The sequence below is a fragment of the Bombyx mori genome, chromosome 28 (assembly GCF_030269925.1).
Source record: "Bombyx mori chromosome 28, ASM3026992v2".
Classification (NCBI taxonomy): Eukaryota; Metazoa; Arthropoda; class Insecta; order Lepidoptera; family Bombycidae; genus Bombyx; species Bombyx mori.
Genome location: NC_085134.1, coordinates 8054865 through 8343222, shown reverse-complemented (window position 1 = coordinate 8343222; position 288358 = coordinate 8054865). Strand labels below are relative to the sequence as shown.

At 39.5% G+C, this 288358-nt stretch overlaps 2 protein-coding genes across 2 annotated transcripts; both read left to right on the top strand.

The window, feature by feature from the left end:
- The first annotated feature begins 56756 nt into the window (after positions 1-56756).
- Positions 56757-180947, top strand: LOC101740995 (uncharacterized). The gene is made up of 8 exons (XM_062676835.1): positions 56757-57024; positions 119059-119151; positions 123830-124023; positions 148711-148812; positions 153770-153878; positions 164180-164291; positions 167078-167256; positions 179913-180947. The coding sequence occupies exons 2-8, from the start codon at positions 119079-119081 to the stop codon at positions 180014-180016; spliced, it is 873 nt and encodes a 290-aa protein (XP_062532819.1). The 5' UTR covers positions 56757-57024; positions 119059-119078; the 3' UTR covers positions 180017-180947.
- Positions 180948-202942: 21995 nt separating this feature from the next.
- LOC134201578 (gastrula zinc finger protein XlCGF67.1-like) lies at positions 202943-204723 on the top strand. The gene is made up of 2 exons (XM_062676714.1): positions 202943-203005; positions 204220-204723. The coding sequence occupies exons 1-2, from the start codon at positions 202943-202945 to the stop codon at positions 204721-204723; spliced, it is 567 nt and encodes a 188-aa protein (XP_062532698.1).
- Positions 204724-288358: the final 83635 nt, after the last annotated feature.

Sequence of the window (288358 nt, the reverse complement as noted above, 5' to 3'; positions counted from 1 at the left end):
GTGAGGAGTGTTAATTTAGGTTTTTGATAATTAATGTCACACAATAAAAACATATCGAGGGGTGAAAAGCTATTTAATTTAAGTGACATTTCGCTTAATATGCAACATTTATCTTTGTAATTAAAGGTGCGTTTTATTTAGTATTAATTTCAAGCAGTTCTATTTTTTTAATTGAACTTCGATTAAGTTTACTCCAGTCAAATAGCTGAAGAAGTTCTTTTGTTAGGATATTTTTTCCAAATTTTGAACTTTAAATGGCTCTCCTGTGGAGTTGAAACAATGTCGCTTAAGTCAGGTAGCTTTGCACCCCTCGATTTGTTTTATCTAATTACTAGCGACCCGCCCTCGCTTCGCTTCGGAAACATTAAATTTTGTTATAGATAGTTGAGTCCCCTGATGTTACCCGCGGTCATTGTCGTACCGCGGGTGACGCCGCGGGGCGAAACTAGTCTAAAAATAGTAGCCTAAGTTACTCCTTATATCATCAGCTACCTGTCAGTGAAAGTCCCATCAAAATCGGTTTCGCCGTTCCAGAGATTGGCCGGAACAAACAGCTAGACAGACAGACAGACAAAAATTGTAAAATATGTTATTTTGGTGTATGTACCGAATATACTTATATATTCATATGCATGTAGTAAAAAGCGGTTATTTCAATATTACAAACGTACACTCCAACTTTATTTATATGTATAGATTAATTACAACAGTTCAATGTTTTTAACTTGAACTTCGATTAAGTTTACTCCATTGAAATTGCTGAAGAAGTTCTTTTGTTAGGATATTTTTTCCAAATTTTAAACTTTAAATTCTGTAAAATTGCAAAAATGTCGCTTAAGTCAGGTAGCTTTTCACCCCTCGATTTGTTTTATTTCATTATTACTAGATGTTGACTGAGCTTTGCTCGGTTTTTTTTTATAACGCCATCTTGTTGTTTCTTTAAAGCGGTTAGTTGCCCTCAATTAAGAAAAATAGTATTATTATTCGACAATAGATGTCGGGAAGTGTTGATTATTGAAAACACGAAAAAAACAACATTTTCTGAAAATAAATCGTAGCTAGATCGATTTATTGCCCCCGAAATCCCCTGTATACTAAATTTTATGAAAATCGTTGGAGCCGTTTCCGAGATTCAGATTATATATATATATAAACAAGAATTGCTCGTTTAAAGGTATAAGATTTTTAATTAAACAAGGCTTCCTTTTATTTATTTATTTATTTATTTATAACTTCTTATACTGGAAAGTATAAAGGCGGACTTAATGCCATAGGCATTCTCTAACAGTCTACCTTAGGGGAGTGCAGAGATGAAGCTTGGTAGGTGTAGTGTGAAGGTGATATTACTTAAATATATGTGTATATATAACATACATAGAAACAAATACTCGTACTTAAATAAATACATAAACATAAATATATAGATATACATAAATATATAAATATACATATCATAAATATATACATATATAAACAAATATTATCAATTAGATGACTCTGCTAACTCTCTGAGAAACAGTTCTCGAACCTTCGTCTTAAACGCTTCACGTGTAGTGGCCGACCTTATTTTGACTTTATTTAAACACAGCTTGGAAATGCACGTGGTGTTTACTTTAAATGCCGTAGTGGGAAGTCAATTAAATAATGAAGCGGTTTGTGGCAAAACGATCCCTGGTTGAATTTGAAATGACTCCCCTGTGAAGTTGCAAAAATGACGCTTAAAATCAAATAGTTTTTCACTCCTCGACATAAGGAATAGTGAAAGTGACATTTTGGAATGAAGTTCCTTATGGGACGATGCGGAGAAGTACCCTAATCGGGAAAAAACGTCCGTAATGTAAGATTTTTATTAGTAATGCACACAGTGTACGACTTAGCTTTGTAATAATGTACAAAAAATAACATATTTTTTTTATCATTCATTGACCACGATCTCAGAGCGTTCGTTTGCGCAATACACTAACTCTTATGCAAACAACCGTGAATGAAGTGTACCACAATAAGTTCGCACGTTACCGAATGACCGTGGGTTGTTGCGAAACTTCCAGTTTTATTTTCTTTAGACCTCGAATAGAAGTTAAAATTAATATTTTTATAGTAAGGAACTTCGTTCCTATCCGGTGTCCCACGACACTACACATATTTTTTTGTTTAATAGAGGTTCCGCAGTAGTCGAAATTCGACAATAATTAATTGTAATTGTATTGGAAGTGTAATTGTATTATGCTTGTATTTATACTTCTATAATCAGAAATTTCGCCAAGACTATACTATAAAAAATATTAACAAAGGCAAACAATATTTAATTTATTCTCAATTTGACAACAGATGCCAAGAACAAAAGTTTGACAATAAATAGTATGCATGCGTGTGTGCGTCAAATACATGGTATGTAGTGTGTGTAACGTTTTCTTTATTGATTTAATGTATCTTTTATGCATTATTTTAAATAAATATTAGCATTGTGCACTTCTTCTCTATATTCTCTCTATAAGTGTGGAAAATTTTATACTCCTCCGTCCGCGCAATTTTCGTAAAAAGGGATACAAAGTTTTCGCTTCACGTATTAATATATAGATTCATTGAAACATAATTGCCGAACTGCATTTGTTTCGAACGGATCCGTTGTTTCAAAGGATAATTGATTTTTCAGCGGCGACCGACCGACTCCATTTAATGCTGGCACTTTGTCACACTATAAACAACAAAAGCACTTCACAATTGCTGAATTTTGAATTAGTCTCCGAGCGCTGTGACATGTCCTTCTTCAGACGAGGCTTGCGGAGAGTACTTAACGGTAGGCAGCGGCTTGGCTCTGCCCCTGGCATTGCTGACGTCCATGAGCGACGGTGACCACTTACAATCAGGTGGGCCGTATGCTCGTCTACCAACAATGGCAATAAAAAAAAGTTACCGATCAATTCAATGTATCGAAACAAATATAATAATAGATTTTGACGCTTTATTTTAAACACATGCTCCGGTTTTTTTTTATTGCTTAGATGGGTGGACGAGCTCACAGCCCACCTGATATTAAGTGGTTACTGGAGCCCATAGGTATCTATAGCGTAAATGCGCCACCCACCTTAAGATATAAGTTCTAAGGTCTCAGTATAGTTACAACGGCTGCCCCGCCCTTCAAATCGAAACGCAATTACTGCTTCACGGCAGAAATAGGCGGGGTGGTGGTACCTACCCGTGCGGACTCACAAGAGGTCGTACCATCAGTAATAAGATTAAGAGTAATTAAGAGTGCTAATCGAATTTGGACTTTTTTTATGACCCTTGTAGGCAGACGAGCGTACAGCCCACCTGATGGTGAGTGGTTACCGTCCCCCATGGACTTCAGCAATTCCAAGCCGCTACCTGCGATTGGTGTTCCTAAAATTTAAATTACCGCAAAAGTGAGACCACGAAATTGGCCAGCTTCGTTCTAGAGTCAAATAATTTTAAATCGTGTCCGAAAGTTATTTAGCATTACTCAAACTCTAAAGAAAACATTTGGAACTTAAACAGTCGCTGCTGTTGTAAGAGAAACTCGGTAACACTTTATCCCGGTCTCGCGATGGTATCTCTGTAAAGGTGTGGACCGTTATTGAGCGTGGAAATTTAAGCGGTAAAGCTATTGTTGTATAGCATTTTTTATCAACTTATGCAATTATAATTAGACAATAATAAATATTAAAACAATAATAAAATAAGACCACGCTATATTTATAAACATTAACAAAAGCAAAACATTAACTGTCCCCTTTACACTAGGGGACACACACATAAGCTAGACCGCGCGAGAGAGAGATGGGCAGGCTTTTCATGATGCTCATGCACGTCACGGCGCGCGCTTATTCACAAACACTACACAAGCGCAACGTGTGAATGTGTTGAACGCGAGCTACATGGTAGACGGAGTGGGGGGTGTTAGGTTTTATTTTCGTTACAGAATTTCTGCCGCGTGTTGCTTATCCATGTTTTAGTTGAAAATATCTATGTAATGCGGCTGTGTGTGTTCTCTCATCCAATATGTACGAGGACTACCTACACGATTGGTGATCACAAAATGTAAATTACTGCAAAAGTGACACCATGAAATTGGCCAGGTTCTTTTATGGTCCAATTCTATGGTGCATCGCCAGTCGATAATATTAAAATTTACAAAGTCATTAAACGCTATCACACGTACCCGACCCGATTAGTGCAAATGTCCACAGTTTCGAAGTTAGTATTATCTTGGTTTTGCGTCTAGATTTGCACGGTTAGTTTGTTTCTTGATAGCGTTCAACCAGTCGACTAGGCTTATATTGATTTTGTAATTACTAGTTTAGCTATAGCCCATATGATTTGAGTTCGGTCGAAGATCTTCGACTTTAATCACTACGCGTTAATATTTATGGTTCGATTTCGCATGGAAACTCCAAGTATAGCCCTCTACAATGCTGTTTGAGCGACTATGAACTTTCTGATAAGCATTTTAACAGCATACTGAATTCGCTAACCCGCATGCCAAGCGTAGCTATTAAGCAACCGCCCCGAAATTTGGCTTATAAAATACTTGGCTTTTTAATTGACTTCTAATTATTATGTGATCTTCATGTAGACAAAAAAAAGTGTTTCATCCGATACAAATGACTCGGTGGTGAAATAGTTAGCGCCTCTAATTATTACGCCAAGGGTCGTGGGTTCAATTTCCACATCGGACACACATTGTGTGATGAACAGATTTGTTTGCACTATATCTGGCTGCTTACTATCCATATATGTATGTATTTAAACGTGTATAAGTATGTTTGTCCGTGTCTGGTACCCATAAAACAGGGAATCCTAATTTGGAGCCGGATGATGGTGCATGTAATTTTAAAATTAAAAGTGCGTGTAAAAGTGTGATGGGTAAAGTGGATGGAACAGGATCCAGAGGTCGGAGCCAAAAAAGATGGAGTGACTAAGTGTCCGAGACTCTGGATACAAGTCTGAGCCACGTACTTCACAAGTGGATAAAATTTACAAAAAAAGGTCACAGGCGGGCGCGTCACGATGCTGAGCAATGAGCGATCGATTGGAGGAGGACGGGAGGATAGTGCGTGATTTGTTATAATTTATTTATTTATTTATCCGACACCCCTAGAATGCTATCCTCGAACAGCCACCAGATCCCTAGAATTACCGAGAATATTCTACACATCTCTACTATTGTGTTTCCGTTATCTGACAATAGATGGCGTTGTACTTTTCGAGCGTTCTAAGTGCTACTAGATCGTTCGATATTCGTTCAACTATTCGGCGATATATGGCGTTATTCTTACCGGCGTAACAGTATCAAAAATTAGATTCGAAAACTCTATTCGTTGGCACTTAGCGATTGTGGCATAATCACGTCCAGCCCGGAATGCATTCAGTGTACATCCGAAACGAAATTCAAATTTCTGGTCACGCCTGACCCGACGTCGGTCGGCGGATCCCGGTTATGACCGGGTTTCAAAATCCGAACCAGATTTCACTTTTCGGGGATGGGCATTGCAAATTTTTAGAATTTAAATATAAAGCTTCCTGGTTCTAGCTACCGTCTTGCTGAGGTATCGAAGAACTGATATATAACTACTCGTAATACTTCCAAGCGAACTATCGAAACTGTTTTAATAAAACTTCTAGTGTAGATAAGCACATTTAATCTCTCCGTTTTTAGTACTAACAAATTGTGATGCTTAAATTATGCTGTGGTAATGAATTTATTGATGCCTTCACTGCAGAACAGGCTCATAGCGTCCCGCCGCAGTACTTTCAGCTGGTTTGGACGAAGAAAACTATGTCCTACCTGAAAACGTTGTTTCCAGAGGGCTATGACATGTCCTTCTTTAAACGAGGCTTGTGGAGAGTATTAAATGGTAGGCAGCGGCTTGGCTCAGCCCCGGTATTGCTGACGTCCATGAGCGACGGTAACCACTTAACATTAGGTAGGCCGTGACCACCAATCGCTCGTTCACCAATCTAAGCAATAAATAAAAAAAATGGACCCGACGCCACACCAGATGACTGCTTGCTTGCTTGCTTGCAAAGTGTTAATAAATTTCTATTATCCAGTTACTTTGATAAATATTAATTTTCTTTTTTGTGACAGCAAACATAACATACCAATTTAGTTAAATTATGTAACAAAAACGTATTAAAGTAAACACTTTAACGTCCTCCGTAATCTGGAGAACTGTGAAATATTCGAAAGGCTGAAAGTAATAAACGCGAGAGTAAGCTGTCAAATTAGTTTCATTTTTGTCTAAAACTCATAAAACCTTAACAAATACTAATTTGCCGTAAGACAATTCCGTACAGTTTGACTTGTCGATTTTTCTCAGGCACTTCGCAACTTAACGATTTCCTCTTTTTTCCCCTACCTAAGTAGGTGTAGCCTAAGGGGCTATTCCAGCCACGCCTGGAAGGGTAGGTGAGCTTACGGACTCAACCTGAGAGAATTTGCTAACACTAGTCCTAGCAAGAGCAGTGCTTCGTCGAATCCACCACCGGATCGGAAACACGACCCATCGAGATGATCCGGCGAGAAACTCAGTGGGCTGTGTCTATGGGTTAGTTCGCTCGTCGAGTTCGACAAGGACGGTGACCGGTGCTTGAGATGCCTAAAAGCACCGACAGTGAATCCGGGGGATCCGACAAGACACGTTTCGGGCGATGGCGACTTTGCGTTGCCCCGCCGCGGTCCGATAAGGGTTTCCGCGTTAAATTAGTATCTTTAGTATTTAATGGTCCAGTATTTAGCGCCTCTGACTATTACTCCAAGGGTCGTGGGTTCGATTCCCGCATAGGGCAAACATTCGTGTAATACACAGATTTGTTTGCTCTTTGTCTGGGTGATTATCTATACTAATATATAAATCTACAGTGGTTTTTACGGATGTTCCGTTATAACTACTGAACCATGCATCCGATTGACTTGAAACTTGGTATCCATGTAGAAAATCCATGTACTTGATGGATAGGCTAATATTTAAATGACTATTGGACTCCCTACACTAGTTGCGGGGGCGTTAATGGTGAGAATCTTTGTGGGGGTGAGAAATAACAATGCTAATTTTACAAGCCCAGAGAAGCGGACGGGTACAGCTAATTATCTATATATCTATATCCTCCTCCCCCTATCTATATATTTAAACGTATATAAGTATGTATGTCAGTCTCTGGTACCCATGAAACAGGGAACCCTAACTTAGGACCGGATGATCGTGCGTAATTTGTTCCCAGCAATTTATTTATTTTATTAATTACTAGCTGATCCGGCAGACTTCGTAGTGCCTCAATCGATAAACAAAAGATCTAAGCTGTTGTATAAAACAAACCAAAGGAATCCATCCGACGGGGGACACATCAAAGGAAAACAAAATTGTTATTTTTATTTAATTCTGAGCATTTTCATATTTGTTTATTTACCTTTTAAGCCTTTTCTGGACAAATAATTCAAGACCAAAATTAACCAAATCGGTCCAGCCGTTCTCGAGTTTTAGCGAGACTGACGAACAGCAACTTATTTTTATATATAAAGAAGATAATTTTCAATTCTGAGTATGATGTCATCAAAATATATACTATGCTGCTTTAAGCAATATTATTTGATGTTATGCTTCAAATCTTAATTGTATTGTTATGGTACAAAACTTACATCTGAAATGGAATCTAAACATAAAATACGTAAAGTCTAATTTACATATTCCCGTGACTTAATTAAATGCGGCTATAGTCGAATTTAGTCCGGATTTATTTGATGGATTTGGTTAGTTAAAATTTACCGAAGGGATTAAACCTTTGAACCCTATTAAAGAGCTATTCGCTTCGAAGTCAAGTTAAACATGTTTATGGTGATTTGGAGTCGAAGTGTGTTTGATTCAGTTTTTTATGTGTTTATTTCTGATTGTGCGTAAGTACTACGTATTACGTGTTAAGGAATCAAGTCGTGTGGTTAAAATGAAACCAGGAATATAATATACACGACTACCGGCCCGCTCCGGCTCCGCTCGGGTCTTTATCAAAAATTTCAACGATATTTGACGTTGTTTTATTTTTTTACATAAAAAAACTTTTATTGCGGCATAACTATAATAACTAAACACGCGACGTAAAGAATATTTTAGGTAATTTTTTTACACCTTGGGTTACATTATTGGAGTTTTAGTGAGGATCCCTAATTTTTTTCAAAAAAGATTATAGCCTGTGTCACTCAGGAATAGTGTAGCTTCCAAACAGTGAAAGAATTTTTCAAATCGGTTCAGCAGTTTCGGAGCCTATTCGATACAAACAAACAAAAAAATCTTTCCTCTTTATAATATAAAGTATAGAAGCATAGATTGCTTATGATGGCAGTGGTAGGGCACATTGCTGTTAGAACATATGGTCATTGGATCCGAATAGTTCTCGAGTGGCGACTGCGTATCGGAATGTGCAATGTGGGCAGGCGTCTCACAAGGTCTGTCTACAAATTTGGAGGGGAAGCTGCTGGATGCAGACAGCGCAGGACCGGTCGTTGTGGCAAGGCTTAGGGGAGATCTATGTTCAGCAGTGGACGTCTGTGGGCTGAAGGATGGGATAGGTGGATAGTAGATTTTTTGGTCCCTCAGTAACAATCAGCTGGTTGCAATATCGTGGTATAAAACTTAGAAAACTCTAGGCCCATTTTTTTGCGAATCCCTTACTAGCCTTTGACGGGAGCCACGAGGAAATTTCATATTGCCTACCATAAGCACAGCTCGCCGTCCTCGTCGAACCCGTCGCTTGCGACAAAGGGCCCGACGAGCGAATTAACCCATAGACACAGCTCACTGAGTTTCTCGCCGGATCTTCTCAGTGGGTCGCGTTCCGATCGGGTGGTAGATTCTGCGAAGCACTGCTCTTGCTAGGGTCAGTGTTAAGGTTACGCTGAAATAGCCTCTCAAGGCTATCAGCTTAGGTAGGAAAAAAATATATTTTACATTTTGCCAATTGTGTGTGCCAAGTGTTATGAATCGGCACCCGTAACACAGCTAAAAAAATATTGAGCAATTTAAATTTATCGAAATAGTTGCTGACTTATAATCACATTTATTTATATCGAATGTAAGTATAATTCCGTCTGGCCATTCAAATGACCTCACATTTTGCATATGGAAATTGAATACAAGACATACCGATGATAGATCACCCTTGGCTCGATTTAAACAATGACATGATTTATTATATAGGTCCGTGTGTGTGTCACCTGTATGTGAAGATCGAATAAAGTTTGTGACCGCCCTATTAACCTGCCCAATAAAGATAGCATTATTACGATTATTGAGTGAAGTTTTACTGGTGGTAGGACCCCTTGTGAGTCCGCACGGGTAGGTACCACTACCCTGCCTATTTCTGCCGTGAAACAGTAATGCGTTTCGGCTTGAAGGTTGGAGCAGCCATTGTAGCTATACAGAGATCTTAGAACTTACATCTCAAGGTGGGTGGCGCATTTACGTTGTAGATGTCTATGGGCTCCAGTAACCACTTAACACCAGGTGGGCTGTGAGCTCGTCCACCCATCTAAGCAATGAATAATAATAAAAAAATAACTTTAATTTTAGACGCTTCGAATTCCACAGTATTGAGGTCACAGCCGATAGATCGGGTGCTATAAAATACGAACAATATTCGTGAATAAAAATATACAAAAATAGATTATAATTATTGAATTTTATTAGTTTCAAAATTTTAAAACGTCGTCTTAAATAATTGAAATTTAAAACCATATCGTTTACGAATAAGCCGAAATTAATTAATTCTTTCCAACGCGATGGAGTCTCTAAAATAATCTCGCTTTTTTTTGTTATTTCGCAAGAAAACTTAAATTTGAAATGTTCAACTCGTATAAAGGCTTCGTCAAACAGAACGCGTACTTAGCGCGCGTCAGAGCGCTAAGCTAACGCCGCGCTATGACGCCGAGATGTGTTGTACTACTATGGTAACATACCGTCACACAGAGCCTCAGCGCTATAAGTACGCAGCGCTCTGTCGCGGCGTTAGGACGCTTTGATGGCAGGCGTTGTAATTTTTTACAAATTTTATTTTGGCGTCCGAGTGAATGTGTATTAAAATACTAGATAATGCCCGAAAAAATGATATAAATAGTTAGAAAACACTCATGCTTATACAATGCCACATCTGAATCACTCGATTTCTTAATACTTTTAAATTTTCACACTGCTATCGAAAGGCACTATGATTTGGCGAATGCGTTGCGTCAAGGAGCGTTAGACTCATCTAGTCAATTGTTGTGACATCAAAAGAGCGCGACGTTAAGTACGCGGCGCTAAGTACGCGTTCTGTTTGACGAAGCCTTTACGTTGCAAAACAAACGTAAAACGGTCTTTAATTAAAAGAACAAGCGCAAAGGCTAGGACTCGCAAAACTACGAAATTTAGATTAGAAAACTTCTTTGACTAGGATATCTTTTGAAGGGCAAAAATTGTTTTTTCAACATGTTGAAACGTTTAACAGAACATTTAAGGTTTAAAAGTTTAAAAATTAATTTTATAAAATACCGCACATTAAATACGTATATGCACGCTGATTCTTTTTTATTGAGAGTAGACATAATAGCACAATGACATAATGATCAGCATTGTACCGTATTATTTATAATTATTCCATAAAAAATTCACTTCTTAATTGTCTAACTAATGAAGTTTAGTATATATAATATAAAAAAATATTAATTTCGGTAAATACATTGCTAAAGTAAATCGCAAGTAAATTATATTCCTCTAAAACAGTGAACGGAAAACATAATATACATCTGGCCGGGTAGTAGCTCAGATTTTATTATATGTTGATGTGTGTACGCAATGTAGAGGTCTGCCGTGATCAATATAAGTTTTTAAGACTATAATAAACAGCATATATTATTATATTAATGGCAGATCTGGTCAATTACTTTCAAAATTTTATTTTTTTAGCATTTTCAAAGTGGTCTGCCACAAAGTAAAATGCGCGATAATGGTCTGCCATTCTTATTTTCCGATAATAATAATCATATATTTTCAAAATTTCAAAACGGCAGACGTGGTCAAATGGATTTAAAATCCGTCAAAATCGGCACCTGTCCTACCTGAGCGCTCGGCGCGTCGACCACTTTGAGCTTAGTGAGTCCCCACCTCATGCATGGTAGGTATAGGGGTCTCAATGTACGAAAATTCAGGTTTGGTCAAATACATACAGGTAGATCCCACGGGCTCTCGGGCTATATATTAAATCAATAAAGAAAACATTACACACACTACATACCATGTACTTGACGCACACACGCATGCATACTATTTATTGTCAAACTTTTGTTCTTGGCGTCTGTTGTCAAATTGAGAATAGATTAAACATTGTTTGTCTTTGTTAATATTTTTTATAGTGTAGTCTTGGCGAAATTTGTGATTATAGAAGTATAAAATACAATCAAAATAGTGTACAAACTTACAATTCTAATTTATTATAGTCGAATTTCGACTACTGCGGGACCTCTACTTACAGTAATTATTCGAAAGGTTAAAGATAATTAAAAACGCGAGGTTAAAGCGTAGAAGCTATAGTTCTTAATTACATTTACGATTCGCGATTATCGAAGGAAATAATGGGGTCACCTTAAACAATTCAATAGTTTAAATAAACAACGAATTAACTGGTAACAAATCACGCACGGTTATTCGGCCCCAAATTAGGAGGATTCTCTGTGTTATAGGTACCAGAGACTGACATACATACTTACATATGTTTAACTATACAAATTTATAAATAAATAAATAAATAATAGTTTAAAAAAATCAGTAGTTATAAATATTTTATGAACAGATATCAGTAAGTAGAAGGGTTATTTTGATAATATCCTGTGAAACACCGCACGCTTTTTTTACAATAAAATCATTTTTTCTTACACTATTTTTAATTGAAATTTATTAAATTTTATTTTCTATTTTTTAGTTGGATTTTCTGTAAAAGCGTATTTTGTTAGTTTTTTAAACTATCATTTATTTTTAATTTTTTAGTTGAATTTAAATTTTTTCAATTTTTTTTTTAAATATTGAATTGTCATCGGTCCTTAATATGTATACCAAATTTCGAGTTAATCCGACGTTTTGGAGGGGGTCAAAATCATGTTCAAAGATTCCGTTACAAACATACATACGTCGAAGCTAATAAAAGCGTATTAATAAACACCCAGACTCAGACCCAGCAATCTCAGCAATCAGCAATTCGAAAGTCGTCGTGGCCTAAAGGATAAGACGTCCGGTGCATTCGTATCGAGCGATGCACCGGTGTTCGAATCCCGCAGGCGGGTACCAATTTTTCTAATGAAATACGTACTCAACAAATGTTCACGATTGACTTCCACGGTGAAGGAATAACATCGTGTAATAAAAACCAAACTCGCAAAATTATAATTTGCGTAATCATTGGTGGTAGGACCTCTTGGGAGTCCGCACGGGTAGGTATCACCACGCCGCCTATTTCTGCCGTGAAGCAGTAATGCGTTTCGGTTCGAAGGGTGGGGTACCCGTTGTAACTATACTGAGACCTTCGAACTTATATCTCGAGGTGGGTGGCGCATTTACGTTGTAGATGTCTATGGGCTCCAGTAACCACTTAACACCAGGTGGGCTGTGAGCTCGTCCATCCATCTAAGCAATAAAAAAAAATAAAAAAAAAACTTGTATGTAGGGAATATTTGCCCCATGTGAGAATCGAGTCCACGACCGTTGGCGCTATAGTCAGGGTCGCTAATTCCTACATTACTGAGTCAGTCGTTTGATAGAAATATTTTTAATCACCGTGAAAGTTTCAGCTAACAATGCCTTATTTTTGGGATTGTCAACAAAACTTCTTCGCAACTTTTGTTTTGTTGTAAGCTTAGCGAGGACATATTAATCCGAATAACTTTTATATTATAATGGTGTGTATTTGAAACTCTTCGAATTTCTACGAGTAATCCTCATGTTTGCCCTTGCTGTCTATTAATTAAGACGTTTCTCAAAGTTTTTTTAATTCAAATACTTTATTATAAATGTGCTAAATACATTAAAAACATTTTGGTGATAATTTGGGGTATTGGAAATCGGAATCTTACATATATCTGTAGTGAAGCTGGTGTATGGTTAGAAGTGATAGATAACCTTTATGTAATGCCATTGAACTAGGAGTAGGTATTTCAAGGTGGGTCGCGGCGTTTATTTTGATATGTATATGATTGTTTTTTATTTAATGCCAGAAGAACAATTACACGGTTAATCAATCAATAACTTAGAACTTAACCACCTTAAGACAAATATTCAATTCGATTGTACTATGCCAGAAAAATTAAACCTGAAAGAGAAAGGAAACTCAATCGCATAAGTGACGCACGCGCATTGAAGACAAACAATGATAAGGACAAACAAATTGTTTTACAAGAAGATTTTTTAGGTTCGTGCATCATAATGATATTCTATTTCTCTATTAATTAGAATATATGGTTATATTTAGCTTAGAGCTTCTGCCTTCTTATCATCCGTCGGTTAAGAGTTTTCTGATTATCTACAAACTACATGTATCCGTGGAGCAGTTCATAAAAAAAAAAAATATTGTCTGTAAAGTCGGTTTACGAACGATAGTATTACGTGATAACTTCAGTAGCAGAACTATTAAAACTGCTAATTCTGACGTCACGCGAGAAGAGAGATAAATGTGTCACAAGTGTGACACATGTGTGTGTGATCTTGCCTCTTTATCGCTTGTTCCGTGCTCTCGCTCGGACGTTCAGACGGAACGTGACACTCTTGCGTTGCGTGCAGCCACTGATCATCGATTTATAAGACGTCATCACGTCAATAAACCAAACAATTTGGGAGCCACTGCCCAACTTTCGTATTACGAAACTCAAATGTTTGAGTTCGACCAATTGCAAAGCTTAAACGCGGCTTCCGCTGTAGCCGGGGATTTCCCTTCCCAACTTTTTATTAGTGGGAGGGAAACTTCGATCCAACGCCACGAGGAGGGCTTGTGTTTCACTTGTAAGCTAGGCAGTGGGATCGTGTACAAATTGGAGGTCATATTATGAAGCTTGTTGGATATCATGTGCTTCGGTAGAGCTTAACGTCGTAAGGAGGGTATCGACCTTTTCATCGTAATGTCTATGGATTCTCGTAACAATATAGCATTAGAATATAATAAAACATGTATGCGTTCGCATTTCAAATTGCTTAATAGACATAAACTTAATTTGCAGTTAATTTCTTTATGTCGATATTGTAATTTTTTGTGACGTAGATGCATGAAGGTCGCCGGGGTCCATGGACACGTAAATGCCGCCACCTATCTTGGAACATGAGCTGGTTTTAATTGCATAATATTAATAACTGGTGATACGTTACACAAGGTCACTTGGCTTCGAGCTGGGATTCCCTTAGTGGTTGGGCCCTAAAATTCCTGGGGCCCGCGGTCTGCTTCCAACGCCATGCAGATTGTTGAGTCCGCGGGGACCTAGTATGAGGTTCAGCCCCAGGCCCAAAAAAGAAAAGCGCTATTGAAACCAGAGACTGATCCACACTTACATATTCTTTTCAGTCGTTTGCACTCTTGGCAGAGTGGTCGTTGTCATCAGTTCGGGTGGTGGTGCGCCTCACAAGACGTAGCCATTTTTCGTGTACCGCAACCTTTTTTGTGCTTTCGTTGACTGGGTTGTTTAAAACTAGCTGCCTTTATTTGGTCAGTCCATCGTGACGGTGATCTGCCGCGCAAGAACCCTCAGTCATATCCCGCACCACAAGGTTTTCCTCTGAGTCGTCATTCCGTCGCAACGCATATCCGAAGAAAGTGAGAATGCGATCCTGAACCATAGAAGCTGCTCAATGCTGAGTTCTTTTTTTTATTGCTTAGATGGGTGGACGAGCTCACAGCCCATCTGGTGTTAAGTGGTTACTGGAGCCCATAGACATCTACAACGTAAATGCACCACCCACCTTGAGACATAAGTTCTAAGATCTCAGTATAGTTACAATGGCGGCCCTACCCTTCAGACCAAAACGCATTACTGCTTCACGGCAGAAATAGGCAGGGTGGTGGTACCTACCCGGGCGGACTCAAAAGAGGTCCTACCACCAGTAATTACGCAAATTATAATTTTTTCAGGTTTGCTTTTTATTACACGATGTTGTTCCTTCACCGTGGAAGTCAATCTTGAACATTTGTTGAGTACGTATTTCATTAGAAAAAATGGTACCCGCCTGGGATTCGAACACCGGGGCATCGCTCAACACGAATGCACCGGATGTCTTATCCTTTAAGCCACGACGACTGCAGTGAGAGCTGCTGTCCTGCTTTTCCTTTTGCTGCGCTGATTCTCATTAACCTTTAGCAAATCCATGGTAAGATTGTGGTGGTGGTGGCGGTGATAATCTAAGTCACCATAAAGCCAGAGCTGTGGACATACTATCTATCTATAGTCATATTGATTTCCCATTAAGTTTTGTTGCTAGGAAATTTTAAACGAAGTTTCCAATGAAGTTACAGTTTAAACTGGGTCAAGACAGTTTGCTGCGGATACAGTTTGGGCTCGCGAAGTGCAATGACTTTAGATTTTGCATTGCCAGTGATCTAACACATCCCCAATTTATAGATGATAGTGGCCCGCTCCGGCTCCGCTCGGGTCTTTAACAAAATTTTCAACGATATTTGACGTTGTTTTATTTTTAAAAATAAAAGAACACTCATTTCGGCATAACTATAATAGTTAGACATATGCTGTCTTGACACTTTTTGTAAATAATAATGTTTCCTACAAATTCGTAGTACATTATTTTATTCTATCATCAATAGTTTTCGCAGGTCACGCGATGTAAAGAATTTTATAGGTAATTTTTTTACACCTTGGGTTACATTATTGGAGTTTTAGTAAGAATCCCTAACTTTTTCAAAAAATATTATAGCCTATGTCGCTCGGGAATAGTGTAGCTTCCAAACGGTGATAAAAATTTTCAAATCGGTTCAGTAGTTTCGGAGCCTATTCAATACAAACAAACAAACAAATCTTTCCTCATTATAATATTACTAGTATAGAAAATGTGAGTTTGTCTTTTTTATTCTCTGATACAGTGCTATTAGTTAGCGGAAAATAACAATGGAAAGCTCAATTTAGAGTTTCAATTCAATTCATTACATTGTTTTAAGGCATAACCCCGGCAGTGCCACAAGCTTCGTTTAGTCAAAGAAAAAAAAAAGATTTACGGTCGAAATCATCTTTGATTATTTCACGACCCGGCTGCGGGAGGACTTTTTAAAATCACACGGAACGGACTGAAGTTAAAATCAACTACAACTCATGGAATCCAAAGAAAATGTATTTTCTCTTTCATTTTGGAGCCGTTTTCTTTTGTTTTATTTTTATTCGTCCGAAAGTCAAAGGCAACGAAGCCTATACAGCCAAATCTTTTGTAGCGAAAGACCGAAGCCATGTCTGTTTAATGAAAACTGTAATGGAATATTGATTAATGAACGGAAAAAAAATGTATAAAATTGGCTGTGTGGCATTAAGAACTTTATGTTAGGCAGGTTTTTCTTTTTATTTTTTTATTGCTTAGATCAGTCTTTCTCAAAGTGGGCGATAACGCCCCCTGGGGGGCGTTTGAAACCTAGAGGGGGGCGTTAAGGGGTCCAGGAAAAAATGGGGGGCGTTGATGTGGGTTAAGGGGGCGCTGTAAAATTTGTAATTTCATTTACTTTATAGTATTTAAAATTTTACTAAAATTAAAACTCACCTACTACACAGTAACGAATAATTAGTTTATATTTCTGCCCTGTATGATGTTATAAAAACTTAAAATAATTAACATAGATTTCGTAGGACAGCCCACACACCGTACACAATCAAGTTGTAACAAGTTTCTGCGGAACATGATCGATGATAGTTAAAAAATTACAGCAATTTTACCTTAATTACATTGCGCCAGAAATTATTTTAAACATTAGAAAAAAAAAATACCATGCAGAGTTTTAAAATATTACACATACGTAAACTAATACAAGTTGAGGTTTTCTTTACTTTCTTTCTTGTTTTTAACATTAGGGCATTTTAGAGCATTTTCCTAGCATGTTGTAAGAAATTACTGATGTAAGAATCATAATTTTTATATAAAAGGGAAATGCGTATATAATTATTGTTCAAAAACTTGTCTTAGATTATTATTTTTTACAATTTACCCATTACCGTCCAATGTCAAATAGTATAGTATAGTAAGCCTAAACAGCTCACTTATTGTAAACATTGTTTACTATTTTATTTCTATATAATAATAGATTGGGGAAAAAGTTCCTTCGCATTTTTTTAGAAAATTCACAACATTTTTTAATATAATTTATTCACATTTAACTAAAGTATGTCGGTACCATTTTGTTCGATAGCTTTTTGCCATCTTGTAGGTAGGGACATGATCCCATTGCTATAGAAATTTTGGGGCTTCTGATCAAAATAACGAGACAATTGGTTTTGGCAGTCTTCTCGTGATGTTAACCTGACACTGCCTAAAGAATTCTGAAGAGACCGAAACAGGTAGAAATCTGAAGGTGCAAGGTCAGAACTATATGGCGGATGCATTAACACCTCCCAGCCAAGCTCTCTTAATTTTTAAGAGTTAACCCGGGTTTCACCAGAGTCTGTGAAGCCTGACCGGCCTTTGACCACAACCTTTCTCGTACGTTCTTGTCGTACGTGATCCACTTTTCATCACCAGTTATCAGCTTCTTCAAAAATGGTTCGGTTTCATTACGTCGTAATAAAGAATCACAAATTAGTATACGGTTCATTAGGATTCTTTCAGTGAGCTTTTTTGTGTACCCAGTTTTTTTCAAATGCGCCATAACTATTTTGTGGTCAATTCCCAGTTCTTCAGTTACGTTGTAACTACTGATATCCCGATCTTGCCCCACTTTTTCAAAAATGGCATCGATTTTATCCGTAATAAGGCGACCAGAGCGACGTGCATTTTTGACATCAAAATTTCCGGATTGAAAACGCTTAAACCAAATTTGTGCTACTCTCACAGACACTGCACTAGGTCCATAAACATCGCAAACTTTTTTCACGGCTTGCGTTGCTTTTTTACTTTTTTGTAGCAAAATTTTCAAATGTATCGAATTAGATTCACTCATCTTGACAGTACGAAAAATAAATAAAAATCACACATCTTCCTAATTTTAATTTGGAATTATCTTCTTTCGAATTTAAACTTTTAATAATACCAAAACCAGCCAGATACAAATAGTATAGCCAAAGAGATTTTATTACAAGTTCATACATTTTTAAGCTATTGCATAGCTTTTATCGCGGTCCTTGAGCGCGGCGACCGAATCATGAAATTCCGTAACGAAAAAAACCTAACACCCCTCACTCCGCCTACCATGTAGCTCGCGTTCAACACATTCACACGTTGCGCTTGTGTAGTGTTTATGAATAAGCGCGTGGCGTGATGTCACACTGCATGCGTATCATAAAAATTCTGCCCATCTCTCTCTCGCGCGCTTTAGCTTATGAGTGTGAAGGGGACAGTTAAGGTTTTGCCTTTATTAAGGTTTAATATAGCGTGGCCTTGTTTTATTATTGTTTTAATATTAAATTATCATTGTCTAATTATAATGTCATAAGTTGATAAAAAATGCTATGCAACAGCTTTACCGCCGCAGTTCCCAAGTGCCACACTTTTTTTTTGTCAGGTGGAAATCGCCGGACTTCCGCCTTTCACTGGGGATGGAGGGCGGCACATGTCGGAATCGAACCGACTAAAACTCCCTGTCGCTCAACAACCAGCATCCAAACCTCGCATGAGACAGAGCTCATGAAAAGGCAAAGGGGGAAAGTGAAGTGTTTAGTGCGGAGCACATCTCTCCCATCACCCTCCCCCTCGGGACGCCGGACTGGCGGTCGTCGGCGCCACAACCACCAGCCCTCTCGGTCGGCAGGCTGTCCGAAGCCCGCCTAGATGGCGCCGGTTAGAATGGTCTATCCTACGGAATACCCCGCTGGGTCAGAACCAGGGTGGGTTGGGGATAGCCGGCCTTCCATCACCCGGATGCTCATACGTAAAACGTATGCAGAGCAGCTTGCACGTCGTCTTCTTAGGCCCCCTTCGCCGGTCCCCAGGCCGACATGTGAGGGAGACCCGAAACACTTAGGAGGGCCAGGGCTTGGGCGAGATCCGCCTCCCTGGACCCCGCTCGACGGGGGCGAGCCTGTGCATCTCTCACGCGCCCCACCACCTCGTTTTTCGAGATGGTGCACTCGCAGAAGTCGAGCATCGCCTTCCACGACTCGTCGTCACCGAGCTTCGATGTCAGAACACTCGGCAACGACAAGTCGTTTCCTATTTTTGCGACGAGGACACGCCACCACCCCTCCCATGCGGGGCAGGCGACGATCGTATGCTCTGCCGTGTCCAAGTCGCAACCACAATGTTGGCACTCTGCCGTCGGCTTGTCTCCGATCCGGAAGCAACCATGCCCAGTGAGTAACTGCGCGAGCCGGAAAGTGAGGCGTCCTCTGTCACGATTCACCCAATTCACAAGAACCGGGCGAATCGCCTCGACGGCCCTATGACCAGCTGAAGGATCGGCCAGCCGCCTGAACCATGACTCCAGCATGGACCGCCGAGATTGGGCCCTCCGCGCTCTGACCACACTGGGGCTGGGACGCGCCACGCCCCGGGCACGAAGGTTAGCCCGCCACTGATAGTCAGCGGCGAGCGCCTCTGCCTCCAGGACCCAAGACGGCGTCCCAGCCAGTACACACGCCGCCTCGAAAGAAATGGTGCGATAAACACGGATGATCCTGACCGCGATGGTGCGTTGCGGTCGTTGCAGCAACTTCGCTATCCCCCACAGCCAGTGACTGGCCCCACGCGGGCGCCTCGTATAAAGCCATTGACCGCACCACCCCCGTATAGAGACGGCGCGTCACCTGGTCAGGACCCCGATGTTGGGAAGAAGCCAGCTTAACGCGCCGGCCACCCCCAACAAACGAGGGACCAGGTTCTGAAAGTGAACACGGAAGGTCCAACGACTGGCCAAAATGAGGCCGAGGTACTTCAACTGCACCCCGACCCGATACGGACGCCTCCAACCGCGATATGGGCATCGACAGGTGGCACTTTCCGGGGCCTGTGGAACCACATGGCCTCGGATTTACTGAGTGTCACGTCGAGGCCCAATCTCCTGATTTTGCCGACGACATGCGCCACCGGTGGCAAGACGAGCAAACTCAGCAAAAAAAAAGGTAGGGGGGCACTTCGTGTCTTACCAGGGGCATTTTTTTAAATAAAAGAACACTTATTGCGGCATAACTATAATAGTTAGACATATGTTGTCGCGACACTTTTTGTAAATAATAATGTTTTCTACAAAGTCGTAGTACATTATTTTATTCTATCATCAATAGTTTTCCTAGGTACGCGACGTAAAGAATATTTTAGGAAATTTTTTTACACCTTGGGTTAAATTATTGGAGTTTTAGTAAGGATACCTAATTTTTTTCAAAAAGGATTATAGCCTATGTCTCTCGGGAATAGTGAAGCTTCCAAACAGTGAAAGGATTTTTCAAATCGGCTTAGTAGTTTCGGAGCCTATTGAATACAAACAAACAAATCTTTCCTTTTTATAATATTAGTATAGATATTAATTATTACAAATAATAAAAACGCTGACTTAGGCGGCGTTTTTTATTTGAACCAGTTCTAAATTATAAACTAAAATTCTATGAAAAATTATATTTCGTTATATATATAAATATAATACGAAATGATATTAATTTATTTTGCGTAGTTTCCTTCCTTATTACGTCGATAATCCTCAGTGCTGAGGGTCGTGGCCTCCTCTAATAACTTTCTCCTGCATCATCTTGCGCCATTCCTGCCTGTCCTCGGCTGTGTGGATAGCAACGTGGACTGAGATATTGAGAGTGGAGCGTATTTAGTCCGACCAGCGTATTGGATATCTGCCTCTGTGCCTTCTCCCGCATGCCTTGCCTGTTACCAGCAGCTTTTCCAGATTGTCACCTCTCTTTCTGGCGATATGTCCAAAGATCTCGAAACTTCTCCGCGCGCATGTAGTGCTGAGGCGCATTGGAATCTTGAGCTCGGTAAGAATGGATTCGTTGGTTCTGTGTTCTGTCCAACGAATCCCGAGCATTTTCCTCCAGCACCACATCTCAAACGCGTCGATGCGTTGGCGATCGGCTTTCTTGAGGGTCCAAGTCTCTGCGCCGTAGAGTAAAATGAAAAAGAGGAGGGGGGTGACGAGCTGCTTTTTGGTATTCCTCGAGATGTTTCTGTCCGCCCAAACACGGTCCATTTGGGTCATAGCTCCCTTTGCCATACTGATTCGCCTTCTGAGGTCCTTTTCGGAGGATCCATTACTAGCTGTGACGGAGCCCAGATGAATGAAATCCTCTACGACTTCCAGGTTTAGCTTATTCGTAGTTTAATAAATTATTATTGTTAGTAGTATTATTTACTAGTCGAAATATAAATTTTTAATTATCTTATGATGAGAATCTTATATTAATGAGAAAGATATTCAACAAAAATAGTTTCGTTCTAATAAATTAGCATAGTAATATTACAGTGAACTAGCAATTTATTTTGGTGATTCTGAATTTAAACAAACATATTGATGAGAAGAATTCATTTTTACTTTGCAATTTTGTAAATACACGCTCTGTAGCAATGTACGGACATATAATAATATGAAGAAACAATAATAGCATCTACAAATACATATGTACTACGTGGTACTACATTTCCTAAAATTAATACAACATTTATTAATTAAATTAATGAAATTGTGATTTTAAAGTTTTAGGGGTGTATAAAAAATGGGGGGCGCTGAAAATTAATTGATTTTCAAAGGGGGCGGTAAAAGAAATAAGTTTGATAATCACTGGCTTAGATGGTTGGAGGAGCTCACAGCCCACCTGGTGTTAAGTGGTTACTAGAGCCCATAGACATCTATGACGTAAATGTGCCAAGTACCTTGAGATATAAGTTCTAAGGTCTCAGTATAGTTACAACGGCTGCCCTACTCTTCAAACCGAAACGAATTACTGCTTCAGCGCAGAAAGAGGCAGGTTGGTGGTACCTACCCGTGCGGACTCACAAGAGGTCCTACCACCAGTAAATGTTATGAGCATGTTTGCCGATCTACTTTAAAAAGGGGGCCAGAAAAAAATTAGCAGATGTCTGAGAAGTCGAAATGGAGTTTTTCCATACTTGCGAACGTCAAATCCAGCAACGCTCTCTCATTTTTTCACATTCGTGGAACAAATATGAAACTAAATTAATAGGCCGCCAATAACACGCATTCAAACCCGCACTAAGCACTTTACTTACAGAAATAGTTTCCATAATTAGTCGTAGCCTAAAGGGTAAGATGGCCGGTGTGTTCGTATGAAACGATGCGACTGTGCCAGGGTTCAAATCCCGCAGTCTGGTACCAATTTTTCTAATGAAATACGCACCTATCAAATTTTTATGAATGGCCTCCACAATAAAGAAATCACATTGTATAATAGTGTTACACCGGTAAAAGTAACGCCATCTATTGTCGCATAGCCGAACGAATATCTAAGGATCTAGTAACATCTAGAACGCTTGAGAAATACAACGCCATCTATTGTCATATAGCGGGAACTCACATCGAAGGCACTCGTCTTATGAGGAAAGTTCTCGACGATTCTAGGGATGTCGTATTGATTATAAAAACGTTGCAGAGATGACACGCAGTCGGTTAGTAATCGGAACTACTCGAAGCGAAACAGCGAACGGATCACCCGAAGCGAAGCGAAAGAAGCGAATTGAGAATTTTAAAGCCTTTAGTGCTCTAAGTGCTAATACTGTGTTAACGTGTAATTCGGTAGAACAATAGAAATGAAATCCGCAACAAATATTTTTTTTACCTTTATAGCCAGATGGGAACACGGCCCACCTGATGGTGAGTGGTCACCGTCAATTATGGATGTCAGCAATACCAGGACACAGCCAAGCCGCTACCTACCATTAATTTACCACCATAGTTACTGGTGCTAGGAAGTCTTCTGAGCCCGCACGGGGAGGTAGCGCTACCTTGGCTATTTCTGACCTGAAACAGTAATGCGTTTCTGTTTGAAGGGTGACGCACCAGTTGTATTATAAAAACTGAGACTTGAACTCTTTTTTTATTGCCCTTGTAGGCAGACGAACATACGGATCACCTGATGGTGAGTGGTTACCGTCGCCCATGGACTTCAGCAATTCCAGAGGCAGAGCCAAGCCGCTGCCTACCGTTAAGTACTCTCAATAAGCCTCGTTTGAAGAAGGATATGTCATAGCGCTCGGGAAACACCGTGGAGGGGAGCTCATTTGAAAGCCGGATGGTACGTGGTAAAAAGATCTCTGGAAACACAGTATGGATGAACGCAGTGGCTCCATGTGGTATGGATGAGTTCTACTCTGGTGGCGGGCGATGCGATGGCAAAAACGAGATGATGGTATCATCTCAAACAATTCCTCAGAGCACTTCCCATGGAACATACGGAACAAAATACAGAGGGGACCGAAATCCCTTCGCAGACCCAGAGGTTCCAAACGATCCGTGAGAATGGGATTAACGACAATCCGAACGGATCTCAAGGTGAGTGGCGGTATTTACGTTGTTGATGTCTATGGGCTCTGGCACCACTGAACTGAACTGAAAAGCGTATTAAAAAGGGAAGAAGATTATCAATTTCACTGTATTTTTTCATGTGTGTTTATACCTCAGAAATCTTTTCTAGGTGAACTAATTTTGACGGTTTGTTTTCTTTGAAAGCTGGTTGATGTCCATTTAAGCTTAAACAAGATCTGGCCAATAGTTTTTTGGGTCTTCTTCTTTGTCCCTTATCCCACTGGGTAGGGTTGGCACACCAAATTTTTCTATTCCATACTTTTCTATCAGACATCATCTCAATGCTCACTTTTCTCTGATTTCACACACTCCACCCGTGTTTTCTTCGGTCGACCTCTTCCCCCTCTACCTTGCACTACCATTTCCATACATCTCCTAATCACATGCATCTTCTCTCTACGCTTCACATGTCCATAGTACACTAACCACTTTTTAATTAGTCAGTCACATTTTTGGGTTATCTTTAATAATGCATACTTATTTGATGTTTAATACTGGTCGATGTAAAATAGTACACAATAGGATATAGGATGGTATGGAACAGCATCTTCATATTTCGAAGCGGTTCCATTTCTATTCGGTGATCTTTGGCGATATACGGAACCCTTCGATACGTGGCAGCAAATCTACCGTGATTATTGCAAGCACATATTGCTTACCCAATCCAATATTGGTTTCTGGTATAATTTATAGAAAATCTATTTTAAAGTATCTGTAAGGTGATTTAGTCCGATGATTATTATAACTATATTTTTATAGTGTAAGTTTATTGTTCAAAATAATATGTGCGTATTTTGTTGCTTTTGTTTTTTCTTTGTAACTTAAATTTCTAAATTTCTCTTCTCTGTTCATTTTCTACTTATATGTGATTTTGATTGTGGAAACATATTTTGGTTATTGTTTTAGCTATTTCTTAAAATATTATATGTTTTTATAGTACTGTTTGTTTCCCAAATAAATAAATAAATAAATTTAATACTTTGCCTGTAAAATTTAACTTGGATTTTCTTTTGTCGAAGGTAGCTTGAGGGTAGCTTGAGGGTTGCTTGAGGGTAGCTAAAAGCACCGTTAGTGGATCGGGAGGATCCGAAATGACGTGTTTGGGGTGACGTCGACTGCTTACCATTCTGTCCGCAGGATCGGGAATGACCCGCAAGCAAATACCAATTAAAGATATGAGTGGATGAAGGCGTTTAGTACCATTTTTGTATTTTTTTTTATTGCTTAGATGTGTGGACGAGCTCACAGCCCACCTGGTGTTAAGTGGTTACTGGAGCCCATAGACATCTACAACGTAAATGCGCCACACACCTTGAGATATAGTTCTAAGGTCTCAGTATAGTCACAACGGTTGCCCCATCCTTCAAACCGAAACGCATTACTGCTTCACGGCAGAAATAGGCGGGGCGGTGGTACCTACCCGTGCGGACTCACAAGTGGTCCTACCACCAGTAAATTCGTGTTGCGGGATTCGAAGTATATTGGCCTCACTCGATACAATATCGAGTATATCAAGCGAATTTTCATTCAGGGTCAGTCGACTTCACTTACATATTTGTTTTTTGCGTGTCTATTAAATAAATCACAGCTACCGTTTTTGTGGGAACTCGTTCATAATGAAACAAACCGGCTGAATAATATTGTACGAACAATAAATTCAAACAATACATAATTAATGTTATTTGGTATTGTGTACTGTTTTTTTTTTTTTTAGTATTGATATTTTGTGAAGATTGGAGAAACTACAAAAATAGAAACAGTATATAAGTATAAGGGATGATGTCAGGCAAGTGGTCGGTCGTAAAACTAATGCCAAATCCTTATGTAGCACGATGAGAGGACTGATGAATGAGATGCTGGGTCGACTGCGAAAAGAAGAAGGTTTTGTGAAATATTTACGAAAGATCGAAGCTCACTGAGAGATTCGGAATTTATTTCTCTCTCTCTCTCTTCCCAGCTATTTATCCCACATGGTGGTGGGGTCAGATTTCCTGACTTTACTCCTCCACTTTACTCTGTCTTCGACATCCTCGTCAGTAACATTGCATCTCTTATCCTTCAGCACTACGTCCCTCCACCTTGTCTTGTGTCTATCTCTAGGTCTCCGACCGGGGAGGTCGAGCAGTAGCGCCAAATTTCAGACGTAGTCAGGCGGTTTCCTTTTCTCGTTACCATACCATTATTTAATCTATACTATATATAAAAATGAGTTGCTGTTCGTTAGTCTCGCTAAAACTCGAGAACGGCTGGACCAATTTGGCCAAATTTAGTCTTGAATTATTTGTGGAAGTCCAGAGAAGGTTTAAAAGGTAGATAAATATGAAAATGCTTGGAATTTAATAAAAATAACAATTTTGTTTTTCCTATGATGTGTCCCCCGTCGGACGGATTCCTTTTACGTCTTTTATTTATCGATTGAGGCACTACGAAGTCTGCCGGGTCAGCTAGTTAAATTATAAAATCTAATTCTAACACACAAATGAATCCATCTAAACTACAGCTGAGGAGAGTACCGACAACGTAAAAAAAAACTTCGCCAATCGTTAATACAAAGTTACAAAAGAAATTTAAAAGAATTTACGATGAGACTCTCATTCCCCCGAAAATGTCTCTTACATTATTACGTCTGTTTTACAAATCGTAAATTTGCGCTTAGAATTTGCAATGGAAACATTACGAGGCATTAATCGAATTAAACCATAATTATTCGCACTTGAAGCTACTTTGATGTTTCAATGAATTGATACTTTGTATATTGCGTAGGTGTAAGATTTGCATCCACTACGAGTGCTATACTATTTTTAAAATAAAAACTACTGTAACTGTAACTATACTTGAGACCTTAGAACTTATATCTCAAGGTGGGTGGCGCATTTACGTCGTAAATGTCTATGGGCTCCAGTAACCACTTAACACCAGGTGGGCTGTGAGCTCGTCCACTCATCTAGAAATAAAAAAATAAAAATAAAACTACGCTCTTTTTTGAATTTGACAGTAAATAGCGCGTTTGGAGACGCAATACCTATTTTAGGTATATATATCTGCTATTTAAGCAAACTTCTTACCGTGATATGGAGTTTGTGCTTGCAAAAATAAATTGAAAATATAATCGGAAAACTACATTTTTAAGTATCTCTCACCAGATCTTGTCAATGGTGGATTCTGCGAAGCACTGCTCTTGCTAGGGCCAGTGTTAGCCACACTCCCGGTTTGAGCCCCGTGAGCTCACCTACACGTTAAGGAGAAGCTGAAATAGTCACTCAAGGCTATCAGGGAAGGAAAAAAATAATTAAGTATCTTCCGTTTCTCCATTCTTGTTGCACTGTGCGCGAGCTTTCACGGTCTGAAACTTGACCCTTTTTGCGGTCCAACTAAGAGAGCTTAGGGACCTTCTTAAGTTGACCTCTAAAAGCACGACGACGATCCTGACATTACACTAACCGTTGTTCTTGTCACAGATTAAAGAACTATAGTGATAGACGTGCCAAACTATTGTTTTTTTTTTTTTTTTTTTTTTTTTTTTATTGCCTTTGTAGGCAGACGGGCATACGGCCCACCTGATGGTGAGTGGTTACCGTCGCCCATGGACTTCAGCAATGCCAGGGGCAGAGCCAAGCCGCTGCCTACCGCTTAATACTCTCCACAAGCCTCGTTTGAAGAAGGACATGTCATAGCGCTCGGGAAACACCGTGGAGGGGAGCTCATTCCATAGCCGGATGGTACGTGGCAAAAAAGATCTCTGGAAACGCACTGTGGATGATCGCAGTGGCTCCAGGTAGTATGGATGAACTCTACTCCGGTGGCGGGCGGTGCGATGGTAAAAACGAGATGCTGGTATCATCTCGAACAATTCCTCAGAGCACTCCCCATGGAACATACGGTACAAAATACAGAGGGAACCGAAGTCCCTCCGCAGACCCAGAGGTTCCAAATGCTTTCGCTCAAAATGCGCTATTGGTATCTCATAACTGCTAAATCCGTCGCTTGCGATGAAGGGCTCGGCGAGCGAATTAACCCACAGACACAACCCACTGAGTTTCTCGTCGGATCTTCTCAGTGGGTCGCGTTTCTAAGCTAAATCCTTAATCGTCATCTTAATTATTATTTTTTTTAAGTGAATTTGTTAATATTGTCCTTTGAATTCTGTATAAACTATTATATGCATGTATGTATGTATATCCTTAGTCTGGCCATAAATACTGTTACAAAGGAAAACAAAAAAAAATCTATGGCAAATAACATTTATTACTTTTACAGTGTGTTCGTTTAATTCATAAATATAAAAAAAAAATAAGTATAAAAAGCTTATTCGAAGTGGTCTCCATTGGCTGCAATACAGTCCTTTAAACGTTGAGGCCAGTTATCAATAGAAGCACGCACTCTTTCCATGGGAAAATTTTTCACTGCTAATCGTCTGGATTGTTTTAGGGACTCCAAATTATCATGGCGTTTAGAGCAAGCCGTACTCTCTAAAATTGACCATAAATCATAATCCAGCGGACTACACGACAGCCAGTCTTCAGCTCTGATGAAGTCCGAAACGTTCGTTTCTAACCAAGACTGCGTAGACCGAGCTTTATGACCTGGCGCCGAGTCTTGTTGGAAGGACCATTCTTGATTTTTGAACATGGTGTTGTTAAGGGGCTTCACTACTTTCTCAGGAATGGTATCTTGATACACTTGTGCCGATGTTTTGATACCTTTTTCACAAAAGTATGGCTCAGTCACTCCTTCATAGCAAATACCCCACCAAACCATCACTGAAGTCGGATAGTGCCCACGTTGCACTCTGTCGACTACTTGGGAAGCTTCCTTAGAGCTTTGAGCATAAATACGGTCATTTAGTTTGTTAAAATGTTGCTCAATCGTAAAAAAATTCTCATCCGTAAACAAAAAATTTCTATGGCCTCCCTTTGCGTACCGCTTCAGTAGTTGTTTCGATTTTACCACCCTATTCTCTTTTAAATTATCAGTTAAGAAATGACCAGTACGTCTCTTATAGGCTGCAAGTCCTAAATCATCTTTTAAAATACGCGACATGGTTCTAGGTGCTATCTTCATCTCCCGAGATAAAACCTTTTGCTTTCGGACAGGATTTCTTCGAATTCTTTCCCTTACTGCTTTGACCACCTTTTTCGTACGAACACTACGTGGACGGCCAGATCTTTTTCTGTCACAAACAGAGGAGGTCTCATTGCACCTATTAATAGCCCGGTACTAGCTTTCTATCGTCAAAATCGATTCACACAACATACCTGCTATATTTTTATATTTTCCAGAATTTCTGTAAATTAAACGGTTGTCTGGAAGAGATCGCTTTTAGCGATAAGACCGCCTATTGTACAAATGTATCTGCTTTTTGACGGTTTTTTTTATGTAAATTGTGTTTTGGCATGCTCTCTCTCTCTCACACACAAAAACACTCGAATTATTAACCTCTTTTTCGAAGTCGGTCACAGAATAAGAGATTAATAACAAAAATAAACAACACACACACACAAAAACCATTCTACATCTAATTGTACTTTGAGCTAATCATTAAAAGCCGCAAAAACTTCATGAATAATTGATTACATATTTCGTGAAAGGAATATGAAAAAAACATATTTTTTTCCTTAGCTGAAGAATAAATATGGTAATATAATCGTAGGAAATAGGATACTTGAATTTGTTACGTTCATTATCAGATTATTATTTATTTGCAATTCGAGAATTTTCTACTGAATGTTCCTAGTGATGATTACGCTTAGGTGCCCCTCGGTTTGATGAGTCGGCTCGGTGTGGTTAGCTGACTACAGCACCGGTCGCTCTAGAGCTAAATGTAAATCTCGCCTAAGACACGTCCTTACGGATCCATCAGATCCAATAACTCTTGCATTAGATGCCTTCAGCTCTAACACTAGGAGCAGGCTAGTTTACTGGTAGTAGAGGACCTCTTGTGAGTCCGCGCGGGTAGGTACCACCACCCTGCCTATTTATGTCGTGAAGCAGTAATGCGTTTCGGTTTGAAGGGTGGGGCAGCCGTTGTAACTATACTTGAGACCTTAGAACTTATATCTCAAGGTGGGTGGGCGCATTTACATTGTGGATGTCTTTGGGCTCCAGTAACCACGGAACACCAGGTGGGCTGTGAACTCGTCCACCCACTTATGCAATGAAAAAAAAAAGGCTTAGGGACCCCGGTTACCGTAATCGTCGAACTCGGCAAAGAGTTCGACGTGCAACCTAATCCTTGCATCAGCCCGCTGAGTTTCTCGCCGGATCTTCTCAGCGGGTCGCGATCCCGATCCGGTAGTAGATGCATTCGCGAAGCAGCTACTCTTGAAGGTTTTCTTCCGAAGCGCTCAGGTAGATTTTAGCAAATCCCACCCCTCCTAAATGAGAGCGTGTCGCCCTGTGAAACTAGAAAGCCCGACGAGCCACCACTAATCGCCCTCTCCTAAAAAAAGGTAAGTATAAAGCATTCTCCACAAAACGTGGGTGGTCCTGTTTCTATTGAGACATGAGGTCATTAGTCTCAATTTGGCACCCTAATGGTTAATCAAACCGAAACGCATCACTGCGCTTGGAGAGAGATGAGCAAAACCGAGATGCTTAATAGTGGGGTTTCATAAGACGTCCTAGCGCCATGATTATTCCATTACGAGTCGTTCATGAAGTGAGTACGAATGTGGTATGCGTTTACTGGAAAGATCTAGAAAGTTCTCGATGCGAGCACATCGGCTTATTGTATCGGTTGAACGGACTCTTTCTTATCTATATATTAATACGTGAAGCAAAAACTTTGTATCCCTTTTTACGAAAATTGCGCGGACGGAGGAGTATGAAATTTTCCACACTTATAGAGAATATAGAGAAGAAGTGCACAATGCTAATATTTTTCTAAAATAATGCATAAAAGGTACATTAAATCAATAAAGAAAACATTACACACACTACATACCATGTACTTGACGCACACACGCATGCATACTATTTATTGTCAAACTTTTGTTCTTGACGTCTGTTGTCAAATTGAGAATGGATTAAATATTGTTTGTCTTTGTTAATATTTTTTATAGTGTCCTCCTCCTCCTAGCGTCGTTTCCTCACTGCTGAGGGTCGTGACCATTATAATTCGACATGATTTTACTCCTTGTGATGTCCCGCCAGCGCCTCCGATCATTGGCCGCAGGAAGGGCGTTGTGGAATGGGATCTCTAGTGTGGTGCGGATTTGGTCGAACCACCTTGTCGGGCGCATTGTCGGAATAATCATGGCGCTAGGACGTCTTATGAAACCCCACTATTAAGCATAGCGTAGTCTTGGCGAAATTTGTGATTATAGAAGTATAAAATACAATCATAATAGTGAATAAACTTACAGATCCTATTAATTATAGTCGAATTTCGACTACTGCGGGACCTTTAGTTGTAATAAAAGTGTAAGTGAGAATAAAAAAGGTCTAACGCTGCACCTCTATTTTTTTATCTTTCTATTGTTATTTTTAAAAAATTGGGAACACAGTTTTTGGTATCACAAAAAACGTTTGCAAGCATCGTCTTTTCATACAGGGATGGAAGACAAAGTAGATTTTTCGTGCACTTAATTAGGTTTCTTTTTAATAAGACAAGGTCATGATACTTACGACCTTTTTTCAATTGGGACCTATATTCTATTTATTTATGTAATGTACTAAAATTTAGGTGCATTACTAGTATGTATTACAATCTAGCTAAATAAGGCTAATAAGTAATTTAAATTTAACGAAAACTACTTATACTAAGATACCGGTCCTAAGAATAAAGTCCACTGATCTTACTTATTGTCTATTAAGGGTAAACACTTTGTTGATGGGGGACCAATGTAGAGAAGTAAGAAATATCGACGACTCAGCATTAAATAAAGGTCTTACCAAACACGAAAATATTCTACAGAGTCGTCTTCCTTAATGATAAGTATCTTTGCTCCGAAGTGGCCGTATCCAGTGATTTTCTGGTCGATTGTTCAGCCAGTCTGGTACGTGATGGAGTGAAAAATTAGCTTACGCGGCTCCGTCTTATCTCATACATACCTTTTGGTGCGTAACTTTTAAAGTGACGCAAGACCTTTTTTTTATGTATGTTTTTTTTATTGCTTAGATGGGGTGACGAGCTCACAGTCCACCTGGTGTTAAGTGGTTACTGGAGTCCATAGACATCTATGATGTAAATGCGCCACTCATCTTGAGATATAAGTTCTAAGGTCTCAAGTATAGTTACAACGGCTGCCCCACCCTTCAAACCGAAACGCATTGCTGCTTCACGGCAGAAATAGGCGGGATGGTGGTACCTACTCGCGCGGACTCACAACAGGTCCTACCATCAGTAATTACGCAAATTATAATTTTGCGGGTTTGATTTTTACACGATGCTATTCCTTCACCGTGGAAGTCAATCGTGAACATTTTTTGGGTACGTATTTCATTAGAAAAAAATGGTGCGCACCTGGGATTCGAACACCGGTGCTTCGCTCGAATGCACCGGACATCTTATCCCTCAGGCCACGACGACCACAAATGTGTGTATGTGGGTAATTCGTATTTTCCCAAAGTAAAGAGTGCCATAAAATGTGGGGATTACGATTTAAAATTGCATTGTCCACTCCAGTGAATGGAATAGAAATTGCACAACTAACTCTCGGACTGAAAAGACCTACATAGATGTCCTCAAAGTTTTAGATTCTTAGGGACCGTATATTTTCTTTATAAGCAGCTCTGTGTATGACCTTGTTTTTGCGTGTAGTTAGGCATCAGTAAGTTTCTATTAAAATCTAATTAACACAAAAAAAAATTGAGAAACTTTTTTTTTTTTTTTTTCGAGAAAATAAAACCTATTATTGTAATTTACAAAATTCTTTGATACATGGATAGTTCGAATGAGCGATGAGTTTTACCGTTTCTTTATGTGACTTATGTGGTGGTCGGGTCTTAGTCTACATTTTGAAGGACTTTTTGCCATCTGCCAGTAGCCTCAAGGGTAATTTGGCTTCAACCTGACTGGTCTACAAACTACGGGGCTCAGTTTAGAAGAGTTTGTTAATATCTGCCCTAGAAAGAGCAGTGCTTCGGTAAATCTATCACCGGATCGAAGTGTTGTCCCACTGAGAAGATCCGGGTTAGTTGCGGGTTTAAAGGGCCTTTTGGATTGAAACTCCGTCTATTATTATTCTATTCTATTATTAATATTCTCCATCCATAGTCTTTAGCGCCACTTGACATAAAGTAGACCACTTCATTACTATGTTCATAGCACAGAGTTTTATGACCAAAATGTTCTCATCCGAAGAGCACTAAATTCTTGCTACAGCTCGAAGAGGAACATTTTGTTTAGTAATAAAGAACAGCTAAATTCCACTTTAGTCAATTTCCCGGTTACACGTCGGTCGTAGCCACTAGACTATGATAAATATCTAGTTCAACGTCTAGCTCAAGCGGATTTCGATGTGGGCCCTTACTATTTGTTTCCTCTTAAGTTACTCGACAGTAATTCGTTTATGAATATTTTATTTCGAGTGAGAAATATTTTTATTAAGAGCCACGGGAAGGGATGGGGGAGCTATTCACGATACAGCAGCATCTAAAGAAAGCGTCAGAACGATAGTTCGAAAAAGCGGCGCACCACGATAACCCTCATGTCGTGGTTGCCGCCAATTACATATCTGACCCAGACGACGGAGCAACGCAACGCTGCTGTCATTCTAAGCATATCTTGTTGAAGTTTCGAATTCCGTTTTCGGCGCTTTTAAGCTCTACAAGCACCGGTCACCGTTCTCCGTCAAATACGATGATGAGTTCGACGTGCACACTAGCCCGTAGATACAACTCACTGAGTTTATCGTGAGACGTGGAACCTAACCCATGCATCCGCCCGCTGAGTTTCTCGCCGGATCTGCTCAGCGGGTCGCGATTCCGATCCGGTAGTAGATTCATTCGCGAAGCAGTTGCTTTTGAGTTGTTAGGTCTCCTTTAGAAGCGCTCGGGTAGCTGTTAGCAAATCCCACCCCTCCTGGCTGAGCCTTTGCTCGCCCACCTGTCCTGGTGAAACTGGAAAGTTCTCCGTCCACCAGAAATCCTTCAATCATAAAAAACCATGTCATACAATTATTAATATGTGTACTGATTCCGTTCCATATTCGTTGCGATGTTGATTTTTTTGTCGTACACATCATTACGTTTATGGTATATCGGGGGGTCATAAACTTTATTCTGGAGATTGAGACACCGCGCACCGTGCTCCAAGCCACTTCCATTACTTTTTAAGCTAAGACGTTTCTCGGTCAAGTTGAACCTTGCTCTAATACCCTATTCGCTCTTCACCAAAGATTTTAAATTCGAATGTAAGATACCGAATGATGGTAGCGTGCAGAACTGACAGTGCATTCGGCACCACGGGTGCTATTTGCATACGTGCAACACATACTGACTGCGAAATGTACGGAACAGAATATAAAACAGGATATAAGGTATAAGACTCCCGAAGACGAACGACATGGTTGCTTTCAGCTATTTCTGGGTGAATAACTTTAAAAAAACCTAACCACCATAAAGGTACTTACTAAAACGCGTTATGAATTAATTCGTTTATTAATCGCTATGCAATGTATAACAATTAAATTGGCGTTAGATCGACGGTGTTCGCCATTATCGTCCGTTAGCTGTATTTTTAATTTGAGATTTGAAGTCGTCGTGGCCTAAAGGATAAGACGTTCGGTGCATTGGTGTTGAGCGATGCACCGGTGTTCGAATCCCGCAGGCGGGTACCAATTTTTCTAATGAAATACGTACTTAACAAATGTTCACGATTAACTTCCACGATGAAGGAATAAGATCGTGTAATAAAAATCAAACCCGCAAAATTATAATTTGCGTAATTACTGGTGGTAGGATCTCTAGTGAGTCCGCGCGGGTAGGTACCACCACCCCGCCTATTTCTGCCGTGAATCAGTAATTGGTTTCGGTTTGAAGGGTGCGGCAGCCGTTGTAACTATACATGAGACCTTAGAACTTATATCTCAAGGTGGGTGGCGCATTTACGTTGTAGATGTCTATGGGCTCTAGTAACCACTTAACACCAGGTGGGCTGTGAGCTCGTCCACTCATCTAAGCAATAGAAAATAAATGAATAAAAGTATTAATTCTTTTATTAATCGCTACGCAATGTATAACAATGAAATTGGCGTTAGATCGACGGTATTCGCCATTAGCGTTCGTCAGCTGTATTTTTAATTTGAGGTCGTTCACCCGAAATTACTCGCCTTACATTGCTGTTTCGTGAACTGTTAGGAAATGGCGAATTTTTTTAGGGTTACTTTAAAATTTACGTACCATTTTCCGTAATTCATCCGATATATACGTAAGCACAAGCAAGCTGGACGAATACCGGATTCTTTAATTTAAAATAAATAATAGTTTAAAAGAACTAACAAAATACGCTTTTATAGAAAATTCAACTAAAAAATAGAAAATAATTTTTAATAAATTTGAACTAAAAACTAGTGTAAGAAAAAAATATTTTATTGTAAAAAAAGCGTGGCGTTATTTTGATAATATCCTGAAAAGCAAGCACCCTACGCTTTTTTACAATAAAATCACTTTTTCTTGCGCTATTTTTAATTCAAATTTATTAAAATTTATTTTTTATTTTTTAGTGGATTTTCTATAAAAACGTATTTTGTTAGTTTTTTTAAACTATTATTAAATTTATTTTTCATTTTTTAGATTTTTTAGATTTGAATTTAATTATTTTTTTCTAATATATAATATTTGTTTTCAATTTTAAATATTGAATTGTCATCGGTCCTTAATAAGTATACCAAATTTCGAGTCAATCCGACGTTTTGAATGGGGTCAAAATCATGTTCAAAGATTCCGTTACATACTAACATACGTCTGAAGCTAATAAAAGCGTATTAAAAACACCGCGAGATTTGCGTATTTTCTTTGCTCCCGACACCGTAACTGGAAGATGTGGACGCGACTTATGTTGCAACCGTACTGTTTACGAACCTAAGCAATCGTTCAACCTTAAAAATTTCGTAAGTGACGAAATAAAGGCTTCGTCAAACAGAACGCGTAATTAGCGCGCGTCAGAGCGCTAAACTGACGGCGCGCTATGACGCCGAGATGTGTTGTACTACTATGGTAACATACCGTCACGCAGCGCTCTGTCGCGGCGTTAGGACGCTTTGATGTCAGGCGTTGTAATTTTTTACAATTTTTTTTTTATTTATTTATTTTATTTATTTATTTATGTACACACAGAAAACAAGACACAGTACAGAGTAATAGGAAAATTATGTACAAAGGCACTGCTTATTTCTTTGAGAAATCTCTTCCAGCAGACCTGCGAGAGGATAATGAGAATAATAATAAAAAGTGATAAGTGTGTGTAGAACAAATAACACATAACTAAAATAACTAATACAACATGAGAATTATAGCACATACACATAGCAAATATTATAAGTAACACAGTAACACTCGTATATACGAAGAGTATAGAACCATGATCATTCGGTTGATGAGAGATAAAATTTTATTTTAGCGTCCGAGTGAATGTGTATTAAAATACTAGATAATGCCCGAAAAATGATATAAATAGATAGAAAATACCCATGTTTATACAATGCCACATCTGAATCACTCGATTTCTTAATACTTTTAAATTTTCACACTGCTATCGAAAGGCACTATGATTTGACGAATGCGTTGCGTCAAGGAGCGTTAGACTCATCTAGTCAATTGGTGTGACATGAAAAGAGCGCGACGTTAAGTACGCGGCGCTAAGTACGCGTTCTGCTTGACGAAGGCTTTAAACCTCCCAATGACGTAGCCGCTTCACTGGTTTCTAAATTAAACGGCTTATGCTCCAATTTCGATTTGTAGCAAGAGGTGACTTCACAAAGGCGATTCGCACAATAAAAGGCCTGAGCCAATTAGCGCAGCCGTTCATTAGTCTAGAAGATTCTCGAAGGCGGCGAGCAAATGCCGATCGGGAATCAAGCCATGATAATTTTTGGAATTAAATTTAATTGGTTCGATTTGAATACGAGGGTAATTGCTATTATCACTTCGTCAATATTTAATTATGAGTATTTTAACAGTTTATTCTCGCGTTTTTTTACTGTCATCATATTATTTCGGACGTTGACAAATATTTTACAGTTTTCGTGATCACGGAAGAATAAGATGTAGGTAGATAGTTGCATACTATGCAGCAACTGGCTGGCTTTGGAAAGAGCTTCTCTCTGCGGTGTTTCCCGAGCGCTATGACATGTCCTTCTTCAAGCGAGGCTTATGGAGAGTATTAAGCGGTAGGCAGTGGCTTGGCTCTGCCCCTGGCTTTGCTGACGTCCATGAGTGACGGTAATCAATCACCATCAGACCATATTATGCTGGTCTGCCTACAAGGGCAATAAAGAAAGCAACCGTCTATTTTCTATAAAAATATATCTAGACTTTTAAGTTTCATTTCAAACGGAACGAATTATCGGTAACATGAGATATCAAGGAGACATTTCTTACTCCAGCTTTTCTCGCGGTGCTTGCTGTCATGTCAAGCGATTAAAATACTTGTTCGGACAGTGTCTATAACACCGCGTCTGTTCTTAATCAAGTTATGACCTCCACAGGATCTGCCAGAATATTTAATTTTGCGTCTGTCCATCTAAGTTAAAGTAAAAACAAGATTAACTTAACAACAAAGTAACAAACTAAACTTGTATCCAAAGCGAGTTATATCCGACAGAGGATTTTGTTATCCTCTGTCTATCAGTTTACAATTAAAATTACTTTTAACCGTTTTAATCTACTTTAGGCGTCGCCGGTTGTCCTCTTGGGGGCCTACACGTGCTTATAATTTTTTTATTGACATTATATTAATATCGACCTTTCGAAAAGCAGCTTCCCGTGATAACATAGTAGTAGTAATTTTGATAATTAAAATTATTGTCTTGTGAAAGCCGGAGTGAACACTAAAATTAATTTTGCGCAATTACAATTGGAGGTATTGCGAGCTACGTTATATGATCCAGTCAAGACGGCGGTGTAGACAAGGATGAGGATGACCAGAGATTGCTCATTATAAAATTATAATTTACGTAATTACTGGTGGTAGGACCTCTTGTGAGTCCGCGCGGGTAGGTACCACCACTCTGCCTATTTCAGCCGTGAAGCAGATGTCTATGGGCTCCTGTAAACATTTAATACCAGATGGGCCGTGACCTCGTCTATCTTAGCAATAAAAAAAAATCGAATTTGACTACATTGACAATAATATCATTTTCTTTTGTTAAAGTCGATTTTCTTTTGTGTTAAAATATTCTAATATTTATGTTTCCGGTATTGACATAGAACCAGGTAGACCGCTAGCGTCACAAAACAGAAACCAAAAAAAAACATAAACTATTGAAAAATATAATAATATCTGTAATTATTCCATTGCCTCTTCTATTAAATTACGCTCAGCTTTAATCCGAATCAGAGTCGCCATACAATAAATGTTCATTAAGGTACTGGTCTATATTATTGTATAATCTATGGCAACGGAACCATCCTTAAACATATCCTATTACTCGAAGAAGGGATTCGGGTACAATATTAGGAATACACAAACGTTCGGATTTCGAAAATTAAAAACAAAAAAGTGGCTTAATGACGTAGGTACGTACGCTTAGATTTTGGCGGGAAATCGAGGAGTGGAATTGCGTAAATTGTTTTTTTTTTGCTAGTTTAGTGTTTCTTCGGGTTCGAACGTGTGATAATAGTGGCCTATTAATCATTTAGCATCTGTTAAAGCGTATAAAGGTGCGAAAGCGAAATGAAGTTGCCGGACGTGGATTTTTGGGTTCTTCAAATTCTTCCTAAAAGCCACTAAAGTATCAGTGAATTCGTATTGTTACGCGCTGGGGTTCGGGATAAATAAAACTTCACCAAAGTACAACTAAAAGCTGTATTCAACCCTTAGAACACTTAAAACCTTCACAAACACTTTAAAGTTCTCAATTCGCTTCTTCCGCTTCGCTTCAGGTGATCCGTTCGCTGCTTCGCTTCGAGTAGTTCCGATTACTGACTGACTGCGTGCCATCCCTGCGACGCTTTTATAACCGATACCACATCCCTAGAATTATCGAGAATATTCCACACATTTCGAGTATTGTGTTTCCGCTATCTGACAATAAATGGCGTTGTACTTCTCGAGCATTCTAGGTGCTACTAGGTCCTTCGATATTCGTTCGACTATGCAGCGATAGATGGCGTTACTCTTACCGGCGTAACAGTATCATCATTATCTCATTTCATACAATTTTATCAAAATGGATGACAGTTTCAAACGGCGATAACCATACTCGTCGAACTTAGAATAGAGTTCGACGTGCAATCTAACCTAAGCATCAGCCCGCTGAGTTTCTCGCCGGATCTTCTCAGCGGGTCGCGATTCCGATCTGGTAGTAAATTCATTCGCTAAGCAGCTACGCTTGAGTTGTTAGGTCTCCTTTGTAGGCGCTCAGGTAGCTGTAAATCCCAACCCCCCAGCTGAGCCCTTGCTCTCCCACTTGTCCTGGCATAATTAGAAAGGCCTCCGGGCCACCTGTAATCTCTCAAACATAAAAAAAGTTTGAAACGAATAACATTAATTCCTGTGCGTATTACTCTTTACCTACACTGTCAAAAATGACATCGATAGATACCAAAGGATATTCTGGAAAAAAAAGGTAAATGGTTAGAATTCCCGTGGCCTACTTGATTTTGGCGGAGAATATGGAGGAGGTCATGACGTATATAATGTATAAGATCTAGACGTGTTACTTTTATGAATTGAGCTCTCAAAGTTTGTATGATGTGAGTTGTCAAAGTTACGATCGACTAGAAATGCATTTGAGAATATTAGAACAGTAACTTCGACTTCTGAAGTTCATGTGAAGTCCGAAATGAGGTTCCGAGATCAATGAACTTTTATAAACAACAGTAATTCCCGACGAATAGAGAATCAAATTTGAACACGTACATGAACTATCAAATGTCCTTCTTCAAACAAGGAAAATGAATATTTAACAAAAAAACTTATATTAAAAAAAAGAAAACTAATATTAAAAAAAAAAGACGTGCCCGCTGAGTTTCTTGCCAATTCTTCTCAGGACGGAAACTAGTTCTTGTGAATAGGCGGTAGTTCTTTTGACGTTCAACAAGTGTGTACTTTCATTTATGTTGAATAATTTTTTTTTGATTTGATTTGATTTGATTTGAGGCTTGCGGAGAGTACTTAATGGTAGGCAGCGGCTTGGCTCTGCCTCTGGCATTGCTGACGTCCATGAGCGGCGGTGACCACTTACCATCAGGTGGTCCGTATGCTCGTCTGCCTACTAAGGCCATAAAAAAAAAAAAAAATTCTTTCTATATACAGTATTCAATTTATCATTCTCTGTTGAGTCGTATACGTGTGGCGAGCCTAAAATCTCATAAGACACTACTCAAGGCAATTATAACATAATTACCAACGATAAGGGAGCCTTAATTTAATGATGTAATCAACAAACAGGATCCTTATAGAATGGCTTCATTTTCATTTAGGAAATAAATAAAATACAAAAATTATTTCAAATCTGACTTTTTCGTTACGGGCTTTTTACATTGAAGTTATCTATACTAATATTATAAAGAGGAAAGATTTGTTTGTTTGTTTGTATTTAATAGGCTCCGAAACTACTGAACCCATTTGAAAATTCTTTCACTGTTTGGAAGCTACACTATTCCCGAGTGACATAGGCTATAATATTTTTAGAAAAAAATCTGGGGCCCTTACTAGACCTCCAATAAGGTGTAAAAAAATTACCTAAAATATTCTTTACATCGCGTGCCCTGCGAAAACTATTGATGATAGAATAAAATATTGTATTACGACTTCGTAGAACACATTATTATTTACAAAAAGTTTCGCGACAGCATATGTCTAACTGTTATAGTTATGCCGCAATAAGTGTTCTTTTATTTTAAAAAAATAAAACAACGTCGTTGAAATTTTTGTTAAAGACCCGAGCGGAGCCGGAACGGGCCGCTAGTTTATTATAAAGGTCTATGGATTTTTACCGAAATACGTCAGATGCACTGACTGTCTAATGCTTAATGGTACTTTGTGAATCTTCCAAAGTTTTTTTTAAGGTTAAGTCTTTATCCCAAAGTTAAACCCACACTGTGGTTTGTGGCGCAAGTCTCAACTTGTCTTTTTCACCAGACAACTATTTCGCCAGACTTAGAAAAGATTTCTTTATAACAACATTACCGCTGACAATTAGAGCTGTCAATTTATCTGTACTAGTGGTCACCTGGTGGGCCAAATTCGACCATAATAAATATATAAATTATAAGTTTGAACATTATTATGTATTTTATGGCCAAAGACTATGCTTCTACATATTATTATAACCACAGATTTCGCCAAGGTCACACTAAAGAAAAAGAAATATTAAAGACAAACAATATTAATCTATTCTCAATTAGACCCCAGACTTTAACAATAAACAAAAGAGTATATAATTATGCATGTATGTGTAAAATATATGGTAGTGTGTGTAATGTTTTTATTTATTGATTTAATGTATTTTTTATGCATACTTTTAGAAAAATATTAACATTTTGCCCTCCTTCTCTAAGCGACCCGCCCTCGCTTCGCTTCGGAAACTGTAATTTATTATTGATTTCTCCACTACTTAATGGATTATATTATACATAATATAAAACTTCCTCTTCAATCACTCCATCTATTAAAAAAAACCGCATCAAAATTCCGGTCATAAGTTTGGTAGCTAAACGAAACGCAGCACGATTCCCGAGAGATGGCAGCACAATTGCGGTATCGTCGGAACTCGGCTAACTTCGTGCTACGACAGAGCCGAGCCGATGGAGGCGCGTAGACGCCGTCGCACTTACCAACCAGCCTTCTTGAAGAGCAGTGCCTCCGTCCTAACAACTTTTTTTTTTTATTGCTTATATGAATGGACGATCTCACAGCCCTCCTGGTGTTAAGTGGTTACTGGAGCCCATAGACATCTACAACGTAAATGCGCCACCCACCTCGAGATATAAGCTCTAAGGTCTCAGTATAGTTACAACGGCTACCCCACCCTTCGAACCGAAACGTATTACTGCTTCACGGCGGAAATAGGCGGGGCGGTGGTGCGGACTCCCAAGAGGTCCTACCACCAGCGATTACGCAAATTATAATTTAGCGGGTTTGATTTTTATTACACGATGTTATTCCTTCACCGTGGAAGTCAATCGTGAAAAATTGTTGAGTATGTATTTCATTAAAAAAATTGGTACCCGCGTGCGGGATTCGAACACCGGTTCATCGCTAAATACGAATGCACCGGACGTCTTATCCTTTAGGCCACGACGACTTCAACTGTCATTCGTTTCGTCTAATAAGCTCAATCACCCTATTCGCCCCTATGATGTCTAAAAAAAAGCAATTTAAGCCGTAAAAGCGGTTTGAATATTGTCTACGATATGCGGAATCTAAAATAAATATTATTTACTTTGACTCTGAATCCCAAGTCGCGGGTACACTGTCAAACTTTTAATTTCCCGCACACAAACTCACCATTGTTATTTCGGATAAACTTTGTTTGGTCTTCACAAAGTTCTCGATGTTTTAAAAAGTTTTCTCCTCACACCACTAAGCTCTGAATACTTTAAATTTTTTTATATTCGAGTTGCCTTAAATTAAGTGTACAATATTTTTTTGAATTTTTGTGGATTGGAGAAATAATTAAAACTAATTTCACGGCTTAATCTGGACAAGAAAGATTTAAGCATATGTCGTGTAAGGTTAGTTCGTAATCGACTTAGGCGTGTTCAAAATTGAGGTTGGCAACACTAGGCGAGATACCAGTTGAGGTCCAACGGAGGTGTATAATAGTGGAGGAGTGTAACTTGATGATTTAACCTATAACCTAACCCATGCATCAGCCCGCTGAGTTTCTCGCCGGATCTTCTCAGCGGGTCGCGATTCCGATCCGGTAGTAGATTCATTCGCGAAGCAATTGCTCTTGAGTTGTTAGGTCTTCTTCGGAGGCGTTCGGGCAGTTGTTAGCAAATCCCAGCCCTTCTGGCTGAGCATTTGCTCGCCCACTTGTCTTGGTGAAACTGGAAAGGGCTTCGGGCCACCAGTAATCTTTCAATCATAAAAAAAAAAGATTTAATCTTACGAGGAATTTAGATTAAAATCGTCACGAAAGTATGAATTCAGCGTCAGAACGCTCCTTTGAAAATGCGACGTGCTACGATAACTCTCTTATCGTGGCAGCTTCTATCTACATAATAGACCCAGACAAAGGGGCAACAGTTTTTAAGTAGATTAACATAGCGCCCACCAACTTACCTACCTATTTCACGTGGGCGTATTTCGAATGGTCAAAATCCGTGTCGGCTCAAAAGTTGCTAAATTGCTAATTGTTCTTTAGATGAAAATTCAGAAGTTTCATAATAATTATTTATTTTGTTACAGAGTTTGGTTCTTATGTTTATTTGAAAACAAATGCGCTGTGCTTTTGTTTGGTTTGCATTAGACTTTCAGGTCAGCTCTCGGCCATCCGGTTCTAAGACAGTTACCGGAGCCGGTTCTAAGACAGTTAGATGTCACATGAGCACCACTATCCGTGAGACATGAGGTCAAAGTCTCAATAGTAATGAACCTACCTACTCTTCAAACTGGAAAGTATTGCTTCGGGCACATTTAGGCATTATCGATACTTCTACATTTTATGCAGTGTAGCGAGCATTCATTTGGCTTAGTCCACTGCTTAACTGATGCCGTGAAAAGCCTAATAGGACAACCCTTCAAAACGTAAATGATTGATAGATTTCTTTCTTTCCGTGTTTCAAATAAACACAGAGTTTTTTTTTACTTCAGACTTAGACAGACTTTTGAGTTCCAGGCGTCTAAAACTCCAACCATTAAAACCGTAATTCGATAAGGATTTATATAAAATTTTAAGTTGTTCTAAAAACGGCATTCGAAATAAACAAATGTAAGATTCGTTAGAATCATTTTTCTACGATTTGTCGCAAGATTTCCGGATGGCAGTTAGTAGCAGATTTTCCCTTCACATTATTATCCTTTTAAAGCTTAAATCTCGTTAAACATCCGTCATGTTCTGAGACCCGACGTAATTGTAGCGTCGACGAAAAAACAACTTACCTATATTGTTTTTTTCATCGATATATTTATTTTAAAAATTTTAAAAACGCTAATATAAGTGGTACACCAGTTTAATAGTATTGATATTAATGTGACAAAGTACAAAGCTAAACAAGAGTCCTAACACAGTAGAGAACGGCAATAAAGTGTTGTTAATTTGCTATGCTTAATTTAAGAGAAAAATCAGGTCCTGAAAAAAATTAAAAGTTTAATGTCTTTAACTATGTTTATCGCTTTGGATACCCTTGGATTCCTTTGGACAAGGCTAAATAGATCACTGCAACTTGGACTGCAAATGCCCATGTAAAAGTAAAAATATTTCATATCACTCCGTAGACTTTTTTAAAACTGAAAAAACGGTTATTTCGGCTACGTGCATGATTTAATTTTATTTCGTCTTTCAAAAAATAAAATGTATGCCGAATACCTGGAAACGCCAACAAAAAAATTACGAATAAATTGTAGCAATAGATAATAAAAATATTATAAACGGCTTATGACAAATAAATAAAGATCTTCCACCATGTGAAATTGTAGAAGTAATATTTAGATAGGTATATTTCTTATCACGTTTTAATATCTAAATATGAATAGACAAAGTAGTAGTGACTAAGAGATGTGTGGAAATGGTAGTGCAAGGTAGAGGGGGAAGAGGTCGACCGAAGAAGACATGGGTGGCGTGTTGAGATGACGGCTGATAGAAGAAAATGGAATAAAAAAATTCGCCGTGTCAACTACATCTAGTGGGATAAGGTGGAGACAAAGAAGAAGAAATAGACAAAGTAGTTAAGTAATGTCGTCTCTTTTTGTCATGGGATTCCTGAGTTATTATATTAATGAATGACAAAAAAGTTTTTTTTTTAAATACATATAATGAATCTAAATTTTCAGGTGTCAATGATAACGGTCGAAATTCGATTATTGGGCAAACACTGGTAAGGCTAAATAAATATTTTTAATTTTAATATATAATTATAACTATTAATTATGTGGGGAGTGCTATTTTTATTACGTTTTTTCAGTTTGTTTTTTTGGAAAGTGATTTTGTGCCTGTTGCAATGGCAACATTCTATTAGGTTTAGAAAGAGATAGCAGTTTAAGGTTAGAGAGGGTAGGTCAAAAAATGCAATAGTTTAGAAAGACGTGTATGAAGTGATTGTGAAGTAAAATAAAGAATTTCGCTATATTCATCCCGCTTTTACTCATGAATGATCTCACATAATATATAATTTTAATATATATATATTTTTTAGAAAATTATCTTTTTTCTTCTTTTTTTACTGTCCGTACAAAACATCCAGGCAGCAACGCGTGAAAATGACAAAGCATTTACGCTATCATAAAATATAACTTGAGAAGGTTTGATGAATCCTGGCTTTAATTGACGAAGGCGAGAAGGAAGAACTGGTCCGAAAAGGGAACAGACTCGAGGAATATTTAACATATTTTATTATTCTTACTAAAATCAAGATTCATACCTCATATCTCAAGGTGGATAATGGCGTGTACGCTAACAAGCTCAGCTAGGCGCTTAAATCAGGTAGGTTAACTAATTTGACTTTCTTCAAGCTTTGGAATGAGCTCCCCTCCACGGTGTTTCCCGAGCGCTATGACATTCTTCTTCAAACGAGGCTTGTGGAGAGTACTTAACGGCAGGCAGCAGTTTGACTCTGCCCCTGGCATTGCTGAACTCTATGGGCAACGGTAACCCCTCACCATCAGGTGGGCCGTATGCTCGTCTGTCTACACGGGCAATAAAAAAAAGCCTCTTTCAAAGGCGATTATGCCGTAGTGTTTGGCAAACACGGTGGAGGCTAGTTCATTCCAAAGCTAGTAGGTAGGTAGCAAAAAATATCCTTTGAAACGCACTGTGGATGAATGCAGTGATATTATGGATGAACTCTGCTAGTCCAGCATCATTAGCATCGATCTACCCAGCATGGCACCGGTTTTGATATTTTGGTCCCCGCAATAGTGGATTTTTCAGTTTCTGAACGTCAAGATATCAGCGAGCGACGTCCGCCAGATGAACCAAGTGGTATTAGATAGTAAGAATGAACTCTGCTAGTCCAGTATCATTAGCATCGATCTACCCAGCATGGCACCGGTTTTGATATTTTGGTCCCCTCAATAGTGGATTGTTCAGTTTCTGAACGTCAAGATGTGTTAAGTAGTTACTGGAGCCCATAGACATGTATAACGTAAATGCCGTCACCCACCTTAAGATAGGAGTTCTAAGAAGTATAGTTACAGCGGCTGCCCCACCCTTCAAACCGAAGTGCAATACTGTGTCACTGCTGAAATAGCCAGGATGGTGGTACGTACCCGTGCGGATTCACAAGACGTTCTACCACCAGTAGTAGTAGTACAGTTACTATACTGTACTTTACTGTACACGGTGACCCGTGTGTCGTTTAAGCTAAATAGCGAAATTCATATGCCATAGTCACAAAGAAGCCCCGTAGAGTTTTACTAGTTATAAATAAGGAAACATCCTTGGCGTAGCTTATAATTTCATTCCGGCGTGATGGGCGCCAGCAATATGCAGAACCACTCATAACACATTCTTGTTGCAGGCACGCCGCGTGTAGGGAGACACAGTATAGCAACTGCTCATTATTTTTTATATATAATTGCAGTTTTTCAGATGTAGATTCGAATACAGTTTTCCTGATTGCGGATCCTTTTTATACCGTTTTTAATTATATGACTTCTACTTGAACGTACTTGAATATTTTAATCAACTTTTTTATTGTTTTCTCATTATTATGTTTGACATTAAAGTATTTCGCACGCCAGTATTTTTTTATTGGTAACATTGGTGGATTAGCTTACAGCCCTCGTGTTTTGAGGTCGCTGGAGCCATGGCATGAGACATGAGGTCTAAGTCTCCGTTTTTACATTACATCGGCTGCCCCGCCCTTCGAGCTGTAACTCATTACTGCTTCACGGCAGAAATAGGCACGGCACTTGATCAGTAGTAAATATTACTATACCACTATTGGTCTGTACTGATGATAAACATGAAAATTGAGTTTGAGAGCGTTCAATTTGATATAGTAATGAATGATTCTGCGTGTCTATCATTAGCCACTCCGAACACAACGATAAGATAGTCCGACTAAGATCGAAGGAACTTTGGTGATTTTGGTGAAGGTAAATTGTGAGTACTATATTAAAAAAATTCACTGTTTTCTTGCTTTGATTTTCTTAAACTAAAATTTTAATGATAGTAATACGCATGGATTCTTTAAATCTTATACCTTATATATGTAATCTGAATCTCGGAAACGGCTCCAACGATTTTCATAAAATTTAGTATACAGGTGATTTCGGGGGCGATAAATCGATCTAGCTACGAATTATTTTCAGAAAATGTTGTTTTATTCGTGTTTTCAATAATCAACTTTATCGATAATCAACTTTATGACTCTTCCCGACATCTATTGGCGAATAATAATACTATTTTTCTTAATTGAGAGCAACACAAGAGGGCGTTATAAAAAAAACCCAGACCAAACCGGTCATCATATAGTGAAATGTTTATTCAATATCAAGTAACGTAACTAAAATTTATCGTGTTCTATAATGTTTTTTAATAATTACACATTTTTGGACGAATTGAATAAAATTGACATTTTTATTGCCTTTGTGTGCAGACGAGTATACGGCCCATCTAATGGTGAGTGGTTACCGTCGCCCATGGACATCAGCAATTCCAGGGGCAGAGCCAAGCCACTAGCTACCGTAACTTTTTACACCGAATAAGAAATCCAACATAAAACAAAAGTTAGTAAATATTCTTGTAGACTAATAAATAATAACTCAGCGGGTATTACCATTTTTAACGTTTAAGACTTTGATCTCGCAATGGTATTTGGTGTGCTTTTAAAATTAATATTGAGATAACATTTGATTTACAATATTCGATTTGTTTTTTTTTTATCGCTTAGATAGATGGACGAGCTCACAGCCCATCTGGTGTTAAGTGGTTACTGGAGCCCATAGACATCTACAGCGTTAATGCGCCACCCACCTCGAGATATAAGTTCTAAGGTCTCGGTATAGTTACAACGGCTACCCCACCCTTCGAACCGAAACGCATTACTGCTTCACGGCGGAAATAGGCTGGGTGGTGGTACCTACTCGCGCGGACTGCCAAGAGGTCCGCTGTAGATGTCTATGGGCTCAAGTAAACACTTAACACTAGGTGTGCTGTTGAGAAAGGAGGGGCGCCCGGCGGATACTGCCGCCGGGTACCGTCCCATCGTGTTGCTGGATGAGGTGGGCAAGCTGCTGGAACGCATTCTGGCGGCCCGCATCATCCAGCATCTGGTCAGGGTGGGACCCGATCTGTCGGCGGAGCAGTATGGCTTCCGAGAGGGCCGCTCAACGGTAGACGCGATCCTTCGCGTGCGGGCCCTCTCGGAGGAGGCCGTCTCCAGGGGTGGGGTGGCTTTGGCGGTGTCTCTCGACATCGCCAATGCGTTTAACACCCTGCCCTGGTCCGTGATAGGGGGGGCGCTGGAACGACACGGAGTGCCCCCCTACCTTCGCCGGCTGGTGGGTTCTTACTTGGAGGACAGATCGGTCACGTGTACCGGACACGGTGGGATCGTGCACCGGTTCCCGGTCGTGCGCGGTGTTCCACAGGGGTCGGTGCTCGGCCCCCTTTTGTGGAATATCGGGTATGACTGGGTACTGAGGGGTGCCCTTCTCCCGGGCCTAAGCGTAATCTGTTACGCAGACGACACGTTGGTCGTGGCCCGGGGGGGGAGTTTTGCTGAGTCTGCTCGTCTTGCTACCGCTGGGGTGGCGCATGTCGTCGGCAAAATCAGGAGATTGGGCCTCGACGTGGCGCTCAGTAAATCCGAGGCCATGTGGTTCCACAGGCCCCGGAGAGTGCCACCTGTCGATGCCCATATCGTGGTTGGAGGCGTCCGGATTGGGGTCGGGGTGCAGTTGAAGTACCTCGGCCTCATTCTGGACAGTCGTTGGACCTTCCGTGCTCACTTTCAGCACCTGGTCCCTCGTTTGTTGGGGGTGGCCGGTGCGTTAAGCCGGCTTCTGCCCAACGTCGGGGGGCCTGACCGGGTGACGCGCCGTCTCTATACGGGGGTGGTGCGATCAATGGCCCTATACGGGGCGCCTGTGTGGGGCCAGTCCCTGGCCGCGGGGGTGGCGAAGCTGCTGCAACGGCCGCAACGCACCATCGCGGTCAGGGTCATCCGTGGTTATCGCACCATCTCCTTTGAGGCGGCGTGTGTACTGGCTGGGACGCCGCCTTGGGCTCTGGAAGCGGAGGCGCTCGCCGCTGACTATCAGTGGCGGGCTGACCTTCGCGCCCGGGGCGTGGCGCGTCCCAGCCACAGTGTGGTCAGAGCGCGGAGGGCCCAATCTCGGCGGTCCGTGCTGGAGTCATGGTCCAGACGGCTGGCTGATCCTTCGGCCGGTCGTAGGACCGTCGAGGCGATTCGCCCGGTCCTTGTGGATTGGGTGAATCGTGACAGAGGACGCCTCACTTTCCGGCTCACGCAGGTGCTCACTGAGCATGGTTGCTTCGGTGAGTTCCTGCACTGGATCAGAGCCGAGCCGACGACAGAGTGCCACCATTGTGATTGCGACTTGGACACGGCAGAGCATACGCTCGTCGCCTGCCCCGCATGGGAGGGGTGGCGCCGTGTCCTCGTCGCAAAAGTAGGAAACGACTTGTCGTTGCCGAGTGTTGTGGCATCGATGCTCGGTGACGACGAGTCGTGGAAGGCGATGCTCGACTTCTGCGAGTGCACCATCTCGCAGAAGGAGGCGGCGGGGCGCGTGAGAGACGCACAATCCCGCCGCCGTCGAGCGGGGGCCAGGGAGGCGGATCTCGCCCAAACCCTGGCCCGACGTGCAAGCTGCTCTGCACGCGTTTTACGCAAGAGCATCCGGGTGATGGAAGGCCGGTTATCCTCGACCCACGCTGGTTCTGACCCAGCGGGGTATTCCGTAGGATAGCTCACTCTAACCGGCGCCATCTAGGCGGGCTCCGGATAGCCTGCCGACCGAGAGGGCTGGTGGTCGTGGCGCCGACGACCGCCAGTCCGGCGTCCCGAGGGGGAGGGTGATGGGAGAGATGTGCTCCGCACTAAACGCTTCACTTTCCCCCCTTTGCCTCTTCATGAGTTCTGTCTCATGCGAGCTTTGGACGTTGGTTGTTGAGCGATAGGAGGTTTTAGTCAGTTCGACTCTGACATGCTCCGCCCTTTATCCCCAGTGGAGGGCGGAAGTCCGGCGATTTCCTCCTGACCAAAAAAAAAAAAAAAGGTGCGCTTTGACTTGTCCACCCATCTAAGCAATAAAACAAAAAGATACCCATCGAATTGGAAAGTTGCCTCACTGTTTCTCCGTAGCTCGTCCGCATGGTCCTTGTAATATATCGCGTCTTATATTTGTGGTGGAACGGGTAGTCCGTGATGAAAGCATCGGCAAAGAAGATATTCGCTGAACTCCGATGCTAAAGTGATAAAGGAAATTTACAGTGCATTCTTCAACTGATGTTGTTGTGCTTGCTTAATTAAAGGGATGGTTACTCTACCATTGGATACGCAACGATTCGGAAAGTATTGGCGAAGGAAAAAAAAAGTTAAAACCGAATGGAAGTTTGAGATAACAGCTTTTGAAGTCGTCGTTGCCTCAATATAGTGTTACGTGCTGGGGTTCGGGATAAATAAAAATTCTACTGTAGTACAAATTAAAACTGTACTAACTGGGTCGGTTGTGTGCTCATCTGCCTACATGGGCAATAAAAATTGTAGAGATATACGACAAAGGGAAGATCTTCCACCGAGCGGGGTGATATTGCTCGGTAGACCGACGGTCCGAATGTTGTTGTTCGGAACTTGTATATATGCGCTTTATCTTCAAAATGTCGTAAGCGAGATTCAGGCATCTGTCAATTATCTTGCGTTGTATGATGGCTACCCGACACAAAAATAAACAATCATTAAAAAAAAACTAACAAAATACGCTTTTTTATTGCAATAAAATAATTTTTCCTACAATAATTTAATTTAAAAAAAAATATTTTCTATTTTCTATTTGGATTTTCTACAAAAACGTATTTTGTTAGTTTATTTAAACTGTTATTTATTTTTCATTTTTAGTTGAATTTAAATTTTTTCAAAATAATTTTTTTCAAAATTTTTTTTTAATATTGAATTGTCATCGGTCCTCAATAAGTGTAACAAATTTTGAGTTAATCCGACGTTTTGTAGAGGGTCAATATCATGTTCAAAGACTCCGTTATTTTTATTTTTTTTTTATTTTTTTTTTCCTACCTAAGCAATAGCCTCTCGCTCATGGAGCTCAAACCTGATGACGTTGCTAACACGAACCCTAGCAAGAGCCGTGACCTGAGAACATCCGGCGAGAAACTCAGTGGGCTGTGTCTGAGAGTTAATTTACTCGTCGAGCCCTTCCTCGCAAGCGACGGGTTCGACGAGAACGGTGACCGATCCGTTACATACTAACATACATACGTCTGAAGCTAATAAAAGCGTATTAAAAATGCCCAGTCTCGATCTTGCCACCACTCGCACAAGTATGTATACATACATACTTTAACGCCACTAACAAAGCCTTACGACCTTCTTCATAAGCATTTATAGAGCACTAGCTGACCCGGCAGACTTCGTAGTGCCTCAATCAATAAATAACAGACCTAAACTCTTATAAAATAAACTTAAAACAAACAAAAAGAATCCGTTCGACGGGGGACATATCAAAGGGAAAACAAAATTGTTATTTTCCTTCTCTGGACTTCCACAAATAATTCAAGATCAAAATTAGCGAAATCGGTCCAGCCGTTCTCGAGTTTTAGCGAGACTAACGAACAGCAATTCATTTTTATTTATAAGTTTTTTCCTAAAAATAAGCATTTTCTTCTTCCAGTTTCATTATACATTAACAGTAAGCACATTTTTCATATTTCGGATATAGTATCGAATAACAAAACAGAAACAAACAAAAAAATCGAAATTAGAGAATGGAGCAGAGAGAAGGATCGAGAAATGAGGATTTCAATTATTCTTTCCTCAAAAATATAACCTGTCACGAAATATGAAACTTTTGGGAGAATTTTAAATGGTCACTAGAAATGTTCAGCTGAGGGGTGCGATTACGTAATATCCGTGCACGCCTAAGATGCCTGCTGAGAGAACAATCTCATTTTTTTAATTAACAGCTTCTCACTTTCAGACTTCAAAGCTTCGAAGCTTTAATTATAAATATTAGGTTCATTACCTACGGAATTACCGTTTAATAGAGAAAGAAAGAGAGAGTATTCTTTATTGGAAACAATGCGATACATTAAATACAAAAAAAAAGTACAATTGGCGGTGTTATCGCTTAGAGCGATCTCTTCCAGACATCCATCAGGTGGAAAAGAATCTTGGATCTTGGTTTGGAAACTAATTACACGCAGTATACCAATCAATTAAAAATGTATTCACATAACCACACATTCATACATATACATACACAATTCCATACATATATACATTTATAAATATAAATACAGATACCCAATGTAACGTAATAATAATTTTAATAAATAGGGACAGATTTTTTTTTTTTTTTAAATATATTTTTTATTTCTATCAATAAAAATGTGCATGCACCAAGAATATCCATTCATATCTGGTAGCGTAGTGGTAATTTTTCAATGCCCTTCTAGAAAAAGAATATTAATGTAATAGTTAGTTTAGTATGCGTGAGAGAAATTGACTGGTGGTAGGACCTCTTCTGAGTCCGCACGGGTAGGTACCACCACCCTGCCTATTTCTGGCGTGAAGCAGTAATGCGTTTCGGTTTGAAGGGTGGGGCAGCCGTTGTAACTATACGTGAGACCGTAGAACTTATCTCAAGGTGGGTGGCGCATTTACGTTGTAGATGTCTATGGGCTCCGGTAACCACTTAACACCGGGTGGGCTGTGAGCTCGTCCACCCATCTAAGCAATAAAAAAAAAGAGAAAGGGAAGCTAAGCAGATTGGAACCGTAACGCATTATGTAACGAACCCTTCAATAAGAAGTTATCACTTCAAAATATATATCTCTATACCTAAATATTTAATATACAGTCTGTACAAACTATAAATACAGCGCGGATTCAGCGCTGTGAAAGTTCAACAGAATTCGACGCCTGAACTCAACGAAGTATCAACGCTTACGTAATTATTCGTCACGTCAGAACTGTCAAAAGTCCTCTGTTCACTTGAAGCTTTCGAGAAAAGTCATTTTACGTCGGAGTTTTATGTGAACGTAAGCCAGTCTGATTCAGTTGTCGTAGATCGGGTCAAGAGAGACTGTTTGGTAGTTCGAGACCACTGTACTACAGAAAAAAATCGATCAACAAATAGACATTGTGTTTTAAAGCCCTCAGACACAGCCCACAGGTTTCTCGCCGGATCTTCTGATTGGGTCGCGTTCCCGACCCGGTGGTAGATTCGTCGTGGCCTAAAGGATAAGACGTCCAGTGTCTTCCACGGTGAAGGAATAGCATCGTGTAATAAAAATCAAACCCGCAAAATTATAATTTGCGTAATTACTGGTGGTAGGACCTCTTGTAAGTCGGCACGGTTAGGTATCACCACTCTGCCTATTTCTGCCGTGAAGCAGTAATGCTTTTCGGTTTGAAGGGCGGGGCAGCCGTTGTAACTATACTGAGACCTTGGAACTCGTAACTATACTGAGACCTCGGAACTCGTATCTCAAGGTGGGTGGCGGTATTTACGTTGTAGATGTCTATGGGCTCCGGTAACCACTTAACACCAGGTGGTCTGTGAGCTCGTCCATCCATCTAGGCAATAAAATAAAAAACAAAATTCTGCAAAGCACTGCTCTTGCTAAGACTAGTATTAGCAACGTCGTCAGGTTTGAGTCCCGTGAGCTCATCTACTCGGCCGGGGGGATCTAGAATAGCTCCTTAAGGCTATCAACACATGTAGGAAAGAAAAAGTAATTTAAATAATAAGAGAGAGAGAGAGAGAGAGAATACACTTTATTGCACACCAACACAATTTACATTTAAAAAAATAGTCAAAAAGCAGTTACATTTGTACAATAGGCGGTCTTATCGCTAAAAGCGATCTCTTCCAGACAACCGTTTAATTTACAGAAATTCTGGAAAATATAAAGAAATATAGCAGGTATGTTGCGGTGTACCATAGACAATACATTATTATAGAAAATATATACATACAATAAACAGATACATAGCGTTTACATATAATATATATCAATATACATACTTACATACAATACATACTAATATACTTACATACAGATAATAAATCAACAGTATGGAAATGATAAATGATAATGATGCAAACAAACAGCACTAAGCAGATAAGTAGTGTTCCTTCACCATTCTTTATAATGAGGTCGTTTCTCGTAAAACTGTGAAAGTGTACCACGCACGTCTGATAACATAAATCGTGTATATCGCGTGCAATGCGATAAACAATAAAATGTAATTGACCAATATTTGTTTTTGAGTTAATCTGTCAGTTACTAAAGCCTTCGTCAAACAGAACGCGTACTTAGCGCGCGTCAGAGCGCTAAACTAACGCCGCGCTATGACGCCGAGATGTGTTGGACAACTACGGTATCATACCGTCAAACAGAGCGCCAGCGCTATGAGCGCTATAGCGCTGACGCTCTGTTCGACGGTATGTTACCATAGTAGTACAACACATCTCGGCGTCATAGCGTAGCGCTCTGACGCGCGCTAATTACGCGTTCTGTTTGACGAAGCCTTAACCTACTAGTTTCGTCTAGTTTCTACAGTAGATTTTAGATTGTTCTCAGAGAGGAAGGGAGTGTGTTTGAGATCGCTTTTATCATTGAATCGATAACCGCTTAACAGAATTCAACCTTACTAGCCGGGAGTAGGGATCATTTTGCCACAAACCGCTTCATTATTTAATCGACTTCCCGCTACGGTATTTAAACTAAACAATATGTCCGTTTTCAAGCTGTGTTTAAAAGGAATCTATATCTATCTATACTTATATATATAAAAATGAATTGCTGTTCGTTAGTCTCGCTAAAATTCGAGAACGGCTGGACCGATTTGGCTAATTTTAGTCTTGAATTATTTGTGGAAGTTCTGTACTTCCAGACGTTGTAGATGTCTATGGGCTCCAGTAACCACTTAACACCAGGTGGGCTCTGAGCTCGTCCACACATCTAAGCAATAAAAAAAAAATTACCACAGACTATAAGCAATAAGAAAATTTTGACAATAAACAAATATGTAGTATGCATGCGTGTGTGTGTCAAATACATGGTAGTAGTGTGTGTAATGTATTTTTTTATTGATTTAATGTATTTTTATATAAAATTTAAAAAAATATTAAAATTCTGCACTCCTTCTCTATATTCTCTATACATATGGGAAATTTCATACTCCTCCGTCCGTGCAATTTTGATAAAAAGGGGTACAAAATTTTTGCTTCACGTATATAATAAGATAAGCTCAACTATGTTCCGTTTTCAACTATAGACAACAAATAAATATCACTGTGTAATTATTAAAATTAATTACTCACAAATAAATTACAACGGATTTACGAAATGCGTCCACGGATTAATTTAATTCAGTCGTTTGTATGAGCCATTATTTATTTTGAAGCTGCTAACGAATGTATTTAATTTATTTAATTAAAATTTTATTTATTGCTTAGATGGGTGGACGAGCTCACAGCCCACCTGGTGTTAACGCGGCTGATATCCACAAAAATCGATAATAGACTGGAACCCATAGACATCCACAATGTAAATGCGGTTCTAAAGTCTCAAGTATAGTTACAACGGCTGCACCACCCTTCAAACCGAAACGCATTACTGCTTCACGACAGAAATAGGTAGAGTGGTGGTACCCACCCGCGCGGACTCACAAGAGGTCCTACCACCAGCAATAAAACGTTGGAAAATTTTACTATATTAATTAATTCTAATAAATTATCTATATATATGCAATGCAGTAAGTCAGATATAGGTTGACACGTGGGACATTTGGCAAAAGGATGTTTCCATGTTTAGCTTCTGTTTGACAAGAACGATTTATCAAAAGTATTTTTAAAAAAGTCAACATTGTATCAAGCTAAGTTGTATAGACTATAGTCATGGAATTTTGAAATAGTCTTCTAAGAAAACTAATGCAATTAACTTGTTCAAATTGAGAATTCAAAATTGATTCTAACAATTATCAGGATAAGAAGTCTTCAAATAACGATTGATTTTGTTTTCTTAAAATTAAATAGCTACAGTTCGAAAAATGTAACCCCAAAAAAACTAGATACACCCTTATGGCTCTGATAGGGATATCTATATATTAATACGTGAAGCAAAAACTTTGTATCCCTTTTTACGAAAATTGCGCGGACGTAGCAGTATGAAATTTTCCACACTTATAGAGAATATAGAGAAGAAGTGCACAATGCTAATATTTTTTTAAAATAATGCATAAAAGATACATAAATCAATAAAGAAAACATTACACACACACTACATACCATGTATTTGGCGCACACACGCATGCATACTATTTATTGTCAAACTTTTGTTCTTGACGTCTGTTGTCAAATTGAGAATAGATTAAATATTGTATGTCTTTGTTAATATTTTTTAAAGTGCGGTCTTGGCGCAATTTGTGATTATAGAAGTATAAAATACAATCATAATAGTGTACAAACTTGCAATTCCAATTAATTATAGTCGAATTTCGACTACTGCGGGACCTCTAGTTTATATTATTTACTAATATCTAGAATTTTAGGTTTCTCACGCTTGCGCAGTTTAGGACTTGGAGTGAAAATGTCGGGGTGGGGGCAGATACCTGATCGCCGCGCGGAGGGATGCACGTTGCCTCTTGACCGATTCCTATCGCGGAGTGAAAAGCGGTGCAGTAAAAATTAAGTGAAGTTTACGAACGCAATTACAATATTATGTGTAAGTGAAACAGAGAGGAGTATAGTGAAAATTTGTGCGTGTTTTTTTTAAAGAATTAAAAAAAAAAAAAGTTTTATTATGGTGATTACAAATATGCGCGTTGAAAAGTGATCGGGTAAGTTTTGTTATGAGTAATAAGATAAAAAAAAAAAACAAAAAAAAAACGTTTGATTCATTCTCAATTTTTTGAAAAAAAAAAAAAATGTTTTTACGACCTAAATAGTAAGTCCTAGGATCTTATCATGGCAAAAAAAACACACCCAGATCTCGAGAAAAAAAACACAAAATATTTTGACAGCTACCGGGAATCGATCCTATACATAACCCATGCTATACACAGGTCTCCATGAGACCATCACCACAGGTCAAAAATTGTAAAGTCCCTAATTATTAAAGCACTACTTATTCGCGACTAATTACATGACTTCCGACTTATACATAACATAACGATTATGTAATTTATTTTGGATTGTATTAAAAGTATTTATTTTAAATGTAGCTTATTTAAATGTAACATATTACTGGTGGTATGACGTCTTGTGAGTCCGCACGGGTAGGTACCACCGCTCTGCCTACTTCTGCCGTGAAGTAGTAATAGTTACGATTTTGTAATTGAATATATACAATTTTTTTTATTATGTATACAGAGGAATCTTTGGAGGAGGCCTTTACCCGATCCGGGGTTCTTGCTAACTAAATTTTACTGATTTATTACAAAACTCTTTTACATTCTAAATACTTATACATACATTTATATTTATTATATATATTTTTTAAACTTTGTAAAGCAAGAAATAAAGGGCTTATTATTATTATACAGAGGAATTAAAGCCTTAGTAGACATCTAATAAAAAAATATAACGTATTTAGTAATTATAAATCTAACATCAGTTCTAATACAATATAAGCGGTTTCACAGCCAATATGCGTTATGTTATTCAATCTTACTTTTCAGGCCCCATTAGGCAGAGTTATAGAAACGATAGTTCTATTTCTGATGACGCATTGAGTCTTAAAGTCTTTTATAGCTTCATGAGTGAACGAATGCACAGCCTCTTTGGTGTTAAGTGGTGAAGCGTGTCGTCGCATACTATGACACATGAGGCATCATTTGTGTTATATAACAAGTGTCTTACACTTTATATAGGTGGTAGGACTTCTTGTGAGTCCACACGGGTAGGTACCGCCGCCCTGCCTATTTCTGCCGTGAAGCAGTAATGCGTTTCGGTTTGAAGGGTGGGGCAGCCGTTGTAACTATACTGAGCTTTTATAAACTCATATCTCATGCTGGGGGGCGGCATTTACGTTGTAGATTTCTATGGGCTCCGGTAACCATTTAAAGCAAAGTGGGCTGTGAGCTCGTCCACCCTTCTAAGCAATAAAAGGATTTTTTTTTTTATGATTGAAAGTTTACTGGTGGCCCGAAGGCCTTTCCAGTTTCACCAGGACAGGTGGGCGAGCAAAGGCTCAGCCAAGAGGGGTGGGATTTGCTAACAACTGCCCGAGCGCCTCCGAAGGAGACCGCAATAAAAGGTGAAGACTTATACGCCGTATCATCAACAGTAAAAGTTGGCATGTTTAAAAAATTAAGTTGGATTATTTCGTGGGTAAATCGTCTTCAAAGATGACGGAATAGTATTCTTTAACAAAAAAATAATATTTAAATGATTTTTTTTAATGCCCTTATAGGCAGATGAGGATACGGCCCATCAGATGGTGAGTGGTTACCGTCGCCCACGGACGACAGCAATGCCGCTGCTCACCGCTAAGTACTCTCCACAAGCCTAGTTTGAAGAAGGACATGTCATAGCGCTCGGGAAACACCGTTTATTAATTTTCGTGATTACTTGTGGTTGGTACTATGAACGTGCACGGATAAGTAGATCCGGTTTACGTATTTCTGCCGCAAACCGGTCATTCTATTCGGCTTGTAAGTTGGTTGATCCGGTTATAAATTGTTTGTACCCGATTTCGTGTAGTCCGATACTGCTTTCGAGTACATAGGAACTGGTAGCGTTAGAGGGGCGATTGTCTCTATGCAACAAACAAACAAAAAGACAAAGTACCATGCCCATATTAGTATGGAGCTGAAAGTCAGCAATGCCCAAATTGCAGCTCTATATATGATAACTTTTTAACAGTGAGGGAGTACTTATAGAGTTCCTTATTTATTTCGCCGTAAGGTCGTGTTTTTTTTTTATTGGCCTTGTAGGCAGACGAGCATACGGCCCACCTGATGGTGAGTGGTTACCGTTGCCCATGGACTTCAGCAATGCCAGGGGCAGAGCCAAGCCGCTGCCTACCGAAATTATACCTATTTTATGTAATTAACACCACAGTTGAAACAATATAAATTTTATTGTTGTAGCGGTATAAACAATTCTAAGTAATTATATTACATTAGTTATTAAACACATTATAAATTATTTTACGTTTTTAAATCTTCGGCGGTAAAAAGGTACATACCGTGACACAGACTATATTCTATTTTCTACCTCTCGTGCGTTCCGGCTTACACATCATATAAAGGTGCGTTCTTAGACGCCATAACCTCCTGGCTGAGCCTTTGCTCGCCCACCTGTCCTGGTGAAACTGGAAAGGCCTCCGGGCCACCAGTAAATATTCAATCATAAAAAAAAGACGCCACAACAGTATTTATATGATATCTAGATTTAATTTCATATAAAGCACAGGTTCAAAAGATATTGGACATTAAACATGATAACATCCTACTGGTTTTTAAACATTTTATCGTTTACAGACAGCATTGCTATTAGTTTTTCACTAGGAACTTAATAAATAAAGCATGAATTAATGATTAAAACGATGATACGTACTGCAATGTCAACAAGAAGTCTTATTTTTTTATTTTTTTTATCCAGTGCTTCGTATGATTTAAAGTTAACAAAATAATTGTAGTTTGTATTTATTAGAGCAATCTTGTAATATACTTTATCTGGGCATTTCTGGGGCACAAATGGGCATTGTCCTTTGAAGTCGTCATGGCCTAAAGGATAAGACGCCCGGTGCATTCGTATCGAGCGATGCGGCTGTGTCGGTGTTCGAATCCCGCAACATCGTATAGTAAAAATCAAACCCGTAAAAATTATAATTAGCGTAATTACTGATGGTAGGACGTTTTGTGAGTCCGCACGGGTTGGTACTACCACCCCGCCAATTTCTACCGTGAAGCAGCAATGCGTTTCGCTTTGAAGGGTGGGGTAACCGTTGTAAATATACTGAGACTTTATAACTCATATCTCATGCTGGGTACCACCACCCTGCCTATTTCTGCCGTGAAGCAGTAATACGTTTCGGTTTGAAGGGCGGGGCAGCCGTTGTAACTATACTGAGACCTTAGAGCTTATATCTCAAGGTGGGTGGCCCATTTACAGTGTAGATGTCTATGGGCTCCGGTAACCATCTGACACCAGGTGGGCTGTGAGCTCGTCCACCCATATAAGCAATAAAACAAAGACGTGTGGTGTCGTGGGACACCGGATAGGGACGAAGTTTCTTATTATAAAAATATTAATTTTAAGTTCTATTCGAGGTATAAAGAAAATAAAACTGGAGGTTTCGCAACATCCCACGGTCATTCGGTAACGTGCGAACTTATTGTGGTACACTTCATTCACGGTTGTTTGCATAAGAGTTAGTGTATTGCGCAAACGAACGCTCTGAGATCGTGGTCAATGAATGATAAAAACATATGTTATTTTTTGTACGTTATTACAAAGTTAAGTCGTATACTGTGTGCATTACTAATTTGTACTTTATTACAAAGTTAAGTCGTACACTGTGTGCATTACTAATAAAAATCTTACGTTACGGACGTTTTTTCTCGGTTAGGGTTCGCGTATTATGCGAAATGTCGCTTCAACCCAATAAGCCTTTCAACCCTCGATATAAATATTGCTAGGTTATCAGGTCACGTCTTGCTGAGAGGTCTTTGGTAATTGTGTGTGATTGTAAAGCTATCGATTTGTCGGGATTGCTCGTGACGCCACCTGTCGTAATCTTATCGTACCATATTTTGGTCTATTTGCCATTCTGACCTATAAGGTAAGAGATTGTGAAGAAGATATGTGGACGAGCTCACAGCCCATCTGGTTTTAAGTGGCTACTGGAGCCCATGGACATCTACAACGCAAATGCGTTTATATTTTTAACTACAGTTTGTTTTTAATCTCGTTACTGTTTACAATGGGATCGGTATATTTGCTCCAGGGAAGAAAAAAAGTAATATCGTAACAATAAAAAAAAAATCTTACTTTATTCTGTAAATAAATTAAGCAACTGCCAAAACTTTCGATAACGTCAATCACCTGTCAATGTCATTTCGAAAACCAACTGTCAAATGAAAAAAGAATGCTCCGAATTAGTTTCCGAATAGGTTTTTGATATTGCGATAAGTGTCAGTCAAACACAACGCGCTTTTTAATATTAACGATGCAAGAGGATTTTGCGGCCTGCCTGGTAGAATTTCTGGTCACAACTGCCCAAGGACATCGACAATGCTGGCGACACAACCAGATCGCTGCTTTAAACACTTTCAATAATGAAGACATAGCAAATGCTCATTTTACTATTGCAACTGCGTTTTCAAAATCAAAGTTTTCATAGTGGCCATTCTTATTATCCAAATCTAATTATCCAAAATGGCTGCGAGAGTCATACGAAACCTAAAAGCAAGTTCATGACGTTATTTTATGTCTAAATAAACGACCTAAACATGATGTTTCACGGTTGATATCCAGCCTTTTGTGACGAATGTTAGAATGATTACCTACACGTTCGAAACTGATTCCAAAATATTAAATATTATCATTTCATAAAAACACGAAATTTTTTGTTTGAATTTCACTAATAGTTGCTGAATAAAAGTAATTCGATGATAAAGACTGAAACATCAAGACAATTTTTTTTAATAAAAAATTATAAAAAAAAAATGTGGCAACATTGTTACACACAACATTACAAAAAAAAAGGTCAATCTGTTGTTTCGACAACTTTAAATAGGTACCTTTAAAGTTAGCTAAATGATTTGTGGTTTTCAATTAAGAAAACTTTGTCTACTTACTTGGTTAAAAATATTTATTTCAAAAGCGTTTACCTAATGCATAGATGTGAATTTATTTATTAATTTTTTATTGATTAGATGGGTGGACGAGCTCACAGTCCACCTGGTGTTAAGTTGTAACTGGAGCCCATAGTCATCTACAACGTAAATGCGCCACCCACTTGAGATATAAGTTATAGAGGTCTTAAGTATAGTTACAACGGCTGCCCCACCCTTCAAACCCAAACGCATTGCTGCTTCACGGCAGAAATAGGCAGGGTGATGGTACCTACCAGTGCGGACTCACAAGAGGTCCTACCACCAGTAAATACGCAAATTACCTATCATTTTGCGGGTTTATTTTAAGAAAACTTTGTGTAATTAGTTGGATAAAAATATTTATTTCAAAGGCGTTTGCCTTATGCATAAAATTAAAGGTAATTAAATACATCGATTTTTTATGGGAGCCATGGGATTGTTATCATCCGCTTTGACACGTGACGTTGAAGCTGCAATCATCTATGAAATCTGTCTGCTTTTAACTCGTTTTTCGCAGCAAAATAAACAGGGTGAATCAGTTTAGCTTATTTTATCTTTCAAGACATTATTTTCTTCTAGAAGTGGTTCATGGTTTAGAATTTCAAAGGATTCCGTTACCGTCGAGAGCACAGTTGTAACGCAATGGATGCTTCTATTCAGTCGTAAATATACTTCTATGAACTTGAGCTCCTCAAATAGATTATGATCAAACTTTTTCGCTCACACAAAAGATGATTTTCTTTAGAACACGTATTGAAATATTTGGTTTTTGTCAGTTTTTATTAAGAAAAAAAATTCTCAATCAATACTTGTAAATTTTCATTTTAATTTCAATAACGTAAATCAGATATTTGAAATTCTAAGCAGCTAAAGTATTATAGTTTCAAATATATATAATATATGTCGTATATAAAAATGAATCCCTATTACCCTTGATCACGGCATCACGCATGACCGCCTGGATCGATTTCACTATATCTTTTTGTTGTGTTAGTCATTGTCAGGGGAAGGTTCTTATAAAAGAAAAAAAATAGAAAATAGCGCAGAAAATTAGAAAATTTAGGAATACTAGAAGTCCCGCAGTAGTCGAAATTCGACTATAATTAATTGGAATTGTAAGTTTGTACACTATTATGATTGTATTTTATACTTCTATAATCACAAATTTCGCCAAGACTACGCTATAAAAAAAATTAATAAAGACAAACAATATTTAATCTATTCTCAATTTGACAACAGACGTCAAGAACAATAGTTTGACAATAAATAGTATGCATGCGTGTGTGCGTTAAATACATGGTATGTAGTGTGTGTAATGTTTTCTTTATTGATTTAATGTATCTTTTATGCATTATTTAAAAAAATAATAGCATTGTGCACTTCTTCTATATATTCTCTATAAGTGTGGAAATTTTCATACTCCTCCGTCCGCGCAATTTTCGTAAAAAGGGATACAAAGTTTTTGCTTCACGTATTAATATATAGATTTAAATATCATATTAAATTTTCTAATGATTGTCTAATTTAGCCTTATAGCGTTTGACATGACATTTACAGAATGCGAGCTGTAAATGGTCAAAGAGGTTGTAAAAAAAAAAAGTATATCGTTTAAAACAAATAATGATTCGGTTGGAGTTATATTGATAAAATACGAGGATGTAAAAAAACTGAGTTTCACAGTTCACAGCAAATCGTTGCTATTGGACGAACGAACGTCGTGTGCCAATATTGCAAGGCATTTATTTAGCTTTAATAATGAACTCAATTTCGAAGTCGTCGTGCCCTAACGGATAAGACGTCCGGTGCATTCGTGTTGAGCGATGCACCGGTGTTCGAATCCCAGGCGGGTACCAATTTTTATTATGAAATAAGTACTCAACAAATGTTCACGATTGATTTCCACGATGAAGGAATAACATCGTGTAATAAAAATGAAACCCGTAAAATTATAATTTGCGTAATCACTGGTAGTAAGACCTCTTGTGAGTCCACACGAGTAGGTACCACCACCCTGCCTATTTCTGCCGTGAAGCAGTAATGCGTTTCGGTTTGAAGGGTGGGGCAGCCGTTGTAACTATAATTGAGGCCTTAGAACTTATATCTCAAGGTGGGTGGCGCATTTACGTTGTAGATGTCTATGGGCTCCAGTAACCACTTAACACCAGGTGGGCTGTGAGCTCGTCCACTCATCTAAGCAATGAAAAATAAATAAAAAAAAAAGCTTCTGGATTGTGTTATGCGCGTCTGGTTTGACGCCATTGGTATCGCCACCAGAGCCACTGCATTCATTGATTTCCGAAAATGGGCCAGAATCTAAACATTTTTTTGACTCATATCCAGCAATAAAATAATTGCTTTCAAATGATTCATCATTTAGAGTACCTAACAAAAGTTATTGTAGAAAATTTTATGCAGACTTTCAAGGTATTTTTTTATTTATTGCTTAAATGGATTGACGAGCTCACAGTCCACCTGGTGTTAAGTGGTTACTAGAGCCCGTAGACATCTACAACGTAAATGCGCCACCCACCTCGAGATATAAGTTCTAAGATCTCAGTATAGTTACAACGGCTACCCCACCCTTCGAACCGAAACGCATTACTGCTTCACGGCGGAAATAGGCGGGGTGGTGGTACCTACCCGTGCGGACAGGGGGTCCTACCACCAGTAAATATACACGAGTATATTGAAAAACAATTAACTTTTACCAACACATGTTGCTAAATACGTTGGTAGGTTGGTAGGTCACGTGCTAGTGCCTCAGGATGTTACTACAAGCAATTCGCTATACAATATCCTATATTACATCATTTTCTCAGTATCAGATTTGTATAAAAGAGTATTCAATAAAAGCTATAGTTTTATTCCCCGAAGCGAAGCGAAGACGGGTCGCTAGTTATTCATAAAAAAAGTATAAATTAAGTTTACATATTGTTGGCTTTATTACTTTTTTTCCTACCTAAGCTGATAATCTATAAGCAGGGGGCTATGCCAGCGTAACTGGATGAGTGGGTGAGCATACAGGCCTCTAATCTGGGGGCGTTGCTAACACCAGCCCTAGCAAGAGCAGTGCTTCGCGGAATCTACACATGGATCAGAAACGCGACTCACTGAGAAGATTCGACGAGAAACTCAGTGGGCTGTGTCTGTGGGTTAATTTACTCGGCGAACCCTTCGTCGCAAGCGACGGGTTCGACGAGAACGGTGATAGGTGCTTGAGGTACCTAAAAGCACCGATGGTGGATCGGAAGGATCCGAAATGACCTGTTTAGGATGACGGTAACTGTTTACCATTCGGTCCGCCGGATCAGGTATGTAGGTACTGGTGGTATGACAAGAAGATTGCTTTATTACTGTGTAGTCTCTATATATATATGTACATAAAATATACATATGTACAGCAGCTGTTTTAATACATAAAGCCTAAGACAATAAAAAATTCGTGTGCAAAAACAAAAATCCTCGTATAGGTTTTACGACCGGAGTGGTATTGCGTGAGCCGGTTCGACCTACCTTTCTCTTTTTGCCTCACAATAAATCTGCTTTGGATCATAAAATGACTTGGGTATTTCAATAGTTACGATTTATAAAACAATGAAAAATTTTGTAGAAAAATACATGAAAGCGTCCAAATGAAAATTTTGTTTAAATAATTTTTAAATAAATCAACATGTCTTTTATAAGTGCAAATATAAATATATACATCATAGGTAAGGAATATGTTAGTGGAAGTCTGAAAGTGGCACCTGTGACAGAGAAGTTGAGAAGTGCGCGTTTGGGATGGTATGGACATGTGATGAGACAAAATGAAAATGAGGTTGGTAAGAGAGTGTTAACTATGAATGTGGAGGGATATAAAGGAAGAGGTAGACCTAAGTAGAAATGGATGGTTTGCGTGAAGGACGATATGTTTAGGAAGGGAGTGAGCGAAGAAATGATATATGATAGAGGAGTATGGAAGGAGAAAACGTGTTTCGCCAACCCCAGGTGACTGGGAAAAGGGCAGGAGTATGATGAAAGGTAAATCACAAAATATACAAATAAAAACTTTAGCTTACTTTCTCCAAGAACCAAACTCAGCGGACATGTTTTTTCTATTGTACTCAGTAGGTATAAAATACTTTTATGTGTGTGTATGTATGTGACAGACCGATTTTGATGAAATTTTTTCCGTGTATTCACGTGGATTCGAGAATGGTTTAGATACGTAAATCGGTCGATCACATAAGGTTTTTCAAATTATTTTTAATTAAAAAAATACCGTTTGATATTTTCTCGGATTTAAGACGTGTGCACAGAACAACCTCTGCCGGGTCTACTAATTTAATATGGACAGTTAAGAGTCACCAACCATCCTTATCTTAGCCGTGAAGATTGCATATGCTCCCGTTTTGATTATGGGCATCTATTATACAATATCAACCTCATTTTTTTATCGACGTGACGGCATTGAGGTTCTAATGTCTATTCTTGGCCATTTTTCTTTGATTACTACAAACGGTAGGCAGCGGCTTTTAAGGGTAGAGTGCGGCTTGGCTCTGCCCCTGGCATTGCTGAATTCCATATGCGACGGTAACCACTCACTATCAGGTGGGCCGTATGCTGGTGTGGTGGGCCTTATGAACACATTTCAAGCCATAATGTGTTTGAGGTATCTATGTCAGAATCTGAAAACAGTATTCAACAAAAATCCTCAGAGTTTATTACTTCTTTTTATCTCGAGAATGGTACCACTTGGCGATTAACGCGTATAGAAAGTATAAACAAAATTTGGATGTACAATCCACATTATATTTTACTGGTGGTAGGACGTCTTGTGAGTCCGCGCGGGTAGGTACCACCACCCTGCCTGTTTCTGCCGTGAAGCAGTAATGCGTTTCGGTTGAAAGGTGGGACAGCCGTGGTACAAACACATAAAATTAAGAAAGCGTAGTATTTTGATTGTCCCAATTCGCGTGACGAGGTTACGAAGCTAAGAAATAATTATAATATGTAGGTAGGAGAAAAAATGTAATACAATTTATTGTTTGAAAGAATTTGGGTCATGTTAAAAATGAATTGCTAAAATGTAGTAATCCAAAAACACAAGAAGTGAGAATACACGAAATTTCCAGTGATAAAAACATATTAATGTAAAGTTTATAGTATATAGCGCATCGCGAAATGTGATACCCGAATTTCGCCTTTATGAGCAGACAGGTGAACGGACGTGAAAAACTCATTTTAATGCACGCCATTACATAACACGCTCTGAACATCCAAATAGGACACCCTTTATAGTTGTGAGACTATACAGGTTGTTGTAAAACGATTTTATAATAATAGTTATTGTCAGCTGATTATTAAAGTATTCTCTTTATTGTCTTCGCGAGTTGTGAATAAAATTTAAACAGCTTTTGAAAAGACGAAAACCGGTGGTAGGACCTCTTATGAGTCCGCGCGGGTAGGTACCACCACCCCGCCTATTTCTGCCGTGAAGCAGTAATGCGTTTCGGTTTGAAGGGCGGGGCAGCCGTTGTAACTATACTGAGACCTTAGAGCTTATATCTCAAGGTGGGTGGCGCATTTACGTTGTAGATGTCTATGGGCTCCAGTAACCACTTAACACCAGGTGGCCTGTGAGCTCGCCCACCCATATAAGCAATAAAAAAAATTTGTTTATCTTTGCTGGTGGTAGGACCTCTTATGAGTCCGCACAGGTAGGCACCACCGACCTGCCTATTTCTGCCGTGAAGCTGCGTTTCGGTTTCAAGGGTGGGGCAGCCGTTGTAACTATACTGAGACCTTAGAGCTTATATCTCAAGGTGGGTGGCACATGGCATGATTCAATTACTTGTGCCAATTCTTTGAATCTCCGAGGCACATTTATGATGCCTAGTTGGATCAGCCAATATAAGGTCTTCCACGATTGGAACGTTATTGTTTTGGTAGTCACGTCTGTGGTCAGCTGCAACTTTTGTTCTATTAAGAGTTTTATAACGTATTACGCATACTAAACTTATATTACGTAATGAATCTCAAAACACTCCCTCAATTTTGTCGTATTTGGGGCGAAAATGTCCGTCGACTTTTAAAAATTGTCTGATATTAAAACATGTAAACGAAGCACAGTTTTGGTGGTGTATTTATGTAATCTTTCCGGAAACGAAACGACAAAAAAAAACAGCGTTTTTTGAATTTTCATTCTACCTACATTCGTTCTACGTTTGTGGTTTTCTTTTGAGTTTCACGTCAAACAAAGAATGCGCGTTGAGTGAATATATACAGGAGTCTATGGATGGTTGATCGCGGGAGGGAGACAAGAAGACAAGTTCTCAATTGTATAACAAAAATAGACTGCCTATTACCTCCATAATTACAGGGCTTACAAAAAATCATAATTCTCCTGCCCTTCTCCCAGTCACCTGGGGTCGGCGCAACATGTTTCCTCCTTCCCATACTACTCTATCGTATAACATTTCTTCGCTCACTCCCCTCTTACCCAAATCGTCTTTCATGCAATCCATCGATTTCTTCTTAAGTCTACCTCTTCCTCTATATCCTTCCGCATTCATAGTTAACACTCTCTTACCAACGTCATTTTCATTTCGTCTCATCACATGTCCATACCATCCCAAACGCGCACTTCTCAGCTTCTCTGTCACAGGCGCCACTTTCAGACTTCCTCTAACATATTCATTCCGTATTCTATCCATTCTCGTTACTCCACACATCCATTCATCCATAAATATGACACGTAAAAAAGCTTTTTAAAATCGCGTAGCACCACATCGTGCTTTTAAACGAGTAGTGTAGCGTAATCTGTGATTTTAATATAAAAGCTTAATAGTGTTTGATAATAGAACCATAATAATGTTTAAACTTATAATTTCAATTAATTATAATCGAATTTCGGCTACTGCGGGACCACTAGTTCTATTGTGTTCTACTATATATATGCACTGTGTTTTACATAATGTTGCGTGGTGCGTGTTTTTTTGTTATTGCTTAGATGAGTGGACGAGCTCACGGCCCACCTTGTGCTAAGTGGTTACTGGAGCCCATAGACATCTACAACGTAAATGCGCCACCCACCTTGAGATATAAGTTCTAAGGTCTCAGTATAGTTACAACGGCTGCCCCACCCTTCAAACCGAAACTCATTACTGCTTCACGGCAGAAATAGGCAGGGCGGTGGTACCTATTCGTGCGGACTCACAAGATGTCCTACCACCAGTAAGCGTAAATGCGCCACCCACCTTCATAAAATATTCGTGCGAGATATGATCTAAAAGTGAGTTTTATATGTTACAATTACATACAATCAAATACCAAAATTTTCGAATTTATAACATTGTAATAGTATAGATTGATAATAGAAACTTCAAACAAACATGTAGTGCAAAGCTAATTTTGAATATCTTCAAAACTTAAAGCTCAATTCGAGCTTAAACTAAATAATAAAATGTATCGAAACAAAAAAGAAATAGTTTAGAATCCTCGACCCAGTATTTGCCAAGTGACTCTTGGAATGTCGCCAAAGATAGAGAAAATTTTACGAGAACAACACATGATGATAGTACAGAGATGGCGTCAGCTAATTCACACACTATCTTTTAGTCTGCGTAAACAAAATAACAAAATTAAGAATGCTTGTTTTTTTTTTTCGTTCGTAATGTAATCAGGCCTAGGGGTAGAGGTCCCAAACGATGGTCGGACCAATTAGCGGAGGAACTGGGGATACCTATCAGCGACGCACTCCACCGGGCTGCAGGGCGGGATCGATGGAGACAGTTGGTTGACGAAATCGGACGGAGTCACGATCCTCAGCAGTGAGGAACCGATCGAAGAGAGAGAGAAAACGTAATCAGGAAAAATTAGAATCGACATCCAGATCGGACTTTAATCGCAAAGAATTTTTTTTTTTTTTTTATTGCTTAGATGTGTGGACGAGCTCTCAGCCCACCTGGTGTTAAGTGGTTACTGGGGCCCATAGACATCTACAACGTAAATGCGCCACACACCTTGAGATATAGTTCTAAGGTCTCAGTTACAACGGCTGCCCCACCCTTCAAACCGAAACGTATTACTGGTTCACGGCAGAAATAGGCGGGGCGGTGGTACCTACCCGTGCGGACTCACAAGCGGTCCTACCACCAGTAAATAATATTTCGCGCTATTTTACTATTTATAATTGAATTGGCTTAACTAAACCAAAAAAATGAGTTTTTTTTTTAAATATATCGGTACACAAAACTAATCCTAATCATTACAGTACATTAAATCTTACTAGACGATGACCGAGCTTTGCACGTTTTTGATAAATTGTATTTTTTTAGAAATTATATTTAAATACGAACTACATAATATATTACGATAAAATGATGAAATATTCCAAGATCGTTTAGGCATTTTTAAATGGCTTCGGGTGGCTTAACAACGCCATCTGCTGAAATAGCTTTAGTGTTATTGTGTCTTTAAAGCCGTTAGTTGCTCTCAATTATGAAAAATAGTATTATTATTCGCCAATAGATGTCGGGAAGAGTCATAAAGTTGATTGTGAAAACACGAATAAAACAACATTTTCTGAAAAGAAATCGTAGCTAGATCGATTTATCGCCCTCGAAATCCCCTGTATACTAAATTTCATAAAAATCGTAGGAGCCGTTTCCGAATTTCAGATTAGATATATATATATATATATATATATATATATATACAAGAATTGCTTGTTTAAAGGTACATTAACTAAACTAATATTAACTAAATCACACAAAATGGTACCTAAATCTGATCTGGATTGCAATCTAAATGATATATGCACTCAGCAAACCCGTATTAATGTACGTAACGAGCGAGCCTCCAAATTGGTTATTGAAAACAAAAACGAAAAAAAAAAAGAGTTCCAGGGGGAAAACAACTAGGTGGCGGCCTCCCCCCGGTGAAGGTCAAGGGGCGACCTGAGGGGGTGAGGCCGCGCGGCGCGCTACCAGCACTCTAGTGCGCTGCTGTGGAGTGAATAGAGCGACCGGTCGACGGTGTATCGCGTCCCGACCCGGCAGGCTGATTCTGGTTCAGCGGGGTATTCCGGGACACCAGCGGCACCGTCTGGGCGGCCTGACGGGCTGCCGTACCGAGACGGCCGACGTTTCAGAGCCTTCGATTCGCCTCGAAGGCTCCGTCGGCTGGGCGTCCTTGGGGTGAGCCGCGCCGTCTGGTTGTAGTGTTGACCGCGGTAACCCCCGTACCTCATCCGGGTTCTGAACTCGGAGGGGATCGGACGTCGGGTGTAAGAGTGCAGGGGAGTCGTTTAGTAGGTGGGGCCCTAAAATCCTTGGGCCCGCGGTCTGCTCACAACACCATGCAGATCGTTAAGTCTCACATACCCTGCGCGCCCCTTATGCGCGGGGACCTCGTAGGAGGTTCGGCCCCCGGCCCGAAAAAAAAAGGGGGGGGGGGGGGGAAACAAAAGAGCGAAAAAAAACGAAGTATTAACATATTTTACGTAGTCAACTATAACACAACGTCACGACGTTTGATGTCATTTGAGGACTTCAAAAACACTGATAATAAGGTATACTGATAATAAAGCCCTAAACACGTCATTACGCATCCTCCCGATCCATTAACGGTGCTTTTAGGTATTTAGGTATCACAAGCACCGGGCACCGTCCTCGCCGAACCCGTCGCTTGCGACGAAAGGTTCGACGAGTAAATTAACCCACAGACACAGCCCTCTGAGTTTCTTGCCAGATCTTCTCAGTGAGCCGCGTTTCCGAACCGGTGGTAGATTCTGCGAAGCACTGTTCTTGCTAAGACCAGTGCTAGTAACACTCCCGGTTTGAGCCCCGTGAGCTCACCGACACGTTAAGGCGAATCTCAAGCTCTCAAGGCTATCAGCTTAGGTAGGAAAAAAAACCCAGTAGTTTGTTGTTTTCTTGTCTTCTAATGTCTTGTTATTCTAACGCAGTATTTGTGATTAGTAATAGTGTCTTGATTAGTTCGAGTATTCGATTGTGTTTGACCATTTAAATGAATTGAAGCATACGCGCACGGTTGTGAGACAAACACTTGAATACACATTACTTGTTTGTGCACAGCGATGCGACGAATCATTTCGCTCGAGCTCTTGTTTGCTTGCTTCCGAAATTTCCTGAACACTCAAAGTTTGGTGTCACATGAACTCTCGTCAGCGGAGCACGTGTCGCGAAAAGAGAATTTATATTCAAACGCGTTTTGTGCAAACTCAGAGACAACGGTAAAGTTTTATGAAGATATGAGTTGTATACGTGATTGCTTAAAGATAGAAAAGATAAGAAGCGAAATGAACGCGAAGGCTATCGAAGGTTCTAGTGCAATAAATTCAACCTTAATTTGAATAAACAGATGTATTTCTTTTTAAATGAATATAAAATATTGATAATCATAGCATAGTAGACGAGATCATACGAAAAAGACAAAATGTATCATTTTTTTTTATTGCTTAGATGGATGGACGAGCTTACAGCCCACCTGGTGTTAAATGGTTAATGGAGCCCATAGACATCTACAACGTAAATGCGCCACACACCTTGAGATAGAAGTTCTAAGGTCTCAGTATAGTTACAACGGCTGCCCCACCCTTCAAACCGAAACGCATTACTGCTTCACGGCAGAAATAGGCAGGGTGGTGGTACCTACCCGTGCGGACTCACAAGAGGTCCTAACACCAGTAAAAAAACTAAAAAAAAAAAGTTATCTTCGCGATTATAATTATCACTCTCCTCTAATAGTACTCTATGAGATCTATAAGATAAACTAGCCTAGTCCAATAGTGGTCATTGTAAAGGCTTAAAAGCTAGGACAGACTTATGTGCTACGCCAGAAAATGTGACATAAAAACCTTACAATGACTGCATCTCGCCATCCTAATCGTGCACTAAAGTTCTTCGATAAATGATAATCTATTTTCATGCAAGACTCTTCATATCTTGATTCCGACTTAGGTCTCTATCTAGGCGTTAGGCAATCAAACAAGAGTTCGTGCTAAGTTTGTATGCAAATTCATAACTACTATCTATACAATAATCTGAACGTCATATGAGTTATGTGTGCACTAGATTGGACTACGTGCAAGTTTCTCTCAGTTCCGCATCCAGACGGGATGGTATGACGTCGTTGCGAAGTTGCTTTGACTAGTTTTCGTGTTTCTTAAATTGAATTGTGCCAGTTATGTCCGGAAATGTTTGTTTGTTAGGTGCTTGTGTACTGAATAAATATTCTATATATTTTTTTAAGATTGAAAGATTGGTGGCCCGGAAGCCTTTCCAGTTTCACCAGGACATGTGGGCGAGCAAAGGCTCAGCCAGGAGGGGTGGGATTTGGTAACAACTGCCCGAGCGCCTCCGAAGGAGACCTAACAACTCAAGAGCAATTGCTTCGCGAATCAATCTACTACCGGATCGGAATCGCCACCCAGTGAGAAGATCCGGCGAGAAACTCAGCGGGCTGATGCATGGGTTAGGTTGCACGCCGACCTCTTCGTCAGAGTCGACGTTGTGACCAAGTTAAAAGGTTTGAGCAATCATTTTACGCGACGTATTGTTAATCTAAAATAATCGATCCCAAAGTGATTCTTGTTCAAACGAGATGCCAAAACGAGCTTGATTGTGCCTCCGGCATTGCTCATGTCTGGTAACCGTGATTACTTGCCATAAAGTGTGTCATACGCTCGTTAAAGACACATAAAATAATGCTTGAGAAAATCAAATCGAAAAATCACCGATCCAATCTTAAAAGCTCCGAATGCCAAACTCGCAAAAGGTGTGACGGCTTTTCCCTTTTCACTTGAAGCTCAATAATGTTTCCGAAAAATAGCACCCGTAAAATATAAATTCGTTTTGTAGGAACAGAGCAAACGCGAATGACATTGTCGGAAGTTTTTGATAAAAGATTTTAGCTTCATTCAACTAAAACGAGCCAGCAGCTTGGTAGTTAGTTACTTTACGATAATTAAATCTGTAGCTTATATGCTAGCTATATTTGGTTCTATAGATATGTAGGGGAATGATACCCCGCCCAGCTTAGCTTACTATGCAGTTATTGTGCATATAGTAATGAGCAGCATTAGAGTCAGTCAGTGGTCAACGTGCAGCGATCTACCGCGGTCTCTGACGCGAATAAACATGTAATTATACGTAGTGTTTTATTGACCGCTTCGATGAGGTTTATGGAGGACAACACGCAACAAACAACCAATGCACACGCCTCTTCCTCCTTCATCTCCCTATAAACCTCACAGCTATATTTACGATCTATACGAATAGATTTTTTTTATTTATTGCTTAGATGGATGGACGAGCTCACAGCCCACCTGGTGTTAAGTGGTCACCGGAGCCCACAGACATCTACAACGTAAATGCACCATCCACCTTGCGATATAAGTTCTAAGGTCTCAAGTATAGTTACAACGGCTACCCCGCCCTTCAAACCGAAACGCATTACTGCTTCACGGCAGAAATAGGCGGGGTACCTACCCGTGCGGACTCACAAGAGGTCCTATCACCAGTAATTACGTTAATTATAATTTTGCGGGTTTGATTTTTATTACAAGATGTTATTCCTTCACCGTGGAATCGTGAACATTTGTTTAGTACGTATTTTACTAGAAAAATTGGTACCCGCCTGGGATTCGAACACCGGTGCATCGCTTCAACACGAATGCACCCAACGTCTTATCCTTTAGGCCACGACGACTTCAATATTTTGGCCAGATATTATTGATTAGAAATAGTTCAAACACTAATTTATTTTACGATTAATGTGTAAGTGAGATATACTTATATTACATAGTATAATTGTAAGTACTACCACAATTATCTGCAAAACAAAAACAATAAAGACGAATTTGAAATTTGTCATTCCCAAAATCGTTGTTTTTTTCTCTTGCTAATCTCCATAAATATCTCTCATCTTATTAAATTGGAGTGGCGTGATAAAGAGAACCGTATTCTTGTGAATGTATTACCAAAGTAATTACGGAAATGAACAAAATTGGACGAAGCATCCTCATCCACTTTGTACAAGTCGAATGTTTTTTGTTACTTTTGTCTTGTTACTTATTTTAGTCTTCCCTTTAGTTTAGTCTTCCCTCAGGCTTCCACACCTTCAGATTTTATGGAGTAAAAATCATCTACTTTTTTTATTGCTTAGATGGGTGGACGATCTCACAGCCCACCTGGTGTTAAGTGGTTACTGGAGCCCATAGACATCTACAAGGTAAATACGCCACCCACCTTGAGATATAAGATCTGAGATCTCAAGTATAGTTACAACGGCTGCCCTACCCTTCAAGCCGAAACGCATTACTGCTTCACGGCAGAAATAGGCGGGGTGCTGGTACCTACCCGTGTGGACTTACAAGAGGTCCTACCACCAGTAAAATCAGTACTTACTTATTCAGCATGCTGCTTAGAGTCACCTATAAATTGATGTCTGGCTTTTTTTTGTTTAATTCATCCTCTTACGCTATACACAACAAAGAATAACTTCTCTATTTATACATTTTCTAAAGAGAAACATTCGAAAGGATATTGTTAATCCCAACACAAAAATTACTTACAACCGAAAAAAAAAACACACACACACATAAGATCCCTAATACTTTCCTCGTAGCTTTTCCCATTCAAACAAAAGCATCTTTCACGAACGAAAAAAGCCAATGAACTAATTTATTTAGCTCGTGAAAGATTCGCTGATCGATCGGTCGGCCCTTTTGTCGAATCTCGCGTTCGTTACGATAATCCTTTTTATTATTGACTGGTTTCATTGTTATTTTGAATGGAGGAATTGTTTCTGTGACTGCTAATGGAGTCGCGCTGTTCTCTTCTGGAACCAATTTGTCTGCTGTAATGGCTTCAGATGTTCGAGCTTGGTGACACATTACGTAATGTATTCTTGTTGCTAGTGAGAGTGACTTTTTGATGTATTTCTCTGTCGTAAGAAAATAAGTTGACTATTATGGTAGGTGATGTATAAGCGTCATGAATAATATCTTACCTGCCGTAGTCATGTTTTCTGCCGGGAATACACATTAATTACGTATTTCACAAGAACAAATGGGGTACCTGCTTGTGGGATTCGAACACTGGCGGTAGGACCTTTTGTGAGTCCGCATGGGTAGGTACCACTTCCCTGCCTATTTCAGTCGTGAAGCAGTAATGCGTTTCGGTTTGAAGGGTGGGGCAGCCGTTGTAATTGTACTGAAACCTTAGAACTTATATCTCGAGGCGCGTGACGCATTTACGTTGTAGATGTCTATGGGCTCCAGTAAACACTTAGCAGCAGGTGGGCTGTGAGCTCGTCCACTCATCTAAGCAATAAAAAAAAAGAAAAAAAAAACAGGCACAGTCGGATCGCTCGATACGAATAGAGCGTCTTATCCTTAAAAGACGTTGACTTCTATTCGTGTAATTTCATTACGCAAAGTACATTAATAATATATAGCAGCGAATTAACTTTTTGATACTTGTAATCCACTTGACTAGATATTGCACGCTGAGTTTCTGGCCGGATCTTCTCAATGGGTCGCGTTTCCGATCCGGTAGTAGATTCTGCGAAGCACTGCTCTTGCTAGGGCCAGTGTTAGCAACACTTCCGGTTTGAGCCCCGCGAGCTCACCTACATGTTAGGGTGAAGCTGAAGTAGCACCGGCTATCAGCATAGGTAGGAGGAAAAAAAAAATGATTTACTGTACCTCTTTAAAGTATGGCATGATTCAATTGCTAAAAGATTGTTGTTTGAAGTCCCCAAAAATATTCCATAATAATAGCAGTGGCAATTTTTAATTTTATCTCAAACCTTCGATCCATCACAAGGGTTTTTTTCCCTACCTATTAGGTATAAGCTATTGTTGTATTAGGAGGTAGCCTAAGGGACTATTCCAAGGATTGCATTAATGCCAATCTAGAACTATTTTGATCGGGCTTCATACTTTTAAAATGCTATTATGCAGTCAGTAATATGTATATCAGTCTTTGGTTTCCATAGTACAAAGAGAATCCTAGTCTAGACACAGAAGACGATGAATGATTCGTTCCTGATTATTCATTTAAAATATATTTCAGGTCAGCAAAGCCTAATATTTCAAAACCGCAACTAATACATAATTTATTCAAAACATTTTTTTTTTCGAATTGACACAGAAGCGCAAAACTTTAGCTTTGAATAAATAAGGCACAAGGAACTCGAAGCAAACTGAATTGCTGAATATTCTATTCCCGCATTCTTATCTACCAGGAAAGTTTTTAGCCATCGACAATTTCCGGTATCCCTTTAGGGAAATTCGTTGGAAATTCTAAAGTTGAGCGATAAGCCATATCTTCAATTTCATGGAGTTTGATAAGGGAATTGGTAATAGCAATTACGTATTACCCTTTTTCAGCTATTATTACGGGAAGTTGCCTTACGCAGGAATTGTTGTAAATGCCAGGGTAATTCTAAAAAGTACCATTGTGTATGTGCTGACATCTTCTTTTCACATGTTTAATCAGTCTTTTGTAATGATCCTCCTCCATGTTTCCTCATTATGCTGTGCATGCATGTGCTGCTTCAAATGATATCGGAACAGATTGAAATATAACTATATATATATTGTCGTTATGGTCTTAGGGCGTAACCTATTATCTCAAGTGGTTAATGATAGTACAATGATCAAGATTATCCTAAGTCAATGCTCAAGACAAACGATCCTTTTTTTAACGCTGAGGAATCCATTTACTGATACCCGGTCGAGGGGGGTAACGGACCGGGTTATGTCAGACTCCAGCGCCTCCTGAGGGGAAGAGGGGGAGAAGAGAGGGACCGAGGTCCTCCACCTCCCCCAATTTCTCACAGGAGGCTACGCCTTGATAAAGGCGCGCGAGGCACTTGTTCCGCAGAACCGACTAACGACTAAGCCCCATCGAGCTCCACCACACCGACTACACGAACCTTACGGTACCGCAGTGCGTGCCGAAAGACAAACGACCCTGAGAGTTTCTTAAGCCATGTTTCCAGTCAGTTTTGCTGTCCATTAACTTTTCCTTGGATAATCGTAGAAGTAAGTATATTTGTCGTTTCTTGTGATAATGATAAAAGCAATGCTGCCGGTCCAAATAATATAATTAATCCGTAACGTTACGTCAACACAGGAAATAACGAGGTCACATCGACCATAAATCATAATAATTGTTTCGATATTGTTGTTACGAATGATTGATTTTTTAATTTTTTTATTTCTTATATGTGTGGACGAGCTCACAGCCCATCTGGTGTTAAGTAGTTACTGGAGCCCATAGACATCTACAGCGTAAATGCGCCACACACCTTGAGATATAAGTTCTAAGATCTCAGTATAGTTACAACGGCTGCCCCACCCTTCAAACCGAAACGCATTATTGCTTCACGGCAGAAATAGGCGGGGCGGTGGTACCCACCCGCGCGGACTCACAAGAGGTCCTACCACCAGTAATTATGCAAATTATAATTTTGCGGGTTTTGATTTTTATTACACGATGTTATTCCTTCACCGTGGAAGTAAATCGTGAACATTTTGTTAAGTACGTATTTCATTAGAAAAATTGGTACCCGCCTGCGGGATTCGAACACCTGTGCATCGCTAGATACGAATGCACCGGACGTCTTATCCTTTAGGCCACGACGACGACAAATTTGCACTTTTCATTTCACGTACCCCACTTGATATTTTATGTAGCTCGGAGGATTTTACAGTTTCGTGAGGACAGATTGGCCAGCATGTTTTCAGCCAGGATATGTGGGATTTGCAGACAACTGCCCGATCGCCTCTGAAGGATTTCTAATAGTTAAAAGGCTGCTGCTACAAGGATGTATTACTGCCGGATCGGAATCTCGATCCACTAAGAAGATCCAGCTAGAAACTCAGTGGGCTGATGCTAATTGTTTTGAAGTTTAGGGTTAGTGTGCTACCTAAAAATCTTCTACTGCTTTATGTGTTATGGGGTGTTGCTCACAGCCTATCTGATGTTAATAGAGCACTCTCAGTGCTTCCCATCAGCTTCGTCCAATTGTAAAATGACTTAGAAAAAGTAGAACAGTTCTTGAAAAAGTATTGTAGTTGAGTTTTTGGCTTTTGGGGTCTTAGGTTGCAAACTTGAATGACACCGGAATAATTAACTGAAAGTGGGGCGTGTTATGAACTCATTTATAGTTAGCAACATCCTCTATTTTTGAGGGCAATTAATTAGGTGTCTTTTGAAGAATCGACAGAGGGCAGATGAGCTAGTGGACTGAGCGGCTGAAATGGCTCCGTAGATCAAGGGCCCAAATATCATTGTTTGGTACCTGGAAACTGGTTGTTAAGGTGATTTAGGAATCTATTCAAAAGGTCACATATTTTCTTTTCTATGGTAGCTACTGGCACACATTTTTAATAGGTCCTTAGTGTAGTTCTGATTACAATTCAATCTAAATGATGGTGTTGAAAATCTAGTGATCATTTCGCACTATACTACTTTTTGTTGGGGTTTCTGTTCTGCCACATAAAAAGCCACAGAGTTAACCCCTGCAAATTGCTATAGGTTGAAAGTTCATTTGAACATGAACATGTTACAGAGCTGAGGAAACATCAAAGGGTGGAGCTCATTCCGAAATCTAATTGAGCGCGAACGAAACTATCTGGAACTTGTTATTTCATCTCGTTAATTACCGAGCGTTAAGTTAGATTATTTATCTTAAGTTTGAAGCGATATTGGTTTGGGATAAAAAAAATATCAAACCGAATTATCAAAAAGATGAAACGCCAATAAAAAAAAACCCGTGTGGCACTCGGGGACTGCCGCGTTAAAGCTATTGCATAGCATCTCTTATCAACTTATCTAATTACAATTAGACAATAATAATTTAATATTAAAACAATAATAAAAATAAGACCACGCTATATTTATAAACATTAACAAAAGCAAAACATTAACTGTCCCCTTCACACTCATAAGCTAGACCGCGTGAGAGAGAGATGGGCAGACTTTTCATGATGCTCATGCAGTGTGACGTCACGCCACGCGCTTATTCACAAACACTACACAAGCGCAACGTATGAATGTGTTGAACGCGAGCTACATAGTAGGCGTAGTGGGGGTGTCAGGTTATTTTCGTTACGGAATTTCTTGATTCAGTCGCCGTGCTCAAGGCCCGCGATAGAAGCTATGCATAGCTTAAAAAATTAACTGACTTTTATTGGTAAACGATCGAAACGTTAGATTGATTTTCTAATTTAAATGATTGATGACTTCATACATGGTTAACGTTATTTTTAATGGTTTGTGTGTCCTTGGTCCTTATTTCTGTGCTAGTCTGGAAGCAATCGTGCTTCGTCAGGACCTGCGTTGGCCGAATGTTGTCGAATGAATGTCGTTGTAGCCCAAAGGATAAGATGGTGCATTCGTATCTTGCGATGTACCGGTGTTCGAATCCCGTAGGCGGGTACCAATTTTTCTAATGAAATACGTACTTAGCAAATGTTCACGATTGACTTCCACGAAGATAGCATAACAACGGTAGGTACCACCACTCTGCCTATTTCTGCCGAGAAGCAGTAATGTGTTTCGGTTTGAAGGGTTGGGCAGCCGTTGTAACTATATTGAGGACCTTAGAACTTATATCTCAAGGTGGGTGGCGCATTTACGTTTTAGATGTTTAAGGGCTCCAGTAACCACTTTACACCAGGTGGACTGTGCGCTCGTCCACCCATCTAAGCAATAAAAAAAAGTAATATACTCATCCAGAGCCCAAAGACCAAGCCAATCGTTTCAGGGGTCCGCAGGCGGCCGAAGAATTGGCTAGCAACTTGGACATAGACACACTGCTGACCGTTCCAAGCACCATTAAACCTGCGCTTAAATACTGACAAGGCTATAACTTCAGGATCGTAAAACACCACGAGGGAGTTTTAGGAGAAAAATAACTTTCTCATAAGCAAATACAAGGGTTTAACCGTAATAATTTGGAATTTGAGTTAATAGTAGGGTAGGATATTACTTGCTTTTTATAAGGGAAATTCGCTTTTTACGATACGAATTAAGTTTAAGGGCTTCTTAAATGTTTTCATATGGACTTTATATTGGTGTCTAATATCAATCTATTTATTATCATCATAACGGTTTCAGATTATTGATGACATTTTGTGAAGATTAAGGGTTTTTTTTATTGCTTAGATTGGTGGACGAGCTCACAGCCCACCTGCTGTTAAGTGGTTACTGGAGCCCATAGACATCTACAACGTAAATACGACACCCAGCTTGAGATATAAGAATATACAGAAATAAGCAGGGCGGTGGTACCTACCCGCGCGGACTCACAAGAGGTCCTACCACCAGTAATTACACATATTATAATTTTGCGGGTTTGATTTTTATTACACGATGTTATTCCTTCACCGTGGAAGTCAATCAAAAGAACATTTGTTAAGTACATATTTCATTAGTAAAATTGGTACCCACCTGCGGGATTCGAACACCGGTGTATCGCTCAACACGAATGCACCGGACGTCTTATCCTTTAGGCCACGACGACTTGGACACAAAACTGCGAATCGGCGCGATGCGAATTCGCAACACACATAACTGTAACACGAATGGCTGAAATGCGATTTCGTGCTGCCAGGAGTTTCCTTTCCACAATTGACTTTCAATTTCACAATCCTTTAATATAGTAAGAATGCGCGATGCGAATCTATTCGCATGTTCTTGCGGTGAGTCATGGGAGCTTGTAGTTAGATTTTTACGATGTCGCATCGCAGTTTTGTGTACAAGCCCTTAGTAATGCTTAGGTTAATAAATACGAGAGATTTGTATATGATATTAAACTTTTTGTCGATGTTAATCAGAGCTATATTGTATTGTTACGCGCTGGAGTTCGGGATAAATAAAACATTCTATCGAATTACAAGCTAACACTGTATTAGCACTTAGAACACTTAAAACACTCGACAAACACTTTAAAATTCTCAATCCGCTTCTTCCGCTTCGCTTCAGGTGATCCGTTCGCTGTTTCGCTTCGAGTAGTTCCGATTACTAACTAACTGCGTGCCATGTCTGCAACGCTTTTATAGCCGATACCCCATGCCTAGAATTATCGAGGATATTCCACGCATTTCGAGTATTGTGTTTCCGCTATCTGACAATAGATGGCGTTGTACTTCTCGAGCGTTCTAGATTCTACTAGATCCTTCGATGTTCGTTCAACTATTCGGCGATAGATAATGTTACTCTTACCGGCGTAACAGTATTTAGCTTCATAAACGGTTCATTTAACTTTTCGAAGCCCTTTTAATTTCTAATCTGACTAACAGTACCACTGTCTGCCTTTTCGGTCGGTATTTTTTGTGATTAAAAAAAATCAGGTAATAAACTAGACCTGTCGCTTAGTGAGCCTCTACCATCTTCGACCTTGTGAAATAAATAGCGGATCAAAAAATTTTTTACCTTCTGAAAAAGGCAAATCTTGGCACGCTTTTGGGTTGTTTTAATAAGCCAAAACAAAACCTCATTAATTCTCATAGACATTGTGTCATGCCTTTTTTCAGGACGAGGAATTGCTTACGAGAAATTATTTGAGTTGTGGATATAGGTGGGAGTATGGTATCAATGTATTTTTACAATTAGCCCTAAATAAATAAGAAAACTCGTATGAGTGACTTCATTTTAGTTCTTTAGTTCAGTAAATATTGTGAACTTGGGACCTTTTTTTGTGATGCTTACTTCAATCATGATGTATATTTATTTGTGTATTGAAGTTTATGGGAATGTAAACCATATCCGAATGCATGATGCAATGATTATTATGAATGCATTAATAGTTTTTTGGTCTTTTTTGATATATTTCTATCTACCTAAATACACATAAAGCCGTGTTTTGTTGAAAATATTAACATTTAAAGACATTTGTTTGGACGAGATCGCTTAATGTTAGCATTTGATCAGCATTAAGACTGCCCTTTATAAAAATATACTTGCATATTGACTAACGTACAATGTGACAGTACGTCGCTTTTCTTTTCACTCTCTTCGACATAAAAGTTACAATCAAATCATCCGAAAAGATAGCTGGAAGCCTCAAGATTATCCATTATAAGTTTATCTATGCTTACCGTAAACGTAATGATATATTTTGGGGTAAAACAATACATGTCCTCTTCCAAAACATTCCAGTAACCAGATCCCCTCTCGTAAATGGACCTTAAAAACCAATTTATTATTGTAAGTTCCAAAATTCGGTAGCAAAATAAGCAAGAACCGATTGTAATTTATACGCCTGAGGGAAGGTTCATAGATACTCAATGTTTCTCATGCAAAAAGCAAATTCTCCTCAATTTGAAAGGGATACAAGCACCTTTTCTTTCTTTTTTTTTGTGTATTCAGGACGCCCTGAGGCGAATGTGGGATTCGCTTAGTTGCCATTTTAAGGGTTGCGTTCGTCGATTCGGTTCGTAAAATACTTCTTGAACTGAAGATCGGAGGGTGACAGAAGTCACTAGATCAGATTCTATATACCTTGAGACATGCAGTTAGACATTAATCCTTCCAGACTATTCTATCTCATTCTCTCCCTAATAGTTTGGGTTAATTAGTTTCATATTTGAGTCTTTTTAGCGTAACTTTTCGAGTGCTATTTCCATTACATTGAATGTCAAGTGGGACGTAAATGATATTAACTATATAAATAACTCATGACAGTTAACAGTTAAAGTTAGTCTTGATTCAACCAATTTCCTAATTGTGACTGGAAAGATATCGATATAACCCGTATTCGCAGTCTGAAAGCTAAATATTATCTTTCGTTGCACTGGATAGAACAATAATGTCACTAAAGATACTGATAAAAGTCGAATCTAGATCCCTAGAACCTAGTTAGAACTCACGATCACTAACAACTAGTTCAAAGTACCACCTTCCAAACTAAACGGGTTTTAACATTATAAAACACGCTATTGTGTAATTGAATTGTCGACTTCTCCGTTAGGCAATTAAGTTAATTGATTAATCTAGATCCCACCAACAGTCTCTAGAAACTGAAGCCTAATTATAATGTCAAGTCTGGAGTAAAGTTACATTTCTAATGCAAATAAAACCCTGGTTATTCGAATGGCCGTTTTTAATGACTGCGTTCAGTAATTGTTTTTGCCTCGCATTTTTGAAAATTGCAATTTCGAATGGTGGCACGCAAAATAAATGCCTAACCTAAAATCAGTCACTAATATCCAACCAATAGTCCAATTTCAATATGGAATCTATACTATATAATAATATTATAAAGAGGAAAGATTTGTTTGTTTGTTTGTATTGAATAGGCTCCGAAACTACTGAACCGATTTAAAAAAATATTTCACTGTTTGGAAGCTATACTATTCCCGAGTGACACTTTTTTGAAAAAAATTAGGGATCCTTACTAAAACTCCAATAATGTAACCCAAGGTGTAAAAAAAATTACCTAAAATTTTCTTTACATCCCGTGCCCTGCGAAAACTATTGATGATAGAATAAAATAATGTACTACGACTTTGTAGAACACATTATTATTTACAAAAAAATGTCGCGACAGCATCTGTTTAACTATTATAGTTATGCCGCAATAAGCGTTTTTTTATTTAAAATAATAAAACAACGTCACATATCGTTGAATTTTTTGTTAAAGACCCGAGCGGAGCCGGAGCGGGCCGCTACTCAGTAAATAAAATTTAGGATATAAAAACCTTCACCTTCTTTTTACATCACTTGTGTGAAACTCATTGGATTTCTCTTAAGCGTAACCATGAATTTCACGACAACGGAACGTTGGGATCCAGAGAGAGCTTGTGACACTAAATACGATTTAATTCGCAATGCGGTCGTCGCAGTTGTGGTCCATTCAAGCGAATGGAAAAGTGCGGTATCTGGGAGACGCTTAATTTCTTTTGTTGCATATGGCTAAAAGGACACGCTAGAGCAAAATTACTTTTTTGTGATGAGACCGGAGTGATGATCATTCTAGTTATGGGTGGACAAACTCACAGCCCAACTGGTGTTAACTGGTTACTGGAGCCCATAGACATCTACAAGTTAAACGCCACACACCTTGAGATATAACTTCTAAGATCTCAAATACAGTTACAATGGCTCTCACACCCTTCAAACCGAAACGCATTAGTGGTACCTTAACACAGGGAATCTTAATATGATGCCGGGTTACCGTGCGTGATTTGTTCCCAGCTATTTAGTAATCTTATACCTTTAAACGAGCAATTCTTGTATATATATTATTATATATAATCTGAATCTCGGAAACGGCTCCAACGATTTTCATAAAATTTAGTATACAGGGGATTTCGGGGGCGATAAATCGATCTAGCTACGATTTATTTTCAGAAAATGTTGTTTTGTTCGTGTTTTCAATAAGCAACTTTATGACTCTTCCCGACATCTATTGGCGAATAATAATACTATTTTTCTTAATTGAGGGCAACTATAACCGCTTTAAAGACACAACAAGATGGCGTTATCGAAAAAAATCTATTCATCATCTAGTATTTATTTAAACAACACAAACACAGTTAAATTAAAAATAAAATGGTTTATTTTGAAGCCATCTAAATCTTGACTGAAAACACTCTCGATACAGGACTTTGTGTAAATAACACCAACGGTCACGATGAAGTTGCGAATAAATTCACATCGAAACAAGATTCAATTAGTTGAGTGACAGAATCGAAAGGAAGCAAGCACTCTCTCCAATTGTTTCAACGCCTCCGCTTTCGCTCAGTGATTCCTCAATGTTGCATAAACCTGTACTTCTTGCACCTATCTTGGAAAGTGGGACTACATTTTGAAGTGAAAACTTCTTTAGAATCGTTGTGATTTCAAACCGGATGCAACGGAAAAAACGACAGGTAAGAGACACAAATACAAAAATGTGTAGGATGAAGCCAGCAAAGAATGAGACAGAAATATACATACTATTTAATACAGCGCCATCTGTGAGATTTTTTAATACTAACGTGTGTATGAAGCTCTTGTAGTGAATTTTAATATAGGATTATACGTGAAATTAAAATATCAATTCACAGAGGGCGCTACCTTACAATTATTTACTAATGACAAAATTTTACATATATTTAAGACGTTTAGGATAATTGTATTTTAATTTTGGAAGGTTTCACTTCTACCACGTGTGAATTGCACACATGTATTTTTTTTTATGGCTTAGTTGGATGGACGAGCTCACATCCCACCTGGTTACTGGAGCCCATAGACATGTACAACGTAAATGCGCCACCCACCTTGAGATATGAATTCTAAACCTTCATAACATAGCCTTCTTAATAAATCTGTTCCTATAAGGGCATACTGAAAAGCTACATGATATGTAAGGGTAGCATTGGGTAGGTCAGGCGGTAAATAAGGTCGGAGTGATCAGTTTGGCGAGTGAACGATAAAGGGCAAATCTTGCACCGAGTGATTTGGCTCGATAGGATGGTCCGAATTTTGTTGTTTGGAACTTTTATACAAGCGAGTTTATATTGAAAATGTCATTAGCGCGATTTAAATTGTTTTTTTTTATCAAATACAAGCGGTCCGCTCCGGCTCCGCTCGGGTCTTTAACAAAAATTTCAACGATATTTGACGTTGTTTTATTTTTTTAAACAAAAAAACACGAGTTATTGGGACATAGCTATAATAGTTAGACATATTATGCTGTTGCGACAATTTTTGTAAATAATAATGTGTTCTACAAAGTAATAGTAGGTATATTACTTTATTCTATCATCAATATTTTTCGTATTTCTTTACATCTTGGGTTACATTATTAGAGTTTTAGTAAGGATCCCTATATTTTTTAAAAAAAGATTATAGCCTATGTCACTCGGGAATAGTGTAGCATCCAAAGAGTGTAAAAAATTTTCAAATCGGTTCAGTAGTTTCGGTGATTTCGGTTCAGTAGATTTATCTATTCCGTGTTCGGAGCCTATTCAATACAAACAAACCAACAAATCTTTCCTCTTTATAATATTAGTATAGATCTTCTAGTAACTGAACCCGTAAACTTGTAATTTCGACATATATAATATATCAATAGACATCTACAACGTAAATGCGCCACCCACCTTGAGATATAAGCTCTAAGATCTCAGTATAGTTACAACGGCTGCCCCACCCTTCAAACCGAAACGCATTACTGCTTCACGGCAGAAATAGGCGGGGCGGTGGTATCCACCCGCGCGAACTCACAAGAGGTCCCACCACCAGTAAACATGGGTCAAGTCTTATTTTAATTTTAGTGATACGTAAATTTTTTATATGAAAACTAGCGACCCGCCCTCGCTTCGCTTCGGAAACATTAAAACACACATGAAACCAAAAAAATAAAATAAAAAAAAATTAAAAAAAGTAGCCTATGTTCATCAGGGACGATGTCGGCTTCTAATGGAAAAAGAATTTTTCAAATGGGTCCAGTAGTTTCGGAGCCTATTCGAAACAAACAAACAAACAAATCTTTCCTCTTTATAATATTAGTATAGATGATATTATGAAATGAAATGAAGTTGATTATTATGAAACATGGCCATGAAATGAAATGAAATGAGATGAGATGATATGGGATGAAGTATAATTTCAGTAAAATGGTGGTCATTTACTGAGACTTTTTCAGTGGACTTTTTGGAAGAACACGAGAAGTTACGTTCAGCGGTTTTGTTTCATTTTCCCACATTTGTGCACTTTCACAGATACTAAACAGCTAATAAACCACCGTTATTACACATTTAAACCTGAAGAAATACTAATTAGACAAAATAAAACAAATCACACAACTTCAGTCCTCGCGTTCCCGCCAAAAAGTCCATTGGTTCGACTAGAAAATGACATCACATTTTTTATACACCAAAAAACATAAGATAAATCTCATAGAACTGACACATTTAGGGAAAATAACATGTAGCATATTGGTGTTGTCATCCACCGAATTATTTGGTGATGTAGAAAATAGCTTCGCTGGTTCGATGTGAGGGTGAAAGAAAAAATAATATCTACTTTCGTGGTTTACTTAGTTTTTTTATCGAGTTTTCGTGTACTAACCGGTTTATTGGTATCGATCCGATACTGTTAGGACTAAAATAATCGTAGATATCGATTTGGCTAAGTACTTCTTCTTCTATATCGTTCCCTCACTACTGAGGATCGCGACCACATGCGATGTACTTCCAATGCGCCCGATCATGGGTGGCATGGACTGCACGATACAGACTACTACCGAGTGCTTCTCTTGCTAGATCTGACCATCTGGCTGGTGTTCTGCCCACGGCGCGCTTGCCTTCTATTCGACCCGTAATTATGAGCTTCTCTAATTCATGTTTGGGAGACCGCATGATGTGTCCGAAGAAACTCATAACGCGTTCCCGGCAGATGGAAGAGAGCCTTTTTCGGATTTCTAGCTGCCTTAGAATGGACTCGTTTGTTATATGGCTAAGTACAGACGTGTCTAATACGTGAACGACATTCAGAATTAAAAAAAAAAACGGAGTATTATCGAAATGAGCGTAATTAAACTACTGGAAAAAATATTATTGCAGCATTTAGATGCATCCCAGGTAATGCTAATCACGAATGAGAATATTGTTCTAAAAATTTCGCAAAAGCCAACGAAATGATGAAAAGTATTTCAAAAGATAGCAAACAGAAATATATATTCAAGGCACGAGTTTGTATCTTATTGGGGTATGCAGATATCAATACGAAATTAAGCAAAAACCTTCTAACTTGGGTAATTAAACCACAAATCTTGGAACTTTGAATTGAATGGAGTTTCATCCAGAATGGATAACTAGGGAGCTAGTAATAACAGTGTTAATAAAAAAAAACTTGTTTATATTGAAATACTCAATAACATTTAGCATTACAATAATACAAATAAAATAAAAAAACATGAAAAGCCAACTCATATAACGGTAAAAACGTAATAAAATCCCTTAAGCCATAAGGATATATGTATAACAAAGAAATACCCAAATAGGTTTTAATATAAAAAGGGTTTTCTGTATACAACGGAAAAATCTGATCCAGAAAAAATCGACATAAATCTAGTAGTTAAAATGTTTCGTGATCTCGCTTGCTACTTTCTTAATACCAGGACGTCGTTATGCAGTAAATCGCCAACCAAATTAATTTAATTAGCTCAAGTTATATTGTGGTTAAACATGAATCTATCAGGTCTTTTATAATCGCATCATTCACCATCAGTGGAAAGGTCATCATTGCGTTCATCTACAATGATTTTCCGCAGATTATTTACGTACCTATCTTATACCTTTAATTCTTATGTAATAATATATCTATCTATATAACTACATTTAGACCGATAAATGCAAAACAGTTCAACACTGTTTTAGATGACTGCATGTGAGTTTTTTTTTATCCTCAAATGCTTTTAATGTTTTCTAAAAGAAAACATTTTATCCTTTGGCCAAAAAACTTTAGTCCGAGTCATTGGCTCACTAATAGCTGGTTTTAGTTGCAGTTTAACAAAATTAACTTTTCTCTTGTTATTATTCAACATACAAGTTAGCTGTCAGAAAATATTTATAAGGTCTCTGTATAATAATAATAATAATGATAATAATGTTTTTATTTCAAGTAACCATGACTCATATAAATTGTTAATAAGACTTAGACTTATGTTAGTAGTTATATTTACATCACAATGAATTACTGTGGTAACATCCCATGGGAGATGGCACCACAGCGACCCATGTATATACAGTCCAGCCTGCTTGCGATCATGCTCAGGATACTGTTGGAGCTGGCCCTCACTCTGTTTACCAGAGATGCACACCTCTTACGCATGGTAGCGTAAAAACAATCTATATAGTACCTTCAAGATTAGCAATTTTGAAATTTCATTAGTAAATATCTTACGATCGAATTTAATTTAGAAATTACCCATTTATCTCCAAGAGAGAGATATTTGAAAGATTTTCAGTCTGATATTTTTCTGATATATTGATTTCAATAACCGTCCCTGAGTGATCACATAATTTGAAGTCTTGATGATTGATTTTTTTTTATAGATTGTTGGTAAAATAGTTCGATATCAAAATTTTTGGAGGCACTTAAGAGACTTTATATATGCTTAATATGCCCATTATCCGACTATTCGATCCAGCTTGAGCAGATAATTGGAGTGGAGTTCTCTGTTGTCATTTTTAACTACTTGAAATTTAATAAAAAGAATTCTTTGGAAAAGTAAGTTTTAATTACTTCAGAATGGACGGCAATGATAATAATGAAGAGAATGACATCAAAAACGTTATCTATACTATATCTATATCTATATACCTAGTCAGGTCATAAATTCTGTCACATGTTTAATGTAAAATAATTGAAACAAGTTTATTCATTATGTAACCATTCATATACCAAAATGAACTTCACAAAACATAAATTCTTATGACACTAAAGTTTATTGAAAATGACCTCCGTGATTTTTAATACAGGCCTTCAATCTGCGCGGCCAGTCGTCTATCGCAGCACGAACGAGGTCCATGTCAATATCGGCGGCTGCCTCAATCAAGGATGTCTTAAGTGACTCCAAATTGGGATGAGGCTTTGAGCACGCCTTTTTCTCCAAGTGTTGCCATATCTTGTAATCTAACGGATTCAAATCTGGACTGGAGGAGGGCCAGTCTTCGTGCCGGATGAAGTCGATTTCACGCGCCGCCAGCCAGTCTTGTGTGCTCTTCGCTCTATGAGCTGGCGCCGAATCTTGTTGGAATTCCCAGTGCCTGTTATTGAACATGGTATGAGAAACAGGTTCCACAAGGTTCGTCAGGACTGTATTTTGATACACAACTGCATTCGTTTTTACACCTTTCTCACAAAAATGTACCTCTGTTAAGCCCCAATAAGAAACTCCCAACCATACCATGAGCGAGGATGGAAAATGACCTCGTTGGACACGCGGAATACGGTTGCTCGCTTCTTCACTACTGTGTGCGTACACCTTATCATTTTGTTTGTTGTAGCTCTCTTCTACAGTAAAAATTTTTTCATCCGAAAAAATAATTTCCCGATATTTTTTTCCCGCGTACCGCTTCAACAAAGCGCGGCATCTCTTCAGTCTCAGGTCCATTAGACGAGCATTCAAACCATGTCCTGTTTTTCTTCGATGTGCCCGAAGTCCTAAGTCTTCATTTAACACCCTTTTCACCGTGATTCTGCTTAACCCCATCTGAAGGGCCAACAGTTTCTGCTTACGTTTGGGATTTCTTTGAATTCGCGCCTTCACAGCTTTTATCACTGCTGGAGTCCTAACAGACCGAGGGCGACCACTTCTTGACCTGTCATCTACACTAGAGTCTTCATTGTATCTTTTGATGGTACGATAAGCGAATCTTTTGGTTGTATTCAAATTTTTCAGTATGTTAAAAATTTGAATTGGCCCGTAACCGCAACGATACAACGCAATAACTGCAACACGGTCTTCTTTAAGCGTCCACTCCATATTTAAATATGAGTAAAATTCTAGATGTATACTATTTTTATTTTCATGAACAACTCGAAATTCGAATTCAATAAACTTTTTTGTGGCCAGCATTCTAAAAGAAAAGTTTTTACTGTGTGACAATACTTATGACCTGACTAGGTATAAATCTACAGTAGTTTTTACGGATGTACCGTTATAACTACTGAACCATGCATCCGATTGACTTGAAACTTGGTATCCATATAGAAAATACATGTACTTAATGGATAGGCTAATATTTGTATGAGTGTTGGATTCCCTACACCTGTTACGGAGGCGTTAATGATGAGATGATTTTTATTGGTGGTAGGACCTCTTGTGAGTCCGCGCGGGTGGGTACCACCACCCTGCCTATTTCCGCCGTGAAGCAGTAATGCGTTTCGGTTTGAAGGGTGGGGCAGCCGTTGTGACTATACTGAGACCTTAGAACTTGTATCTCAAGGTGGGTGGCGCATTTACGTTGTGGATGTCTATGGGCTCCAGTAACCACTTAACACCAGGTGGGCTGTGAGCTCGTCCACCCATCTAAGCAATAAAAAAAAATAAAAAAAGAGAATCTTTGTATGGGTGAGAAACAATAATGTTAATTTTAAATGGCCAGCAAAGCGGACGGGTACAGCTAGTCATATTTAAAATCAACATAGTGTCAGCCAATCCCTAACATAAATCCAAATAACTTATTTGTTAGTTCAAACAAAATGAGAATCAATAATGATTCTCGGGGAATTAACTAAGATATGAGGTAGCGTTACGAACAAATCGTCGGTATAAAACAGTTATTAAAAAGAATAATGCAATTTTGATTAAACATTTTATTTGACACAAATAACTGGAGCCTATTTCTGCCGTGAAGCAGTAATGCGTTTCGGTTTAAAGGGTGGGGCCGCCGTTTTAACTATATTTGAGACTTTAGAACTTATATCTCAAGGTGGGTGGCGCATTTACGTTGTAGATTTTAGGAGTCGTCGTGGCCTAAAGGATAAGACGTCCGGTGCATTCGTATGTAGCGATGCACCGGTGTTCGAATGCCGCAGGCGGGTACCAATTTTTCTAATGAAATACGTACTTAGCAAATGTTCACGATTGACTTCCACGGTGAAGAAATAACATCGTGCAATAAAAATCAAACCTGCAAAATTATAATTTGCGTAATTACTGGTGGTAGGACCTCTTGTGAGTCCGCATGGGTAGGTACCCCCGCCCCGCTTATTTCTGCCGTGAAGCAGTAATGCGTTTCGGTTTGAAGGGTGGGGCAGCCGTTTTAACTATATTTGAGACTTTAGAACTTATATCTCAAGCTGGGTGGCGCATTTACGTTGTAAATGTCTATGGGTCCCAGTAACCACTTAACACCAGGTGGGCTGTGAGCTCGTCCACTCGTCTAAGCAATAAAAAAAAGCCATATCCATAGGCTACAACGAACCATGCTTGAATGGAAGTAGTTAAACTAATTATGTAGCCTCAGGTAGAAGGCAAACTGAACTCCGCAAGTGCCGATAAAACTGCCGTTTCCAGCAGATGAATGCAATGCAATTCAGTATTTATGTGAAGGTTTTTAACTACATCTCATGGCTCGTTATAAGCTGCATTCTCGTTCTGAACTAAACCGGTGTGCGTTCGAACCGGTCGATACGAAATAACGATCATATTTTCTAGTTTGACTCTCATTATATTTGATTGGCAGATCTGATGTTTCAGGGAGGCATTTATAGGCTCCAGTAACCTTTGAATTTCACTTGTAACCTTTCGGTTTTTTCAAATTAATAAAAAGTTTATTTTTAAGTCGTCGTGGCCTAAAGGATAAGACGACCGGTGCACTCGTGGTGAGCGATGCTTCGGTGTTCGAATCTCAGGCGGGTACCAATTTTTCTAATGAAATACGTACTCCACAAATGTTCACGATTGTATTCCACGGTGAAGGAATAACATCCTATAATAAAAATCAAATCCGCAAAATTATAATTTGTGTAATTACTGGTGGTAGGACCTGGGTAGGTACCACCACCACTCTGCCTATTTCTGTTGTGAAACAGTAATGCGTTTCGGTTTGAAGGGTGGGGCAGCCGTTGTAACAACTAACTATACTTGAGACCTTAGAACTTATATCTCAAGGTGGGTGGCCCATTTACGTTATAGATGTCTATGGGCTCCAGTAACCACTTAGCAACAGGTGGTCTGTGAGCTCGTTCAACCATCTAAGCAATAAAAAAAAAAAACTGAAATCCTGATCCGCTGTTTTATATATTAGAGATTCATTATCGGTTCTTCTCGCTTATATGGTCGCCTACGCGGACGGTTTTCTGCCGTAGCAGCCGGCACGTATTAATACTTCCTCATCCACATTCCATAAACATGGTGGCGATTACGGATGTAATGTTCATTGGGCAGTTCGGGCTTGGTCGCTAGGTCGTTGATGGTTACCTCTGATGGGATTTATATTCCAAGCTCACAAATCGTTTCACGGCTTTTGTTTATTGCTTAGATGGGTGGACGAGCTCACAGCCCACCTGGTGTTAATTGGTTAATGGAGCTCATAGACATTTACAACGTAAATGCGCCACCCACCTTGAGATATAAGTTCTAAGGTCTCAGTATAGCTACAACGGCTGCCCCACCCTTCAAGCCGAAACGCATTACTGCTTCACGGAATAAATAGGCAAGGCGGTGGTACCTACCCGTGCGGACTCACATGGGATCCTACCACCAGTAAACGGCTATTGCAACGTTCTCATAACGTGTGATTCTGTCAAGCCTACGAATTATACTTGCGTTTCAGATCGCACTCGCTGCCACGTCAACTAGCCCACATGACCAAGAGCTGATCAAAACAAACTCGATATTGATTTCAGTGGCTGGTTCATTACTGGATCGTACCTTCCAAGAATACGCCCGGCCAAAATTGGTATGGTTCTTTATTGTGTTAGTCGCGACGCTTGCTACAGATCGATAAGTCTTAAGAGTGGCCATGTTTTTTGGAGAAGCCACGACTGTTAAGGGTTTTGTTAGATAAGATGTTACGAATTAAACACAGCCTTAAATTTAGTAGTTATTGACAATAAACTATTCAAATTGTTTTCTTTCTTCTGTCGTCCCTGAGTTTATGTTTCAAGATACGCACGTTGTGGGTTCTGATAACTCTAAATCAAGTGAATGTCGAACCATCGAGAAAAGCACGATTACGCTTTGTTTTTTTTATGTCTACTCTAATCTAATGAATAGTAAGGAAATGAAATAAACATTAATATGGAATACGAAAGAAATCGGTAAAAACAAGATACGCGGAATGAATGTTAGTGCTGACGTCACCGAAACTATGTATGGAACGATTTGTGTTTACGATTGACTAACGCCGAACTTAATAGTTCACTGGTTCGCTCTAAATTGTTCGTTGGGAGAGCACGATTCATCTTTTTTATTGTTTAATTCGATATGATTCTTGGAAATTATTTGATATTTTTACTAGTGGTAGGACCTCTTGTGAGTCCGCGCATAGGTACCACAACTCTGCTTAATTCTGCCGTGAAGCAGTAATGCGTTTCGGTTTGAAGGGTGGGGCAGCCGTTGTAACTATACTTGAGACCTTAGAATTTATATCTCAAGGTGAGTGGCGCATTTACGATATACATGTCTATGGGCTCCACTTAACTCCATGTAGGCTGTGAGATCTTCCAGCCATCTAAGTAATAAAAAAAAAAATAGTGGAGACATTCGTATTACTGTTAGTACTATTAAAATGTGTACCATTCAAAACCAGAATTCTCGTAAAATCTGTTCTTGGATTGGATTGGATTTGCCTACTTTACTTTTGTTACTACTCCTAATGGATTAGGTCAACATGTACATTTTCACACAAAAACCATAGTTGTCTATGTCTTTCAACAAATCAATGAAACGTTATCAGGGGTTACACTGAAATACGGGTAACCAGCATTTTGCACGTTTCAACCGTAAGATTACCAGCTAAGCGGAAGGGAGTGCTCCAATTGAAATTTCAACCTAGTATCCGAAGGCTTAACGTAAAATTCACGTTGTGCTGTCTGTCAGCTCCGTTAGCCAGTTAAAACTACGTCTGTGGTGAGTCACAAAGAGCAATAAAAAAGTAGTTGTTGAATTAACTTTCTTCGGAAAAGTAATGTCCTCGAGGATAGCGCTGAGGAGTAATATCCTTTCGCTTTGTTCACGGTTTTACGTGAAGCGTTTCCTCAACGCGTGTACCTTACGGAAAAATATATTACACGGTTATATTACCTGGCTCCAACCAGAGTATCTCTTGAATCTTTTAAAGATTGTTCGAAATATCAGGATTTTCACCAATTCGAACGGCATCTTCCTTTGGGAATTTGGTGTTGGTATTTATTGGGAATCTGGTATCTGGCACAGGGAAGATCTTCGATCGGTGTACCTAGTGGGTGGAATTGCTCAACAGTCTTTTGGTCCATTTTTCCTTATCTAATCGCCGGTAGCCAAAGGGCCTATTCTAACCACGCGCGGCTTGGTATTTGGGGTCACGGAGCTCAGCCTGCAAGAACTTACAAACGCTGAATCTACCACTGGATTCCGAGCATTATTGTTGAAGAGTTCTATATCTGTCAAATTATCTTGTGTTCTGTGATAACTCCCGCCACACTAGTATTTATTAAACAAATAGTTCTGCACACTATCTCATTAGCCCTTCATTTTGTGGCTTAGTCAAAGAGGACTACGTTGCTAAAATATATCTTTAGCGTATCACAATTTTAATTATCTTATAAAAATTATAGTATAGTCGTCGTGGCCTAAAGGATAAGACGTCCGGTGCATTCGTGTTGAAGCGATGCACCGGTGTTCGAATCCCGCAGGCGGGTACCAATTTTTCTAATGAAATATGTACTCAACAAATGTTCACGATTGACTTCCACGGTGAAGGAATAACATCGTGTAATAAAAATCAAACCCGCAAAATTATAATTTGCGTAATTACTGGTGGTAGGACCTCTTGTGAGTCCGCGCGGATAGGTACCACCGCCCTGCTTATTTCTGCCGTGAAGCAGTAATGCGTTTCGGTTTGAAGGGTGGGGTAGCCGTTGTAACTATACTGAGACTTTAGAACTTGTATCTCAAGGTGGGTGGCGCGTCTACGTTGTAGATGTCTATGGGCTCCAGTAACCACTTAACATCAGGTGGGCTGTGAGCTCGTCCACCCATCTAAGCAATAAAAAAAAAAAAAAAAAAAAAAGGTATATTGGTTGATTTGACTTTGTTCCACGTGGAAACATAAAAAGAGCTATGTTTTGTTTCCCTTATATGAACTTTATTTCCTGATTCTCAAGAATAATGCGCTAGGTAAGCAAGGATTAAAATCGCGAGGATACATTTCGACAAAAACAAACATTTTCCGTAAACAATTTAAGGCGTTCAATTTACTAAATACTTCCCTCATTATGTGCATGAACAGTAATGTTGATTCACAGCGTATAATATATTATGTATGAAACGCTTCGTAAGTGGGGTGTTAAGTCGATTGACTTCTAACACAAAGGAAAATAATCATGCGTGTTCGCGACAGTAATGTCGAATTGACGACCGTCTGGTGTAGTGGTAAGTGACACGGTCACTACACAAGGGGGTCGCGGGTTCGAATCCCGCCAAGGGAAGATATTTGTATGATAAATATAAATGTCTTTTCCAGGGTTATGGATGTATATTAAATATATGTATGTGTATAATAAAAATCTTACATTTATTTCCGTTATCTGGTACCTGTAACACAAGTTCTTTACGAACTTATCATGGGACCAGTAACGTGGCGTGATTGTTAGTAAATATTTATTTCTTTATTTATTTATTGAATGTATTTATGTATGTATGTATTTACCCATACGTACATCGATGGGTAATTCTATCGATAGGTACACCGCGTGTAATTTGTTTCCTAATGATTCTTGTCCATTTGATGGATGTCTGGAAGAGATCGATCTTAGCGCTAAAACCGCCCATTGTACCTTTCTTTGTATATAATGTTTTGCATTTTTATTTACTTTGGGTATAATAAAGCACAGTCTCTCTCTCCCTTTCACTCCGCCTTCTTCAAGCGAAGTGAGTACTCAATACTCAGTACAGTTCACAGCGGCTACGATATGCTGATGCCCATGAGCGACGGTAACTATTTCGCATTAGATGGGCGTATGCATTTGCTGAAAGTCGTAATTTAAAAAATAAACGATGTATTTTTTAACAAGCTAAAATCTAGATGTGGTTTTAACGTCTTTGTTTGGTTTGGACCACAATTTGGCCTATTTATATCGAAAAGCTTTCATTTATGGCAAATGTTGGTATCTATTCGTTTGGATTCCCTCCCAATATTCCATATCAGTCATTTTAAGTTAATAAAAAATAAGTTAATTAAGTTCTTGTTTGTAAGATACGATAAAAGCGTTATAAAGTTATATACTTCGTTTTGATGAGAATCGTGAAGAAGCACTCATGAAATCGCACTCAAAACGTTCGTCGTAAGTCAATCCGCGGCGGATTCATATAATCGACGCGTGCTTGGTCTCCCTGAAACCTTCAGTGATAAGCCTGAAATTCATGTATTATTCATTAGAATTCGTTGTACGGAATTTTCACATCCAGCCGTCGGTGGAAGCTGTCGGTTTTCGTTAAGGAATCCTCAGCCGAAATCCTTTTTAAACCGAGCAAATAATGGCGATACGGGTCTGATTATTTTTCGTTTTTGTAAGTGCCAGCGGTCCAGTGGCACTAGTATCTCTGTTTTGCTAAAATAGTTTGGTATTTCTTCGTACACACAGATTCTCTGGAGCGACAGAAGGACTTGCTTCTCTATACCTATGTGGAGCGCTCTAAGATGTTGTTCAAAACGATACCATTGTCGTCTTAACGCTATCTATCACAAGAGCAGAGTTAGGACTTACTACATCCAACCTGATTCATACACTGTTTCCAGTTTTCCTTTTTATCTCCTACCTCCAATCTCAGGAATTAAATTCCCTCGACGGCGTTTTGCATCAGATATTTTTTTATTTTTTTTTATTGCTTAGATGGGTGGACGAGCTCACAGCCCACCTGGTGTAAAGTGTTTACTGGAGCCCATAGACATCTAAAACGTAAATGCGTCACCAACCTTGAGATATAAGTTCTAAGGTCTCAAATATAAATACAACGGCTACCCCACCCTTCAAACTCAAACGCATTACTGCTTCACGGCAGAAATAGGCAGGGTAGTGGTACCTACCCGCGCGGACTCACAAGAGGTCCTACCATCAGTACCGAAGCGGTAAACAATGAATTAAACAATAGCGGTAAACCAATATGTCATAAATTCATATAACCATCTAGTGTAACAAAATATACAACACGTGTTCTGTTGAGGAGGTCAGCAAATCCATTTTTTACTTCGAAACTAGACTTCAGAATTGGCACACCTTTTAACGGGCGAGCCAAATTGTGTTACTGACTTAAATTCAATGCGTACACTGGACAGAAAGAAAATTGGCAACATGCCAAAATTAAATTAATCGTATTGCTTAATTGTTTTTTAAGTTAATTAAGGCATATATATCTTCTTGGCAGAACGAGTTGGATATGAAAGAAGTTTTTTTTTTTTTTATTGCTTGTATGGGTGGACGAGCTCACAATGCGCCACCCACCTTGAGATATAAGTTCTAAGGTCTCAAGTATAGTTACAACGGCTGCCCCACCCTTCAAACCGAAACGTATTACTGCTTCACGGCAGAAATAGGCAGGGCGGTGGTACCCATCCGCGCGGATTCACAAGAGGTCCTACCACCAGTAATTGCGCAAATTGTAATTTTGCGGGTTTCATTTTTATTACACGATGTTATTCCTTCACCGTGGAAATCAATCGTAAACATTTGTTGAGTACGTATTTCATTAGATAAATTGGTACCCGCCTGAGGTTCGAACACCGGTGCATCGCTCAACACGAATACATCGGACGTCTTATCTGTTAGGCCACGACGACTTCAAAAGTCGTTTCTTTATTGCAAAGGATCAGTGTGTACACAATTTTTTTACTAGTAACTAGCGGCCCGCTCCGGCTCCGCTCGGGTCAACAAAGATTTTAATGATATCTTACGTTGTTTTATTTTTTAAATGAAACACCACTTATTGCGGCATATTTGTAATAGTTAGACATACGCTGTCACCATACTTTTTGTAAATAATAATGTGTTCTACAAAGTCGTAGTACATTATTTTATTCTAACATCAATAGTTTTCGCAGGGCACGCGATGTAAAGAAAATTTTAGGTAATTTTTTTTACACCTTGGGTTACATTATTGGAGTTTTAGTAAGGAAAAAATATTATAGCCTATGTCACTCGGGAATAGTCTAGCTTCCAAACAGTGCAAAGAATTTTTCAAATTGGTTCAGTAGTTTCGGAGCCTATTCAATACAAACAAACAAATCTTTCCTCTTTATAATGTTAGTTTAGATTACGTCGAATACATAATCTCTCTTCAATCTGTAATATAGTCAATATTAATATAGCAGGGCTTTAAAAATCAATGAAGCTATTAATATGAGACTTAACTTGCCTTTAACTTTCTTTTATTTATTTTTTATTTATATACATATACCTATAATTTATATTAAATTTATCTTATCTAATTTACACAATAAGAAATACAAAGATTTTCACGTGTTTAAGAAACAAATGGTAGGACCTCTTGTGAGTCCGCACGGGTAGGTACCACCGCCCTGTCTATTTCTGCCGTGAAGCAGTAATGCGTTTCGGTTTGAAGGGCGGGGCAACCGTTGTAACTATACTGAGACCTTAGAACTTATACCTCAAGATGGGTGGCGCATTTGTAGATGTCTACGGGCTCCGGTGACCACTTAACATCAAGTGGGCTGTGATCTCGTCCAACCATCTAAGCAAATGTAGAAATGTTATTTATTCTGCAGAAAAGAGCTATACGTGCTATTTATAACACGCACTCAAGGGAATCCCTGAGGGAGAAATTTAAAGAAATTAAAGTTCTCACTATGCCATCCCAGTACATTTTTGAAAATTTGATGTATGTTCGTAAACATATTGAGGAGATTCCTAAAAAGTCGGACATACATAATAGAAATACTAGGAACAAACACAAGCTTGTTGTGCCGATGAGTAGGTTACATAAGATACGAAATTCATTCGGGTGTTTATTGTGCGCCTGTACAACAAAATCCCACAAGATGTTCAGAACCTACATATACATAGGTTTAAGAAAACTATTAAAGAACATCTGTGCAATAAAGCTTACTATAAAGTCAATGATTATCTAGAAGATTGCACAAAGTGGGAATGAGTTGCTCGCTCCGGGCATTTCAATATTGTAATAATTGTTACTTTATAATACTCATTGTCAAAATGAATATTTTATAAAAAATCTAATATTAAAAAAAATATCTAATAGGCATTTAAAAACAAAAAAAAATATGCCCGCTGAGTTTCTTGCCAATTCTTCTCAGGACGGAGGCTAGTTTTTGTGAATTGGCGGTAGTTTTTCTGACGTTCAACAAGTATGTACTTTCATTTATGTTGAATAAAAAAAAAATTGATTTTGATTTGATTTGATTTGAATAAAAAAAACATACATACGCCATATTTGTTCTTCAGAGCCCGTACATAAGACCTGTACTTTATTTCAATTCTATTAATACCAGTCTCTGTCTGTTATGTTGTCAAGGGCAAACCGTTAAGCCGATTTGGATGAAATTGAGTATTTAAATAGTTTTAACTCGGCGGAATAGTTTAAGCTACTTATAGTCCTATTGTGCTTAGAAGTATCTGTCACAGTTAGACGGGTGAATGCACCCACGCCCCAGCTGGTGTTTAAGTGGTTACCGAACCCCATAGATATCTACAACGTAAAGTCGCTGTGGCGTAAAGGATAAGACGTCCGGTGCATTCGTGTTGAGCGATGCACCGGTGTTCGAATCTCAGGCGGGTACCAATTTTTCTAATGAAATACGTACTCAACAAATGTTCACGATTGACTTCCACGGTGAAAGAATAACATCGTGTAACAAAAATCAAAACCCGCAAAATTATAATTTGCGTAATTACTGGTGGTAGGACCTCTTGTGAGTCCGCACGGGTAGGTACCACCACCTTGCCTATTTCTGCCGTGAAGCAATAATGCGTTTCTATTTGAAGGGTGGGGCAGCCGTTGTGTGTAGCATACTTGAGGCCTTAAAACTTATATCTCAGGATGGGTGGCGCATTTACTTTATAGATGTCTATGGGCTCCAGTAACCACTTAACACCAGGTGTGCTATGAGTTCGTCCACGCATCTAAGCAAAAAAAAATGCCCCTTACCTTATCCCTAACCGACCTTAAGACAATAGTTCTAAGGTATCAGTTTTAACAGTACAACGGCTGTACCACGCTTTACTGCTTCACGGCAGTAATAGGCAGGGCGGTGTTACCTACCCGTGCGTCACAAGACCTCCAGTGAAAAGTGGCTGGTTGTTCATTCTAAAGTAGATATCATTTACGAGCCACACCCTTTATGATTTTATTAAGCAATAAAATTTGAAACATGAATAAATATGCCGTAAAAGATATTCAAGCATTGTTTTCATTCTCTTGTTATTAAATTTCTTTGTTGAGATGGCAATAAAATTTTTTATATCTATAACATGTGGATATCTGTATCTGTATGTGGATATAATATATTTTTATGTTATATGAATAGTATTGAGAATACGTGGGTTGTAATTCTATACGCCTAGATCAGCGGTTCTCAACCACCTTGCGCATATTGGGATGTCGCTAGCCCCCGTCAAGTTTATCGCATGATTCACAAGTATCTTATCTTATACTTTTAAACGAGCAATTCTTGTATATTAATATCTGATATAATATAATCTGAATCTCGGAAACGGCTCCAACGATTTTCATAAAATTTAGTATACAGGCGAATTGGGGGGGGAGTGTTTGTTTATACGAAGCGACTGATGATTTTGACAATTCGTCGTAATTCAATAACACAACGCGTGTACCCACCAAAAGAATATGTCAAGCTTATGTATGCATGTAAAGTTATCATTTTTCTCGGGAAATTTGGCGTTGTGCATTTCGTAACAGTTTGAGTGCTGTTGGATTTTGTTAGGGCGGCGTGTTTGATTTATTTTTTGTTGCCCTTGTAGGCATACGAGCATACGGCCTACCTGATGGTGAGTGATTACTGTTACCCATGGACTTCAGCAATGCCAGGGGCAGAGCCAAGCCGCTGCCTACCGCTTAATACTCTCCACGAGCCTCGTTTGAAGAATGATATGTCATAGCGCTAGGGAAACACGTTTGATTTTTTCTTTTTTTTTTATTGCTTAGATGGGTGGACGAGCTCACAGCCCACCTGGTGTTAAGTGGTTACTGGAGCCCATAGACATTTACAACGTAAATGCGCCACCCACCTTGAGATATAAGTTCTAAGATCTCAGTATAGTTACAGCGGCTGCCCTACCCTTCAAACCGAAACCCATTACTGCTTCACGGCAGAAATAGGCAGGGCGGTGGTACCTACCCGTGCGGACTCACAAGAGGTCCTACCACCGGTAATTACGCAAATTATAATTTTGCGGGTTTGATTTCTATTACACGATGTATTCCTTCACCGTGGAAGTCAATCGTGAACATTTGTTAAGTACGTATTTCATTAGAAAAATTGGTACCCGCCTGCGGGATTCGAACACCGGTGCATCGCTCGATACGAATGCACCGGACGTCTTATCCTTTAGGCCACGACGACTTACATTGTTTTTTTTTTTTTGATATTTTCTTTGAAGGTTTGCCGTACGAGGCATACTTATCAGAAGGTATTCGACGTCTACAAACGCTGTAGATATAGACGCGAAAACCACATAAGGTACAAACAGAAGTCGTCGTGGCCTAAAGGATAGGACGTCCGGTGCATTCTTATCGATGAACCGGCGTTCGAATCCCGCAGGCGGGTACCAATTTTTCTAATGAAATACGTACTTAACAAATGTTCACGATTGACTTCCACGGTGAAGGAATAACATCGTGTAACAAAAATCAAACCCGCAAATTTATAATTTGCGTAATTACTGGTGGTAGGACCTCTTGTGAGTCAGCACGGGTAGCTACCACCGCTCCGTCTATTTCTGCCGTGAAGCACTAATGCGTTTCGGTTCGAAGGGTGGGGCAGCCGTTGTGACTATACCTTAGAACTATATCTCAAGGTGTGTGGCGCATTTACGTTGTAGATGTCTACGGGCTCCAGTAACCACTGAAGACCAGGTGGGCTGTGAGCTAGTCCACACATCTAAGCAATAAAAAAAAACAAAAAAAAAGAACAGTATACGCAAAACAATTATTCACGCAAAACAAACAGCTCAGAGCCCTTGTACTCCTTGTATTAGACATAAACACAGACATAAAACCAACTCGTTTCGCGCGACTCGTAAAGTTTTATGTGTTTTTGCGCACTTGTATGTAGAGCTGATGACGTCACACCACGTGTTGATTAGAGTTCTGCCACATAAAATTATCATTGGAAATTCCAGATCATCTAACGCACTCGTAAGTCTAATGGCATGTGATTCTGATTAACGATCGGGGTAATTAGGCTCTATGGTAGAGACTATGCGAGCCGAAGCAGGCACCGATTTTTTATTTTAATTTTAATGCTTTAGATGGATGGACGAGCTCACAGCCCACCGCGTGTTAAGTGGATACTGGAGCCCATAGACATCTACAACCTAAATGCGCCACCCACCTTGAGATATAAGTTCTAAGGTCTTAAGTATAGTTACAACGGCTGCCCCACCCTTCAAACCGAAACGCCTTACAGCTTCACTGCAGAAATAGGAAGTGTGATGGTACCTACCCGTGTGGACTTACAAGAAGTCCTACCGCAAGTAATTACGCAAATTATAATCTTGCGGGTTTGATTTTTATTACACGCTGTTATTTCTTCACCGTGGAAGTCAATCGTGAACATTTGTTAAGTACGTATTTTATTAGAAAAATTGGTACCCGCCTGCGGGATTCAGACATCGGTGCATCGCTACATACGAATGCACCGGACGTCTTATCCATTAGGCCACGACAACTTCACTCGGCGCGTGCGTTCGAGTGCCACGCATTCACTCTCACTCTCTTCTCTGTCTCTTTCTAGGATGGTAGCGTTAAACGTTTAACGCAACCTTGTAACCCACAGACACAACCGACTGAGTTTCTCGCCGGATCTTCTCAGTAGGTCGCGTTTCCGATCCGGTGGTAGATTCTGCGAAGCACGGCTCTTGCTAGGGTTCGTGTTAGCAACGTCGTCAGGTTTGAGCCCCGTGAGCTCACCTACTAGTTAAGGTTACGCTGAAATAGCCTCTCAAGGTTCTCAGCTTAGGTACGAAAAAAAGCAACCTTGTTGGAAGTCACATTAGAAGTTTCACTTCAAAAATGTACTAAGCAACCAAAAACTATAGATCCCATTTTTTCCACTGGCGTCAGAATGCCCGCCATTGAAACGAATTAAGTAAAAGAATCACGCACAACATAAATTCCATTCGCTTTCATTCGTTTCCTTGAAAGCGTCCTTGAAGGATGTCTGGAATCCAACTGAAATGTTCATCAGTAGTTTATAAGGCCAGACTGTATCACATAAATTGAATTTAGGCTTTATATTCAGCGCGATATATCCTCTGACGCGCAGTCCACCCTTTAATCCCCGCTGCGGACTAATTCACTAAAGTTTGAGTGATTGTGATTGTTTTATTTCTTTTCTTTTTAATACAATTTTGTTTTAATTTGGAAGACAATGGATATTACATCGTTCTCGAGAACTCTTGTATTAGAATCTATATGAAATCTGTACTCATCTTAATAAATGTGTGTGAGTTGTTTTTGTAAAAATTGGTAAATTTTACTTCTATGCTTTCAAAAGGACTTTTATTCGTCTACTGTTCTAATTATGAAAGTGGTAAGGCATTTTTCCGGCATGAACTTGTTTTACTATTATCTTTATGCCTGAAGCGAACATGCGTACCATACTATGGTAGGTAAGCAGCCGTTCGTCTAAGAGTTAAGATTTGACCTTTAGTCTCACTGTGGGCGGTTTATACGGTTTGCTATTTATAGGCTCAGACTCCTTGCGTGGGCAGCTAATTTCCTCTATTGAAAAAGAAAAGCTCCGTCTAGCGTTACTTTAAAAAAAAGTATGCCACAAGATAGTAGACTTAACAGTCTCACATGTCATGATCATTCATGAGACGATTTAAGGAAAGCCAATAATTAAATAATTTTTTTTTAAATCATCATAGCTCTTCCCGTTAAAGAATATTTTCCGACAAAACAAACATCGGCCATTAAATTTAACAAACAATTTTCCAATCCGCAATCTTCGCAGTTATGATTTCAAAACATTATCATATTTTTTGGAACGAAGTTCCTTACGGCAGGCTTGGAGGGGATAGGGATTTTGCTGCGCGACCGAACTGAAAAAAACGTGATAGTAAAACCGTAAGAAAAAATCCGTGGAAAAAAGTGCGTAGAAAAAATCCGTGGAAAAAAGTGCGTGGAATAAAACCGTTAAATGAGACGTGCGCAGGCGCGACAGTCGCATACACAAGCGAGTAGTGTATAATACCTTTCTCTTTCTCCCTCTTTCTTTTCGTTCTCTCATCCATTCTCTTTCTATTATTTTTTCAAATTGTGTCGATTCTACATTAGCCGAAGGAACTTCGTTCCTACCTGGTGTCCCACGACACCACATTTTTTTAGTATTAGCATTGGCATAGATTATCGTAGCTTTTGTTAACTATCCCCCAAGCTCCGGTAATAGGTTTTGCTTGTTGATTACAATCTAGTCTACGTGTATTTAATCTTTGATAAGCTTGTTTTATCCTACGTTAAATTGGATTCTTGCTGTTGTCCTCCATTTACTGATTATAAAGACAATCTTAGTATCTCTTAGAAAACTATATATTAACACGTGAAGCAAAAACTTTGTATCTCTTTTTACGAAAATTGCGCGGACGGAGGAGTACGAAATTTTCCACACTTATAGAGAATACAGAGAAGAAGTGCACGAAGCTAATATTTTTTTTAAATAATTCATAAAAGATACATTAAATCAATAAAGAAAACATTACACACACTACATACCATGTAGTTGACGCACACACGCATGCATACTATTTATTGTCAAACTTTTGTTCTTGACGTCTGTGGTCAAACTGAAAATAGATTAAACATTGTTATTTTTAATAGTATTAATGTTTTTAATAGTGTAGCCTTGGCAAAATTTGTGATCATAGAAGTGTAAGATACAACCATAATAGTTTACAAACTTACAATTCCAAATAATTATTCCAATAGTTCAATATTCTAATAGTCGAAGTTCGACTACTGCGGGACCTCTAGTATTATTAATTTGATAATTTAGATATACATACGTAATAGGGCTCGCTGTGGACACATGATATGTATATCAGGGCTAAGTTGTACCCGGAAATCAACAACCCGCCACCCCAAAGTCTCCTGCTTTGAGACACAATACCGTAATCAATTAGAATAAGGGCTATTTCCAAAACAAATAGACTTCGCGGCAAAGACAATCAGAGTAGGCCTCGAGCGTCGAATTTCAATTTCTCCAAAGATTTATTGGATAATGGTTTTTTTGTTGTTGCTTCCGAAGATGTACTAAAACTTACATAAGTCCTTATTTTTGACAAGAAAGACACTTATGCACCTCTTTTAAACTTTATTTGGAGAGGTGCATGTCATGACGTGAAAACTCAGAGTAGGTGAGTTCGTGCCATAAGAGATTGGTCGCCAATGATTTTGGTATGCGCATTCTATAAAAGCAGAGATCCGAGGTGGTAGATTTTAGCTCTTGTTCAAGGTATGGGGTAAAAAGTAGACTAAAATATCACAGGTCTGAAGAACAATTTGAAGAACAATGCCCGTTTGAATTTTCTTCCAAATTACTTTGAGCATTTGGTTATTGTAGGAACAAGCCCTGATCCATAGTGCATAAATAGTATATCTAATTATAGAGTATGTTTCTTCCCCGCACAAAGTTCGGTCGAGCGTAAAGCGATCTACCTAGCTTTTGCTAAAAATAGTGGATTTTACGACATTTTGAATAAGTTTATTTTTCCATTCACGGCTTCTTTTCACTTTGACCGTGGCGAAATCTAATTGCCAAGATTAGGAGTTTCTTCTATGTTATGGATGTTAGAAACACAGCGAAGAAAAGAACAATTACACATCCATCCATGACTAATGTTAATGTAATGACTAATTTCATGGATGGAAGTGTAATTGTTTGGTAATCCAAAGAACTTGACTCCGATCCGGAAACGAACCAGAATTCGCTGGTACAGTTAGTGTAGCCAGTGACCAATGAAGTAATTAAATACACGATTGGGTGTTACGCGGTGGGTGATATTCAATTTCAGTGATGCCTATTTGTGCGACAACACGGCGCTGTCTCTGCCATGTTATTACTGGTGGTAGGACCTCTTGTGAGTCCGCACGGGTAGGTACTACCGCCCTGCCTATTTCTTCCGTGAAGCAGTAATGCGTTTCGGTTTGAAGGGTGGGGTAGCCGTTGTAACTATACTGAGACCTTAGAACTTGCATCTCAGGCTGGGTGGCGCATTTACGTTGTAGATGTCTATGGGCTCCAGTAACCACTTAACACCAGGTGGGCTGTGAGCTCGTCCACCCATTTAAGCAATAAAAAAAGTGAGGCAAGACTACTAGAGTCCTGTCCACATCATACCACACAGTGATAACACCCTATCGTCGACTCAACTTCAGTCAGTGGCTGCCACTTCCACAACTGACCATTCTCGGATGTGTGGCCCATAATACATCGGCCTTTACATAAGGTGCTTTAGGTCGAGATTTGTTTAACTCCCGAAGACCAAGCGAAACTTTTCCACGGTCCGCATCAATAAAGTATTTAACTTTTTTTTTATTGCCTTTGTAGGCTGACGAGTATACGGCCAATCTGATGGTGAGTGGTTACCGTCGCCCATGGACTTCAGCAATGCCAGGGGCAGAGCCAAGCCGCTGTCTACCGATTAATACTCTCCACAAGCCTCTTTAAAAACTAACCTTTAAATACGCCTTGATATATTTGCAACTACATCAAACTATAGAATAGTCGAATAGAATTTAAGTACTAGGAGGATATCGTGGAATGAAAACGTAGAGCTTAAACTTCAAATTCACTTTCAAGCTTACTCGAAGCGGGGTTACACGAACAATGCTTTTACAAGAGAAATCTATATATTAATACGTGAAGCAAAAACTTTTTATCCCTTTTTACGAATATTGCGCGGACGGAGGAGTATGAAATTTTCCACACTTATAGAGAATATAGAGAAGAAGTGCACAATGCTAATATTTTTTTTAAATAATGCATAAAAGATACATTAAATCAATAAAGAAAACATTACACACACTACATACCATGTATTTGACGCACACACGCATGCATACTATTTATTGTCAAACTTTTATTCTTGACGTCTGTTGTCAAATTGAGATTAAATATTGTTTGTCTTTGTTAATATTTTTTATAGTGTAGTTTTGGCGAAATTTGTGATTATAGAAGTATAAAATACAATCATAATAGTGTACAAACTTACAATTCCAATTAATTATACTCGAATTTCGACTACTGCGGGACCTCTAGTTTATTTTTATTGGGCCACTTTTTTCGTACATAAAAATAAATCGCTTACGCGAGACAACGTCTGGATGCAATTAGAAGAAGAAAACTATTAATTTGGTTTCTTGGTCGTTCCAATGTAGTTGACTGGAAGGTATAGTGGAAATTAAAGTGAACCCCGAATCAATTGCAATGCTTTATTTTAAAGTCTTTTTTTTGTTGAAATGGCTGTATCATTGTCTTTAGATATTGTGTGTTAATAGAAAAATTTATAGGTGCAATTATAATTGAAACTATTTTTTTTTTAATTGCTTAGATGAGTGGACGAGCTCACAGTCCAACTGGTGTTAAGTGGTTCTAAGGTCTCAAGTATAGTTACAACGGCTGCCCCACCCTTCAAACCGAAACGCATTACTGCTTCACGGCAGAAATAAGCGGGGTGATGGTACCTATCCGCGCCGACTCACAAGAGGTCCTACCACTAATAATTATGCAAATTATAATTTTGCGGGTTTCATTTTTATTACACGATGTTATTCCTTCACCGTGGAAGTCAATCGTGAACATTTTTTTTTTTTTTTTTTTTTATTGCTTTCGATAGGCAGACGAGCTTACGGCTCATCTGATGGGAAATGATAACCGTCGCCCATAGACATCCAAACTACATCAGTGACTCAGATGCGCTGCCTATCCTGGCCTGGATGGGCAGCCTTATGTATGTTACACCGGCTATCCTGTCCTTCAGACCGGAACACAATATTACTGTTTTGCGGCAGAAATAGACAGGACGGTGGTACCAACCCGGGCGGGCTTCTACACAGAACCCTACCACCTTTGTCGAGTACGTATTTCATTAGAAAAATTCGTATCACCAATAACCGTCAGAAACCATATTATAACCGAGATTTAACTATGCAACCTTAAAACCAATAGTCTGCCTTAGATTTGTCTTCTCAAATCTTATCATTCTATGAATCGTGGAATAAGTTTCTCTTACGTAAATATTTGATTTGAATTTCACGAAATCGACAATCCATTTCGCGACGAGACTCCGGCACCGCTTCTTCGATCGTCGGCGCGCGGCTTGAAGCGTATTTTCTTTGCTTGTTTAATGTTGTATCATTTGATAGACCGACATGTTGAGTTGTATTTTTCTTATAAAATTAAAACACATAATTGAAAACACTTTTATTTATTTATTTTTTGGAACGAAGTTCCTTATGGGACGATGCGGAGGGGTACCCTAACCGGGAAAAAAACGTCCGTAACGTAAGATCTTTATTACGATGTTATTCCTTCACCGTGAAAGTCAATCGTGAACATTTGTTGAGTACGTATTTCATTAGAAAAATTAGTAACCGCCTGAAATTCGAAAATCGGTGTATCGCTTAACACGAATGCACCGGACGTCTTATCCTTTGGGCCACGACGACTTAAAAGTTTATTGTCAAAGGACATAAAACCTTTCGCCTTAAATCGACCAGCTGACTGATTGGTGCGGGTCAATACGATCTGTATCTAGACGTACTTATGTATTTATTTAATATTTGTATTTTTTTTTATTTAAATTTGCTCGCTCGCAATCAATATATACAAAGTTGGATTGTTTGTCTTTTAAACATACAATCTATTCTAATATATAAATCTAGAGTGGTTTTTACGGATGTTCCTTTATAACTACTGAACCATGCATCCGATTGACTTGAAATTTGGTATCAATGTAGAAAATACATGTACTTAATGGATAGGCTAATATTTATATGAGTGCTGAACTCCCTACACCAGTTGCGGGGGCGTTAATGATGAGAATCTTTGTGGGGGTGAGAAATGATATGCTAATTTTAAATGCCCAGCGAAGCGGACGGGTACAGCTAGTTAATTATAATTTTATGAAATAATTCAAAACACGCTACAGACATTTGTCTGACTAGGTGGTGCAGTGGCTAGCTATCCTGACTGTTGACGCCGAGGGTCGTGGGTTCGATTTTTACATCGGGCAAATATTGTATGATGAAAAGCATTGTTTACTCTTTGTCTGGGTGCTTATTATCTATAAATGCATCTGTTTAAAAAGTATATAAGTATGTTTGTCAGTATTTGGTACCCATAACTTGGTGAATCCTGAATTGGGGCCAGATAATCGTGTGTGTGTGATTTGTTCCTGGTTACTATTATCATTATTATTAATAAACACAGCGGAGCGTTCCCTAGTTTGTTTAAATCAATTAAAATTATACAAAAATTAAGCAGTAGTAAAGAAAATAGGTACGTAGCGCAAAGAACGTTTTCGCGAAATTAAGTGCCATCTTCAGAGTCTAAGAGACATCTTCAGCTGTTGAATTCTAAGCATTAGGAGGCTCCGATATTTCGGTGTGGTTTCGATCGTTAATTGTTTTGCTGTCTAAAAGGCTGAGCAAATACTTGGACGGAACAATGGAAGGCGAGAAGCGGAACAAAAGAAGAATGCTTGTGTTTCGACTCATTGAAAATATAATTTAGATTCAATGTTTCTTAGCAACATCTCAATTTTTTTTGGAACGAAGTTTCTTATGTTACGATGCGGAGGGGTACCCTAACCGGGAAAAAACGTCCGTAACGTAAGATTTTTATTAGTAATGCACACAGTGTACGACTTAACTTTGTAATAACGTACACAAAATAACATATTTTTTTATCATTCATTGACCACGATCTCAGAGCGTTCGTTTGCGCAATACACTAACTCTTATGCAAACAACCGTGAATGAAGTGTACCACAATAAGTTCGCACGTTACCGAATGGCCGTGGGTTGTTGCGAAACCTCCAGTTTTATTTTCTTTATACCTAGAACAGAACTTAATATTTTTATAATAAGGAACTTCGTTCCTATCCGGTATCCCACGACACCACACTTCTTTTTTTATTCCAGTGACATGTCAAAAGAAAAGTAAATATTTGGACTACAGAAGTACCATTAAAGTATACTATATAGGTCTATGAGAAGCACTCATACTAATCAGCAGGGTAGCTAAAGATAAAAATTAAAACCCTAGTATGTGACGGGTAGACATCTTACAACGCAAGATATTTGACAGATGCCTGAATCTCGCTTACGACATTTTCAAGATAAAGCGCATATATACAAGTTCCGAACAACAACATTCGGACCGTCGGTCTACCGAGCAAATATCACCCGCTCGGTGGAAGATCTTCCCTTTGTCGTTAAGCCTCTCCAAACTGGTGACCTGCGTTCGGAACTTGTATATATGCGCTTTATCTTGATAATGTCGTAAGCGAGATTCAAGCATATGTCAAACATCTTGCGTTGTATGATGGCTTCTTCTTCTTCTCAATCGCTCCCTCATTGCTGAGGATCGTGACTCCGTTTCAGCTTGTCGACTGTTGGCCTCCATCGGTTCCGGTCAGTTGCCTGGTGTAGTGCAGCGCCAAATGGTCCGCTGGTTTGCTCGGAGATCTGGTCGGACCAACGTTTGGGGCTCCGGCCTCTAGGACGTTTTCCTTCTACTTTCCCAGTGACCATCAGACGTTCCAAGTTGTCTACACTTCTGCGGGCAACGTGGCCAAAGCAGCGCATTATGCGTTGCAGACAGGTGGCAGACAACTTGATGGTTGTATGATGGCTACCCGTCGCGTAATATGTCCTTTTCTTCGGTTTTCGCCAGTCATTTATACACAATTTAAACTAATTTTATGACGATGAGTTCACGACCCATATCACGAGTCCGTGAGCACGATAACTGTAAGCCATTTAAAACACACGACAGTAAAAAAACGCTAGATTAAACCGTAAAAATTGTTTTAATTATACTTGTGGTTGGTTGTCGTAATGAGCATAGCGCAGACTTTCGTGGTCGGGGTGAGGGTTTCGATACAAATTAGGTAATTATCTTTACCTATCTTATTTTTTTACTGGTGGTAGGACCTCGTGTGAGTCCGGATTCGTTCCAATAAATTGTAGCTTAATAAACTCCAAACATTTTGTGTAACAATAGATAGATCCACGTAGATTTAGTCCAGTTTTGATCTTTCTCGCCATTGATTGTTACATCAAAATTTTGTTTTTTTATTGCTTAGTTGGGTAGATGAGCTCACAGCCCACCTGGTGTTAGCTGGTTACTGGAGCCTTTATACACCTACAATGTAAATGTCGCCACGCACCTTGAGATATGAGTTCTAATGTCTCAGACACTCAATGTCTCAGTTGTACAGTTTTTTACAGCCCGCATTGCCCGGATTTCGTGAAAGCAGAATTTGCACATCAACAATTATGAACGCTATTTTTCATGGCTTTAATTAAATCAGACGTTTCCACCTCACGGTGTGGCCCTAGCCATTTACGAGAGAAAAAAAAAGGAGCAAAGATAACCACACAAAAAACAATTGTTACGTTACTAATTAATCTTTTACGGTTTGTTAGACAAATGAAAATGGTGAGGCGGAGTAAGAATGAATGGTGGATGCTGAATTAAGCCATTCCGTGGAACGTTAAATTCTCGGATGAAAATTAATTGGCATTGAGATATTTTCGAGAGATACTCGGCTTTTATATAAATATTTTGTTCTGTATCTATATTTAATTCGGTTTTGCTTTGATGGTGTTAACTCCAAACTTATTATTAACTATATACCATTTGCAGAAATAGATAACAAAGTATTTTGATCGTGAACTAGAAGTCGTCGTGGCCTAAAGGATAATACGTCCGGTGCATTCGTATGTAGCGATGCACCGATGTTCGAATCCCGCAGGCGGGTACCAATTTTTCTAATGAAATACGTACTTAATAAATGTTCACTATTGATTTCCACGGTGAAGGAATAACATCGTGTAATAAAAATCAAACCCGCAAAATTGGGACCTCTTGTGAGTCCGCACGGGTAGGTACCACCACCCCGCCTATTTCTGCCGTGAAGCAGTAATGCGTTTCGGTTTGAAGGGTGTGGGGTAGCCGTTGTAACTATACTTGAGACCTTAGAACTTATATCTCAAGGTGGGTGGCGCATTTACGTTGTAGGTGGGCGGTGAGCTCGTCCATCCACCTAAGCAATAAAAAAAAAAGAAACTTTCTCAGAAGTGCCATCAATAACTGGATACAGTTTCAATTCGAATGATAGATATGTAGACTGAGAAGAAGACAATGGAAAAACACAATCAAATAATTATTTCATGAAGTTTTACCAATAATAGTACATTGATCGAATTTCATGAGCATTAGTTTCATTGTTTAGCAAGTAAGTGTACGACACATCCTTTCTATTGTCACTTTTGTACTTCATGTAAGCAGAGGACCATTATATTGAAGGATCGGGCAATTTATCGTCCCAGCTAATATGATCTGGCGTACGTCTTTATCTATAGTTATTTTGCTATTCCTAGTCTCACATGTAACTAAATACTTATATACTAGTGGTCCCGCAGTAGTCGAAATTCGACTATAATTAATTGAAATTTTAAGTTTGAACATTATTATGAATCTATTGTCAAAGAATATTATTATACTTCTATTATCACAGATTCCGCCAAGACTACACTGTAGACAAATAATAGTAATGGAAAAAAAAATCACCTATTCTCAATTTTACCACAGACTTTAGGCAATAATAAAAGTTTGACAATAAACAAAGAGTATAATATATGTGTGTGTCAAATACATGGTAGTGTGTGTAATGTTTTTTTATTGATTTAATGTGTTATTAATGCATAATTTAAAAAGTATATTAGCATTCTGCACTCCTTCTCTATATTCTCTATAAGTGTGGAAAATTTTATACTCCTCCGTCTGCGCAATTTTCGTAAGAAGTGATACAAAGTTTTTAGCTTCACGAATTAATATATCTGTATACAATTATTATAGGCAAATGTATTAATGTTTCTAGCTTTATTTGCATATTTAAAAATTCGCGCCAGATGCGGACGATTTGGAATATGTCAAGTGGCACCCTCAAATCCTATAAAAAAATAAAAAAATAACAATCAACCGTTGAGAACAAGAAAATTTGTTACCTCTAAGCAAGAAATAGAGTAGAGTTCATCCATACTACCTGGAGCCACTGCGGTCATCCACAGTGCGTTTCCAGAGATCTTTTTTGCCACGTACCATCCGGCTATGGAATGAGCTCCCCTCCACGGTGTTTCCCGAGCGCTATGACATGTCCTTCTTCAAACGAGGCTTGTGGAGAGTATTAAGCGGTAGGCAGCGGCTTGGCTCTGCCCCTGACATTGCTGAAGTCCATGGGCGACGGTAACCATTCACCATCAGGTGGGCCGTATGCCCGTCTGCCTACAAAGGCTATAAAAAAAAGACGTTGTTCTATGACTATGCCTAAGCTTTATTAAATTGTAATTACTCTTTATTTGAGGGGCTATCCAAATAATTGCCCCGACACTTCGAACTCCCATCCCTTTGTGTCCAATACACTTGCTCTAGTTTTAATATTCTTTGGGCTTTGTTCTCATTGCGGTCTTAAGTTTCATTTAATCGTCTATTGATCTTATTTTTTGAAGGTCATTTGCTTTTCGTTTAGAATTGAAATGGAATTTATTTCGCTTTTTACATTCCCTTCAGTCCGTTCAGTATTATTTTAAAATTATTGTTATCAACGCTGTGCTTTTTTTACAATTTCTTGTAATGAATATCCACTATCTTGCAAATCAATAAATTCACATAATAAGATTTACTTTAGTCAATTCAATTACAAATTCCCCATTTTAATGTGTTTGTACGATCAGAACTTACGGGAAAAAAATTTTTTTTTAAACAAGTGGCACTCACCTCGATCTTCTCCCACGATCTGGTGTAATTTAGGTACTCCGCAGGATATGTTTGTTTAGCACGTCATCACACCTTTCTTGCTTAAAATAGAGGTAACAAATTTTCTTGTTCTAGACGACTGATTGTCCTTTTTTTTATAGGATTTGAGGGTGCCCTCTCCTTGCGGGCTGTCATTGCCCGCATTACGAGGACGAGAGTTCGTGGGAGGCCATGGCCAGATTTTGCGACCTGGTCATGGCGTTCCGCGAGGCTGAGGAGCGCGAAAGGGAGTGGGATCCCTCTTCGGCTCCTCAGCGAAGAAGGCGGGGTGGGGGACGCGGGCACGATGCCCCCGTTAATCTCCCGTAGGGACTGTTGGGTACTGGGTACGGGGGCGCCCGGTGCTCTGCTGTCGGTTTCGTGGTGAGGCAGCGCAAGGTGGCTCCTATGCGCCACTCACGGTGTCTCCCGAGACGACGTCCTTCGGGATCTTCCCGGGGATTGGATCCCGTCCGATTTTCAGGACGGGTACCGGCGACGGCGAGCCTGCGGCGCACATTGTGCGGTACCGTAGGTTTCGTGGAGTCGGAGTGGTGGAGCTCGATGGGGTTTAGTCGGTAGTCGGTTTTGCGGGGCGGATCCTGCGTGGTAGACGCCGCGCAGCGCCTCGCGCGCCTTTCTCAAGGCGTAGTCTCCCGGTAGGAATTGGAAGAAGAGGAGGACTTTGGTCTTCCCCTTCTCCCTCTTCTTCTCTGGAGGCGCCGGAGTCCGACATAACCCGGTCTATTACCCCTCTCGACCGGGTATCCGTAAATGGATTCCACAGCGTTAAAAAAAAAAAAAAAGGGTACCACTTGACATATTCCAAGTCGTCCGCATCTGGCGCGAATTTTTAAATATGCAAATAAAGCTAGAAACATTAATTCATTTGCCTATAATAATTGTATACAGATTAAAACCGATCTAACGAACATACCTAATCCATATACGTGAATATATCATCACTTTATCCATACTTGCTAGACGAAACTTAACCTAAATGACATGTTAAACTTATCATCTGAAGTAAGTACAGCGCCTAACAATCCACCGATTTATCTCTCGTCACATATCGCGATAGTTCGCATTTCACGGCGACAATGCCTTATAACATCTACATTGTTAAAACTATATATAGACCAAACTTCGAAGTATTCCAAACAAGAATTTGCCAAACAAAATGTCATATTACCGTACAAAAATGTTTTTTTTTTTATTATTTTTTTATTTTATTATTATTTGTGGTCATAGTTTAACAAAGATTAATAAGCTAATATTAATAAATGTATCACTATGTCCTGCTAGTAAAGCGTACAAATATTAGGTGTAAGTTTAATCTACATAAAAATAAAAAATAAAACTTAAATTATTCTACTTTATCATCTAAAGTTATCGTCTAAATATTCTGACATACTATAGTAAGCCATATCTATTAAAAATATTTGCAATTTTTGCTTAAAATCTTGTGAATCTACTGTCTTCAAAATGTTTATAGGTAGTTTATTAAATATTCTTGATGACATACTAAAAAAACTCTTGTCATAAAGGGCAGTTCTATGAGGTAGCGAAGAAATTTTTAAAGTATTCCTAACAGATTGCGGTTTTGCAAACAGATGTTTGCAAGCAGATGTTTGCAAAACCGCAATCTGTACTGTAATATCAAACTATTGTATCTCTATCTCTATATCTACCTATTGATTGAATTTCAGCAATTCAGAAAAATGCATAAATAGATATATAAATTTTAATACGCTTTTATTAGCTTCAGACGTATGTATGTTAGTATGTAACGGAATCTTTGAACATGATTTTGACCTCCTTCAAAACGTCGGATTAACTCGAAATTTGGCATACTTTTACGCCATTTGATATCAATAGTTATAAATATATCATGAACAGATATAAGTAGAAGGGTTATTTTGATAATATCCTGAAAAGCATCCCACGATTTTTTTACAATAAAATTGGATTTTCTATAAAAGCGTATTTTTTTAAGTTTATTTTTTTAACTATTATTTATTTACATCACAATTTGAGCACAATTCATATAAGCGTAGAGCACAATTTAATGCGACCATCAAATGGATTGAATGCTCATAAACTCACTTAGCTAATGAACTGATAAGAGGGGCCCACTATTTTAGTGCTATGAAGTGGACATAAACGCAACGACAGACCGTAAAACCCATGGCCTTGATCTTCGTAGAAGGTTAGGAGACTCCTCTGGGCATTCACTATTTAATTGACCACGTCTGGAGTGAAAGATCTTCGGGGGAGAAATTACCATCAAAACATGGGGGTGTAAAATCGACGGGGAACTTCTGGAAAGCTAGCACTCATGCGTTGCTGCTTACTTGACTCGAAGGAGTCACGACTAGCCTTATCAGGTCAAGGCTGAACCGGAAGGGTATCTATGGGATTAGCACAGCCCCATCAACCCCATCACAACTGCTTCCCTGTGTAGAAACGGACTTCTTATCAAAACATGTGTACTTAAACAAAAGTATACCACTTATTAGGGATGGGGACCAAGATAATTGTGGTTACGCAGGAATACACTGACATATTTTACAAGTTAACCAAAGGTTTGTGCCTTGGATATTAATACTTTTAGTTTCCTAATATTTGTTCGCAAAGTGAAAATTAATCTGTATCGCTACTCTATTTTTACTTTTTCTGTGTCTTAATATTGACAGGCTTATTGACATGGTAATTTGTGTGACATGCATCATTGGAATGTGTCCTAGTTAGGCAGAATCTACCTACTTGGAATTTATCATTAAAGAGCTCATGTAACCGTTAAAATACACGAAAACAGATCTTTTTTGCCACGTACCATCCGGCTTTGGAATGAACTCCCCTCCACGGTGTTTTCCGAGCGCTATGACATGTCCTTCTTTAAACGAGGCTTTCGGAGAGTACTTAATGGTGGGCAGCGGCTTGACTCTGCCCCTGGCATTGCTGACGTCCAAGAGCGACGGTGACTACTTTCCATCAGGTGGGCTGTATGCTCGTCTGCCTACAAAGGCTTTAAAAAAAATGGAATTTTCTAAGGACTATACTAGTTCTTTTGTTGACAGGTCTTGATTCCTCGACAGCGATGTCTGTGGAGAGCCAACAGTGCCTGTGCTTCGTGGTTCTACTTATCCACACAGTCATAGGTGCTGGGGAAGGTGAGTCGTTTGCTTAACGAACAAGAATGCTTATAGGAATATCTTAGGTATAGTATAGTATATATAGTATAGTTTACTGGTGGTAGGGCCTCTTGTGAGTCCGCACGGGTAGGTACCACCACCCCGACTATTTCTGCCGTGAAGCAGTAATGCGTTTCGGTTTGAAGGGTGGGGTAGCCGTTGTTACTATACTGAGACCTTAGAACTTATGTCTCGGGGTGGGTAGCGCATTTGTGTTGTAGATGTCTATGGGCTTCAGTAACCAATTTACGTCCACCTATCTAAGCAATAAAGAAAAAGTATAGGTATTAGGCAGAGGCTTGGCTCTGCCCCAGGCATTGCTGAAGTCCATGGGCATCGGTAACCACTCACCATCAGTTGGGCCGTATGCTCGTCTGCTTACGTCTACACGGGCAGTAAAAAAATACAGTATAAACCACAGGTTCTTTCTTGAGTTGAGATCACGCACTGGTAGAGGTATTGTTTGGCACCCCTCTGCCTAATGGATCGATGTTTTGCCGAGAATGCCCGGCATGAAATTCACAAGAAAACTCTATATCTATATTTATAAATAATGAATTGCACATGGATAAATAATGTATTAAATCTCAAGAACTTGTGATGAACACTGCCAAACATAAGTAGTATGTAGCCTGTTACCGTGTATTGTCATGGTATCAGGTAAGAGATTTAAAAAAAAAAACCTTTTATTTATTTTATTCCTCTTAGTAAGCCAGACAGGCTTATTTGGTCAATGCATAGATATAGTTTATCCTCCTCGTTCTTGCCTCGTGTTCCTCAGTGCTGAGGGTCGTGACCTTTACGGATCACTTTTGCTTGGACTATTTTCCTACGTTCCTTCCACTCATCTATATCTATATCTATATCTATATCTATATCTACATCTACATCTACATCTACATCTACATCTACATCTACATCTACATCTACATCTACATCTACATCTACATCTACATCTACATCTACATCTACATCTACATCTACATCTACATCTACATCTACATCTACATCTACATCTACATCTACATCTACATCTACATCTACATCTACATCTACATCTACATCTACATCTACATCTACATCTACATCTACATCTACATCTACATCTACATCTACATCTACATCTACATCTACATCTACATCTACATCTACATCTACATCTACATCTACATCTATATCTATATCTATATCTATATCTATATCCATATATATATATATAGTTCATAGAGAAATCTTAATCAAAAAATTTCTCCAGCCACCTTGAGTTGTGTGGCCACATGCCAAAGCTTCATATTGTATCGTATAAAAGTGGTCCCACTGTTAAAACCGTAACATATACGAACAAATGGTTGCTTCACGATAAAAACATGCAGGATGTACACTCGCACCTCTTCGTGTGGGCGGGCACACAACATTTTCAGTTAATACTAGTCATAAAACTGAGTGAAACAAACCGGGTAAAACGTAAAATGAAAAGTCCGTATTTAAAACTCCAGTATATTTAGTTCAAAAAGCAAAGTTTTTGCTAACAGACTACATATATAAAATTTAAAAAAAAGTGCACAAAACCACATGGAACCGACCACGGAAAAGTTTGTTTATAACGGTCAGCGGAATGAGGGTGTATGGCATACGACTTTTTATTCATTTTAGCAACATGGTAGCTTGCAGAGGACCCGAAGGTTTTATTTAACTCTCCGTTGTTTTAATCTTCAGGCGAGATTTCTCGTTCATTAGTATCAAGTTTCCATTGAAGAGTTTTAATTAGAATTACTCACGTCTTTGGTAGTGTTCATGTTGATATGTCTTGCATTCAGATGAAATTATGACATATCATGCTTGAATATGATATGAATTTCAATTAAGCTTACTCCGTTCACAAAGGTGAAGGAACGTTTTTGCTTTGATATGTTTTCAAATTTTAAATGGCTCTCTTCTAAAGTTGCAAAAAGGTCGTTTAAACCAAATAGCTTTTCACATCTCGATATTAACTGTGTGGTTTCTGTCTTAAATTGCTTTTTAAGACACCCAATCTAATATTTTTTTTCCGCGTTGACGTAAGTTAACTTCAACCACAGGTTTTTTTTTTATTTATTGCTTCGATGGGTGTCCACCGACGAGCTCACAGCCCACTTGGTGTTAAGTGATTACTGGAGCCCTTAGACATCTACGACGTGAGTACGCCACTTACCTTGAGATATAAGTTCTAAGGTCTCAAGTATAGTTACAACGGCCCCAACCTTCAAACCGAAACGCATAACTGCTTCACGGCAGAAATAGGTGGTGCGGTGGTGCCTACCCGCGCGGACTCACAAGAGGTCCTACCACCAGTTAATATATAATGACGATTCATTTAAAACCCAGAATGCTGTTTAAGATCAAAACAGATTACCAGAACAATAAACCGAGCGTCTCCAGAGCCAAAAAGCGCAAACGGTACCTAAAATGTTTTATGACAGATGATTAATACGAGGGGCGGTCTAGCGTTGAGCACTGCATGATAAATCTGCACTTGAACCGGCTATAAAATCAAGTCTAGCCATAAATTTCCCGAGCACTCTTGAACATTGCCAGCTATTGTTTAACGTATATTTAGTAGCTATCGTTTGTTAAGACTCTTCGATGTGAGAAATGATAAGATTGACATTTGGATTGACTTTTGGATTTGCTGTTTCTATCGAAGCTCATTTTTAAGGTCATACAGTGTTTTTATAGAGTTTGGTGTATTTTGAATTTGATAAAGGCAACACGGATAACACGGATAATCCGGTTTAGCGCTATGACATGTCCTTCTTTAAAAGAGGCTTGTGGAGAGTATTAAGCGGTAGGCAGCGGCTTGGCTCTGCCTCTGGCATTGCTGAAGTCCATGGGCGACGGTAACTACTCACCATCAGGTGGGCCGTAAGCTCGTCTGCCTACAAGGGCAATAAAAAAAAAGACCCAAAGCAGTCATGCTTTTCGGTTTGAAGGGACGATCGGTTTACAAAGAAATCGAGTTTTTGACCCCACGTCTCAAGATGGCATCCTGGCGAATTTCCTGGTGGAATCAAGGCGACATTCAAATGTAGGTGGTAGTGGCGGAATCTCGAACTTATGGCCTATTTATACAATAGATACACGAAACATTATTAGCCCAAAAGGATACTGTGCAGCTCTTGAAACTTCTGCTTCTTCTTCTGAGTCGGTCTCTTCATTGACGAAGGTCGTGTTTAGTTTGAAATGTTGGCCACTCGATGTATAATGCTTCCCCACGTCTTCTTGGAACAATAACTCTATTATTTTGTGCTTTGCTTACGGAGACAACGTGAACGTTGCATGAAAGCAAACAATAATATCAGAAATTAATAAAGGATATCCTAAGCTCTTGATTACAGCTTTTAAAAGCTTTTAATACTTGAATAATTAAATGAAGTTTTCTCAATTATGCCAGGGAAATTTTCGTTTCGTCTCGCGAAAAAGCATCCGAGCTTTCGAAATTTTAAACAATTATTATTAGAATAATTTTTCATGTGAAAAGGTAAACTCCTTTGTATTTGCGGCTAGGACAACTTTTTTAATTACTTTCCAAAGGGGGTTATTATCATTTGTCGTAATACTTTTGAGAGCTTTAAAATCTTAAATTGTAATTATTGAATATCTTTTTTTTTAAGAATCAAACTACTTGATTATGATCAATCGTCATCTACATAGATAGTGAATAAATAATCAGATTAAAAAAAGAAAAGCAAGTACTCTCTATCTATTGTTAGTTACCAAAGATCATGGATGGATGATTCACTTGAGCATCCCCACTCAATTTGAGACATTAAGTTGAAGTTTGAACTATATCTCGGGTTCCCGACCCTTCAAAGCGAAATGAAAGATTATTTTACGACAGCAATAAGCTAAAGTTTTCTCATGCGTGCTTACAGTGTGACGTAGCATCAATAAACTTAATCGTGTCTTCTGAATCACAATAGGATAGTATATTATCAGTTAAAATCTCCCACCTTTTGTTTTGTATAGTAAAAATCAAATCTGCAAAATTATGATTTGGGTAGTGGTGGTAGGACGTCTTGTCAGTTCGGTAGGTACCACCTACCTGCCTATTTCTGCCGTGAAGCAGTAATGCGTTCAAGGGTTGGACAGACGTTGTGTTATGAAAACTGAGACTTGAATTCATGTTTCAAAGTGGATGGCGGCATTTACGTTGTGGATGTCTATTTAAAACCCAGGGTAGGCGTGGACCTAAGCAATAAAAAATCTAATATACCACAAACTTCATTACTGTGTATTTGTCGACGTCGCCCAAAACACGTCATTACGGATCCTCCCGATCCATTAACGATGCTTTTAGGTTCCACAAGCACCGGTCACCGTCCTCGTCGAACCCATCGCTTGCGATGAAGGGCTCAGCGAGCGAATTAACCCAGAAACACAGCCCACTGAGTTTCTCGCCGGATATTCTTAGTGGATCGCGTTTCCGGTCCGGTGGTAGATTCTGCGAAGCGCTGCTCTTGCTAGAGCCAGTGTTAGCAACAATCCGGCTTGAGCCCCGTGAGCTCACCTACACGTTAGGGCGAAGCTGATATAGACTCTCAAAGCTATCAGCATAGGTAGGAAAAAAAGAAGTAAAAGAAACTATGTACATTACTCTAAAGAACCTATTCTGTTGCAGGTCCAACATCGACAACAGCAACAACCACCAGGATCGAACAGAACGAGCTAACAGTCTCCTTCCCGCCGCTAGAAGACTTATATAACAGCACGCCTGAGAAGCACTTCGCGACAGAGAATAATACGGTTGTGACATCACAGACCGGTTCCACGGCACTGCTGCCCTGTGTTATCAGAAACATTGGTGATGGAATTGTAAGTAGTACATTTTTTTTTTATAATTAATGTTAAGCATTTATGGCCCGGTCACACTCTGCTATGGTCGAACACATTTGGTGTGGTTAAATGTGCGAAATATATTAAAATTTGTTAGGACCACTTCTCGCTGGTTTTGTATTGGTATTTTGAAATAGAAACTGCTATAAAGTAATTTTATCTTAATCTTTATATACTTATATATATACATATAATTGAATTGCTGCTCGTTAGTCTGGCTAAAACTCGAGAACGGCTGGACCGATTTGGCTAATTTTGGTCTTGAATTATTTGTGGAAGTCCAGAGAAGGTTTAAAAAGGTAGATAAATATGAAAATGCTCGGAATTAAATAAAAATAACAATTTTGTTTTTCCTTGAATGTGTCCCCCTTCAGACGGATTTCTTTTGTTTGTTTTAAGTTTATTTGAAACAAAAGTTTAGGTCTTTTATTTATCGACTGAGGTACTACAAAGTCTGCTAGTTAATAAATAAAAAGTGGAAATATCAAAAAGTTATAGGCGCAGTACAAAAAAAAGATATAATTAATTAATATCATAGACTTACCTGTCGTAGGCTTGATAGTGCTAACACAGAAGTACCAACAAAAGTTGTAACACCTATAACTGCTATGGTCAGAATCGTTTGAATTGCTGAAGAACACAAAGAGGACGTAGACAAACAAACTCTGCACTGTGTAATCCTTATGTTTTTTCTTTCAATTTTTCCGTAGTAAAAATGGCTATGCCAAAAATAAATCAAACTTTAATTATATTTGCGTAATTATTGGTGGTAGGACGTCTTGTGAGTCCGCGCGGGTAGGTACCACCACCCTGCCTATTTCTGCCGTGAAGCAGTAATGCGTTTCGGTTTGAAGGGTGGAGCAGCCGTTGTAACTATATTGAGATCTTAGAACTTATATCTCAACGTGGGTGGCGCATTTACGTTGTAGATGTCGATGGGTTCCAGTAAGCACTTAACAACAGGTGGGCTGTGAGCTCGTCCACCCATGTTAGCAATAAAAAAAAAAAAAGAAAATGGTTGGAACTTATCTAACACCTCGGGCTATTTCGGAATGGAACGTTAAAGACTAAAAACAATTTTTATAGAAAAATTGAGGACTTTTTGGCGGGAACGCGAGGAGTGAAGTTGTGTGATTTGTTTTATTTTGTCTATTTAGTGTTTCTACGGGTTTAAATGTGTAACAACGGTGGTTTATTAACTGTTTAATAACTGTGAAAGTGCACAAATGTGGGAAAATGAAACAAAGCTGCTGGACGTAACTTCTCGGGTTCCTCCAAAAAGTCCACTGAAAAAATCTTAGTAAATGACCACCATTTTACTGAGATTATATTTCATTCCATTTCATTTCATTTAATTTCATCCCAGTTGATTAATGTCACAAATAATAATTAATTGTCTTCGTTTCATTTAATTTCACTCCATATTATCATTTTTCATAAAAATAAGAACATAAATTAAAATAAGACATGACTTAAAGGTCTTAGGTACCAGGTCATAAAATCTCTTAAAAAAAAATATAGAAAATTTACGGTAGTTTGCACAGTATTCAAATAGTTACGACAAACAACCCTTAGTCCGACTTTTTGGCGGGAACGCGGGGAGTGAAGTTGTTAAATTTGTTTTATTTTGTCTATTTAGTGTTTCTTCAGGTTTAAATGTGTAATAACGGTGGTTTATTAACTGTTTAATATATTTAAAAGTGCACAAATGTGGGAAAATAAAACTAAGCCGCTGGATCTAAATTCTCGGGATCCTACAAAAAGTCCACTAAAAAAGTCTCAGTAAATAACCAACATTTTACCAAGATTATATTTCATCCCATATAATCTCATCTCATTCCATTTAATTTCACTCCATAATATCATTTTTCATAATAATAAGACTATAAATTAAAATAAGAATTGAGAAAGGTCTTAGTTACCAGGTCATAAAACCCCTTAAAATACCCTTAGTTGTTCTTGACCATAAAAGCTTGAAGCTGTAACTGTATTTTTATAAGAATATTCTTTATATAATGATAATAAAAAACGCAAGATTCTACCGTAATAGTAGGTTTAATTTTGTCTGCGTCTCGTAAAAAACCGGAAATAATACTATATCAAAATCTATTGTTATTCTCCAGAAAAGAATAATCTAGAAGATTCATCGAGCTGCTACTTCTAAATAGGCCTATTTCTCTAGAGAATCAATCACCCGCTCTGTTTTGTGTTTCGCTATATAACTCCAATGGTATAGGAAATTCAATCTTAAGGTTTATTAGTTGAAGTAGTTTTCATTTAAATGGCAAGTAACAAGTATACGATATTATCGAAGAATATAGATATTATTAAATGAATGGCACACCCTAACCTTGAGGCTGGAGTTCTAATAACGTTGTAACACTTGTTATCATACTCTTGAAAAAGTAACGCGCGGAGTGAATGATTTTTTTTATTGCCCTTGAATGCAGACGAGCAGACGGCCCACCTGATTGTGAGTGGTTACTGTCGCCCTTGGACTTCAGCAATGCCAGGGGCAGAGCCAAGCCGCTGCCTACTAATTAATACTCTCCACAAGCCTCGTTTGAAGAAGGACATATCATAGCGCTCGGGAAACACCGTGGAGGGGAGCTCATTCCATAGCCGGATGGTACGTGGCAAGAAAGATCTCTGGAAACGCACTGTGGATGACCGCAGTAGCTCCAGGTAGTATGGATGAACTCAACTTCGGTGGCGGGCGGTGCGATGGTAAAAACGAGATGACGGTATCATCTCGAACAATTCCTCAGACTGCTCTGAAACACACTGAAATAGGTAGATAGTGGTAAAATAAGACGGAATTTTTTATTGCTTTGATGATTGGACGAGCTCACAGCCAACCTGGTGTCAAGTGGTTACTGGAGCTCATGGACATCTACAACGTAAATGCGCCACCCACCATGAGATATAAGTTCTAAGATCTCAGTATAGTTACAACGGCTGCCCCACCCTTCAAACCGAAACGCGTTACTGCTTCACGGCAGAAATAGGCAGGGCGATGGTACCTACCCGCGCGGACTCACAAGAGGTCCTACCACTACTAAAAATTAGGAGGTAGACTCCCCAAAAACTATTAACGATTACATATTTAAGTGACTTTTTCCATTTAGGTAATGTAAGGACGAAAAAAAAAAAAATTCCCGTGTTCTATTAAAAAAATTTTTGTATCAAAGTACCTGCATCAAAAATCATCAGACTGTAAAATGTTTCTGAAACAAACAAAAAAAAAAAAAAAACTCCACGCAAAAATATTCAGACTGAAAATTGTCATCCGTGAAAATTGTAGTGCGCCGGGAAAAGTGAACTATTAATTTCCCGGAGCTATTTACGAATAACATTTCTTTGTTATTCATCATTATATTTGTTATGTGTATATGGGTATATTATATTATATGTTATAAATTAAACTAGAGGTCCCGCAGTAGTCGAAATTCGACAATAATAATTAATTGGAATTGTAAGTTTGTACACTATTATGATTGTATTTTATACTAATATAATCACAAATTTCGCCAAGACTGCACTATAAAAAATATTTAACAAAGACAAACAATATTTAATCTATTCTCAATTTGACAACAGACGTCAAGAACAAAAGTTTGACAGTAAATAGTATGCATGCGTGTGTGCGTCAAATACATGGTATGTAGTGTGTGTAATGTTTTCTTTATTGATTTAATGTATCTTTTATGCATTATCTAAAAAAAATTAGCATTGTGCACTTCTTCTCTATAATCTCTATAAGTGTGGGAAATTTCATACTCCTCCGTCCGCGCAATTTTCGTAAAAAGGGATACAAAGTTTTTGGTTCACGTATTAATATATAGATTAATATGCATATATCTATACTAATATATAAATCTATAGTGGTTTTTACGGATGTTCCGTTATAATTACTGAACCGTGCATCCGATTGACTTGAAACATGGTATCCATGTAGAAATTATATGTACTTAATGGATAGGCTAATATTTATATGAGTGTTGGACTATCTAATAATAATGACAATAAATAATAATGTTAATTTTAAATGCGCAGCGAAGCGGGCGAGTACGGCTAGTATATAAAATATTATATAATTTTATTGCCCTTGTAGGCAGACGAGCATACGGCCCACCTGAAGGTGAGTGGTTACCGTCGCCCATGGACTTCAGTAATGCCAGGGGCAGAGCCAAGCCGCTGCCTACTATATATGTTACTGCTACATATGTATGTATGTAGTACAGATTACATATTGTATAGGCGTAACTTGAGTTACTTATGCGGCATGATATGCCACTTTGAATGCGTATGTGTCGAAATTTACGTCTTGCACGCAATCTCCATTTCTGTCGTACGTGAAATGTTTATTCACATGTAACATTATAATAAATTTAGTTATGCTTTGGTTTTGTATGCTTTTCCAAAAAGCTACATTGTAGAAAAATAGAGACAGTACACTTTATTGCTCACCAAAAAATATTAAAATTGAACATCGAACAAAAGCGATCAGATATAATTTGTTAAATAGACGTTCTTCTGGTTAAAAGAGATCTCTTCCAAGCAATTGTTTTCTTAAGAGAAAATTCAAAAAAAATTAACGTGATATTTTGTGTTGTACTAACAATACTGAGATCTTTATGATGATTTACTGGTGGTAGGACCTCTTATGAGTCCGCACGGGTAGGTACCACTTCCCTGCCTATTTTCAGCCGTGAAGCAGTAATGCGTTTCGGTTTGAAGGGTGGAGCAGCCGTTGTAACTGTACTGAGACCTTAGAACTTATATCTCAAGGTGCGTGGCGCATTTACGTTGTAGATGTCTATGGGATCCAGTAACCACTTAACACCAGGTGGGCTGTGAGCTCGTCCACTCACCTAAGCAATAAAAAAAAAGATCTATCGAAATAGATCAAACCTATTTTTTCTTGGCTGGAGAACTCACGGCCCAACTGGCATGCCCACAATGGTAGGGAATCTTGTGAGTCCACATGGGTAGGTACCGCAACCCTGCCTGCCTATTTCAGTGAAGCAGTAATACGTTTCTATTTGAAGGGTGGGGCAGCCGTTGTACTGTAAAAACTGAGACTCATGTTTCAATATGGTTGGCATTTATGCTGTTGATATCTATGAACTCCGGTGACTACTTAACATCAGATGATCCGTGAAGTAGTCCACCGATTTGAGAAAAAAGTAATGAAAATGAATTTTAAATTTTAAAATCTTTAAATATGCGCGTTGTTGATTTGCTGTTAATAGTTTAAAATCTGGTGGGCTTTAAGCTCCTCTCTTTGTTCTTGTAGCCTAGACACCGTACAGTTTGCCGGGCTGACCTTCGTGCCCGGGGCGTAGCGCGCCCCAGCCCCACTGTGGTCAGAGCGCGTAGGGCCCAATCTCGGCGGTCCGTGCTGGAATCATGGTCCAGGCGGCTGGCCGATCCTTCGGCTGGTCGTAGGACCGTCGAGGCGATTCGCTCAGTCCTTGTGAACTGGGTGAATCGTGACAGAGGACGCCTCACTTTCCGGCTCACGCAGGTGCTCACTGGGCATGGTTGCTTCGGTGAGTTCCTGCACCGGATCGGAGCCGAGCCGACGGCAGAGTGCCACCATTGTGGTTGCAACTTGGACACGGCAGAGCACGCGCTCATTGCCTGCCCCGCATGGGAGGGGTGGCGCCGTGTCCTCGTCGCAAAAATAGGAAACGACTTGTCGTTGTCGAGTGTTGTGGCATCGATGCTCGGTGACGACGAGTCGTGGAAGGCGATGCTCGACTTCTGCGAGTGCACCATCTCGCAGAAGGAGGCGGCGGGGCGCGTGAGAGACGCGCGAGCCCGCCGCCGTCGAGCGGGGGCCAGGGAGGCGGATATCGCCCAAGCCCTGGCCCTCTAAGTGTTTCAGGTCCCCTTCACATGTCGGTCTGGGGACCGGCGAGGGGGGCCTAAGAAGACGACGTGCAAGCTGCTCTGCACGCGTTTTACCGCAAGAGCATCCGGGTGATGGAAGGCCGGTTATCCTCGACCCACGCTGGTTTTGACCCAGCGGGGTATTCCGTAGGATAACCTATTCTAACCGGCGCCATCTAGGCGGGCTCCGGATAGCCTGCCGACCGAGAGGGCTGGTGGTCGTAGCGCCGACGACTGCTGGTTCGGCGTCTCGAGGGGAAGGGTGATGGAAGAGATGTGCTCCGCACTAAACGCTTCACTTTTTCCCCTTTGCCTTTTCATAGGTTCTGTCTCATGCGAGGTTCGGACGCGGGTTGTTGAGCGACAGGAGGTTATAGTCAATTCGACTCCGACATGCCCCGCCCTTCATCCCCAGTGGAGGGCGGAAAGGCACCGTACAGCTTAGGTGATGTGGCAGGCTGTTTTTTTATCTCTAAAGAATTTTTATAAAGCCTGGAACGAGAATGGCTCGCCCAGAAAAGGAATTCTGCAATTCACTTCTTAAGTCATAGCCCGAGAGCCCGTGGGATCTACCTGTATGTATTTGACCAGACCTGAATTTTCGTACATTGAGACCCCTATACCTACCATGCATGAGGTGGGGACTCACTAAGCTCAAAGTGGTCGACGCGCCGAGCGCTCAGGTAGGACAGGTACCGATTTTGACGGATTTTAAATCCATTTGACCACGTCTGCCGTTTTGAAATTTTGAAAATATATGATTATAATTATCGGAAAATAAGAATGGCAGACCATTATCGCGCATTTTACTTTGTGGCAGACCACTTTGAAAATGCTAAAAAAATAAAATTTTGAAAGTAATTGACCAGATCTGCCATTGATATAATAATATATGCTGTTTATTATAGTCTTAAAAACTTATATTGATCACGGCAGACCTCTACATTGCGTACACACATCAACATATAATAAAATCTTAGCTACTACCCGGCCAGATGTATATTATGTTTTCCGATTGCGATTTACTTTAGCAATGTATTTACCGAAATTAATATTTTTTTATATTATATATACTAAACTTTATTAGTTAGACAATTAAGAAGTGAATTTTTTATGGAATAATTATAAATAATACGGTACAATGCTGATCAAAAAATAATTCAATTCCTCATTTTTATCATTCAACATTTAACTTGCCAGCTATACAATGCCAAAAAATCAAGGTAGGTGGCGGTATTTACTTTGTAAATGTCTATGGGATACGGTGACAATTAACACCAGGTGAGTTGTGAGAGCTCGCCCACACATTAATGCAATAAAAAATGCCAACGCCTCAGGCGGGGAGTATCAGGTCGAAGATCGTAACAAGTGGAGGAGTTTGATCCTGATCATGATCATGATCCTCATTAGTAACGGTAACTACTTGACGACGCGAAGGAAGCGAAAATGCACTATTATCCATACTAATATTATAAAGCTGAAAAGTTTGTTTGTTTGAATGCGCTAATCTCAGGAACTGGTCCGATTTGAAAAAAATATTTGTGTTCGGTAGCTCATTTATTGAGGAAGACTATAGGCTATATAACATCACGGTAAGGCCAGTACAAGTGGAGCACCAACAAAGAATGTTTCAGAATAGGGGTTTTTGTGCTCCTTAACATTCTATAATTCAAAAATATTTTCACTTTCTACGTAAATGAAGGGGGGGGTAAAATTTTGCGTTATCTTAAAGTAACTATTCCACGCGGACCGAGTCGCGGGCAAAAGCTAGTCTTTTATAAAGTTCAGGTTCATTTTCTTTTTATCCTCAAGGCGACATTCAAATGTAGGTGGTAGTGGCGGAATCTCGAACTTATGGCCTATTTATACAATAGATACACGAAACATTATTAGCCCAAAAGGATACTGTGCAGCTCTTGAAACTTCTGCTTCTTCTTCTGAGTCGGTCTCTTCATTGACGAAGGTCGTGTTTAGTTTGAAATGTTGGCCACTCGATGTATAATGCTTCCCCACGTCTTCTTGGAACAATAACTCTATTATTTTGTGCTTTGCTTACGGAGACAACGTGAACGTTGCATGAAAGCAAACAATAATATCAGAAATTAATAAAGGATATCCTAAGCTCTTGATTACAGCTTTTAAAAGCTTTTAATACTTGAATAATTAAATGAAGTTTTCTCAATTATGCCAGGGAAATTTTCGTTTCGTCTCGCGAAAAAGCATCCGAGCTTTCGAAATTTTAAACAATTATTATTAGAATAATTTTTCATGTGAAAAGGTAAACTCCTTTGTATTTGCGGCTAGGACAACTTTTTTAATTACTTTCCAAAGGGGGTTATTATCATTTGTCGTAATACTTTTGAGAGCTTTAAAATCTTAAATTGTAATTATTGAATATCTTTTTTTTTAAGAATCAAACTACTTGATTATGATCAATCGTCATCTACATAGATAGTGAATAAATAATCAGATTAAAAAAAGAAAAGCAAGTACTCTCTATCTATTGTTAGTTACCAAAGATCATGGATGGATGATTCACTTGAGCATCCCCACTCAATTTGAGACATTAAGTTGAAGTTTGAACTATATCTCGGGTTCCCGACCCTTCAAAGCGAAATGAAAGATTATTTTACGACAGCAATAAGCTAAAGTTTTCTCATGCGTGCTTACAGTGTGACGTAGCATCAATAAACTTAATCGTGTCTTCTGAATCACAATAGGATAGTATATTATCAGTTAAAATCTCCCACCTTTTGTTTTGTATAGTAAAAATCAAATCTGCAAAATTATGATTTGGGTAGTGGTGGTAGGACGTCTTGTCAGTTCGGTAGGTACCACCTACCTGCCTATTTCTGCCGTGAAGCAGTAATGCGTTCAAGGGTTGGACAGACGTTGTGTTATGAAAACTGAGACTTGAATTCATGTTTCAAAGTGGATGACGGCATTTACGTTGTGGATGTCTATTTAAAACCCAGGGTAGGCGTGGACCTAAGCAATAAAAAATCTTTTGTTTTTCCTTGAATGTGTCCCCCTTCAGACGGATTTCTTTTGTTTGTTTTAAGTTTATTTGAAACAAAAGTTTAGGTCTTTTATTTATCGACTGAGGTACTACAAAGTCTGCTAGTTAATAAATAAAAAGTGGAAATATCAAAAAGTTATAGGCGCAGTACAAAAAAAAGATATAATTAATTAATATCATAGACTTACCTGTCGTAGGCTTGATAGTGCTAACACAGAAGTACCAACAAAAGTTGTAACACCTATAACTGCTATGGTCAGAATCGTTTGAATTGCTGAAGAACACAAAGAGGACGTAGACAAACAAACTCTGCACTGTGTAATCCTTATGTTTTTTCTTTCAATTTTTCCGTAGTAAAAATGGCTATGCCAAAAATAAATCAAACTTTAATTATATTTGCGTAATTATTGGTGGTAGGACGTCTTGTGAGTCCGCGCGGGTAGGTACCACCACCCTGCCTATTTCTGCCGTGAAGCAGTAATGCGTTTCGGTTTGAAGGGTGGAGCAGCCGTTGTAACTATATTGAGATCTTAGAACTTATATCTCAACGTGGGTGGCGCATTTACGTTGTAGATGTCGATGGGTTCCAGTAAGCACTTAACAACAGGTGGGCTGTGAGCTCGTCCACCCATGTTAGCAATAAAAAAAAAAAAAGAAAATGGTTGGAACTTATCTAACACCTCGGGCTATTTCGGAATGGAACGTTAAAGACTAAAAACAATTTTTATAGAAAAATTGAGGACTTTTTGGCGGGAACGCGAGGAGTGAAGTTGTGTGATTTGTTTTATTTTGTCTATTTAGTGTTTCTACGGGTTTAAATGTGTAACAACGGTGGTTTATTAACTGTTTAATAACTGTGAAAGTGCACAAATGTGGGAAAATGAAACAAAGCTGCTGGACGTAACTTCTCGGGTTCCTCCAAAAAGTCCACTGAAAAAATCTTAGTAAATGACCACCATTTTACTGAGATTATATTTCATTCCATTTCATTTCATTTAATTTCATCCCAGTTGATTAATGTCACAAATAATAATTAATTGTCTTCGTTTCATTTAATTTCACTCCATATTATCATTTTTCATAAAAATAAGAACATAAATTAAAATAAGACATGACTTAAAGGTCTTAGGTACCAGGTCATAAAATCTCTTAAAAAAAAATATAGAAAATTTACGGTAGTTTGCACAGTATTCAAATAGTTACGACAAACAACCCTTAGTCCGACTTTTTGGCGGGAACGCGGGGAGTGAAGTTGTTAAATTTGTTTTATTTTGTCTATTTAGTGTTTCTTCAGGTTTAAATGTGTAATAACGGTGGTTTATTAACTGTTTAATATATTTAAAAGTGCACAAATGTGGGAAAATAAAACTAAGCCGCTGGATCTAAATTCTCGGGATCCTACAAAAAGTCCACTAAAAAAGTCTCAGTAAATAACCAACATTTTACCAAGATTATATTTCATCCCATATAATCTCATCTCATTCCATTTAATTTCACTCCATAATATCATTTTTCATAATAATAAGACTATAAATTAAAATAAGAATTGAGAAAGGTCTTAGTTACCAGGTCATAAAACCCCTTAAAATACCCTTAGTTGTTCTTGACCATAAAAGCTTGAAGCTGTAACTGTATTTTTATAAGAATATTCTTTATATAATGATAATAAAAAACGCAAGATTCTACCGTAATAGTAGGTTTAATTTTGTCTGCGTCTCGTAAAAAACCGGAAATAATACTATATCAAAATCTATTGTTATTCTCCAGAAAAGAATAATCTAGAAGATTCATCGAGCTGCTACTTCTAAATAGGCCTATTTCTCTAGAGAATCAATCACCCGCTCTGTTTTGTGTTTCGCTATATAACTCCAATGGTATAGGAAATTCAATCTTAAGGTTTATTAGTTGAAGTAGTTTTCATTTAAATGGCAAGTAACAAGTATACGATATTATCGAAGAATATAGATATTATTAAATGAATGGCACACCCTAACCTTGAGGCTGGAGTTCTAATAACGTTGTAACACTTGTTATCATACTCTTGAAAAAGTAACGCGCGGAGTGAATGATTTTTTTTATTGCCCTTGAATGCAGACGAGCAGACGGCCCACCTGATTGTGAGTGGTTACTGTCGCCCTTGGACTTCAGCAATGCCAGGGGCAGAGCCAAGCCGCTGCCTACTAATTAATACTCTCCACAAGCCTCGTTTGAAGAAGGACATATCATAGCGCTCGGGAAACACCGTGGAGGGGAGCTCATTCCATAGCCGGATGGTACGTGGCAAGAAAGATCTCTGGAAACGCACTGTGGATGACCGCAGTAGCTCCAGGTAGTATGGATGAACTCAACTTCGGTGGCGGGCGGTGCGATGGTAAAAACGAGATGACGGTATCATCTCGAACAATTCCTCAGACTGCTCTGAAACACACTGAAATAGGTAGATAGTGGTAAAATAAGACGGAATTTTTTATTGCTTTGATGATTGGACGAGCTCACAGCCAACCTGGTGTCAAGTGGTTACTGGAGCTCATGGACATCTACAACGTAAATGCGCCACCCACCATGAGATATAAGTTCTAAGATCTCAGTATAGTTACAACGGCTGCCCCACCCTTCAAACCGAAACGCGTTACTGCTTCACGGCAGAAATAGGCAGGGCGATGGTACCTACCCGCGCGGACTCACAAGAGGTCCTACCACTACTAAAAATTAGGAGGTAGACTCCCCAAAAACTATTAACGATTACATATTTAAGTGACTTTTTCCATTTAGGTAATGTAAGGACGAAAAAAAAAAAAATTCCCGTGTTCTATTAAAAAAATTTTTGTATCAAAGTACCTGCATCAAAAATCATCAGACTGTAAAATGTTTCTGAAACAAACAAAAAAAAAAAAAAAACTCCACGCAAAAATATTCAGACTGAAAATTGTCATCCGTGAAAATTGTAGTGCGCCGGGAAAAGTGAACTATTAATTTCCCGGAGCTATTTACGAATAACATTTCTTTGTTATTCATCATTATATTTGTTATGTGTATATGGGTATATTATATTATATGTTATAAATTAAACTAGAGGTCCCGCAGTAGTCGAAATTCGACAATAATAATTAATTGGAATTGTAAGTTTGTACACTATTATGATTGTATTTTATACTAATATAATCACAAATTTCGCCAAGACTGCACTATAAAAAATATTTAACAAAGACAAACAATATTTAATCTATTCTCAATTTGACAACAGACGTCAAGAACAAAAGTTTGACAGTAAATAGTATGCATGCGTGTGTGCGTCAAATACATGGTATGTAGTGTGTGTAATGTTTTCTTTATTGATTTAATGTATCTTTTATGCATTATCTAAAAAAAATTAGCATTGTGCACTTCTTCTCTATAATCTCTATAAGTGTGGGAAATTTCATACTCCTCCGTCCGCGCAATTTTCGTAAAAAGGGATACAAAGTTTTTGGTTCACGTATTAATATATAGATTAATATGCATATATCTATACTAATATATAAATCTATAGTGGTTTTTACGGATGTTCCGTTATAATTACTGAACCGTGCATCCGATTGACTTGAAACATGGTATCCATGTAGAAATTATATGTACTTAATGGATAGGCTAATATTTATATGAGTGTTGGACTATCTAATAATAATGACAATAAATAATAATGTTAATTTTAAATGCGCAGCGAAGCGGGCGAGTACGGCTAGTATATAAAATATTATATAATTTTATTGCCCTTGTAGGCAGACGAGCATACGGCCCACCTGAAGGTGAGTGGTTACCGTCGCCCATGGACTTCAGTAATGCCAGGGGCAGAGCCAAGCCGCTGCCTACTATATATGTTACTGCTACATATGTATGTATGTAGTACAGATTACATATTGTATAGGCGTAACTTGAGTTACTTATGCGGCATGATATGCCACTTTGAATGCGTATGTGTCGAAATTTACGTCTTGCACGCAATCTCCATTTCTGTCGTACGTGAAATGTTTATTCACATGTAACATTATAATAAATTTAGTTATGCTTTGGTTTTGTATGCTTTTCCAAAAAGCTACATTGTAGAAAAATAGAGACAGTACACTTTATTGCTCACCAAAAAATATTAAAATTGAACATCGAACAAAAGCGATCAGATATAATTTGTTAAATAGACGTTCTTCTGGTTAAAAGAGATCTCTTCCAAGCAATTGTTTTCTTAAGAGAAAATTCAAAAAAAATTAACGTGATATTTTGTGTTGTACTAACAATACTGAGATCTTTATGATGATTTACTGGTGGTAGGACCTCTTATGAGTCCGCACGGGTAGGTACCACTTCCCTGCCTATTTTCAGCCGTGAAGCAGTAATGCGTTTCGGTTTGAAGGGTGGAGCAGCCGTTGTAACTGTACTGAGACCTTAGAACTTATATCTCAAGGTGCGTGGCGCATTTACGTTGTAGATGTCTATGGGATCCAGTAACCACTTAACACCAGGTGGGCTGTGAGCTCGTCCACTCACCTAAGCAATAAAAAAAAAGATCTATCGAAATAGATCAAACCTATTTTTTCTTGGCTGGAGAACTCACGGCCCAACTGGCATGCCCACAATGGTAGGGAATCTTGTGAGTCCACATGGGTAGGTACCGCAACCCTGCCTGCCTATTTCAGTGAAGCAGTAATACGTTTCTATTTGAAGGGTGGGGCAGCCGTTGTACTGTAAAAACTGAGACTCATGTTTCAATATGGTTGGCATTTATGCTGTTGATATCTATGAACTCCGGTGACTACTTAACATCAGATGATCCGTGAAGTAGTCCACCGATTTGAGAAAAAAGTAATGAAAATGAATTTTAAATTTTAAAATCTTTAAATATGCGCGTTGTTGATTTGCTGTTAATAGTTTAAAATCTGGTGGGCTTTAAGCTCCTCTCTTTGTTCTTGTAGCCTAGACACCGTACAGTTTGCCGGGCTGACCTTCGTGCCCGGGGCGTAGCGCGCCCCAGCCCCACTGTGGTCAGAGCGCGTAGGGCCCAATCTCGGCGGTCCGTGCTGGAATCATGGTCCAGGCGGCTGGCCGATCCTTCGGCTGGTCGTAGGACCGTCGAGGCGATTCGCTCAGTCCTTGTGAACTGGGTGAATCGTGACAGAGGACGCCTCACTTTCCGGCTCACGCAGGTGCTCACTGGGCATGGTTGCTTCGGTGAGTTCCTGCACCGGATCGGAGCCGAGCCGACGGCAGAGTGCCACCATTGTGGTTGCAACTTGGACACGGCAGAGCACGCGCTCATTGCCTGCCCCGCATGGGAGGGGTGGCGCCGTGTCCTCGTCGCAAAAATAGGAAACGACTTGTCGTTGTCGAGTGTTGTGGCATCGATGCTCGGTGACGACGAGTCGTGGAAGGCGATGCTCGACTTCTGCGAGTGCACCATCTCGCAGAAGGAGGCGGCGGGGCGCGTGAGAGACGCGCGAGCCCGCCGCCGTCGAGCGGGGGCCAGGGAGGCGGATATCGCCCAAGCCCTGGCCCTCTAAGTGTTTCAGGTCCCCTTCACATGTCGGTCTGGGGACCGGCGAGGGGGGCCTAAGAAGACGACGTGCAAGCTGCTCTGCACGCGTTTTACCGCAAGAGCATCCGGGTGATGGAAGGCCGGTTATCCTCGACCCACGCTGGTTTTGACCCAGCGGGGTATTCCGTAGGATAACCTATTCTAACCGGCGCCATCTAGGCGGGCTCCGGATAGCCTGCCGACCGAGAGGGCTGGTGGTCGTAGCGCCGACGACTGCTGGTTCGGCGTCTCGAGGGGAAGGGTGATGGAAGAGATGTGCTCCGCACTAAACGCTTCACTTTTTCCCCTTTGCCTTTTCATAGGTTCTGTCTCATGCGAGGTTCGGACGCGGGTTGTTGAGCGACAGGAGGTTATAGTCAATTCGACTCCGACATGCCCCGCCCTTCATCCCCAGTGGAGGGCGGAAAGGCACCGTACAGCTTAGGTGATGTGGCAGGCTGTTTTTTTATCTCTAAAGAATTTTTATAAAGCCTGGAACGAGAATGGCTCGCCCAGAAAAGGAATTCTGCAATTCACTTCTTAAGTCATAGCCCGAGAGCCCGTGGGATCTACCTGTATGTATTTGACCAGACCTGAATTTTCGTACATTGAGACCCCTATACCTACCATGCATGAGGTGGGGACTCACTAAGCTCAAAGTGGTCGACGCGCCGAGCGCTCAGGTAGGACAGGTACCGATTTTGACGGATTTTAAATCCATTTGACCACGTCTGCCGTTTTGAAATTTTGAAAATATATGATTATAATTATCGGAAAATAAGAATGGCAGACCATTATCGCGCATTTTACTTTGTGGCAGACCACTTTGAAAATGCTAAAAAAATAAAATTTTGAAAGTAATTGACCAGATCTGCCATTGATATAATAATATATGCTGTTTATTATAGTCTTAAAAACTTATATTGATCACGGCAGACCTCTACATTGCGTACACACATCAACATATAATAAAATCTTAGCTACTACCCGGCCAGATGTATATTATGTTTTCCGATTGCGATTTACTTTAGCAATGTATTTACCGAAATTAATATTTTTTTATATTATATATACTAAACTTTATTAGTTAGACAATTAAGAAGTGAATTTTTTATGGAATAATTATAAATAATACGGTACAATGCTGATCAAAAAATAATTCAATTCCTCATTTTTATCATTCAACATTTAACTTGCCAGCTATACAATGCCAAAAAATCAAGGTAGGTGGCGGTATTTACTTTGTAAATGTCTATGGGATACGGTGACAATTAACACCAGGTGAGTTGTGAGAGCTCGCCCACACATTAATGCAATAAAAAATGCCAACGCCTCAGGCGGGGAGTATCAGGTCGAAGATCGTAACAAGTGGAGGAGTTTGATCCTGATCATGATCATGATCCTCATTAGTAACGGTAACTACTTGACGACGCGAAGGAAGCGAAAATGCACTATTATCCATACTAATATTATAAAGCTGAAAAGTTTGTTTGTTTGAATGCGCTAATCTCAGGAACTGGTCCGATTTGAAAAAAATATTTGTGTTCGGTAGCTCATTTATTGAGGAAGACTATAGGCTATATAACATCACGGTAAGGCCAGTACAAGTGGAGCACCAACAAAGAATGTTTCAGAATAGGGGTTTTTGTGCTCCTTAACATTCTATAATTCAAAAATATTTTCACTTTCTACGTAAATGAAGGGGGGGGTAAAATTTTGCGTTATCTTAAAGTAACTATTCCACGCGGACCGAGTCGCGGGCAAAAGCTAGTCTTTTATAAAGTTCAGGTTCATTTTCTTTTTATCCTCATGATATGAATATGTGTGGATGTTGAATAAAACGCCTGCCGACCCTACAGACTTCACAGACGAGCTTCGCAACGTTCCGAAAATTTAATTTAAAATCTGATTTACATTTTGTAATATCGTTTTGTGCAATCCGATTTTCAATAGACGGGTTCCAGTTACAAATCTTAATTAATCCATTAGGTATTAATTAATCCATTAGGTTTTGCGTACAGCGAGTTTTGTTTGAAAATATTTTGGTATCTGTGTAGACTACTTTAGTTGAGATTTGAAGAGATCTTTTTTTTGGGGAATGCTTAACAATAACATTGGCATAGTTACTGTCTGTTTCGCCTTTCAATATATAAAATACTCGACTCAACTTTTTTAATATATTTTTTTTTCTATATGGGTGGACGAGCTCACAGCCCACCTGGTGTTAAGTGGTTACTGGAATCCATAGACATTTACAACGTAAAAGCGCCACCCACCTTGAGATATAAGTTCTAAGGTCTCAAGTACAGTTACAACGGCTGCCTCACCCTTCAAACCGAAACGCATTGCTTCACGGCAGAAATAGACAGGGTGGTGGTACCTACCCGCACGGACTCACAAGAGGTCCTACCACCGATAAAAGTAATTGTTGCCGAAGATGAAAAATTTGAAACGCGCGTACTAAGCTTTGGGTAAATTAAATGTGAAAAATTCCCTTCAATACACAGAAGCGTTACGGCCGCAACGTGTTTATTTATTCAAGGCGTTAATGAAGTACATACTTGCAATTACAAACCGACGAATGTCAGGAGTTCCACCGTGTAATGGAACGACTTCGCTTATTTAAGCCGTAGGGTGTTTTGCTTGCGTTCACCAAGGGTTTTTCCGGGATGAATATTTTAGTGACGCGTAGTTGGAATTCTTTGAATATTTTTTTTAGAAATAAAACGTAGTAGCGGTAAATTAGTGTAGGTTTGTCAAACAGAATTACGTATTAGAAGTCCTTAATGTTTTTATGTCGAATAATAAATAAATAATAATAAATAAATATTTACTAACGATCACGCCACGTTAACTGGTCCCGTGATAAGTTCGTAAAGAACTTGTGTTACAGGTACCGGATAACGGAAATAAATGTAATATTTTTATTATACACATACATATACTTAATATACATCCATAACCCTGGAAAAGACATTTATATTTATCATACAAATATCTTCCCTTGGCGGGATTCGAACCCGCGACCCCCTATGTAGTGACCATGTCACTTACCAGTACACCAGACGGCCGTAATGAAGCCATTGTGAATTTTAGTGACGTTTCCGAGCGAGTATCATATTGTAAGTAGGGTTGCTTTATCCCAAGCGGATCCCATAAACACCACACTGGGAATGCCTCCGTCTAGGTATAGGCATTAGAAGTTTTAATTGCATTCCGGCTATCTATTGGAGTCGGGACGTAAGGTTGCTCCTCGGACTCATAACACGCAAGCACAGTTATTACGGAAACTCATTAATTTTGCGGGTTTGATATTTAGGTCGTAGTGGTCGTTTGTGATTCTATTGGTAGAATTGGTGAAACTACTTACAAGAGCAATAAAAAACCTACCATTTGGTAGGTAAGTAGGCGTTGTAAGTTTTCTTTATTCTTTATTGTACACACACAGTTAATACAATATAATAATTGAGTCGACTATTATCAAAGCCGGCAATCTGACTTTTGGACAATTATTGGTAAATCAGAAAAACGAATTATTGACTTTGTATTCCATTGGCAGTCACAAAACTCTTCTGAACGACATCTTAGATAAATAACAGGTTAAGTATTAACCTTTATTTAATGCAGGTTTTGAACCGTATTCTTTGAAGGAGACGATTATATTCAAATCAATCTGTATTGACATATCAATAACATTTTTTTGTCCAAATGCACAGATCGCCACCTTTGATAATAGACGACTCAATTGCGAAAAGTTATAAAAATGACGAGCTTAACAGCCTGGCCACGGGACATTCGCCGATGCGAATATTCGCGCGGTGCGAACGGCGAAGCGTCTAGCGACTAAAACAAGCGCATAGAAATGTACCTAACAAGCCACGCGCACCGGCGACCGGCGAAGCGACCGGCGAAATGTACCGAGCGAATCGCGCGATGCGGCGGGCGAGCAAAACAAATGCATGAATACGGACGGCGCGAGCCACGGAGTCGAGCGGTAGTCGCGGCGAATAGTGCAGTGATTAAATGAGTTTAGTTGTTTTCGCCGCGAAAAATTAACGCCGAAATTTTTATATTTTTTATTTATTTTTTATTTTATATTTTTAAAGTCGTCGTGGCCTAACGGACGTCCGGTGCAATCGTGTTGAGCGAAGCACCGGTGTTCGAATATCAGGCGGGTACCAATTTTTGTAATGAAATACGTACTCAACAACACTCAACGTTCACGATTGATTTCCACGGTGAAGGAATAACATCGTGTGATAAAAATGAAATCTTCAAAATAATAATTTGCGTAATTACTGGTGGTAGGACCTCTTGTGAGTCTACACGGGTGGGTACTACCACCCTGCCTATTTCTGCCGTGAAGTAGTAATGCGTTTCGGTTTGAAGGGTGAGGCAGCCATTATAACTATACTTGAGACCTTAGAACTTATATCTCAAGGTGGGTGGCGCATTTACGTTGTGGATGTCTATGGGCTCCAGTAACCACTTAACACAAGGTGGGCTGTGAGCTCGTCCACCCATCTAAGCAATAAAAAAATAAAATAGCTGAAATACTAGCTAGACCAGCTATTTGGAAGTCTAGCCACCCAAAGTATTTCTCGTACTTCTTGTGGAATTCTCCATCTATAGGTATACTCCGATTCTTATTCAAATCATGTACTTCACAATCTTTTCCAAATAATAGGTCCTGAACCAAACAAAAATGTGTGCGTGTACTAGTGTACACACGTAAGAAGTGAAACTTATTTATGGCCTTATTTTTCGAAAAATGATCTACATGCAACTTTCTAGAAATTGGTTAAATAAAGTTAAATTAGATAAAGTTTAAACAAAAGGATTTTATTATCATAGACATGAATACAAAAAAGTTAAATTAGATAAAGTTTAAACAAAAGGATTTTATTATCATAGACATGAATACAAAACAGATGGCGCGTAACGGAAAAATGTGACGCGTAACCGAAAAATGTGACGGTAAATTTTTTTCCAACGCCGATAAGGAAGTTTCACTTCAAAAACTATTAATTTGTAAGCAATATCGAGATAATTTCGATATAGACATTTCGCTGTCGGACTTCCTTACTAGTCGCGGCGGCGAACGTGAGTACCCGTGGCCTGCAAACGGTGCTGCGCGAATGGTCGCCTCGCCCACCGCTTCGCTGTTCGCACCGCCGATCCCCGTGGCCAGGCCGTAACTCAACAGTTGAGTTATCTACCAGCTAACCATTCTTAAAGAGGGTGAGCTTTACATAGCTGGGTAGAAAAGTACAATCTAATCAATTAACATATTGATACAGTACAAAATAACAATAATAGTGACAATAATAAATAAAAACACTAATACATAATATATCAGGCTATATACATACACAATTACACACATAAATAGCATAAAAATATACATACACGTACATATAGTTTTCGATAGTCTGGAAGAGCTTCTCATTCATTGGTCAAGTCAAGGGGAAACAAGCTAAAGGCATGTCATCAAGAAGACGGTCAGACACCACAGAGACGACAGTTGGAAGGAGGATTGTGGTAGCTGAAGTTCTTGATGCGCTGATGATGAATCAGAAGGTTGCGTGTTCACATCACGTCGGGGTCACCAGTTTGTAGGAATATATACGACAAAGGGAAGATCTTCCACTGAGCGGGTGATATTGCTCGGTAGACCGACGGTCCAAACGTTGTTGTTCGGAACTTGTATATCTGCAAGTTTATCTTGAAAATGTCGTAAGCGAGATTCAGGCATCTGTCAATTATCTTGCGTTGTATGATGGCTACCTCACTGGTGGTAGGACCTCTTGGGAGTCCGCACGGGTAGGTACCACCACCCCGCCTATTTCCGCCGTGAAGCAGTAATGCGTTTCGGTTCGAAGGGTGGGGTAGCCGTTGTCACTATACTGAGACCTTAGAACTTATATCTCAAGGTGGGTGGCGCATTTACGTTGTAGATGTCTATGGGCTCCAGTAACCACTTAACACCAGGTGGGCTGTGAGCTCGTCCACCCATCTAAGCAATAAAAAAAAAAAAAAAAACCCGCCACACAGCAGATCTTCATGGAGAGACTGTAATGTGTGGTCGCGATCCTTAGCAATGAGACAACGATGATGAAGAAGAAGAAAGTAGACGCGAGTACGGTCTACGTAATGGGAACCAATCCCCCACTTGACCCCTCAAGTGGGGACATTGTAAAGCCGTGTCTACCGCTAAGCACTCTCCACAAACTTCGTTCGAAGAAAGACATGTCACTCAGAATATTCCATGTTGGAGGGCAGCTCGTTCCAAAGCCGGATGGTACGTGGCAAGAAAGAACTCTGGAAACGCACTGTCGATGAACGTAGTGGTTCTAAGTAGTGTTACGCGCTAGGGTTCGGGATAAATAAAATTCTACGATGGTTCTAGGTGCTATCTTCATCTCCCGAGATAAAATATTTTGCTTTCGGACAGGATTTCTTCGAATTCTTTCCCTTACTGCTTTGACCACCTTTTTCGTACGAACACTACGTGGACGGCCAGATCTTTTTCTGTCACAAACAGAGGAAGGTCTCATTGCACCTATTAATAGCCCGGTACACAAACATTTTACTAATACCAAGCGTATGGAGAGTTTTAAAAATTGCAATTCCAATTGGCTCCATACCTACTTTGTGTAATGCAATCACAGCGATTCGGTTCTCTTTATCACCCCACTCCATTTTAATATCGCAAAATATTGTACAATGTATTGGCGCCAAAATGAGAAAGCTCAATGAGCAATCATATAAAAATGACAGATTCCAAATTCAAATGTAATATTTTGTTTATTTTTAATTGTAACTGTATTTATGGCCAGACCAAGTATATATAGGAATTAAATAGTGATAAACATATATAGAGATTAAACATCCAGATAAAGAGCAAACAAGCTTGAATGTTGCCACGAATGTTTGGCCAATGTAGGAATCCAACTCACGACCCTCAGCGTAACAGTCAGGGGTGCTAATCACTGCACCACCAAGTCGGTCTAGTCAATAATAGGCATGTATTAAATCAATGTACTGCCAAAATCGTGACAGCCCTGAGCAATTAAAAAAAAAACAAATGCAACACGAACCTGAACTCAAACAAAACGGTTAGTAATAAACGTTGAATGGAGTGTTAAACATAAATTGTGCGGAACATTAAGCCGGGCTTAACCTTAGCAAATTAATTATGGGCTTTTGCAACGGGAAAAGCTCGTTTATACGATAAACTAATGTGCTCGGTACAGTTTATTCCGCGTGGCTGTGTGGTACGTGGAGAGCAACGTGGCAACCCTAAACTTGAAAAAAAAAAACACGTGTGGCACTCGGGGACTGTCGCGGTAAAGCTGTTCCATAGCATTTTTTATCAACTTATGCAATTATAATTAGACAATAATAATTTAATATTAAAACAATAATAATATAAGACCAAGCTATATTTATAAACATTAACAAAAGCAAAACATTAACTGTTCCCTTCGCACTCTTAAGCTAGAACGCGCGCGAGAGAGATGGGCAGACTTTTCATAATGCGCATGCAGTACGACGTCACGCCGCGTGCTTATTCACAAACACGCGAGCTACATGGTAGGCGGAGTGGAGGGTGTTAGGTTTTGTTTTCGTTACGGAATTTCTTGTTTCGGTCTCCGCGCTCAAAGCCCGCGATAAAAACTATGCAATAGCTTAAAAACAAAACAAATTTATTGAAACCTTACTGAATGTATTACAAAACGTTGAAAAAAAATTCATTTTTATGACACAAAAGTTATTATGTTTGTTTTATTTGCATCCTGTCTTTTTATAGGGAAGGATTTTAGTGTATTTGTTATCTTCTAAAAGTGATAACTATCGTTGTGGGATTGTTGTTTGTTTGTTTAATTATTTAATTGTTTAATTTGATTTTCAGCGGTCGAAATACGCACGTTTCATCACTACTTTTCGACTCGTTTTTGCGACCTGAAAACTACTTTTTTTTTTTATTGCTAATTGGGTGGCGGAGCTCACAGTCCACCTGGTGTTAGGTGGTTACTGGAGTCCATAGACATCTACAACTTAAATGCGCCATCCACTTTGAGATATAAGTTCTAAGGTCTCAAGTAGTTATAGTAGTAAAAACTTTGTATCCCTTTTTACGAAAATTGCGCGGACGGAGGAGTATGAAATTTTCCACACTTTTAGAGAATATAGAGAAGAAGTGCACAATGCTAATTTTTTTTTTTTAATAATGCATAAAAAATACATTAAATCAATAAAGAAAACATTACACACACTACATACCCGTGTATTTGACGCACACACGCATGCATACCTACTATTTATTGTCAAACTTTTGTTCTTGACGTCTGTTGTCAAATTGAGAATATGTATAAATATTGTTTGTCTTTGTTAATATTTTTTATAGTGTAGTCTTGGCGAAATTTGTGATTATAGAAGTATAAAATACAGTCATAATAGTGTACAAGCTTACAATTCCAATTAATTATAGTCGAATTTCGACTACTGCGGGACCTCTAGTTAGTATTATTCACCGCATTAGTAAAATAAAACTCGGACAATAAACAAAGAATACACAATTCAAACCGTATAATGTAATATACTCGTGTCTCACACCATATTTGCAAAGCAAACGCTCATCTATACTAATATTATAAAGAGGAAAGATTTGTTTGTTTGTTTGTTTCGAATAGGCTCCGAAACTACTGGACCGATTTGAAAAATTATTTTTCCATTAGAAGCCGACATTGTCCCTGATGAACATAGGCTACTTTTTTTTAATTTATTTTTTTTGGTTTCATGTGTGTTTTAATGTTTCCGAGGCGAAGCGAGGGCGGGTCGCTAGTTTGGTGAATAAAGAATTACAGTCTTTGCCCGGTTTATTTACACACTCGGCAATTTAACGTAAGCTATTGTACACAAGAAATTATTTCTAGCTGAGATGTTGCAAGAAAATAAAATATCGTTGACTACCGGAATCCGTGTGCATTATAACGACGATCGAAGGTTCTGGAAGGATTTTCACTGGTGGTAGGACCTCTGGTGAGTCCACACGGGTAGGTACCACGCCCTGCCTATTTCTGCCGTGAAGCAGTAATGCGTTTCGGCTTGAAGGGTGGGGTAGCCGTTGTAACTATACTGAGACCTTAGAACTTATATCTCAAGGTGGGTGGCGCATTTACGTTGTAGATGTCCATGGGCTCCAGTAACCACTTAACACCAGGTGGGCTGTGAGCTCGTCCACCAATCTAAGCAATAAAAAAAAGGTTCAACTGTATAATGGCTAATCCGCTGTTCAAAATGCATGTCAGCTTCGCGGTAGAATTGAGAAGAGTGGTGGTACCTACCCGTGCGTGCTCACAAGATACTTATTACACTTCTACTAGATTTACTTATTACACACTAGATTTACTTATTACACACTAGATTTACTTATTACACTTCATGTAAAATTTACATTGGCGGACTTAACGCCTAAAGCATTTTCTACCAGTCAACCAAAGGTAGTGCAGAGTAAATAGTGGTAGGTGCAATGAAATTTATATTAAATTACAAATACTTACAAAAAAGGATGTGCGGTGTTGTGGGACACCGGATAGGAACGAAGTTCCTTATTATAAAAATATTAATTTTAAGTTCTATTCGAGGTATAAAGAAAATAAAACTGGAGGTTTCGCAACAACCCACGGTCATTCGGTAACGTGCGAACTTATTGTGGTACACTTCATTCACGGTTGTTTGCATAAGAGTTAGTGTATTGCGTAAACGAACGCTCTGAGATCGTGGACAATGAATGATAAATTTTTATTTTATTTTTTGTACGTTATTACAAAGTTAAGTCGTAACTGTGTGCATTACTAATAAAAATCTTACGTTACGGACGTTTTTTCCCGGTTAGGGTACTCCTCCGCATCGTCCTGTAAGGAGCTTCGTTCCAAAAAAGAATATATATAATTGTATATACATTTAGTTTATGTTACACGAATAAGTCGTTTTTGAACGTGTATTTAGTACGTATTTTAATTGAAAAAAAAAAAGGTACATTCCTGCGGGATTCGAACATGGGTACAGTAGCGTCGCTCGATACGAATAGACCGAGCATCTTATCCTTTAGGTTATGTCGACTTCAAAATGTATTTGTACCGTCTGTAACGAATTCTCCGCGGCCTTAACAATGATGACTGATTAACTCTCTTTGTCCCAGGTGTCGTGGATCAGAAGAAAAGACTACCATCTACTGACCGTCGGCTTGACAACATACAGCTCAGACCAGAGATTCCAAGCGATACACCTACAGCACTCTGAGGTAAATAAAGAAACACAATTTTCATTGTATTTTATTGACAGAAAGGCTTAACAATTCACGTTGCAGTCACTTACTTTAAGTGGGGACTTTCACGAGACGCCTAGTGGTTAAAATATGTAGGAAGGCAGAAAATAGCATAATCCTGTAGGGACAGCTGTATTGTAAGGAAGGAGGTAATAGTCGTTCAAGGATACTAACGGTACCTAAAGTATTGTTTTATCAATAAAGTTAACAGCACTAACCTGATTTATCGCTGTGGATGGGACGAAGCGAGTCGACCCAGGATTCATTGGGACGAGCAATGTCTCTATCGTCCAGTCCAGTGAGGGTGAGGTGAGGGAAGGGTAGGTTAATTTTTCTCTTCAACCTGGCCCGCGAGGTCTTTGCTAACATCGTATGTTGCATTGTGATAAATGAGAGTGGACTGTATTTATTGCTTTTTAGATATTGTTTGGTCTTTATGTGACAAATTAAAGACTGAATATAATAACAGAAATATGAAATCGATGCGTTGCTCTTGGCGGCTGGAATTGAAAGGGGGCAAAAGTGTCATAGCGGACGTCACTAGTTGACACTTTTGACGTTCCGAAATCAAACACACTCATATATAAATCTATATTTATAAAAATGAATTGCTGTTCGTTAGTCTCGCTAAAACTCGAGAACGGCTGGACCGATTTGGCTAATTTTGGTCTTGAATTATTTGCAGAAGTCCAGAGAAGGTTTAAAAGGTAGATAAATATGAAAATGGTCGGAATTAAATAAAAATAACATTTTGTTTTTCCTTTGATGCATCCTCCATCAGACGGATTCTTTTTGTTTGTTTTAAGTTTATTTTATACAAAAGTTTAGGTCCTTTATTTATTGATTGAGGCACTACGAAGTCTGCCGGGTCAGCTAGTATATTAATAATAAATAGAGTCCACGCTTATTTACCAGAACACAACGCAGCAATCATTATTACTGTACACCATTTGAGAACTAAAATTTAACGTATTGAATCAATTGAAAATGTGTTGTTTTATTACCAAAGCTAACATATTCCCATTTGGTTACATCACACGCATTAGCCTTGTTTCTTTTTCGCCGTCGGTTCACGCACAGACTCCAGGATACAAATCTTGAATCAAAACTCCCCGTAGACTCCGAAGAGGCCGTATATTTTCAATCACCGAGAATCAATGATTTATTAAATAGCTTGGAACCGTGTGCCGCAAAACAACGCGTCTCGGTTTCAAAGAAATAGAGCATTCATTCACTACGAAATTGAAACATAGTGTTTATCATTATTTTATTTTGACTCGCTAACAATTTTCGTACACAATGATAAATAGTCAAACAAATTATCTGTTTAATTGTTTTATTTATTTCTTTTATTTATTGCTTATATGGGTGGACGAGCTCACGGCCCACCTGATGTTAAGTGGTTACCGGAGCCCATAGACATCTACAAAGCAAATGCCGCCGCCCACCTTGAGACATGAGTTGTAAAGTCTCACTTTTACATTACAACTGCCCACCCCTTCAAACTGAAACACATAACTGCTTCACGGCAGAAATAGGTAGGGTCGTGGTACCTACATCAACATTACAAAATAATCATTAGGATATATGAACACGTATCGGAAGAAATCACCGAATGTCAGGCTAAAAATAATCAGATACAAAAATATATATATTTAAGTACATGCTGTCTTTGGAATCGAAATAAATGGGTTATTATCTATATATTAATACGTGAAGCAAAAACTTTGTATCCCTTTTTACGAAAATTGCGCGGACGGAGGAGTATGAAATTTTCCACACTTATAGAGAATATAGAGAAGAAGTGCACAATGCTAATATTTTTTAAAAATAATACTTATAAGATACATTAAATCAATAAAGAAAACATTACACACACTACATACCATGTATTTGACGCACACACGCATGCATACTATTTATTGTCAAACTTTTGTTCTTGACGTCTGTGGTCAAATTGAGAATAGAATATTGTTTGTCTTTGTTAATATTTTTTATAGTGTAGTCTTGGCGAAATTTGTGATTATAGAAGTATAAAATACAATCATAATAGTGTACAAACTTACAATTCCAATTAATTATAGTCGAATTTCGACTACTGCGGGACCTCTAGTACATGATTAATGAACATAATAATATATGTAGTTGCGTGGGAACAGCGGGGCGTCTAAAAACTACCTTCTTATTATTCCTTTATTACCTTTATTACCTTCTTATTAGTCTATGCTTAGTCTTGACATAAATTTTGAAATATTTCGGAGAAGCCACAATTATTAACAGACATCATAGGGGCGAAATAGGGCGAGATCGAGCTGAGAGAAATATTAAGTACACCAATCAAGTTTGTTTTGTTGACGTTAGCAAACAAAAACCAATGACAGTTCTTAGGACAGAGGCAGCGCTCTTCAACAAGGCTGGATGGTAAGTGTGATGGCGTCTACGAGCCTCCATCGGCTAGGCCCTGTCGTAGCACGAAGTTAGCCGAGTAAAAACATTTTTTTTTTCTTTTTTTTTTTATTGCTTAGATGGATGGACGAGCTCACAGCCCACCTGATGTTAAGTGGTTACTGGAGCCCATAGACATCTACAACGTAAATGCGCCACCCACCTCGAGATATAAGTTCTAAGGTCTCAAGTATAGTTACAACGGCTACCCCACCCTTCGAACCGAAACGCATTACTGCTTCACGGCGGAAATAGGCGGGGTGGTGGTACCTACCCGCGCGGACTCCCAAGAGGTCCTACCACCAGTGATTCTGTTTTGAAAACTAGTTAAGACAGACAGTGTAGCTGTTGGAACAATGAAAAAGGAGAACTTAAAGCATCTTTGAATCACGATATCTTTTATGCAACACTTTAATGAAACAAAGCTCCAAATTAGTTTTTGTCTATTCGTGAAAGCTTCATGAAAATCTTTTGAGTAATTCCGGAGACATGCGCGAATCAAGTCGACGTACAGAAAATGATTCGTAAAAATGCTGGTCTTTATGTTCTATTAATCTTATATTACCCTTTCTATTTTTATTACTTTTGTTCAGTCTACAAATACATCGGATTTCTACTCTTTCATTATATATTGAAAATTTTCATTTTATTGACTTTATTTTCTTATTCACTTGTTACTACTCTGCATTCATTTCATTATCATCATCTTAGGCCTTACAGCCCAGGGTGGGCCTTAGCCTGGTCCAGTATGTCTCTCCAGACTGCTCTGTTCAAGGCTTTCTCCTTCCAGTCCCTGACACCGATCACTTTGAGGTCGCGCTCCACGCCATCCAACCCATCGGAGTTTGGGTCTGCCACGACGTCTGCGGCCCTCTGGTTTGCCATAGAGCAGTTGTCTCGGAATTCTGGTATTCTCCATTCGAACCACGTGTCCTGCCCATCGTAGGCGTCCAATTTTTATAGTTATTAAGATATTAGGATCTTTGTAAACATCATACAACTCATGGTTATAGCGCGTCCTCCATATCTCGTTTTCCTGCACAGCACCAAATATCCGTCTAAGGATCTTACGCTCGAACACAAGTAAACGGTTCTCATTCTTTTTGCTGAGTACCCATGTCTCTGAGCCATAAATAAGAATGTGTCTCTAAGTAGGGTCTTCATTCATTTGTACGTATAAAATATGGTGCTCATTTCTTAAATATTGTGACCACTTATAGATTGAAAAAGGTTCTTTCTTGCCAAATTAACATGGCGTTACGGCATTAGCATACCGGATTTTCTAAAATGGACCAAAAAGCATATTTAAGTGGATTAGGGTCTGGATTCTAGTCTAGTCTAGTCGATGGCCAGTTGGATCAACTCTGATCTCAGAAAGGTTACTCTCCAAGCACACAAGCGGATCAAGCTTTATAACCAGATATTCAATTTTGCTGAAAGTATAATTCTTTTGAACATCGTTTTTTTTTTTATTGTGCGCTGGTAATTCTGCATTAAAGAAGTCATTTGTGAGAATTTGTCGCGATATTTTTTTTAAGTAGGTATAGTTTTTAAGGCTTCGGACGCACATTTCTTATCAAAAATCAAGACTGTATTTACAGTAGTACCGTATTTAAAATTAATGTTGTTCGCTTTTCATTATCAGCGTTTTTTTATTGAGTTCATCAGGTATTTATTCACACTTCAGTACTTTTATTATAGCATTCCCGATCCTGCGGACAGAATGGAAAGCAGTCGACGTCGCCCAAAACACGTCATCTCGGATCCTCCCGATCCACTAACGGTGCTTCTAGGTACTTCAAGCACCGGTCACCGTTCTCGTCGAACCCGTCGCTTGCGACGAAGGGCTCGACGAGTAAATTAACTCTCAGACACGGCCCACTGAGTTTCTCGCCGGATCTTCTCAGTGGGTCGCGATTCCAATCCGATGGTAGATTCTGCGAAGCACGACTGTTGCCAGGGTTCGTGTTAGCATCGTCGTCAGGTTTGAGCCCCGTGAGCTCACCTACTAGTTACGGTTACGCTGGAATAGCCTCTCTAGGCTACTAGCTTAGGTAAGAAAAAAAAATATATATATATAGTATTAATATGTAAGTACGCGGGTAGTTTCAACGAATTTACGTCTTTCATCCATTTTGTGAATACCACAAATAAATAGGTTAACATAAATAATAAATGTAAGTATTCAACTAGCTGGTATAATAGGAATAATTGATATAGCGCTAATTTAATTAATGATCATTATTAAAAACGTTATATATTATAAATAGTAACGTTACATATTATTATCAATTGATATAGCGCCAGATAATTAATAATAAACATGGCGCGTAACGGAAGAAATTAAGATGGCGCGTAACCGAAAAACGTTACATACGCTTTTTCCTCCCTACGTCGATAAAGAAGTTTCACTTCAATAATTATTAAAAACGTTGAAATTATAATTCTAATCGAATTTTCTCATCTCTGACAAGGGTTATGCTTCCAGGACTGGACGCTGAAGGTTCGCTTCGTACAAAAAAGGGATGCAGGGGTTTACGAGTGTCAAGTGTCATCTCATCCGCCAACAAGTATCTTCTTGCGTCTCGATGTTGTTGGTAAGAATTTTAATTTTTTTTTTTTATTGCTTAGTTGGATGGACGAGCTCACAGCCCACCTGGTGTTAAGTGGTTACTGGAGCCCATAGACATCTACAACGTAAATGCGCCACCCACCTCGAGATATAAGTTCTAAGGTCTCAGTATAGTTACAACGGCTACCCCATCCTTCGAACCGAAACGCATTACTGCTTTACGGCGGAAATAGGCAGGGCGGTGGTACCTATCCGCGCGGACTCAGAAGTGGTCCTACCACCAGTAACAATACAACAATAATTTAAGTAATTTATTTTTAAAATTCGACTGACTCTGTAGTCCAGTTAGCGCTTCTGACTGTTGCGCCAAGGGTTGTGGGTTCGGTTCCCAGATCGGGAAAAGTTTCTTGTGATGAACAGATTTGTTTGCTCTTTGTCTGAGTGTTTATTATTTATATGTATTTATTTTGAACAAAAGTACATAGATCAGTGTCTATGTCAGTTTCTGGTACCTATAACACAGGGAACCTTGTATTGGGGTCCGATGATCTTGAGTGATTTGTTCCGAGTTATTTTTATTTATTTTTTGTCAATTCACCATATTTGTAGAATTATTTAAAAAAAAAGTGGTTTCAAAGACGTGCAACACGGGATATTGGCGAGATAACAGTAGAATGTTTCAATGAGAAATAGCGTTCCCCGAAAATAGCCCTGTAGATCTTCACCTACGTATCCACAACAAAATCTCTACTAGTCCTAGAATCAAGAGAAGAACTGATAGTTGATAAACATAAACAAAAAAGAAACGCCTAATGATTTATTGTAATTCCAATTATTCATAGATTTCGGAACTGACTGATTAATATGTGGCACAAGAGTGTTTTTGGCGAATGTGCTGAATCTTTCTTTAACCCAGCCTATAGCGGTCGGGGTGATACCACATACTTTGAGCCCGCACGGCGAGGTTCCACATCCTGCCCATTTCTACCGAGAAACAATGATACGTAGTGCTTTGAAATACGGGATATTAATGGTTTAATCTATATATTAATAAGTGAAGGAAAAACTTATCCCTTTTTACGAAAATTGCGCGGACGGAGGAGTATGAAATTTCTCACACTTATAGAGAATATAGAGAAGGAGTGCAGAATGTTTTTTTTTTTTTTAATTTTGCATAAAAATACATTAAACCAATAAAAGAAGACATTACACACATTACCATGTACTTGACACATACACGCATGCATACTATTTGTTTACTTTTACCAATGTTACCAATAAACCCTTAATAATGTTGAAACTTATAATGTCAATGAATTACAGTCGAATTTCGACTACTGCGGGACCTCTAGTACAATTAAAAATACGTCATAGGCTAAATGACAAGACGCCCGGTGCATTCGTGTCAAGCGACCTGACTATGCCGGTATTAAAACCTCGTAGACAGCTACCAATTTTTTTAATGAAATATGTACTTAATAAATGTTCACGAGGGATCACCATGGTAAAGGAATAACGTCGTGCAATATAGGAAACCCGTAAAAATGATAATTTGCGTAATTACTGTTAGTAGGACGTGTTGTGAGCCCACATGGGTAGGTTAACCAAAACCATCCCTATTTTTTGCCTTGAAGCAGTTATGCGTTTTGGTATGAAGGGTGGGGCAGTAATTGAACTATAAAGCTGAGATTTATAACTCATATCTCAAGTCGCGTGGTGGTATTTAAGTTGTTAATATCTATGTACTCTGTTAACTAATTAACATCAAGTAATACATACCTATCAAAGAGAGCGCTGATCTGGAAAGTGTCTGGCAAAAGAAGAGAGGCCGCCCCAGAACAACTTGGCGTCGCTCGGTGGAGCAGGAGCTAGGGGTCTTGGGCACGACGTGGTAGGAGCTAGAACAGACTGCCCAAGACCGATATAAATGGAAAAATTTGATTCGAGCCCTACACCCCAGCAGAGGGTAATAGGAAAGAATGATGATGATGATGAATACATGAGCTCATCCGTGCATCAAAGCAATAAAAACAATTGAGATTTTGACCTATTATTTCAAAGTGAGTGGCGGCATTAACCTTGATGTCTCGATCCACTCAAAACCACTTTAACTGTGATCCGCCCTTCAACTGTAATAAAACCCACAACTCGAGATAAGATAGAACGTGGAAACACAATGCTGAGACAGACACACGAAAACCAAAAAGGAAAAAGCACACAATTAAGGGTCGCGCTCGCAGAACTTTTTACTTTGTAATATTTTTACGGGGTCCGTAACAATTATACTGCCTCCGCTTCGCACGCGGGAAATACTTAATTAGGTTAAAATAATATTAATTTTCACGAAAGCATAATTCCGGTGTGTGTTTTTTTCCCCTCCTTAGTAACCTTTTGTTGTTTGATCAAATGGATGTAATTGATAGGATCTGAATACGCAAATAAGATTATCGGGAAAAATCAAGCGGAAAATTTTGGAGGCGTTGCGTAATAAAGAGTTCCTAATTTGAAATCGGGTTAAAGCAAACGTTGAGGACATAAACTTTATGCCAGCGCAGTAAATGTCGTCATCTTTAATGTTATTACCACAAAGCAGTAATGTAATGATTTGATGGACGAAATAGACGTGCAATACGTTTGAGACTTCAATTTCTTAGATTTTTGTGATAAGCATGCCTTTTTGTGGTTGTCTGGAAACTTAATAACTATATAATGTATCATCATAGTCGGCTACTCTTGCAGAGTAGTCGTGGTCATGTGGGGTTCTTGCTTATTAAAGCCTGGACAGATGTTTTCCATAGTTCGCGAACTGAGGCTTGGTGGTAGCACTCGTTAAGTGTGGTTTCAGTAAGATCTTTCACCTGATCAGTCCAGCGTATAGGGATTCGTCCACGAGATCTCTTACCATTGACCCTACCCTGGACAACAAGTTTCTCGATAGACTCTGCTGGTCATCGCGATACGTGTCCAAAATATCGAAGTATCCTGGATTGCACTGTTGACGATAACCTGTGAGAGATATTTAGTTCTTTTAGGATCGAGGCGTTGGTATGATGCTCAGTCCAAGATATACGAAACATCCTTAATAATATATAGATTGAAAAAAAAAGGTATATAATTATGTATTTATGGTTCCCATAGTACCTACAGGTAATCCTAGATTGTTTTATTCCCAATCCATTCATCGAACGCTGGTGGAACTAAAAAAGGGCATTGAGATTTTTCATTAATTGATAATCCATTCCAAAGAATAGGCCGTTTGATTTACAAAATATTTTTAATGAAAGTATTATTTAATTAGCAATACTGTAAACAAATAAGTTTGACCTTTTTTACCCTCTAATGTTATCATTGGCTTCATTCGAACAGAAACTTTTGCCTAAATTTTGATTTACTCTGTGAAAGACTCAAATGTCAGTTGTCCTATGATATTTATTGATAACATAAAAACCTTTTTGTAATTACAACTCAAAGCGTAGAATTTAGTCGTCGTGGCCTAAAGGATAAGACGTCCGGTGCATTCGTATGTAGCGATGTACCGGTGTTCGAATCCCGCAGGCGGGTACCAATTTTTCTAATGAAATACGTACTCGATAAATGTTCACGATTGACTTCCACGGTGAAGGAATAACATCGTGTAATAAAAGTGAAACCCGTAAAATTATAATTTGCGTAATTACTGGTGGTAGGACCTCTTGTGAGTCCGCGCGGGTAGGTACCACCGCCCTGCCTATTTCTGCCGTGAAGAAGCAATGCTTTTCGGTTTGAAGGGTGGGGCAGCCGTTGTAACTATACTGATATCTTAGAACTTATATCTCAAGGTGGGTGGCGCATTCACGCTGTAGATGTCCATGGGCTCCAGTAACCACTTGACACCAGGTGGACTCTGAGCTCGTCCACCCATCTAAGCAATAAAAAAAAAACTTGAATACTTTAGATAGTTATTTATCGATGCGATGTATGACAATTCGAACGTGCTTCCATAGATATCTTACTTGGGTCGTAGAAGAAAATAGAGATTATTTATTAAAGGAGCAACATTAAAAAAAACGTGACATTGAAGTATAATGACACATGTTAAAAAAAATACGCAATGGCTCCGCTTTAAGCAAATATTAAACATAAAAGTTTAATTAAAAGTTATAATTGTATTATACTTTAATGGTTGGAATTTTTTAGAGCTGTCATGTCATGTTTGTCGCAAGCCTAAACTCGATTACTTTGTTATTAGATAGTTTACCAAAACTTTGTAAGCAACTTCGAGAGGAACATTTAAAAATATCTCCCCAAAACTGAACAATATTTTGCTAATAGCTAGAATCATCCGTAAGAAGACTTTTGAAGTGCCTTTCGGTTCGAAGGGTGGGGTAGCCGTTGTAACTATACTGAGACCTTATAACTTATATCTCGAGGTGGGTGGCGCATTTACGTTGTGGATGTCTATGGGCTCCAGTAACCACTTAACATCAGGTGGGCTGTGAGCTCGTCCACCCATCTAAGCAATAAAAAAAGAAAAATAGATACAGTCGCATAGATTTATGTATATAATATATACTTATAAAAACTATTATATTATTTACCATTGTGCCTTTAATCTCGGGAAAGGCTTATTATTATTGAAAAATAATAAAATATATTTACACCCGTATCATAAATGCAATGTTAATATGTTTTTAATAAAAAAAATACATGTGTGCAATTCACACGTGGTAGAAGTGAAACCTTCCAAAATTAAAATACAATTATCCTAAACTTCTTAAGTATATGTAAAATTTTGTCACTAGTAAATAATTGTAAGGTAGCGCCCTCTGTGAATTGATATTTTAATTTCACGTATAATCCTAAATTAAAATTCACTACAAGAGCTTTCATACACACGTTAGTATTAAAAAATCTCACAGATGGCGCTGTATTAAATAGTATGTATATTTCTGTCTCATTCTTTGCTGGCTTCATCCTACACATTTTTGTATTTGTGTCTCTTACCTGTCGTTTTTTCCGTTGCATCCGGTTTGAAATCACAACGATTCTAAAGAACTTTTCACTTCAAAAAAAAGACTTACTTGCTGTAGTTAATTTAAGATTAACTAGTGCACTAAATGACTATCAAAAAAAATACGAAATATGTATATACAACAAACCTGTTTCTTAATATTCGAGAGGAACAATTTAGACAATTTCCCCAAAATTGAACAACATTTTGCTAATAGCTAGAGTCGTCCGTAAGAAGACTTACTTGCCGTAGTTAATTTAAGATTCACTAGTGCACTAAATTGGCTATCAAAAAAATACGAAATAGATACAGCAAAACTGTTTCTTAATATTCGAAAGGAACAATTTAGAATATCTCCCCAAAACTGAACAACATTTTGCTAATAGCTAAAATCGTCCGTAAGAAGACTTACTTGCCGTAGTTAATTTAAGATTCACTAGTGCACTAAATTGGCTATCAAAAAAATACGAAATAGATACAGCAAAACTGTTTCTTAATATTCGAAAGGAACAATTTAGAATATCTCCCCAAAACTGAACAACATTTTGCTAATAGCTAAAATGGTCCGTAAGAAGACTTACTTGCCGTAGTTAATTTAAGATTCACTAGTGCACTAAATTGGCTATCAAAAAAATAAGAAATACATACAGCAAAACTGTTTCTTAATATTCGAAAGGAACAATTTAGAATATTTCCCCAAAACTGAACAACATTTTGCTAATAGCTAGAGCCGTCCGTAAGAAGACTTCTTGCCGAAGTTAATTTAAGATTCACTAGTGCACTAAATTGGCAATTTTTTTTAAAAATTTTTTATTGCTATTATGAGTGGACGAGCTCACAGCCCACCTGGTGTTAAGTGGTTACTGGAGCCCATAGACATCTACAAAGTAAATGCGCCACCCACCTTGAGATATAAGTTCTAAGGTCTCAGTATAGTTACAACGGCTGTCCCACCCTTCAAGCCGAAACGCATTACTGCTTCACGGCAGAAATAGGCGGGGCGGTGGTACCTACCCGTGCGGACTCACAAGAGGTCCTACCACCAGTAATTACGCAAATTATAATTTTGGGGGTTTGGTCTTTATTACACGATGTTATTCCTTCACCGTGGAAGTCAATCGTTAACATTTTTATCAATCTATCAAAAAAATACGAAAAATAGACACGATAAACCTGTTTCTTAATATTTTTCACGCTTGTTCTAACGGGTGAGCAGGGCTACCACTGCTATTTCTGTTACATTTCACGGTACATTGAAGTGCTGTTATGTTACACAAGCCGACTCTTATAGCATTCAGTTGAGAATCGATTTGTTAACATAACTAACCAATTTCACGGTCTGTGTTCGCGTTTTTATTAAGTTGCTTTCGCATTGGACATGTGGGACCTCAACTCGTTGGCAGCAAGTTTTAGGAAGCAGTTTTATTATTTAAAATGTGTCTTTGAAGTGGACTTCGTTTGTGATGACCGTGAATTTCATAATTGATTAAAATAAAAAAAATCGTGAGGGCTTTGTTAAGGGATTTGGGACAAAAAAAAAAATTGACCCAGATAAAAATCCTTTGAATTTTTGTAAAAAAACTGTTGTATTTTCCTACCTGATTGCTATTAGCCTAAGGGGCTGTTCGAGCTACTCAATGAATTTCTAAAACTGGCCCTAGCAAGAGCAATGCTTCACTAAATCTACCACCGAATCGCAATCATGACCCACTGAGGATAGTGTATTGGCTAGGTTGCACGTCGTTGAAAAATATTTTAATTCTTCATAATAATATGTTAACAATAAAAGTCACTATTACAATTAGCTTCATCAATAGCTTAATCTGATTTCAAGTTCATCAGGAACAAAGAATTGAGTTTCAGTGGGATTCGCTTTTTGCTATACCTAATTTATAGAAGTCTCAAACAATATAGAAGCTTCAAACACAACTTTGAAAATATACTGGATATTGTTTTGAATAATGCTACGTCATAGAAACGCTTTGGCTATGAAGTACTGATTTATCTAAGGAATTACTCGTACCTAACAAGTTATTAAGAATGACTTCTACAATGATATCATCAAAATCAAATTCATTAACAAATAGAAAATATGGAGAATGCATAACTACTTGTACAGCGTTTCCAAAGATCTTTCCTGCCACGTACCATCCGGCTTTGGAATGAACTCCCCTCTACAGTGTTTTCCGAGCGCTATGACATGTCCTTCTTCAAACGAGGCTTGCGGAGAGTACTTAATGGTAGGCAGCGGCTTGGGTCTGCCCCTGGCATTGCTGACGTCCATGAGCGACAGTGACCACTTACCATCAGGTGGGCCGTATGCTCGTCTGCCTACAAAGGCAATAAAAAATATATATTGAGAGCTCACAATGCTATCTCATGCATATTTGAGCCGCGAAATTATGATTTATGCCTCTAAGGTCCAAACTCTAAAACCAGACTACACCGAATAAAAAGCATTCAATAAAAAATCTATATTTTTAATCAACTCAAATCGGAATGTTATATTAAAATATCAAAAGGCTTCGCGTCCTTTAACTTTTCACATAATAACGCTACAAAGTGTTCGTGAAAAATTAAAAAAAATAACCGTTACGCGTTGATAATAAAGCCATTCCAGCGTAGTCGGGGTTTGGAAGGGGATTTTAATTATTTTTGGGTTATACCACTTTATCCGGGACTCTGGGTGCAGAGCCGAATTCAGCCGTCACGTATATGGATAAAAATTTAACATTACGATATTTTTTGGGGGCTTTTCTTCAGATAACTCTGAAATTATACGTTAGATGTACCATTTTGCGCAGAAAATTACCACAAACACGATAATGCTGATGCTTTAGTTAGCTAGTGACGAGATGAAACCTTCTTTATGGTATGGAAAGCATTAAAATGATATAGATAATAAAAAAACTGACGAATCGCGGCTTATGCTAGTGCAATAAGAACTGATCTACTTTTCAAACCATTAAACAATATCATAGGAGCTCTTCAATATTTATAACAGTTTGTCAACTGCCATAACCACAATAATCCTCTATTCGACCATATTGTTATGACCTCTGACCCCCGTGTGATCAATCTGAATGCGGCCCTGTTCTCAGTGAACGGTTATGATACCGTTAGAGCTCTGGGTCAAAGATCATTTGCATATAAATATGTTGTTTAAGAAAACTGTGGGATTGAAATAGAGATTTAAAAGTGTAACAACGAAATGTATACAGCAAGGGATTACAATGAGTTTCTCTCATTATTATTCTTCGTTCGAACGGATTAAACATTTGCATATTCTCGGGAAGGATATTGTTTTTAATACTTCCTAGAGAGTATTGAATAAGGAAATTTTCGGACTGAACATTTTGCTTTTAGCGTTGAATAAGATATTTTTAATCAAACAAATCGTGTTTATATAAATGTCTACGTAGGATTCATAATAAGACTAAAAACTGGTACTTGTTTGGATAATCTAGCCTCTGTGAATACAAAAGGCTTTGTACAATAATATTGTGTCTCGCCTTTAGAGGCGTGAAGTTAACAATTTCGTTAATGGACTAATCTGGATTTCAATTGTTTCTGGCCTCATAAGCCCAACCTAATATTATAATTAGGCTAAATGTGACTAATATTCCGTTTCTCATCGTAATTTTTTTTAAGTGGCTTTATTTATAAATAACAATTTATACATGAATCATTTTCGGATAAAATTCCTTTAAATAATTGACTTCGTTCAATCATGATTTTTATTTTATTTTTATTGCTTAGATGGGTGGATGAGCTCACACCCCATCTGGTGTTAAGTGGTTACTGGAGCCCATTTACATTTAAAACGTAAATGCGCCACCCACCTTGAGATATAAGTTCTAAGGTCTCAAGTATAGTTACAACGGCTGCCCCACCCTTCAAATCGAAATGCATTACTGCTTCACGGCAGAAATAGGCGGGGTGGTAGTACTTACCCATGCGGACTCACAAGATTTCCTACCACCAGTGCCACTGCTTACACCCGAGTACTCTCCGCTGATATTAGACTTTCTAGAAACAAAAAACCAATTTCGCTTCGATTGACGTAGTGAAACAGATTATAAAATAAACACTTTGCTTTATAATTTATTTCTCAGTCTGCAAAGTTCTGAGAAGCGTCTCGGCAATAACAAACGACTTCTCCCAGCGTCCATTCGTAATGTTATTATAAGTATTTCCTGTGTTGCCGTCGTCAAATGCAATTGAATCACTCCGTTCACTCAACGGAACTGTTTTGTGTGGTAGGTAGCTTTTGTTATTCAATATTTCCTAGGGACAGGGCGTATAATTGTAACCCGGACAATTATATGTCATTGTTCTGTTAATTTTTGCCCGAAACCAGTCACGTGTTCCGGATTTAAGGGTGAAACCGCGACCTCAGGCCTCAAGGCATTCGCGTTGATGTCTATAGGCTCCAGTAACCACTTAATACCCGGTGATTCGGGAGCTTATTGAGCTAACTAGTGCAAAAAATTGATGACAGGAGAAATGGTGCGGGAGACGTAAAAGATAGACGCCATATGACATGACGTCTATCTTTTATGTTTGATAAGCCCCGTACAGTGAAACTCCTAACAAATTATTCTTACTGGTGGTAGGTCCTCTTGTGAGTCCGCACGGGTAGGTACCGCCACCCCGCTTATTTCTGCCGTGAAGCAGTAATGCGTTTCGATTTGAAGGGTGGAGCAGCCGTTGTAACTATACTGAGACCTTAGAACTTATATCTCAAGATGGGCGGTCTATTTATGTTGTAGATGTCTATGGGCTCCAGTAGCCACTTAACCCCAGGTGGGCTGTAGGTTCGTCCACTCATCTAAGAAATTAAAAAATAGTTTTTTTTAGCGCATACACTTTGTTTTCTTAAAGGCTTTTTTGACGAAATTTTTTGACGTGACAACGTCTTATAATTCGATGGAGCCAGCTGCACGCACGGAAAAACATTACTCATGCGGCACTACCTCGCTCTGAGGCGTTCCATTTAAGGCTTGAAGCGCAAGCGAGAGCGCGCAACGAGCGACAAAGAGGCACAATCGGCCTCCGCGTTCGGCAGCGTTCGAAATCTGTCTCTCTCCTACTTGAGTGAGCGATGCATCCGCGTGGACAGCTGCTATACAATAATACATTTACGTTTTCGTCAAGTATGAAGTTCAGTGAAAAGTGAATGTGGTGTCAACTGTTTATAGCAACGATAATTGCGATAATTGAAAAATGAAACCATTCCATCAGTATTTTCTTATGACGTTGTCACGTTCAACTATGGTCAGTAAACCGACTTTACAGAAAACCGTTTTTTATTATATTATTTGTTTTATCAACAGAGGCAAGAGCGCAGATCTCGGGACCAACTGAAAAGTATCTGAAGCCGGGATCGACTCTGCGGCTCCAATGTTCCGTTGTCCAAACCACAGAGGCGCCCGCTTTCGTCTTTTGGTATGTACCTTACTAACCATCAACGTGCTTTATCAACGAGAAGTCGATTATAACATGACATTTACGAAAATATACATATATGTATATCTATACTTCTATACTAATATATAAATCTACAGTGGTTTTTAGGGATGTTCCGTTATAACTACTGAATCATGCATTCGATTGACTTGAAACTTGGTATCCATGTAGAAAATACATCTACTTAATGGATAGACAAATATTTATATGAGTCTTGGATTCCCTAATAATAATAACAATAAATAATAATGCTAATTTTAGATGCCCAGCGAAGCGGGCGAGTACGGCTAGTAATATATATTTTTTTTATTTTAATGTTCTTGCCCGGGTTTCTTGGAGCTTAAACAAAGCTTTAGTATCATTTTGTATTTTAGAAGTTCGCGTCATTTATGAGTAAGCACTATTGCGTTTTATTCTGTAATATCTGTGGTTAGTATCAACGTTAGTTCGAATGGTAAGAAGCTCTTTGACTGGTATCAGTTGCCCTAAGTGATTGTGCTACACGTGTTCACTAAGCACTTCCACAATTGAGAAATATTACAAAACAAATATCACTACGGTCATTTTTAAAAGAAGTGTTTTATGCTCATTTTCGAACCTGTAAATTTTTGTGAATATTAGTCACGTGCTTCTTTGCCACAAGCAAAATACGTAACACCGCTAGCTCAGAGAAAACATATTCTAATAAAATGCAAGTATTACGGGGCTGACCTATTTAGGTCTACAAGAAAATGAATTACACTAAAGGAGCTTTATGGAACAAAAGCGAGGCTTAAAAGCGCAAAGTAAGCTTTGGTTGGTAAAAGCACAGTGAATTGAACAGGCAAATTTGTGTTGAGTTTTTAAAGAGGGAAATTTTAAGTTGGATATTTTTAATTCAGACGTGTTGCTGGCGGTATTCATGGTCCTATGTGATTACCAAAGTCCAAAGGTTAGACCAAAGTATAGAAATGATACCTTAAGACAGGGGTTCCCAAACTTATTTTGTCTACTACCCACTTTGAGAATAAATTATGTTTTAGCGCCCCCCTTTTTTTAACCTACTTAAAAACCACTATAGCGATAGCTCAGTCGGTATCTAAGAGTCATCCTAGATGAAATTGCAAATCGCCTACCAAGCCTCCACACAACGCCTCCATTTTTTTCTGGGTCTCTTACCGCCTCCCTTTAGGCCTGCAGGGCCCACAAGAGGGCGTTATCTCCCACTTTAGGAAAGGCTGCCTTAAGACATAAGACGGAAGTACTATTATAATTTTAATTTATCTATCACACCGCCAAGAACAGTACGTTTCGCTGCTTATATAGGCAGGGCAGTTAAGATTTAAAGGTGACTTTTCAGAGCGAAAGATAATTAAGGGTAGAGGAGGAGGGATATTATTAGTACAGATGGCTTAGGAAGGTCTGCTTCTGCAGTGACTAGAGGTGGTCAGAATCATTTAAATCGATTCTGATACCGGAAATTATGATTGTTTGGAGTCATAAGGCAGAAAATGTAACTGAACCCAATACTTGCGTGATCACCACATCGTAATTTTACTAGTCGAGACAGGTATTAAGAGATCGGTCATTTAGGAATAATGAGATAAGGGTAAGTGAAGGAACGGTAGGTACCACCACTCTGCGAAATTCTGCCGAAAAACAGTAATGCGTTTTGGTTTGAAAGGAGAGACAGCCGGTATACTATAAACTCATGTCTCAAGATGGGTGGGGACATTTAAGTTGTTCATTTCTATAGGCTCCGGTAACCACTTAACACCAGGGTGGTTGTGAAATGATCCATCGATCTAAGCAATAAAAAAAACAAAAACTAATCAAATGACATGATGTAGACCAGGTAACATAAATTTATTCACAATACAGACTTACTAGAATGATGTAACATAATCTAATTCTCTGATTTCTGGATCCTTCCGTTCTGAATACGTCAGCAAAAATATAATCCTACCCAAATAAGGGCGCAATAAATTGATTTAATCAAACATACCAGTCTTGTCTTTAGACATATATTTTGGTTTGGTTTTGGCACGCATCCGATTTGGCAGCGTTTCCACGTCACAACGCAAATTGGACTATAAACGGACAGGGGTTGGAAATCGGCGGGCGAGCTTTCAGTATCGACAGCTTTTATTTTCGGAAGCTTCATGACAAGCTCCGGTTTTAGTATTCGGACATTGGATGACACTTATTTTAGGGTGCGGTCAAATAGAAAAAAGCTCTGCTGTGTTCCTTAAAATTTACTTAAATTAAGCAAATACAAGGTTCGTTTTTGCACATTATATCAAAGTTTTGTCTTATTAATCTTCAACTTAAGCATCATCTATTCTGAGGCAGAAGATCGAAAAACCAACTTTTAACATGGCATTGACAATAGTCTGATTAACTGTTGTTCAGGGCACACAAGTACATATGGATGCAAACGCCACTATTGGCAATAATTAATATAATAATATACTCGTGTAGTTCACATACACGATCTTAGCTCCTTCTAACTACTTTTACTACACACTCTTAACTCATATCTAGTCCTTAACGCCTTTGCATTTCATAAAAATTTACTGAAAGCATTACCAGACATCCTGCCTGTTTTGCTGCTCAGCTTTAGTCTGTTGCAGCTTGAATAGTAAGCTATTGGATAACAGAAATCACGTGGCCCGTGGACTCCGGTGACCAATTCTAATACTAAGTATACCATAGACTCGTCTGTCAACCAAACCACCAATGTCCACTTCGAACCGACGTTAATACCATATTGAACTCTTCATCAGGTACCACAACAGCAGAATGATAAACTATGACGCGGAGAGGGGCATCAACGTGACCACGGATCCTGCTCAGCGCCTCTCAGATCTGCTGATTCCGGCTGCCAGTGCCTCTCACGCTGGCAACTACACCTGCGTACCGAACAACGCGGTACCAGCGAGCATATACGTCCATATCTTTAACGGTGAGCATCTACGATAACTTGACGTCGCCCAAAACACGTCATTACGGATTCTCCCGATCCATTAACGGTGCTTTTAGGTACCACAAGCATCGGTCACCGTCCTCACCGAATCCGTCGCTTGCAATGAAGGGCTCGACGAGCGAATTAACCCACAGAAACAGCCCACTGAGTTTCTCGCCGGATCTTCTCAGTGGGTCGCGTTTCCAATCCGGTGGTAGATTCTGCGAAGCACTGCTCTTGCTAGGGCCAGTGTTAGCACCACTCCGATTTGAACCCCGTGAGCTCACCTACACGTTAGGGCGAAGCTGAAATAGCCTCTCAAGGCTATCAGCATAGGTAGGAAAAAAATCTACGATAAAACCATTCAATCATTTTTAGGATTGTTTTCATGAAGACACTTAAATTTATTTGACGCGAAATCGCGTACGACTTGCCTAGCGCCTCCAAACTCAACTTCATATTAAATGTGAACTTACTCAAAAGGGTGACCTGAAAAATGGTCTCTTTGTCGTTTGTGTCAAGACATCAAGCATTTTAAATTTCCACTTATTACATTTCTATATTAGATACACCCTGTTTCACTTTAAGCAGTCCCAATACTCTACATTCAATGGCTGACCGTTTCGCTTTGAGCCCACCTATTATTATACTAATCGATACTTTAATGACATGCTTCGATTTACTTCACTTTTGAAGTCGTAGCCTAAAGGATAAGATTTATGTATTTACCTTGTAATGGATACAAATACCTAGAGATTAAAGTTAAGTTAACACTTACTCGCTAATTTGTATTCGTTCCACTCGATGTTACTTACTGGTAGGACGTCTTGTGAGCCCGCACGGGTAGGTACCACCGCGCTGCCTATTGCTGCCGTGAAACAGTAATGCGTTTCGGTTTGAAGGATGGGACTGCCGTTGTTAAAATTGAGACTTAGAACTCATTGTCTCAAGGTAGGTGGCGGCATTTAAATTGTAGATGTCTATGGATTCTGAGGAAAACTTAACACCAGCTGGGTCGTATCTCAGTCTATAGGTACTATTGGAATCCTAGTTTGGGATTTGGTCGTGAGTGATATTCCCAAAAACTATATTATTAACTAATGAAAGATAAATCATTTATATCACAAAATAAAAATCTATTAATCGTAATATTTTTACGTCAAGCTAAACAAGTGGCTAATTGTTGTATTAATATGATGTGATTTGAAATGATTCATTTACATTTTGACCACAAATGACGTCATAAGCAATGATGTACCGTCCGGCAGAGTTTTGTAAAATTTAAGAGATAGATATTTGATTAATATCAAGGCCATTGACACCAGTGGTACATAATTAGTCTAAAACTTAATATTGTTTACGGAGACGCTTGTAATCTGAGTCACAGAAAAATCAAATAACACTGTAAGAAAAATAATTTCATTTTATTGGGCGAAACAGCTAAGCCCAGCACTTCAGTACTCTAAGCCTTTTGTGGAAAGGGATTTTCGTATGAAAATGTTTTTACTTAGACGTTGACCTCGACCTTTGACATTGGCAACAACTGGATATACTTAAATAAAGAAGTTAATATATAAAATGAAATTTCAGCTTGAATAAATCCCTGAATTGTCTGTACACTGTATAAGAAAAGTTCACTAAACGATGATTTTCAATTGAAAATTAATAACTAGACAACATCAAGGCTTTCTTTGAAATATTACTCAAATAATAAATTTAAAATTTAATGTAACAAAATTAAAAGTACAATTGGAATTCATACGAAGTTGGTTTGTTTGCTACGTTTTCAAATCTTAACTATTCAACTCAGCATGGTTAGGTTTTGCATGCACGTTGTCCAGGCTACAAAATAGGACATCGGATAGACCTTACATCCAAACAAATAGTATTCCAGAGGGATAATTTTTTTTCTACATTAACTCGAGTAAAGTCGCGCATAAGAACTAGTGGCGAATAAACTATCACAAAATATTATAATAACACTTATTTGGTCGGTTCGAAAAAAATTTCAATCTTTTTTTTTTAATAACACTTATTTGGTCGGTTCGAAAAAAAATTCAATCTTTTTTTTTCCATTATTTTGATGTGTGGACGAGCTCATAGCCCACCTGGTGTTAAGTGGTTAATGGAGCCCAAAGACATCTACAACGTAAATGCGCCACCCACCTTGAGATATAAGTTCTAAGGTCTCAAGAATAGTTATAAAATAAAATAAATAACAAAAGCCAGTATTTCCTTATCCTTAACTTTCGTTTTAAATGTGGTATTTATTTGTTAATGTTTAGTTAATTATTAATGTTTTGATTATTGTCTAAATGTTCGTAAGAGCTAGTTTTTGTTATTGGATATGGACCCCTCCTCGGGTGAAAGCTCCTCCAGTCCTTTCCACTGGTCTCTGTCCTTGCCGATAGTTTACCAGTCCTTTCCTGTTATTTAGGTTATGTCGTCAGCCCATCGTCTTTTCGGTCTCCCTACCCTTCTTTTGCCAATTGGCCCTTTCCATTCGTGTAGTGTAGTGTTTACTGTCAAGTATAGTTACTGCTTAGAGCAATTCTAAACATGAAATTTTTATTACTATTTTTTGAATTTTGAAATAGAATAATAATTTTGACAACACAGGCATTGTAAATCAATCAACAATTCAGGTCGTACGTGCACGTGTTTTAACTACATTAAAATAAAATTAAAATAACCTTCTCTCTGAATATATCGAATTATTGAAGCGACCAGCACAAAATACAGTCCACGCTCTACACAGTTACAAGTAAACAATTGACCGAAGAATGCTAGAATTTGATGTAAAATTATACACCACATACTACTGCATTCTACATTTACAAATTCCACAGCAGCTACAAAATGAGCCTTGTTAAAATAATCCTAAGGTCGGTGTTCAAATACTTCCCAAACGCCCGCACGTTTTGTGCCCGTCTTCGAAACACTAACACCTCATGGCTGGACCCTTATCTGATCGAGGGCGCTCCAACTTCCGGGTCCCCTTTAATTGAACGTCAAACATCTCAAAGTATTTGTTGTAATCCATATTTCGGGAGAGGGCCCTCGAGGTACAATGAAGAAGGTAATTGAGCCAAAGGATCTTCAGTGAAAACTTCACTTGTTGATTAGTTCAAACAAAATGATAGCTTGGATGTGTTTTGCTACAATTTTGTTTGAAAATAAAGTTAAATAAATAATTTATATATTGTTTTCTTTTATGATTCTATTGGCAGATTTCGCCGAGACTACACTATAGACAATTAATATTAAAGACAAACAATATTAACCTATTCTCAATTTGACAACAGACTATAAGCAATAACAAAAGTTTGACAATAAATAAAGAGAATATATCTAGTCAGGTCATAAATATAATATAATCAATTAAATTTATTTATTATAAAAAAAAGAACACAATATTCCTAACCTAAAAGTACATGTTATTATCCGCAACATGCTTCGTCAGAAATAAATTCATAAATTCTGTCACATGTTTAATGTAAAATAATTGAAACAAGTTTATTCATTATGTAACCATTCATATACCAAAATGAACTTAACAAAACATAGATTCTTATGACACTAAAGTTTGCTGAAGTGCTGCTGAAGTCCATGGGCGACGGTAACCACTCACCACCAGGTGGGCCGTATGGTCGTTTGCCTATACGGCAATAAAAAAAAGGTCACTGCCACTTCAGCTTGTCGACTGGTCCATTTGTATTTTTTATAAATAACAGTTTTATTGTTGATTGTACTTAGATACCGTGTTCCGAATGGTTTTTCATGATCCTTGAAAAACACCTATAAAAGCTTTTTTTAGGATTAAGACGGTGACCTATATGACTTTCCTTTGTATAAGTTTATACTAAAATCCCATTGCCCTTTTTTATAGATTCATTAATTGCGAGTCAACAATAAAGCTCTTTGAATAAAGAAACTTGTAAAAGTAATGACCAGCTTTCTACTGAACATTCACAATAAAGCTCATTTAACTTTTTTCAACCGTTTTTTTATGTAACCTTTAAATTAACAAAAAAAGAATACTATCTTCTTTTTTTTTGTTTGATAAATTTGCGTATTTTGTAAGGCTTATTTCGTTCGCACAAAGAACAGGCCAAAGAAGTTTGTTGTGATAGAAATTATTTCTAATTTTATTATGAACTATTTGAACACGAAAGCGTCTGTGCCTTAATACGTAAGACGCCCACTGTACTTATAAAGTTCAGTAACAACGAAGGCTTGCTAAACAGTAACTATGGTAATATAAATACAGCGTGGGTTTGAAATCCACACAGCAACAGTTATTTTTCTCAATCGCGTAACTTTTGACAGAGTGGGTGTGATCGTAATGCGGTATTGGAGAGGGCAGATTTGAAAGTTTTACTTTTATTTTTTATTGCTTAGATGGGTGGACGAGCTCACAGCCCACTTGGTGTTAAGTGGTTACTGGAGCCCATAGACATCTACAACGCAAATGCGCCACCCATCTTGAGATATAAGTTCTAAGGTCTCAAGTATAATTAAAACGGCTGCCTCACCCTTCAAACCGAAACGCATTACTGCTTCACGGCAGAAATAGGCAGGGCGGTGGTACCTATCCGCGCGAACTCACAAGAGGTCCTACCACCAGTAATTACGCAAATTATAATTTTGCGTAATTGTATACTGTGTGCATTCTAATAAAAAACTTACGTTACGGACGTTTTTTCCCGGTTAGGGTATCCCTCCGCATCGTCCCATAAGGAACTTCGTTTCAAAAGATTGTACATTTTTACATAAAAATAAACATTTTACTATTTTATTTAGAGCCGATTTTATTTAAGCGTCCTAAAAGCTAATATGTAATATATATATGGAAATTAGCCAGCTATGAGTCTATGAGTCTTTTCAGCTCGATTATTTACAGCGGTCGAATTTTATAATCATTGTGCTGTAAAGTTTTATGACGACATACATGAATAGAAAATATTTTTGATGTTATTCGATGTTCAATTAGTAATACGTAATTAGGTTAGCGTGGTATGGACATGTGATGCGTAGAGAGAAGATGCATGTGACTAGGAGATGTATGGAAATGGTAGTGCAAGGTAGAGGGGGAAGAGGTCGACCGAAGAAGACATGGATGGAGTGTGTGAATGACGATATGAGAGAGAGAGGAGTGAGTGTTGAGATGACGGCTGATAGAAGAGAATGGAAGAGAAAAATTAGCTGTGCCGACCCCACCTAGTGGGATAAGGTGGAGAAAAAGAATTAGTAATACGTAAGCTTAATTTTAGTTCGAACCGTGAGCAGACCCTTATCTATACGTGAAGCAAAAACTTTGTATCCCTTTTTACGAAAATTGCGCGGACGGAGGAGTATGAAATTTTCTACACCTATAGAGAATATAGAGAAGAAGTGCATAATGCTAATCTTTTTTTTTAAAAATGCATAAAAGATACATTAAATCAATAAAGAAAACATTACACACACTACATACCATGTATTTGACGCACACACGCATGCATACTATTTATTGTTAAACTTTTGTTCTTGACGTCTGTTGTCAAACTGAGAATAGATTAAATATTGTTTGTCTTTGTTAATATTTTTATAGTGTAGTGTAGTCTTGGCGAAATTTGTGATTACAGAAGTACAAAATACAATCATAATAGTGTACAAATTTACAATTCCAATTAATTATAGTCGAATTTCGACTACTGCGGGACCTCTAGTGGTAAATAATATTGCGTTTATAAACATTTTCTATCAGATAAAAGGCATTTGAGTACACTTGCCTAACCGAATAACGTGTGGTAATAAAATAGAGTAATCTCTACTGAGTGATTTACATATTTTGCACAAAAACGTGCTCTTGAATTCAGCTCTGAAATTTAAGTTAGGTAAATGTAGAGCGATTTGGCTGTCGCCATAACATTGTTCATGTTTATGAGCTGAATATGACAGGCTGACTCAATAATGCAGTAATTGGCGTTTTTTAGCGTTTTGGCATTACCGGAGCCCATAGACATCTACGACGTAAATGCGCCACCCACCTTGAGATATAAGTTCTAAGGTCTCAGTATAGTTACAACGGCTGCCCCACCCTTCAAACCGAAACGCATTGCTGCTTTACGGCAGAAATTGGCAGGGCGGTGGTACCTACCCGTGCCGACTCACAAGAGGTCCACATGTCGTGGTTTATGCAATTTATTTTATTAGATTACATATCTAATAAAATAAATTGCATAAACCACGACATACTACAAAACAATCAAGCTACCTCGTCGTGGCCTAAAGGATAAGACGTCCGGTGCATTCGCATATAGCGATGCAACGGTGTTCGAATCCCGCAGGCGGGTACCAATTATTTTTAATGAAATACGTACTCAACAATTGTTCACGATTGACTTCCACCGTGAAGGAATAGCATCGTGTAATAAAAATCAAACCCGCAAAATTATAATTTGCGTAATTACTGGTGGTAGGACCTCTTGTGAGTCCGCACGGGTAGGTACCGCCTATTTCTGCCGTGAAGCAGTAATGCGTTTCGGTTTGAAGGGTGGGGCAGCCGTTGTAACTATACTGAGACCTTAGAACTTATATCTCAAGGTGTGTGGCGCATTTACGTTGTAGATGTCTATGGATTCCAGTAACCACTTAACACCAGGTGGGCTGTGAGCGCGTCCACACATCTAGGCAATAACAAAAAAAAATAACAAAAAAACTGTGTTTTGAAAAAGAGATCATTACTTTCGCTTTCAAGATATCAACAGTAACTGGATAGGTAGCATAGGTAGATTGGTAGGCAGCGGCTTGGCTCTGCCCCTGGCATTGCTGACGTCCATGGGCGACGGTAACCACTCACCATCCGGTGGGCCGTATGCTTCTCTGCCAATAAGTAAATAAAAACACATGGGTAGCATACTCGCCTGTCTGCAAAGGGCGCTGAAAACCTTTGACATTACGTTTAAAGTTAGAAAATTGAATAAACCATAAAATTCCTATTAATAACTCTCATCCACCATAAATTTCTAGAAGACTGTGTCACCATTTGTATTAAGGTCAGACAGGTCATTAACTTAATTACTTCGAAAGCTAATTAGACTTTGTAAAATGAGACGAATATCACTTAGTGTCTTAACGAAATTAATATCTAATTACCTTAATTGTCATTGTCGAAGCCTTCGACTGCGGTCTTCGTGAACTCAAAATTGAGAGCAATTTTTCTTTTATCAATATGAATTATTATAATAATCTACTAATGAATTATCCGTGATGCACTTATGTGTTGCCGTTTGAAGAGTCTGGACAGCCGTCATAAAGATTAGATATATAGATAAGTTAGGTTATAGAGTATAGTTATTATTACTATAAGTTTTCGGTAGCTCAAGATGTGGTTTTTCTCTACTGATACGCTGATAACCTAAGGGACTATTTAAGCTACGCGCGGATGGGTAGGTGAGCTCACGGGCTCAACCTTTTATTTGTGGAACGAATTTCCTTATGGGACGATGCGGAGGGGTACCCTAACCGGGGAAAACGACCGTAACGTAAGATTTTTATTAGTAATGTATACAGTGTAGGACTTAACTTTGTAATAACGTACAAAAAATAACATATTTTTTTATCATTCTTTGACCACGATCTCAGAGCGTTCGTTTGCGCAATACACTAACTCTTATGCAAACAACCGTGAATGAAGTGTACCACAATAAGTTCGCACGTTACCGAATGACCGTGGGTTGTTGCGAAACCTCTAGTTTTATTTTCTTTATACCTCGAATAGAACTTAAAATTAATATTTTTATAATAAGGAACTTCGTTCCTATCCGGTGTCCGACGACGCCACACATATTTTTTATTTATTTTTATTGCTTATATGGGTGGTTGAGCTCACAGCCCACATAGTTGTTGAGTGGTTACTGGAGCCCATAGACATCTACAACGTAAATGCGCCACCCACCTTGAGATATCAGTTCGAAGCTCTCAAGTATAGTTACAACGGCTGCCCCGCCTTTCAAACCGAAACGCATTACTGCTTCACGACAGAAATAAGCAGGGTGGTGCTACCCACCCGTGCGGACTCACAAGAGGACCTACCACCAGGTTACTAATACTAGCCTCAGCAAGAGCAGCGTTTCGCAGAAAAATTAGGTAGGCCGTAACCTCATTGACTAATCAATACATTAAATAGTATTCCGTATTTTATCGATGCCAGTTACAAAAACAGTAAAAGAAAAAGTTTCTCGAATTCTTGTACGCTTTGCGCTTCTAGCCGTCTCGAAGCCAATCTTCGACTTTTAACGAACCGTGAAAGATTATTTTTTAAGTGACCGACCCGTTTCGTCGGAGCTTAAAATAAGCTTCGATTTCTTTCGAACGAAAAAGAAGAAAAAGAAAAAACTTTGTATTTCGTCTTTACGTTTTTCGATAATCGTGTTATTATTATCGTCGTTTTATTATTGAGTTTAGCTTTTTTAGCGGGTTTAAATAACTTTTTTTCATTAAGTCGAATTGACGAAGCAAACCCTTCAAATGTCAAAACATCCAAATTCGAGTTTCTGCTCGGAGCTAGCTCACGTTACAGTGATTACTGACGCGGTCTGCGTCAATGGTCGCCCGGAGCGGTCTGATTCCACGGATTTAATTGTAAGCCATGAAATAGATGTTTTTTTTGTAATTTCCTTAGAGGAAACATAGGTACACGAAAAATCTGCTGTCAATTATTTTCCAACTAAATAAAAACGGAAACAAAATTAAACCGATGAAATCGAATTTTATTTGTATTTCTTTCTCTAATTAAATGTAGTTGCTATAAATTTTATAACGATTCATTGTGTTATCTATACTAATACATAAATCTTATTATTATTAATAATAACCATTATGGCCTCTGACATTCGAAACAGCGATACGATCTCAAATTTTGCCCAAAATATCTAAAGAATCATAAATGGCAACCTGAATGAAAGATCAAAGTGCGATCATAAATGCCGACAGCTTGATAATAGATTCCTGATTAATTATGATATAATCGTATTTTACTTGAGTTACATTAATGTATCTGAATCTTATTTTACTTACTACTACTAATATATAAATCTAGAGTGGTTTTTATGGATGTTCCGTTATAACTACTGAACCATGCATCAGATTGACTTGAAACTTGGTATCCATGTAGAAAATACATGTAGTTAATGAATAGGCTAATATTTATATGAGTGTTGGACTTCCTAATAATAATGACAATAAGTAACAATGTTATTATAATTTTTTTTTTATTGCTTAGATGGGTGGACGAGCTCACAGCCCACCTGGTGTTAAGTGGTTACTGGAGCCCATAGACATCTACAACGTAAATGCGCCACCCACCTCGAGATATAAGTTCTAAGGTCTCAGTATAGTTACAACGGCTGCCCCACCCTTCGAACCGAAACGCATTACTGCTTCACGGCGGAAATAGGCGGGGTGGTGGTACCTACCCGTGCGGACTCCCAAGAGGTCCTATCACCAGTGATTACGCAAATTATAATTTTGCGGGTTTGATTTTTATTACACGATGTTATTCCTTCACCGTGGAAGTCAATCGTGAACATTTGTTAAGTACGTATTTCATTAGAAAAATTGGTACCCGCCTGCGGGATTCGAACACCGGTGCATCGCTACATACGAATGCACCGGACGTCTTATCCTTTAGGCCACGACGACTTCAAAATGATCACAACGACTCACAAGAGGTCTTACCACCAGTAAATAAAATAATTTATATACAAAATGACAATACAATGTCCCTGCAAAAACAACCCTCTTGCTCCATCCCCGTTGTTTTCGATCTATTTCTTTCTAGAAACCCTTGCTAACATCCAAGCTAATAATGCTACCAGATGACAAAATAATGCCAATTGATCATTATACGTTATATGCACACATAATTTTGTGTGAATTTTGGGAATTGATTAAAATTTAATGATGATAAATGAAAATGTTATAGCTTCGTCCAGATTCTTTTTTTATTTTTATTGCTTAGACAGGTGGTCGAGCTCACAGCCCACCTGGTGTTAAGTGGTTACTGGAGCCCATAGACATCTTACAACGTAAATGCGCCACCCACCTTAATAAGATACATATTGAAAGCTGTTTCAATATGTATCTAATTAGCACTTGAAAGCGACATTTTTGCAATTTTACAGGGGAGCCATTTGAAGTTTAAAATTTAGAAAAATTATTATGAAAAATAACCATTTGAATGGGGTAAACGAAATTAATTTCATTCAAATACCGTTGATGGTGATAACAAATAAAACGCATCTTTAATTACAAATATATTATAAACTGGCTGACCCGGCAGACTTCGTAGTGACTCAATCGATAAATAAAAGACCTGAGCTTTGTATAAAATAAATTTAAAACTAACAAAAGGAATCCGTCCGACGGGGGACACATCAAAGGAAAAATAAAATTGTTATTTTTATTTAATTCCATTTTCATTTTTATTTACCTTTTAAACCTTCTCTGGAGTTTCACAAATAATTCAAGATCAAAATTAGCCAAATCGGTCCAACCGTTTTCGAGTTTTAGCGAGACTAACGAACGGCAATTCATTTTTATATATATATAGATAGATGTCGGGTGTTTTTTTTTATTGCCTTTGTAGGCAGACGAGCACACGGCCTACTTGATGGTAAGTGATCACCGTAGCTCATGGACGTCAGCAAGCCCAGGGGCAGAGCCAAGTCGCTGCCTAACATTAAGCACTTAAACTAAATAGTATTTAGATGTTTTTTTAAATAAACGTCTGCGACTATTATTTTTCGAATGTATTACAATATGTAATTAGGTAATACAATTGACCACTAATCTATATAATATTAATACGTGAAGCAAAAACTTTGTATCTCTTTTAACGAAAATTGCGCGGACGGAGGAGTATGAAATTTTCTACACCTATAGAGAATATAGAGAAGAAGTGCACAATGCTAATTTTTTTTTTAAATAATGCATAAAAGATACATTAAATCAATAAAGAAAACATTACACACACTACCATGTATTAGACACAAGACATACGTATAAATATACTGTTTGTAAATTGTCAACTGTGAAACTTTTGTTATTCTTTAAAGTCTGTGGTCAAATTGAGAATAGATTAATATTGTTTGTCTTTAACATTATTTGTCTATAGTGTAGTCTTGGCGAAATCTGTGATTATAGAAGTATAATAGTCTTTGACAATAGAACCAATAATAATGTTCAAACTTATAATTTCAATTAATTATAGTCGAATTTCGACCACTGCGGGGACCACTAGTTAAAGTTAAATTTGTGGCGAATAAGATACTGCTGAAGTTACTTCGTAAAGCAGTGCTCCATGCCAAATGATTTACATAAGCAGTGATGTATTTTTAATAATTTCATGGATGTACATTGCTGCGGGCGCTATTTTTTTAAACTTATATTATACGCCATATATCCACAAGCGAGTTTCGCAATGAATGAATAACATTGTGTAGAATAAACTTACATCTATTTTTCTTTTTTGAAGGTCGCGAACCAAAGCAGTTTTAAATAGCTCAGACGAATAAAACATATCTCTGATACGCATGTCACCTGTATCAATAAATTTATTGTAACACACAACTCGACGAGTTAATAGGAAATCGGAGATGCATTGGTTTTGTGTATATACAAATGTTCCGTGTTTCTATCTCTTAGTGGCATTAGAGATAAAAAAAATCCTACCTAAGCTGGTAGTCTTGAGAGGGTTTTTTTTATTGCTTAGATGGGTGGACGAGCTCACAGCCCAGCTGGTTTTTAAATGGTTACCGGAGCCCATCGACATCTATAACGTAAATGCCGCCACATACCTTGAGATATAAGTTCTAAGGCCTCAGTATAGTTACAGCGGCTGCTCCACCCATCAAACCGAAACGCATTACTGTTTCACGGCAGAAATAGGCAGAGTGGTGGTACTTACCCGTGCGGACCCACAAGAGGCATGTTATAATTTTGCGGGTTTGATTTTTACAACACGATGTTATTCTTTCACCGCGGATGTCAATCGTGAACATTTGTTAAGTACGTATTTCATTAGAAAAATTGGTACCCCACAACGACCAGCGTAACCGAATGAGTAGGTAATCTCTCAGGGCTCTAACCTGGGGGCGTTGCTAACACTAGCCTTAGCAAGAGCAGTGCTTCACAGAATCTACCGCCGGATCGGAAACGCGACCCAGTGAGAAGATCCGGCGAGAAACTCAGTGGACTGTGTCTATGGGTTAATTCGCTCGTCGAACCGTTCATCGCAAGCGACGGGTTCGACGAGGACGGTGACTGGTACTTGTGGTGCCTAAAAGCACCGTTAATGGATCGGGAGGATCCGTAATGACGTGCTTTGGGCGACGTGGACTGTTTACCATTCGGTCTACCTACAGGATCGGGTATGTAGTAAAGTATATGCGAGCTATGAACGCCTCTATTAAACATATAAAGAGTCAATAGATCGAGTGTCTAGCATGAGTAAACAAACACATGAGGGGGTCTAGAGTGGACATGTATAATGGCATGGTGATGGGATGATGACAGTGTCATGCCGTTTGTCGTCACGGTATTGGGTTCGATATCACGGCTTCAGATGTTTCAAATCAATAAATAATAAAATCCTGTTCTATTGTTCCCAGGTGAAAATCCGGCGGCAATGCAGTCATCATCACCGAGCCCCTTCGGATTCGAAATCCAAAGTTGCTTATTTCTAACAGTAACCCGCTTTATTATACAGCGGTGACAATCATTACCGTAACAGCCTAGATTATCGTTAAACTAAAATATATTTTATATGTTAGCCGAGAGGGACTGTTTTAGCGTGGATCGAAGTCATTCTGGCTGTGATTGTCAAAGTTCAGAACGTTTGTACATTAATCGGGTATTTGTACTCTCGACATTAGACGCATAAGGTCGTATTTTACTTTTCTCTTATAAAAAAACAGGCTTAAATGATTTCGTGTTTTTGTCATATTTAAACTGACACTATAATCGTTTTTATTTTTATTGCTTAGATGGGTGGACGAGCTCACAGCCCACCTGGTGTTAAGTGGTTACTGGAGCCCATAGAAATCTACTACGTAAATGCGCCACCCACCTTGAGCTACAACGGCTACCCCACCCTTCAAACCCTTCACGGCAGAAATAGACGGGGTGGTGGTACCTACCCGTGTGGACTCATAAGATGTCCTATTACTAGTAAACGTCAGATAAATTGTTAAAATAACAAGAAATTGATATTATGAATAAACGACCTAATGTCTCTGAGATCGAGAGAACAAATTAGTGTTAACCTATGATAAAATAGTAGATTTGTATATATTTAGTAGCAGAATGAAATATGGCAAGCTATGATCTATGTCCCGTTGTTTATATCGTTGATTGGCGATAGAATTTTAAGCTCACCCAGTCGGTACGACCGTCCTGTTAATTCCAACCAAGAAGCATCATAGGCTTGAAGAACCGAGAAGCAACTTCTTCAAAGCAGACCACGAGCTCATCAGTTCAGTAAAAATAAAAAAAAAGATGTGTGGTGTAGCGGGACACCGGATAGGAACGAAGTTCCTTATTTTAAAAATATTAATTTTAAGTTCTATTCGAGGTATAAAGAAAATAAAACTGGAGGTTTCGCAACAACCCACGGTCATTCGGTAACGTGCGAACTTATTGTGGTACACTTCATTCACAGTAGTTTGCATAAGAGTTAGTGTATTGCGCAAACGAACGCTCTGAGATCCTGGTCACTGAATGATAAAAAATATGTTATTTTTTGTACGTTATTATTACTAATTTGTACGTTCTTACAAAGTTAAGTCGTACACTGTGTGCATTACTAATAAAAATCTTACGTTACGGACGTTTTTTCCCGGTGAGGGTACCCCTCCGCATCGTCCCATACGGAACTTCGTTCCAAAAATGTGTAGTTCAGAAACGAATAAAAACGCTTTTAGCACCCCGAGCTGATATGCATATATAAGCTGATCCATAGTATAAAATAATATTCTATTCGTCTCGTAGAAGTAATTTTGCGATTCAATATCGCGTTCAATATTTTTATTTTATAAAACCTTACTCGCTGGTCGCGGACTATAAGAGTTTTGCTAATTACCGTCAAATTTTCTATAAACAATAAAATAATAAATAATAAACGCGTATTTAAACCGTAAAAGTACTTTTAATTATATGTGACAATGATTTTATAAATTTATCGGAGACGGTCATTAGTTTGGTAGCTAACCGAAACTCAGCATTATTTCCGAGAGATGGCAGAACGATTGCGGTATCGTCGGGTGGGGATTTAGTTCTGTATAAGCCGTTGCGCGGAGTGCTCGCATTGACGGATGCGTCTTGGTATGCGGACCACTGTCTCTCGACAGTCAGTACTGCACAGTATTGGATGCGGAACGTTGTCTTTGACGATTAGTACTGTCACTATTACGATGGAGGCACGGAAATCTGTCCGTGACAGATAGTACTGCCCTATGTGACCGTTACCATTCACGATTGTCATTTAATAAGTTCAGTCTCTACTTTTATAGTTCATTTAAATTATTATTTTTATTGCTTAGATGGGTGGACGAGCTCACAGCCCACCTGGTGTTAAGTGGTTACTGGAGCCCATAGACATCTACGACGTAAATGCGAGACCCACCTTAAGATGTAAGTTCTAAGGTCTCAAGTATAGTTACAACTGCTGCCCCACCCTTCAAACCGAAACGCATTACTGCTTCACGGCAGAGATAGGCAAGTTGGTACCCTGTACCTACCCGCGCGGATTCAAAAGAGGTCCTACCACCAGTAATTACGCAAATTATAATTTTGCGGGTTTGATTTTTATCACACGATGTTATGGGGTTACGATCAGTGATTATTTAATAGTAATAAATTCCTATGTGCTATAACTCGGTTACTTTCCTGATTTTTGAGTCTTAATACGACAAATTTATTATTTTAAAAAACTTGGGCGCTAACTCACATTTGAGAAGCACTGTCCAATGTTGTCAACAATGGCCTCATTAGGGGTCCGTAATAGGGCGCGCTGCTTCTTACAACAAAATTATTATTTTAATTACGCTTTGTATTATACACATTATACGCAATCACTGAAGCGATTGTTTCGAAGTGACTTTAACATCAGCTGCGTATTTTAAATAGTTTAATTATTCTAAAAATTGTTTTATTATTGCGTCTTCATTGCATTTATGCGATGAACGTACTGACATTGTCAATACAAAACGAACAAAACGTAGCGAACCTATAATTAATCGCGGTAAAGTTGTCAAGAACGCCGCGGCCTAGACTAGACCAATGAAATACTCATACTACTACTATTCTAACGAATGGAATATGAATGATGAATTAAACACTCATACTAATACTATACTCATACTAGTATACCATCGAGTGAGGCTAAATCCCGTATATGGGCTTACATTCACAAATAGCTTTGTTTTATTGCTATAATCCCACCTGGTGTTAATTGGTCACGGGAGCCCATAGACATCTAAAACGTAAATGCCGCCACTCACCTTGAGACATGAGTTCTAAGTTTCAATTTTAACAATATATCGGCTACCACACCCTTCAAACTGAAACGCATCATTGCTTCACGGCAGAAATAGGCAGGTGGTGGCACCTACCCATGCGGACTCATCAGACGCGCTACCACTAACATCCACTGGAAGGAATATAAATTCGCTTGACAAAATCGTATTGCATCTATTTTTCTAGCGAAGGAGTCGTGAATTTTAATATTTCAAAATTATGTTAGTGGCAGCATTCAAATTTCAATGTTTATTGGCTACAGTTAGCCTCTTCGTACAAAGCGGAACATTCGTCAAGATTTTTTTTAGTGCTTAGATGAGTGGACGAGCTCACATCCCACCTGATGTTAAGTGGTTGCTGGAGCCCATAGACATCTACAACGTAAATGCGCCACCCACCTTGAGATATAATTTCGAAGGTCTCAAGTATAGTCACAACGACTACCGCACCCTTCAAACCGAAACGCGTTACTGCTTCACGGCAGAAATAGTAAGAAATAAGTCAAAATAGTTTTACAGTACCCGACCTTAAATGTTGCACATCGTCAATCTTCGAATGGAGACAATCGGCTGATTTCGGCTTCTTGAAACGTTGCCTGAAGTCGACTAGCGCCAAGGGCGGATCCAGTTTTGGCGCCAGGAGGGGGTCACATAGACAAATTTTCGATGCGTTCATTCCGCCATCATACAAAGTTATTATATTATATTAAATTAATTAAATATTGAAGGTATGCAGTTACATAAAATCTGTATGGTGACAAAATATATAAATAAAATCGTTATGTTCAATTAGTGGTTCACCTAAGTCTTGGAAGCAGCTCAGGGGGGGGTCATGACCCCCATGACCCTCCCCCTGGATCCGCCTTTGACTAGCTGTTGTGTTAGCGTGTATGGGGACAAGTGATACTCAAGACGGCCAGTGACACAGTAACATTTATTTCAAACATAACATTTCCTCCCTTAACAATTCAAGACGTATAGGTACTAGAAACAATTCTATATAACTAAACAATTACATCCTATGACAAGTTTAGTAAAACTGTCTATAATTAACCTTAGGACGGTTACGTTTAGGAAACCTGGGCTCCCTAATATTTTGAGGCTCCAAGCTCGCCTCCTCAGCCTCGAAGAACAAATCTCCCTCTTCAGACTCTTCAGACTGTGCGGGTCGACGCACTCCTCGCGTGACAGTTACGTGGCTCGGTTCCGGTGACTCCCGATTCGGCTGATTGTCACATTCACTAGAGAGCGCTGTACGGCGGCTCTCCTCATTCCCCTCCTGACTCGCACTCTCTCCGTCGTGTGTGTGAAGTTCGATGCCGCTACTATCTTCACAAGGCGATGACATCGACTTCGGCGCCGGACTAGCAGCGGTTGGAGCAATCGAACTGCTCAAGTCAACGTCCCAGGGTTGAGTGGCACCATGGTTAGTTTTGCACGAAAAGAGCTGCTCACAGTGCCTCTTCAACTGCATTGAAGATTTAAAGTCTTTTACAATATATACGTTTTTACCGATTCTCTTTACTATCACACCTTTACACCACGTATATTTATTATTACTAAGATATTTCTTGTACATAATTACTTGACCTTGCTCGAAATTTCTAACTTCCCCTCCTTTCGTTTTACTTTGCGTACACTGTTTAGATGCAACATAATCAGTTAATGAAGCAGATGAAGGTGACGGTGGCGAACGCGGGTTCATTAAATCTAAACGTGATCTTAATTTGCGACCAAACACTAACTGTGCCGGAGACATTCCTGTTGTCGAGTGAATTGAGTTTCTATAATCGAAAACGTATTTGTATAGTCGCAGTTTATTTTCCCTAGCATTTGTACTACTCAACAAACAAGTTTTAATTCTCTTTTTTGCAATTTTCACATAAGCTTCGGCTTGTCCGTTACTTGCCGGATGGTATGCTGGCGAAGTTATGTGAGATATACCGTTTAGTGTACAAAAACTAAGAAACTCCTGAGAACAAAAATTAGTGCCGTTATCTGTTACTACCGTATGAGGCAATCCGTATCTGGACATGTATTCATACATCCTTTCAATGACAGCACTAGTAGTTGTGGAACCCATCTCGTACACCTCAAGCCATTTGGAGTACGCGTCTACTAGGACGAGATACATCCGACCATTCAGCGGACCTAGAAAGTCTAGGTGTACACGGTAAAAGGGTTGCGGGGGGTATTCCCACGGACACACCGGAGTGCGCGGCGGAGTCGGTCGTAGCTGCATACACACCTCACATGAGCTAATCATATTTTCTAGGGCGTCGTCTAAGCCTGGAAACCAACATCGAGATCGAGCTTCAGCCTTAGTTTTAACTATGCCCATGTGTGAGGTATGCAACTCTGCTAAAACACGGTGACGCAAACTCCCTGGTATCACCACTTTATGACCCCTCATAACGCAACCATTTTCAACGGACAGTTGCAATCTACATAAATAGTAAGGCTTAATTTCTGTGTTAATAATTTTTTTTGGCCATCCGTTTTGAATATAGTTAATGACTTCACGTAATATGCTATCATTGCCCGTTGCATTACGTAATTCAGTCACCGATATCGGGAGTGCGCCTTGCACTACGAAGCAAACATAAGAGGCGCTGTCGAACGCATCGGCATCGACCGCTGCCGCTCCGCGCCTCGTCCCCCCGCCTCGACCACCGCACGCGCCCGCGCCGCTCGGTAGACTCGCACGAGACAGATAGTCCGCACTATTATCTGCACTCTTCACGTACTCGATTACATAATTATAACCACTAAGAAAAATTGCATATCTTTGAAGTCTGTTTGCCGAGACTTCTGGGATGCCTCGTTGTGGGCCAAATATCGAGAGCAGCGGTTTGTGGTCCGTCCTTAGTGTAAATGGATTTGACCTGCCGTACAAATATTGATGAAATCGACGAACACCAAATATAATCGCGGTTGCTTCTTTTTGGATTTGGGAGTATCTTTTCTCGGCGTCGTTGAGTGTGCGCGATGGTGGACCATCTTTACTGGGCCGCGACTTCATCGCGCAATTTGAACTGCAGCTAGCGCCCGTATATAAATGTGCCACTACCCGAGACACGTTGAAATTAATACAGGAACAATATCCCGCCGTGTTCTCGGACAAGCTAGGTCAATTCAACAAATATAAAGTTAATTTGAGATTAAAAGAAAATGCTCATCCTATATTTTTTAAACCACGGCCGGTCGCATTTGCTCTGCGTGAAAAAGTAGAAAAAGAGATAAACCGTTTAGTGGGACTGGGAGTACTCCGACCAGTCGAGCATTCCGACTACGCGTCACCAATAGTTCCGGTACTGAAACGTGACGGTTCGGTCCGTATCTGCGCGGACTACTCTGTAACTATAAACAAGCAGTTAGTTGTGGAACAGTATCCGTTGCCTACCGTAAACGAGTTGTTTTCTAAACTATACGGAGGCCAGAAATTTACTAAATTAGATTTGTCAATGGCCTACGGACAGTTTTGTCTGGATGAAGAATCCCAAAAGGTAACTTGTATCAATACGCATAAAGGGATATTCGCGTATACGCGTTTGGTATTCGGGTTAGCTAGTGGGCCATCAATTTTCCAGCGAGCCATGGATACAGTGCTAGCGGGCCTGGACGGCACGCTGTGTTTATTGGACGATGTGCTCATAACGGGTCGCAATGACTCTGAACATCTTGAGAGACTGCATCAGGTCCTACAACGGTTGCAAGACGCAGGATTTGTTCTACAAAAGTCTAAATGTCAGTTCTTTCAAGATGAGATTAATTATTTAGGGTCTACCATTAATAAAGAGGGGCTAAGAAAATCACCCGATAAAATAGAAGCAATATTAAAGGCACCGGCGCCTACGAATGTTAGTCAACTACGATCTTTCTTAGGCTTAGTAAATTATTATAGAATTTTTGTACCGAATGCATCTTGTATTCTCGGGCCATTATACGAACTTTTAAAAAAAGAAACAAAGTGGCGTTGGTCTAAGTTACATGATAAGGCGTTTAATGAAATAAAGAAATTGTTAGCATCCGATAATGTATTGGCCCATTTTAATCCTAATGCAAATATAATTCTCACTGTAGACGCGTCACCCAATGGATTACATAGTTGGACCGAGAGTCTAACTATGTAAACAATGAAATATTATATAGGTACACACGCACGCACACACATGTAGTAAAAGTAATAGTAAAAAAAAGTAAATATTCTCGGTTCCTTCATTCGCGTTTTCACATATCGCAGAGTAAAAAAATGCGACCCAATTCCTATATTCGCGAATCTAATCGGTGCATACACATTGATAAAAAGGATTCCAATGCTTTGTAAACGGGCTATTCCATATTAATAGTTTATGTATTCGCGGCATATTTACAGAACATATACCACGCGTATAAAGAAAATTTACTTTATTAAAATTAGAACTAATAATACTATGATCATTCCGTTGTATTATTCCCTCTCCTACGAACAAAATATGATATCTTGTAAGTAATTGTGATTCTATAAGCAAATGTATACATTTAGACGGTAGAATGTATGTATATTTTGTCTTAATTTGAAAATAATAGAAACTTTAAATCCGTCATCCTTCTCTAACTTCTGCATCAGAGTGAGAGGAATATATCTGCTCTATCGGACATGTGATACTTGAAGAACTTTTTTTTTTTTTCTTCTTTTGGCAATAGCGTTTACTTTTTGCCAATGACGTAAGAACTTATTTCTTTGTTTCCCAGTTCATTCCAAAAACTACACGTAAATATTTGTTGTAAGTATAACAGTTGATGTTCTGAGAATGAAAATTTGCTGTGTATAAATACAGAGTGTGTTTTAAATAGCTTGCAAAGCCAGAAAACTATTGTACATTTTATTAGTTACCAGCTGACCTGGCAGACTTCGTAGTGCCCCAATCGAAAAATAAAAGATACATCAAGGGGACACATCAAAGGAAAAACAAAATTGTTTGTTTTTTTACAATTCGGAGCTTTTTTATATTTTTTCACCTTTTAAACCTTCTCTGGACTTCCACGAACAATTCAAGACCAAAATTAGCCAAATCGGTCAAGCCGTTCTCGAGTTTTAGCGAGACTAACGAACAGCAATTCATTTATATATATATAGATTTCGTTGGTATTCTGACATTACCAGTTCACCCGAGAATGGAAATTTCAATTCAATTATATGCAATTTTATATTCGGTATTACCGTCTGTCTGCTCTAGAGGTTTTTTTGGGTCCAGTTCAAAACATCCTGTATGAGCGGTTAAGAAATGAATATGTCATACAAAAAAAAACCTTGTTACTAGTGAATAAGTTTTCACTTTAAACAGCATGTTTATGTACTTAAAAATATATAATGTGTGTATTATTTACTAATCATATTGTAAATAATTCAGTGATATAAATAAGCTCATTTATTGTAACGTTGTTATATATGTAAATATATCGATAAATTATGTGAATGTTATATGTAAGTCGCATTATGAAATATTATAATTGTTCATTTTAATTGGTTCTTTTATTTAACCACGTCCCTTTTTTTTCGTTTTTTTTTCATTATCACATTTTATTTCAATTTACAATAAATTTTATCTTTTGATATTCAAATCCAAAGAGCAACCTTTGGATTTGAATATTATTTATTATTTGAATATTTTATTAAAGCCAATGAAATCCGTCAAAACGCTTTTACCAATTAGGTACGTACGTACTTAGAAATATTGAAATAAAATATGAAAATGATTTTAAAATGAATCTTAATAAATAGAAAGGTAGTCTACATGAATTAGAACAGAACAACTCAACTTCTAAAACTAAAAAGTCAGAGCGATCACGATGTAAGAGCGTCCGTCTCTCTGTGAAGTCCGAAAATAAGTGAATCTCAATCCTGACCCCTCAAGCCTGACTATTTTCCGGTCACGTGGTATGACGTCATAAATCCCTACCCACTCAAAGCCCTTTTAACTCTAAGCATAGTTTATCTGGTATTTTCTTCGGTTTTCTCAAGTCGTAAGCACAACTAAAACTATTTTAGGGTTTGAACTAATGTTAAACTAAGTAGTTTGAAATCACGAAAACTATGAACTATTCCGAACGTCTAAGGAAACAATATATTAAAGATTAATAAACGCGGGATTACATCGTAAAAATTCTATATCTCGAAATAATATGTAGTTTATTTTATCAATTTCTAAAATTCACGATTAGAACTAAATTATTTTCTAGCAAACATCATACAAGAAGTACTCCGACCCGGAATATGAAGAATATTTTTAACAAAGATACTATAATAATTAGCTCTCGAACTGCGATACTAACTTGGTTAATGTAGACAAGTTTACTAATAATCATACAAATGGGACGATCGAAAAAAACGATTGACCTAAAACTTTGTTATTTCGTAGACGAGTGAATAAGCTCACAGCCTTGTTATAATGATGGTTAACGGTGCTCTTAGCCTTCAGTAAATGGATATCAGCACCCACGTTGAGATATATTGTCCAAGTCTTCGTTGTTCAATAAAATGGCTGACTCACCCTTCAACCCGAAAAGCAGGACTGATTTGCGGCAGAAATGTTCAGGTTTAGAAGGTTGAGCATTCTAATTTAGCCCAAAGTCACTGGACACCCAAAGAGCAATGCTCGGAGTTTCCTAAACTGAAAGCATACTGTTTATCCCTGCGACATTAAATCACAATTGGTAGAATCGAAGGAGAGCGATGATAGCACGCTGGAAGACTTAGTATGGGTAGGTCTTTTTTTATTGCCCCTGTAGGCAAAGGAGCATACGGCCTACCTGATGGTGACTGGTTATAGTCGTCCATAGACTTCAGCAATGCCAGGGGCAGAACCGAGCAGCTGCCTACCATTAAATACTCTCCACTAGTCTCGTTTGAAGAAGGACACAAAACTCTATCTGGGTTCTGACCCAGGTTAGAGATCGGACATTGAGTGAGAGAGTTGTTTGATGGGTAGGACCCTAAAACATCCTTGGACTCACAGTCTGCTCCCAAAATCTGCAGACCGTTAAGTCCCATATACTCCACGTATCGTCTAGGCGCGGAAACCTTGTATGAGGTTCGGCTTCCTGTCCAGAAAAGGCCTTCCACAAAGTGGACCAATGAACTGAGGAAGGTTTCTGGAATCCGGCAGATGAAGGCAGCGTGGAACTGATCATTGTGGCTAGCCTTAGTGGAGGGCTATATCCAGCAGTGGCCATACTTGGACAGATAGAGAGATAGATAATTAGCTTTTTGCAACTTCAATAAATCGCTGCAGACCATCATGGGATATATCCGTATCTGGACCATAGGTTAGTGAGCCATTAAGTAGCGAGACAGAATGATGCATTGGAGAATTGGTATACTTAGAAGCTTTGTTCAGAACTTCTTCTTTTTCAAAAAAATTGGCTATTAATTCTTGTCATGCCATTGTTGCCAGAAGAGCCAAGTCTCTGCAGATATTCTTCTTTTTTTTTTTTAATTGGCAATTGACTTCTTGCGATGCCATTGTTGCCAGAACAGCCAAGTCAATAAAAACCTTCGATTATAGAATACCTACATTTTCTGTAATACGAAAAATTTGAAGGAAATTAATTTGAATTTGAAATTAATCTGAAATCGAATGAACTTAAATAAAACGAGATGAGATGGAAGATAACATATTAAAGTCTCTGTAAAATGGTGGTTGTTTACTTAGAGTACAATGGACTTTTTGGAAGAACCCTAGCGGCTTTGTTTTGATTTTCCCACACGCAAAACGATTACTAAGCCACAATTGTTACACCCTTACCTGAAGAACCCCTGAATTAACAAAATATAACAATTCACAGAACTACGCTCATCGTGTTACCGGCAAAAAGTCGTATGTTCAGGTCATTGACCATTGTTACCTCTGTCTGCTTCTTTCAAAACTACCACTCAGTTTCATGATGGTACCCGTCAAATTTTCCTGTAAATCTGTTCATATTTATGACAACGATAGAGTTTAGTACCACGAGGAGCCACAATACGATGTAAAATTGAACTTCAAAGAAATATCTTCATTTAATATTCATAAGACATAATGTTGGTAGCATATTGATCGCGGATCTTGGAGTCACGTCACGTTATGTGGTCATGATCGAGTTGCATTAACAACAGTCAGTCAGGTTATAGCGGAATGTTCGATCAGCGATATCTCGATATTTTTTTGTTCTACCTAAGCTAAGTAGCCATGAGAGGCTACACCACCGTAATTGAACAAGTAGGTGAGCTCACGGGGTTCAAACCGGACGACTGCTAACATTAGCCCTAGCAAGAGCAGTAAGTACTTCGCAGAATCTGCAGACGGATCCAAAACGCGACCCGTTGTGTGTGTGAGGATATCTGGATGGTAAAACGTATTGGGACCATGAATATCTACCAAATATGAGAATTTCTGCGACGTATCAGTCATTTATTTCTCATTGTAATGTGGGTCCGGTGTTCCGTAATATAATTTTACTTCATGTTTTTTTTAACACTTATATGGGCAGAAGTTTTAAGCTGGATCCTGGTACTCTGACGTATACAGCTTGGGTGACCTCAAGAAACCAGATGAGCCGTGGTATTATGCACTTAGAATTAAAAATGCTTGGAGTATGGAGTAAAGAGCTTATATAGCCTGCTATAAGAGTGGTGACTCGGATAAAACCTAAGGGTTGACGTCAGGCAGGCGTCCCTATGCAGCATGATAAGAGGATGTGCTGCATGGACCCCACATTATATAGGATAAGACAAAGAAAAAGCAGTGGTGATTCAAGATGAGGGGCCGTAAGGTTCATTGCGAAGAGTGTATAGAAAAACCCAGTTGACTAGTAGAAGCACACAGTGAAGGCCCAAAAAGTAATATAAGTCGTGGTATTATTTACATCTGAAGCGTTTGTCAATTTATTAATTAATTTATAAGAAAAAATTAACCTAAATCAAAATAAACTTGATTCGCTGTTTCGTATAAACTGTGGCGAAATTCGGAAGTCTCTCGAAACAATTCTCATTATATTAAATGGTAATTTCTATGGGGTATACGAGCAAAAGACGTAACTGTTTTGTCTCGAATTACGTACGTCCCTATCTTAACGGCCTCAAAGCTGATAAAGAGGTTGGGTCACGTGGGTTTAAATCGACAATTTGTAGGATCTGGGAGAGTTAGATATTAATAGGACGACGGAACCACGAGGCAGATCCAATATCGGGGATGTGGCAATTTGCATTATTACAAGATTCTTATTTCGGCCTATCAACCGTGGTTAAATTTATACTTCATGTCTCAACGTTAGAATACAGTATGTGGTCCGCCACGACATGGCCGTGTGGTAGGTAGCAACTGTACCCTGCTGTACCCTGCTGTACAATGCTGTACCTTTTTTTTTTTTTTTTTTTTTTTTTTTTTTTTTTTTTTTTTTTTTTTTTTTTTTTTTTTTTTTTTTTTTTTTTTTTTTTTAACGCTGGGGAATCCATTTACGGATACCCGGTGGGGGGGGTAACGAACCGGGTTATGTCGGACTCCGGCGCCTCCTGAGAGGAAGAGGGGGACGAGAAGGTCCTCCACCTCCCCGAATTCCTCGCAAGAGACTACGCCTTGAAAAAGGCGCGCGAAGCTTGCCCCGCAGAACGACTACCGACTAAACCCCATCGAGCTCCACCACACCGGCTATACCAGACATACGGTACCGCAGTGCGCGCCGAAAGTCTGCCTCCGCCGGTACCCGTCCTGATGATAAGACGGGATTTCATCTCCGGGAAATTCCCGAAGGACGTCATTTCGGGAGATACACCGTGGGCGGCGCACAGGAGCCACCTTGCACCGCCCCACCACCGGACCGACAGTCGAGTACCGGGCGCCCCCGCACACAATGCTGTACCCTGGGCATTGCAGACATCTATGAGTGGTGATTGCCATCCTTTTGCGGGTGAGTCATCAGCCTACAAAGGTCACAAAAAATGGGCGTGAAAGGTCAAAGAAATGTGGACGTCTCCAAGTGCTAAATAGCTGATGCTGAGATTTCGGGCCCACGTCTCCTGACCGCCGCAAATTCCTTAGCTCGAGAACGCATACTGGTGGTAGGACCTCTTGTGAGTCCGCACGGGTAGGCACCACCACCCCGCTTATTTCTGCCATAAAGCACTAATGTGTTTCAGTTTGAAGGGTGGGGCAACCGTTGTAACTATACCGAGGCCTTAGAACTTAATCTCAAGGTGGGTGACGCATTTACGTTGTAGATCTCTATGGGCTCCAGTAACCACTTAACACCAGGTGGGCTGTGAACTCGTCCACCCACTAAGCAATAAAAAAAACGCAGTATTATTAATAGGACGAAAATAGTACGCGAGTTTGTCCATAAATTGCCATTATCATTTAAATGTCGTTCTTAATTTAATAATATCGACTCCGAAGACAATTGAGGTATCCCTCGTGGCTTATAATTAGTTTCGTCACAAAATAATTTTACATTAAAAATGGCCTATATAAATTCGTTTTTTTCTACCGCTACAAAATAATGAAACAATTTCAATAGTATTCATAAAGGAGGAGAGAATTAAATTAACGCGATAACTGAAATTTTTGTTTTGTGAATTGTTCAATTTATTTTTATTATAAATTTATATAAGTGTAATTCTAAAATCATAGATTAACGTGAACTTTTTGGTGCCAGATAACGTCTCAGTTTGATATTCTAGATAGGTAATTTCCACATTTTTTTCGGAGAATTCATTGGACGATTTGGACAATTTTAGTGAGTGTTAAGCTTTGTAAGTAAAATAAGATTCAGATACATTAATGTAACTCAAGTAAAATACGGTTATATCGTAATTAATCAGGAATCTATTATCAAGCTGTTGGCATTTATGATCGCACTTTGATCTTTCATTCGCGTTGCCATTTATGATTCTTTAGATATTTTGGGCAAAATTTGAAATCGTATTGCTGTTTCGAATGTCAGAGGCCATAATGGTTATTATTAATACTAAGCTTTAGTTTCTTCTTGAAATGAAAAGGAATGAAACGAGATAAAACGAAATGAAATGAAAGAGCGTCCCAGAAAGCTAGGATTGCTACTTTAATGCTGGAAATTTAATAAGACTTCAGTGGTATCCTTAAAAGTAACCTAGAAGCTATTATAAGTGACATTATTTAAACTAGAGGTCCCACAGTAGTCGAAATTCGACTATAGTTAATTGGAATTGTAAGTTTGTACACTATTATGAATGTATTTTATACTTCTATAATCACAAATTTCGCCAAGACTACACTATAAAAATATTAACAAAGGCAAATAATATTTAATCTATTCTCAATTTGACAACAGACGTCAAGAACAAAAGTTTGACAATAAATAGTATGCATGCGTGTGTGCGTTAAATACATGGTATGTAGTGTGTGTAATGTTTTCTTTATTGATTTAATGTATCTTTTATGCATTATTTAAAAAAAAAAAATATTAGCATTGTGCACTTCTTCTCTATATTCTCTATAAGTGTGGAAAATTTCATAATCCCCCGTCCGCGCAATTTTCGTAAAAAGGGATACAAAGTTTTTGCTTCACGTATTAATATATAGATTTTCCTACACTTGTGAACTTTGCACGGAAACTAAACAATAGACCATCACTATCGCACGCAATCTTGAAGAAATTATTAAGAAAATAAGACAATGCATAAAACTTCTCTATTCACATTCTCGCCAAATAGTTTGACATTTTATTTCATTTTTTAATACATTCACATGCGCCGACTAATATGATGATAATTAATGACTGTGGTTTAATAACGTGTCTCTGAATGGTAAGGTTCATTAATCAAAGTCTGTAGCGCTTTAAGAAATACATTTTAGGATTTTAATGACGGCGAGTTCTTAGTCGGTCAAGGATATGATCACACATGGGAGCGCATGCGAGTAGGTTCGCGCCACTGCGGTCATCCACAGTGCGTTTCCAGAGATCTTTTTTGCCACGTACCATCCGGCTTTGGAATGAGCTCCTCTCTACGGTGTTTCCCGAGCGCTATGACAAGGTCCTTCCTCAAAGGAGGCTTGTGGAGAGTACTTAATGGTAGACAGTGGCTTGGCTCTGCCCCTGGCATTGCTGAAGTCCATGGGCGATGGTAACCACTCACCATCAGGTTAGTCTGCCTGCAGAGGGAATAAAAAAAATTTGGACATTCTGCCACGAAGTTGTCATGTGTTCCAGTTTGAAGGAATGGACAACAACTATGCAATATATTTGACTTTGAACTTTGTCCCAAGATGTGATGGCAATTCACACACTCCGTCCATGTCTTGTTCAGTCGACCTCTTCCCCCTCTAGCTTGCACCACGATTTCCATACATCTCGTAGCCACATGCTTCTTCTTTATTCATCATCTGTCAAATATGTTGTGTCGCCGCGCCGCCACACTATCTTACCATTATGTTTTTTATCCGTTTACCAAATGAAGATTTGCCTGTGTGGAACACACCTTAGAACAACGACACAATGCATTCCCAGGATAAAAGGGAAGCCGCGTACTTTCGTTTTTACCATTTTTTTATATCTCCTCCCCAGTAATTTATTATGTTTGACTTTGATGTTTTGTTACTCACAAAATTTCCCTTTACGACGACAACGTCATCGAAAATAAAAAGGACGCTGAATGTGACCCGCGAGTGGTGAATACAGCGTAACAGTCTTTTCAATTACATAGTAATACAATGCTAGAGCCGTAATCGCTCGCTTCGCTGGGCATTTAAAATTAACATTATTATTTATTGTCATTATTATTAGGTTATTAGGGAGTTCAACTCATATAAATATTAGCCTATCCATTAAGTACATGTATTTTCTACATGGATACCAAGTTTCAAGTAATCGGATGCATGGTTCAGTAGTTATAACGGAACATCCGTAAAAACCACTGTAGATTTATATATTAGTATAGATTAGTTCAATTATGGCGGGTTTTTTGGTTGTTTTTTTTTTCTATGACCGCTCAAGTGAATATCTTTTATTTTCTCACACGATTTCACTGCGAACTTTTCGAATGGATGAAAATTTTAACATAAATTATTCATGCGAAGCACGACAGTTCCACATCAAATCTGTACAATAGGAACTACATATTTGGTGTTAATTCTCATTCGCTGATATTGTTCCAATATAAAGTCTCCCATAATCTCCCAAAGTAAAAAGTTGGTTTGAATTAAATTTAAATTAATCCTTATTTGGAATGTACTCCTTTTGTTTTGTTTTTTATTATATTCTTGTTGTTTGATTTATTTTTCTTTTCCCTTATTTCGTCGAGCGGTCGAGAATGCATTTTTTATTTATTTAATTTGTATATCGCAGGGAGGTCGGCATTAAAATTGCATAGTCCATGGGCCTCAGCAAACTATTACCCGTTGGGCCATCAGCTCGTCCACTAATCTAGGTTACCCGTCCGGTGCGATTTTAATACGAAGTCATTGTTTACGGGTATTGAAATAAAAAAGAAAAATCCTCAATTCCCGTAGAGGGTAAAGCTGCTTTTCTTCCGTAATGACGTTACCTTCCCAACAGCCTATCACCTTTTACTGCTAGCTGAATACAAAAAATCTGTCCGAGGAAAGGAATCTTAAATAATTTTCCCTAGACTCGAACATCTGTTGTTTAGCTGTGGTCTAAGTTTAAAAAAAAAAGTTTTTTTTTCTTTTTCTTTTCACGCACAGATATAAGGCTGTGGATTTTGACAATTAGTTTTTAATAAGAGTGGCAGGAAGCTAAACATAATAGCGCCGATCGCAATTTGTATGAAAAAGAGTCCAATTAATAAAAAAGGTCGTATTCAGATGAAAAAAATATGAATTTTAAAGTTAGAAAGGCAATGTAATATTGTATTAGCAAATTTTTTTTTTAATTTATTTCCTTTAATGTCGTCAACTCCTTTTATTTTGTAAATATATTATTATGTTTTAAAATGCTAGATGATACGGGATGATGACCTTTAAATTTCAAAGTAAGTAAATGGACTTAATAGTTTGTTTGCAATATATTTTTTTATTTTTGTACTTGCAATGACATAATTGTTTGGTTTCCAATGTAGTAAATAGAGCTTGTTGATCTGGGAAATTCGTACGTAAAATTATTATTTTTAAACTTTATGAATTACAAATTTAACATGGCCTAAAGGTAAAATTGCAGAGAGCGCAATTTAACAAAAAAAAAAAAAATATCTAGCTATTCTGAACTAAGGATGCCATTGGCAGCTTCTCGCTGCCAGTTCGAGTCTTGCACCTGAATCTTTACGACAGAATGATGCCTGGGCACGTCCCTTGGGTGCGATGTCGCTTACCTGGGCTAAATCCCCGGCCATTCCGACCCCTACTTGTAACGTTTGCCCTCACTGAAGCAGGGTTAACCATTTCCCCTTTGACACACAAATGTACTAGAGTTTTTACTTTAGTCTCGATTGAGGGGCATTATCGTAATTACGTTCTTTCTTTGGACTTTTCAATTTGATATTTAAATGGTTGATTTTGATAATGACATTAAAATTGGGTTACTTATTACGACGCTATTACTTCAAGTCAATTCATTTATTTATCAGACCACATTAGGCCATCAATTCACATAACAGTTAAATCAAAATTAATTTACAAAAGGTACATATAAATACCAGCTACTTCTATTTGACCCCATACAGAAAAAAGCTGTTCGGATTGTCGATAATCCCATTCTCACGGATCGTTTGGAACCTCTGGGTCTGCGGAGGGACTCCGGTTTCCTCTGTATTTTATACCGCATGTTCAATGGGGAGTGATCTGAGGAATTGTTTGAGATGATACCACCATCTCGTTTTTACTATCGCATCACCCACCACTGGAGTAAAGTTCATCCAGACTACCTGGAGCCACTGCGTTCATACACCGTGCGTTTCCAGAGGTATTTTTCCACGTACCATCCGGCTATGGAATGAGCTCCCCTCCACGGTGTTTCCCGAGCGCTATGACATGTCCTTCTTCAAACGAGTCTTGTCGAGAGTATTCAGCGGTAGCCCCTAGCATTGCTGAAGTCTATGGACGACGGTAACCTCTCACCATCAGGTGTGCCGCATGCTCGTCTGCCTACAAGGGCAATAAAAAATTATAATATTATTTGTAAATGTTTCAAAAAAGTGAAATATCAGAACCTTTGATACAGTCAAAATGTTAATTTTAAATAATTAAATACGAATTCTACCGTTTTATTTATTTATCGAAAAGGTTATCATTACCTTTGTTAGTCCGCAAGTGAACCTTTTTTTTTCGTTTCCTGCCTAATCGTTGTCAGCCTAAGGGGATATTCCAAAAGCGAACCATGATACAATACTAAACTTAGAAACTTCAACAAAAAGTATACGTTCGCTTCCAAAAGAAACAAAATATGGCTTATTATTATTATTATAATTTTTTTATTGCTTCCATGGATGGATGAGCTCACAGCCCACCCGGTATTAAGTGGTTACAGGGGCCCATAGACATCTACAACGTAAATGCGCCACCCACCTCGAGATATAAGTTCTAAGGTCTCGGTATAGTTACAACGGCTGCCTCACCCTTCAAGCCGAAACGCATTAGTGCTTCACGGCAGAAATAGGCAGGGCGGTGGGTACCTACCCGTGTGGACTCACCACGCAATGGAAATGTTGTAGCGTGTTGATTCTATTTTATTTAGGGGATGCAATCAAGATTGATTCAGAGGCCTTGTCACTCAGACAGGGGAACGGATTCAAGGAGCTGAGTCCTTGAAGGAGAAGGAGAAGAACGGTATGGTGTTCATCTATACCTAGTCAGGTCATAAATTCTGTCACATGTTTAATGTAAAATAATTGAAACAAGTTTATTCATTATGTAACCATTCATATACCAAAATGAACTTAACAAAACATAGATTCCCATGACACTAAAGTTTATTCAAAATGACCTCCGTGATTTTGAATACAGGCCTTCAATCTGAGCGGCCAGTCGTCTATCGCAGCATGAACGAGGTCCATGTCAATATCGGCGGCTGCCTTAATCAAGGATGTCTTGAGTAACTCCAAATTGGGATGAGGCTTTGAGCACGCCTTTTCCTCCAAGTGTTGCCATATCTCGTAATCTAACGGATTCAAATCTGGACTGGAGGAGGGCCAGTCTTCGTGCCGGATGAAGTCGATTTCACGCGCCGCCGGCCAGTCTTGTGTGCTCTTCGCTCTAAAGTCGTCGTGGCCTAAAGGATAAGACGTCCGGTGCATTCGTATCGAGCGATGCATCGGTGTTCGAATCCCGCAGGCGGGTACCAATTTTTCTAATGAAATACGTACTTAACAAGTGTTCACGATTGACTTCCACGGTGAAGGAATAACATCGTGTATAAAAATCAAACCCGCAAAATTATAATTTGCGTAATTACTGGTGGTAGGAACTCTTGTGAGTCCGCACGGGTAGGTACCACCACCCCGCCTATTTCTGCCGTGAAGCAGTAATGCGTTTCGGTTTGAAGGGTGGGGCAGCCGTTGTAACTATACTGAGACCTTAGAACTGATATCTCAAGGTGGGTGGCGCATTTACGTCGTAGATGTCTATGGGCTCCAGTAACCACTTAACACCAGGTGGGCTGTGAGCTCGTCCACTCATCTAAGCAATAAAAAAAAAAAAAAAAAAATGAGCTGGCGCTGAATTTTGTTGGAATACCCAGTGCCTGTTATTGAACATGGTATGAGAAACAGGTTCCACACGGTTCGTCAGGACTGTATTTTGATACACAACTGCATTCGTTTTTACACCTTTCTCACAAAAATGTACCTCTGTTAAGCCCCAATAAGAAACTCCCAACCATACCATGAGCGAGGATGGAAAATGACCTCGTTGGATACGCGGAATACGATTGCTCGCTTCTTCACTACTGTGTGCGTACACTTTATCATTTTGTTTGTTGTAGCTCTCTTCTACGGTAAAAATTTTTTCATCCGAAAAACTAATTTCCCAATATTTTTTTCCCGCGTACCGCTTCAACAAAGCGCGGCATCTCTTCAGTCTCAAGTCCATTAGACGAGCATTCAAACGATGTCCTGTTTTTTTTCGATATGCCCGAAGCCCTAAGTCTTCATTTAACACCCTTTTCACCGTGGTTCTGCTTAACCCCATCTGAAGGGCCAACAGTTTCTGCTTACGTTTGGGATTTCTTTGAATTCGCGCCTTCACAGCTTTTATCACTGCTGGAGTCCTAACAGACCGAGGGCGACCACTTCTTGACCTGTCATCTACACTAGAGTCTTCAATGTATCGTTTGATGGTACGATAAACGAATCTTTTGGTTATATTAAAATTTTTCAGTATGTTAAAAATTTGAATTGGCGCGTAACCGCAACGATGCAACGCAATAACTGCAAGACGGTCTTCTTTAAGCGTCCACTCCATATTTAAAAATGAGTAAAATTCTAAAAGTATACATTTTTATTTTCATGAACAATTCGAAATTCGAATGCAATAAACTTTTTTGTGGCCAGCATTCTAAAAGAAAAGTTTTTACTGTGTGACAATACTTATGACCTGACTAGTTATACATAAAAATGAATTGCTGTTCGTTAGTCTCGCTAAAACTCGAGAGCAGCTGGACCGATTTGGCTAATTTTTATCTTGAATTATTTGTGGAAGTCCAGAGAAGGTTTAAAAGGTAGATAAATATGAAAATGCTCGGAATTAAATACAAAAAAACAATTTTCTTTTTCCTTGACGTGTCCCCCGTCGGACGGATTCTTTTTGTTTGTTTTAAGTCTATTTTATACAAAAGTTTAGGTATTTTGTTTATCGATTGAGGCACTGCGAAGTCTGCCGGGTCAACTAGTAAATAGTATAATTGCAATTTTAATTATGTACCTCTTCTCTTCGGCTTTCTACGTCTCAATCCCACATTTTTATCGACATTATATCCAGGGGTGAAAGTGTATTTGATATAAGCGACATTTTAGTTAATACGCGACATTATTTTTGTAATTAAAGGTCCGTTTTATTTGGTATTAGCATCAACAGTTCGATGTTTTTAATTGAACTTCAATTAAGTTTACTCCATTCAAACAGCTGAAGAAGTTTTCTTGTGATGATATTTTTTCCAAATTCTGAACTATAGTATAATATTATTATGGCTCTCCAGTTAAGTTGAAAAAAAGTTTCTTTAAATATTTATCTGCGCTATAAAGTAATTAAAAACGACAAACTTTCATGTTTTAACAAATTTGAAACTTAAGTTTAAGTATCAAAATCAGACTCTGTTCATGATATTATAATAAATTGAATAACTTCAAATATTTGTGAACCGATAAAATACTTTCTTAATCCCTCTCACGCCAAACACTGATTTTATATAAAAAAAAAAAATATATTACGGCCCTTGCGAGACACTAAAACGATTTAGATGGGCGGTAATGGCCACAAGCACGTTCTCGTGGGCGCAGCGAAAAAATAAAAGGGACTCCCAAATTGTTTTTTCGTCTGAATAATAAAAGGTGATAATTTTTGGGCGCGACTTCTTCGTTCGCTCTCATAAAATATGTACACCTTTGCGCTTCGTACCTATGACCCGTCATTTTTAAATGATGTATATTAAAAAAAAACAGGATTGTGTGGTCTTATGAAACCACGGTAAAAGTGAAACTTTTTTTCACATTATAGACATTTAACTCTGACAAACATTTACATTAAACACTGACAAAAACAAACAAAATAGCGTGGAGCACTGGCACAAATGAGTAATAGTCTATACACTGCACGGTCAGCTGCTGCGAACTAACCGTGCGTTTCGATATCGAGTAGAGGGAACTCGTTCTCGTCCCCGTCAACTGACTGCCGGAGTCCCGCAAGGCTCCGCGCTCTCCCCGTTATTATTTAGTTTGTATATCAATGATATACCCCGGTCTCCGGAGACCCATCTAGCGCTCTTCGCCGATAACACGGCTATCTACTACTCGTGTAGGAAGATGTCGCTGCTTCATCGGCGACTCCAGATCGCAGTAGCCACCATGGGACAGTGGTTCCGGAAGTGGCGCATCGACATCAACCCCACGAAAAGCACAGCGGTGCTCTTCAAAAGGGGTCGCCTTCCGAACACCACTTCGAGCATCCCACTCCTTAGTAGGCGCGCAAACACCTCCGCCGTTCGCCCCATCACTCTCTATGGCCAGCCCATACCGTGGGCCTCGAAATTCAAATATCTAGGCGTCACCCTCGAAAGAGGGATGAGCACTTCGGCGGTGCTTTTCGTGGGGTTGATGTCGATGCGCCACTTCCGGAACCACTGTCCCATGGTGGCTACTTCGATCTGGAGTCGCCGATGCAACAACGACATCTTCCTACACGGAGCGGTGCTCTTCAAAAGGGGTCGCCCTCCGAATACCACTTCGAGCATCCCACTCCTTAATAGGCGCGCAAACACCTCCGCCGTTAGTCCCATCACTCTCTTCGGCTAGCCCATACCGTGGGCCTCGAAGGTCAAATACTTAGGCGTCACGTAATAAAATTTAATAATCTCGAGGGGTTAAACTAGATTCACAGAGCGAGTAGGTGAGCTCACGGGCTAAAATTAACCCCAACAAGAGCAGTGCTTCGCAGAATCTACCACCGAATCGGAAACGCGAATCATTAAGAAGATCCGACGAGAAACAAAGTGGGCTGTGACTATGGGTTAATTTGCTCGCCGAGCCCTTCGTCGCAAGCGACGAGTTCCATGAGAACGATGACCGGAGGGCAGCACTATTCTTTGTGTAATACACTGCAATTGCTAACCGGAATTTACTAATGTTTTAAACAGTGACAGTAAGGTGTAAAGGTACATTAAATGACATTTAAATAAATGCAGAAATTCGAATTAAATGTTATGATCTTGAAATTTTAGTGCAAGTATTACATAATAATATTATTATGCACACCATAAAACTAGAAACGGATAGATTAAAATAAACACCAAAATAAGGAAGGGAAAAGTCACTCCATATTGCACGTTGAAATGAATATACATAGTACATAGGTACTGGAGATATATTATTATCTCAAGGAGGGTTGACATCAAGCAGACGGCCGGTCGTAAAATTCGTGATGAATCCTTATGCAGCAAGATAGGAGGACATACTACATCGATCTTACATAATGTCGGATAAGAACAAGAAGAACATATACAGTGACATCGTCCACATGTCTCATGGCATTCAAGTGACATTCAAGTTATGACATGTAGCTGAGTTGTAAGCACATTTACAGAGACATAAAAAAAGATTTCAATTAACAATTAAAGGAGGTTATCAATTCAATCTGCTTTTAACTTTTATCTCCAGTTTAGTAATAATTAAATAAATGTAAAAAAATAATGTACAATATGGCATACATATAGCTTAGTCGATGCGACTTTGAATTTTTTTTCCAATACAACACACATTCCATCGCATAGAATTACAGGTTGGGCTATTTTATTTATCAAATCTACAATCTAACCTAGTACTATTATTAACACTATATTCTCTTTCAATTTCAATATACCTATAATCTGATTAATAAAAAATATATAATATACTGTTTTTCGAAAATACATCGGCATCTTACTATTCCAATAGCGTAAAACGAAACGTTTCTTCTTTCAACTGAAATGGCAACTGTCATCTGTTGGGCTGTCAGTGTCAACTCGGGAAATTGTGTATTTGTTTTGATTTCGACCTGAAAATCCAAATTCAATGGATAATTACGATGAAATGTATAAATGTATATGTCGTTTATGTTTATCTCATTCGAAACCTGAAAATATGCTAAGTTTATTTGATGAGAAGAACACAGACGGCTTGAGCTGCTACGGGAAGTCTGTAATAAGTTTTGCCAATATTGTCCTTAAAACAAATGATAATTTACCTACTGCAATGTGCAAAAGTTGTTTATTGTTGCTCAAACAAGCAATACGCTTTAAATTTCTATGCGAATATAGTGCTATACGCTTGAAAAACTTGTTTGAAATAAGCAATACCGCGAATGGAGATTTAAAAGAAAATGTATGCCAATACGCGCTGTTTAACAATCATTTTCCTGATATAAATAGTAGAAAGACCAATAATAATACTACGAAGATCAACCCTAAGCAAGTCTCAGTTAATCCAAAATTAGCAGAACGAAAGTTTAGATGTTCAACTAAAAAAGAAAATTATAAAATTCACCAATCACGAATAAATAATAAGAGGCAGAACAATAATGATGCCATATACGATATATTTAACAGCGTCGATAGTGATTCGGAAACAAACGTACTAAAACCGACACTAAACTCAAAAGAGTCAACGAAAAAATCACAAAAACAAGCAAAAGAACGAATATTGACTAATTTAACTTGTCCATTATGCCAGAAAGTTCTAGCCAATAAGTTGACCTATAATTGCCATATGCAGAGGCACAACGGATGCCGATACATCTGCGAGAGCTGTGGCAAAGGATTTCCTGTATTCAACGAGTTAAACATACACAAAGTCACTCGGCACGGTACAGGGCAATATGTCGAATGTAACCACTGCCAATACAAAGCACCGTGCAAATTTAAGTTAATCGAACACTTGAGACTGCATACCGGCGAGCGGCCTTTCACGTGTGAAAAGTGCGGACTGACCTTCCGTCGTCGAGCCATTTGGAAGAAGCATTTGGTTCATCACTCTGAGAAAACTTTTCAATGTCAGCAGTGTCCGAAGAAGTTTTACCGCTTGTCAAGTCTTAAAGAGCACATGAATAACGTACATGATCGCTTATATATGTTCTCGTGTACTAAATGTGGATGCCTGTACGCCAAAACCAGAACAGTTCGGAGACATTTATTAGAAAAACATGGTATTCCTCGAGAATTGCAGGGCAAGATCTTAAGGGTCATGAAAGGGGGTAACAATGATTTTGGTGCTAAATAAATGATGTACATAGTTTTATTAATTAAAATTTATTTTAAAATCCTTTTAACACTAATTAAATGATTAAAATATAGGATTGATATAGAAATTCATTTTGTTTATCTTACCATGTTCATAGTTTGCATAGTTAGGTAGGCAGCGGCTTGGCTCTGCCCCTGGCATTGCTGAAGTCCATGGGCGACGGTAACCACTCACCATCAGGTGGGCCGTATGCTCGTCTGCCTACAAGGGCAATAAAAAAAAAGTTGTTTATTTTAAGATTATAATTTTCAGTATGTTTGTATGCTTGTCTGTTTGTTTGTCCTTCTTTTACGCTGAAACGAAGCGGCATATTGACATGTTTTTTTTTTAAATCATAGGATTAAGTCAGTTTTGTGACGAGCTACTTTTTATCTCTAAAAAATATTCCCAATGGAAACTACACTGACACTCTTCCTTGCCAACGTGGACGAAGCCACGGGCAATGACTACTATACTATATTTCGTTCAGAGGTTTAAATTATTTATCTATATTTTATCGTGTACGTAATAGTTTTGATTGGTTCTTTAGAGAGAGATAGAGAATATACTTTATTACACATCAAAACACAATCAACATTAAAAAAACAGTCAACAAGTAGATATATTTGTACAACAGGCGGTCTTATTGCTAAAAGCGATCTCTTCCAGACAACCGATTTATTTACAGAAATCCTGAATAGATAAACATACAGCAGGTATGTTACGGTGTACTAATAACAAAATATTTAAAAAATACATACATACAATAAATAGATATAGGTATACCGTTTGCATCTATACCAATATATAAATCGGTGCGGAGCACATCTCTCCCATCACCCTCCCCCTCATGGTAGTAGGGTAACAATTTTCGCAATGAAATACGTATTGAACAGATATTCACAAATGACTTCCACGATCATAGTATAACATCTATACTAATAAATAAATCTACAGTGTTTTTAACGGATGTTCCGTTATAACTACTGACCCATGCATCCGTTTGATTTGAAACTTGGGATCCATGTAGAAAATACATGTACTTAATGGATAGGCTAATATTTATATGAGTGTTGGACTCCTTACACCGGTTGCGGAGGCGTTAATGATGAGAATCTTTGTGGGGGTCAGAAATAATAATGTTAATTTGAAATGCCCAGCAAAGAGGACGGGTACGGCTACTATAATATAAAATCACTATATTACTTCTTTATAAGCTTTATACTTATTTTTACTAGTAAAACGAGTTCACGCTAATGGCGGATCCAGGGGGGGGGTCATGGGGGTCATGACCACCCCCTGAGCTGGTTCCAGGACTTAGGTGGACCACTAATTGAATATAATGATTTTATTTATATATTTTGTCACCATACAGATTTTATGTAACTACATACCTTCAATATTTAATTAATTTAATATAATAACTTTGTATAATGGCAAACGTTTGGGAACGAACGCATCTAAATTTGACTATGTGACCCCCTCCTGGCGCCAACGCTGGATCCGCCCTTGGCTCACGCCAGACCTCATTGCCGCCGTTCACCTTGAGACGTTTTCATGGTATTGTAAGTATACAGTTAGTCCCATCTTTTAAAACGGAAGACATGATTGCTTCACGACAGAACTGGCAGAAGAAGACATAGTACCGACACATACAGGCTTACTATACTCTATATCTACCATGGAGTGCCGACAATTGCACAAAGCTTAAAACAACAGTAACTTGTTGGTGGAACTTAAATTAGACAGATTCCTCATTGCAATTTACCTACTGTCTACCTGTTCTTGGTGATTATGTTCAGAGGATCTTACACGATAAACAGTCTGGAAGGTCATATACGAGAATATTCGACTTTGCGAAACTACCGTCCTTTTGTGTGTCGAACACCTATTGATCCATCCACCTGATGTTAAGTGGTTACCGGAACCCATAGACATCTAAAACATAGATGCCTACCTTGAGATATAAGTTCTAAGGTCAATGCGGTTTGGACTCACAAGACTTTTTTTTTTTTTTTTGCTTAGGTAGGTGGACGAGCTCAGAGCCCACCCGATGTTAGGTGGTTACTGGAGCCCATAGACATCTATAACGTAAATGCGCCACCCACCTTGAGATATAAGTTCTAAGGTATCAGTATAGTTACAACGGCTGCCCCACCCTTCAAACCGAAACGCATTACTGCTTCACGGCAGAAATAGGCAAGGCGATGGTACCTACCCGTCCGGACTCACAAGAGGTCCTACCACCAGTATTTCTTATACTATAAGGTCTCAATTGTAATAATGAGTGGCGCATCCTTCGAACGCATGCGTGATGGTGGTAACTACCCTTACACGCACAATATGCTTGACTATCAGGACTTTTTTTTTCGGGCCGTGGGCCGAACCTCCTACGAGATCCCCGCGCCTAGGGGCCGCGCGGCGTATGTGGGACTGGTCCGCGACTGCCAGACCGCGGGCCCAAGGATGTTTTCAGGGCCCTACCCACTAAACGACTCCCCTGCACACTTTGCCCAAGTGTCCGATCCCCTCCGACGTCAGAGCCCGGATAGGGTAAGGGGGCTACCGCGGTCAACACTACAACCAGACGGCGCAGCTCACCCTAAGGACGCCCGGCCGACGAAGCCTTCGAGGCGATTCGAAGGCTCTGAAATTTCGGCCGTCTCGGTACGGCAGCCCGTCAGGCCGCCCAGACGCTGTCGCTGGTATCCCGGAATAGCCTACTGGAACAGAACCAGCCTGCCGGGCGGGGACGCGATACACCGCCAACCGGTTGCTCTATTATTAATACTCCTTGGCAGCGCGCTAGAGTGCAGGTAGCGCGCCGCGCGGCCTCGACCCCCTCAGGTCGCCCTTTGATCTTCACCGGGGGGAAGCCGCCACCTACATCTACTATCAGAACTTATCTAACAAATTTTTTTGCGAAATCTTTCGATAACAGTGCGAAGAATGTCAGTACAAGAGGAATTAATTGTGCCATTATCAATCACTTTGGAGACAACAGACGTCATCACGTAAATGCCTTAGTACTACGAATATCCTCCTAGTTGACAAATACTCCGTTCAAAATTGATTCTTATTTCGGTTTAACAGGGTTTTCTTTTTTTTGTTGTTTTGCGCAAAAACGCAATCGCTGGCAGTCTAAATTTGCTTTAGACCTTGCAAAAATATTTGTAAACGTTCCCCAGGAGAAGTAAATCACGCGTTTCGGACGCTAAAACCGAAAACCCTGTGGAGGTAAACAGACGCTTAATCACAGACGGTTGATGTCGGATAACCAAAAGCCAGGCTATAAGCCTATTTTTAAGGATTACCCCCGGACGATAGCATTTATCTTGTGACGTTTCAGGCGGATTTCGTTTTAGAGCATTGGATTGTTTAAGATGATTCGATAGATATGATCAGGCAAGTGATAACGATGCTTGTTTATGTTGGACTATTTTTGTTGTTTAGATGGGTGGACTCATACTCCTCCGTCCGCGTAATTTTCGTAAAAAGGAATACAAAGTTTTTGCTTCATGTATTAATATATAGATAAAAATAAATCATTCGGAAATCTAGCTACCTCTGCGTGTCATTCCAATTATCGGGGACCCCGAACAATCGCGTGGGCGGAAACTTTTGGGACTATGCAGGTAGTTTGAGTTTTTTTGTAAGTTTTAGCATATTAAGTTCGAAAGGACGGCCCTCTGATAAACTAATCGGGATGGCGCCAACAAAAAGAAGGTTTTTATTGGGTCACATTACGTGTAAAGGGTCTTACGTAAAATCTCATGTTAAGTGATTGTCAAAATGTACAATATCACTCCAATGCCGCCATTCACCTTAAGACTTGTGGTGGTAGGACCTCTTGTGAGTCCGCGCGGGTGGATAGCACCACCCTGCCTATTTCTGCCGTGAAGCAGTAATGCGTTACGGTTGGAAGGGTGGGGCAGCCGTTGTGACTATACTTGAGACCTTAGAACTTGTATCTCAAGGTGGGTGGCGCATTTACGTTGTGGATGTCTATGGGCTCCATTAACCGCTTAACACCATGTGGGCTGTGAGCTCGTCCACCCATCTAAGCAATAAAAAAAAAATGTACCTATTTGACAATATGTAGTAATAATGTTCAAACTTATAATATCAATTAATTGTAGTCGAATTTCGACTACCGGGGACCATTAGTATTAATAAAAAGTTTACTATAATATATTTTGACTGACTCGGCGGTGTAGTGGTTAGCGGCCCGACTGTTGCGCCAAGGGTTGTGCGTTCGATTCCCACATTGGGCAATTTTTTTTTCCTTTTTTTTACTTGGTAGCCTAAGCTATTCCTGCTATGTTTGCGCTTTGTCTGGATGCTGATTATCTATATATGTCGGCGCGTGTTTTTATAAACCATTAGTTCATGACTAATAAATATGGGACGACAAACAACAGGTGCAAGCATTCATCGAAAACAACACGTGCAAGATAAGAGTCGTAAACAACATCGTCCCACCACGATACCTTGCTATAAAAACGCTCCGTTGTTGTCTCTCGAGCTGCCCACTGAGTTTCTCGCCGGATCTTCTCAGTGGGTCGCGTTTCCGATCCGGTGGTAGATTCTGCGAAGCACGACTCTTGCTAGGGTTCGTGTTAGCAACATCGTCAGGTTTGAGCCCCGTGAGCTCACCTACTAAAGTTAGGGTTACGCTGAAATAACCGCTAGGGCTATCAGCTTAGGTAGGCAAAAAAAAAAAAAAAAAACTCTCGAGCTCAGAAGCGAGCGAGTCGCCGTATCAGACGGAACGATCCTGCGTAATATACGCTCTGAGTTCATTTCTGGTTTTATTGACTTACGAAGACCGCCCGGTTACCATGTCGCTACCCGAAAGTGGAAATACTCCAACATATATGCATATATTTAAACGTATATAAGTGTGTGTCAGTCTCTGGTACCAATGACAGAGGAAATCCTAAATTGGGACCGGATGGTCGTGCGCGATTTGTTTTCAGTTATTAGTTATATAATCGAGTAGTTAGTGTAACTGTAATGGCTCATGCCAAGATTGTTTATTAACTTTTGCTTCAAAAATAACGTTTTTTTTGTTTATTTTTATTGCTTATATAGGTGGACGAGCTCACAGCCCAACTGGTGTTAAGCGGTTACTGGAGCCCATAGACATCTACAACGTAAATGCGCCACCCACCTTGAGTTATAAGTTCTAAGTTCTCAGTATAGTTACAACGACTGCCCCACCCTTCAAACTGAAACGCATTACTGCTTCACGATAGAAATAGGCACGGGTGATGGTACCTACCCGTGCGGACTCACAAGAGGTCCTACCACCAGTAACTCAAATACTTTTGACGCGTGCAGAGCTTAACGTATAATTAATCTTAGAGTGACCTTACTTTTTGCATAATAATATGAAGATAGGAAATCAGAATTAATTATTTTTAAAATACACAATAGTTTCGTTAAGGGGCCTTCCGGACAATATTTACAAGAATAGCTATAAGAATATTTACAAGAACTAGAGGTCCCCTGGTAGTCGAAATTCGACTATAATTGATTGGAATTGTAAGTTTGTACACTATTATAATTGTAATTTATACTTCTATAATCACAAATTTCGCCAAGGCTACAAAAAAAAAATTAATAAAGACAAACAACATTTTTTATTCTATTCTCAATTTGACCACAGACGTCAAGAATAAATAGTATGCATGCGTGTGTGCGTCAAATACATGGTATGTAGTGTGTGTAATGTTTTCTTTATTGATTTAATGTATCTTCTATGCATTTAAAAAAAAAAAAATTGCATTGTGCGCTTCTTCTCTATATTCTCTATAAGTGTGGAAAATGTCATACTCCTCCGTCCGCGCAATTTTCGTAAAAAGGGATACAAAGTTTTTCCTTTACGTATTAATATATAGATATACACAGAAATCATTCAAGAAGTTTGAAGAATAATGAAGTGGAAATTCTAACACCGTGATTGATAGCTGCTAGGGTTGCCCCAACTCTGTATTTTATAACATGGTCTTTGTGTGACAAACCTTCGTTTAGGGGAAAGTAAGCGTCCGGGATTTATTTCGACATAGACATACTATTCCTGAAGAAAAAAGAAAATCTGGTGTTACGGAATCGAAAAGAACGAGAAATGGTCTACGCCTTTTTAATACGCTTTTATTAGCTTCAGACGTATGTATGTTAGTATGTAACGGAATTTATGAACATGATTTTGAGCCCCTTCAAAACGTCGGATTAACTCGAAATTTGGTATACTTATTAAGGACCGATGACAATGCAATATTAAAAAAAAAAAATTGAAAAGATAGAAAAAATTGAAATTCAACTAAATAAATAAATAGTTTAAATAAAACTAAAAAATACGCTTTTATAGAAAATCCCACTAAAAAATAGAAAATAAATCTTAATAAATTTGAATTAAAAATAGTGTAAGAAAAAATGATTTTATTGTAAAAAAAGCGTGGGGTGCATGGTATCAGTAATTATAAATCTTTTATGAACAGATATGAGTAGAAGGGTTATTTTAATAATATCCTGAAAAGCACGGACAATTATGGTAACCGATTAACACCAAATGATCTGTGAGCTCGTTCACCCATTTAGATAGGATAGATACCACCTTGCCAATTTCTGCTTCGAATCAATTCGGATGGGACAGCTGCTATGCAATGCAACTCAGACTTCGGTCTTCTGTCAAGCTGGCTAACAGCTTCTTTCACATCAACAAAATTATATTCTATCATATGTCAACAGTAAGATAAGAAACTTATGATATCACTGAACTTACGACGATACCAATATATTCGCTTTTTTATTATTTTAGACGAACACTTTTCAGAAACCAAGAAAACCGGTTATTGAAAAGCAATAAAATATTTTAAATCACTCACAAACCGGACGTTATCCGGGTGAAACAGATTTTTATCCGGTGCGCGAGACACCCTTACGTGTTTGTTTGTTTATATCGCCGCTCGTTATAGTGATTTACACTTTAGGAAAGCTTGCGAGTTTTTTTGTCTCGAGTGTGTGTATTTATACCTATATATACTAGTGGTCGTCCAGTAGTCGAAATTCGACTATAATTAATTGAAATTATAAGTTTGTACACTATTATGATTGTATTTTCAAACAATATTACACTTCTATAATCACAAATGTCGCCAAGACTACACTATAGAAAAATAATACAGATAAACAATATTTAATCTATTCTCAATCTGACCACAGACGTCAAGAACAAAAGTTTGACAATAAATAAATAGTATGCATGCGTGTGTGCATCAAATAGGTACATAGTATGTAGTGTGTGTAATGTATTTTTTTATTAATTTAATGTGTTTTATTAGTAAAAAAATATTAACATTCTGCACTCCTTCTCTATATTCTCTATAAGTGTGGGAAATTTAATACTCCTCCGTCCGCGCAATTTTCGTAAAAAGGGATACAAAGTTTTTGCTTCACGTATTAATATATAGATGTATCATGTATTTATTTTGTAGCGTTTCCCTTACACACGCCTCGAATGGTGACGAATTTGTATTAGTTTAGTAATCTATGTTTTTTTTTCGCAAACTTGCCTTTCTTATTAGATCCGAAAACTGGTTCGCACGAAAACAGCTAGAGCTAGGCTTTGTTGTTTGTATTTTGGTTTTTTTTCTATTGCTTATGGGGTCTCTACTGCTTACAGGTGGATGAGCTCACAGCCCACCTGGTGTTAAGTAGTTACTCGAGCCCATAGGTGTCTATAACTTAAATGCGCCACCCACCTTAAGATATAAGTTCTAAGATCTCAAGTATATTTACAACGGCTGCCCCACCCTTCAAACCGAAACGCATTACTGCTTCACGGCAGAAATAGGCGGGTGCGGACTCACAAGAGGTCCTACCACCAGTTAACTAGAAATGTTTAAATATTTAATTGGTTTTTAGATATTTTATTCAATGAACTTATTAATGTTTTTTGAGGAATCCAGAAGAAGAGAATATAAAAAATCTTATCATTCGAACCAACAGGTATTTAAGATATAGAAAAGCTCTTTTAAATTTGAATTTCAGCAAAATCTGACTAGCTCAATATACCTGCATTTAATTGACATCGGCTATATTGATGATATTCTAATTTAACTTTGGTTCAAGGTTTTTGAAGTGAAACTTCTTTAGCATCGCTGTGATTTGAAGGTCGATGAAACGAAAAAGCGACAGTAAAAAGAGACAGACACATACATTTATAAGATTTAACGTGGGAGAAAATGAGAAAGGAAGCATTATACAGTGTTTCTTATTTATATTCCTGGTTCTCTTTGTGCTCAGCTTCGTAACTAATATTCGTACTTAATAGATTCTGAATAAATCTATGTGATAAATATATATATATATATATATATTTTTTATTTATTTATTGCTTAGATGAGTGGACGAGCTCACAGCCCACCTGGTGTTAAGTGGTTACTGGAGCCCATAGACATCTACAACGTAAATGCGCCACCCATCTTGAGATATAAGCTCTAAGGTCTCAATTATAGTTACAACGGCTGCCCCACCCTTCAAACCGAAACGCATTACTGCTTCACGGCAGAAATAGGCAGGGTGGTGGTACCTACCCGTGCGGACTCACAAGATGTCCTACCACCAGTAATTACGCAAATTATAATTTTGCGGGTTTCATTTTTATTACACGATGTTATTCCTTCACCGTGGAAATCAATCGTGAACATTTGTTGAGTACGTATTTCATTAGAAAAATTGGTACCCGCCTGCGAGATTCGAACACCGGTGCATCGCTCAACACGAATGCACCGGACGCCTTATCCGTTAGGCCACGACGACTTCAAATATATACGAATTTTGTGTCACTATGATCATAACTAAAACCTACAATTATCCTCTTCCCGAAATTTTATAGTCGTCTCATTGAACGAATGAATGAAAATTCTTTATCGCACAAAAATATTGTATAAAGGCGAACTTAACGCCATGGAGACATTCTCTTCCAATTATCTCTCGTTGATGAAGTGAAAGATCTAAGAAGTGCGTAGCTGTGATAAACTTAATATATGGCGATAATTGAAAGAATTATAGTCGACATGAGTAAAAATTAACACTAGGTTATAATTACATTGCCTACATAGATGCATACTGCATACATACATACAAATACATACAAAATATATAGATAAGAATATACAATACTTTATACAAAAGAATACATATCAAATAAAATAAATTATATAAACCACAAATTGTAATATACAAAACAATCAAGCAATCTGTGCTTTGAAAAAGAGATCATGTACTATCTACTTACTTTCTTCTGAAGTGAAGTACACATTAATTTCGTCTCTATCTCGCAAAGTATTGGGAAAAATCAAATGCATCTTGGTCGCATGAATTGTTCATGACACAGGGTAGGTAACCGTTATACGAATCACGCCAGCCGTTTGTTTCTATCGACCACAAAAGTTTCCCGAATACAAACACAAAACCCGTACCCGAAGTTGCCCTAACGTTTGGACATCGAGGAATTAATATTCACATACAAATTTGCATGAAGTCCTTCGCAATCAGGTCCGGTTTAGGTTTAGTTAGTATAAACTAATCAACACGGTTGTTTCAAGTTGGCTCTATTAATATTTGAGCGGATTTTTTTTCGAGTTGATTGAGGGCGATTTTGGTTGATGTAGTCAAGTTTTGTGTTCAGAAGGGTAAGTTCTTTTTTTTTGTGTGTGCCGCATCCGTTTTTATTGGTAGAGGTGCGTATCGGGAAATTCTTGGGTATAAATAAAGTTTGATGTTACATATGATGATGATTGTCTTTAATAGCTGAACAATAAGTGGATTATTGAATGTGTTGTGAATCCGCACGACTAGGTGCTACGCGACCTTGTGTATTTCTGGCGTCATAAGCATTTCGGCTTAAAGAGCGGGACCAGTCTTTGTACTTTAAAAATTATATTTAGAGCTCATGTCTCAAGGTGGGTGGGAGCATTTAAGTTGTTGATGTCTATGGGTTCCGATGACGACTTAACATTAAGGGAGCCGTGAGCACGTACATATATCTAAGCATTAAAAAATAAAGCTCAGGTTCGTTTTGTTTGCAACTAAGCTGGCCATTTTAGAATATGAATAAGACTTGACTAGCTACTTTACTGGTAGTAGGACCTCTTGTGAGTCCGCACGGGTAGGTACCACCACCCTGCCTATTTCTGCTGTGATGCAGTAATGCGTTTCGGTTTGAAGTGTGGGGCACCCGTTGTAACTTTACTGAGACCTTAGAACTGATATCTCAAGGTGGGTGGCGCATTTACGTCGTAGATGTCTATAGGCTCCAGTAACCACTTAACAGCAGGTGAGCTGTGAGCTCGTCCACCCATCTAAGCAATAAAAAAATTGTCTCAAGGTGGGTGGTGGCATTTAGGTTGTTGATATCTATGGGTTCCGATGACGACTTACACTAGGTGAGCCGTGAGCACGTACATCTATCTAAGCATTAAAAACAAAGCTCAGGTTTGTTTTGTTTGCAACTAAGAACTAAGCTGGCCATTGTAGAATACGATTAAGATTTGACTAGCTACAACGCGAGCTTCACACATCATCATCATTATCCTGCCCTTCTCCCAGTTACCTGGGGTCGGCGCAACACTTTTTCTCCTTTCATACTCTTCTATCATATACCATTTCTTCGCTCACTCCCCTCTTACCCATATCGTCTTTCTCGCAATCCATCCATTTCTTCTTAGGTCTACCTCTTCCTCTATATCCTTCCACATTCATAGTTAACACTCTATTACCAATCTCATTTTCATTTCGTCTCATCACATGTCCATACCATCCCAAACGCGCACTTCTCAGCTTCTCTGTCACAGGTGGCACTTTCAGACTTCCTCTAACATATTCATTCCGTATTCTATCTATGCAATCAAAAAAATAAATTCGTTTTGAACATTCTGCACGGAGCCTTTCTTGTGGCGAAGCTTAATTGGACGTTTTCAAATAAATCATCGGAGGCTTCGCCCGTGGCCGTCGGGGTAATAATGAATTCACGGTTGTCCATTGCCTCGGAGTCTTAGGGAAAGTCTACCCAATTTCCGCCTCGAGGGAAAACGAGCCGCCAAATATTGTTTTAGTTTATTGCAGTTATCAATATAGCTGAGTTTACTGTTTTACAGAATATAATTCATTACGTTTCTTTAGAGAATGGATAAAATGTCTTAATATTTGTAACTTTTGAAGAAAATTTATGAATATACGATACAAAATTTATATGGGAACTAGAGACTTATGTACATACTTAAAGACTTTTAAATTTATGTCTACATTTATAACATGCACATCCCTATTGGTTACTCCTTATGGGTCTTCGGGCGAAGCGGCAAGTTGTCGTGGTCTAAAGGATAAGACGTGCGGTGCATTCGTATCTAGCGATGCAACGGTATTAGAATCCCGCAGGCGGGTAGCAATTTTTCTAATGAAATACGTACTTAATGAATGTTCTCGATTGACTTCCACGGTGAAGGAATAACATCGTGTAATAAAAATCAAACAAGCAAAATTAAAATCTGCGTAATTACTGGTGGTTGGACCTCTTGTGAGTCCGCACGGGTAGGTACCACCGCCTTGCTTATTTCTGCCGTGAAGCAGTAATGCGTTTCGGCTTGAAGGGTAGGGCAGCCGTTGTAATTATACTAAGACCTTAGAACTCATGTCTCAAGGTGGGTGGTGGCATTTATGTTGTAGATGTCCTAGGGCTATATAAATAAATATAAATAAATAAATATAAATATAAATATTTACTAACAATCACGCCACGTTAACTGGTCCCGTGCTAAGTTCGTAAAGAACTTGTGTTACAAGTACCAGATAACGGAAATAAATATAATATTTTTATTATACAAATACATATATTTAATATACACCCATAACCCTGGAAAGACATTTATATTTATCATACAAATATCGTCCCTTGGCGGGATTCGAACCCGCGACCCCCTTGTGTAGTGACCATGTCACTTACCACTACACCAGACGGCCGTTTGAAAGATATTTATTATATTATAGATAGGTATAGGATAGGATTATAGATAGGTGGATGAGCTCACAGCCCCCCTGGTGTTAAATAGTTACCAGAGCTCATAGACATCTACAACGTAAATGCCGCCATCGACTTTAAGATAGGTATTTTAAGGTCTCAGTATAGTTACAACAGCTGCCCCACCCTTCAAACCGAAACGCATTACTGCTTCACAGCAGAAATAGGTGGGGTGGTAGTACCTACCCGTGCGGACTCACAAGACGTCCTACCACCAGTAATATAACGTTTTTTGGCAACAGAAATAGGATAATTAAAAAATATACACATTAGTTTACACACGGATATACGCATACGTTCACACACACACCCACACAGATAAATGAACGAGTTGGCTTGGCTATTATAGTCGTCGATATTCAAATTTAATCTCAAGCGGACACGGTAACTCCGTTTCCAGTACCAGAGGTGCATAGCACATCTTATATGCAAATACACCGGTTGCTTCTTATTTGAAAATTGGCTATGAATATGATGAAACTTGTCTGGGATAGGTATAGTGGTTTATCAGCTAACTAATGTGTCATGGGGACCAGATTAGTATTGAATTATTAGAAAATTGGCCATGAATATGATGGAACTTGTGTGGGGATCATATATATAGTAGTTTATCAGTTAACTAATGTGTCGTGGGGACCAGTTTAGTATTGAGTTATAAGAAAATTGACCATAAATATGATGAAACTTGTCTGGGGATCATAGGTATAGTGGTTTATCAGCTAACTAATGTGTCGTGGGGACCAGTTTAGTATTGAGTTATAAGAAAATTGACCATAAATATGATGAAACTTGTCTGGGGATCATAGGTATAGTGGTTTATCAGCTAACTAATGTGTCATGGGGACCAGTTTAGTATTGAATTATTAGAAAATTGGCCATGAATATGATGAAACTTGTGTGGGGATCATATATATAGTAGTTTATCAGTTAACTAATGTGTCGTGGGGACCAGTTTAGTATTGAGTTATAAGAAAATTGACCATGAATATGATGAAACTTGTCTGGGGATCATAGGTATAGTGGTCTATCAGCGGACTAATCGGTAATGGGGACCAGTTTAGTATTGAAGCTATTTGGTTTAGTAATAGATTTTGGGGTGTAGCTGTTCTAATCTTGGTATGTGTTTTTAGTACCAACAGAGAAACGCATAGGAGAAGATTAGATAGAGAGTGGAGACGCGCAAGACAATGCCGGATTGAGGGCGCGGAATTAAAGAGTTAACATTTAGTGTAATCATTGATGGAACTGACTGACTCAGAAGATCCTTAGCGTTGATGTGTCGTAAAATTGCTTACTTAGACCTTAAAAACCCAAATGACCAAATCCAAAATAAAGCTATTAAGTAAACCTCAACAGCGCCCTCTATATTATGTGCTTACTGAAAGGTTGCAAATAATTAAGTCAAGAAATAAGTCATAATAACTCAAGCCGTTAAAAATTCCGATATTCCAGTGAATACCAAACTATTTTTCAATAACACTGACTCCGACCGGGGTTCCTACACGGATCGGGTAATGTAATAGGGGCTAAGTATGAAATTGCCGTTTTATTGGAATAGGTACTTCGAATTGACATAGAACCTTCATGGTTTGAGATTTTTGAGTGAAACTTTTTTCAAATGGTACTTATGAGGTTCTTCTTTTAAAAAAGGTGCGACATACGATTATCGACTCTCAGTTGTTTTTTTTTATTCAGCTTAGACAAGAAAGATGTATACTTAAAAAATTCGAGTGATTTTTGAATACGAGTTCCGATGCGGAACTAACGCTGCAGAAACAGCTCGCAATATCGATCATTGCCTTTGCAGAGGGGACTGTTAATGAACGCACCGTGCGATTTTGGTTTAAACTCTTTCGTGATAGAAATTTTGATTTGAAGAACGAACCACGTGTAAAACCGCCCACACATGTGAATAACAATAAATTGAAAGAGATAGTGGAAGCCGATCCGAGCCAAACTACCTAGAAATTAGCGGTATGGTTTAACGTTACCTTACCAACGATATTGACTCATTATCGTTTGGTTTGAACCTTAAAATGAATCTTTGCCTTTATTTTGAAGTCGCCGTGGCTCATTGTTAAGATACCCTGGCTGATTTTCAAATCCCTGTATTTTTTCTATTTGAATACTATCTGGAGAAATGTTCACGCATGACTTCCACGACGAAGGAATAACATCATGTCATAAAAATCAAACCTTACCTTATTACCAAGATGCTTATTACCCTTAAGCAGCAACAATAGAACTTAAGTCTCAAAATGTTGACGTTGCGATCTTTAAGGCATCCGGTAACCATGGCGGGCTGCGAGCCTATTCAATTATCTACGCAAAAAAACCCAATAAAAATGCTCACAACTTTAGAGTGCTTTATTTAACTTGTCTTTTTCACATTTATTTCGGGGCAAAAATGAACTGGGTAGTATGAACCTATTCGTATGTGGTCAACGCATTTTACTAGTCATTACCAATGCTTAGCATCTAAATTGATCCGGTTCCAAGTTCTGATAGCGGCCCAGTCCTAGCACTCGACACGTGTACGAGAGACGTTTTGTTCAATTAGCTACGTGTTGAATACATTTGAACCATCTGTAGCCAATATGCATGCAGAACATCTGCCGACTAAGTGCTCTTTCTGGAAGTTTTTATTTGTTTTGTTTCCTTTTGTTGTTTCTGTGTTCGTGGTACATCTGCCGACAAAGTGGTTTCCTGCAAGTATTTATTTGTTTTGTTTCTTTTCGTAATTTCTGTTTTGTTGTGCTTTTTCTTTGTCCTGTAGTAATCGCGCCGCATTGCCACCTGTGTTCAATAGAACCGCTCAGGTCCGAGAAGTTGGGGCCTCGCCGCAAGGCGAGTGTTTTCAAGACCCGGGGCCGCCCCACCTGGGTACTCAGCGATCATGGACGCTGTATTCGCGGAATTCCTCCGACTTCGCCACCCACAGCTCGCCTCGGAGTTTTTGGCCTTCAAGGCCAATCACACTGCGAGCCCTCTCGAGGACTCCGCCGCGCTCGCTGCTCCTGCGTCGCCTGTACCTGCGTGCAGAGCTTCTGCATTGAGCACCACAGCCTCTGTCGTGCCTGCCGCTCCCGTGTCGCCTATACTGGCGAGAAAAGCTGCTGCGTCGTCCGCCGTGACCATCGTTTCAGCTGAGCGATCATCCGCGGCCTCCGTCGCGCCCTCTAAAACACCTACACTTGCTCGTAGGTCGCCTGCACCCGCCACCTCGTGCTCCGACTCTGACTCGGACATGGAGGTCGACCTCGCCCCCGCCTCATCGACGGATGGATTCACCCTGGTACAGAAGGGTAAGAAGCGTGCCGCGGAGTCTCGAGCTCCCGCGGCCGCTAAAATTAGCAAAGCCGTGAACGCGTCGCGCCCCCGCCCTCAGACTCCCGTTGCGCCCCCAGCCCGTGCCACTCCGTCGCCGCGTCCGGTGGCACAAAATAAAACTCAGACCCCTCCCCCGGTTATCCTTCAGGAGAAGGCAGCTTGGGATCGAGTTTGCCTGGCCCTTAAGGCCAAAAATATAAATTTCACGAATGCCCGTAACCTCGCGAACGGCATTCAAATTAAGGTTCAAACACCCGACGACCATAGGGCCCTCTCTTCTTACCTCCGTAAGGAGCGTATAAGTTTCCATACGTATACGCTCCAGGAGGAGCGCGAACTCCGCGTTGTAATACGCGGAATCCCTAAAGAGTTAGATGTAGAGCTCGTAAAAGCCGACCTGTTAGAACAAGGCCTACCAGTGAATTCTGTGCACCGTATGCACACCGGTCGCGGTAGGGAGCCATATAATATGGTTCTAGTCGCTCTCCAGCCCACCCCCGAGGGTAAGAAAATCTTTAACACACAGACCGTCTGTAGGCTCTCCGGTATCGCTGTCGAAGCCCCCCATAAAAAAGGCACTCCTAGCCAGTGCCATAACTGTCAATTGTACGGGCACTCTTCCCGTAACTGTCACGCGCGCCCCCGATGTGTTAAGTGTTTGGGCGATCACACCACGGCCCTCTGCGCTCGCGACCAAAAAACCGCGACGGAACCGCCTAGCTGCGTCCTGTGTCGAACACAGGGTCACCCCGCGAATTACCGTGGTTGCCCCCGAGCCCCTAAAATAAATCGCCGCGTCGCCCGCCAAAACCGCCTCCGAGCTTCCGGCCCAGACATCAAAGCCTCGGCACCCTCTGCGTCGCAGGCTAAGCCAGCGTTCGTTCCGGCGGCGGTGCCCAGTGTCTCGGCCTGGGCAAAACCGCTGCCGTACACGAACACGGCTACAACTCCCTCCTCCGCGATTCGTCCCGCCCCCGCGACTCGTCCCTCTCCCGCGACTTGCCCTCCGACCGCGTCCGACAATCTCGCTTTAGCGATCGACTTCTTTCAGTCGATCAACTTTGAGCGCGTTAACGCTTTGGGCGACGCCATTCGCGCTGCCTCCACTGCACAACACTTTATCGCCGTTGTGCAGGAATACGCCGACGTATACGCGTCATTAAATACGTACGTCCTCCCCTCACTCCGCCGGTAATCAATGGCGTATATAAGTAGAATAAAGCCCCTATCCGTAACGATAGGATTTTTTAACGCTTACGGTCTCGCAAATCAACGTGATCAGGTTTCTGACTTTTTGCGTGACCACCAAATTGATATCTTTTTAGTGCAGGAGACCCTACTTAAGCCCGCGCGCCGTGACCCTAAAATCGCGAACTATAACATGGTCAGGAACGACAGGCTCTCTGCCCGTGGTGGTGGTACCGTCATTTACTATAGAAGAGCCCTGCATTGCGTCCCGCTCGATCCTCCCGCGCTCGCTAATATCGAAGCATCAGTGTGCCGAATCTCACTGACGGGACACGCGCCGATCGTTATCGCGTCCGTTTATCTTCCACCGGATAAGATCGTTCTAAGCAGTGATATCGAGGCGCTGCTCGGTATGGGGAGCTCTGTCATTCTGGCGGGCGACCTAAATTGTAAACACATCAGGTGGAACTCACACACCACAACCCCGAATGGCAGGCGGCTTGACGCGTTAGTCGATGATCTCGCCTTCGATATCGTCGCTCCGCTAACCCCGACTCACTACCCGCTAAATATCGCGCATCGCCCGGATATACTCGACATAGCGTTATTAAAAAACGTAACTCTGCGCTTACACTCGATCGAAGTAGTTTCAGAGTTAGATTCAGACCACCGTCCCGTCGTTATGAAGCTCGGTCGCGCTCCCGATTCCGTTCCCGTCACTAGGACTGTGGTGGATTGGCACACGCTGGGCATCAGCCTGGCTGAATCTGATCCACCATCGCTCCCGTTTAACCCGGACTCTATCCCGTCTCCTCAGGATACCGCTGAAGCCATAGACATCTTAACGTCACACATCACCTCGACATTAGATAGGTCATCGAAACAAGTTGTAGCGGAGGACTTCCTTCACCGCTTCAAATTGTCCGACGATATTAGGGAACTCCTTAGAGCTAAGAACGCCTCGATACGCGCCTACGACAGGTATCCTACCGCGGAAAATCGTATTCGAATGCGTGCCCTACAACGCGACGTAAAGTCTCGCATCACCGAAGTCCGAGATGCCAGATGGTCTGATTTCTTAGAAGGACTCGCGCCCTCTCAAAGGTCTTACTACCGCTTAGCTCGTACTCTCAAATCGGATACGGTAGTAACTATGCCCCCCCTCGTAGGCCCCTCAGGCCGACTCGCGGCGTTCGATGATGACGAAAAAGCAGAGCTGCTGGCCGATACATTGCAAACCCAGTGCACGCCCAGCACTCAATCCGTGGACCCTGTTCATGTAGAATTAGTAGACAGTGAGGTAGAACGCAGAGCCTCCTTGCCACCCTCTGATGCGTTACCACCCGTCACCCCGATGGAAGTTAAAGACTTGATCAAAGACCTACGTCCTCGCAAGGCTCCCGGTTCCGACGGTATATCCAACCGCGTTATTAAACTTCTATCCGTCCAACTCATCGTGATGTTGGCATCTATTTTCAATGCCGCTATGGCGAACTGTATCTTTCCCGCGGTGTGGAAAGAAGCGGACGTTATCGGCATACATAAACCCGGTAAACCAAAAAATCATCCGACGAGCTACCGCCCGATTAGCCTCCTCATGTCTCTAGGCAAACTGTATGAGCGTCTGCTCTACAAACGCCTCAGAGACTTCGTCTCATCCAAGGGCATTCTTATCGATGAACAATTCGGATTCCGTACAAATCACTCATGCGTTCAACAGGTGCACCGCCTCACGGAGCATATTCTTGTGGGGCTTAATCGACCAAAACCGTTATACACGGGAGCTCTCTTCTTCGACGTCGCAAAAGCGTTCGACAAAGTCTGGCACAATGGTTTGATTTTCAAACTATTCAACATGGGCGTGCCGGATAGTCTCGTGCTCATCATACGGGACTTCTTGTCGAACCGCTCTTTTCGATATCGAGTCGAGGGAACCCGCTCCTCCCCACGACCTCTCACAGCTGGAGTCCCGCAAGGCTCTGTCCTCTCACCCCTCCTATTTAGCTTATTCGTCAACGATATTCCCCGGTCGCCGCCGACCCATTTAGCTTTATTCGCCGACGACACGACTGTTTACTATTCTAGTAGAAATAAGTCCCTAATCGCGAAGAAGCTTCAGAGCGCAGCCCTAGCCCTAGGACAGTGGTTCCGAAAATGGCGCATAGACATCAACCCAGCGAAAAGTACTGCGGTGCTATTTCAGAGGGGAAGCTCCACTCGGATTTCCTCCCGGATTAGGAGGAGGAATTTCACACCCCCGATTACTCTCTTTAGACAACCCATACCCTGGGCCAGGAAGGTCAAGTACCTGGGCGTTACCCTGGATGCATCGATGACATTCCGCCCGCATATAAAATCAGTCCGTGACCGTGCCGCGTTTATTCTCGGTAGACTCTACCCCATGATCTGTAAGCGGAGTAAAATGTCCCTTCGGAACAAGGTGACACTTTACAAAACTTGCATAAGGCCCGTCATGACTTACGCGAGTGTGGTGTTCGCTCACGCGGCCCGCACACACATAGACACCCTCCAATCCCTACAATCCCGCTTTTGCAGGTTAGCTGTCGGGGCTCCGTGGTTCGTGAGGAACGTTGACCTACACGACGACTTGGGCCTCGAATCAATTCGGAAATACATGAAGTCAGCGTCGGAACGATACTTCGATAAGGCTATGCGTCATGATAATCGCCTTATCGTTGCCGCCGCTGACTACTCCCCGAATCCTGATCATGCAGGAGCCAGTCACCGTCGACGCCCTAGACACGTCCTTACGGATCCATCAGATCCAATAACCTTTGCATTAGATGCCTTCAGCTCTAATACTAGGGGCAGGCTTAGGGACCCCGGTAACCGTACTCGTCGAACTCGACAAAGAGGTCGACGTGCAACCTAACCCATGCATCAGCCCGCTGAGTTTCTCGCCGGATCTTCTCAGCGGGTCGCGATTCCGATCCGGTAGTAGATTCATTCGCGAAACAATTGCTCTTGAGTTGTTAGGTCTCCTTCGGAGGCGCTCGGGCAGTTGTTAGCAAATCCCACCCCTCTTGGCTGAGCCTTTGCTCGCCCACCTGTCCTGGTGAAACTGGAAAGGCCTTCGGGCCACCAGTAAACTTTCAATCATAAAAAAAAAAAAAAAGCATGCAGAACAGTCTTCAGTATTCACGCCCACGTACCGGCCAAGAATCGTCCCCAATTCATGCGATGCATTTAACCACAGAGTTACGGAAGTGCAGTGAATTATTATTATTCTATTCAATGTAGGAAACGTCTTTCGGATTCCATGAAAGTACTGGTTTGGTAGTAGCGTGTGCTATGGTAGTAGGGTTTTTTTTTTTTTTGGTCAGGAGGAAATCGCCGTGCTCCCGCCCTCCCCTGGGGATGAAGGGCGGGGCATGTCGGAGTCGAACTGACTAAAACCTCCTGTCGCTCAACAACCCGCGTCCGAACCTCGCATGAGACAGAACCCATGAAAAGGCAAAGGGGGAAAGTGAAGCGTTTAGTGCGGAGCACATCTCTCCCATCACCCTCCCCCTCATGGTAGTAGGGTAAAAATTTTCGCAATGAAATACGTATTGAACAGATATTCACGAATTGCTTCCATGATGAAGGGTATTGTGATGAAGAAATCGTGTAACATAATCAAATCTGCAAAATTTTTTATTTACGTAATTACTGGTACTAATTACGGGTAGGTCGTGTTGTTAGCCCATGCGAGCCTATTTCTGCCGTGAAGCAGTAATGCCTTTCGGTTTGAAGGGTGGGGCAGCCGTTGTACTGTAAAATACTTACAACGAGACCTTACAACTCATGTCTCGAGGTGGGTGGCGGCATATACATTGTAGATGTCTATGGGCTGCGTTAACCACTTACCACAAGGTTGGCCGTTCGCGGCCATCCCATCTAACCAAAAACTTCACAAACCATTTAATGAAAATTAAAAAAAAACGTTAGATTAAAACTTAAAAGTGGATTTAATCAAACTACGATATCATTATTTGGTAACTTTTGAACTGTTTGAAGTTATGAATTTATGAGTGAATGAATCAAAAATGATATTGAAACAAATATATAAAAATTCAAACGTAAATAATTCTATTTATAGTCTCTCATCTCATCGCTAATATAAATAGAATACTTCCTTATGTTGTTTTATTGGTTCTCAGAAATAATACGCTTACTTCTGAATTCTTATCTTATATCTTTAAACGAGCAATTCTTGTATATATATATATATATAATCTGAATCTCGGAAACGGCTCCAACGATTTTCATAAAATTTAGTATACAGGGGATTTCGGGAGTGATAAATCGATGTAGCTACGATTTATTTTCAGAAAATGTTGATTTATTCGTTTTTTTCAATAATCAACTCTTCCCGACATCTATTGGCGAATAATAATATTATTTTTCTTAATTGAGGGCAACTAACCGCTTTAAAGGCACAACAAGATGGCGTTATAAAAAAAAGCAGTTAATCATCTAGCAATGTTTATCGACGCCACATAATTGATTTTGTTTTATTGCGTGAATCGTTAAAATAGGACCCGTTTCATTTAGATTGAAGGGGCTATTGGGACTCATAAGCATTAGAAAAACTGCTTTGAGACATGGATTTGACGTCTCAATAGGATCGTTTTTTTTCCTTTATTGCAATCTTGAATAACCCCTCGAGGTTACTAGAATAGGTAGGAAGAAAAAAAGGTCGGTTTTGAAAAAATCTAACAAATCACATATTTGTGTTGTTTATTAAAAATTTTAATAAAATAGTCAAAGATAATACAAAAAAAAAACGAATTCAAGTCTTGAGCCGTAGGGTGATTATGGTCCCTCTGTGAAAGTCATGAGGCGACCTGAGGGTGTCGAGGCCGCGGGGCGCACTACCAGCACTCTAGCGTGCTGCCAAGGAGTAATATCTCCTAGATAAAAAGAGCAACCGGCTGGCGGTGTATTGCGTCCCGACCCGGCAGGCTGGTTCTGGTCCAGCGGGGTGTTCCGGAACACCAGCGGCACCGTCTGAGTGGCCTGACGGGCTGCCGTACCGAGCCGCGCCGTCTGATTTTAGTGTTGGCCGCGGTAACTCCCTTACCTCATCCAGGTTCTGACCTCGGAGGGGATCGGGCGCTTGAGCGTAGAGTACAGGGGAGTCGTTTAGTGGGTAGGGCGCTGAAACCATTCTTGGATCCGCAGTTTTGCAGTAGCGGACCAGTAACGCACACCCCGTGCGCCCCCTAGTCGCGGGGACCTCGTACGAAGATCGGCCACCAGTTCGAAAAAAAAAAAAAATTATTACGGTCGAATTTCGATTAACCAACCGAACACCAGTTTACATAATTCAGCCTTTCAAAGTTAATTGTGCGCCAATGCAAATATTTCGATCCGTAGATTGCATAATTGAGAATTGGCATCGCGTTTTATTGGCGGGGCCCGACTTAAATCACTCCATGACAGATTTATTTACGTTGTCAATCTCACTTTAATTACAATCGATCGAAATGGGAATCGTTAACACTTTATTTGTTATTGAGTTACCTACCCATATTATATCGAATGTGGTGTGTTGAGTATTTTTGAGTTGAGACCGTGAACTCCGGCTCGCTGGAGTCACGGTCTATGTAGGCTAGCTGGCAAAAGCTGGATGAGAGAAGCTGAGGATATTGCTCAGTGGCCTGCAATTGGAGAGGCCAGCAATAGACTGGTTAGGCTGATGATGATGATATGGAACAGAGTCTATTCTATCAGCCCACGGACGTCCACTGCTTGACATTGGCCTTTCTTTAGCCTCGTCACAAAGATCGGTCCTGCGCTGCTTGCATCCAGCGGATCCCCGCGAACCGCAATAACTCGTCGGTCTATCTTGTGGGAGGTCTACCCATGCTACGTCTTCCAGTAAGCGGTAGCCATTCAAAAACTATTGGGCCTCAACGGCCATCCGTTCTACGAGCGATGCGCCCTGCCCACTACCACTTCAACGTCGCAATCTTTTGGGCTATGTCGGTTACCACGGTTTTCCTGCGAATCTCCTAATTTCCGATTTGATCTCATAGGGAAGTTCCAAGCATAGCCCTCCCTATTGGGCCCTATAGCTCTCTCTTTGGGTGACCATGAGTCTTCTGATAAGGCCCATTATGATCGACCACGTCTCAGTGCCATATGTCATGTGGCAACTGGCAACACACATTGATCAACGACTTTTGGTTTGAGGGTATTTGTGATGTGAAGATTTTACGTAGTTTTCCGAACGCTGCCCATCCGAGCTGGATTCGATGATTGTCCTCTTTTTTGAAGTTGGATTTATCGAACTGGAAAGTGTGTTCCAGGTAAATATACTCGTCAACAACAACAGAGTCGGGTTCCCAGAATTACCACTTCGATTCCAAGTACCGATATTATCAGTGGTCGTATTTAAGGTACGCGAAATATTTTTAGATCTATTGAATCTGTGTCATCGGATAGTGCTTAGAAATTTTTATTCCGGCAACACGGACTCGAGTTTTAGTGTAATTCTAACGAGGCTAAAAGGCTATTTCAAGAGAAACTATGTTATCTATATATTAATATGTGAAGCAAAAACTTTGTATCCCTTTTTACGAAAATTGCGCGGACGGAGGAGCATAAAATTTTCCACACTTATAGAGAATATAGAGAAGAAGTGCACAATGCTATTATTTTTTTAAAATAATGCATAAAAGATACACTAAATCAATAAAGAAAACATTACACACACTACATACCGTGTATTTGACGCACACACGCATGCATACTATTTATTGTCAAACTTTTGTTCTTGACGTCTGTTGTCAAATTGAGATTAAATATTGTTTGTCTTTGTTAATATTTTTATAGTGTAGTCTTGGCGAAATTTGTGATTATAGAAGTATAAAATACAATCGTAATAGTTTACAAACTTACAATTCCAATTAATTATAGTTGAATTTCGACTACTGCGGGACCTCTAGTGGTTTTAGATTTATAATTAGATGATCAAGAGGTGCTATATATTTCATATACTGTCTCGCTCAACGTATTCTGAAATTTTACGTACGCGAACAGATCTTATAAGCTATTTGTAAACATAAAAGTGAACAGCCTGTAAACAATGTGATTGGGATTTATAAAAAGGCACCTTGAATAAGATTCGGGGACGTCGCGCGAAGGCCAACCCTTCTCTTATTATCAGTACCTTTAAAGATTAATCCCCCCTTGTGGGTTGAAACAAAGACGGGGTAAATGTAAACGATACGAGCTTGTGACAGGTGCGAGTCTAGTCGATGCTGGTCCACGATAAACTTTATCGATATCGATAGATTGAGTTGTAGATATAGATATTTTAACGAGCGTTCTTTGGTGTATTCTATAAAGTTTTTTATTTGGAGACAAACACAGAGCCGAACGGTTTTGTCAAATTCGTTTCTTATCTGATCTAGAATGGTCTGTCGGTAATTTTAGTTTATATATAAATATATTTTTTGTGTTTTTTTTAAAATATCGATACTGTGATCCCGACACTATAAACACACTTATGTATGCGGGTTCGCATGCCTACGCTCATTTGTAGGGCGTCAAGAACAAGGTGTGCAGATAAGATTTTTTTCCAATTTTTCGCCATTTTTCTTACAAATTGAATGATTCACTGGTATCTTTTCGTCATATTCTTTCGTTTATACGAAGTGTTCTGTTTTTCTTTTTGTTTTAAATAAAACATTGAGTCGTGTTAGCGGAATAATTTTGATATAAATTATGAACTATTGACAAATTGTAAAATTATGTATGCGTCTGATTCTAAATATTTTCAACGTAGTCCAGATTCACTGCTAGTTTAATTAAACGATTTGTTTTTCCAGAATGTATTATTCTTCGAGGTCATATTATTATGCCGAATTTTTTTTGCTTTCTTTCTTTTTCCTACCTGGGCTGATAGCCTTGAGAGGCTATTTCAGCTTCACCCTAACGTGTAGTTGAGCTCACGGGGCTCAAATCGGAGTGTTGCTAACACTTGCCCTATCAAGAGCCGTGCTTCGCAGAATCTACCACCGGATCGGAAACGCGACCCACTGAGAAGATCCGGCGAGAAAGTCGCGATTCGACGCGTCATGTTAAAATTAGTTCAAAATTCACTTTATCTTGCGAAAAGTTTATCTTGTCTATTTTTGGAACAATAATTAAACATTACAAACGAGACTACGACTTCGTATTTCGAGGTGGTAGTATGAACATTGTGATGCCCATGGGCTCTATTAACTACGTAACGCAATGTGGTCTGTACTCATCTGCCAAATCAAAAGATAAAAGAACAAAATATAATGCCGCATGCTAGCCATAGTTTTTTATTGCTTAGAACAAGAACTCCCCGCCTCACCTGAATTAAACAGCTGTTTGAGTCCACGGACAATTACATAAAAAATGTGTTTTCTCAATATTCTATAACATTGAAGTCAATCTTAAATACACGTTAGGTATATGAGAATGTAGATCGGTAGAATCGGAATGCTATAACTTAATTTCAATAATAAAAATGCAAGATGTTTTTTTAATGAAATAAAGCACTCAGAAATTAGACTTTTATTTATTTAGTTGCACCAACAAAGTGATCATCAAATAGAAAACATTGACTAATTCACAAGAAGTACTGTGCAATAGTGTAAAAACATCTTAAAATTAGAAAAGTAAGAATAGTAATAATAATTGAATTACTGGTGGTAGGACCACTAGTGAGTCCGCGCGGATAGGTACCACCGCCCTGCCTATTTCTGCCGTGAAGCAGTAATGCGTTTCGGTTTGAAGGGTGGGGCAGCCGTTGTAACCTTCGATCAATAAGTTGTAACTATGCTGAGACTTTAGAACAATCTCAAGGTGGGTGGCGCGTCTACGTTGTAGATGTCTATGGGCTCCAGTAACCACTTAGCACCAGGTGGGCTGTGATCTCGTCCAGCCAGCTAAGCAATAAAAAAAAAAAAAGTGTTCATTGAAACCAGCTTAAGAACCAAAATAGATATAAGACAGAAAACCGGTTAAAACCAAACCGCAAGCAAACCGTACACAATGTTTATCTTGATAACAATACAAACGGTTTTAGTACTCGGAAATGCTACTGTATCTCCAAAAATCGCTTATCTTTATTACTCGGTTATATTAGGACGTGTGTTTGTTTACCTGCCCGGTTCGGATTTCCAATTACTTAAAGCCGAAATAGTCGGGTAAATCCGATTCCATTCGTACCGGAAAATAATATTTGATATTACTTTAGACCGGGTCATCGTGACCCGGATATGTTTATGTGAAGGGTTCTGGTTGATTAGCTTATTGTATCCGGTTTTTGTAGATTCCTATAATACGTGCACGTTACCATTAATTAACACGTATTAGAGATTTGAATTAGAATAATTAGAATTAGAGTTTAGAACTTCTGGGTCTGCGGAGGGACTTCGGTTCCCTCTGTATTTTGTACCGTATGTTCCATGGGAAGTGCTCTGAGGAATTGTTCGAGATGATACCGGCGTCTCGTTTTTACCATCGCACCGCCCGCCACCGGAGTAGAGTTTATCCATACTACCTGGAGCCACTGCGGTCAGTCACAGTGCGTTTCCAGAGGTCTTTTTTGCCACGTACCATCCGGCTTTGGAATGAGCTCCCCTCTACGGTGTTTCCCGAGCGCTATGACATGTCCTTCTTTAAAAGAGGCTTGTGGAGAGTATTAAGCGGTAGGCAGCGGCTTGGCTGTGCCCCTGGCATTGCTGAAGTCCATGGGCGACGGTAACCACTCACCATCGGGTGGGCCGTATGCTCGTCTGCCTACAAGGGCAATAAAAAAATCCCTTAAAGAAAGGTTGTCCTCCTGATACTACTGCTGTGAATCCCTTAGTCACCTGCGATGACTCATACTAGAAGAGATGGTGTGTGGTATGTGTAGCCGAAAGTTTGGCATAAGCCTTCTTCTCTTATACATACCTATTAGGCTTTAAAAACACACGAGAAGCCCAAAAATAGCCTGAGTTTTAAAATCACACCTATTCAACTGAAAACTATTAGAGCTGAATAGAATCTGACGTCATAGCCCGTCGTACAGACACAAGTGGAAGCTCATACGGTATAAAATAATCCATAAGCCGTGAATCCAGAGAAATCTAAACTGGCTCGTTGGTGTCATATCACCTAACTCAGTCCCCGAAGTCCCGGACACAGTTTCGCATTGCCCGAGTCATAAGAGATGGCGTAAAACAAAAAAAAATCTACAAATATCGGAGAAAAGAGTGCCAAGCAATTTCACTATTTTTAATTTTAACAGAAGATTAAGCAGAGCATTCTCGATACAAAAAATCTACCCAGTCCTTTGTCTATCGTTAAGTACTTATAAACACAATTTATGTACCTACCAAATGGCAATGGCTGTATGTAGGGTCTCCTCAAGTACTTTGGACACGTGGCCTGACGAAATCCTAACAACTTGGAAAAACTAATAGTTGTAGGTCACGTAGAAAGAAAGAGAAGTCTAGAAAGATCGGCAACCAGGTGAACGGACATTGTAAAAGAGGCTACAAACACTAGCTTCCCGGGTGCCATTAAGTGGACCAAGATGGTCACGACCCTCAGTAACGAGGAAGCGACGAAGAAGAAGAAATGGCTATGTACCAAAGGACAGGACAGGTCAAAGAGCAAGCGCAAGACATGGTGAAGTGGAGGCAATTTGTGAGGGCCCTATGTACTAGCGGGATAACCTAGGACTGCTACTACTATGTATCAAAGAGAGCTCATCAAAATTAAATCTTGTAACGCACTAAGGATTTACTCAATGGCCTGTAGCAAGGGTAAACTCTAAAAAAAATTCTTTTTTTCTTTATTGCCCTTGTATGCAGACGAGCACATGGCCCACCTGATGGTGAGTGGTTACCGTCGCCCATGGATTTTAGCAATACCAGGGACAGAGCCAAGCCGCTGTTTATCGCTAAACAACACATGATTGTCAAAAAGGTGATGAAGCAAATAACTCAAACAATCATTTGGTGTCAATTTCAAATGGCAAAGGTCTTATGGCTCGCACCTACGCCTTATCTCGCAGCCAACATGATTTATAGCTTAGGCCCTCCCGTTTCGTCCAATTTACAGAAAACCCAGCCCGTAATAAAACACCCCTATGAGCTTACACGGTACCAACAAATTTCTACACAAAATACTACGATAAATATCATATTTGGATAAAAAAAGGCCTTATCAATAAACGTATTGCAAGTATATTGCTGACAACGTAATTCGTATTTTTAGATGAACCCAGATGTCACTGCAAAATATATCTTATTTTCATATGTTTAAGCATGAGTGATAGAGAGACATTAAATTTGTTTGTATAATCAAGATCGCAGTCCAATGTTCGGTTGAAACACGTTCAAATACCAAATCTTTATAAAGTAAAAATCCCTAATAAAGTTTTATGATGCCTGTTCAAACAAAAAAAAAGAACCACATCCCTTGCTATCGATATTGGAGAAATAGCCCAAGGAGGACTGATGTCAAGTTGATGGCTGGTCGTAAAACTCATGCCAAATCCCCATCCAGCATGACAACTGGACATGTTGTACAGAACTCACATAATTTAGGAAAAGCGCAAGAAAAAAAGCTCTGTTTCAACGCAGCTTATATTTGGAGTGACTACTCTTGAGACGCCATATTTATCGAACCTATACAAACCTCCAAGAAGTTCCCGGTCATCGGTCTTGTCGAACCCGTCGCTTACGACGAAGGGCTCGGCGAGTAAATTAGCCCACAGACACAACCTACTGAGTTTCTCGTCGGATCTTCTCAGTGGGTCGCGTTTCCGATCCGGTGGTAGATTCTGCGAAGCACGGCTCTTGCTAAGGTTCGTGTTAGCAACATCGTCAGGTTTGAGCCCCGTAAGCTCACCTATTAGCCCGGTGACGCTGACATGGTTTCTCTTGACCATCAGCTTAGGTAGGAAAAAAAACCAAGAAGTTTTCAATCGAATTTAATTTATTTCAAAAATTTAGTTTTAATTGCGGTCATTTTTTCTTTCATATACTTATTGTTTCAGTATCACTATACATCTCTCTATCTCTCTCTCTCTCTATACAACGACTCTGATCTACATGATATACGTCATTGTTACTCCATTATTAATTTATAGAGGTCTTAAATTTTGCAATAAAAAACTCGAGCATAAAAATTTCGAGAGAAACTTCTTTGATTTAAGTTGTGTTTCGTTATTTTTCTGCACCGTCATATATTTTGAACGTATGTCATGTTGTCCGCTCTCCGCAACCAATTTTACACAAAATGCGCTCTCATTGTCTATTAACACGCTCCACTACAACTTCTAAAGCTTGTGATGCACTATCCGCATTGTTGCGTTAGAATTAGATAAATATACTACATTAAGAACGCACCCTTAAAGTTGTTCTTCTGAAACAAAGAAATTATAACCAAAAAAAGGGATTTCTTCGAATGATAAATCTAATGCTTGTCTCTTAATCGCCTTGCCTTGGCGATTTCGAAATGTTTTTCCTCCTCCTTAATTTCCATAACAGCGAAAATAAGGGCCACTTAATTTGTTCCCATTTTTATTAAAGCAGCTTAAAAAATAAGATTGTAGGTTCTTTAGCACGTATTAAAAAAAAAATTCTTTTTTGAGATTTTAAGTTGACGTTTATTTGAAGACCGAATGTTACGACAACCGCTTGGGGTTTTAACGAGAAGAAAAACAAGTAAATATTTAGAACTTAGGGATAATTTTATTTTATTTAACCGACATGCACCTTCAGAGGCGGGTTTGAAATTTCAATCAAATAAAAGTTCTTTACTTATTTTTTATTGCATATACGGGTGGACGAGCTCTCAGCCTACCTGGTTTTAAGTGGTTACCGGAGCCCATAGACATATACTGAGACCTTAGAACTTATATCTCAAGGTGGGTGGCGCATTTACGTTGTAGGTGTCTATGGGCTCCAGTAACCACTTAGCACCCGGTGGGCTGTGAGCTCGTCCACTTATCTAAGCAATAAAAAAAACAACATAAATTCCGTCACCCACCTTGAGAGATGAGTTCTAAGGTCTCAGTTTTTACAGTACTACGGCTGCCCCGCCCTTCAAACCGAAACGCATTATTGCTTCACGGCAGAAATAGGCAGGGTGGTGGTACCTATCCGCGCGGACTCACAAGAGCAGTTTGTTCCGGCTAATCTGTGGAACGGCTGGACCGATTTTGACGAGACTTTCACTGATAGGTAGCTGATGATATAAGGAGTAACTTAATATACTTTTTTTAGACTAGCTTGGCCCCGCGGCGTCACCCGCGGTACCACAATAACCGCGGGTAACATGGCGGGACTCAGCTATCAATAATAAAATTTGATGTTTCCGAAGCGAAGGCGTGTCGCTAGTTCTACAATATAATCGTATAATCAATAACGTAAATATGTAAATAATTAAAACTACTTTTTCGATTTAATCATCATCACGTCTTAAATCATTTTATTACTAGCAACGCTTCGAACACTACAGTTTTCGTGTTCACGAACAATAGTAAATTTTGACTATAGTAGAGATATAATGTAACCATTTAGTTTTCGTATGAAGGACCTTCTCAACCATTTCCTTTAGATGTCCGTATTTTACATTATAACATCAGGAAGCTGTTAAGAGCCTATCCCACCTGACCTTTGCTTTCCAACGGAACTAAACAACCCCGAGGCGTCCTTCAACGAAGACATAGGAAGAATGGAAAAGACAATTTGATTTTAATATATTATTCGAATTCCCTTGTAGGTATACTGCTCACCTGGTGGTGAGTGGTTACCGTCGTCCATGAACGTCAACAATGCTAGAGACACAGTCGCTGCATACCTTTAAGAACACGAGTTATTGATGTAGGATGTAGGTCGCCTCTCTACCAAGCGGAGGGATGACCGGGTGATCAGCAAAGAAGGCATGAGGAGAGCCAATGACCAGGCTTAGTAGTGTGAATAGGAAGAGACTTATGCCCAGAAGTGGCCGATCGTGTACTGATGATGATGATACTTTTAATAAACAAATAAAACTCATTATTTGTTACTGAGAAAGCTTTTCGGAGCTTAGGAGCCATCGTCGACTATGGCAGTATGTAAATGCCAAGAAGGTACCATTTTTTTCCAGCGAAACACCACATATCACATCTCATCCACATGATTTAGGGTCGGCGCAATGTCCTCTTATCATACGATACAGGGATTTGGCATGAGTTTTACGAGCGACTGTCTGTCTGACGTCAAACCTCCTTGGGCTAAATGTTGTATCACTACCCTAGCTATTTCTATCGTCAGGCAGTGATGCGTTCCAATTTTAAAGATTGGGACAGCCATGTAGCTGAGGCTAATATCTCATGGCTCAAGCTGAGTGGTGGAATTGTCACTACCTTGTTGTGAGGTTGCGGCTTTCACTTAGTAACAAATGGCCCCTGAATCGCCTGACTATCAACAGCAATAAAAAAGAGCAGTAAATAAGCAGTTAAAAATCCTATCACATAATACAATGACAATATCAGGTTATCCTGATATTGTCATTGTATTATGTGATTCTGTATTTCTATGTACATAAAATCGGTTCTTCTAAACCTTAATGCGTAAAGAATTTCCTCTTTGACTTGCGACCTTCCCATAGGCACCCCGTGGTCAGAGAAACACTTGTACAACGGGTGTATCCCTGAATGGAGTCTTTCATGTGGGAATCTTATTTCCTGTCATTTTTTTGAGAAATTCGGAGTAGATAGTGAGGTTTATATAGTTATCTGCTATATATGCTATTTATGTCTGCTACTAAGTTCTCTTTTTTTGTTTTTTGTGTAAACATAAATTTCTAAATTTATCTTTTTTTCCTTTGGTCACTTTCTACCTATTGATTTTGATGGTGGAAAATTCTGTGGTTATTGTTTTAGTTATTTTTTTAAATATCATATGTTTGTTTTGTACTGTTGGTTTCCCAAATAGGACAATAATACATAAATAAAGGGTTCTATCTGGGCGGAAATCAAACAGTTGGGCAGATGGGTAAGGGACCGATTTGGTTACATGGCTAATGCCAGACAGTCCTGTTTATGGATTCTGATAGAAAATAAAGACTAAGTGGATTATGAGCCCTTTCACTCTCTTTCATCTCTATTTTTCTTCCTTTGAAAATCTCTGAAAATAAAATGCTATCTTATTAAAGAAGTTAAATTAGTTACAGCAATAATAAATTATATTCATTAACATAATCTCAGAATTTCCTTTGAATAATAATATATGTACAATAACTGTAATTTGAAGCCAGTCTAATCCTTCGAGTGCTAATAAATATTTGAATTGTGTAATTAGCTCAGGGCCAACGAGAAAGCACTTCTCGATCCGACGGACAAATTACTAAATTTCACTAAAATACATTTTCAAAGGGCTGGACTATATTTCCAACGTTGATGGATATTGTCGGTGTAAAAACTATGTGAGATTATTTTTTTTTTCTTTTTTTTATTTTTTTTTATTGCCTTTCTAGGCAGACGAGCATACGGCCCACCTGATGGTGAGTGGTTACCGTCGCCCATGGACTTCAGCAATGCCAAGGGCAGAGCCAAGCCGCTGCCTACAATTTATTAATCTCGCATTTTCATATTAGATCTGACGCTTCGAATACTTCAAAGTTTTCTTGGTCGTAGTTGATCACGGAAACGTGAGATTAAAGCGTAAAAGAAGCTTTAATTATGTTTAAAGCTCGCGAAAACCTAAGTCGAAGTTTGAAGTCGTGATGACCTAAAGGATAAGTCGTCCGGTGCATTTGTATCGAGCGATGCAACGGTGTTCGAATCCCGCAGGCGGGTACCAATTTTTCTAATGAAATACGTACTTAACAAATGTTCACGATTGACTTCCACGGTGAAGGAATAACATAGTTTAATAAAAATCAAACACGCCAAATTATAATTTGCTTAATTACTGGTGGTAGGACCTCTTGTGAGTCCGCACGGTTAGGTACCACCACCCCGCCTATTTCTGCCGTGAAGCAGTAATGCGTTTCGGTTTGAAGGGTGGGGTAGCCGTTGTAACTATACTGAGATCTTAGAACTGATATCTCAAGGTGGGTGGCGCATTTACATTGTAGATGGCTATGGGCTCCAGTAACCACTTAACACCAGGTGGGCTGTGAGCTCGTCTACCCAGCTAAGCAATAAAAATAAACAAAAAAAACCTTAGAAACTACTGTTAACTTTTTGCATAAGCTTAGTTTTTACCATGCGCCAATTAGTGTGTCTTTTATTTAGCACCACTTACGCCGATTGGATGTAAGATCGTGCAGAGAGCAAACATAATACATTGTATCACTTGTGGCTGGTGACGAAATAAATATTTTCGTCATTCTTTTTCCAGCTTCCACCCGTCTCGTGCCTAAGGGTTGGTGTTATAATAACTATGGTCTTTACTTATCCTTTGATTCCAGGTTCTCCATGAGCCAGAATACCAATCTAGTAAAAAAATAACTTTTAACATTCTTCAGTGAAATTGTGCTTAAAGTTTCGCTAAATAGACGTTTTTTTTTTTGCTTAGATGTGTGGACGAGCTCACAGTCCACCTGGTGTTAAGTGGTTACTGGAGCCCATGGACATCTACAACGTAAATGCGCCACCCATGGACAAGTTCTAAGGTCTCAGTATAGTTCAACGGCTGCCCCACCCTTCAAACCGAAACGCATTACTACTTCACGGCAGAAATAGGCAGAATGATGGTACCTACCCGTGCGGACTCACAAGAGGTCCTACCACCAGTCAAAATCTGCATCTGCTGTGTATACATTACAATATACATTGAAATTAAATAATAAAAAAAAAACAATTTCTAATTTGGTTAACCACACAGACGAAGACTCTCAATTGTACATAAATAATGATGTTTTGCCATCACTTCAGACGGTATTGAAATACGTCTGGAGCCCGAGATCTCGGTAGACCAAAACGCTTTACATTTAATTTATGCAAATCGCATTCGGTAAGACTGAGACAAACAAACGGACCCTCATTAGTATATACTGGGATTTGTGAAGAATGATTTATTAGTAAGGATTGACTTAAGTCGGTACACACTGCTGAATTGTGTTTCGTACCGCTATTTATGCGGCCTGGTGACTTATGATATGAATTGTTTAGCAAAAAAAAGGAAAAGGGTCTTTAACGAAAACTACAATGTCATCAATGTATTTCAGAATCAATGAAGTTAATTTTATGGATAAATCAAAAACTCCTAGCCAGATGTGGATGCTATTTAAATAGGACCGCATAAGAATCGGCAGCTTTCAAAAAATAAAATCGAACTGTTCGAAATTTGCAAGAACCTCTTGAAATTGTTGTCAGAACGAATCAAGTTTTTTCTGATGGGTCCCTTCGATCGCTACATTATTCAAATGCTACGTAGTATATTTTGAATAGAACAAATTTTTGGGCCATTCTGATTGCCTTTTGGAATTTGGGATACCGTTTTGGGGGGTACATTAGCTATAGATGAACTATATTTTTTAAATGTTTAGGAAAATAATGCTTTTGTGTCTGCGCGTCGGGATTAGTGGACGGAGTCCGTTTTTGTTTAACCAACTAAAGCTCTCTGTTCAACATTTGGCGTGGCTTCGACAATGGCTAGCAAGGAGCAAGCTAAAGCTTCCGCCAAATGCACTCGTCAAGGTACCCCGCTGAATCAGACGCGATGAGGATCGGGAAACGAAGACTTTAATTACCCTCTTATTTTTTAGCAAAGCCAAGGTGTGCATTGTTAAAAAATTTACATATATTTGGAATGGACTAAGCATGAATGGCAGATATTACTGGTGGTAGGACCACTTGTGAGTCCGCGCGGATAGGTACCACCGCCCTGCTTATTTCTGCCGTGAAGCAGTAATGCGTTTCGGTTTGAAGGGTGGGGCAGCCGTTGTAACTATAATGAGACTTTAGAACTTGTATCTCAAGGTGGGTGGCGCGTCTATGTTGTAGATGTCTATGGGCTCCAGTAACCACTTAACATCAGGTGGGCTGTGAGCTCGTCCACCCATCTAAGCAATAAAAAAAAAAAAAATATGGACCATGACTGAGTGAGAGAGATAGCATCGAGTTAGGCGGTAAGGGAGATGGCGAATGAATGTTTAATATATAGTTTTCTTTTAAGTAAGAGGAGTAATGAGGGTAGTTAACGGACGCGAAGGCGAAAAGACATATTGGAACTTGGAAGACGAAGACGTATTTGATTTATTTATTTTGCTGTAATGAAGACGCTACAAAAAAGTTTGTGAAGCAAGCAGTCGTTTTATTTTCCCAAATAGAATAGGAGATGCCACATTTATATTTTAAAGGAAACTGAGATATGAACACAAAAATGTATTTGCGTCAGAATTCGGGGCAAACTTGTTCGAGCGGGTTCTTGATTGTAGTCAGTGTGATTCTTAAATATCGTTTATTTTTCAGGAATTTTTTTTACAAAATTTTTTTTTTCAAGATTTTTCGATTTTTTTTAAAAGAACATATGCCATATCACCTTACCAACTCTACCCCGTATCAAGCTATATTTAAACAAACTAGACTGATCAGATAAAATAGTCTTAAGACTAGAGTTTGAAAAGTACACACAGTTTTTGATTGCAAAGTTTTTTTTTTTTAATATTGTTGGTAGCTCTACGAAGCAGTATTCGTTGTTAGCAAAACTATAAAAACTATATTCGCGTTTCAACAGCGAATAAGTTTCACTTTCATGTATCAACGCCTCTGCAGTGATTAACGATGGACCGTCAGCAAAAAAAAAACAAAAAAATCGTCACAGCCGCCAAATTTTTTCCCTATTATTGTAATCTGTGAATGCTGAGTGATTCATTATCCGTCTTTTGTTACTCCCCTCCGCTTATTCGATTGCTCGATTACTTTTGTGACCTTCCCTTTACAGTTTGGGGGCCCCAGTGTTTTAATTTGATAAAAATCAGAGTGAGATTTTTTTTTAGATTTCGATCTTTTATCAATATTTATTGTATAAAATCTAGAAAGAATGATGTTTGTAGTTGGATCTGTATCTGAGCAACCCAAAAACGTGGTTTACGATATCTCGAAGAGTCTGTGAACTGTAGGACAAATATATGCAGTTTAAAGGCCAAAAATAAGCAAATCGCAAATAGCAAAACCAAACTAGCAATTAATTTTAACTTTTTGAAGTTATACTTCTTTAGGCGCGTTATGAAAAAAGATAAGAGTGAAATTTTACGATGTGCGCGCATCGTGACACAAAATTAACAGAATGAAGTTGCCCGCTAAATCGCTCATTACAATACGACCGACGTAACTTGGCGAGTCTGAATATAGCCGCAGGTGAACTTTCCGAACCGTACCGAGAATTACCGAATTTATACGATGTTAAGAAAAGGGATGTCCAATATGCGTGTTTGAGAATGTTGTTTAATCGATTTTTTTTTCAAATTGTATAAATTTAAATAAAAAAAAAAGAAATAAATTTAATAAAAATAAAGTATAACTTCTTACGCGCGTACATAAGTACACGCACCCTTTTTTATCCTATTGATACTGGTCAGGATATTAAATCATTGTTATAAAATTGTTGTATTGCCATCGGTCCTTTATGAGTGCAACTTTTCAAGCTAATCGGACGTTTTGAAGCCTACGAAAATGAAGTTTAAAGATTCCTTTACACACAAACAAATATACACACTTACCAAGCTAATAAAAGTATGAACAATATTACAAAGTGAGTGTTACTATTGCGGGTCGTCAGTCTTTGGATCAGAATGCGCTTGTCTTATTCAATAATGTATTTATTTATAACGCGTTGCATTCTGGACTCACAAACTTCTATTTTGGTCAGATACAATCATATTCTATAGTCAACATCAGCGATAACCTATGCATTATACCAAAATTTTTGACGTGATTAAGTCTTATAAAATTTACGAACACCGGCTGCACGCACGAAAAAGTGTTACGTTCCGCCTGAACCTGAGCGAGAGCGCGGACCAAGCGATAGAGAGGCACGATCGGCCCAAGCGTTCGCTTGTGACACATTTATCTCTCTTCTCGTATGACGTCAGAGCTAGCAGTTCAACTAGTTCTGCTATTAAAGTTATCACTTAAAACTATCGTCCGTAAACCGACATTACAAACAACCAATATTTTTGTCAAAAAAAAATCTATCTAACCTATTTCGTTAGCTACAAAGACAAGGTTATAGATTGATGAAAAAAAATCCTTTGACTGCCAGAGGGAAATTTCATTTGCCGATGTTTTGCCTCGATGAAAAATGCTTTGTCCTACTTGTCGGCATTCCTGTATTGCTACGAGACCCGTATTCATAGTGCGATATAGGAATGTAATTTTAAACGCATAGGTACACAGATTCATATCTATTGTACGTTTACAACATTTGTGCATCTACCCGCATCACTTTTGGTCGCCCGTGATGATTTTTATTGGTGGTAGGACCTCTTGTGAGTCCGCGCGGGTAGGTACCACAACCCTGCCTATTTCTGCCGTGAAGCAGTTAATGCGTTTCGGTTTGAAGGGCGAGGCAGCCGTTGTAACTATACTGAGATCTTAGAACTTGTATCTCAAGGTGGGTGGCGCACTTACGTTGTAGGTGTCTATTAGCTCCAGTAACCACTTAACACCACGTGGGCTGTGTGCTCGTCCACCCACCTAAGCAATAAAAAAAAGTTAGGTGACTTATTTTTAGGAATAAGCGTTAGGTGCACGGTAAAATATCCTAAAGGACTGACTTCAGCATAAGCAGTTGGGATATCGTATTGTTACAATATAAATTACATCTTGACCCCAGATACTAAGGTTTATAATTGATATGTTGCGTTCGTATAGTTTGACGACCCTTTCACGCCCAATACACTAGCTACTTCAATTAATGTTCGTTCGGACCCTGACATTGTCGATGACCATAACGGGTGGTGATTACTATTCATTACTTAACTTGCTCCGTCTTCGGACTCGGAAACTCGCCATTGCTTATCTTCCGTGCACAGCTTCACGTTAGATCTGTGTGCTTAGTGCGAGTTTTTAATGTTCTCCATAGCGTAAAAGTTAACTCAAATTCGTATGGAGTTGAACGTTTGCCTACGTTTGCCGCTAGAGGCGCTGTTTCAACTACATGCAAATTTGAGTTAACTTTTACGCTATCGAGAACGTTAAAAAACTTGCACTGCGTTTGCCTACGTTTGCCGCTAGGGGCGCTGTTCCAACTACATACAAATTTGAGTTAACTTTTACGCTATCGAGAACGTTAAAAAACTTGCACTGCGTTTGCCTACGTTTGCCGCTAGGGGCGCTGTTCCAACTACATACAAGTCTGAGTTAACTTTTACGCTATCGAGAACGTTAAAAAACTTGCACTGCGTTTGCCTACGTTTGCCGCTAGGGGCGCTGTTCCAACTACATACAAATTTGAGTTAACTTTTACGCTATCGAGAACGTTAAAAAACTAGCACTGCGTTTGCCTACGTTTGCCGCTAGGGGCGCTGTTCCAACTACATACAAGTCTGAGTTAACTTTTACGCTATCGAGAACGTTAAAAAACTTGCACTGCGTTTGCCTACGTTTGCCGCTAGGGGCGCTGTTCCAACTACATACAAGTCTGAGTTAACTTTTACGCTATAGAGAACGTTAAAAAACTAGCACTGCGTTTGCCTACGTTTGCCGCTAGGGGCGCTGTTCCAATTACATACAAATTTGAGTTAACTTTTACGCTATCGAGAACGTTAAAAAACTCTCACTAAGCACACTGTTTTGAGCATTATTTGCCATACTAGTAATGTACAACCAGCCACTTCAAAACGCTACCGAGGTAATGAAATAGCCTTAAAAAGAAGCACTGGTAGACAAACCACCAATCAAAGTGTTCAAGTCATGAACCGCAACATACTTTTATTTGATGTGATCCATTTTTAATAGACTTTAAAAAAGGAGGAGGATCTCAATTTGAATTTTATTTTTTCTCCAAATGTGCGTACCACAGTTTTCGTGGTCACTGTACCGTTTATTCGATTATTTTGATAATTTGCACACTTAAAAATTCCAATATTTAAACAAACATAAATTTAAAGCAAATAACCTAATCTTTCTCTCTTCGATCGGTTCCTCACTGCTGAGGATCGTGACTCCATCCGATTTCGTCAACCAACTGTCTGCATCGATCCCGCCCTGCAGCCCGGTGGAGTGCGTCGCTGATAGGCATCCCCAGTTCCTCCGCTATTTGGTCCGACCATCGTTAATAATAATAACCTAATAAATGAATAAAAATAATAATTATTTAGGTAAAGCTACTTATAAATAGAAAATCTGCGTTAGCTCACCGCCGGTTGGCAGAGTTCCCAGAAGGCTGGCAGCATTTCCACGCTGGATAGCAATGCTAATTCTTTGTGCAAAATACGTACCGGCCTTCTGGTGTCCCGAGGCCTCAAAAAGTTTTTTTTAAGGTCCTTAAAAAAGCTTTTAGCAGATGGGATTTTAGCAGATTAGCACACTTGTTTTTGGAGTTTTAGAGAATATATTATGACATACAGAAAACCTAATTTTTCCTTAAAATATCTGCTGTAACTATAGTATAAAGTAACGACCATAATGCCTACTATTGTTTTCCGAACAACCAAATAAAACCAGCATATCTTTATCATGAGATAATTATTCATTATTGCATTACGTCGTCCGGGACGCAATCAAGAAGACGGTGTAATCCAATAAAGTGCCACGCTTCATTATATTTGATATGAGATTTTCGCTATTTCGGCTCAAACCGTTGAAGGGTATTAGGGGAAACGAGCTTCGCGGGATATAATAAAACGCGTAATTAGTAGTAAGCTTAATAATAATTGTGTCGCAGTAGTTTTAGTAGAAAGTTTTAGAGTTGCTTCCTCCGGGCATTTCAATATTGTAAAATTGTTATGTTATAATTACTTATTCTAAAAATGAATATTTAAAAAACCTAATATTAAAAAAAAAAAAAACTAATATTTTTAATAAAAAAAAAAGACATGCCGCTGAGTTTCTTGCTAATTCTTCTCAGGACGGAGGCTAATTCTTGTGAATTGGCGGTAGTTCTTTTGACGTTCAACAAGTATGTACTTTCATTTATGTTGAATAAAACTTTTTTGATTTGATTTGATTTAATGCCAAAATGAATATCGACTCTATTTTCAAGGTATTAAATGTCACAGCGGCTGTCCCACCGACAGTATGACTATTGGCGGTAGAAATAAGCAAGTTGTGAATGCTGGACTACCCAATCACCTCTACCAGTAATCACGCAAAGTATGTTTTTGATTCGGGTTTAATTTTTATTGTACGATTCCTTCATCGTGGAACTAATTCCTGAACGCATATTAAGTATATACTCAATAAAAAAAATACGGGATTCGAACATCAGCTTAATCGCTCGATAGAGGCTCTACTTCTCCTTGACGTGTAGGTGAGCTCACGGGGCTCAAACCTGACGACGTTGCTAACACTAGCCCTAGCAAGAGCAGTGCTTCGCAGTATCTATCACCGGATCGGAACCGCGACCCACTGAGAAGATCCGGCGAGAAACTCAGTAGGCTGTGTCTGTGGGTTAATTTCGACGGGTTCGACGAGAACAATGACCGGTACCTGGGGTACCTAAAAGCACCGTATGCTATGTATGTATATAATATATGAAATACAAGAAAGTATGTGTAAGTGAGTGTAAGTAAGAATCAGAGGAAGTGTGAAAGTGGCCACGGTAAACAACAAATTAAGGAGCGGACGGTTAGCGTGGTATGGACATGTGATGCGTAGAGAGAAGATGCATGTGACTAGGAGATGTATGGAAATGGTAGTGCAAGGTAGAGGGGGAAGAGGTCGACCGAAGAAGACATGGATGGAGTGTGTGAATGACGATATGAGAGAGAGAGGAGTGAGTGTTGAGATGACGGCTGATAGAAGAGAATGGAAGAGAAAAATTAGCTTTGCCGACCCCACCTAGTAGGATAAGGTGGAGAAAAAGAAGAAGATGTGTAAGTGAGAGTTATAAATACATTATTTATAAATAAACGAATATACACATGAGACATGTTTACAATTTATCTATTCTAGAATAAAGATTCGCCGAGATAACAGCATTCTTCTTCTTCTCAGTCGTATGCACTCTTGGCAGAGTGGTCGTGGTCATCACTTCGGGTGGTGGTGCGCTTCACCAGACGTCGCCATTCCTCACGTACCGCGGCCCTTCTTGTGCACTCGTTAACGGGACCGTTTAGAGCTGCCTTTATTTGGTCGGTCCATCGTAAAGGTGATCTGCCGCGCGGTCTTGTACCCTCTATCATGCCCCGCACCACAAGGCGCTCAACTGAGTCGTCACCTCGCCGCGACACATGCCCGAAGAAAGTGAGAATGCGACCCTGAACGATGGAGGATAGTCGCTGCTTGATGCCGAGTTCCTGTAAAATTGACCGATTCGTTCTGAACTCTGTCCACGATATTTGCAGCATTCTTCTCCAGCACCACATTTCGAGAGCATCTATCCTCTTTTTCTCACTTTCTCTCAATGTCCAGGTCTCAGCAGCATAAAGAAAAAGCATTATTTCTACTAAATAATCTCATTACTCAAAATAATCCCGTAATGTATTAGAGCCCGATCATAAATGAAGTAACGCAGCCGTCGGAATGTTTTTCAACAACAAACACAATCAGACGGAGACGTATTTTATGAAAGAAAGCAGAGAAATATTATTGTTTTTTTTATTTGGCATAAACAGGATTGCCTTAAATTAGGGTTCTTGAAGGTTTTTGTCTACTGTGTAATTTGCTTTGGTAAGTTATATGTAAGATGTATGTGTGTGAGTATTAAAAAACTTGCTTAAAAAACAAAAGCTTAAGCGTTTTTATCACTGTAGCGGGTAGCCATCATACAACGCAAGATAATTGACAGATGCCTGAATCTCGCTTACGACATTTTCAAGATAAAGTGCATATATACAAGTTCCGATGTGTATGTTCATGTGTATGGTTAGTGATGGATACTTGTCAGGTTTTTGTTTACTTATTGGAACGAAGTTTCTTATGGGACGATGTGGAGGGGTACCCTAACCGGGAAAAAGCGTCCGTAACGTAAGATTTTATTAGTAATGCACACAGTGTACGACTTAACTTTGTAATAACCACAATAAGTTCGCACGTTACCGAATGACCGTGGGTTATAAAATTAATTTATAAAAAAATATATGTTGGCGGACCCGTCAGGGATGGCTGAGCGGTAGTCTCCGTCATCACTCGTATTCGATTGAACTCAGTTTATAAAAAGTCAATAAAACCTTTTGAATAATAATTATTGAAACTCAACACACACAACTTTCACAATGACAGGATAAACCGACAGTTTCGTTGCACATACCGACAGACCGACTGACTGACTGACTGACTGTCAGAGACTCACTGACTGATACGGACGTAATGACTGTCTGACACGGAATGCCACGACTCTGTCCACGTACCGCCATTTTATACTGTGGCGTTACGTAGTCTACCCTTCATTTTGTGATATTTATCAAAACAACATTTCATCATTTAAAATAATAATCAAAACCACCGTCTTAATATTACTAAAAGTCGTTATCCACGACAACTAAAAGTCGTTATCCACGACATATATATTTTTATAATAAGGAACTTCGTTCCTATCCGGTGTCCCACGACACCACACAATTTTTTTTTGATATATAATAGTTTAGTACGTTTGGTTTTCCAAACAAATAAATAAATTATATAAGCACCCCAAAAAAAGAATCAATAGAATTCCTTATCTTATCACCTTAAGGATAAAGTTTAAATATGAACGACACAATTTACCAAAGTTAAATAATAATTTGTAACACGAGCGGTTTAGGTTTCGGGTTGATGAATCAGGCAGTCAATGAGGGCAAATTTTTAAATATGATGTAAATAATGACAAGCTTATTGGTAAGACGTCTTGTGAGCCAATTTACAATTTACCAATTTTTCTATTGAAATACGTACTTAAGAAATTTTAATGTTCACGATTGACTTCCGGGGTGAAGGAATAACATTTTTAAAATTAAAATTTGCGTAATTACTGGTGGTAGGACCTCTTGTGAGTCCGCGCGGGTAGGTACCACCACCCTGACTATTTCTTCCGCGAAGCAGTAATGCGTTTCGGTTTGAAGGGTGGGGCTGCCGTTGTAAGTATACTGAGACCTTAGAACTTATATCTCAAGGTGGGTGGCACATTTACGCTGTAGATGTCTATGGGCTCCAGTAACCACTTAACACCAGGTGGGCTGTGAGCTCGTCTACTTATCTAGGCAATAAAAAAGTAGGTGGTAAGGTAGGTAGGGTTCACGATGTGATATTTATGAGCTCCAGTAATAACTTCACATCGGCTGGAACGTGAACTCGGTTACCAGTCTAAATAATAATATAAATATAATGTTTTTAAGGATTGTGTGGTTTTATGAAACCACGGTAAAAGTGAAACTTTTTTTCACATTATAGACATTTAACTCTGACAAACAACATTTACATTAAACACTGACAAAAACAAACAAAATAGCGTGGAGCACTGGCACAAATGAGTAACAGTCTATACTATACACTACACGGTCAGCTGCTGCGAACTATAGGCGCCGCCATATTGGCCTTGGCTGCTCTGACGAGCGCCTTTCACTTTATCCCTACTCCGCGGCCGACCGTCACGCGACATGCAACACACAGACGAAAAAGTTCGAGACGATGTAATAAAAGTTTCACTTTAAAATATGTACATTTCCATAGCGAAGCGCTTACGTTTGCGCGCTAAAGGGTTCAACGGAAACCGATTCGTGCAAATTCTCAAAGGAACGTAAAGAACACACCGTGAATCGTTAAAGCTCGTGCAATCAAATCACACATCCACCTCGCTTCCGTTTCCTTTGAAGTTGACCGATGTACGGTCGACAGGATTTGATTCGTTCAACCGAATCGAGAATTTCAATCTGTCGCTTGGAAACAGTATGAATCACACCAATACTGATACATTAACGTTTATTCTTTAAAGTATATGGTTGGGGAAAAAGATTCTTCGCATTTTTTAAGCAAATTCAAAACATGTTTTAATATAGTTTATTTACATTTAACTTAAGTACTAGAGGACGACCGAGCCTCGCTCATTTTTTTTATTGATAAATTGTGTTTTTTAGAAATTATATTTAAATACGAATTACATATTGATAAAATTTCCCGGATCGCTTATGAAAAATAGTATTATTATTCGCCAATAGATGTCGGGAAGAGTCATAAAGTTGATTATCGATAAAGTTGATTATTGAATACACGAATAAAACAACATTTTCTGAAAATAAATCGTAGCTAGATCGATTTATCGCCCCCGAAATCCCCTGTATACTAAATTTTATAAAAATCGTTGGAGCCGTTTCCGAGATTCAGATTATATATACTTATACCATTTTGTTCAATAACTTTTTGCCATCTTGTAAGTAGGGACATGATCCCATTGCTATAGAAAATTTGGGGCCTCTGATCAAAATATTGCGACAATTGGTTTTGGCAGTCCCCTCGTGATGTTAACCTGACACTGCCTAAAGAATCCTGAAGAGACCGAAACAGGTGGAATTCTGAAGGTCAGGACTATACGGCCGATGCATTAACACTTCCTAGCCAAGTTCTCTTAATTTTTGCTGAGTGGCTAAAGATGTGTGAGGTCTAGCGAAAAACCACATCCCTTCTGTTGATTGATTCCAGCCACTTTCTCTCAACTTCTTGCTTTAATCTCATCAGTTGTTCGCAGCTGTTCGAAGCTCACGATCGATGGTCCTGCCTGGTGGTAACAGCTCATTATGAATAATGCCCTTCCAATCCCATCACACACACAGCATCACCTTGTTGCGAGTTAACCCGGACTTCGTGACAGTCTGTGAAGCCTGACCGGCCTTTGACCACAACCTTTTTCACACGTTCTTGTCGTACGTGATCCACTTTTCATCACCAGTTATCAACTTCTTCAAAAATGGTTCGGTTTCATTACGTCGTAATAAATAATCACAGATGAGTACATGGTTCATTAGCTTTCTTTCAGTGAGCTCGTAAGGTGCCCACATATCGAGCTTTTTTGTGTACCCAGTTTTTTTCAAATGCGCCAAAACTGTTTTGTGGTCAATTCCCAGTTCTTCAGCTACGTTGTAACTACTGATATGCCGATCTTGCTCTACTTTTTCAAAAATGGCATCCATTCTATCCGTAATAGGGTGACCAGAGCGACGTGCATCTTTGACATCAAAATTTCCGGATTAAAAACGCTTAAACTAAATTTGTGCTACTCTCACAGACACTGCAGTAGGTCCATAAACATTGCAAATTTTTTTCGCTACTTGCGTTGCATTTTTACCTTTTTTGTAGTAAAATTTTAAAAGGTATCGAATTTCTTCATTAGATTCACTCATCTTGACAGCACGAAAAATAAAAAAAAATCACACATTTTCCTAATTTGAATTTGGAATTATCTTTTTTAAAATTTAAACTTTTAATGATACCAAAACCAGTCAGATGCAAATAGTATAGCCAAAGAGATTTTATTACAAGTTCATACATACTATAATGCAAAAAGACTTTTTCCCCAACCTATTATTTTGTATATTAATTCGGAACTATGTAAACTTGTCTCCCTCTCTCTTCTTGGAAATATTAATTCAAGGTTTCAAATATTCTAATCTGATACTAGCGTCTTGGGCCATTCGATTCTATCAGGATTTAGGTGTGTTACCCTGAAATTTTCATCTACAAATAGACTCTTAGCAATTTAAGTTTATTTTATTTTATTGCTTAGGTGGGTGGAGCTCACAGCCCACTTGCTTTTATTGGTTACAGGAGCACATAGACACCTACAACGTAAATGCCGCCACCTACCTTGAGATATAAGTTCTAAGGTCTCAGTATACTTACAACGGCTGCCCTACCCTTCAAACCGAAACGCATTACTGCTTCACGGCAGAAATAGGCAGGGTGGTGGTACCTACCCGTGCGGACTCATATTATAGGCTTCGGTGACCACTTAACACCGGCTGGACCGTGAGCTCGTTCATTCATCTTAACAATAAATACATGTATAAATGTAGCCCAGATGACTTCTGGGATCGGTTACAACCAATATTTTTACGAAATACGCAACATGTGATGCAAATTGATCACTGCTTCGTATCTTTAAATTGCCGGTTCTACTTCTAATGGCGTATGAAGTCGGTATTTCAATATTTCACTCGGCAAACATCTGTAAATAAAAGCCCTAAGACTCTACGGATCATCAATCGTTGGGAATCTCATCGTATTTTACGACAAAAGTATAAATGCAATCGATAGTGCTGCATTTATGATATCGATAATGAAAAATCTATTATCGATAAAAAAATTGTTATCGAATCATTTGACGGGTAAAATGGTATTTGGTTTAAGCGTCATTTTTGCAACTTTACAGGGTAGCCATTTTGAGTGTAAAATATAGAAAAATAATATAGTGACAAAAAAAAACTTCTTCAGTTATTTGAATGGAGTACGCTTAATTGAGGCTCAATTAAAAACATTGAATTGTTGATATTTAAACTAAACTAGATGATGATCGAGCCTGGCTTGTTTTTTTTTTTTTTTTTGTTAACGCCATCTTGTTTTGTGATTTGATTATTGAAAACACGAATACAACAACATTTTCTGAAAATAAATCGTAGCTAGATCGATTTATCGCCCCCGAAATCGCCCTATATACTAAATTTTATGAAAATTGTTAGGGCCGTTTCCGAGATTCAGATTATATATATATATACAAGAATTGCTCGTTTAAAGGTATAAGATAAAACGAACCTTTAATTATAAAGATAAATGTCGCGTATTAAGGGCAATGTCACTTAACCCAAATAGCCTTTCCCCCCTCCCTATTTAACTTTTAGGAAAATTCCAAACTGCAATATGACCTCATTGGCTGAACTAGGAATTGACTCAAACTATTCGAATATGAAAAACATTTTTCAGTAACCAGTCCGAATCGCGGTATGTGAAATTGAAACATGACTGACTTGAAAGAATCCTGACTGATTTTTGTACTGTATGTTCTATGGGGAGTGCTCTGAGGAATGGTTTTTTTTTATTGCTTCGATGAGTGGACGAGCTCACAGCCCACCTGATGTTAAGTGGTTACTGGAGCCCATAGATATCTATAACGTAAATGCGCCACCCACCTTGAGATATAAGTTCTAAGGTCTCAGTATAGTTACAACGAGTGCCCCGCCCTTCAAACCGAAACACATTACTGCTTCACGGCAGAAATAGGCAGGGAGGTGGTACCTACCCGTGCGGACTCACAAGAGGTCCTACCACCAGTAAGCTTGAGATGATATAACCATCTCGTTTTTACCATCGCACCGCCCGCCACCGGAGTAGAGTTCATCCATACTACCTGGAGCCACTGCGTTGATCCACAGTGCGCGATCTTTTTTGCCACGTACCATCCGGCTTTGGAATGAGCTCCCCTCCACGGTATTTCCCGAGCGCTATGACATATCCTTTTTCAAACGAGGCTTGTCGAGAGTACTTAACGGTAGGCAGCGGCTTAGCTCTGCTCCTGGCATGGCTGAAGTACATGGGCGTCGGTAGCCCCTTAACATCAGGTGGACCGTATGCTGGTCTGCCTAAAATGGAAATAAAAAAATTAAAAATTGAACAGTGTATGTTTCGGAGGCTTACATCAGCAGACTTCCATCTCCATTGGAGTGTAAGTCTACGGGGAGACATCAATTTTTATTATAATAATAATAATTGATTTGTCCTTATAGAATAACAGGTGTAAGCCGGGGAGCTTCATATTTTAAAATCAATCAATGATGAACATGTTAAATAAAATTAATTAAAAAAATAATTTTATTTATCAATTTTATTACTTTCATTTTTTTATTAAGAAAGTTTCGAATACATTTGCAATTTTCGTGGCCACGGTCGACTGACGTGGAATTTCAACAACAAATTTTCGATAAACTAATTATTATTGTTACGCGCTGGGTTTCGAGATAAATAAAAATTGTACCGAAGTATAAGAAATAAACAATGTATTAACCCTTTAAAATTCTCAATTCGCTTCTTCCGCTTCGCTTCAGGTGATCCGTTCGCTGTTTCGCTTCAAGTTGTTCCGATTACTAAATGACTTCGTGCCACCTCGGCAACGTTTTTATAATCGATACGACATCCCTAGATTTATCGAGAACATTCCTCACAAGTCGAGTAGCTTCGATGTGTGTTTCCACGTTCCGACAATAGATGGCGCTGTACTTCTTGGGCGTTCTCGACGTTACTAGTTGTTTTGATATTCGTTTCGACTATTCGGCGATAGATGGTGTTACTCTTACCAGCGTACCATTATGTTTACGATTCGAGAAAATCGAAGGCAAGACTATAAATATTGTATAGTTTTTGTGTTCAATGTAAATTATAAAATCTTGGGCAAATCCCATCCCTTCCAACCTGCTTGGTGAAGCTGAACCTTTGACCCATTTACCCTTCCATGCTAAAAAGTTCTAGTGTTGACGTGGTGGCTACGGCAGCTCCTACGAAGAACAAGGTTCAAAAAAAGTATTAGATTTAATAATAAATAAATAAAAAACTTACCTCTTGTGAGTCCGCGCGGGTAGGTATCACCATCCTGCCTATTTCTACCGTGAAGCAGTAATGCGTTTCGGTTTGAAGGGTGGGGCAGCAGTTACAACTATACTTGAGACCTTAGAACGTATATCTCAAGGTGGGTGGCGCATTTACTTTGTAGATGTCTATGGGCTCCAGTAACCACTTAACACCAGGTACGCTGTGAGCTCGTCCATCCATCTAAGCAATAAAAATAAATAATAAAATACTCACAGTCGACTTAATATCACTCGAAGTTGTTCGTGAACGCGTGACATTAAAATCTTTTTTTCAGATACGATTTTAAAATATTTATCGATGTCGATATATTCGTAATCGATCCCAACTTTATTGCAGCAAGTTACGTGCATAGCAGCTCACTCGAGCATATTGTCGGTGGCGGTCCTTCGCGCGGGTCGACACTAACTCAAATATTCTTATTTTCGCTTCAACAATCCAAAGACGTTTTTCACTTGAAAATTAAATCTATTTTTTTATTCGTTCAAATGTGCTCCGCGAAAATCATTTTTCAACGTCTGCATAAGATTTTGTTTGGATTTGATTTTTAACACGTCTGTTTTTATTAGTATGCTACTTTGCTTCTACGTACTTATGTTTTTATGGTATGTATGTATGTTTTTACTGGTGGTAGGAACTTTTTTTTTTTATTGCCTTTGTAGACAGACGAGCATACGGCCCACCTGATGGTGAGTGGTTACCGTCGCCCATGGACTTCAGCAATGCCAGGGGCAGAGCCAAGCCGCTGTCTACCGCTTAATACTCTCCACAAGCCTCGTTTGAAGAAGGACATGTCATAGCGCACGGGAAACACCGTGGAGGAGAGCTCATTCCATAGCCGGACGGTACGTGGCAAAAAAGATCTCTGGAAACGCACTGTGGACGAACGCAGTGGCTCCAGGTAGTATGGATGAACTCTACTCCGGTGGCGAGCGGTGCGATGGTAAAAACGAGACGTTGGTATCATCTCGAACTCTCTCTAACTCGACCTCTTGGGAGTCCGCGCAGGTAGGTGCCACCACCTTGCCTATTTCTGCGGTGCCGCAATAAATGGGTGGACGAGCTCACACAGCTCACCTGGTGTTAAGTGGTTACTGGAGCCCATATACATCTACAACGTAAATGCGCCACCCACCTTGAGATATAAGTTCTAAGGTCTCAAGTATAGTTACAACGGCTGCCTCGTCCTTCAAACCGCAACGCTTCACGGCAGAAATAGACAGGGCGGTGGTACCTACCCGCGCGGACTCACAAGAGGTCCTACCACCCAGGAAAGAAGCTCTATTCAGAGATTGACTTGTCCTCCAGTCCTGCATCAGGTTGGCCGTGTGCTGCTGTTTATAGAAGTCATAAAGAAGTAGCCGCAAGATCCTCTAGCATTATAATACACCCTTAAAAATATTATTGATTAGAACGGCTAGTAAATATAAACTTAGTACAATACTTACGCCCAATATTTGCAATACATCACCGATTTTTACCTAAAATTTCCCAATTTTATTCATTACTAGCCGTACTATTATTTATTGTCATTATTATTAGTGAGTCCAAGACTCATGTAGCCTATCCATTAAGTACATGTATTTTCTACATGGATACCAAGTTTCAAGTCAATCGGATGCATGGTTCAGTAGTTATAACGGAACATCCGTAAAAACCACTGTAGATTTGTATATTAGTATAGATGATTACGTTATTCAATCGAACTATTATTTAATTATTAATCGAATTGCTTGTACCAACAAAATGATTGACGAACTTCGGTGAATTGACAAGACGTAAACACGGTAAGTTTTACCTCAATTATATGCCATAATATAATCTTTAAAAAGAATGAAAACTATAAAATACAGATTAAAACACTGGCAAACAAAGTTCTCAAAAACTAAAAGTTATTTGAGAGAATAAAAAAGAAAAAATTTGATTTCTTTTGATTTATTAAGCTTTGTTCGAAAAGAGTTTTACTAGTGGTAGGACCTCTTGTGAGTCCGCATGGGTAGGTACCACCACCCTGCCTATTTCTGCCGTGAAGCAATAATGAGTTTCGGTTTGAAGGGTGGGGCAGCCGTTGTAACTATACTGAGATCTTAGAACTTATATCTCAAGGTGTGTGGCGCATTTTACGCTGTAGATGTCTATGGGCTCCAGTAACCACTTAACACCAGGTGGGCTGTGAGCTCGTCCACACATATAAGCAATAAAAAAAAAGGTAACGACAGATTTTTCCTATAGTTAATATTATTATACATAGTGTAGGCGCAATCAGTTTTAACATGAACCTTGTACGAGAACGGTTCACTGCGCGGACTTCACGAGCGAAAAATTGTCGACACGCTCGAAGAAACCAAAATGAGAAATTTTCAAACTGGCTATTGTGAATTGCAAAAAATATTTTCAATATTTTTTTTATTAGTCTCCTAAGACGAACTTGGTGATGATGCGAAGATACAGAAAAACGAATAAAATGCGATATTAATAATTAATAATATTTTTAATGTCTGAAAATCGAAATTTTAGTATGAATGTTTATAATAATAAATTTCAAATTATTATTTATTCTTTGTTCTTTCTGTTTTAAAGTCTGAAATTCAGTTTGACGTCTAAAAGTGGCACCTGTAACAGAGAAACTGAAAAGTGCGCATTTGGGATGGTATGGACATGTGATGAGACGAAATGAAAATAAGGCTGGTAAGAGAATGTTAACTATGAATGTGGAGGGATTTAGAGGAAGAGGTAGACCTAAGAAGAAATGGATGGATTGCGTGAAAGACGATATGGGTAAGAGGGGAGTGAGCGAAGAAATGGTATATGATAGAAGAGTATGGAAGGAGAAAAAATGTTGCGCCGACCCCAGGTGACTGGGAGAAGGGCAGGAGAATGATGAATGATGATTCTTTGTTCATTCATTTTGCAAATTATTACTTGGTTCTAATGAATCAAAAAAAAAACGGGTGAATTAAAAAGAAGACACAAAAAGAAGAAATTGAAAAGTCTATGCCACGTTGCAATAGATGTACTTAAAGGAGATATCATCCAAGGAGAGTTGACGTCGTGCAGGTCGCTCCGAAAATCCATGCCAAATCCTTTTGCAGCAAGATATGAGGATATATTGCACCGACTCCACATAATATCGGATAAAGAAGAACGGTCAAATTCACCTAATGTTTCAATGGTAAGGCCTCCTCTCTTAGTACTGACAAGGTAAATACTGTACTGTACTTTATACTGTAAGGTAAGTACTTGGGACTTGGTACCCGCAGTAGTAGTTACCACTACCCTATCTACTTCTGATGTGATGCAGTAATGCGTTCCGGTTTGGAGGGTGGGGCAGCCGTTGTAGCTATACTGAGACCTTAGAAATCATATCTCAAAGTGGGTGGCGGCACACGTTGTAAATGTTTATGGGCTCCAGTAACCACCTAAAACCAGGTAGACCGTACGTCCACCCTTTTAATCAATAATGAAAGTAATCACTGGAGTCTATATACAGCACGACTTAAATACTGCTAACACCTTTATGAATTTATGTTTCAAAAGTATAATAGTCTGTTTTACCTTCCTAGCTGGAAACTAATAATACTAGAAAATTTAGCGGAATTTCGTCATTATTATTAAGGTTATTTTGGCCGCAAATCTGCCGTCAAAAAATTATAAAATCTACCATCTCTAAATTATAAACCATCCATATAAAAACCAAAATACTGGTTCATATAATATTAGCTAATGTTGATTCGATAGAAATATGTATAACTACTTCTACGGCTTAATCTCTTACGTTTTTTATTATATTATTTTACAAGTACTATATATTTATGTTATATTACTTTTCTATAGATGGACAGAGAAAAATAGACGGTAGTTGTTACAGCACAATGTTCAAATTTCGACGAACCATACCTTTGTCGTGCGCGACCAAAAAAACTGTATATTACAAGTACAAAATAAAATCGTACGGTCTAAAAGAGTATTTAATAAAATCGCTCATACATTTTTCCGTAATAAGACAATCTGAAGGTTTTTCCCTGAAATACTGGATCACTATTAGCCTGGCCCTTGAAACTTCTAACTGCGATAAGTAAACGTGGCGCCAAGGGTGATCGTTATTTACGTGCGAAGGCATCGTACCCTATAGGTTTATATACCCTTTTATTTATTGAAGTTGATTTAGTCCTTTGTGCCGTGGTGAAATTAAGGCGTTTGGGGGTCTATTCATTGCTGTCAATTTCATTGTTTTATCACGGTTGTTTATTGCGAAATGGCCTTATCAGTAAGTAAATTGAAATTAGAAAAAATATTTGTAGGTAATCGGAAATATTGGAAAGATGAGATTGTATTTGTCCAAATGTGGTAAGAGATTTGGCGAATTGATTTTATGTGATTTAGCAAAATAGTGCCTCAACGAGAAAGACTTGCTTCTCCTGTAAATGCTCTGAAAAAATATACTTGAAACTCATTCACACAACAGGCTTCGACAACCTGATTATCCATTATGATGGAAGTGCTCATAGCTGTTACCACTAAAAACTAGAGATTGAGAAGGACTAACCAATGGGGAGTTTTGTGAAAATGACACCGATACCATTTACAAATCTACGACCAGATAAAGTCCTAAAAAAATACTTTAATAGGGACCTATTTAATACAAAGTCTTTTTTGGTAGTGGATTATATAATCATTAGCAATACCTATGACATAGTCCAGTCAGACAAGAGACGCCAAATGAAGGTACCTATGGTTTAATTGGAGCTTGGCGTATTATTAAACAATAGGTACCGTTAATTGGCGTATTATTAACCTGCAGGGGCTGGTCTCACATGTTTTACGATTCCAGTTAAAGGGTGTGAGAGCTGTTACACCAATACTATAGAAACCTTGGCTTATCGGTATTTCAGTACTTGCTTAACAGCAGGTGCACCGGAGATGGTATTCTTGTTAACAATACAAAAAAGACCGGTTTCGAAATGGTACTGATCGGTGAACTATTTAAATATTTTTCGGTACCATCCACAATTGGAATGACGAACGATCCTGCCTCTTCGAACGGAATCGTTAATTTCAGTTACTTTAATGTTTCCCAAATCAATTTTAGACGTCCTCATTTTTGTTTGGTCGGAACTCTAAATAAGAGACACGCGAAATGAAGAAAATACAAAGATTTTACGTGACCAAAATCCAATAGGTTTTATTCAAGGAACCCTACGTGATGTGTGTGGTTGATCTTGTATTATTATAGGCTAAGAGGTCAACTATATTGATTTACTGTTATCGGAGAAATATGCTTACCTTATCATGTTCGTTTATATTATAATAGCCAGTTTGTTTTGTTATAAACAGTATAAGAGATCGCATCTTTGTTTTTCCTACCTATTCACTGGTAGCCTAAGGGACTATTCCAGATATGCAAGGATGGGTAGGTGAGCTCACGCTTTCAGCTTGAGAAATTTTGCTAACATTAGTCCTAGTAAACCAGTGCTTTGCAGAATCTACCACCGGAACGGAATCATGATGCACTGAGAAGACACGGTAATTCAGTGGCCTGAGATATAGCTGCCCTATACTATCCGAAATGGGATCTCTCCACTAAGATTTCAAAAATATAATTCTGTGAATTTTATTAAACTATGCCTTTACATCACACTGGCACACATGGCTTCAACTTTGTCAGATTCGAATCCTTTTCTTGGGTCGCATCGGACTTTTTGCCCATTCTGGAACTAACTAACGCTTCTAAACGCCATCATAATGTAAATCAGATTGTAAATTTATGCGTAAAGAGAAATATTCACGCTTTGGTGTCGAAAGGGATGAACTTTCTGATCCCAAATGGGGCAGAATTGGAACATAATCACTAATCCGTTAGATTCATTTTAAATATAATAAATATTATACATTTTCACTTTTGTTTTGCTATCGGCACATTTTTTCAAAACTACGAGGAGTATTAACTGTTAGTAATTTTTTTATAGATAAAACTGTAGGAATATACGACAAAGGGAAGATCTTCCACCGAGCGGGTGAGATTGCTCGGTAGACCGACGGTCCGAATGTTGTTGTTCGGAACTTGTATATATGCGCTTTATCTTGAAAATGTCGTAAGCGAGATTCAGGCATCTGTCAATTATCTTGCGTTGTATGATGGCTACCCGCCACATCACTCCCCTCCGAGACTGGAGGTCGTGTCATTTTTAGTTAGCGTTGTCCGTGCTGAGATTAGCTTGCAAGGGCCAGTGCTGCTCGAAGTTTGCGGTGAGTCGAAACTGAGCTTGAATGCTGCGCGATGAGGCAGTGTAGGTGCGTGCCGTAGGGCCAGGAAGCGCGGTGAGTCGGCTGCGATGGTCCTGTTGAGGCTGCGATGCTGGCTTGCTGTGGGACGACTGTCGATGACTTGCTTTTATCTGCGAGAATGCGGGGATTGTGGTAGCCGAAGATCTTGATGCGCTGATGATGAATCAGAAGGTTGCGTGTTCACATCACGTCGGAGGTCACCAGTTTGGGATGTTTAACGACGAAAGGAAAGATCTTCCACCGAGCGGGTGAGATTGCTCGGTAGACCGACGGTCCGAATGTTGTTGTTCGGAACTTGTATATATGCGCTTTATCTTGAAAATGTCGTAAGCGAGATTCAGGCATCTGTCAATTATCTTGCGTTGTATGATGGCTACCCGCCACAAAACTAAAGATCCTCCAGCCATTAAACAAAAATAAGACCAGAAAATCTGATAATAAGCGTAAAAGAAAAAAAATGATAAAACCATTCTGCCTGTTGGCTTGTTTTATATATAGATAAAATGCGAAAAGTCAAATAAATATATGAATAAAAAAGAAATTAACCTAATTAACTTAACTCAGAGATTAGGTGCTGAGCTATTGAAAACTACCTCTTACGCTACACCAAATCGTTTTCATCCAACAAATTGTAACAATGAGAATCACAAGTCAAATTCGATAATAGAAGTTGTTACAGAAAGATAAATTAGTTATTGTAACTATCTCTTAGATAGTGTAACTGGTCTCTCGACGATATTATGTGCTGTTGTTTTAGATTAATTAATTTTTACTTTCTATTCTATCAGCCCACAGACGGCCACTGCTGGATATAGACCTCCCCCAAGCCTCGCCACAATGACTGGTCCTGCGCTGCTTGTATCCAGCGGATCCTTCCAAACCTTAATAGGTCGTCGGTCCATCTTGTGGGATACCTCTCAGTACAACGCTCAAAGATATCAATAGAGCTTCTATCCGAGTGGGTGAATGCTCATATAGCGCCCACTCCAGTAAAGATCGGGAGCTCTACGCTCGAGGTTGTTGACGAGTTTATTTACCTGGGACAAACTGTCCAGCTAGGTAAGTCCAACTTCGAAAAATAGGTCAATCGTCGAATCTAGCTCGGGTTGGTTGCGTTCGGAAAGCTACGTAAAATCTTCTCATCACAAATACCACAGTGTCTCAAGACGAAAGTCTTTCATCAGTGTGCGTTTCCAGTGATGACGTCTCGTCACAGTCAATACTGACACTTTGCCATTGTAGTCCAATTAAAAGGTTTGGAGGTAACACTCGAATGGTCACACAGATGAAATTCTAGCTAGTCAATTTAAAGGTTGAAAAAGATCTTGTAATTACGCTGTTCACGTTGTGATATCAACACGATCGCGATTAATGTTAGTAAAAAAAAGCTCTGACTCTTGTATAAATAGCTAGCATAAGCTGTTGCTTAACTAGTTTCAGCTTTTAATAAAACTTAGATTGGTATCGATACGGACATCATGAGAACAGAAAATTCCTAATATACACGGGAAACTTGAACGTTGTTCGATCTTTTGTTCGCTTGTTTGCATTCAAGCTTAAAGCCCGGGCCGGCCGACGAAGCTAACTGAAATTCGATAAAACGGATTTCTCCAGTCCACCCTATGTTTACCAGACAGATTATGTGTGATTTATGGTCATGGATTGTTTAGGAGACACGTGTAAAATATAGAACCTTTTTAGAGATTTTCATAAGTAAGTTTTAATTTCTATTTTAAAAGAAAAACAAACTGTTTATGTAAGGAATGAAAATTGATAGGATATAACGAGATAGATCAGAGTGTAGCTATGTGTAGGACAATAGATGAGCATTGCTTGCTACGTGCTTTCATAGTTATACTGTGTAGCTGTGTGTCACCTCGCGTAGTACTGTAGATCAATGTATCTGCTACGCGTTGACAACGGTACGCTATGAAGCTATGTGTCGTCTTGCGTACAGTAGATAACATTTCTCGGTATGCGCTGCCTCCAGGTGCATTGACGGGTGTATGAGCTCACGGCCCACCAGAATGATCGCCACCACCAACATTCTCTTTGATGTCTGGGTGAATCGTGGCGGAGGACGCCTCACCTTCCGTCTGGTGCAGGTGCTGACTGGGCATGGTTGCTTCGGGAAGTACCTGCACCGGATAGGAGCTGAGCCGACGACGAGGTGCCACCATTGTGGACACGACCTGGACACGGCGGAGTATACGCTCGCTGTCTGCCCCGCTTGGGAGGTGCAGCGCCGTGTCCTTGTCGCCAAGATAAGTGCGGACTTGTCACTGCCTGGCGTCGTGGCATCGATGCTTGGTGGCGACGAGTCCTGGAAGGCTATGTTCGACTTCTGCGAGTCCATCATCTCGCAGAAGGAGGCGGCGGGGCGAGTGAGGCAAAGCTCTCTTCACTACGCAGAAATCCGCCGCCGCCGAGCAGGGGGTCGGGATCGGGGTCCTGTCCGTCACCCGGCCCCCTAAGAGTTTCGGGCTCCACCCGCTTTATGCGGGGAGGGACCTAGGCGTGGGGCGACGTGCCCGGCACGCTCGCCCGTAATGCGAAACCGTGGGATGGATGTAATATGCTCTGCGTAAGCCCTGTCCCGCCGTCACAATAGCTCCGGCTGGGCTTCGGCCCTGTACGGGGTAGGGCGCCGGCTGTGAGCGGCAGGAGTTTTTAGTGAAGTTCAACTCCCACATACCTCGCCCGCCGTGCGGGTGGGTATCCGGTGATTTTCTCCTGTACAAAAAAAAAACACCCACATTCAGATAGGAGGTTGAAGTTTCAATTGTATAGTATAACGGATGTCTCACTGTATATCTGAAAAATCTGTGTATAACTGAATACCGGTATTACTTTATTACAGCCACTTTTATTGGCCCTTGTTGTTTTTTGTTTTCAAAGAGAATCTCGTAAAAAGAAACCGTTTATTTTGTTGATATTGCACAAATACAATTTTTAATACACAAATAAAGTGAATTTTCCACATTCGTATTTATTTTCTCGTGCGAAGCGCTCGCTTGCTTATAAAGAGAATTCAACATATTAGAAAGGAAAACACATATTTTTAAACGGACGAAACTTTTCCAGTTCAGTATTATCAGCGTATTCTGTTATTCATAAATTCAGTACATTTTCTTACTTAGTATGACTGTAGCTGTGTTTCGTGAGAACTGAACCAGACAAACAAATAAGGTAATTTGGCTTTATGAAAATATAGTTATTCTTATTCTAGACTAGCAGCCCGCTCCGGCTCCGCTCGGGCCTTTAACAAAAATTTCAACGATATTTGACGTTGTTTTTTTTTAATAAAAGAACACTTATTTCGACTACAGTAGTTAGACATATGCTGTCGGGATAGTTTTTGTAATTAATAATGTGTTCTGCAAACATTATTTTATTCTATCATCAATAGTTTTCGCAGGGCACGCGATGTAAATAATATTTTAGGTAATTTTTTTACACCTTGGGTTACATTATTGGAAATTTAGTAAAGATTCCTAATATTTTTTAAAAAGAAGAAAGCCTATGTCAGTCGGAAATAGTGTAGCTTCCAAACAGTGAAAGAATTTTTCAAATCGGTTCAGTAGTTTCGGAGCCTATTCAATACAAACAAACAAACAAATCTTTCCTCTTTATAATATGATGATGATGATATGATATGAGTATAGATGTGCCTTCAGAGATGAAGCCGTTAAGGATTTTTATGTTAATGCATGTGATCTTACTGTATCTGACTGAGGTTAACTAGTTATAGGAGATTAGTGACTACGTGAAAGATCCGCATTAGAATTAAATTAAAAACATATTAAATAGGACGTAGGCCCTATCGAAATTCATGACTGATTGGCGGCAGACATAAACAGATGGAATCGTGATGATGCTCAGCAGTGACACGCTTACTTCTCTTTATAGATCGTTGGTTCACTGTTAAAAGCCTGCTGGAGTATATTTACATTGTCAATATCATTAATGTTCGCTAATTTAGTATGTAGCATAAAAATTTCACGTGTGCTCACTGCTCTTCCATCATATTGGGTAAGAAATTTAATAACATTGTAAGTTTGTTTTTATTTTTATTGCTTAGGTGTGTGGACGGGCGCACAGCCCACCTGGTGTTAAGTGGTTACTGGATCTCATAGACATTTACAACGGCTGCCCCACCCTTCAAACCGAATCGCATTACTGCTGCACGGCAGAATTAGGTGGGGTGCTGGTACCTACCCGTACGGACTCACAAGAGGTCCTACCACCAATAATTACGCAAATTATAATTTTGCGGATTTTGATTTTTATTACACGATGTTATTATTCCTTTACCGTAGCAGTCAATCGTGAACAATTGTTAAGTACGTATTTCATAAGAAAAATTGGTACCCGCCTGCGGGATTCGAACACCGATGCATCGCTACATACAAATGTATCGGACGTCTTATCCTTTAGGCCACGACGACTTCGAAAGCTCATGACATCGGTTATATTTAAGTCTAGCGTAGCTTGCGAGTCAGTCGGTGAGCGGTCACTGCAAGAAGAATAAGGCAGCCCATCTTGAGAGATTAGAGCATGGTCTAAATTACTTTGGATGATGGTGATACCACTCTTCAATTTAAGCACATCGATGATGCCTCATTTCCGATTATTGTGATAATGACGAGTTGAAGAAAGATAAACCATTAGGTACTGTTTGTAATGGAATCTTTGAACATGATTTTGACCCCCTTCAAAACGTCTGATTAACTCGAAATTTGGTATACTTATTAAGGGTCGATGACAATTCAAAATAAAAATAAAAAATGAAGAAAAAATAATTATTTTTTTTTAAATTCAACTAAAAAATTAAAAATAAATTTTATTAATAAATTTAAATTAAAAATAGTGTAAGAAAAAATGATTTTATTGTAAAAAAGCGTGGGGTGCTTTTCAGAATATTATCAAAATAACCCTTCTACTCATATCTGCTCATAAAATACTGATACCATGCAGCCCACGCTTTCTTTACAATAATATAATTTTCTCTTACACTATTTTTAATTCAAATTTATTAAAATTTATTTTCTTTTAATTTATTTTTTAGTTGGATTTTCTATAAAAGCGGATTTTGTTAGTTTTTTTTAAACTATTATTTATTTTATTGGCTTGTTATTTAAAATGAAATATGTGTACTTTTTGTAGCACTGCTGAATGTGTTTAAATTAATAGAAACACGGTAGTAGAGCGCTATGACATGTCCTTCTTCAAACGAAGCTTGTGGAGAGTATTAAACGGTAGGTAATAATAAAAAAAAAAAGGCAGCGGCTTGGCTCTGCCCCTGGCATTGCTGAAGTCCATGGGCGACGGTAACCACTCACCATCAGGTCGGCCGTAGGCTCGTCTGCCTACAAGGGCAATTAAAAAAGAAAAAAATAACAAGCCGTAACATCTAACATTGTCCGCAGAAGTGTAGACAACTTGGAACGTCTGATGGTCACTGGGAAAGTAGAAGGAAAGCGTCCTAGAGGCCGGAGCCCCAAACGTTGGTCCGACCAGATCTCCGAGCAAACCAGCGGACCACTTAGCGCTGCACTACACCAGGCAACTGACCGGAACCGATGGAGGCTAACAGTCGACAAGCTAAAACGAAGTCACGATCCTCAGCAATGAGGGAGCGATGGAGAAGAAGAAGAAGAAGAACGTCTAACATTTAAAGTTTATTAATGTAATGTAATGTGAAAAGTACCGTATTGAAACGTACCTGTGTGTATCTGTGGACGGTACTTCGGATGATAAGTACCGTCCACAGATCAATGAACCACGCTTCGTGTCTGTTGCGTTTAATTAATCGTCAGTACAGCACTACGCGATTTCTGTGGCAGAGTTAAAATGTTCCGTATTCCGCCTACGATGCGTGTTTGTTCTATAGAGCTAAAAAACATCAGAGCTGTCCGAATAAATAAATCTTAATGAAGTAAGTGCATATTGAGTTGTACAAAAAATGCATATTTGATATGCAAGGTAATGAAAGATACACAATATGTTCAATGTGAGCAAATAATACTCATTTAAGCTATTCACAATAATTGGTTTACAAATGAATGTAAAGTCAATGTCGTCTAGGGTTGAATTGGACATTTGAGCTATTGAGAATTTGAAATTTTTATTCTGATATATTCCAGATTTTTTGCGACCATTTTTAGGGTAACAACACCTCTTTAAATGCACGCCCCTCATAACAGATTCAAAAAATCTACATAGAAGTTTTTATTTTCAAAAAATACACTGCTTTTATGCCTTCTAACATCAGAAATTAAGGTATAAATCACTTGTTTTTAAACGGTTTTATTTAGCTCGACCCGTACGGAATTTGTTTTTTATTTATTTGGGTCAAAATTAGAAATTGAAATTTAAGCACCTTCCCGTTGTCAGATTGATCTGAAATTTGGTACACACATGTAATTTAGATGACAATATAATATAATAAAATCAATAACATTATAAATCTAAGATGGCCGCCGATACAAAATGGCGGATTACATATTTTACTTTAACCCCCTTAATATGGGTATCAAATGAAACACTAGTAAAACACGATGATTATGTCAAAATTTAAAATTCAAGATGGACGCCGTTCCAATATGGCGGACTAGGTACATATTTTTCCACAACTACCACAATATGGGTATCAAATAATAGGACTACACTAGCAGAATACCGTCATTATGTCAAAATTTCAAACTCAAGATGGACGCTGTTACAAAATGGCGTATTAGGTGGGGGCATGATTAGTCGTGTCGAGAACAGATTGAACAGATTGCGTCCAAGATTGTGTGACGTTAGAGGGGCAGATAAAAAAAATTAGGTAAGTAGATACCTCGTTAGTAAGCGGTAGCTATACCACCCAAGTTAAATGGATGAGGGAGCGATGCGCGCAGATAACCGGACGGGACTTCGTGCAGTTCGTGCACACGCACATCAACGCCCTCCCATCCCGCATTCGCGGATCGAGAGGGCGTAGAGGTGGGAGTGAGTCGGCGTTGACCTGCCGTGCTGGTTGCAGGGTCAGGGAGACGACGGCTCACATCCTACAGCAGTGTCACAGAACACACGGTGGCCGGATTCTACGACATAACAAGATTGTCTCTTTCGTGGCGAAAGCTATGGAAGAGAACAAGTGGACGGTTGAGCTAGAGCCTAGGCTACGAGCATCGGTGGGTCTCCGTAAGCCGGATATTATCGCCTCCAGGGATGGTGTCGGAATGATCGTGGACGTGCAGGTCGTCTCGGGCCAGCGGTCGCTTGATGAGCTCCACCGTGAGAAACGTAATAAATACGGGAATCACGGGAAGCTGGTTGAGTTGGTCGCAGGTAGACTAGGACTTCCGAAAGCTGAGTGCGTGCGAGCCACTTCGTGCACGATATCTTGGAGGGGAGTATGGAGCCTGGCTTCTTTTAACGAGTTGAGGACCATAATCGGGCTTCGGGAACTGACACTGCAGACTGTTACAATCTTAGTGTTGAGAGGATCGCATATGAACTGGACCAGGTTCAATCAGATGACGTCCGTCATGGGGGGCGGCGTTGGTTGAGCTTCGCACAGTAGTCCAGCGGAGAGGGTGTAGATCAGGCCCGTCTGTTTCTCCCCCGGAGCCCGCTCCCTGGGCTTCCCTTATATTTAACATCAGAAACAGACATTAAACATCTACTGATCCAATTTCGCCGGCGTACGGCCACGATCGGGAGGGTGAGGGGATCGGGTCTTCCGATCCAATCCATGATGATTACGACCACAGTCACTAAAGACGATGGCATGATGATCCGGCGATGAAAATAATAGGTTAAAACGTGCCGAGGACTGTATGGCATTAGGGTGGATAAAAATGTAATGTCGTAACCGCTTCCCCCTCAAGATTGGGCGCATCTTGTTGTATATTAAGCCTTGCCCCTTTACTGGACCTCTGGGGGGGTCGACCGTCAAAATGTCCCTTAATCGTGGGAACAACATGGTAACAATAAATAAAAAAGCAAACAAAAATAAAAACGAAACTGCTACACAACGAAAAAGAACGAAGAGAACAAGAAACGAAGAGAACGGTTAGCAACAGAAACACCTGAGCAACATGATACCAGGTTAATGGCACAACGTGAGAGACAAAGGCAGCTGGTAGAGTCAGAAACACCTGAGCGTCATGAGTGCAGGCTAGCATCACAACGTGACAGACGAAGAGAGCTAATAGCGTCAGAAACACCCGAGCGTCATGAGTCCAGGCTAGCATCACAACGTGGCAGACAAAGAGAGTTGTTAGCATCAGAAACATCTGAGCGTCATGAGTCTAGGCTAGCATCACAACGTGACAGACGAAGAGAGCTAATAGCGTCAGAAACACTTGAGCGTCATGAGTCCAGGCTAAGATTACAACGTAACAGACAAATAGAGCTATTAGCGTCAGAAACATCTGAGCAATACGAGGCCAGGCTAACAGGACGGCGTGAGAGACGAAAGGAGTTAGAAGCTTCAGAAACACCTGAGCAACGCCACGACAGGTGAAATAACCAACGTGAGCGTGCACAGCAACGCAGAGCTGAAAATCATGTACAAGCGTTTGAAAATGCTATTAACACATCGTGTATACACGTTTGTGACATTTGCACGAAGCATTGATATCCTAACCAAATTCATACTGTACGTTACAACACAGCTGCATTAGGATATCTACCTGCAGAACTGTCTTCAAAAACAACATTACTTTTATGTTCGCGCTGCCAAACACATGTGACCAGTAATAAAACAATAACACCATCAAAGGCGTATTGGAATAATCTGGATCCAGGTTCAATACCAGATGAGATTCAAACGCTGACGCAAGCAGAGCAGCGCTTGCTGTGTAGAATCGCGAAAAAGTCTACAGCGCTTTAAGATGGTTAACTAGAAATAACCCGCTTTATAGAGATGTACGCATTGACGAAAATGTCCAGATTAGTGAACAAGAATTAATACGACTTAGTGTGCCAGATATACCTGAAAACGGTGAACCTATAAGAATTGAAATTCCAAATGTATTCATTAGTATTAATGACGTTGCTAGAATTATTCGGGCTTCATGGCATCAAGGTGACCACAGCGTTTTCACTTCGGGATTTGCCGGCGTGCAATGTAACGGCATGCACGTTATTTACCCTAAAGCCATACAGTTTCCAGCAAAATTCAATTATGGTACGGCTGAAAGAAGGACGTTGCCCTTAGTTTTGTCATGGGCATTCACCGTCCATAAAATGCAGGGCAGCACCGTCGACCATGCAGTAGTATATTTGGGCTCAAAATTGTTTGAGGAAGGACAAGCATACGTGGCTCTAAGTCGAGTCAAGTCTCTGGAAGGGCTATGTATTGAGGAATTAGATTGTACTAAATTATCAGGTAAGAAACCATGTAATAATGATGCACTGAATGAATTAAATAGAATGAGGAATATTTGGTAGACAATTTCACTAAATACTAAAAACAAGAAAATAAAAATCGGTAAAAAAACTTTTAAGTTAAACGGTTTTATGTGCACTGAAAACTACAAAATAAATAAATAGTTACTTACCTATCAACCTACGTAAGTGATCTCGGTCATTAATATCTCTGATGGTAGTGGTTGTCATAACATGAACCATGTCAGCGGCCGAAAGGCAGTTCATGAAAGAACACTAACACCAGGGTTTGCTTGGTAGGTAAACTAAGCAGCCCACACTATAACAAGTAGGTATTTTGACCTTCTAGTTCAGAAATATTTTAGTACTAGGCAGAATAGCTTTTAGGCATATTAGACTAAAATAAAAACGTGGGGCCCCTCTGAAATCATACCTATGGCAGAGCATATCTTATACTTTGGTAGATCATGAGCTCGGCGCTCGCTGGTGAAGCCGCCACGGCTGGTTATTGATGGTCAAAACCTCCAGTTACGATTATAGTAAGTCGATTCAGCGGACCCTGGACTCCGGAGCTATGAGGTTTCGGATGCGACCGGGATAAACCGCTAGGATGATGATGATGACGATTATAATAAGTCGATACAATCCACACTTAGTATAGTAGAAAGTAATACAGAAATAATAATGGGCCCACGTTTTTATTTTAGTCTAATATGCCTAAAAGATATTCTGCCTAGTACTAAAATATTTCTGAACTAGAAGGTCAAAATACCTACTTGTTATAGTGTGGGCTGCTTAGTTTACCTACCAAGCAAACCCTGGTGTTAGTGTTCTTTCATGAACTGCCTTTCGGCCGCTGACATGGTTCATGTTATGACAACCACTACCATCAGAGATATTAATGACCGAGATCACTTACGTAGGTTGATAGGTAAGTAACTATTTATTTATTTTGTAGTTTTCAGTGCACATAAAACCGTTTAACTTAAAAGTTTTTTTACCGATTTTTATTTGGACACAAAATCACAAAACATAACGAAAACTCTACCGCGCATCTTGAAATATAAAAATCAAATCTTATTTACTTATGTACTTAATTTTTTTCTGGCATTTATGAATAGCTTAAGAGCTATGAAGGTATAAAATAATTTTGTTTTAGGTTTTTTTTTTTTTTTTTTAATTGCTTAGATGAGTGGACGAGCTCACAGCCCACTTGGTGTTAAGTGGTAACTGGAGCCCATAGACATCTACAACGTAAATGCGCCACGCACCTTGAGATATAAGTTCTAAGGTCTCAGTATAGTTACAACGGCTGCCCCACCCTTCAAACCGAAACGCATTACTGCTTCACGGCTGAAATAGGCAGGGAGGTGGTACCTACCCGTGCGGACTCACAAGAGGTCCTACCACCAGTAATTACGCAATTTATAATTTTGCGGGTTTGATTTTTATTACACGATGTTATTCCTTCACCGTGGAAGTCAATCGTGAACATTTGTTAAGTACGTATTTCATTGGAAAAATTGGTACCCGCCTGCGGGATTCGAACACCGGTGCATCGCTACATATGAATGCACCGGACTTCTTATCCTTTAGGCCACGACGACTTCAAAAGACGAGGTGTCGAGGTGTGTTCGAGGTGTCATCATAGACTACTTAAGAATTTTTAGCAACTTGAAAAAAGGCGTGAAAAGAGATTTATTTTACATTCAAATCATGCGCTTCCTGTCAAATCTTTTCTTCATCCTTAATGGTACAAATTTTTCTGCAATTATTCTTGGGATGCAAATTGACTATGCAAATTTGGGAAATTATTATCGAGAAGTCGGGTCTTTCGGTAGGTCTTGATTCCACCCTTTTTTATTTTTTTTATTGCTTAGATGGGTGGACGAGCTCACAGCCCACGTGGTGTTAAGTGGTTACAGGAGCCCATAGACATCTATTCTACAACATAAATGCCAGCCCAGGGTTATCTATCAAAAAATCCCTTTAAAGTCCAACCTGATCTTAACCGGTCATAATCTTATCAAAACCAGTGGGCCTCCAATGATTTTGTTGAAAAGTTCTCACTGGCGGCAGTCTGTATTGAATAAAGCAACATTGTTAATGACTCGAGTTCGTTCAGCTAGTCTGCCATTGTAAGCTAAATGTAAATCTTCATCAGCGTCATCATCATCTCTGCCTGTTCATTCCGCTGTTGAACACAGGCCTCTCAAATCGATATCCAGTGCGAGCGGACCGTTACCACCTACATTTTTTTTCGTGCCTAAGCTGATAACCCTTTTTTTTTTTTTTTTTTTTTTTTATGATTGAAAGTTTACTGGTGGCCCGAAGGCCTTTCCAGTTTCACCAGGACAGGTGGGCGAGCAAAGGCTCAGCCAAGAGGGGTGGGATTTGCTAACAACTGCCCGAGCGCCTCCGAAGGAGACCTAACAACTCAAGAGCAATTGTTTCGCGAATGAATCTACTACCGGATCGGAATCGCGACCCGCTGAGAAGATCCGGCGAGAAACTCAGCGGGCTGATGCATGGGTTAGGTTGCACGTCGACCTCTTTGTCGAGTTCGACGAGTACGGTTACCGGGGTCCCTAAGCCTGCCCCTAGTATTAGAGCTGAAGGCATCTAATGCAAAGGTTATTGGATCTGATGGATCCGTAAGGACGTGTCTAGGGCGTCGACGGTGACTGGCTCCTGCATGATCAGGATTCGGGGAGTAGTCAGCGGCGGCAACGATAAGGCGATTATCATGACGCATAGCCTTATCGAAGTATCGTTCCGACGCTGACTTCATGTATTTCCGAATTGATTCGAGGCCCAGGTCGTCGTGTAGGTCAACGTTCCTCACGAACCACGGAGCCCCGACAGCTAACCTGCAAAAGCGGGATTGTAGGGATTGGAGGGTGTCTATGTGTGTGCGGGCCGCGTGAGCGAACACCACACTCGCGTAAGTCATGACGGGCCTTATGCAAGTTTTGTAAAGTGTCACCTTGTTCCGAAGGGACATTTTACTCCGCTTACAGATCATGGGGTAGAGTCTACCGAGAATAAACGCGGCACGGTCACGGACTGATTTTATATGCGGGCGGAATGTCATCGATGCATCCAGGGTAACGCCCAGGTACTTGACCTTCCTGGCCCAGGGTATGGGTTGTCTAAAGAGAGTAATCGGGGGTGTGAGATTCCTCCTCCTAATCCGGGAGGAAATCCGTGTGGAGCTTCCCCTCTGAAATAGCACCGCAGTACTTTTCGCTGGGTTGATGTCTATGCGCCATTTTCGGAACCACTGTCCTAGGGCTAGGGCTGCGCTCTGAAGCTTCTTCGCGATTAGGGACTTATTTCTACTAGAATAGTAAACAGTCGTGTCGTCGGCGAATAAAGCTAAATGGGTCGGCGGCGACCGGGGAACATCGTTGACGAATAAGCTAAATAGGAGGGGTGAGAGGACAGAGCCTTGCGGGACTCCAGCTGTGAGAGGTCGTGGGGAGGAGCGGGTTCCCTCGACTCGATATCGAAAAGAGCGGTTCGACAAGAAGTCCCGTATGATGAGCACGAGACTATCCGGCACGCCCATGTTGAATAGTTTGAAAATCAAACCATTGTGCCAGACTTTGTCGAACGCTTTTGCGACGTCGAAGAAGAGAGCTCCCGTGTATAACGGTTTTGGTCGATTAAGCCCCACAAGAATGTGCTCCGTGAGGCGGTGCACCTGTTGAACGCATGAGTGATTTGTACGGAATCCGAATTGTTCATCGATAAGAATGCCCTTGGATGAGACGAAGTCTCTGAGGCGTTTGTAGAGCAGACGCTCATACAGTTTGCCTAGAGACATGAGGAGGCTAATCGGGCGGTAGCTCGTCGGATGATTTTTTGGTTTACCGGGTTTATGTATGCCGATAACGTCCGCTTCTTTCCACACCGCGGGAAAGATACAGTTCGCCATAGCGGCATTGAAAATAGATGCCAACATCACGATGAGTTGGACGGGTAGAAGTTTAATAACGCGGTTGGATATACCGTCGGAACCGGGAGCCTTGCGAGGACGTAGGTCTTTGATCAAGTCTTTAACTTCCATCGGGGTGACGGGTGGTAACGCATCAGAGGGTGGCAAGGAGGCTCTGCGTTCTACCTCACTGTCTACTAATTCTACATGAACAGGGTCCACGGATTGAGTGCTGGGCGTGCACTGGGTTTGCAATGTATCGGCCAGCAGCTCTGCTTTTTCGTCATCATCGAACGCCGCGAGTCGGCCTGAGGGGCCTACGAGGGGGGGCATACTTACTACCGTATCCGATTTGAGAGTACGAGCTAAGCGGTAGTAAGACCTTTGGGAGGGCGCGAGTCCTTCTAAGAAATCAGACCATCTGGCATCTCGGACTTCGGCGATGCGAGACTTTACGTCGCGTTGTAGGGCACGCATTCGAATACGATTTTCCGCGGTAGGATACCTGTCGTAGGCGCGTATCGAGGCGTTCTTAGCTCTAAGGAGTTCCCTAATATCGTCGGACAATTTGAAGCGGTGAAGGAAGTCCTCCGCTACAACTTGTTTCGATGACCTATCTAATGTCGAGGTGATGTGTGACGTTAAGATGTCTATGGCTTCAGCGGTATCCTGAGGAGACGGGATAGAGTCCGGGTTAAGCGGGAGCGATGGTGGATCAGATTCAGCCAGGCTGATGCCCAGCGTGTGCCAATCCACCACAGTCCTCGTGACGGGAACGGAATCGGGAGCGCGACCGAGCTTCATAACGACGGGACGGTGGTCTGAATCTAACTCTGAAACTACTTCGATCGAGTGTAAGCGCAGAGTTACGTTTTTTAATAACGCTATGTCGAGTATATCCGGGCGATGCGCGATATTTAGCGGGTAGTGAGTCGGGGTTAGCGGAGCGACGATATCGAAGGCGAGATCATCGACTAACGCGTCAAGCCGCCTGCCATTCGGGGTTGTGGTGTGTGAGTTCCACCTGATGTGTTTACAATTTAGGTCGCCCGCCAGAATGACAGAGCTCCCCATACCGAGCAGCGCCTCGATATCACTGCTTAGAACGATCTTATCCGGTGGAAGATAAACGGACGCGATAACGATCGGCGCGTGTCCCGTCAGTGAGATTCGGCACACTGATGCTTCGATATTAGCGAGCGCGGGAGGATCGAGCGGGACGCAATGCAGGGCTCTTCTATAGTAAATGACGGTACCACCACCACGGGCAGAGAGCCTGTCGTTCCTGACCATGTTATAGTTCGCGATTTTAGGGTCACGGCGCGCAGGCTTAAGTAGGGTCTCCTGCACTAAAAAGATATCAATTTGGTGGTCACGCAAAAAGTCAGAAACCTGATCACGTTGATTTGCGAGACCGTAAGCGTTAAAAAATCCTATCGTTACGGATAGGGGCTTTATTCTACTTATATACGCCATTGATTACCGGCGGAGTGAGGGGAGGACGTACGTATTTAATGACGCGTATACGTCGGCGTATTCCTGCACAACGGCGATAAAGTGTTGTGCAGTGGAGGCAGCGCGAATGGCGTCGCCCAAAGCGTTAACGCGCTCAAAGTTGATCGACTGAAAGAAGTCGATCGCTAAAGCGAGATTGTCGGACGCGGTCGGAGGGCAGGTCGCGGGAGAGGGACGAGTCGCGGGGGCGGGACGAATCGCGGAGGAGGGAGTTGTAGCCGTGTTCGTGTACGGCAGCGGTTTTGCCCAGGCCGAGACACTGGGCACCGCCGCCGGAACGAACGCTGGCTTAGCCTGCGACGCAGAGGGTGCCGAGGCTTTGATGTCTGGGCCGGAAGCTCGGAGGCGGTTTTGGCGGGCGACGCGGCGATTTATTTTAGGGGCTCGGGGGCAACCACGGTAATTCGCGGGGTGACCCTGTGTTCGACACAGGACGCAGCTAGGCGGTTCCGTCGCGGTTTTTTGGTCGCGAGCGCAGAGGGCCGTGGCGTGATCGCCCAAACACTTAACACATCGGGGGCGCGCGTGACAGTTATGGGAAGAGTGCCCGTACAATTGACAGTTATGGCACTGGCTAGGAGTGCCTTTTTTATGGGGGGCTTCGACAGCGATACCAGAGAGCCTACAGACGGTCTGTGTGTTAAAGATTTACTTACCCTCGGGGGTAGGCTGGAGAGCGACTAGAACCATATTATATGGCTCCCTACCGCGACCGGTGTGCATACGGTGCACAGAATTCACTGGTAGGCCTTGTTCTAACAGGTCGGCTTTTACGAGCTCTACATCTAACTCTTTAGGGATTCCGCGTATTACAACGCGGAGTTCGCGCTCCTCCTGGAGCGTATACGTATGGAAACTTATACGCTCCTTACGGAGGTAAGAAGAGAGGGCCCTATGGTCGTCGGGTGTTTGAACCTTAATTTGAATGCCGTTCGCGAGGTTACGGGCATTCGTGAAATTTATATTTTTGGCCTTAAGGGCCAGGCAAACTCGATCCCAAGCTGCCTTCTCCTGAAGGATAACCGGGGGAGGGGTCTGGGTTTTATTTTGTGCCACCGGACGTGGCGACGGAGTGGCACGGGCTGGGGGCGCAACGGGAGTCTGAGGGCGGGGGCGCGACGCGTTCACGGCTTTGCTAATTTTAGCGGCCGCGGGAGCTCGAGACTCCGCGGCACACTTCTTACCCTTCTGTACCAGGGTGAATTCATCCGTCGATGAGGCGGGGGCGAGGTCGACCTCCATGTCCGAGTCAGAGTCGGAGCACGAGGAGGCGGGTGCAGGCGACCTACGAGCAAGTGTAGGTGTTTTAGAGGGCGCGACGGAGGCCGCGGATGATCGCTCAGCTGAAACGATGGTCACGGCGGACGACGCAGCAGCTTTTCTCGCCAGTATAGGCGACACGGGAGCGGCAGGCACGACAGAGGCTGCGGTGCTCAATGCAGAAGCTCTGCACGCAGGTACAGGCGACGCAGGAGCAGCGAGCGCGGCGGAGTCCTCGAGAGGGCTCGCAGTGTGATTGGCCTTGAAGGCCAAAAACTCCGAGGCGAGCTGTGGGTGGCGAAGTCGGAGGAATTCCGCGAATACAGCGTCCATGATCGGCTGATAACCCTGGGATGCTATGTCAGCGTAACCTAACAAGTAGGTGAGCTCACGGGGCTCAAACCTGACGACGTTTCTAACACTAACTTTAGCAAGAGCAGTGCTTTGCAGAATCTACCACCGGATCGGAAATGCGACCCACTGAGAAGATCCAGTGAGAAACTCAGTGAGCTGGTCTCTTTTTTTATTGCCCATGCAGGCAGACGAGCATACGGCCCACCTGATGGTAAGTGGTTACTGTCGCTCATGGACGTCAGCAATGTTAGGAACAGAGCCAAGCCGCTGCCTACCGCTAACTTACACTGTGCTTGCCAGTGCGTGGTCTCCACATGAGGATCTTTCTGTCCCATGGGTCATCCGATCTTCTCGTGTGGATTCGCACTGCCACTAATAAATATAAATATTAAAAATATTTAATTATTCACTAACATAATATTTTGTTTCGTATCTATTTTTCATAGCTCTGTGGGGCCTTAAATAACAGAGCAAGCGTATCCGGCCTGCGTTTAGTTCGGAGGCATAAATTTGCGAAGCTTTCCCGCAACGTACTCACTTATATCTGTTACTGAAGATGAAAATGTTTCCATAAAAAGCCGAAACACTATGCTGTGACGCTTGAGCTGTTTCTCATGGTATGGGTTCAATTATGAGTTCGCCAAGCCTTCATACTTTCTATGAGAGTTGGGACAGAGTGATTGTATAAAGCAATTGAGATGTCGATCGAATGTCTCCTCAGAGACCAATTAATATCAGGGCATCGTAAGAATACAGCAAGAAAAATAGTTTTAATGGAAAATGTCTAAACTACCATGTACTTATTAGTTGGTTACTGGACTTTTTTTATGTATCATCATATTGTAAGATATTTTTGTTACTTGAAAAAAATCTGTGAAAATATATTTATTTTATTGTCTTTGAAACTATACAACCGAGGTGATGATAAACAATCCACAATAGCTTATGGAGCCATGATGCTGCATGTTCCTGAGGACTCTTTCCATGCCTCGTATGCAAAATGTTTTGAGGTCATATTGTCTAGAAAACAAATACACAAGAAAATGGTAAATCTTTTAACTGGTAGTAACTTTTACTGGCGCTAGGACCTCTTGTGAGTCCGCCACCACCCTGCCTATTTCTGCCGTGAAGCAGTAATACGTTTCGGTTTGAAGGGTGGTGCAGCCGTTACTATACTTGAGACCTTAGAACTTATATCTCAAGGTGGGTGGCGCATTTACGTTGTAGATTTCTATGGGCTCTAGTATCACTTAACACCAGGTGGGCTGTGAGCTCAACCACTAACCTAAGCAATAAAAAAAAAAGATTCAATCTACAGTAAGTATCCATAGGTTTTTGAGCCCTTCCGTACTTATTGAGTTTGAAAGGATAAACTGCAGAGATAGTTGCAGTAAGCCTTAAGAACCCTCATCATACGTAGCTAAGGAAGTCTGAGCTATAAGGAACTGCTCAAAAGAAAACTTTTCAAAGCCTTTATGGCGGAGCTTCCGAAAGCGGAAGTGAGCATCGTGCCCGCGTCACATCCGGTGATTAACGACGTTAACCCAATTTCCTTTAAACTTGGTAGAAAATATAAGGAGCAGGCTTAAGTTAAAGAAGAGAGGCCGGCCTTGGGTGTGTTTTTTAAATAGTCTTAATTAACTGAAAGTTCTAAGATAAATATGACTGCTTGTAGACATTAGTAATTTCTGGGATACAGCTAAAAACCCACTTGCTGCTCTTATGAAGTCCCGTATGAATAAATATAAGATCATAGTACTCAAGAAGTCGGCAGCAAATCCAAGACCATTTTGGAACATAGCTTAAATGATATCGGGACACACACTGGATATGAACGGAGTGATTTCAGATAGCGGTAAGTGGTTTGATGAAAAATACAAAATAACGTAATCCCAACCTCAATTCCACATTGGATGGATACAGCATGAAGCACACCTGAAGTAAAAGTGCTTGTAATAAATAATATATGTTTCGCAGTGCAGTATTCTAGCACTCTCTTTCACATAATATTGTTAATGCAGCGTGTAGCTATAGGAATTCGGCATCAAGCTCTATCCTCCTTCGTTTAGGGTCACATTCTTACGTTTTTGGGAAAACGATGGGGCTACGTGACAATGGGGTGACGACTTAGTGGAGCGCCTTGTGGGCCAAGGCATGATTGAGGGTGCAAAACCGCAAGCCAGAGCACCGTTACGATGGACCGACCAAATAAAGGCAGCTCTGAATGGTCCAGTCAACGAGTACACAAGAAAGGTCGCGGTAGGCGAGAAGAGGCTCCGTCTTGTGAAGCGCACCATCACCCGAACTGATGACCATGACCACTCTGCCAAGAGCGCAAGCCACTAAGAAGAAGCGTGTAGCTTCAGCGATTAGATGGTAAATAACCGGTGAACTGTACGCTATTCTTTTTACTAGAGGTCCCGCAGTAGTCGAAATTCGACTATAATTAATTGGAATTGTAAGTTTGTACACTATTATGATTGAATTTTATACTTCTATAATAACAAATTTTACCAAGACTACACTATAAAAAATATTAACAAAGACAAACAATATTTAATCTCAATTTGACAACAGACGTCAAGAACAAAAGTTTGACAATAAATAGTATGCATGCGTGTGTGCGTCAAATACATGGTAATATGTAGTGTGTGTAATGTTTTCTTTATTGATTTAATGTATCTTTTATGAATTATTTAAAAAAATATATTAGCATTGTGCACTTCTTCTCTATATTCTCTATAAGTGTGGAAAATTTCATACTCCTCCGTCCGCGCAATTTTCGTAAAAAGGGATACAAAGTTTTTGCTTCACGCATTAATATATAGATATACAATGCTGATATGTATGTTTCAGACCTCGCTCTTAACTTGGACCAAAACAATGAATCTGTGAAAATGTCCTCTCGATGATATGATTTATAGCTATGAACGTCTTGTGGGATAGTTAGTTGAGGTGATTTAGCATGAAATTATGATTGCCTTGTCTTCAATTTTTCATGAATATTTCGAAGGAAAAGTAAAGTTGTAACAAAAATCTTTCGGTTTTGATTCTGCATATTACAAAAGTTTTTGCAGTTTTCTCTTTTGTTAGTGTTTTTTATATCTGTAGAAGAATTCAACAGCTCACAATCCATATACTATTAAGAGGTCTGGAAAACTGACATCCTTGTGCGAATTTAGTCATAAATGTGTTGGAAAACGGTTGTCCTGTTTTTTTTTTATGATTGAAATATTACTGGTGGCCTCGAGGCCTTTCCCGTTTCACCAGGACAGGGGGTGAAAAAAGGCTCAGAGGCCTGGAGGGGTGGGATTTGCGAACGACTGCCCGAGCGCCTCCGAAAGAGACCTAACAACTCAAGAGCAATTACTTCGCGAATGAATCTACTACCGGATCGGAATCGCGACCGGCTGAGAAGATCCGGCGAGACACTCAGCGGGCTGATGCATGGGTAAGGTTGCACGTCGACCTCTTTGTCGAGTTCGACGAGTACGCTTACCGGGGTTCCTCAGCCTGCTCCTAGTGTTAGAGTTGAAGGTATCTAATGCAAAAGTTATTGGATCAGATGGATCCGTAAGGACGTGTCTGGGGCGACGACGGTGACTTGCACCTGCGTGATCAGGATTCGGGGAGTATTCAGCGGCAGCAACGATAAGGTGATTATCATGACGCCCCTGAAATTCTAATGCGTCACTGTCTTGCCTCAAAAATATTCAAAATACTGATACCTTTCATGAATCGAAAATACACCCCAGCACATTTCGGTATAATTCGACTATAACGCATATATTATCTTAACGATACAACAAAACGGTTACGATAAAGCGTCTCAAAATACCATTCCTAATTCTTTTGACAAATTGAAATAAATATTTTTCTTTTGGGATGACGAAAGAGCTTATTGCTGAAAAAACGCCCAAATAAGAACTTACGTAGCGACGAAAGGAAAGTCCTCGAACAATTTACTTGAGTTTAACTGAAGTTTAAAGAACACGCAGTCAGTCAATTCAAGAGTCGACTTTTTTTGTGGACCTGCACGTACTACTAATTTAGTGGGTACAGTAAACATAGATGTGTGGTGTCGTGGGACACCGGGTAGGAACGAAGTTCCTTATTATAAAAATATTAATTTTAATTTCTATTCGAGGTATAAAGAAAATAAAACTGGAGGTTTCGCAACAACCCACGGTCATTCGGTAACGTACGAACTTATTCTGGTACACTTCATTCATGGTTGTTTGCATAAGAGTTAGTGTATTGCGCACACGAACGCTCTGAGATCGTGGTCAATGAATGATAAAAAAAAAAATATTTTTTTTTACGTTATTACAAAGTTAAGTCGTACACTGTGTGCATTACTGATTGGTACGTTATTACAAAGTTAAGTCGTACACTGTGTGCATTACTAATAAAAATCTTACGTTACGGACGTTTTTTTCCCGGTTAGGGTACCCCTCCGCATCGTCCCATAAAGAACATCGTTCCAAAATGAGTTACACTACTGCGATTTTTCTATACTAAGTCCAAATAAGTGCTCCTGTGACGGACAGCACCTCATTAGATGCAACAAAAACAACAATTTACTTACGCGTAACAAACAGAAAAACAGAATTTTATTAAAGTTAAAATGAAACAGAACAGGGAATATGGAAAATGTTGTTTTTCAACGAAACGCCGCTTTAGCGATTCTTCGCTTCGCCATTGCTGACTTCTCGTGTGGAGCAATGACCTCTGTTTTACTGTGATCAACGACAAATTACGGGTAGCTTTTGTTTTGCAATTGTTTCGTATAAAATGACGTCATTATACAAGAGATTACATATTTGTACTGAATTAGGTAATAAAAAATTGGCTTGTTTGTTATTGCTTAGATGGTAGATGAGCTCACAGCCCACCTGGTGTTAAGTGATTACCGGAGCCCATAGACATCTACAACGTAAATGCGGCACCCACCTTGAGATATAAGTTTTAAGGTCTCAGTATAGTTACAACGGCTGCCCCAACCTTCAAACCGAAGCGCTTTACTGCTTCATGGTAGAAATAGGCAGGGTGGTGGTACCTACCCGTGCGGACTCACAAGAGGTCCTACCACCAGTAAAGATTACTGCCAGTACTCGACTAGCACGCGCGTAACGCAGTGGCACTGCAGTACTGAACTACGCAACGAAAAGCTCGGTGTGCATAGCTTTATATAAGCTTCAAGCAATTTATTGTGCAGAGACAAGCAAGCAACCGACAACTAATGGACGATCAATCCAGTCCAGCGATTTGATTAGGGGCCGCATTTGTCAGCTGTCTAAAATTTCCCGTCACGTTCTCAAAGCATCGAGCATAGATAGTTCACAACATAGGAGACAAGTAACGGAATTGGATGTAAAAAGATTATTGGTATTGTCTTCAAAAAAAAAATGTGTGTGTGTGCAAGCCAGACACGGACAGAAACTTATAAAATATAAAAATAATCGCAAGGGTCAACTACTCCGCAGTGCAATAGAGCAGCCGCACCCCGGGGGAACCGCCTGCATGATCACGGTATCCCGACGCCAGGTAGACGTTTTTCATCCCCCATGCTTTTCATCCTGTATATCAATGACATGCTGTCTATTGATGGCATACATTTTTATGCGGATGACAGCACGGGGAATGCGCGATATATCGGCCATCAGAGTCTCTCTCGGAGCGTGATGCAAGAGAGACGATCAAAACTTGTGTCTGAACTGGAGAACTCTCTGGGGCGAGTCTCCAAATGGGGTGAATTTAACTTGGTTCAATTCAACTCGTTAAAGACACAAGTTTGCGCGTTCACTGCGAAGAAGGACCCCTTTGTCATGGCGCCGCAATTCCAAGGAGTATCCCTGCAACCTTCCGAGAGTATCGGGATACTTGGAGTCGACATTTCGAGCGATGTCCAGTTTCGGAGTCATTTGGAAGGCAAAGCCAAGTTGGCGTCCAAAATGCTGGGAGTCCTCAACAGAGCGAAGCGGTACTTCACGCCTGGACAAAGGCTTTTGCTTTATAAAGCACAAGTCCGGCCTCGCGTGGAGTACTGCTCCCATCTCTGGGCCGGGGCTCCCAAATACCAGCTTCTTCCATTAGACTCCATACAGAGGAGGGCCGTTCGGATTGTCGATAATCCCATTCTCACGGATCGTTTGGAACCTCTGGGTCTGCGGAGGGACTTCGGTTCCCTCTGTATTTTGTACCGTATGTTCCATGGGGAGTGCTCTGAGGAATTATTCGAGATGATACCGGCATCTCGTTTTTACCGTACTCGCACCGCCCGCCACCGGAGTAGAGTTCATCCATACTACCTGGAGCCACTGCGGTCATCCACAGTGCGTTTCCAGAGATCTTTTTTGCCACGTACCATCCGGCTATGGAATGAGCTCCCCTCCACGGTGTTTCCCGAGCGCTATGACATGTCCTTCTTCAAACGAGGCTTGTGGAGAGTATTAAGCTGTAGGCAGTGGCTTGGCTCTGCCCCTGGCATTACTGAAGTCCATGGGCGACGGTAACCACCCACCATTAGGTGGGCCGTATGCTCTTCTGCCTACAAGGGCAATAAAAAAAAAAAAGGTAGGTATGATTTAGCAAGAGAAATACGAGAACGTCTATCAACTGTGTAACATCTCGTCACCGCGATTCAGGAATTGTTGATTTACGTGCAGCGAAATCTGTTGATAACAAACTAAATAGAAATAAAATGAACATGGCGCGTAATGGAAGAAATTAAGATGGCGCGTAACCGAAAAACGTTACATACGTTTTTTTCCTCCCTCCGTCGATAAAGAAATTTCACTTCTCAAAAATATCTCCAAGTCGATATTGAAGAGATCTTTCTAACAGCGTCAGATCTGGACCATACTATAATACAGTACTAATAACAACTACTAATAGTTTAGTAATATTATGATTACAAGCCGTCATGAATATTCACATTCTAGAATCCGACTAGATTAGACAAAGGATTTATGTGACTTAAATACTGGATGCGACCCTGAATTCACCCCACAACCAAGAGGGTACACAACAAAAGTGTATTAATCTACGTCTCACAAAGGGAGATTAATGACTACAAGCCCTTTCATTAAAGCCTCACGGATAAATATGTATGAACCGGGGCCATGAATCGGCTGTTGATATTGCAGCATCAATGGATCTTGTCTCTAGCAGCGTGATACATTTAAAACTTCTATTATTTTCTTCGGTTATTTTGTTGCTTGAAAGTACGTGGCGCTATGCGCTATGCCAGTGGTAGGACCTCATGTGAGTCCGCACGGGTAGGTACCACCACCCCGCTGGTTTCTGCCGTGAAGCAGTAATGCGTTTCGGCTTGAAGGGCGGAGCAACCGTTGTAACTTTATTGAGACCTTAGAACTTATATCTTAAGGTGGGTGGCGCATTTACGTTGTAAATGTCTATGGGCTCCAGTAACCACTTAACAGCAGGTAGGCTGTGAGCTCGTCCACCAATCTAACCAATTAAAAAAATATATATATTATGTTAGATTGTAGTATACATTTTTAACTGTTAAGTCGTTGCGCAAAAATACAGTCCGACAATGAATGAGATTAGTGTCAAGTATATTGTAATTTCAATGCCGTTCGGTAATCAAATTCGGAATCCTTCGGAAACGTCCTCGAGATAATCGGCTTTCCGGAAAATTGGAGACGCTAGAGCTGGCCCTACGAGCACTCGCTTATAACGAGTGATCGGTACCGAAGCTCAGCGAATTTGTTCTGTGCTTAAAATTTTACGACAATGTTTATATAATCGAATTGGTTTTAGGATAAGATTTCGCGTCATCGAAATCGAATCCGACGAGTTAAGGACTTGAGTGATTACTTAACTAATCGGCCAAATATCACACGTGGTTACCCCAAACTGTGGCTAGCTCTAGCTATAGACACCAGAGACTCATAGACAAATTTATAAACGGTTTGTAGACATTAAAAACATCCAGATAAAATCAAACAAATTTGTTCGTCTCACGAATTGAGAGGTGCGGTAACTACTATGCTACCAAGTCAGTCAGTGACGAAGTGTAAACCCACACGTGAATATGAGAAAATAAGCTCAGCTGCTCTGAGGAATTGTTTGAGATGATTCCATCACCTCGTTTTTACCATCGCACCACCCGCCACCGGAGTAGAGTTCATCCATACTACCTGGAGCCACTGCGTTCATCCACAGTGCGTTTTCAGAGATCTTTTTTGCCACGTACCATCCGGCTTTGGAATGAGCTCCCTGAGCGCTATGACTTGTCCTTCTTCAAACGAGGCTTGTGGAGAGTACTTAACGGTAGGCAGCGGCTTGGCTCTGCCCCTGGCATTGCTGAAGTCCATGGGCGACGGTAACCACTCACCATTAGGTAGGCCGTATATTCGTCTGCCTAGAAGGGTAATAAAAAAAAGCACTAATTACTACTAAACACACTAAATGCTAAAACAATTACAAGTACTGACTGCGTATATTGCTGAAGGAAGCTGTTCATTTTTTATAACTTTTAGAATTATTATTACATTTACTATCAATCTAGTAATAGTATGTTTTTCTGACGTTTGGTGGTAGGACGTACTGGCGGCAGGACCTTGTGAGTCCGCGCGGGTAGGTACCACCACCCTGCCTATTTCTGCCGTGAAACAGTAATGCATTGCGGTTTGAAGGGCAGGGCAGCCGTTGTAACTATACTTCTTAGAACTCGTATCTTAAGGTGGGTGACGGCGTTCATGTTATAGATGTCTATGGGCTCCTGTACTTATATGTATATTACAATCACTTAACACCAGTAGGGCCATGAGCTTACCCATCTATGCATTAAAAAGTTACAACTATGACCGAAACATCCGTATGTACGAATAGTATCGCACATAGAACTTATGTCTCAAGGTGTGTGACGTATTTACGTTATTGATGTCTATGGCCTCCAGTAACCACAGTAACCACTTAACACCAGGTGGGCTGTGAGCTCGTCCACCCTTCTCAGTAATAAAAATAAAATAAAATAAAGCATTCCGGCCGTCTGGTGTAGTGGTAAGTGACATGGTCACTACACAAGGGGGTCGCGGGTTCGAATCCCGCCAAGGGAAGATATTTGTATGATAAATATAAATGTATTTTCCAGGGTTATGGATGTATATTAAATATGTGTATGGGTATAATAAAAATCTTACATTTATTTCCGTTATCTGGTATCTGTAACACAAGTTCTTTACGAACTTATCATGGGACCAGTTAACGTGGTGTGACTGTTAGTAAATATTTATTTATTATTTATTATTCCCCGTCTTTGGTCGCTGAAAATCTCTAAGCTTTCTTTAAACAGTTCAATTCGCCGTTCTCTTTCATCGGTTAAATTTTATTTATTTCAATGCGAGCTTAAACTGTATACCCGTAATCCGGCTTCGGTTGCGACGAAAAAAAGATAAACACAAAAGACGCTATCTTCACGGATCATACGTCTTTATCGAATACATACACAAAAGATGTTAGCGTCTTCACAGATCATACGACTTTATCGGATCTGGGATTAGCGAAACTGTTATTTCATTTTTATTGTGAAGACGAGTTGATGGAAATCCTCCATGGCCGCCTTCCACATTGAAACATCAGGCTGATGTTTCAAGTTTCTTATAATATACATATATATAATGATAATATGTAATAGAGTGGTTAAACAATAACAAAAGACATTTTTTTTTTCTATATAATATTAAGAAAACCACATGTAAATCCTTTATTTTCCACAAATTATTTTACCTGCATTATTGAATTAAATAAAACTGAACCCGTATTTTTTCTCAATGACAGAGAGTTCAGTCAATCTTTATAAGAAACAACATTTAAAAAAAAAAAAATTACATAAAAAAGGTTTTTCTTTACATATATATAACGAAGTCCCTCTCAACTTTCAAATAAGTACGACTGTCTCATGTCATAAGTAAGCAGGATATATCCATGTGGTCCCAAAATACCTTGCCACCATCAATTTTCCAAATTTAATCTTCATAGGACGATGTTTTTTTTTTATTTATTGTTTAGATGGGTGGACGAGCTCACAGCCCACCTAGTGTTAAGTGGTTACTGGAGCCCATAAACATCTACAACGTAAGTGCGCCATCCACCTTGAGATATAAGTTCGACGATCACAAGCATAGTTACAACGGCTGCCCCACCCTTCAAACCGAAACGCATTACTGCTTCACGGCAGAAATAGGCAGGGTGATGGTACCCTCCCGCGCGGACTCACATGTGGTCCTACCACCAGTAATTACTCAAATTATAATTGTGTACATGTGTCAAGTTGGTTTTTCGTTAAAAAACTAGGTACCAGCCTGCGGGTTTTGAAATTTCGTACCAGTCTACACAGTTGCATCGTTCGATACGTTGACATCAGGCGTCTTATCTTTTTGGGCCACGATGTCTATCGAATTTAACTAACGCGAATTTAATTGCTCTAAGCGTATTTAAAGACACACGTACAAGCTTCTTGTAGCTACATAAATAGCGCCGGTACACATGCGATCTCGGCGATTAGGGCGAATGGTATATTAATGAAGTGGAATTGAGACGGGTACGAAGCCTATCTCACGACTAATTTCGACGGATTTGAGTTTCTCTTGAGAGCATCGCACAGTTCGTGTTGCTTTATAGCTATTTCTAAACTTGTTTGCGTAATCAATAATTACTAGAGGTCCCGCAGTAGTCGAAATTCGACTATAATTAATTGGAATTGTAAGTTTGTACACTATTATTATTGTATTTTATACTTCTATAATCACAAATTTCGCTAAGACTACACTATAAAAAATATTAACAAAGACAAACAATATTTATTCTATTCTCAATTTGACAACAGACGTCAAGAACAAAAGTTTGACAATAAATAGTATGCATGCGTGTGTGTAATGTTTTCTTTATTGATTTAATGTATCTTTTACGCATTATTTTAAAAAAATATTAGCATTGTGCACTTCTTCTCTATATTCTCTATAAGTGTGGAAAATTTCATACTCCTCCGTCCACGCAATTTTCGTAAAAAGGGATACAAAGTTTTTGCTTCACGTATTAATATATAGATATAATTACTATCCTTTATACGTTCGTTTTGAACGTTTAGGTCGAAAAAAATAGATTCTTTATTTGGTCTATTTCGTTTGGTCTTTGGTCTGGCTCTTGGAAATGAAAATGTGGTTGGTAAGGGAGTGTTAACTATGAATGTGGAAGGATATAGAGGAAGAGGAAAATTTATTTAAAAAAAAATTATTATTTGTTCTTTGTTCATTCTGTTTGAAAGTCTGAAATTCAGTTTGAAGTGTAAAAGTGGCACTTGTGACAGAGAAGCTGAAAAGTGCGCATTTGGGATGGTATGAAAATGTGATGAGACGAAATGAAAATAAGGTTGGTAAGAGAATGTTAACTATGAATGTGGAGGGATTTAGAGGAAGAGGTAGACCTAAGAAGAAATTGATGGATGGCGTGAAAGACGATATGGGTAAGAGAGGAGTGAGCGAAGAAATGGTATATGACAGAGAACTACGGAAAGAGACAACATGCTCCGCCGACCCCAAGTGACTGGGAGAAGGGTAAGAGAATGATGATGATGATGATGATGGTTTGGTCTTTGATGTGCTTTAATAGGTCTCTCTAAATATTATTTAAGAGAGTGAATATATCGCACCTTTAGAAATGAAATGGTTTAACTAAAAATTATAAGAACATGAGTTTGATACTTTGACCGACTTATAAGCATGTAGTCATCAGTTTATAATTATTATTATTATTGATTAAATATGAAATTTAAATTTTAGTTAGAAAGGGACAAAGTACGCTTTCCTCCACCTCCACCTCTTGTGAGTCCACGCGGGTAGGTACCACCACTCAATCTATTTCTGCCGTGAAGCAGTAATGCGTTTCGATTTGAAGGGTGGGACACCCGTTGTAGCTATACTGAGAGCTTAGAACTTATATCTCAAGGTGGGTGGCGAATTTACGTCGTAGATGTCTGGACTCCAGTAACCACTTTACACCAGGTGGGCTGTGAGCTCGTCCACATATCTAAGCAATAAATAAAAAAATAACTGTGTAACATTTTCAGAGATTCCGAACACGAAATTCTATTAGCGATGGAAAATTTAAAACAAACACTCCATTATAAATTCGCAATTCACACTAAATATTGTATTATTAAAACCAGCACTGCATTTAATTTAAATAAAAGATGCAAATCACAACTCCGCGCCAAAATGAAAAACAGTTGTGCCAATCTAACAACAACAAAAATTTCATTTGGAACCATAAACAAGTCATCTATTCCCAATACTTTTTTGACAGAATGGCGCGTAATTTTTAAATGAAAAGGTTTATTTTGGGGGTTCCAATTTATTTTGTTATTTTTAGAAGCGCTTGTAAATTGTTCTGTTATTTTGTATAAAGGTTCATCGTCTCGTGTTCGACTCGATGGTAAATTTAATTAAGAGCGGGTAGCATCGAATGGAGTGGCGTCTTTCGGAGTCTAGTTTATTCCCATCTTGGATCTAAATCACGAATTATTCTTGTAATCCCAGATCATTTTAGCAATTTAACAGTCTGCATAATTAATATAGTTTAA

What these genes read in the sequence shown, in the direction of transcription:
- LOC101740995 (XM_062676835.1), top strand. Translation starts at nt 119,079, where the DNA reads ATGTCTGTGGAGAGCCAACAGTGCCTGTGCTTCGTGGTTCTACTTATC. An exon ending in TACACCTACAGCACTCTGAG is followed by an intron (nt 148,813 to 153,769) that starts GTAAATAAAGAA and finishes TTATGCTTCCAG; the next exon opens with GACTGGACGCTGAAGGTTCG. An exon ending in CTTGCGTCTCGATGTTGTTG is followed by an intron (nt 153,879 to 164,179) that starts GTAAGAATTTTA and finishes TTTTATCAACAG; the next exon opens with AGGCAAGAGCGCAGATCTCG.
- LOC134201578 (XM_062676714.1), top strand. Translation starts at nt 202,943, where the DNA reads ATGTCGGATAAGAACAAGAAGAACATATACAGTGACATCGTCCACATG. An exon ending in ACATGTCTCATGGCATTCAA is followed by an intron (nt 203,006 to 204,219) that starts GTGACATTCAAG and finishes TGCCATATGCAG; the next exon opens with AGGCACAACGGATGCCGATA.